At 45.1% G+C, this 208,544-nt stretch overlaps 8 protein-coding genes, 1 long non-coding RNA gene and 1 other non-coding gene across 15 annotated transcripts; 4 read left to right on the top strand and 6 right to left on the bottom strand.

The window, feature by feature from the left end:
- Positions 1-4,522: 4,522 nt before the first annotated feature.
- wtap (WT1 associated protein) lies at positions 4,523-11,066 on the bottom strand. 2 transcript variants are annotated; one of them, XM_076013439.1, is made up of 8 exons: positions 10,798-11,066; positions 10,138-10,174; positions 9,991-10,046; positions 9,845-9,903; positions 9,612-9,739; positions 8,415-8,593; positions 5,874-6,028; positions 4,523-5,775 (listed from the first exon to the last, which is right to left on the bottom strand). In XM_076013439.1, exons 2-8 carry the CDS (start codon positions 10,165-10,167, stop codon positions 5,108-5,110), a joined length of 1,275 nt encoding a protein of 424 aa, XP_075869554.1. In that variant the 5' UTR covers positions 10,168-10,174; positions 10,798-11,066; the 3' UTR covers positions 4,523-5,107. The 2 variants fall into 2 exon arrangements, with proteins under 2 accessions (XP_075869554.1, XP_075869555.1); XM_076013440.1 differs by lacking the exon at positions 10,798-11,066 and adding an exon at positions 10,593-10,711.
- A 916-nt stretch (positions 11,067-11,982) lies between these two features.
- Positions 11,983-13,919, top strand: sod2 (superoxide dismutase 2, mitochondrial). The gene is made up of 5 exons (XM_076013557.1): positions 11,983-12,134; positions 12,640-12,845; positions 13,009-13,125; positions 13,223-13,402; positions 13,496-13,919. The coding sequence occupies exons 1-5, from the start codon at positions 12,100-12,102 to the stop codon at positions 13,639-13,641; spliced, it is 684 nt and encodes a 227-aa protein (XP_075869672.1). The 5' UTR covers positions 11,983-12,099; the 3' UTR covers positions 13,642-13,919.
- An 18,195-nt stretch (positions 13,920-32,114) lies between these two features.
- fndc1 (fibronectin type III domain containing 1) lies at positions 32,115-62,484 on the bottom strand. Of its 2 annotated transcripts, XM_076013568.1 has the most exons (22): positions 62,375-62,484; positions 56,520-56,714; positions 55,073-55,141; positions 52,115-52,366; positions 51,879-51,977; positions 51,528-51,645; positions 51,260-51,447; positions 50,734-50,841; positions 50,346-50,534; positions 47,718-50,264; positions 47,515-47,630; positions 47,226-47,337; positions 46,694-47,026; positions 45,844-45,918; positions 44,441-44,596; positions 42,103-42,339; positions 38,388-38,496; positions 34,988-35,067; positions 34,824-34,853; positions 34,231-34,392; positions 34,017-34,139; positions 32,116-32,905 (listed from the first exon to the last, which is right to left on the bottom strand). In XM_076013568.1, exons 1-22 carry the CDS (start codon positions 62,445-62,447, stop codon positions 32,790-32,792), a joined length of 5,487 nt encoding a protein of 1,828 aa, XP_075869683.1. In that variant the 5' UTR covers positions 62,448-62,484; the 3' UTR covers positions 32,116-32,789. The 2 variants fall into 2 exon arrangements, with proteins under 2 accessions (XP_075869684.1, XP_075869683.1); XM_076013569.1 differs by lacking the exon at positions 45,844-45,918 and having other exon boundaries at positions 32,115-32,905.
- LOC142879979 (uncharacterized) lies at positions 36,916-47,858 on the top strand. Its single transcript, XR_012925365.1, has 4 exons — positions 36,916-37,108; positions 37,230-37,426; positions 47,532-47,579; positions 47,733-47,858. It is a non-coding gene; the product is annotated as an uncharacterized LOC142879979 (long non-coding RNA).
- Positions 62,485-66,057: 3,573 nt separating the features above from the next.
- On the top strand, positions 66,058-131,375 carry otofa (otoferlin a). Its single transcript, XM_076013500.1, has 45 exons — positions 66,058-66,500; positions 72,515-72,573; positions 86,857-86,945; positions 93,043-93,142; positions 95,379-95,578; positions 103,768-103,841; positions 104,101-104,227; positions 104,380-104,434; positions 105,223-105,354; positions 106,501-106,563; positions 106,663-106,747; positions 106,825-106,984; positions 107,195-107,381; positions 107,541-107,727; positions 107,955-108,178; positions 109,405-109,513; positions 109,585-109,771; positions 109,873-109,993; positions 110,369-110,469; positions 110,676-110,766; positions 111,935-112,051; positions 112,137-112,289; positions 112,459-112,651; positions 113,808-113,932; positions 114,015-114,149; positions 114,969-115,130; positions 115,699-115,818; positions 115,922-116,083; positions 116,180-116,342; positions 117,452-117,522; positions 117,686-117,715; positions 118,291-118,422; positions 118,517-118,592; positions 120,048-120,193; positions 120,274-120,546; positions 120,896-121,023; positions 121,134-121,304; positions 121,599-121,759; positions 122,293-122,435; positions 122,540-122,628; positions 122,902-123,000; positions 126,130-126,371; positions 126,455-126,633; positions 126,815-126,915; positions 128,881-131,375. Exons 1-45 carry the CDS (start codon positions 66,419-66,421, stop codon positions 129,059-129,061), a joined length of 5,985 nt encoding a protein of 1,994 aa, XP_075869615.1. The 5' UTR covers positions 66,058-66,418; the 3' UTR covers positions 129,062-131,375.
- Positions 131,376-131,747: 372 nt separating this feature from the next.
- drc1 (dynein regulatory complex subunit 1 homolog (Chlamydomonas)) lies at positions 131,748-136,798 on the bottom strand. Its single transcript, XM_076013499.1, has 15 exons — positions 136,685-136,798; positions 136,540-136,606; positions 135,911-136,222; positions 135,635-135,772; positions 134,981-135,067; positions 134,771-134,893; positions 134,552-134,679; positions 134,317-134,451; positions 133,389-133,767; positions 133,229-133,309; positions 133,050-133,133; positions 132,813-132,958; positions 132,289-132,441; positions 132,051-132,215; positions 131,748-131,911 (listed from the first exon to the last, which is right to left on the bottom strand). Exons 1-14 carry the CDS (start codon positions 136,693-136,695, stop codon positions 132,101-132,103), a joined length of 1,959 nt encoding a protein of 652 aa, XP_075869614.1. The 5' UTR covers positions 136,696-136,798; the 3' UTR covers positions 131,748-131,911; positions 132,051-132,100.
- A 154-nt stretch (positions 136,799-136,952) lies between these two features.
- Positions 136,953-142,161, top strand: acat2 (acetyl-CoA acetyltransferase 2). 2 transcript variants are annotated; one of them, XM_076013443.1, is made up of 9 exons: positions 136,953-137,129; positions 138,724-138,858; positions 139,281-139,462; positions 139,539-139,656; positions 139,753-139,896; positions 139,980-140,102; positions 140,229-140,383; positions 140,849-140,959; positions 141,053-142,161. In XM_076013443.1, exons 2-9 carry the CDS (start codon positions 138,837-138,839, stop codon positions 141,221-141,223), a joined length of 1,026 nt encoding a protein of 341 aa, XP_075869558.1. In that variant the 5' UTR covers positions 136,953-137,129; positions 138,724-138,836; the 3' UTR covers positions 141,224-142,161. The 2 variants fall into 2 exon arrangements, with proteins under 2 accessions (XP_075869558.1, XP_075869557.1); XM_076013442.1 differs by lacking the exon at positions 136,953-137,129 and adding an exon at positions 137,676-137,861.
- A 44-nt stretch (positions 142,162-142,205) lies between these two features.
- On the bottom strand, positions 142,206-146,966 carry tcp1 (t-complex 1). Its single transcript, XM_076013441.1, has 12 exons — positions 146,808-146,966; positions 146,216-146,301; positions 145,979-146,107; positions 145,617-145,714; positions 145,397-145,507; positions 145,114-145,295; positions 144,663-144,789; positions 143,877-144,052; positions 143,273-143,396; positions 142,995-143,187; positions 142,733-142,896; positions 142,206-142,621 (listed from the first exon to the last, which is right to left on the bottom strand). Exons 1-12 carry the CDS (start codon positions 146,878-146,880, stop codon positions 142,408-142,410), a joined length of 1,677 nt encoding a protein of 558 aa, XP_075869556.1. The 5' UTR covers positions 146,881-146,966; the 3' UTR covers positions 142,206-142,407.
- On the bottom strand, positions 146,411-146,548 carry LOC142880023 (small nucleolar RNA SNORA29). Its single transcript, XR_012925375.1, has one exon. It is a non-coding gene; the product is annotated as a small nucleolar RNA SNORA29 (small nucleolar RNA).
- A 1,384-nt stretch (positions 146,967-148,350) lies between the features above and the next one.
- On the bottom strand, positions 148,351-187,103 carry LOC142879994 (pleckstrin homology domain-containing family G member 1). 3 transcript variants are annotated; one of them, XM_076013596.1, is made up of 17 exons: positions 186,719-187,103; positions 170,629-171,200; positions 165,970-166,070; positions 165,210-165,279; positions 159,175-159,221; positions 156,698-156,848; positions 156,203-156,334; positions 155,671-155,853; positions 155,482-155,577; positions 155,020-155,106; positions 154,687-154,720; positions 154,499-154,582; positions 154,356-154,417; positions 154,020-154,205; positions 153,777-153,896; positions 151,855-153,685; positions 148,351-151,553 (listed from the first exon to the last, which is right to left on the bottom strand). In XM_076013596.1, exons 2-17 carry the CDS (start codon positions 171,049-171,051, stop codon positions 150,571-150,573), a joined length of 4,590 nt encoding a protein of 1,529 aa, XP_075869711.1. In that variant the 5' UTR covers positions 171,052-171,200; positions 186,719-187,103; the 3' UTR covers positions 148,351-150,570. The 3 variants fall into 3 exon arrangements, with proteins under 3 accessions (XP_075869711.1, XP_075869709.1, XP_075869710.1); XM_076013594.1 differs by lacking the exon at positions 186,719-187,103 and adding an exon at positions 179,167-179,684; XM_076013595.1 differs by lacking the exons at positions 155,482-155,577; positions 186,719-187,103 and adding an exon at positions 179,167-179,685.
- Positions 187,104-208,544: the final 21,441 nt, after the last annotated feature.

Here is a 208,544-nt window from a genome sequence, read left to right as displayed (position 1 = left end):
TGCTATGTATATATGGTGTTCTTTGTGACACCACAAAAGTAAAAGTTTCTCAATTGCGGAGAGTTTTCTTTATTTTTAAATGACATTACTTCATGAAGAATTTGCAACATGTAGACTCCAAATGAAACAGGTGTGTGTTAATAAAACAACAACAACAAAAAATTCTAAACAACAAACATGTTCGATAATATATTGATACAGGTAGAGTTTTTTTTTTCTTTAGTATTTCAGCTGCACTTGGATGAAACTGCTCTGACACTGAGAAGCTGAGCTGGAAAATGAAATGAGGGTAGAAACTGCACTGAGGTTTGCCATTGACTGGATGGGGATGCGAACCAAACCACTGACCTCTGGACAATGGAAAAACTGAAGGGGGGGCACAAGTGGCCTCCACTCTGCAAACCTTGAGAGTAATTTCTTTTTCCGCCAAAGTTAGACCCCAAACACGCCCCAACGCGTTTCATTTCTCTTGCCCCAGCATCCCTCGGCCCATCTGTCTTCACGCAACATCCTTCACTTCCTCTCAGTCTTAGATGTTTGAAGGCCACGGGGGCAACACTCGCGGGGGAAACCTCTGTACATCAGCGAAGAGAAGTGTTTCTTTTTCCTCAAGTTACCTTGACACAAGGCCAGTACATCTAATATTTAACAATAAAAAGAAAAGTGGAGGAAAAGCTCCTGATGGCCTGTGGCCACGCAAAAAACAAAACAAAAAAAACGATGGCCTTCCGTTTTTGTTGGGCAATCTAATTCTTGTTAGATCATCTGTTTTTGTCCCACTGACAAGGCCAAAGTCCTCTCTTTAAATACATGCCTTCCAATTTCCTGTCGTCCTCTGCATCACCATCATGATCACCTTCATCATCATCATCATCATCCTGCTCTTCTTTTGCAGTCAGCACGGTGCATCCCGTGCAACAACGCTGCGAGCTTCTCCTCCCGGCTGTACAAAGAAACTGCTCATCGGAACCTTTGTTACGCAACTCTCGCTTTTGCGCACACGCTCGCATATACACACACAGAAACACACGTCCAGCTAACACACTCTAAGTCGTCAGTTAGTTAACTGGCTGAAGGTCAGGCTTAGATTGTGCACCTCTCCACCCCTGAGCAATGAATATGATGCTTTGTTGCACAAGGAGTAAACATATGCCCCTGGGAGAGGGAATTAGCGCTCTCTCTCCCTCTCTCTCCCTCTCTCTCTCTCTCTCTCTTTCACACACACACACACACACACACACCTCAGAGTGCATATGCAGAGTGAAAGGGTTTTATTATACACCTGCGAGAGTGGGGGGTCAAAGTCTGTCAATCCCCTTGGCTTATGGTATTATGATAGATTATAGAATCACTCTCTAATGGCAGTCATTCAAGTTTATAGTCCCAGCAGCTTGATGCGAAAGCACTCAAGGTTCCAGTGAAGGGGGTTCGCAAAAAAAGAAAAGACCTTCTCCTATCCTTCATCCCTCCCTCACAAAGGTCTTATGACAGGTCAGCTGTTGGTGACATCACAGATGCTGGATCATATGTCGGAAACCTTTAGCGGCTGACCGGCTCAGCGGCAGCTAAGGCCACTTGAGGCCAAAAGAGCGGCGTGGATCCCCCTCCGGGGGGGTGGGGGGGGATCTGGGGGGCTGCCAATAGGCCGGGGCAGAGAGGGAGAGAGCAGGGGGCACCTCCTCAGGGCAGAAACATCTGACCCCAAGGGTGGGTTTGTTTATGCATGATAACTAGGCCTCGGCCATCAGCTTGAGGAGACATTTCTCATTTCAGGTGTGTGTGTGTGTGTGTGTGTGTGTGTGTGTGTGTGTGTGTGTGTGTGTCTAATGAGCTCTGTTTCTGATGGGGACACATTCAGGAGAGAGTATCCCCCTTTGCTTTTTTTTTTTTTTTTTTTTTTTAATACATTGTAAATGTTTTTGGATCGCCGCAGTGAATTAGCGACGTGGAACTTCTTAGTACAAGACGGTGGCGCCACCTAAAGTCAATCTCGTAACATAACACTGCAGCGAGAGCAACCTGTAGCTCAGTAACGATCTAAATTCATGCCGGAAACTTGTTTAATGATGTTATTTAATAGTAAAACTTCATGTAAATATCACTCAATACCTTTGAAAAAAAAGTAATAATCAAGAAAATACATTGTTTGATTAATCCATGACCACTCACAGGAGTTAAATTATTGTTCTCGTGGACTTCATTTGTATTATGGTGTTTGTTGTGAATAAAGTACTCGGTGAGTAATTCCTCTCTTTATCACAAACTGTATATAAATATCAACTAAATTAAATTTATCTCAGTCACAAAGACGTTGGCTACATTTGTGAGACTTCGTTCGTCGCATCTCGTGGGCAAAAAGCTGTTGATTCAACTCTCCTTCGACACGTTTTGAGATGTTTCATAAAATGTATCCTGTTTTGTTTTTTGTTTTTTTTATTTTATATTATATTTTATTTTTTATTATTAAGGTAAATTTTTTTAAGGTAAATGTACATCCCACACTAGGAGTTCATTGGTCTCTTGCTGATGACCGAAATTAAATTATTTCATCGGAGCACCATGAAATAATCAAATTAATTCTATATTATGAATGTTTTTATAATATTTAAATTGAATAAGTAAATAATCAATTGTGTGGCTGTGTCTTTAATAATGTATCGATACATTTCATTTCGCTTCGTAGCGGAAAGAGTCAAACCGTGACGTCACATCCTTTTGGAGAAAAAATAAAGATGGCGGAGCCAGTAACCTGTTTTCGAAGCACAAAGCACAATCAGTGAACGTTTTACGATTAATGTACGTGTTGTACAAGTCGTTGTGTTTAATTTAAACAATTTTCTCGATCATGTTTACATATTAGGCTAATTGGAACGGAGGACTTGAAATCACGACGCACGATAGCGAAAGTTTAGCCTAGATAAGCTAACGGAAGAAAGGAATTTTAGGATATAACGGTGTCTATTTTGAGCTTATTTTACTCAATGTTGACCTACAGCTCTTACCGACACGTTAACCGACTTGTATGTTTACCTCACAAATAATAATACGTTATTTGCTTACCTTTAAACGCTGAAATATTTTTAAATACCCCATTATCAATTTCTCTCAATATAAACTATGGATATGATTTATTCCCCCGAAATATTCCTTAGAAACTTAAATAAGTAATAAGTTTAGGATTAAAAACTTCACTTGATACAAGCTGTCAGAGTCTGAATGGAATTGACTTCAGTTTCACTTCCTCAAAAAACGTTTGTTATATTTGAACACATCTAATAATTAGACCAATATTTGCTTAATAAACCTTGTCACGCTTATTTTGTCATTTTCCTATAGTGCACAGTGACTGCAAGTGGTATTGTGGTTGGGTGACCAGTGCCCAGCACCACTGTGACTGCAGCTTCACACATCTTCACATCAAAAGCATTCCTGTCATATCGATAAATCTAAGTTTAGTAAGTTCAGGAGATGTTATAAGCAGGATCATATGATTGTCCTGTCTGTCCATTTCAACAGAATGACGCTGCCCTGAAGGAGTCGCTGATTGCTCCACTGTGGCCTCCATGATATTTCCTACTACTGTGTGTGAGTACACTATGCTGTCTGAAACACACACGCGCGCGCGCACACACACACACACACACACACACACCACACACACACACACACACACACACACACACACACACACACACACACACCACATTACATTTAACAGATATAAATAGTCAGCGATCACTTCTTTGTCACATTTGTTACATTTCAAAATGGCTTTTTGCTCTTTGTCAAAGTTCAGTGTGCAGCTGCAGGCCCGGAGCAGTGCCTGCGGTGCGACTGCTGCAGCTGGACAGCATTGGTGGATGCAGACGGGGCGTGGGGCGTGTGGGGGGGATGTGCTTGGGGGGGATCAATTGTTGCCTTGTAGAATATTTTATTTCATCTCGATAGGAAACTTTTTGGCCACATGATCAAAAACCAACAAATAACAAAGGGCCTTTTCAGTTGTTCAGTAGAGCATTGGGCATCACTGATCGACAACTGAAGGCGCTTCCAAGTTTTTTAAACATACTACCAAGTGGTGGATGGTCATCAAAAAACAATATTTATTGTACAAAATAAATTGTAAAATTATACATGCTTTTTGTTCAGCTTCATGAAATGGTAAAATTTGACATTCAGTGTATGAGTAAAATGATGTTGCAGTTCCTAGCTCTATGACTCTATGTGCAAATCTGTTTTGATTAGTTTATACCTCATCTGATTTAGTTTTTTTTTTTTTTTTGGATTGTAGTTTAATCTTCCATCACAAACAAGGCTGTGTTGTTAAACACTTGGATCATTCCTTGTAAAAAGCTGCCAACAAATCATTGACTTGTGTTTACTGCTGCTTCCAGTTGTTACTTACAAAATTCCTTTTATTTTAGTTACTTTACTTCTTAAATTGTCTTTTAAAATTTCACTGTTTAAGTGTAATGTTTTCATGTTCAGCTCCTAATGGGTTGTAATGATGGGGTTCACTAAGAACTATTAAAAATCTTTATTGGTATTTGGTCAGTACATGAAAAGGACTGATGTCAGAATATGAATGTCGCATATAAACTACTCACAATTGATCAGAATCTTCTAAACAATTTTGTTTAAAAATTAAAATTGCATTTAAAAAAAAAAAAAAAAAATACAGGCCCACATCTACTACCTTGAATATCGCCAAGCTACTGTGTGATTGAGTGACTTAGATTTCTGACGATGAGTCACAACACCAGATGCCGCATTTAAGTGTCACAATCTCAAAAAACAAGAACAGCGCAGACTTGCTCAAATCAACAGCTGAACGAAACACTAGTTTTTTTTTGTTTATTTTGAATCACACATCCACTGGATTCAAAGCTAACATTAACCCATACCTTTAGTATCCCTGTTTTAGCAACACAAACGCAACATATGCATTACAACAGGCAAAGGGGGAGGAAAGTGAAAAATAAAATGTCTCGGACAGAAGTCCTGTGTTACAGACAAAGCGTTTGTAGCTTGTACGTTGTATAAAAAAAAAAGAAAAGGGAAAAAAAAGAAAAGAAAAAAAAAAAAGACCGTACATGTCAAAAGTACATTACAAAACCACACTGTCGCTTGTGTTGGAGTCCAGGCCGTTCTGAGTGTGTCGTGACCCTGCAGTCCTGGCGCCCTTGGCCACGAGGGCCGCCTTGTCCTCGTGAGGGTCGGCGATGGAGTCCGTGTCATTTGAGTGCTGAGTCAATGACGTCTCGCTGCCCGTGGGAGAGTCCACGCTCTCGTACCCCGCGCTCAACTGGCTCCCGAAGCCCGCCGCCCCTCCCGCTCGGCCGGCGGCGACGGCGCTGCTCTGGCTCCCTGACGCCTCCTCCGAGTGGTTGGACAGTTTCGTCTCGGCTTCGCCCGGGCTCGAGACCATGGGGGACATGGGAAAGTCTTCCTCCGTGCTGCTGACCTCGCGGTACAGGCTGGGCGTCGTGGTCTCGCTCCTCTGGGACGAGTTGCCGTTGCTGGGACCGTTGGAGACGCGGCCGTAGTCTTTGCCCGACGCCTCGGCGGGCGCGCCGGCCTGATCGGGCTGAGCGGACGGCTCGGAGGAGGAGGAGGCGGCGGCGGGCGAAGTCCTGCTGGGCCCGGCTCCGGCCAGCGGGCCCGGAGTTTGAGACAGCTGCTGGCGCGACTCTTTGAGCTGCTGCTGCAGCGCCAGGATGGTGCTCTGCATGCCCTCCACCTCCTCGTCGAGCTGGATGATAAAGTCATTCAACTCTGGGGTTGGGGGAGCCGAGAACACAGGACGAGTGAAAAATCGAGTTTGAGCGACAAAGCGGAAAAAAAGGGGGCAAACTCACTGCTGGAACGCTCACCGTCTTGGCTGCTCTTGAGCTCCTCGCTGTACTTCTTCTGCAGGGCCAGCTCGGCTTCCAGTTGGGCGATGCGTCCCTGCGACAGCTGCCGGCCCAGCTCCTGGTTCTCCTGAATCAGCATTCGGCACTTGGCCATCAGTTTCTTCCCGGTTTGGCTGCAAGGGGAAACAGGTCTCACATCACACAGTGAACCAAGAGATGAACAGGACACCGTGCGATCGGAATAATGATCAAGGAGGAGCCAAAAACAAAAACCTAGGAAATCCGTGCCGTCTTCACATGGCTTGCTCAGTTGCAACATGTACAGCATGAACATCATTAAGTACACACTTTCACTTACACATGACAGACTTCAATTGTTTTCCTTTTTAAGATTGAACTTAAATAAGCAGCATCTTAAAATATAAAAAGTCCTCAAAGTGGCTGAACGACCACAAAATTCTACTAATCTAATGCACCAAAATCCGTTGCAGTCCATTGTTCGTATTGCAAGACAAGTAACCACAGGCATCAGCAGCAGGTGAAACGCTGTCCTGCGCGTACAGTCAAAAGCAGCCGCTACACGTTAGCAGGTTGAAAAATGGACTAAGAGTGACATCCAGACACCTGTGGAGTGAAAAATCAACCCTTCACCAGCAGCAGCAGCACTGGTGGAGTTGTGCACGGTACAACAGTGGTCCTGTGAGAGCACATTTTAAAAACATGGTACCAAAGGAGCCAGTTAAAAGTGTAAGAGTGCTCCACCTCTTGACTCAACATTTGCAGTGTAAACGCTTCACAAAAAAACACTATATTCGAAACGGGGCGACAACTGCGAAAAGATGCGTTGAATTATTGCATTCTTGTTCTTTTCAAAATCTGTAACGGCGACCTGATGAGTCTGTGAAATTCTGAACATGACCTGTTACTTAACGGAGCATTCAGTGTCACTTAGAAAGGCACTCATTCAGTTTAGGAGGTTAAAAACCATGCATCTTGTTCTTGCTATTCATTTAAATATGCAATACACACACAGAAATTGCATTACAGCAAAAAGCTTCTTCTTTTTTTTTTTTTAGAGTAATTATGACAAACCATGTTGTTAAGAGACACCGTTTCACCTGTCAGAATGCTGCGTACACACAGCCAGATCAGATCTGAATTACTTGCAGAAAGTATTAATTTCCTATTTGTGCATCACACATTGTGGAGTGTTGGTGAAACTTGGTGAGTAAGAAAAGGATCTAGTTACCTCGTGGCATTAGTGGCTGGGGGAGAGATTGTGTCAATCAACAGAAATAACACAAAAATACAAAATACACATTCTAATCAACTCATGACATGACTTCCATCAGACATTTGCATTCAAAAACTTCCAACAACAGGACTGTGGCCACCTACAGCAGTGTGTGTTCAGTGTCTGCGTTGTGAAAAGTCAAACTGCACCGAATGAGGATTTGTTTTTTTCTTCCTTTTTTTTTTCAAAAAGGGGAGCCAATCGTGCTTCTCCGGACACGCGCAGACACACACACACACACACACTGCAGTAAGCGTTACCGCCTTTCGAGAGGAGTGCTCAAACGGCAAGAAAAAGAAACAGGTTGCTTGCAAAAAGAAAACATGTAAACAGAAAAAATAAAAACAACACTCTACCATGACTTGGCCCCCCCGAGTTCGGAGACGCCATCGACTTTGCCCTCGTGTCTACAACCAGCGTCCTCGGCGCACCGAGGATCGGGCTCCGCTCAGTCTTATCATTCCTAGCAGCTCTTCTCCCAAAGTCTTACTTTTCTTTTTTAAAAGATCTTAGATCCTTCCTCGTGTCAGTGGAATGTATCTACACTGGGGCCCCCCACTCCCAGCCAAGAGTCTCTGTGGCTTTTTATGTGTGTGGTGCAAAATCCAAAGTTAAATGTCTTTGGCGGAGCGAGTAAAAGTGTTCAATTTCTGTCAGGGGACGACTCGCTGCCTGACTCGCTGTCCGCCGTTTAGCCCCTCCCCCGCCCCCGCCTTTACGTGATATAATCGACTGCCTGCTGTGGTGTGAGGGTGCAGGGAGACGGGGGGGAGGGAGCGTATATCCGTGTCGGGGAAAGTGAGTGACCACCTCTTCAGGAACAGTCCGGACTCCCTTCATTGCCCATGGACGCTGATGAGGGTGGGTGGTGGTAGTGGGGGGGCGGGGGCGGGTGGCGGCTACAAAGAGCTGAAAAACGAGTGACACCTGACCGAAAACTGTCTCTCTCTCTCTCTCTCTCTTTTTTTTTTTCTCTTCACTTTTTACGTTACTGCAATAAGTAGCTGGCACGGTGCGAGAGTACAACACACGCGGCAGTTTTGCGCGCCGGCTGGCGACTGGCTCTCTGTAAAGTCTGAGTCTGGTGGCGAGCGCGGCGCTTTGTCGCCAGCCGCCCCGCCCCCACCCCATCATAGTTCCTGCATGCCTGCAGTTAGAGTGAGAGTAGTGGGGGGGGGAGGGTAAGGGGGTGACACGAGGAAGTCTTGCCTTTTTTTTGGGTGGGTGGGGGGGGGGAGGAGTGGGTTATTTTTGATTGTCTTTACCTATCAGGTGTAAATTTCCAGGCACTCAGTTCATTTTGGGCCTGCTCCAGTTTGTCTTTAGTCTGTTCTAGTTCCGCCTTCATTTTGAGGAAAAACAAGTTGATGGCCGGGTCCACCATGGACGACCGCAGTTGGGCTGCGCTCGGCTGCTGGACTTGCTTCAGGTACTGGATCTGGGTCTGCGGGGTTAAAAACAAACAAACAGTGTTATCAACTGATAAATAACACGGAACACAAATCTTCTGTCATCAACAGCGTAAATGTTAAATAAACTGATAAATATTTAAGAGGAGATGGACTTCTGTCCCCAAATGTTATCAGGTTGCTATGAACGAATGAAAATGAAAAAAAAAAAAAAAAAAATTGCTATGAACGATATTAGAGTTGAAAATAAACAACAAAACAAATGAAATAATTATTCTCTTTCCCTAAGTTGGAAAAATTGCTGAAAACAACTTCTGTTTTCATTCACCAATAATGAGCATGTATATAAACATGGTCCAAATGTTAGGAGGCAGCCATAGTGTGTCACCATCAACGCAGAATGCCCAGCATGCGGATCTGTGGATGCGGGTCTAGATACTGTAACTGAAACACTGTACTTGAAGTGTTCTCCAACTTCAGATCCTTGCAAGACTCACCGTATGAAGTTCCTCAAACAGAACGGTTTATAACTTAGCGTAATGAAATCACATTGGAGACTTAAGACAGAGGGCAGCTGTCCTGCCACATGCTGTCCCTAAGCCAGATGAATGTAGGTGTGTTAACCTATTATATGCAAAGGATGTCTTACCCCTACATTATTATCTTTAGCCTACATAGCATATAGCCTGTAAATGCAAAGCAAAAATAAGCTAGCAACAAACTTTAGGCCAATTTCTATATTTTTTTTCCAGGGAGAGAGAGAAAAGAAAATGTTTGTTTGCAATGAAGTTGAAGACCATCTATTGATTTCAAAACAGTCGGGAATACACACACACACACACACACACACACACACACACACACACACACACACACACACACACACACACACACACACAAAGTTAATGCTGATTAGTATCTGGTTTTATCCTGTGCATTCAGACTGGGTTGGACAAACCCCTTAAAACCTGCTAGCCTAGAATATCACCTTTGATGCTGAAACACAACAACAAGCTCTTATGGCATGTACAAACAGTAGGATTAGATACATACTGTGCACTCTTGCATTTCCTGCTCCTTGGTGGCAAGTCTCATGACCAAGATGTTTTCTCTGCGGGCAGACTCCTGCTGCTGCTGCTTGAGCTTCTCGTCCGACTCCTTCAGCCCCGTCATGTCGGTGGCTGAGGCGGCGACAACGTGAAAAACACAAAGGCAGTGCATCAGAGAGGAGACATCCAACCGTACCGCATCTCTCCTTTGGTCTGAATTGCGGCAGGTGTACTTACAACATAGATCGGCATATTTTGTCTCCAGGACTTGGATGTAGGCCTCATGCTGTTTCCACCTGAAAGGAAGCAGGGTTAAGAGGGAGGATAAGAGATCAAATCTTTTCTCGCTGAACTTCATCTCGGGCTGCAGCGATGATACATACCTCGTGCATAACTCCTCTCTGGACAGGGTCTTCATGTCTGATTCGCTGAGGCGAACCTACAAGGAAAGAAAAACAGGTAGGGTCAAATTTAGACACGATGCTGTTGACAAACGTCAACATCAAGGCAAGGCCCGTTCACACGCTTACCTTTTTAGGAAGAGGCTCCTCGTTGGTCATTGTGAGTCTGAAAGTGAAAAGAAATAAGACGATGGCCAATCACTAACCACACCTTTGTGTCATGTGTCAAGAGAGACCGCACGATTTCTAAATGCCAGGGAAATGCGTTAGCTTCAAACGAATAGCGAAACGTCCCGCTACAACAGCCGCGCCGGTAGCAACGCGGTTATTAAAGTTCCAAACGGTCCGACGAGGTCGGCTATATTCGCAGAATAACTGGTCGGCCAACGAACTCCACGCCAACATTAACAAACATTACGACGAACACCGGGGCTCAGTGCGAGCTAGCGTGGAGTGCGGCGACGATGAGCAGCATTAGCCCAAGTAGAGAGAAGCGAGCCAAGGTTGTTTCCCCGTTGCACTATTAGCATTTAGCACTCGTACGCTTAATAGATAGTTGAGCTGTATGTATATCACGAGAGTACATTTTCTTTTCTGTTCTGTTCCTGTGGGCAGCATGCAATTCTTGGCTCTGTTTTCAGCTCCTTGTTATCACAAAATGGCGGTGAAGGAAACGACTCCCTCCCCTGTGCTTCTTTTCCTGAAACTAGCGGGCTCAAGGCAAAAAAAAAAAAAAAAAAAGGAAAAAGAAAACATCTTTAGGCCCCACTGCGAGACGCACATACCAACCTTCTGTCGACGATCCTAGATTCTGTGAACTCTGCCGGATCCAATACTGAGAAACGAATGGACCAAAAACCCCAAAGTTAAGCCGTGGATTTATTCGCAACTGGATCGCTTCGGCATAATCTCTACCATCTTCGTCACCAAAGGCAGAACAGAATGGTCCTGACCGAGCTGCTGCTGCACTCGCGGTACTGCGGAGTACTTGCCAAAGAGGGGAAAACTCAAAACGACGTCTCACTCCGCCACAGTTAATGGACTCTAAAAAGAATATGAGGCGCCGCGTGAGACGTGTCCAAGCAGTAGAGAGCATCTCGGTTATGACCGTGTTTGCACAATTTAGACTCGAAATGCGTTCCATCATTTAATCCCACTTTAATGTGTTGCATGTTGTTCTTGAAATGGAACACAGAGTACACAGCTGTGTACAAGGGTGTCTATCTCTTAAAAGAAAATAAATTCTACAAAAATGAATTACATGAATGTAAGGGCTTTTTTTTTTTTTTTTTTTTTTTTTTTTTTTTTTTTAAGCATGGGCTTTTGACTGCAACAACTAAAAAAAGAAATAGAAAACATAAACAATAAATCCTAAAAAGAGTTCAAATAGAAGACATCAAGCGAGGCTTTTTTTTTTTTTTTTTTATTAGAGGCAAGAGGGATTAATACAAAAATGTCTTGTTTGTTATTGATGTTCTTGGTATAGACGATCTTTGGCACTGCTGCCGATTAGCCTTCGATATGATACGTTCACGTGATTCATGACTTTGTTGTTAAGTGTCATTACACAGCAACTTCACACAAATCGATGGCAGTTTACGATATTATATTTATAAATACTCATTAAATTATTATTTGACAATGTATCTTCCTGATAACGATCACTTTGCTTGTTTGAGATTCCCCCTCGGTGACAAAATATAAAGTGAAACTCAATTTGTTGTTTAATTCGCAATTATTTCTCTGATTTTTTTTCTTCTTAAATATGGATTTTTCCAGAACAGCGTGGTTCAAAATAATATAAATACAATACTTCGGAAAAAAAGTAAAAAAAAAAAAAAAAAAAAGAATAATCCAACAAATACAGATGAAACTATTGATTTAATTTGAGACGAAATGATATAATCCGACATGCGGGGGAAATCGGGTGACATGCAACTGGTGCATTTAAGGTTCGTTTGAATCGAGCTCAGACAGACGGACACACCCCCTTGCAATGGTACAGTCCATGCACTGTCACGTTCAAGTTGCACATTTTCAAGGGCAGTTATCCTGTGTTTGTTGTGTCCCGCCTGCTCTGTGTGCACTGACATGAACATGCTGTGCAGAGTTGCTCAGATACGCAGGTAAACCCGAAGTCATCCAATTTATTTGCTTATTGTAACAGCGTTCTCGTCTTTAAGCGACCCTTGCTCGCAACGAATGTCCACGAACTTGGGGAGCAGCTGTCCTGAGCCTAATGGCAGCTAGCTGCGTTGCTAACGCTTACTCGAGTAGAGGAAGGGGGTAGTTTATGGCGCACTAGATAAATATCTAACGTCGTTGAAGTGCTGTAACCGCCTCGGGCTTCACGACCTTGCTTGTTCATTTCCAAATTAGTCGGTCACGGTTTAGGTAACACAGTGGCTCCGGGCTAATTCATTCATCCAAGTTCGTGTTAGCTAAACGCTGAACTTTCCAAATCATGTAACCGCTGTCACCAGTTGTGTCACGTCCAGTCTGTATTGCAAATGCATGTCAGTGACTGGGCTCCCATTGGCTCTCCGCTGTTTATTTTAACCTGGCAACCATTCAGAGGCTAAACGATAGCTGCTTGTGCTCAGACGTAGTTGACGTGTTTTGCGTTTACAGGTGCGCAGCCGGCCTGAGCCAAGCTGTCAATCAGGTAGCTGCATCGAGGCAGAAGCACTCGCTCCCTGACCTGACCTACGACTATGGAGCCCTGGAGCCACACATCTGTGCAGAGATCATGCAGCTGCACCACAGCAAGCACCACGCCACATACGTCAACAACCTGAACGTCACAGAGGAGAAATACCAAGAGGCACTCGCTAAGGGTAAAAACGACATAACACGACCAGTCAAAAGTTTGGACACAACTTTTCATGCATTTCTTATTTTATTTTATGATTATTTAAAAAAAAAATCTTTACAGCGTTCTACACTGCAGGTAAATGTTTCAATTTGTATCAACAGCATGCATCTGTTTTTGTATTGTAGGTGACGTGTCAACACAAGTTGCACTACAGCCGGCTCTCAAATTCAATGGCGGAGGCCACATCAACCACACTATTTTCTGGACAAACCTCTCTCCAAATGGTGGAGGTGAGCCTCAAGGTAAGTCAAAAGGGGATGAGAAAAATATGAAAAAACATGCTGCAAGGTTTTGATATCATCATCCGATCACAACGGTGTCTATGTCACCTCCCCGCAGGCGAGCTGATGGAGGCCATCAAGCGGGACTTTGGCTCTTTTGGGAAGATGAAAGAGAAGATGTCGGCCGCCACCGTGGCAGTGCAGGGCTCCGGCTGGGGCTGGCTGGGCTACAACAAGGACAATGGGAGACTGTCTGTTGCTGCTTGTGCGAACCAGGATCCTCTGCAGGGAACCACAGGTCGGTTACAAAACGGGCTCGGTTCACCTTTAGTAGTATTTTTAACCAGTGTGCCTTAGAGATCCGACGACGGTTTCTGTCTCTGGTCCTCAGGTCTCATCCCTCTTCTTGGTATCGACGTTTGGGAGCATGCCTACTACCTTCAGTACAAGAACGTGCGGCCGGACTACGTCAAGGCCATCTGGAACGTTATCAACTGGGAGAACGTCAGCGAGCGTCTCCAGGCTGCCAAAAAGTAGATCCCAGTCCACAAAAAAAAAAAAAATCCCCCCAAAAATCCAACATCTTGACCTGCACTTGATCAAACTGTAATTGCAAGTAATATCCCAGTGTTTTACTTTGTGCTTCAGAACTGTTCATCTTTACAGTGTTTTCAATAATTGAGCACAAATATTAACGCGTGTTCCAACGGTGTGTCTAACAATATTTTGAGTGAGCTTCAGAATATTTTTGGCTGGGATGTGCTGTTATCAGCTGTTTTTGATGTACAGAAATAATAAAATAGGTTGTGAATTGTCATTATTTTAATAAAAGAACTTATAGACTGGCATTACTGTCTGAATAGTTTATGAGGTTGTCAACTATTACAATGTATTCACATCAATTCAGGGTACGATACTTCCAACTGTTTAATCTTAAATTGCATTGTGACACATGTACACAATGCATTGATTGATATCCAGGCAACTCATAAGATATTTTAAGCGTATTTGCAGAGGCATATAAAATGCCTATAACGGCATATAAAATTGAAGGCACTGTTGCACTTCAAAGGGATCTGCTTTGCTGATTTCCATCTGCCTTCCATCTTATTAGATAGGTCTGCGCACAGGCTGTCAGGCTCTGTTTTTTTTCCAGCTTGATATAGCTTCTCTTAAACATCCAAGTTGGCTGTGGCTCCAACAAAAAAAACATTTAGCTGAATAAAACTGCGCTTTGAAGCAACAGCTGCTCTGAAATATGGTAAATATCACATCCTTTTTCGAGCAAATGTCTACTGCTGAAACCAGACAGGTATGACCTCAAATGGCTTAAATGTTGAGTCGCTTCAGATTCCCGCGGCTTGTTAGACCTTTCCGAAAGCTACCAAAAGAGGGCGGTGTTGCATAACGTTTGCTTTTAATGTCGCGGGGTCACTGAAAGCAGCGCTCATATTTTCCCCTACACTCTCGTTCACATATTTCAAAGTGTGTCTGAGATGAGATTTTATATTCAGAAAAAAAAACAGTTCTCATCAAAAGTTACACTGCTACCTGCTAAAAAAAAACAACCAAAAAAATAAAATAAAACGCAAAAAAAGAATTTCCTGGAAGACGCGGACGAGCTGAAGCAGCTTAATTGCTTCCAGCTGCGTAAGTGGTTCCACTCTTCCCTCAGTGATTAGAGCTGAACCTGTTTGCCAGTTGGAATATCACCTTGCACAGACTTCTCCCCTTTCTCTGGTCATTGGGTCTTAATGAAGAGATGAAGCGGCTTTGACCGAGCTGGGTCAGGTCAAGCACGCGGGTAAGCAGCTTCAGAGTGTGAAACTGAATCTCCTTGATTCAGGTCAAGATAGGCGATGTAGATTTTGGTTATTAAATAATTCTCGGTGCAAAGAGACAGCGAACACCTGCGCAACCGAACTGCTTCAGACCGTCTGAGCCGCCGCTACTAGAGATTCATTGTTTGACTTGGCGCTAGCAGCATTGAAACAACGGTTTGCCTTCACCTGGGCCTACCAGCGCCTCATAAGGAAGCCAAAAGTAATTTCCTTGCACTGCGCTCTCAGATAACAGTTCTTTAACTTCTGGAAGTGCACTGAGGAAAGTCTGGGGGAAACGTCTGAGTTGAACTGCCCTCAAATCTGTCTGCCGCTCTCTGATTTCCTTCTGCGTTTTCAGGGAGGAGTGAAAACGCTTCTGATCCAAGACGTTAAAAGAGAAACACACGCTGACATCTGCCGCTTCACCCTAAATGCCACCAGGAAGTTGGGGAATGTCGGCCGGCCTTAGGGTGTAGGCCAACACTGATAACTCAAGTCGCTACCTGAAGGAAATGCCAACAAGGTACCATCTTAAAAACATACGCAATGTAGTCAAAACTGCACTTTCTACTAAAGTTACTCGTGGCCAAAAAAGGGAAAACTGTCTGACTATATTATTTAGACTTATGTTCATTTTATTTGATTTATTTGAAATCCTTTTTTTGGTTTATTGCACCATCATAGTGCTAGTTGGGATATTTAAAAATTCATTTTATATTCCAACAACTGCCGTGCTCTCCAGAATATTGCGTGTGCTCAGTTATTAGGTCTTAATAAGCTTTTCCCATCGCGCTTTCTCTTCATCAGTCATGGCGAGAATTATAAACGAGCTCAATATGAGTTATGAGTCAATATTTCATATTTCATATTACACTTTGGACCCTTTCACTCCTAATGTCTGGCAGTGAAACCGCAAGGGCTTTTTTTAATTTTTTTATGCAACACGGCACATAAAACAAAAGAAAAAGAAATACAGAATGGGCTTTTGTTGGGAGTTCACGACTGTTAGCTGTAAGCGGACATATTTAGAGAAGGCCCGACACATATGGGGCTCTGAGCGACCGTAAATGGTTATAAAGCAGCAGTAAAAACAAACGGCAAAAAAAACCCAATAATCTCCTGGGTCTGTTTATGCCACATGTTGCTACTTTTTGAAAGCCCTGTTTATTGTTTTTGTGCGTTCCATCAGTGGTTTAACCACAAACATGACTCTGTGTCTGGTGGTGAGTCCAGTCCAGGGCCTGCGCGGTGGGAGTAAACCGCTGGAAAACGCTCTGAGGCCTTTACACCTGTGGGCCAACACATCTACAGTGGCCATTTAGCTCTTAGCAAATCCGATATCACTCCCACGCATACTTAACACATGACTCTCTGCCCGGCGGAGGTCGACAATCTTTAGCCTGCTTTCAGCGTTCTCAGGTGCGGAAGCGCTCCCCCCTTTTTTTTCTCTCGACCTTCGTTACCATTTCTATTTGTCCCATTTGGACTGGAACGCTGACATTTGAGTGATGACGGCGAAATGGCGGAAACTTTCCAGCGTTTGTTCCTGGCAGCGGACGGGTGACGGAGCTAAAACGCAGGGCACCCGCCCGCCGGAGAGCGAGCGGAGGGGAGCTCTCCGCCTGGTGCCGGGAGCCAGGAACCTTTCCAGCAGGTCTGTGGCGGCGGAGTTTTAGTGGGAGGCTTTAATGCATTAGCCTGGTAGAGGGCTGAGGGATTTGTCAGGGCTCCTGACAGGTCCAGATGGTCGAGTTCTGCACCAAAGTAAAGGTATATGGCGCATTTAATCCGGTTTTCGAGCCCAAGACTCCTCCGTCTCTGTTAGCCTTCCCTTTTTTATTCAAAGTGAATTTGAGGAGCTCGAAGCAAAGACAGGAGAGGATTGTTTTAGCTGCAGGGCGTGACTGTGTCTGCTGAAGTCCTCTTGGTTATGGTTATGTAACGGCCAATTGCACAAGTTAACTACAAAAAGGGAAGGTTAAAAGGCCTGTCAGCATCATGAGGCAACTCAGGGTGATAAATCACCGCCGATGAGGGGGTCACTTGAGTTTATGTGGTCCTAATCCAAGCTCGACAAAGACAAAATCTGTGAATTTACAATGGCCGAGTCCATAAAAGTTTTAAAACAACACGCCTCCGATTATTTTTCTTTCGCCGGCATTTTCTCTCACTCGCCTCGTGTTCATTTTGGCAGAGCGGCCTGGATTGCGATTCGATGATCCCACTGGATTCCATCCAAAGATGAGTTTGCCCGTCAAGAATTGGCCTGTCTTGGCGTTGAGCAGGGCCTGAATCAGTGATACGCAAACACTTCGGGATTAGCGGCGCCTCGGCGAACGGCTTTACATGAGAGGATGGCAGCCGAGTTCCATTAGCAGTTGAACACTTTGGCGGGCGGGGTGACACCTGGGCAGGATTTGGCATGAATCTTTCAAATAATACCCGCTACATCCAGCGAGCAGCTTTTCCTTAGAAGTGTTCCAACAAGTGCAACGCGACGAGTGGAAAGCTCTCCGTGGCACGCTAGAACACTAGCACGCCGTCAAAGCAGTGGATTTATTACATTTGCGAGAAAGCTGCCGACTGGATTTGGCTTTATTTTCCATACAAACCCCTCTTTTGGCTCCTTTTCAAGGGCATCTGCCGAACCGTGACTAGACATAAAGCCGCAACAATGTATATTTTTGTACCACAGATGCAACTTGCAGATGCCTTGTAATGTTTTTTTTTGTTTTTTTTGAAAAAATGCTTGATGCAGGCCCCAGGAATGTTCGGAGCGCGATGGAAAGAGAGCTGCAAAGACGCTTAAAAGAATATGTCATAACGCCGAGAACACTGTCTCTTAGGCAAAGGCAGCGTTGTGATGGATGTTTGGGCGGACAGGTTCCCGCGGCAAGGAGGCGTGACGCGAGCGAACAAAAGGCCCGTTGTTGCAGCACGATTGGAGAGAGGTGAGGCGGCGCGAGCGGAGATAGGCAAAGTTCGGACATTGAGGCGCGCGTGAAAGCTCGATAACAATAAAACTTTATTTATCGTGTTTCCGTCATCGCCATGATGCACACTGGAAAAGGATAGATGAGGACATATCATCATTCATATCATCTTGACGTGTGTTCTTGAGAAAATGGAGCATAAATAAGCCCATCATTCAAGTGATTCAGGCACACACATTTACTAGCGCCTAGTCATAAGAAAACAGACTGCTGCCACATGAAGAGCGACGTATTTATCATGTTTTCTCACCTGCGAGTTCCATTCAGGAAACTTCACGCTGATTAATCCTTGTTTTTGTATCGCATGTCCTGTTTTTGATCCACCTAATATCATAATTAGTTCACAAGCCCCAGCAGTAGCTTCATGTTCTGGTCCGGCTGCTGAAGTGTAATGTTATTAAAAACAGTAAGACAACCACTTTCTGCCAAGTCTTCCCTGGAAAGGAGACACATTTGACACCAAAGTTGATTTTTAAGAAAATGTGAGCAAAGTGGAATTACTGGAAAAAAAAGCGGCACCAGTAAGCACAATAAATCGGAATTATCTTTGGCCCTGTCCGCCTTCCCATTTCCTGACACGTATCATCTTATCAGCAGGACGAGGAGCCAGCGTCAACATGCAATGCCAGCCAGTGCACTGCCTCAGAAGATTCCACTTCAGTCGTGATAACAAGAGAAATATTCACAGAAAAGAAATCTCCACTGAAGATCCTCGGACAGGTCCAGTTCATCTCAAAAAATCTTAGGCTTTAAAACTGCCAGTGAAAAGCCTCGAGAATATAAAACACGTGCAGAAGTCCTGTTTTTCTTTTTGTTTTTTTTACCCGCCAACCGCTCTCGACTGGCTTCATGCTGCGTGACGTCCCTGCGCGCTCACGCAGGACAGGAGCGACGCTTGCACGCTGTGTTTCTGCGAGGCCCCCGTCAGAAACCGTTCATCGCTTCGCTATGGTTTATTTCATCGTAGCTCTGAACACATCTCCATATGGTCGGGCGGGAGCAGCGAGCTCCAGCTTGGAAAAAATGACTGGGTCACAACAGAAAGGCAGCTTGAAAAAGGAAAAGAATCTTAAACTTCTTTGAAGACCCAGTAATATGTCTATTTATATATAGATTTTTATTTGTCCTTCCAGATTGCAGTGCAGTGATGTGGTTAATTATTCTAAAACGGCCTATTTGCCCCCTGTTTACAGCCTTCTGCAGAAATACTCAGTTTTACTGTTGTTTCTGTGGACCCTTCCATCTGTCTGGAAGGGGACAACACAAGGAATTCCTTACTCTCGCTCAACTGGCTGAGAGTTTTGTCACTATGACTTGGTGAGGGATCCATCTGTGAGGTACAAGTTCCCACCGTGACATCACAGATTGCTGCTGTAGTGCATATTGTGTATAAAGGACATTAAAAACGTCGTTGAAATCAGAGGTTGGACCATAACAACAGTGAGTAAAGACAACTTAGTTCTCTTAAACAGTAAATAAGACTTCAAATGTGATTAACTTTTAGGTAATCAAGCATTTACAGGTTAGCACAGTGATGTCATGAACTAAAAAAAAAAAAAAATCATGGCATTGAAGTGTAATACATATTTTAGCTTGCACTCTCAACATTTGCGTGGCTGTGCCATTAAAAGGAGGAAAAAAAAAAAGTAAAGGAAATACTTTTCTCCAATCCAGCATTAATTGCTGAGGTGGGAATACGACTCTTGTGTAAAGAAACAGAAAGTGTTCAATAATCATTTTGAAACCCATTGAATAATCCTGAACTGTTTTTTCCAAGGGGAGAGAAAAAAAGGAAAAGCAATAAAAAAAAAACAAAAAAACAGACAGGAAGCGATGAGAGATGCAGTCTGGATGAAATTAAGACCGTCGGTGGAAAAAGTCAAATGAGACTGGACCGGTTGCAACCCGTTTGAGGACTAAAACTGGAGAAACGCTAAAGATAAAGCGCTCAACGTCTGTGTTTGTGCCCGTTGCGTTTTCTGTGTGTGTGTGTGTGTGTGTGCGCGTGCGTGCGTGTGTGTCAGGTCGTGTGTGGAAACGGGTCCCGCCGGGGGATTTTCCATGGTCGCCGCTGTGTCCAGAAACAGATGCAGAGCGGAGGGATAAACCCCCGTCCGTCGCAAACAGCCACTTTCTCTCAGCAGCTGCTTCCCTTTCGCACCCCCCCCACTTCCCCAGCCTCCCAGTCTGAGACTGTTCCCACTCTCACTTCTTCTCCTCCATTGTTATGAAATAAAGCGCCTCCCTGATTAATGTCAGCGTTAATGAAAACAAGCGGTGCATCATTTGCTTCTTTGCGAAAAAAAAAAAAAAAAAAAAAAAAAAATCCTGCACCCTGATGGTAATCTGTCATCGGGGTGGACGGATTAAACAAACAGGTCCGTTTCCCCCCTGCCAGAGAGTTTGTCTCACCTCCTCCCCGCGCTGCCTCTCGGCCCATGTGAGGCTTGACATCGGTGGAAGCCTTTGAGGACGCACGTGAGTGACCTCATCGGCGCACATCTGCAGCAGCGCTTCGACGCAGCGGGCCCACCGACGCAGCGCTCGGCAACCGAGCGAGCTCGCAATCAACACGTGCAAGAAGGCCGGCGACATCCTGCAGGAAACGCATCACCTCTCCAATGCAATCTCAGATTTATTCACTGGTGAATGCAGGCCTGTGCAGAGGTGCGACACAAAATGACTTGGCTCAACTTTACGTACGGCTAATCGGAGCCGGTGATATTCTTCAACACAGATTGATCATAGGCGGAGCTTAGCCGAGGAAGAACAAGCGTTGTGTATCGATTAAGTTTGGGACTGATACATAAAACACCTCGAAATTTAGACGAGTCGTTTTTCTTTTCAACAAGCGGTTTCACTGAAATCAGTACATATATCACAATCACAATCAATACTTTATTGATCTCCAGGGGGATATACAATTGTTGCTTCGTTTGGCAGCGCCCTCTAACGGCCGATGATCGTGCACAAGGCCTGTTTTTGGGATTCTGTCCAAGTCGATGACAGAATGTAAGAACGGTAATAACCCAAGAATGCAATTATTGCAGAAGAAAGTAAAGGAGAAGAAAAAGCAGCCGAGCGGAGTAGAAAATCTTCAACTTTTTAATAATAACACTAGACACACAAAAAAAGCCAAACGGGGTATGATGTTGGCGTGATGTTTCAAAAACGCAAACACGCTCGAAAAACGCAAACCAGCTTCGCCATGCGGCATCGATGCTTTATTCTTTTTTTTTCTTCTACCATCTGCGCCCGCTGTTAGCGTCAAGGGATTTTTGTCAAACATCATCAGGCTCGTGGTAGAAGGCAAGCTAACGGCTGTTGAGGGATCGCTCCAAGCTGCGCTCTCCTCACTTCGAACTGACCTTTCTCGATCGGCTATTGGCCGGGGTGTTTGGCAGGCAGCGCAGGTGTTCCAGATAACGCTAACGAAGCCGGAGGCAGTCGCGCGCTCGTTGGCTCGCTGGAGCTTCGTTCAATTCATCAACTGCACATGTGCTTTCGTTCTAATGTGTCTCTGGTGGAAAGAAAAGCCCTTCTTGTGTTTCGTACCCCATGGATGTATTGCTTCCTTTCTTGAACAGGATGACCATTTATTAACATTCTGACCTGGCGCTCCAGATGCGAACCTCTGTCCTCTGATCGAAATCCAGATCAGTAATCATTTACCAATCTGAGCTTTGTCAAAATGCCAGAAAAGCTGGGTAGCAACAGTTAAAAGCTCCCAAATGTCCCTCCAGAGTAAAGTTAAAACTCTCAACATGAAAATGCTTGTGCTGGCTTTGTTCATGGTTTTTTTAAATTAAAAAAAAAAAGAAAAAAAGAAAATGATCCAGTACTGCCAAAAATGTTACTGTGCAGTCATTATTGTATTTCACCCATGCCAAAACTGCAGTAGGAACAGTAATGCTTGCCTCTTAATGGCTTTTGAAGGGCTGCATGCAGCAGTTGGCGTTTGCCAAAAGGACACTGGTTGGTCGTGAAACGTCACGACCAACTGAAAACAATCAGAGCTCGAAGAGATGGACAAGATTTGAGATTCAAGCAAAGTTTGGTCGTCTCGCTGACTGACTTGGTTTTGGTTTTGTCTTTCTGCCATTCATGCCATTCTCCTACCAGTGACCCGCTCAGAGGGGCGGTGCCTCTTCTGTCTTCTGCTACTTCTGTCCGTCTTGTCTGTCCGGCATGCTAGTGTACCCTGAGATAATGTCAGGTGTGCCGTGAAAAATGATCCAATTTCACTTAATTGGACTGAAAAAATAACATCATATTTTCCTTTGTGTGCATTGAAACAGGCCCAGGTTTCACTGAGTGAGTATAAAAAAGTGAAGAGACCGGATTGTCATTATTAGGCTAGGAAGGGTCATTTTATATCTTCGGTTGGTTAGTGTGCAATGGGTGTTTTCCAATGTAAAAAAAATGTGCCGTGGCTCAAAAAGGTTGAAAAACATTAAGTCACAGTGCCAACTGGAGGACAACATGTTGGGAGTGCCTGCAAGAGCTTTGTCACACTAAGTGCTGCCACCAACTCATTTCAACCGTGCAGTCTCAGCTCGACGCGCCACCAAAGCGTTTCTGTCATCGCCGGGCCTCGTGTCCCTCCCGCCTGCTTCCGTTTTCGCTGGCTGACGTCCCGCCTTCCCGTCCAGCCGCCGGCTCCTGTTGTGATGGGACTTTTCCATTCGGCCTCCTCTCACCCCCCCCTCCCGCGGCCCGTCGTCCAATCAGCCGGGCTCCGCTCCTCTCACATCTCCTGGCTCCGCCGTCGAGCGTGTTTTTCGAGCGCAGCATGATGAATAATACATTTAGCAAAAAATATTGCCCTGGAAGCCTCCTTTGGAGATGACGTCCTGTGTTTTTCCACGTACGACTTCCCCCTCGCCCCCGTTTTGCGCGTGTAATCGCTTTTCAAGACGCAAGTCTTTAATTTTCTCGGGGGAATGGGGACGGGGTGGGATAAATCACGGCCCCCGCGATGCGTTTGCGATGCATTCGCAACGCGTTCGCTTTCGCCGCGCTGACCTCATGGAACCTCCTGGTCCGCCGGCGCACATGTAAGCCTCGTATGCACGCACATGAAAGCAGTTGTGTTTTCGTTTATTTTACATCTGCCACCCCATCCCCCACGACCCCTGTGTCTGCGGCTTTCCTAAGGCCGTAAAATTCCAAAGTGCCAGCCTGTCGGACATGAGCGCAGGAACCAGACTTGATTTGGTCTCACTCCCCCCCACTCCCCCCCCGCTTAATTTTTGCCTGTAAATCCAGATTGTTTTTATGTGTTGTTGTCAACGCTGTGCGTCTGTTTCCTTGGACACGACTTGAGAAAGCCAGACAGGGTGGTGGCGAGTAAAATAGAAAAAAAAAAAGAGACCCATTGATGCAGAGGAGAGTCAAAAAAAAAAGGGGGGGGGGGGGGGGGGTAAAGCGAGACAAGCGCCGCCCGAACTCCCACAGCGCGCGCTGAGGATTTCGGCTGAAGTCCAAAACGCTTTTAAGCACTTGACCTGCGTGACACGGAGCGAGCGGCCCTGATCTACCTGTGTGCCGCCAAAGTGGCTTCAAACCAACTCTGCTAATTACTCCCACTCGCGTGTGTTTTCCTCCTCCGGCGCTCGGGGGGCCCTGCGGCTCGACTGACGTTGATGGATTGCGGCTACGGCGAAGCTCTGCTTAGTAGCCGGGAGACGCGTGGAGGAAACATTCCAAAAGGGCCGAGCGCGATGTTCCACCTTGATCAAACTGCCGACGAGGAGAGAGAGCCCGTCAACCTGTCAGGCGTTTATTCGGGTCGGCGAAGGAGGGAAGCCGACAGGACGTAATGAAACAAGAGTTTTCCATACCGAGCTCGTATGCGAAGGCACGTCTGCCTTTTTTTTATTTTTTTTATTTTTTTTTAAATAACGTCAGCATGTGAGCCCTGCCTTACTTTACAGTGTGTGTTTACAATCTAGCCATACTGTTGACTTCACGCTCCCTCCCCATCTGAGCTGAGCTAACGTGACAGACGTTTAATGCTGACTTACAGCCTCGGGGGGCGCGACTCATTACTTCTGCACCAGAGAAAGGCCTCTTTATTTCGATCAATAGCTGACTTCCAGATCCCGCCCGTCCGAGCTGACCACCAGTGAATTCACACCGAGATGCAGTGTAGATGGTGGATACTTCCTTTCTCGGTAGCTTTTACTCTTAGTTTTACTGCTTGATTTTTGTTTTCATTTGGATAAAGGTGGAGGTGAAGTTAAGAGAGGCTGGCAGCGTTTCTCAACTGGTGGGTCACGACCCGAGAGTGGGTCGCGGAGCTGTTTTGATTGGGTCGCGGCTTTTTTTTTAACATCAACTTTATTCACAAAATTTTGTCTTTATTCACGAGACATCAACTTAAAACTCGAAATGAAAACTTAAATAAAAAATCTCCTTCCTGTAATATCTTGTCTTCTTGTGGCCCAATCCTCTTTCGTATAGACATCATAGGAAGTGGGCTAACGTTTTTATTTTTGTGGAATAAATTTGAGTGCCGTAGGTGTGCATGTGAGTGTGAATGGTTGTCTGTTTCTATGTGGCCCTGCGATGAACTGGCGACTTGTCCAGGGTGTCACCCTGCCTTCGCCCTAAGACAGCTGGGAGAGGCTCCAGCAGACCCCCATGACCCTGAATAGGAATAAGCGGGTATAGAAGATGAATGAATGAATGAATGAAATTTGAGTGCTGTGGAAGAAATTCCACAAAGAAAAACTCCACCAGTTGAGAACCACTGCTTTAGAGGGAGATAACTGCATGTCAAGTCAAGTCCTCACTGAAAGTCATCCCAGCGAAGAGCTTCAGCATTAGATCAGATTCGTAGGTGAATTTTCAGGGTTGTATTCTTTTCCTCCACGTCTGCACCTGCAACCCCGTCGAGCCTTCCAATTTTTTTTTTGTCCAAGTAATGGCAACAGCAGAGCAGTAAGAGCTCTCTGTCCAACAACATATTCATGGCATCTGCCCTGCCGCCTGTTGTGAATGTTTGAGCTGCTGTCAAGAAGTAGAAGAAACATTAAACGAGCACTGAAAAATTAACATCTGCTATAATCGTTCCAACATATTAGCGCCTGCCTCTTAAACACTTTGCACACAGTGACGGCATGCATTCTTTTTTTTCATTTTTACCCGGAAAGAATCAAGTCACATTGAGGCCATGAAAATATTACCCTCACTGATTATCATGATATCATGTCTTTGAATTCTACTGTAGAAGCCACCACGCAGGAGAAAAAAAAAACACTTTGAAAACAATAAACTTGTCAGTGGCAGGGACCCCTTCCAGTGTTGCGTTTTGATTGCAATTAAAAGCTGCTGCTGGCCTCGGGCCCCTGCTGGCAGCAGCTTTTCCAATGACGTCTTTATCTGTAGCAGAGGTTATATATAATAATGAGGTAATAGAAAATCTGAGCAACTTGGCGTCGGAGGTGCTTCAGTGGGGCTTAATTTTAGAAGTTTGTAAGCATTCCCGAGGCCTCACATAGTGTCAGATGTGCTCAGTGTCAGACTGATAGCTGCGTTGATGTGTGCAGAAATTAATATTGAAAACACATTTCACCCCCTATGAAAGGCGAAGCGTGCCCCGACTTAAATCAACGTCTTAACTGCGCCGGCACTCTGACAAATGTGCCTTTTCCAACAAACTTAAAAGATGGTTAGCGCGCCTTAAGCTAATATAGATGTCAGGTTTTGCTTCGCCGTTGCCTTTGTCTACGATCGGAGCCATTTATCAAGCACATATTTCTGAGAAGAAAATGTAACTTCCCTTAATCTGAATACAGAGGATTGCACAAGTCACATCATTCCATCCAAACACTTGAGTCCTGAAAAACATATGAGAAAAAGCTCTCAGAAATGTGTCCTGTTTAATATAGGCAGTGAAGTAACAGAGCAATAAAATATAAAGGCTTGCACTAAAAAACAGCTTAACTCTGGGCAGCTGTGGAAATGTCCTGTTCAAAGCAAAAAAAACAAACCAAAACGTGTCTCTTTATTCAACTCATGTCCATCATTTTTCCTGGTCATGATGACAATATAACGGCTAAGATGAGGACTTTTGGTGAACGACTCTCAAAGGAGGGGTCAAACAGTGTTGACTGGACTGTCAACAGCACTTCCTCTGAAGGTAAAATTTAAAAGAAATGTTTAAAAAAAAAAAAATGCTGTACGAGGACTGTCAAGAAAAAAATTAAACATCACGATCCATCAGTCTTGTCTGTTTAGAATTCTTCTTCTTCTTCTTCTTCTTCTTCTTCTTCTTCTTCTTCTTCTTCTTCTTCTTCTTCATTCTAGAAGCCAAACAATGATTTATTTGAAGTCAGGCTTCACATCTGTTCGCAGGAAAAATCGGATCCAGAGAATTAAATGCATCGCCGAACTGCGAGGTGAACAGTTCCGAACATCGACGTACTGCAACGGCATTGCACGGTGTGCAACAATTAGTTTCAATCGAGCATTGCGATTTAGCCAGAGTGACTTTCTGAGAACAAAGGGGTCACTCGCCGTTTGCAGGATTGACGTCTGTTTTTGGAATTTCTTGATTAGATTACACATACGAAAACTGTTCTCTGCATGTTCTCCTGATCTATGCAAGATATTAGTGCAAGCTATGAATCAGTAAAAGAGGTCATGATGTGAAAAGGAAGGAAAGAAAAGGTTTATTTATGCCAGTGCAGGCAGTGTTGCCATGTGTGCCGGTGCAAATAACGTCTGGTTTGAAGATCTAAACCACAACTCTGACCTTCAACTCACAAACAGGATTTAAGGATAGAAAAGAAAAATCCCCAGATACCCATACAGATTCTAAATTAGGATTTTCTCAGGTTTATTTCCATCGCAATGGAAAATGTGTTTGGTCAAAGTGAATTCAAGAGGGCAGTCTGAGCCCTTGGGACATGACCTGGCGATAAAAATTGGACTTGAACTCATTTGATTCTGTGTAACTTTGAGTTTCTGAGCAGAGATTTACGCCGACTACAGTTAATCTTTAAGATAATCGTTTCTGAGTCCGCCTGCGCTCACCTCCTCATCCCTTTCCCAGAGTTTCACTTCATGCGTGTCCTTCGCCGGGCCAGAAAAAATGATGTAACCGCAGGGCTCGGCAGACTGAGTTCACAGCTGACTTCTGAGATGAAAAAAAAAAAAAAGTGTTAAAAAGAACGGCGACACCGCAGCAAGACAACGAAAAGTCTGTCGCTGCCGCTTGCCTGGCTGTTATGTCATCGTGGAGTTGGGTAAATATTATGTCTCTGAGCAATTAAAAGGCAAATTCTCAAAGTCTGTTACTTTCATTTGATGCCGTGTTTGATGACAAGGTTGTTTATGGCGAAAGAAAAAAGTCTTGATTGTTCTCATCAAAGCGATCAGCATGGGTTGTTTAATCTGTTCACTCTCTTCAATCTCGTCACTTTCAGTGATCATTTAATTTTTTTAGGCCTTTTTTTTCCCATTCAGGCTTATGGAGACAAAAACTTGGACCTGACAGCTTTTGCAGCTCCACGCCTTAAACTAACAGAGGGAGTTTTATTAAAATGTGTTCAGTTTGATGATATCTAGCAATCTTTTTTAAAAATAGCATTAAATTATTACAAAAAACAGAATCTTAATCTTATCAGTAATGCTACCATTCCTAATACTAGTGTAGAGTAAATATGTACCATTGACAGCAGTCGGTTGAATGTATGTGTGAATTGTATTTCTCTTTAGAAGCAAAATCGCAACTTTTGTACTTATTTAGAATTGTTTGTCTTTTCCATTTCTGCAAAAAAGTGCAGTTGCGTGACTAAATTCTCCTGCATCTATCACTCAGCATAAAGTTGGATCTCTGACAGTAAAGAGGAAGATAAAAAAAAAAAAGAAAAGGCAACGCGAGGCAGAGTTCGAGCAGAGGACACAGTCGAGGACAGCGAGTGCGAGGAAAACGTTGCGTCGTGCCTCATTGTCGTGCTGTCCGGCCAAGACGTTCTCACTCCCTCAGCTACTCATATAAATGTACGCGTTCTTATGCCAAAGATGCTCTAGACTAGTGTATTGTTGCTGTGTTGTTGTTTTTTTTTTTTTTGGTAAATTTCGGGAAGAAAAATGTGACATCTGAGCATGAAGTGGAGTTTTGTGAGATGACTAGCGCTAATTGGCCCTGTGCTAATCTGGCTACTTGTCCAGGGCGTAACCCAGCCTTCACCTCATGCGCCTCTGGGTTAGGCCGGAGCACCCCTGTGACCCTGAGCGCAGGAGAAGTGGCCATAGAAAATGGATGGACATGGAACTAAAGTTTTTCAGTAAATAGAAACGTAAAATCACAGAAGCAGAAGCCCGGCGGGAAAACACGAATCTGTGGGAAAACAAATTCTTCTCTGCGGTGAAGCCTCTTTGTTTTGGTCGGCTGTGGTCCGTAGCATTGACAAAAACACCACTTATGACCACTTTTCGGGTTCCACATCAAGCAAATTTGACTTGTCTAAAATCACAACAATATGTGTCGCTACCTTCCAAGTGAACTCTCGGGAAATGAAAAGAATCTAGCGTTCCGCAAAAATGTTTTTAAAAAAGCAACGCTCTCAAAACACGAACCTCCGCGTTGCTTTTGTTCCCTCCCCAAACACGTGGAAAAAAACAATACAGGATCAGTTCGATCCAGAAGCAAAAATCAAAGTGTTTCAAGGCTAGGCTGCAAACAGAGGGCTAAATGACCTATTTTTTCATCTGTCCAGATTTTGTCTTTTAAACGAATCCTGTCGGGCTGCTCTTCCAGCACATAACTGGAAGGAACTAATAAACAGACAGTTAATAAGAGAAACACTAATTTAGCATTGGGCAAGACATGCATGTTCGGAAAGTGTCTTCCTGGAAGGATGATGTTCCATGCAACAAATAAAGGGTGTGCATATGGGCTCCTGTTGCCTGAGAGCATTCCTATATTAGATCATCTCCATCACCATAAACAATTGGAGCTCAAAGCACGACAATTGGGTGGTAAGACACTGGATCGTGTCTGTAAACGCAACATCCCTCTGTGCAAATCTGGCATTGTTTACTTCAATACTGCTGTCAACAAATGAGACAGTTCAACACGGAACAGCCCGTAAGTTCCCTGACGCTCGGTGTCTGTTGTCCATCTCCTTTGGTCCATTTGTTTTTGACTCGCCAGCCTCCAACTGATGCATGCGATGATTTCAGCCCCGCAGAATGAAGTCTAACATTTTCCAGCCCCGAGAAGCGTGACCCATTTCTCTCCAAGAGGAATTAAATAAAAAGAGGAAAATGGTCAGCAGACCCGCATTCTTCCTTGCTCCGGTTGTGACATTTTAATGTTCCTATAATTAAGCATTTCTGCGTGCGAATGGAGGAAAACAAGCCTTTTCTCACTTACTGACACTGGAGTTTGAAACGTCGGAAACCACATACGGCAAGCCATCGAGGCCTTTCCTCAATGAAAAAGAGCCTGACCTTTTATTCATGTTACACAAAGCATGTGTCGGTGGTTCATAGTTAGCTGGGCAGGGAATTAGCGCAGTCGACAACAGTGAATCATGAATCTTTCATGACAAATTCCTAAATCTGGTTTGAAGTTTTTTGAGGGCTGATCCAAGATCAGAATTCCTTAGTCGGCATTTTTTTTAAGGAAGCTGATTGAAATAAATCCCAAGATGGTAAAAAAAAAACTCAGTAGGGTTGTATGGTAATTTTTTTGTATCATGTCAGTATGTGTAGCTGTGATATCATTGTCTTCATGTTTTATCATCCCGTTTATTAGAGTCTCAGTAACTTTTTCTTTTTTTTTATATGACAGACCACAGTGTTTTTCCAAATACCTGAGTGTTTCGACAGGCTCTTACATCTTCCTCAGAAGCATCAACCAGATGTCATGTGTCCCCTATCAGCTGGTGTTACACATGACATCTGGAAGATGCTTCTGAGGAAGATGGAAGAGCCGGCTGGAAAGCACAAGTATTTGGAAAAACCCTCTTGTCTTTCATAAAAGTAAAAATAAGCTACTGCTTAACGTCTAAAGAGAACAGAACTTCAATGAATTATTTGTCTATTTTTTTTGTACTTGTATGTATTTATCGAATCACCTGTTGACCCCAAATCTGACTTTTTGAGTTTCCACTCACTCTTCCTTCTCCTTTGGCTTTTCAAGGTAAAAATATTGACAGCATCTCGCTCTCTGCGGCTGTATTATTATTATTATGTCCTTGCAGCACTCAAACAAAAGTAATCCAAGGATTTTCATTTGGATGTGTGTCCTCTGGCCTTGGTTCAGGGTACAGAGGTACAGAGGCATTGGGAAAGAACAGATTTTTGTTTATATGCGCGGGCAGGTGTAAGAATGTTGTTATTGACCCCTTCAAATGTCATCGCTAATGGGAAACATATGGGTAAAGGAAAAGATTGGTTCCTGCAAAAACAAGTTGTCTTTTTTTTTTTTTTTTTTTTTTTCGTACTTTGTGTTTCAGTTAGCATGCCAGTAATGCAAAATTATATGTTTTTTTATAATAAGACCCCTTCAAATGCAACCAATTCTGATCAAACTGCGACTATGGCAGCATCCACATCCATGCTAATGCTTTAGCCGAAGCTCGGCTCAAAGTTGCTTCCTGTGTTTCTTCTTTGCCTTAAGGGGCTCTTTCGGGCAACTACTCTCCTATTCTGCCACGATTCAAAGGACGCTGGTGGTTGACGGAATCACAAGAACAGCCGAAAACGCTTCAGACAGGAGACTGACAATGTGGATGTGCAAGATCTCCACAATCCAGCTGCCTTAAAAACGCCTCAATGCTTAAATCTCAATCTTGAAGCTTAGTCTGTTTGACTATCTAACGACTGTGTCAGGAGGATCCATATTTGTATCGGTATTTAGCAAGTTTCAACTTCTGGAAGCTTTAGCGCTGAAGATCCGTGTTGTTTCTTTTTGTACGAGCAGCCTCTGTGTCACATAATTAAAAAGTGGATGCCACTCGCGGTGAAGTTTTGCCATTGAAGTTTACATAACACTTTGATTAGACCTATTAAAGAATCAGCATAGAAAGATCCAGTTGTTTTGGGTCAGGACTTTCCAAGAAAGCAGCTCCAGGGAAGTGGTGGCTCCGATGTTGGAAGCCATCCCGTTTTTTTGGTGTTTTTTTTTTGTTTTTTTTACAATGACGCTCGATTGCATTGTTAATTGCTTGTCCATTTCCCCCCTCTGACAGCAGTCATGAGCGCTCACGGGACGCACGCACGTACAATTAGACAAGGGCCACCGACTCCACTGCCCCCCAAAACATCTGCATCCCATGATGCAATCTTCATGTTTGCATGTTTACCAAGCGTGTTTGTTCTGGTCTTCGGTCATGTTGCCGTTCCCGTGCCGTTCTGCTGGAAAGAGCCTTTGTATGTAATCCCTTTTAAAAAAAAAAAGCTGACAGCCATACTGCTCGCGAGCCAGCCCGACAGACCAACACATTTGCTCCACAGAAACACAGATTGCGGGTTATGATGCTGTTTGATCATTAACCCTAAATATTCTTGTTCTTACACAAACTAAAGGGTATTCCCTCCGCTGTGAGGCTGTGAGTTTCTTCAAGATGAGAATTATGTCTCGAGCTAACTTGGCACCAACCAGTGAAACATTTCCCACCTGTTTTTAAAAAGCAGGCCTGACCTACTTATGATCGTACTTACATTTATTATGAGCTGTTTTTCACAGCTGGAGTGGTCTAAGCTCCATCATGAGCCTCTGGCATGAAAATCAATGTCTGTTCTTGGCAAAAGATTTTTTTCTCCTCATTTGGCAACTTTCAAATTGTAGAATTGTAGCAAGCTAACCAAATAATTGGATTCATAATGAAATCCAAATGATCAAAAGTAATACTGGTTTTTCAAATCCTTCATATAGATAATTTTAGTATTGCGATTTTTATCTTTTGGACAGTTTTTTTTTTTTTTTTTTAGCAATTTACAACATACCGTGTGCCCTTGAGGGTTTAATTTGTTTTTTCCCCTGTTGTGAATATTTTCAACTGCACTGACTCATGAACATTTTAAAATGACTTTCCATCATACCTGCTTTCGTCTATTTGTAGCCTAATCTCATGAATTCCGAATGACGCGCCAAAAATTTTTCCGTTGCTCCAGTTTCGCTGCATTCAAAAGCTCTGGAAACATTTCTGAGAAAAGTGCACGGCAGCAAGCGGAATTTATTTTGATTCATGATTCTTTTGGACTCTTTGGGTCATTTTCTTCGCACCCTTGCTCTCTCCACTACATTTCCACAGCCAATGCCCACACCACATTTTGTCAACACAGACACAACACTGACACAGTAACTTTTAATAAATTCTGCAGAATACAGAAAATAGTTTGGCACAATGGTTTACAAATACAAACAAACAAACACAAAAAAAGTATTGAATATAAAATAGGAACAGACCTATACACAACTTGAGTGCCCATTCTTACAGTTTGCTTTGCAGCTTGTGCTTCGGTCCGATGTCGTGAGTGTGTGCATTATTGCAGGGTGGATGAGATAAATAACACTGGGTGAGAACTTAGCTGCTGAAATCACAAGGACACTTTCTTCCTTACTTTTTAGGTGAGAGTTAAACTAAGGCAGAGCACACATGCTTCTTTTTTCCCCCTCATATACAGACGGCTTTATATAAAAAAAAAAATGCATGGCAAAGATAAACAATGAGTCGTTTCGAAAGTATTATATTCTCTCTCCGTGTGAGGCTGAAGTGAAATCGTAGTGGTGTCTGTCTTTTTCACGGCGGCAGGCAAAAGTCTGTTTGTCAGAACGGAGCCCGCTGGCGGTGGAGGCCTGCAGCAGGACGGTGAAGGTTTCGTTCCGTGGTGACAAAGTGGAGTGTTACCACTTTCCCGGAATGGGGACGCCGCATTCATACCAGCCCACGAATGGATGAGCCGTGCGCCTGCCAATAACTCCGAACGTTACCGGCTCCTGCCTGTATGCGCGAAAGTATCCTGCAGAGAAAAACAAAACAAATGAAAACGTCATTCATCGCCATTTATGGAAATGCTTGATGCTTGAAAGTTATAAAAGAGTGCCGGGCCTGTTTATAATTACCGCGCAGCACCGTTTTGTTGATTCTCGGCCTGAGTTTACAACCACGCCTCAATCTTCAAAAAGCCAATTACATCGCCACCAGTGAAAGCTTGCTACGGTTTACTTATTCCTTCATCGATAAAGCACATAAAACTGAAAGTGACATCATCTTTCTTGGAAGTGTGCCTAATTTAGCCTATTGCTCTGTTCTAAAGACTGGCACAGCCCAAAAGGGGAATTAAAAGACAATAACAGACACAATTGTGGTGCAATAAATACCCAGTATAGCACATTGCGCACTTGTGTGGTTTAAAAGGGAGTAAAAAGATAACAAGAAACCATATTGTGGCAGTGGGTGTGATATTCCTGCTTTCAATCAGTCCCACATCATTACATTGTACTGGCACTTCAAGAACTTACTAAATAGCACCAAAGTTGCTCATGCTCAACACAGTCCTGAGACATGTACGTGATTGCTTCAGTTGTGCTGGTTTGAAAACAAGTTTCCGAATCAATGAGCATATGATGCTGGAATGGAAGAGGAAAATATCACAAAAAAACAAACCAGTTGATCTACAGCATTGCCAGACATTAAAAAAAAAACAAAAAACTAAACAATAACTATTCCCACATCACGTTGCCACCAAATCCACAAAAGGGACTGAGTGTCACTTCTGAGACTGGTGTGTTGCTGTCAGCTGTCACTTGAAAAATTTCACTCATGCAATGATCATAAATTGAAACCAGATCTTTAATATTCATTCCAAACTCCGGCATCATCCAATTAATCACTGGTGAGAAAACAGGACGAAAAAACAAATAAAAATTCTGCCGATCTCCAGAACAAGCACATTTAGCCCTCTGTTTACAACTTCCTGGAAAAAGGCCCAGTTTTAGCGTCATGCTAACATTGATCCTTTGTCGGACCTGCCATATGTTTGGAAAGGTTTCAAGGCAAGACGGCCACAAGATGGTCTCAGTGGGTGAAACAAACATATCAGATCCCTGGATGTCCATCAGTGCAGTTACCTTGTGCTGTGGGCAGATTATTTGAGAGGTAGGAGGGGCCTGTCCTGCCATCTCTGTGGGAGTCCACAAACTGGCAGTGGTCTTCTCCCTCACCAAACGTGTCTCCTATACTGTAAAAAGGCTCTGCAGACAGAAAATAGGAGACAGTCAGTGGGATCATTGGAAACCCAAATGGACCTCGTGAAACGCTCACAACTGATTCAGAACACGTCACCTCTCAGGCCGCTGCCCATGAAGATCTTGTATCGCAGAGAGTTACACAACACCACGCCGACAAACTTCTTGTACCACGTCCTCTTGACGTACTGGCTGCCTTTACAGCTGCTGTGGGCCGAGTTATACTTGAAGGAGAAGGGGACCCAGATTGGTTCTCCGCCTGAGGATCAATTGACAGTGCGTGTTATTGCTCCAATAAAATACCTACGGTCTTATAAATAAGGAATTTTATACTGCGAGTCACTGTATCAAGTGATCACTGTTGTTTTTCCGGGTAGGTCAAGGGGGAAAAAAAGGAGATCAGTAAAAGGGAAACAGGATTCATCTTCGTACAAGACAATGAGAATGAAAGCTGAACTGTGCAGTATAAATGTTGGGATTATTGCACTCGCATATTATTTCCTTAACACTAAAACATGGATATTGGAGTCTTTGCTGCCTTTAGAAGCTGCAGGAGCCACTGATGGGGAAAAAGAAGAACGGGCACAAAATATGACCCTGTTGAGTTCTTTTCATGGACGATCATTCTTTCTCTCATTAAAAGCCCACGTGTTGAAGCGACGTGAAGATGATGCCGCTCTATGGACTTACCAGGCGGTCGCTCGATGAGAAGAGGATCATCTGAAAGAGAGAATGCCGTCATCACTCAAGGGAGATGTGTCCACGTTAATTTACGAACCCATGAAGCGCATGACGCAGTGGCAGCCTGCAGATTAGCAGACAAGCTCGGACAGAAACTGAGCCGGCGTACGCACCTGACTCTGTGACATAGGTGAGCGTTTCGCTGATGGGTCCGTAACCAACCACGTTCTTGGCTTGCACTTTAAAATAGTACCTGAAATGGGGGGGGGGGGGGGGGGGGGGAGAGAAAAAAGAGGGCTCTTCAGTGCACTGTTTTGTTTTTTGTTTTTTTCTCAAGCGCCGCAATTAAATTGCGGTTCTGGCTGTGTTGTTGAGGAAGAATTAAAGTGAGGAAAATGTTAATGATTAAACCAGACGACTGGGCTCGCTGCAGCGCGGCTGATTTAGGGGACGTCTGCTTCCTGTCCTGATGAAACTGAAGAGCGTAATGCAACGGAGGGACTACGTTGCCCTGGTTGAAAAGAGCAGTGGATGGAAAATTTAGACATAGATGGCACTGATTACCCAACAGAAGGAGATGATGGAAGAGGACGGCATGCACGGGCTTTCTATACTATCCCACTGCATGACTTTGTGCAGTGGGATGATTAAATCCTGCAGCGTTCAAGATTTTCCACTGCAGACTGCGTCAGTGCAAGTGTTCATTTGTGCGACATCGCCTCGCGGAGAGTTCGTTTTCCGCCAGTCTACGAGGCCGCATGCACTAAGTTCACGGACTCTCAAGGAACCCGGCAACCAGTTTTTGCCGCCCCAAGAGCCTGGAACCAATCACCGCAGTCACGTGACCGCAGCAGTGATGAAAATGTATATCGTCTGAGAGGGAAAGATGGGGGCAGATGGAGTTCGGGAGCTGGTGAAAGATGATGCAATGAGAGTGGAAACTGGAGACGGTAGACAGAGAAAATGTGATCCAGAATATAGGAACAATGGATCTCACACGATGTCACAAGAAGCCAAGAAGTCCATGTGAAACGTGATGAGGAAAAAATGTTATTTTGTTCAGATGAAAATGTGTACGAAGCCGAAGCACAGGCTTCAAGCCAGCCTGGACATTTTGAGTGCTGCTTATTAAATGAATATAGATGGCCAGTATTGGAACTTATAGAGTACAAATGACTTTCTCTAAGTCCATTTTAAGATAAAGTATCCAAATGAACCACAAACGTTTCTAAAACTCCAACGGCATAATCCCGTCCACGTGCATAGACGCACATGCACATGTGTGTTTTGAACTGTATAGCACACCAGTTTCTCTGGTAACCACCAGGAGTGTGAAGCACAGGGAATGCCAACAGTGTCTCGTAATCTGTTCCAGGGACGACTGCACCCACAAGAGCTGCACCATCGTGGATACACAGTGGTTGCCACGGAGGGAAACCCTCTTTGCAGACTGGTGGAAAAAAAGTTTCCCCGTGCCTGGGTTCAGAAGCAGGTGTTTGGTTTCCTGTGACCCACAAAGCCAAGCACTGTGACTCCTAACATAACACCTCAAATAAAGTTCTACATCTGTTGGCCAGTGAAATCACATTGCTGAACCTCATAATTCTATTACTGCTATAAAGAAAAAAAAATGGAGAGAAAGAAAGTGTCATTGTTTTATACAGTGTACCCGAGTCAAATGTTACGAGAAAAAAAAATTGACATTTTATTAAATTAATTAATTATATTATTTCTTTTATTAAAATTAATTTGGTATTTGTTATTTATGTTACACTGCCATGTTTTTATTATTATTATTATTTAAAAAAAAAGAAGAAATAATACATAAGAAGTGTCATACAGAAGGGGCGCAAGCTGGTGGCAGGGCATCATCCATATCATCATTTCATCCATCCATCTATCACGGGTTCTTTTATGGGTTCTATTGTCCATTTAAAAAAGTTTTTATTTTATTTATTTATTTTTAACATTTATAATCTACAGTTCTGTCCAGAAAGTGCCAGCCGGAAGTTGCATGCCATCAGACAGTAAACTCACAAAGAAGAAGAAGACCGTCATATTCATCGTCGCTATCATTAGCCATAGCCATAGCTATCTGTCCTGCCCGTATAACAAAAAATATCCAACTGCTTTAAACTCTGGTTCACCAACTACACTTTTGCAAATTCAACAATACCCACGGAACTCCAGTTATGTTGACGTAACGGTCAACTGACGTCACCGAACCGCCCTTGGTTGCTGGGCAGATCGGCGACAGCTGTGTACGCTCAACCGCGGTGGCCGGAAAGTACATGGTGAGTCAAATACATTAAATCTTAAAATTCTTTGACCCTATCACTAGCCATGGCTACATGTGTCCTGCTCGTAACGGGACATATAACACTAAAACAAACGTATCCTTTATGCTCTTGACAGCCGAATCGTGGAGTCAACTTAAATTTTTGTCCACCCACATTCGTCAGGTCCACCAACTATCCTACTTTTTCCACATTCATCAATATCCACGAAACTTCGGCTATGTCAACTGACGTCACCGCACCGAAAACATCCCGCCCGTGGTTGCTGTGCTTGATTGGAGTCAGCTGTGAACACTCAAGCCAAGAAAATACGTGGTAAGCAAAAACACATTAAAGGTTATTGTTCATTACAAAGCTTGTTTATGAGGAGTATACATTGGCATCAAAACTTAAAACTTATTTTTTAACTTCATCCGCGAACGAGCAGGAGTCTTTTTTTTTTTTTTTTTTTTTTTGGCGAGAGCTAACATAACTAGCAATGCCACAGCCATTACCTGCATCTCTTACACAAATTTCCAAGCTATTTGTTCATTCTAAATAGTGCTAAATTGAATAAAGAAATCGGCCTTTGTTTTGAAAAACATGCAACACTCTCATGCTCTTGCTACGAGCTGTTATTTTTACTTCTTATGAGAATCACATCCTATAAACCACACTGACAATCATAAAAGGACACAGTGTTCGAGCATGAGGTAAGATGTACCATTTTAATTTTCTGCTGAGTGTTCCAAACTCCCACTAGTATTTTACAACATGCCCTATCCGCACCCAGGGAGTGTGTGTGTGTGTGTGTGTGTGTGTGTGTCTCATGTCATGCCTCCCTTAGTCCGACTGGTTCAATTCAGTGTAATGTTTTTTCTTTTCTTTTCAATGATGTATTGCCCCAGCTTTGCAAATTATTCTTTCAAAATCCAACTCTGACTCTATTTTGATCAAAGTCAGTGTGGTTGATCCTGCTGATGATGATCACTGCTGGAAACTCAATTGCAAATAAACACGAGATCATTTATGAATCAACACGCACACTCACCGACAAGCTCCATATTCTGCCTGTCATGTGATGATTACATAGTGATGTAAACACCTCCCGCATAACACATAAATAAACCCGCTTATGTTGAGCAAATTCGCCTGTGGCGGAGAGCAGATCAGAGATATCAGATGGAGCTCAGGGTTATTAATCTCTCAACATAACAAATCTTTGTTAGAAACACTAGGTGTCTCCAGATCACTGGCATTCATCCACACAAATAACAACCTGTCATGGCTCAGTTACCTTGAATTTGGTTTAAGATTCTCCACGGCCAGGTGTGTCCCACTGGAGGCACTCTTGGACCATTTATTGTTGAGGACATCATCATATGAAGCACTGTAGACCATGTAGCCTGAAATGACAGCAAAAAGCACACCAATACATCAAGTGCTCTTGAGCACGATTAATTCATCAGTTACAAAAAGCGAAAGAAAATCAAACCTACTCCAGTTGTCATGCACATTGCTGTACAAGTTTGAAAGTTTTCAAAGCAATACTTTACACTCCACTGCATTCCACGACACAACACTTTCTCCCTTGAAGTGATAGTTTCAGAATCAACCAATCATGCATTTCTATAAAGGCTTCAATGTGCATTTTGAAGAATATCACATGAGAAAATTCATTAAAATTCTACACAGCTTCTTCTAATTCACAACTTGTAAGCACATTTTTCCTTTTTTTTGTTGCATGAATTGTGCGTGGGCACTGACATGGGTGTCAATGTATTATTATTATTATTATTATTATTATTATTATTATTACACAGCTCCTTAGTTCACTTTTTCTAGTCTTTGGAAAATGTGAAGCTGTGTCCTATTTTAGAGAGCCTGAAATATGACTTGTAGTTATTTTCCAGACGATTAATATAATCCAGTCAGCAGGCTCGCGACATTCCAGTTGCAAAAAAAGTGAGCAGAAATTATGAATTTTCACGGCTTTGTGGAAATATGGTGACTTGTCCCTGAGACTGGACTCTCGGGTTTTAGCATGGGTTATTGTACACAACGGCAATGAAGATACTGCTGAAATAAAATACAAGTGCAGATTTGTTCTATCCTAACTGTGTTGAACAAATTAATTAGTTTGCCTCAGCCAACATTTGTTGTTGTTAATGCTGTTGTTTTTTTTTTTGTGTGTTTTTTTTTTTTTAATTGTTTTTATTTATTAAATTAAACTAGGTCTTGCCCATTTGGGGTATCAGAGACTTTTATGGCCACTGAGGGAAAAACTCGCAATCTTGTTTTTATTCTTTTAATCAGAAAACTCCACCAGGTTCTGATATCACTCTTGTAGCATTGACACCAATGTCTTTTGCAGCTCACAGAAGCCCCTTCTTTCTGGTCTTAATTTGTGTTTTTCGGAGCATTCACTTCTCATGTTTGTCGCACCTTCCCCTCTCTTTCCTCTCTATGCAAGGAAGCTGATTGATCAAAACCAATGAATTTTTAAGACCCACTGAAAAAGTTGTTTATTTGAAATTGGCAAGATGGATGAGCAAGATATTGGAGTAGAAATCCGTGCAATCCCGCTGCCGTGCAAGGTTACACCAAACTGCACCAAGATAGCTGGGCAGCATGATCGCTCACACATTCCACTGTCAATCTTCATCATTTGGCTATTTTTTTAAGCGTGGCCAATTGTTCTGAGAGGCTATTATCAGCTGGATCAATGTCTGACACAGTGGGCCTCAGTTAACTGTTATTTAAGAGATGAGTCAAACCATCTGTTCATTAATGGAGCCTGTAAATGGCAGTCATCAATAACAGAGTTGAGAGCAGCTGGAGGATATGAGGAGGAAAAATACAACACCTCTCCACCATAAAACATAATCCGGTTCCACCCAATTCATTTACAAAAAGAAAGGATTTGTACAATGATCAGTCAGGTCCTGCTCCTTAAACCTTGGATATAAAAATGTCACCGCAAGATTGAGTGAATGTCATAAAACCAGTTTAAAAAAGGGTTGATAATATCTGGTACATGAGACAAAAGGTTTACGAATTCAGCTCAATGTCACATAAGGCAACTATCCTTAGAAGCATTGTGCATCGTTGTGCATTGTGAAGCGTGTTAGCTCCTTCAGAAATGTGGCTGCCTGCTGACAGATTCCACCTACCCCCCAAGCCTGAAACCTTAATTGCTTTTTGGTTTATTATCATTGGACTTGCAGTGAGTGGTTTTTAAAAGTAGCAAGTGTACAATAAGAGGCCATCATCTGGCTGGCTCTGATTTTTCTGTAACACATTATGATTTTTCTCCAACTCCAACTCTGTCTGTTTTCTTCGTCTTCTTGGTCGGGCTCACTTATCCTTCATCCACTGAGAAGCCCTCGGTCATCCGACTCTTCATCGCTCATTTTGAAAAATTATGGAGGCTAGTGTTGCCTCGCATCTAACTACCAAATGTTTGTGTTGGACTTCTCAGTCTGGGTTTCTATTTTAACTGGACCCACATTGACAAAGCAGAGATGAAGGAAATACTTTGCTTTTCTTCCTCTGGTTTTTATTACTTGGCTCAGTTTTTACATGATTCAACAGACAGTTTGATGGGGAGGTTTTTTTTTTTTTTTTTAAAGACTCTTCTTTGGGCGATTTTCTTATTTTGCCTGAAGAATAGATGTAAGAAAAAAACTTCCAAGAATCTATAAAGGCTCAAAACCAGAAATGTCTCTGTGATGCTAAAGCATAAATGGAACCAGAACATGAGTCCAAGTAAAAATCCATGCATCTCCTGAGTCCATTTTCCTGCAGTTGTTTCCATTTGCTTGTTTTCAAATCCATGACCTTTAACCTTAAGGTCAAAGCTGTAAAAATGTGTCTTAATATCTAAAACAGCCTTGTCATACGTAAGTGAATTGTGGCTGTGTATGTAAAGTACGTGTGGGTCTGAATTTGCTTGCTTTTTTTTTTCTTAATCCAAAAGTTATAATAAATAATTAAACATAAATAAATATGAATTATTTTGGCAAATTTATCTCAAATACCATTCAAAACCACATGGACAAACTTGAGGAGACACCCTGCTAGCGTTGAGGATCAGAGACTGTTTTTGTCTGGTTCCACATGTTTGGAGAAAGATAATTACTGTGCAAGTGGAGAAAATTGTGATCATAATCTTGAATTTAAAACATTCTTAAGTATCCCTTCAAAGGAAAGCAAAAGAGAGAAAAAAAAAACAGTAGTTGTGACAGTGAAGGCCATCTATCTGTTTTATCCATCAGAGGAGGGACAATTCCACAGCATGAACAGGAGCTTGTGTTTCCCTGCCAAAGTCAACACATTGCCTCCCTCGCTGGCCATACTTCCACTTCTGATAATCCACTGTGTCTATTATGGTCGATTTTTCCTGAAAAAGGGAGTGTGGCAGCCATTCTCCATGTGCTGGAGCCAATTTTTTTTATATGATCTACTCAAAGTAATAAAAGGAGGCTCCAAACAAAGTGAGTCCGGTGAGGCGCTAGTAGCATGTGGCCTGAACAACAAGAAATGAAAGTTAAAATTATCCATCTCATAAGATACACTGACCAACGGCTCAACAAATGTGAATGTTCGGTTTCAATAATGTTTTTGCCTTCAGCAAAGCAAAGCAGAAAAACAGCCATATTTTTTTTTGTTGGTGACGCTGATACAATTTGTTTACCTTCTTATTTTTTGGGCCGTGAACCTTTCGCAAATTAACACATCTGTCCCTTGCCTCCTATTTGGGAAAATTATGCGGTGGTTCCAAGGAAACACTAAAATCTCTAAAGCTGGCTGAATAGACGAAAATGTGGTCTAATTTTCAATGTGTTTTGCAGACCTTGGAAATACAGCCAAAATCTGTGGTAGGGCTAAATTTGGATGGAAACCATTGACAGAATAAAGCTTAAACTCACAGCTACTGGAGAGCACTCATGGCAGAGGCACAGAGGAACAAAAACTTCAACTGGAAGACGCTTCTGGAGATGATTCCATACCTGATACCATATCGTCTTTCAGTGGTAGGCCCCAGTCCAGGATGATGAATGAGTGGCAACCCTCCATGGCGACCACCGTCAAGTTATGAGGCTTGTTCTTGGGAGGCTGGTTGGGACTTGCCTTTGCACTGTCCTTCTCCATTAGGTCTTCCAGGATATCCACTTGAACATACTCCAGAGCTTCTGTCAAAGAGCATGGAGAACCCGGGTCCTTTTGGATGTAGTTAACATAAGGAGCTGGTGGCAGGGAAAAAAAAGAAGGGAAAACTCAGTTAATACTTTGTATAATATGAGACAAAACTAACAAGATGAGTGTGTGGGGTGGTCAGGGATGCGTGTCCAGAATCTCTCAAAATGTCAATATTAAGATAGAGTCTAAAATTGTTTTTTTTTACAAAGTTTTCTTGTGCTTTTTTTTTTTTTTTTTTTCACTGCTTTAAAAATGCTAGCAGAATCTACAGCTGTGAATACTTCTGATATCCCACAATGTCTAGTCTGGCTTGGATGGAACCACTGAAGCCTGGAGGGGCTCCCAGCCATGCAGATGATGGTCCAAGAGTTTTAATACGTGTCAGTAACTCCTCATTTTTTGTAAGGTTCTTCAGGTTCAGACCTTCACAAGCTCGTGCAGTATGTATATATACAGTCATGTGGCCAACTATAATGTATTTGCATAGTAAAAACCAAGTAGCGTACACTTTTACGAGTCTGCCAAATGTTTAAAAGGCTGTGCACAATATTCCTGTACAGTGTCCAGAAATGAGACAGACTGACACATGCACAGCGCAGATGTTTCGCCTCACTCACGTGCTTGTTTTCAAATAATGAAAAGTTCCTGTCGACTGAGACAATATCGTCTGTTGGGAGGTAAACCCCCCCCCCCAAAAAAAAACAAAACCCAAACAACTGACAAGAAATTGGAATGCGTCACTCTGATATGGATTAAATAACAGTGGGAAACAGCATATGGACAGTTCATAGCATATCAGGTCTAATATCAAGGAGACAAACTGGCACTGTTAAGCTAATTCATTTTCGAGAGCAAGGCAACAAACCTTTTCCACCTGCAACCTAAAGTACCGTGGGTTTAATAGATTATTAGTTAATACTGCTAGACTTCTTTTTGGCAGAGAAATCCAAGCTTGCACGAACAGACCAGCAAAAGTGGGAATCTGAGTCGGACAGTCTATGGCAATCATGTCAGTAAACTGACAGTCGGCAGAAGGAGGCTGAGATATATTAAACTGTTAAACAGGAAGAAGGGAAGTCTACGTGTTGAGCCAGTGCAGCCTTTACCCTGTGCCAAGGTCAGCTCCCTTAAATTTCACCATTTGCATTGCTTTCCTGTGTTAACCTGTTCCCAGGGAGTGTGTAATCACTTTCAGATGACCAGAGTGTGATCACAAGATTGCCATTGTTTACCAAGGGAGATGGTGTCCAGGATTGTTCATGTTATTTTTTTTTTCCTGCTACTGCCACGGAAACACATGCTTCCTGCAGCACACTGACCGTAAAACGGGCCTTCTCAGACAAGTTTCCAGCAAAAAGTCACGACAAATTACAGGTACAGGTTCTCTGACAGGACATATAAAATTTACCATTAATCAGGCTTTTTAATACCCCAGAACCAGTCTGAATTAATGTGAACTGGAACAGCCTGACAGTGGCCGGAATATTTTACAAATTGAGTGCTGAAGAATTGCATTTTGCCTGAATGGAACTGGAGGGACTAGTAGGTATTTGGAGTGAACTGCAATTTCAATCGCAATGAAGAGTTGATTTTTTTTTTTGTTCCCCTCTAATTTAGTTGATGGTTGCAAGTGTGAACAAGGGAAAGAATACATCCCGTCAAGTAAAATATTTGCTGTGTGCTGCTACTTGCAGATATACTTACAATTATAAACAGCGATACATGCTGAGTAGATTATACCGCTTGGCACTCTTAGCAGAGGATGACTGGATTCTATTTATATAATGGCTTCATCAAACTCCACTCAAAAAACAATTTGTGCTTCACTAGTTTTTCAGTAGTTCTTTGGGTCCCGTGTGGTGATGTATAGCACCTCAGAGGTTCTACTGTGTTTGTTAAGTTGTTAGTGGTGGTGCAGTTGATGGCACCACAGGAAGGTTGCTGGTTTGACTCCCAGCAACATTGACCACCTTTCTGTGTGTGTGGAGTTTGCATGGTCCCCCTGTGGCTATGTAAGTCCTGAGTGTTGACATACAGGTTGATCTAATTCACAACTTTGAAGAAAACTATGATGTATAAATGGCATTGGTTTAGTAAAACAAAATAAATCCATGCACTTAGTGAAAGAACCAATCAAATTTTATCTACCTGTAAATCGTTTCTTGCCACTGAGGTCATATGCAGAAGAAGGGCCTTTGTTGGATGGTCTGGTGTCTGGCTCCGGAGTTGTGATTGCTACAGTGGTTGTAGTAGTTGTTGCTGCTGTAGTGGTGGTGGTCACTGGTGGTTGTGTTGTAGGTTCATCTGGTAAAAGTGCTTATTACTGTTAGTGTTTTACAAAAATAGATATAAATGCACAACTCAATGACAGTATACTGCATTTCATTGTCCCATTTTAAGGTTGCATATTATGTGAAGTTCACTTTGTTTTCTGAAAGTGCAACAAGACTTTCAATTTCAATTTCATTTCATTTTTTTTTCTTCATTTGGTTCCTCCCAGCTTAAGGACACTTTCTGTTCTGTTTTTGGCCCTTTGTGATGTCACAAAGTTAGCTGATTTCTCTCCCCTCTCTAACGCCACCTTGTTTTGTAGTTAAATGTGTTAAACAGGTTTTAAATAGAAGCTCAATGCAGTAAACAGAGTGTGTAAGTAAAGCTGTTTGCTGGGTATCTTTTTGGATTACTTTTTCAAGGATGAATTACGCGAGGCTGCTCAGCTGGAACCAGGGAAGAAATAAAATTGGTATTAAATGGAACCTTTAAAGGGAGTTCATATCCTCTCCTGCAAACACACAGTGCTGCAATTACATCTACATTACAAATGTTTTCCCTTTGTGGGAGACTGGAAAACAACTGTGATGTCATTACTCTGATAGGGGGAAAAATGTACAGGGTTAAACATTGGTTAGCTTTTATGTTTTGCTGTTCCATTTGTTGTCCTGACATTACATCACAGCCCACATACATGCAAACAGTCTTAAGCCATGACACTGCTAAGAAAATATTGAAGTCCACAATCTGTCTCTTGTTGAACAACCCAAAGAAGACAGAAGAGGAAAATGTCAACTGCTGCTCACATCCAACAGATTTCTCCAGGGATTCAAGTATCCTTAGTTTAATTGGAAGATTCTGGCTCACATCAAACAAATGCCGAACTTTCCACAGTGTTAGTGTAAAGCCATGGGTCATTCTTATGTGCAACAAAATACAGTGCAATAATTATCAGCCAGAGCATTCTCTTAAGCTTTGTAATGGAACTGACATGCGCCACAGGTCCCAGGGAATAAAAATAATTAAAAACAGACCACAAAGGAAAATATCCAAAAACCTAGCAATGAACCTAAACTGAGCCAAGCAAAATTACAAGAAGAGAGAGAGAGAGAAAAAAAAAGGATAACAGGCTGGGCAGAGCAGGAGCAGGCAGAAAGAGAGAGCAAAAATATAAGCTGAAAGATTGAGAAGCAAACATTGCCGTTACATATTCAACAGACAAAAGCGCAGTTCAGTTCGATCCAGTCCAACTGCTGGTGGAAGCCAGACTCAGCCAATACCTTTCTTAAGAGCTAAAGCATCAGGCAGCATGTTCACTGTAATCATGTGGTCCATTTCCATCCCTGACGATTCCTCTGTCAGAAAAGTAGAGCAAACTCATCACAATCACACCATTAGCCTAGCTACCCATCCATATATGGTAAATGTGTCGACACTAAGCACTTCTTGCATTGGTATGTGTATTGTACATAGTACATCATTTCTAAAAACTGTCTTACCACTTACTAGTAAAATAGTTACTCTCTAGCTCTACAGAAAGGTGACCGCATTGCAGCTCTGCAAACATTTATCTGTTTTTCTTGTCTAAATGGGATCCAAATCATCATCGGCCAAATATATCATTACTCCCATGCTGTAATGATAAAAAAAAAGGATATGTGCATATTTTATATTCACCACCCTTGTGCACTCATTCCAAAAGCATGTTGCAACAGACAACCACTCAATATTTCAATCAGTGGTATTTTCACAACAACCAGACCCAAGATGTAACTCACTTGTGGTTCTTGTGGACTCACACAGTCACACTACGCTGCAAACCCACAAGCATGCCAGTTGACATACTTAGCCAGTCAAGATATTGCACTAGTTTGGCACACGAGGAAAACCCTGGACTGTGTCTTAAGGGATATGACAAGAAGATACAACTGAAGAATTTCGTGAAGTCATATTTATTTGTGTTCTCTGTTTTGTTATAAAACACTTACTTTGCAAGTAAGGATACTGCCGCAGCACTGTATTTCATGGTTTTTTTTTAGAAGCAAATATCAAGCCTCTTTTTGAATAAAACTTATAAAACAAGTGCAATGATTTATTATCCGGCACCAATATTTTAAAAAGAAGACTCACCTTCTGGATAGCAGTCCAATATTCCCTCCTGGTCCAACATTGGGTACCCGTATTCATCTGTTTTGAAAAAGGTTCCAGGTGGACAGGATGGGTGTGGCGGTGGAGTGGTAGGCTCCTCAGTTGTCCATTCAGCTGTGGTAGGTTCAGGTGTTGTGGTAGTTGCTATGGTAGTGGTTGTTGTACTGGTCTTTAAGTGTGGAAGGTCCAAGCCAAGTACAGGCTTTCCACCAACCATGATGACTCTGTCTTTGGGGTTGACAACAGGGCTGCTATCTCGACCATGACCGAAGAGAGCCATGCCTTCCTGGTTCAACAAGGGACTTCCCATAAGGTCTGCAAATAGTAATGTTGTTAAAGAAGGACAATAAAACAGAATATTAATAATCATCTATTTCATTCTTCACGGCAATGTTACTTTTCTTACTGCTACTGTATTCATATAACTTTGGGATTAAAAGTATCTTTAAAATAAAAAGGGCTTTAAAACATTTTTGTATGTTTATATGTATATATACACAGTGAAATATTTTACCAAAAATTGTGCGTCCATCCTCTCCAAGTACTACTCTCTTGGGTTTTCCTTGAGAATCCTGAAGAACTCTTCCATCCTGATTCATTAGTACACCCTGCTCCAAGTCTACCACCTGAAATATCAAAATGTTTTTTTGATTCTGTTCAAATACATTGCTTATTACTAAGGATGCATCTGTTTCCATTTATATTTTCCATTTGGCTGAAGGATTTGAGATTTCCCTTTCAAAGAATTACAGTTCAACGGTTAAATATATCAATAAACAAAACAGCATGAGAAATACTTTTACCCATTTTGCTCCATCAGGCCCAGTGATAAACTTTTGTCCGGCTGCTTTGCTGATTCCCTGAGAGGGTGAGGATTCTTTCTCATTTGCCACTGCCAGGTTGGGTCCTACATTTTTACCTTTTTTGTAAGGAAAAAAAAAAAGAAAAAAAAAAAATCAAATTTACAGTAAAAAATACAGACATTTACCCATATTTTTAGAATTACCATTTCCATTGCCAGGCTTGAACTGTCCTCCATTGGTTGGCTTTCCCCTGAGACCTGGAAAGCGAGTCCTTCCCCTGAGGCTGTGTCTTGATGAGGATGAAGATGCTGAGGATGTAGGCTTAGAATCACTGCCAATATTTGTTATCTGACCTGGGGTCAAAACTGGCTGTGGCACACTGGAAGAAGAAGAACCGGTGGATGATGCTGAAGATTGAGATTCAGAAGAACCCATCCTTGAGTTCTCTCCGACTTGTGTCCTCATGGGAAGCCTTGAGCCACTGAACTGCCTGTTGGCCATCACAGAAGGGTATGCCCTCCCATTAAATCCAACACCACGACGAGGATAATTCTGGGATGTTTGAGTTGAGCCAGATCTTGGCCTAGAAGAGGTATCCCCATTTTTATTTAGATTTTCCTCATTGATTTTTTGAAGATTATCTGAGTTTACAGTGGGATTCTTTTGGGGAAATGATGGATCTGTACCTTTGCCATTTTTCTCACTCATATCTGTACTTTTTTCATTGATATAATCCTTGGTATGATCATTTTTATTGTCATTTGAAATTTCTCCATGTATAGGTTCAGAAGAGAATTCCTGTCTCTCTGAGGAATGATCAGTTTTAGAGTTTGAGGAAGTGGCTGCTGAAGAAGATGTTGAAATGGATGTTGAGAGACCTGGATTTATGGGGTTACCAGATACTGTATTTTGACTGGCCAAAGGCTTGTCTGCACCTAATCTTGCCCCATTTTTTAGTGTGTCATCAGAAAAAGTGTGCTTAACATCCTTGCTTGTTTCCTGTATCCTGGAAACTCCTGAAGCACCTGTAGCACCTGAAAACCGTGTGGGTGTTCCCCTCAAGATGGGTCTGTTTGCACCGATGGACGATGATGTCCTGGTTGTAGTGGCCCTTCCATTTGCCCTGGAAGAAGACAGTCTTGCGCTTGAACCAAACCTATCAGGGTAACGACTCGCTAACCAGGGAAACCTTTCTGCAAATGATGGGCTAATTCTGGTTCGGCTAGATACACCAGTGTTTTCTTTACTGATCTTGTCCCTTTCCTCTTTGTTGCTTCTCTCCTGTTGCACAGGTTTTGGATGAGAGCTTGAGGTCGGTTCCTCAACCTTGTGTTCTTCTTCATTTGTGTTTTTATGATCGTCAGTTGCTTCACCAATTTCTGTTTCCTGCTCAGTTGGTTTGTGTGAACTCTGTGTGTTATGCACTGGTGCAGAACTGTGAGATCCCCTACGTGACACTGATTGAGAGGATGAGGATGATGTATTTATGGTTGAGGGGGGGTTTGAGCTACCCTGTGAGGTTTGCAAAGTTGTTGAGCCATGAGTCTTGTGGTCTGATTTAGTCTGAGCTTTCTCGATATTGTATAAATCAGTTTTTCTCTGACTAGAAGTTTCACTTTGCAAAGTCATTTTTGGTGTTGTGGAGTCAAAAGTCGCTGATGTTCTTTGATCTCTTGTTCTGTCTGGTAAAGTTGACTGTGATGTTGCTGAACTGTGAGTTTTTGATGCTGCTTGGCTTGATGTTCTTGGTACATTAGCCTGGGAGGTAACTGAGGGTTTGTAACCATTTAATATTCTAGTGGAATTCCCTCTTAAAAAAGGATATCTTCGACTATAACCATATCTGGAACCAAAACCGGTCCCACTGGTGCGTCGAGTTGGTGCTGAACCTTTACCTTCAGGTGTAGCTGCCATTTGCTGTGAGTTAGACTGTTTTACTACTGGGGTGGCAGGCTTTGTATAAGTTACGCTTGGCTTATCATAAGTGTTCTTACTCTGCGGGTATTTAAAAGGTATACGATCATTCAGACGTTCTGCAGATTCTTCATTATGTGTGGAGGTGGATAGTGAAGTTTTTGAAGATGAGGAAGAAGATGTTAATGATGGTAAAGACTCAGAAGAGGAAGCAGGTGGGGTGGAGGGTGTGGCTGACTTTGAAGAAGTGGTTGAGGAGGAGCTCTTAGATCCTGGTTTTTGATGGACCCTGATCTTAATAGGCCTCCTTGGTGGACGAATAGACGCTTTGGTTGGAGAAGGTGTCAAAACTTTGAGGCTAGGGATCTCAGTAGTTGGCGACTCTTCATCATAGCCAACATTATCCTCAGCATCATAAGAAATATTATTTTCTGGTTCCTTGGTCTCCACTACTACCCCCATGGTTGTTGTCACTTCCGTTGCAGGTGTTGTTGCAGGTGTTGTTGCAGGTGTTGTTGCAGGTGTTTCCTCATCCTCCTCTTCATCTTCTCTGTCTTCCTCTTCACTATCTTTGCCTCTTCTTCGTGAAAACGCTCTGTTTCTGACTGTGCCCCTTAAGGAGTTCAAAATGCTGTGATAGGAGCGTGTCTGGGATACTGGATGGAGACGTCTGCTAGAAGGTATTGCAGGACGGTGCTTTGGAGGAGTGGTTGGTTCCTCTGGTTCTTCCGTCGACTGGGGATCAGATTCATCATCTTTAGTTTCCTGTTTGGGAACAGTTTTGCTGGATTTGCCGGTGTCCTCTGTCTTTTTGATAGAAGAGACTGGTCTGCTTGCTGTCAGTTGAAAAAAAGAGACAATTTATTAACAGATCACTCATGTTTCTTGCACATATGTGCATAGGTGGAGATACTCACATCCTGGCATGGCGACGCTGAAGGCCTTGCTCTGTGGTCCTTGCCCCCTCCTGTTGGTGGCCCTGATTTTAAAGATGTAGCGATCCCCTGGTGTGAGACCATCTATAGTGGCTGTGGTGGTGCTGCCTCTGTATGTAATGCTTTTCATTCCGAAAGGCTTCGTTGCAGGAGCGTAAGACAGGATGTACTCTAGGCAGAGGAAGATCATGCACAACTGTTATGAAAGATGGTCTGGTTATAGTTCAGGAGAATCTCTTTTTAATCCAACCATTTTTTCCTTATATTATATTTTGGGCACTGCCAACAAGTTTTCTGTTCAGGAGGTGTACACGTCAGTGCTTTCTCATGCATGTAATTAAATTGAAAACATTTCCGTACATATTTGTACCTCTTATTCTTCCGTTCGGTTCCTCAGGTTGATCCCATGTTGCTATTGCAGCAGTTCCTTTTCCTCGTAGTGGCTTGACTTCAAAGTTCTCTGGTGGCCCAGACGGTGCTAGTAAGTGAAAAGAACTAAAGTCATTGGAAAAGCAAATAATGATATAAAGAGCAGCACGACGGAAAACAGAAACGGCACACGGGGAGCAGGGTATAAAAAAAAAAAAAAACGAGAAACATTTGTCGAGAGCCTTGAACAGAGTAAAATAGTGTTGCCATACGTTGTTAGGAACCTCCCTTTGAGATTAAATCTGGAAAGGCAGATGGAAGACTGCATTCTTAGCCAGCTTGTAAATGTGAAAATGGGAGCTAGAAGGAAGTGAATGTGATGAAGTGTGGTACCAGCAAATGCCAGAAAAGATTTAAACGCTCTTTTCCTCAATAACATGGTCTGTACAATAATACTAAGCCTCTGGAAATTAAATCTCGATTACCTGTTTTGGAATTCTATTCACAATCACAATGTCATTCAATACCTGACTCAGGGGTCCTCTGAAATACAGAGATGCTCCACTTTCCATCGTCGACTCCTTCTGAAATTCTGACAGCAAACTCATACATGCTGTCAGCAGTCAGGGTGTCTATTAGGATTCTCCTCTGGGTGCTTTCCTTGTACTCCCAGCGGGCAGATTCACCTTTTTCTCTGAACCTAACTGTGTAAGATCTGGATTAAGACAAAATAACTGTTACACTCAGTTAGACTTTTTTAATCATATTCATCATGTTTAACAAATATCAACAAACCTTGTTTCACTAGCGGTGACCTTCCCCATTTCAACCAAAGGGTCAACCCAAGAGACGAGCACTGACTGAGGCGACATGACCCTGACACTGATGTCCCGGGCCACATATTCAGCTGGCTCTGAGACAATAAATGTACATTATACTTAGAGAAAACGTCTAACCCCAAACAAATGTTTATATTAATTACTATATTTAGCTACATGCAGTCATAGGTTGCCTTTTTGGGCAAACCTGTTTAAAAAACAAAACAAAAATCTTCCATTCTACAACTTAGTGAGGATTTTTTTGGTGGAAGAAAATATAGACAAATATATGAACAGATGTGGCTATTATTTATAGTCCAGCAGTTACCTGGTGTGGTTGTTTTGGTTGCTACTGCCATTTTTTCTGGCGTGCTCTGAGCTGGGCGTTTCTGTGCCTGCAGTGACACCACATGAACGGACTCAGATGCTATGAATAAAAAGGGATACCAGGCACGGCCAGTTTACACTATGGATACTAAAGATAGTTACAAACACAATTTATACATTTATCTCCCATTGAACAGAATTTCCCAATAAACTGCAAAAGGAGAGGTGTGCACTTACTTAGCTTCTGTGCATTTCGTTTCCTTTGGTCGGACTGAGGCTTTGCCTGCATTTGGCGTCTCCTTTCCAACAGAGCGGACAAAGCGGAAGCTCTTTCAGGCTGCCTCGGACCCGAAGATGACTGTGGTGCTCTACTGTGTGTCCTTGTATTCGATACGCCCATTGGGTGAGCTGTTCTGTCACCTCGGGTAGCCCGGACTAAAGAGGGCTGATTTCTGGATGCAGTGCGATGAGACCTGTACCTGGTTGGACCTGTTGGTAATCAACATGAGGGTGAGAATCAGTGGAGCTGCTTAATCCTTAAGGGCCTAATAAGTCACTTGTGGTCTTTGGTATTTTTTTAATGAAATAACTTTTGCGCCCAATGGATTCCATTGTCATACATTTCTAAAATGCATGTGAATTGACCACTTGAAGCCACAATAAAAAGTCTCTGCTTCTGCTTTATCCCACCTGACTTTGACACCATTGAACCTATAATAGCTGGTTCTGTACTAGGTAGATGCATGAATTTAAATTGATGAAGTTATCATTTAAATTAAATGTGGGTAATAAAGAAGTTGCCACAGACATACAATTCTCCTAAGAGATGCATACTTAAATTTATAATTCAAAGTTTTTTTCATCTCACAGTGACAGCAGCCATAGAGAAGGTACAATAACAGCATCATGTCTGTCGGCTGTATCAACTGCTTGTGTGTATTCTTCCTCTCTTAATCCTGCTAACTTAATATTGGACAGCTCAAATGCTGACTCAGCCAGCCTGACACTCATCTGGCAGCAGTATTTAAAAAACAACAATGACAGAATTGCCAAAACTTCCCACTGATTTTTTCCCCCCTCTGCCCTCCCTTTATCCCTTATCTCTCTTTCCGGTAATCATTTTTTAAACAGAGACAAAAGGGATCTGCCTATTTCGTTAAAGAATATTTTCACGCTGGCTGCCAGAGCACTGACATTAGACTGATGTAGCAAAATGAGTTTGCTGAAACAGATTAAAAACAGGAATACACATCACTTTGTCTGCCCCACTGAAGTAGCATTAGTTCATTTATAATAAACTGAAGCCATATACCATCTGAAAGTGCAAATCTGACTGTGCACAAGTTTATACTATAACACTGTAGTGGATAAAACACAGTTGAAGGAAGGAGGATCATTGGAAAAACTCCCAGAAGGCACAAGGAAGTTTTTATCAGCAAGACTCCATTGGTGCCTTTCAGTTTTTTCTCCCTTCATTTGTTCTGCCAACACAATTGGGCGGATTTCTTCCTGTCGGGGAGACAACCAAATGTTTGGAAATGCGACAACTGTTGTTTCCTCTCGGCACCTCTTGTGTCCAAATATTTCTCCCCAAGATACTTCTTGAATCCGTCCAAAGTTCCCCACATGATCTGTCCCGTCTCAACCCAGTATCTTCCCGCCAATGTGAAAGTCACATTAATTCCCAGTAGCGCCCTCCAATAAAAGCCAAGTTCCTCATCAGGGTGAAATGTTATTAATGAAATCTTTGTTTTGCTCCCACACATTTTCACACGACTTTCAGTATGGGTTGACAATCTGCCCTCCACCCGTGCCTCTTTGATCATCTGTCCACATACAAGCTGTCTTAAAAGAACATTTGGTTTGAGACAGCTGCCTTCTCCCTTTCATTATTTGCCTCTTCCTCTTTCTCTCCCCCTGGATATCTGTCAGAGAGCATATTTTGGCCAGGGCCACCACACCGCAGACCACAAAACCCCTGACTCCACAATGTTTTCAATGCCAGAGCCTTCTGTCTTTTCCTGGAAGCTCTGTGGTCTGAGGTGCTCTGAGTCTATCCTCCAGACAGACAAAAACACCACTCCTTCGACACAGACCTGACACATTGTGTGCCTGAAGAATTTCATTGCTATGCTTGCTTTTTCTTCAAATTCCCATTTTCAGAAGGTAGATTATAAAGCACATTTAATATTTTAATTATTTATATTCTGAAGTTCTCAGTTTTGTTCAATATAATTTATATAGTCAGATAACTGTGAAATAAGGCTGAAACAATGCACCATTCATGGCCCTGTGCAAAATATTTTAGCATTTTTTTCATTCACTTTATCCAAGTCCTCTCATAGATAGCTCTTGAGAGGTTTTTCTTGTTGCAGAATGTAAGCCTGCTATATTTGAGTCTTGGATGGAAAGATTGAGCGTGAAATGAGACTTTTAAATTCTCCAGTTTTGCAACTTGTGGTTGCTAATACCTTCATCCAGTTGTATATGGTTGCCTCTTCTGAAGTTTAACTTGACAAATTGGATTTGGCTTTGTCACCAGTCCAGCTCTGCCGCAAATAAATGCAAATGGAACTTCAGAGCAGCCTGGTGGGCTGCTGGTTAGTATTGTCATCTCACACCTCAGAAGTTCTGGAGCCAACTGCATGCCCCGTTCTCTTCTTTACTATATCTGAATGGCTTTTTCACAATGTTCCCTGCCACGGCCCAAAGACGTGCCAATTCAAGTGGTGCAAACATTTAACAGTCCTTCGGGTACAGTTTGAACACAAGTGTCCTCGTGTCTATTTTTTCTGGCCCCGTTGTGAACAAGTGAGCGTTTACGTGACATGTGCTTAAATATTCAGATGCCCCCATGGCAATGAGCATAAATAAGCACAAAATGAAATATATTGTACTTAAAGTCTGGCATGAACCTTTAGGGACTAAACCTTGTTCAAGAGAACAGAAGGAGAGTCGTAAATGTGCAAAAAAAAATTTTGATCTTTGCCAGAATTAGAATTCATTTGACCAAAGAGGAACAAAGGAGAACAAAAAAATGTCACCCCAGGGATTTCCTTTTACAGTAGATTCATGATGACAGCACCGGCTTTCTGCAAGCAGTGCTAAATGGTTTAAGTCCCATAAGTAAGGCTCTTAAATTACAAATACGATTTCAACTTGTTCTTGTGAGAAGTGTCATGAGATCAGGTTTACCTGCTGATGAGTTGCTGACGGGTGTACCGCCCAGCACGGCAAATCCGTCCAGGTTAACCCACTCAGGATCTAAAAGCATTGGAGAAATATATTACAACTAGTCCCAGACATTATGGATCATCCTCAGCACAAAGTAATCTTTCAACTGTTTATAGTTAGCTTCACTTTCACTGGAGCAGATCAACCTCCAAAAATAAATCCACCCCTCATTCCTTCATCACCGCGTCAAGCTCCCTGTTGCTCTTCACCAATGCCCCATCCGTCTCTGTGGCCGGCCAGACGCATCAGTAAAATGGAAACAAATAGTGCGGCCTTATTTATGAGGCCTTGTGTTCCTCTCCTGCTGCTGCGGGAACAACTCGAGGAAGCTGAGGAAGGACAACACAGAGAGTCGTCCCGGCTGCCAGGGATTTATGGCCTAGTGCAGCTGAGCTGTGGGGAGACCACAAGGCTGCCGCGTGCACACACACACATCCAGATGTAAAGCATCTTTCGAGGCATGTCTTATGTTGCTCGAGCACACTCACCCACAATCACCCACACGCTACATGAGACGACGGCTTTTATGCTTGGTACTGACCCACAATCCAACACAATCAGCGGCACGCGCTCTCACAAATGACCACAACAAAGTGTTGCAAGGCTGGACGTGGACGCGGAAGACGGAAAGTTCGGCTGAAGGCTGTGAGTCACTGCTTTTGTAGGACTCCAACAAAGCAAGCAGGGGCAAAAGACAAATGAGAAAAACAGCACCAATGACTGCATCTGTCAAAAAACCCAAAGGACTGCCTTGTGTTTTAGAATAAAGGGAGAAGCGTTAAAACTGATTTAATGCTTTGATTTGTCATAGTCGCCAAACCTTAAATGGTCATCGCGGTTCATGCACATCACCATTCTTTTTCTTAAGTGGCACGTTCCAAAATGACTGTTGCGTTTTTACTCTTCCTGGCACAAACTGATAAAAACAGTTGACTTTGTGGAAGCTGTTTAATTCATCTTCAGTGTTTTGTCTCTATAGCAACGTCAACAGGCAACGGACAGTCACCTTTAAGATCTTTACCAAATCTTCATCTTGGACCTCAGTGTACAAGCCTTGCATTATCTAAACATTACTATCCCCAGAAAGCATTTAGCCCTCTGTTTTTGGCCTTGTCCCTCCCAAATCTGATGCTTTGTTCGAACTTTCACATAATGAACGGAGACCAAAAGGTGATAGTGAGATGGTTCCACAGGGCGGGGATGGGGCCAGCAGCTCAATTTCATCACTTAGGGCCAGAATTACACAAGAGAGATGAACGATGGAAAAGAAGCAAAAGTGGTTCACTGACAAATTAGTGACTCGAGTAAAGAGAATTTGTCGTCACACACGCTCTTGTAAAACAAGAATTAATCATGCACAGACATGATTTTGAATCCGGAACAAGTGATCCTCAACTGTATGTCTTACCTACATCCTCCAGCGGATGGGAGCGGCTGCCCTTTCCCACTTTCGTGAAGTGGTGAGACCTAGTGGGTTTGATGGGGCTGACGTCAAAGCGGTCCACGGGTCTTCCGTCCAGGTGGATCGAGGACTCCCAGCTGTCCCTCACGCCTTCCTGGACTGCCGTCCCCTTCACAGCCCGTGACCTTGTGAGTCTCTCTGCTGGAAAGCCAGAGACACCGGAATGAAGCGTAACCTGCACAACGGCAGCCCCGTTTTTGTGATGGTTATGGTAATGGTCGGATGCACTTGTTTGTTTGTTAGTGTGTGGCCCAGGTTTGCGCATCTGGTGCACATTTGTTTTTGTTGTCATTATAATTTGCTTACATTTCAGTGATTCCAATGTTTCGTTTGTCAGCTGCAAATGGGAACAAGTGGAAGAGATTTATTTTTCTACAGAAATGAAACGCAAAGAAATGTTTCTTCTACCCCCCAGTTTCCACACGTTGTTTTTTTTGTTTAGTTTAATTTTGTTTTGTACGCTGTTGTATTTTCTGTCTGTTAAAGTGTAATATTGGCTTTCCTGTTTGCTCTGGGTTTGGCCCCCTAAGAACGAAAATTTCAGGCTCAAAGGCCGTGACTTTTTTTTTTCTGGTGGCTCACAAGTGTGGTTTGTGTGATTTACAGAGATGGTTAGTTATTTATGGCTTGTGGTTAAAAGCTGTGGCCTCCTGCATAAAAAAAAAAAAAGGTATGATGTGATAGAACTAAAACGTAAAAGTCTGGGCCGTAAAATCAACAGCTTAAAGGACAATAAAAAACAAAGGAGCTAAAAGCTTGACTTGATTTGACAGCGATCCTTAAAATGTCAATCACAGCAGCTTCTTCTTATTCGGGAAGCAGCCGGACGACGTCACAGGACGTTGGCGGCTGTCATATATACTCGTCAGGGGTTCGTGAACAGCTGGTGCTCACCACTCGAAGATCTCCCTAAAGTTTTAACGGCAGAAGTTTCGGTTTAGTGTCTTCACTGAAATCATGTGGTGACTTTGAATTCCTGCGTGCTGCAGGTGTGCGCCCAGCTGGATCGGCACTCTCATTTTTTTTTTAAAAAGCGCACCGGTAATCACCACCCTCGGCGTGCAGGCTGCAATATTTACAGATGGTCACGACTCCCCCCCCCCCCACTCTCTTTTTCTGAGCGCGTGGGTGTCGATTGTGTCACTGGCATCTCTCTGTGGATTCTTTAGCACTGTGTTGCTTCTAGCTCTTCCGCTCCTCATGCACAAAAGACTATTGCTTGTTTCCGTTCCTAACAAACAAACAGAAAAGGGGGTCATTCCCTCTCCCTCCCCCCATGAATGCAGGTCCGAGCGGAGTCACTTCTATCAGTTGGTGCGAGGCAGACTTAGCTCACAAAGGTCTGGACGCACTTCAATCGTTTCGCCTCTGTTTCCAATAGAGCCGCGTATTACATAGGAAGAGATCTGCTCCCACCGGTCCAGACATCATTCTGTGACTTGGCTTCTGTCGAGAGTTATGATCCACTGGCCAGAGCAGCTATTTCTGATTAAACCGAGGCTCCTTTGAGCGTACATACAGTATATGATTGACGCTTGCCATATATGCACATGTCTTACAAAGTTGCACTTAAATATGGGTCACAGTCTGGGGAAATGAATTTATTTTAACTCTTTCTTTGCTGTTTTGGGAGTCCTGGGATGTCCTGGTTGTGATTAGTTGGTTTTTTTCTAGTTGGTCATGCGAATGTTTGAATTTCAGCCCTGATTCCAGTTTTGATAAGCCAGAATTAACAACCTGGAGAAAATAATCAGGATACTGTGACATTGAGAGGGTTTACCCCTGAGACTGACCACATCCAGACTTGGCTAATTCACAGAAAAACAAGCGTGGCAACAATAACAATGTTTTACTTTTTGTCTGCCAGTGTTGAAAGAATTAGATATAACAAGTTTCGACAGGAGAAACAATCCAAATGTTGACCTTCTAAGTCTGTGGAAAAGAAGCTGATGATGCAGTTGCTGGCATTTAAGGTTGCTGGTCTTGTATTGTGTATTTACTTATATAAATAGTTATTTCACCGGATAACTGCACATAACCCAATAAAGTGGAGATCAGAGCATCACCAAAGCACGGCCACCCAGTAGCCAGTCATTTTGAGCCGCAGCTTCATTTTGGCGATAACCAATGAGAATGGGCCAAAACAGCTCTCGGACACTTAACATTTAACAACATTCAGTCAGTTATACAACAATACACTAGAAAATAGTCATCATATAAAATAAAACAGTGCAGTGACATAAAAAAAAAGTACAGTTCTGTTTTTTAGGCCTCAAGATAATAAATACACTCGCTGACTGAGGTATAAATATCCTGGGTTTTCTATGTGCATGTAAATGCCATGTGCTGAATGCATTCAAGACAAGGACAAGGTTCATAAAGTAATGAAAAGTAATCTCTGTCCAAGTGGAAAAAGTGAGATGACATGCAGATAGTTGAGCTTCACAGTGGAAAGTGTTGAAAAATCTAAAGAATGGGGTCACAGCCCGAGGGCTGATGTATAAATTGCATTTAATTGAAACGAAAAAAAGGAAAATGCGTCACAAACGGCACACATGTATGAGCATGTGGAGTCTGGTGTGAGACGCACATTGCAGGTAAGCCCCAAGGTCAGAGGACTCCTTTAAAACCGTTTGAGAAAATACTTGTGTTTATGCACCTGCAGTGTGCTCCTCTTTTACTGGAGCACCCCCTCACCTCCACACGAAAGCACAGACGTTGACCTGCTGTTCACCCCTAATGAGCTCGCCATTAAAACCCCGACAACCGTCCTCTTACACAAACTACCATCAATAACCTGGGGCACAAAGTGTCTGTTTGAGAGAGAGAGAGAGAGAGAGAGAGAGAGGGAGAGGGAGAGACCTCATGGTATGGCATGTAAGTCAACCCGATCACCTGGGCCAGAACACTGATGTTCTGTTTTGTTATCAACACGTTCCAGGCTTCCACTTGACGCTGAGACACCAAATAGAAGGGTTGAAAGGTGATGTCACAAAGTCTTGTGTTTATATGACTGATGAAGAGTAGAAGAACCTTTGGTTCTCTCGGGACCTTCTGCTTCTTATTGCCTCTCAAGTTCTTCCTTGTTGTGTTCGGCATTGAATTTATGATGAGAAAGCAAACAAATGGACGATGACGATCCCAGAATTTACAGCTTATCTGCCAAGTTCTCAAACTCCGCACTTGCTGCGAGCCCACTTCGGTTACATAACGAGGCACATTTGTGTGACGTTATGGATCAACAAGATCTTTCAGGCTGTGGCCGTTCGTTTACGCCTACGGCTCGAAAATTTTAACCCCTCCAGTCTGCCTTCGACTCCTCCGACCTCTGACCTTCAGTAAACTCCCACCAATAATCAGTTTTGCCATAAAGCCGACGGAGCATACTGAGACCAGACCAGAGGTGGTCGTTGCCCCTTCAGTCTGTCACTGCAGCACGTCAATCTCACGCTGTCGGACAACATCCAGTCATTCCACTAATGTTTCTTAATCCTCGTCTCTACTGACTCGCTGATTTATGACTTGTTTTCCTTCAAAGAAATTATTACCCGAGATGAGTTTTCCTGTAGATTGGGACCATTCCAGCCTTACATAACAAAGTCTGTCCGGCACAAAAAGAGCAGAGAGTACTTTATTTGTTTATTTTTGAAGTTGCTGGTTGCTCCTCCGGAGCCCACAGACCTCCCGAGAAGACTGACGCATCGCCTCGCTGATGATGTTTGACATCTTAAATTGCCATTGCGCCCGCCTTGGCATCCACCGCGGTGTGACACGCGTGCTGCCGCTCCAGGTGAAACCCGTTTGAACGACGGGAACATCGCACCCCAGATGACATCATGACACCAGACGCCGACATACCCCAGGTGGGCCTGGGTCCTTGCCCGCGCCGGGGTCAAGCAACGCCAGGCGAAGCCGCCTTTTACTGTGGAAAATATGATAAGTGCCGGCGCTGCCTGCGGCCGCCACATGCTCCTCTCTCGCCGTCTGTCATATTTCATGAAGTTCAACTTGTTGAAATTCCTGATTGTGAATGCGGCCTGGAATACGTGTCATGGGACTCTCTTGCAGGATTCCTACATGTTTAAGCACAGCGGGGGTTGATGAAAATTTTGCCTGCGAGGACACAACTCCCTTGTTCCCCCTCGACCCAGTGCACCAACTGCACCGAGGCCTCCGACTCATTTTTTTTTTTTTTTCAACAGGAGTCGACCGACTTGCATGGAATTACTTTATTATCCAAACACGCCTGCACGTCCAGTTGGCTCTTGTTTGCACTGCTCCCGCCGAGGCGCACAGCGCGTCCCGCCGGAGCAATTTTCAGAATCTTGGGGGCTGACAACTTGATGACATGTAGGTACGGAAAAGCTAATAAGTAACACTCTCCCCTCCCGCAGCAACTACTGTCAAAGTGACCACGAGGGAAGCGTATGACCCAGTGCGCTCCAGTAGAAAGTGTGAAGCGTTTGCTGCTGCGTGAAGTTGCCCTCGGGTGGGGAGTGAATGGGTGCGAAGCAGACAGCGACACAAATGCACAACAACTCTGCTTGAAGGAAAAGGCCACAATAAAAAGCTGCTCAGAGAAGACTGTGACCTCATGGACCAAGTCCTTAAACTGAGAAGGAGGCAATATGTTGAGACACCAATAAGTTATAAAAAACTAACCAGAAATGGTTAACTAGCTTCACTGCAACCCTCAGATTTGGCTCTCAATACAACATATGGCAAATTTTCACAGTCTTAAAAAAGTAAAAAAAAAAAAAAAGTATTTCCTCTCTTCTACTTCCTCTCTTTTTTTTTTTCCTTTTTAGCGTGCAGTGCTGCTCACCACATCTGCACCGTGCTCTCTGTGTGTCTGTCAGAAAAATCTGCAGCCATCTGATAAATATCTTGTGGTAGTGGCTGAAAGGAATAGTTGTGATTTGCATTTTTTTTTTCTTTGCCATCATGTGTCTGCTATTTAATCCACTGATTTAATGTGACTTACAGAGCTTGGAGCCAGGCGACAGGGCGTCCAGATGTGGCACGTGACGTGACATACTTTTCTGCTCTCATGGAAATCGGATTAGAAGCAGGTATAATCTTATTTATTTTTTATTTTTTTGCATCAGCCCAGTGACTCATCAATTTGGAATGATTACCCAGCCCACCTCTTCTCTCTCTCTCTCCCCCCACCCACCCACCCATGCTAATGACAGTTCCTGTCATTTGTCATCACCTTCCACTTATTGACTGCAGGCTCTTGACTACTGTATGAGGCAAGGACTTGATCCATGACAGCTGCACAGAGGCCACCATCACATTTTCCCTCAATAGCAGACTTGACTTTACGATTATTATTATTAGTAGTATTTTTTTTTTAATTATAACAAGACACGTAAAGTCACCCTTAACTAACTTTGCTCAGTTGGCTCTTTAGATACATTCTTTCGCAAAAGCAAACATCCATTAAAGCCACAATTCTTCGATTTAGGTTTTTGGTGTAACTTGATAGAGGTCAGACGCGCAGGAATTCGGAAATATCAGAGTCTGGCACACACACACACGCACGCGAGTACACGTACGCGCATGTGCGCCGTGCTTCCTTTCCCCGTGTTCATACTATTGAAATCGACGAGTCATATTTGTCGTAGAAAGTTTTTTTCCAGCCACTGTTGCGCACACAGAACAGTCAGCCACCCAACAGAGACAATATTACAACGACCCTAAACGCATCAGCACGAACTGTACACCTGCTCAGGATTTTGCCGTTTTGTTTTGTTTTTCCTTTTCACTCTATTGTTGACAAGAAAGGTAACTTTTACCTGTCAGTCCGCCTCCCGGTGCGCAAAATGTGAGAAATAGCGCCAAAAGCGTCCTGCTTGCAGATGAAGCCATCGTGAGTGTGGCGCACTGCTGCTGCGTCGCTCCGCAGCAGCTGGATGGATGGATGGATGGATAGAAAGGGCTGGGACACTGCCGCCTCCCTCCTCCTCCTCCTCCTCCTCCTCCTCCTTCTCCGCCACCACCACCCCTTCCACCTCCCTTTTCCCTTCTCCAGTGCTGCTTTGCGACGGTGCCTCTGGAGAACTTTGGCAAATAGCGAAAACTTGCAAGTGCTGGTTTGCTGCAACTGTGCGCCACACTGCACTTTAGGTCACCTCACGGTAGGGCAGGAGACGTGAGTGTGCTTACTGTTAACTGAACTGAGCCGGAAGGGTTCTGTATATTGTTATAATCGATGATATTAAAGTATGTCGCCCCCTTCAGGCAACAATAAAGGCAACAGGTGATGATTTGATATACAAATAAATAAAAATACGGGTTATTAGTAACGATGGAAATCGAATCTAAAGAATACAGTGCAAACAGCCCAGGGATTCCATTAGATATTATGTAACAGTAGCCTTTATTAAAGCTGAAAACCTGATCTGAAAATCAGTGCCATAGACAAACTATGGATCACTCAGAGGACTTGGTCTGAAGCTCTGGCAGCATCGTTTTTGGAGCAATAACAAACAGTTGAAGGGATGTTCCGCCAACTGGTGTGTGGAAGTGGAACTGAAATAATAGCATGCTGCCATTGTCAAAAACCCAAAAAACCAAAACCCAAAAAAAAAAAAAAAAAAAAAAAAAAAAACTCAGCACGATTTGTTCTTTGTACTGAATGGTCGAGAGAGCCGGAGAAACTCTTGTTTCCCTGTGTAAAAACCACAGAGCTCTTTATTCATCCCCAGACTCCAGCAACTTGGACTGGTCAGGTTCCATCCTGCTTTTGTTCCAGTTCTCCCCTTCTTGATCCACTTTGTATTGATTAAGTCTTTCCATGACACCATCCCTTCACCGGGTGTTAGAAAACAGGACTCCGGACCAGGGCTGCAGAAAAAAAAAAGATCTAATTTGGAGGAAATTGGGATTTACGCTTGTGTCCCCAAATCAGGCCTTCGCCCACAAGAGGGGGCAGCGATCTGCGTTTTCAATAAAACGTGTCCGTGTAATCTGTCCCATTTCAGGACAACATCTCCCTCTGTTGGCCAGAGTCTGTTCCTACACCAACACGATTTTACTCCGTCCTTGTTCATGAATGAACGCATGAATGATGGTTGGAGGAGGTCAGGTGGGGGAATTGTAGTCTTTCGCAATCCTATCTCGCAAACACACACAATCTCTGCGATTCAAATGGGGTTCGCCACCAAATTCCTGTGACTCCATCCTTCTCTTCCTCTCTATCACTTTTCTCAATGTACCCTATTATCTAAAAATGACTCATTCTGAAGCAGATGAGCAGATAATTGCGTCTTCCTGACAACCTAAGGAACGTCTCTCACATAAGCAGGCCCAGGAGACTAAATTTAAGTTCTTGTAGTGTCTGATCTTCCTATACATGTGCTTGGGGTTGCATGTGTCAGTGCTGACGTGATGTGATGAGATAGAGCTGAACTGCTGACATACTGTTTCCATCTGACGGCAGGTGTTTTGTTGGGCTCAAAGCACAACTGTTCCTCTCTCCTGGCTTTCTTCTTATCAAAGGCGTTAAGTTGACATCTAATTAAGATACCGATACTTGAGAGTAAGGGATTTGATGGAATCAGTCAGTCAAAGTGAAATTGGATTTTTCACTTTTCATTAGTTGGCAGCGTAGCATTGCAGGAAATAATCTCTTGACATTTACCTGCAGGATAATCATAATAAAGCCCGAAGGAATGATTTGCCTTCTTTCTACCTGTTGGGGACAACATGAAAATGTGTTTGGGGAATAAGGCAATATATTTTAATATAAATAAACAAATAAGGGAGTTTGTGCTGCAGGTATTAATGGTAGATTTTCCTCCGAGAGTTACGTTTGGTTTATATCAATAAAGGTTGATCAAATCAAGGCAAAAGAAGGTTCAGTGAGCCTTTATCCTGTGTCCTTTCAGTGGGCTACCCATCTCATAATTGGACCTCATTGGTACCGGCCTCCTCACACCTGCAGCTGATTGTTGCAGCTGGTCCCTTCCTCTTTTACCTCCCGCACTCATCACACAGAACGCAGACAAACAGAAGGCTGAGTGAACAACCTGTGGCTGGTTGGCAATCAGCATCAAAGCTGGTCAAACGTACTGCAGCTACATCTTGGTTGTAGTGTAACTGTAGACTTGTGTTATTTACTTGGATTTGAGCCTTTCATGATGTACACACTGGGTAGAGGTGCTTTCTGATGTGTTTTTTTTGTTTTTCAGCCTTGATAACAATACTTAGAGAGGCTTTCTTTTTTCCATTTTTGTATGATTTTGTTATTCAGCTTCCCTTCTGTTCTCTTGTTCATTATGTTTTGATGTTTTATTGATTTGGCAGCTCCCTTTGCTCCCTTTCTCATGTTGTAATTTATTCTCTATTCCTCTTGTGAAAACTAGACTAATTTAATATATAAATACTTATTTTAAAATCTAGACATGAGTCAGTTCTCTCGCACCCAAAGCGAGAATCACTTGTAGTCTATACACTCTAATAGTAACCTATTGTGGGCGATTTGTCAAAATGAAGAATAATGACACAGACAGAATTGTCCTCATAAAACTCTTCACCCGTTATTGCAGAGAAATCACATTTTCATTCGCATTTTCTCATTACGACTACTTGTCAGAATGATGGGAGGAGTGTTTTCTCATGGTTCAGAGTAGTGCCGAATCTGTGAATTGAGCTTTCTATTTCCCCCTTCGCAGAAAACACATTGAAGGTCCTGGGTACTTCCAGAGTCGACATGGGATCTTTCAGCAGAAACTCAGCATGAAGGTAAAACATGAACTAAGTTAGGTCAAATACAAAAAAAAAAAAAAGTGTGATTAAACAATGATTGATAGATTTCTTGTTTCAGAGAAAACAGGGAATACTTCAGTAAAAGGAAACAAAAGGTCCCATATTTTGCAAAAAACAAGGCTGACATAATTTTCCAGTGAAAAGCCCCCCTCCTTTTTTTCTCCCAAACTGTTTTGTGTACCGGGACATGATGCTGTTTTGTGGTTTTTGTTTTTGTGCAACACATTTAGCAGAAATATTACACACAGAAATTTTCTGCAGGTTTTTTTTTTTCTTTAGCACAGGGCTAAAGGCAGGGCTGTTTTAGCTTATTGCAAGGCTGCTTCACTGGAGTCTGGGATTTGAATAAAAAGAACAGGCACATCCTTTATGTGCCAATATAGGGAGTGGAAGAAGAGGGGAGGGGCAACTACAGATCAAACAAACAAATAGTCCACTAAACAGTGAAATACAATTACACAAAAAGAATATGCAATAATACATTAAAACAACTCATTAAATATGTACCGATATGTTAAATAAGTGCATGCTTTTCATCTGTCGTGGTGAAACTATAAAGAATGCAGGCTTGCTGTCAGGGCTTGCAGCCTCTGTATATGTGTGTGTGTGTGTGTGTGTGTGTGTGTGGAGGGGTTTACGCACCGGTGCAGAAACGCCTCCCACCCACCCCAACCCCAACAGGACTGAACCGATGCGATGTACAATTAGAGCATCCACCATCCCCTGGCTGAGGATGAAGCCCACCACCCCGCCCTTCCTGCTCGGTGGCCAGCGAGTGAAGCAACTCGGCAGCCCGGAGATGCGCGACGGAGCGAGCGCGGAGCGGAGCGGAGAGGAAGCGATGACTGGAGCCTCTAATTAACTGGCTCTTCTTCCAGAAGACATTCTCCCCCCGCAACTTGATGCCTGTATGGACAAACATTTTTCTATCTTGTCGCAAGGAGAGCCTCCCCCCCCACCCCATCAAGATTGCCGCAAATTTTTTTTTTTGCGCCAAAGCGGTTCAAGTCTTCCTTTTTTTTTTGTAATCTGAGTGGAGTAAATTTTGCTCCCCTGACCAGTGTGGACTGATGCTGGCGTTTATGGTCCACCTGAAGACGGTCTCTCACCTGCGGGGGAAAAGTGACAGGATCGCCAAAGTTACCTTCAGAGGTAGGGAAAATCACGTCGCGTCAGCCTGCGCTGGTTTTGATTTATTTTCGACGCCCTGATGGGAGGATAAGCGGCGGCGCTGACTGGCTGCGTAAAAAAAAAAAAAAAAAAAAAAAAAAAAAAAAAAGTTGTGGAGGGCGCGAGGAGGATGCGCTCCGGTGCTTTGCTCTGCACGACGGAAATGACAGAAAGAACAATTGTCGGACCTACCTGGATGCAAACAAAGAACGCAAAGCTTTTGTAGTTAAAAAAAAAAAAAAGAAAAAAAAAGAGCCAATAATAAGCCAGTAAAAGCCAGTGTTTACAGACTGTTAACCTTATTACCGCTAATGACTGCGTCACTTTATCGACTTCCCATTACCTCATTAGGTTTATTTTTCCTTTTAAACGTCCCTTTCTCAGCAAAAGTTGCTTTACCACTATACTAAAAAAAAAAAGAAGAAAAAAAGAGTCTCTCTATATGTCGGGGAACTTTTCGAAAATAAGAAATCCAATCATTTCCTTCTGTTACTCACTTTGCTGTTGAGAGACACGTTGGGGGGGGGGGGGGATCCCCTTGTGATGTCATAAAGGACACACATAGCTGCTCCCAGGTGTTCCTTCTGCCCTCTGAAATCACACTGCTTCCTGATGACATGCGGAAGGTCCAACAGAGCATCCGTCTTAGTGGGAGGCTAAAACGGGGTGCTTTTCTTTGGTATCTGTGCAGTTTTTTTTTTTTTTTAAATGTATAAACTATCCACGTGAGACTACACCAGTGACGTCCAGGATTAGAAATGAAGACCCGAAAATGGGACAACGTTATGGGCCCCTTTAAAACCTCTGCAAAGCGGCCTGTAAAAAGACTGCTTATCCCTGCCATTATGGCACAGCTGACGCCCCCCTCGGCCTGATGCTACCGCGGGGGCTTTCCTCTTACCTATAAAACTATAAAGCGGAGCGGCCCGGCAGGCTGTAATTGCCTCAGCGGAGGGCATTGATTGCTGGGCGAGGGGTGTCAAGCGGGTTTGTTCACCCGTACAGCAGCTCGGGAATATAATTGGCAATCCTCCAGAATCCTCCAGTACTCTGGCATTCTAACGCTCCATTGGGGTCGCTTTCTCAACACCTGACCCGCCCTTATAGTCCGCTCCACTCCGGCGGGGGGAACATTCCAGAGCCCAGCGGATTCATTCATCTGCATCTGGTTTTTCTGTGCCTGGGCGTGAATGAATGCGTAGGGTGTCAGCGGAGTGCGCGCTTAAGCACTTTGGACAGCGCCAGCTCCACCCTCCTGCAAGATGGCAGGTGTTCACTTCCTGGTGACATGTGATTGGATGCCCCCTGTCAGCATTAGCGCAGCAAGTCTAAATTGGATGATAGGTCCCCCCCTCCACCTTCATCTTGACTGTCATTATCTTTGTCATTCCACGCTGGAGTGCAGAGAGGATGCCGCAGTGAATCCACCAGTGTTGATATTACATGAAGTGTGTTATCCAATAACTCGGACAGACGCTGCTCTGCCTCCGCTGCGCCTCTGCCAGTCAGCGCAGGCAGGACCTGGGCTGCATACTTTTATATAACCGAAGCAAAAAGGTTGCAACTGTGTACCTATTATCTACATAATATTTATTTGAGTTATCAATATAGTAAAATATGCTAATTATATGTTTGCACATACTGTGGTTCTGCGCTATTATCATGTAAATTATTTTAACATATGCGGTTATAAAACAAACAAAATTCCATTGCTCAAAGATGAATTAATAACAGTCAATCTGAAATTATAAAAATTGATTTTGTTCAAAACTTTCATTCATTATTTAACTTTACTTTGCCTCAAACGCTCTCATCCTGGACACTTTGAGATGATCTGCTGGTGTGGAAACCGTTGTAATGTAATGTACACTTATATCCAGCATAGACTCTGATTTCTAGACGCTTACTTACGTAAAACAACATTGTGGGCCAAACCTGGCCTGCGCGTCTTGGGTTTGACACGCAGCCTTGGTCAACGCATTTATGTTACACGCAATAGATTTATATTTTCAGCATGACTTCTTCTCCATCTCTTGACAAAACATGGATTATGTAAACTTCGCATGTCGTAAAAAAGAGGAAAAAAACCCATCCGAGTGAATGTTCGTGACGTCAGCAGTCAGATACATTTTCTACTCCCCCTTTAAATTCAACTCTACCAACATCAGTAGCCTAAAGGTTATGTGTCTGCAGGCTAAGCTGAAAACCTGCGGTGCGTTTGGCAGTCCTAGCCAGCCAGTGCAGGGAGCCTCGGTCTGAGCTCAACAACTTTTGACAGATCATGCTTGACCAACCAAATCACACGGTCGTTACATTTACATCTGTTACGTAATCCTAAACTGCAGCGTGGAGCTGTATGTGAACCCGGTGAGGACTTGAACCTTGGACTCAAAATGCAAGCTGACACAGTACGACATGGAAGGAGCAATATTTAGCAGGAACAACAAATAAAAAAAACCCTGTAATTCCTGAGCTTTTTTCACCCTTTTATCTGTCCACTGGTGAAACAAATCAGCGAGGGATGTGTAATGGAGGCGTTAGGGTCAGGTGTTACTGGGAGATGATATTTAATGGTCCGCGTGGCTCAGCGGCCTGGCAGGTGAGACCCTGTGGCTGCAGAACTGGCACATGGCCCCCAGAGAAGTAAGGACTGGTGCCGTCAAACCCTTTGGAAGTGAATGTTCCAGTGCACCTCGCATATAATTCGCTGAAATCGAGGCAAAACGTGGGACTTTTAAATCACGATACTCACTCGTATTGCCAGAGATGAATAAAAATGTTATCGCGTAACTGCTTATTTTCCTGTTTAGCTTTAGTTGGGCTTTAATTCTCTTTAGCTCCTTGAAAGACTCTGTGTATTGACCTTAGCTACGTCTTTTAAAAGTCGGTATGGCCATTTTAATTGTGTGGCCATTGAACAATCCACTGGCAGCGATTGAGTACTCTCTCAAACTCTCAAACAGTTCTGAGTTATGTGTCCTCCTTTCAGACTGTCAGCGGCACTTCCTGCATACTTTCAAGCCAATTACCTTCCTGTCTAGAGAGGAAGGGGGTCTGCTGGGAAGCCCCTCCCACGCCTTCCCGACGAGCACTGCCTGGTGCTGCGATAACTGCACGCTTCACGTGTTGCTCCTGACGGGGAGTAACCAGCCGAGCGTTGAGAAATTAATGAAGTTCAGTGTATCGGGCGTCACCCAATCCGGTCCTCCTTTGCCTCGGCTGGTGCATCATTATCTGGTAAAATAGACAATAATTCAACTTTTTTTTTTTGCAGATATGGTGCACTGGAGCTGAATTGATTTCACAGCGAGTCTTTGATCAGTCGGCCGTTATCTTTGGCCCTCGGCTTCATCGCGGAGCAGCGCTGCAGCTCTCGTCCCTTCCTTGGCTGCGGCTCGGCTCGGGAGTCTCAAGGATCAAACACTCGAGCTGTGGAGTGAAATCAGAAATTAAATTGCTTTCAGACATTCGGTGACAGCTCGGCTCTCTGAGGCCGTTTCTGTCCTGCCACTGTACACCACCACCTCTTGATGTAAAAGGGACACTACTGTAACAGTGTTTGGTCCAAACCCTCCAATTATTTTCTCAAACTTTATCCTCCTGCTCCACAGTTCCTTTACATTCCTTCCATCCTTCCTGCTTCAGTTATTGTTGTCCCTGCCCTTTATGGTTTCACCTGTCTCATTTACATTTGCTTCTCAACTTTGGATTTTTGCATGATCCCTGCCTTTGATTGTGGTTTGACTTTTCACATCCTCCTACACCAATTCTTAGCTGGCTTATACCGATGGGGAGGTCAACCTTGATTTAATAAGAGAACGGAACAGCCTAATTCCGCATGGTTCTCATGCTAAATGTACACATCACTTTGCACTAGTGATGCCAATTGTTAATGAATTCATTAATCGTTGATCAGGTCAAAGTTGATTGACCTGATCGATTGATTAACGATTAATTGATCAAATTTCACAATAAAAAACGTGTAAGACGTGCAAAAGTTGTAGGTGTATTATGACCGTCACAATATCTACAGGTGAATTGCTCTTTCCTGCCTCTACACTGTTATAATGATATTAACTAGCCGTGTAAAAGTTCAATTAATTGCAACTAATTTAATTGGCCGATTAATTGTTACCATCCCTACTTTGCACAAAGTGTATCCCACTTTTTTTTAAATTTGTACCTGCGTGGATGCCTCAGCTCCTCAGGTCCCGGTCGGAATACTTTAGACGCGTCCCATCCATTTGTGTTAGCTAAGGTCTTCTTTTGTTTTAGCATCCATCCATTCACTCTATTCCCTTGCTCCATCACCCACACCTTCAAGTGCTCGATCACTGTTATTTTTGCACCCAAAGCGCATAAATGCAAGCTCAGTGTGGCTGACAAAACATATTGCCTGGTCAACCTGATCACCCGGAGAACCGGAATGACTTAGTTATCAATTTAAATGAAGCAAAAAAAAATTGTGTCTCGCACCTTATTAATTAAAATATTCAAAACTTTGCGGATGTGCAGTGATGAACAAATTCATTAGACCTCCACCGGACAGAAGGTTTGCACTGCAGCTGGAACAGAGAACAAGGCCTTGGCTAATGGAAAATTTAAACATGTCGTTTTCAGTTCACACTGGCTTCATGGACAATGGGGTGGAAGTGGAATCAAATCAATAGGAAAGAAAAGAACTCATTATGTCAGACAAACAAACAGAGTTTTTTTTTAATTAACTTTGAATGGTGTGCGTGTATGTGTGTGTGTGTGTGTGTGTGTGTGTGTGTGTGTGTGTGTGTGTCAACGCGCATCAGCTGTTCACATTTGCTCAAACAAACGGCGACGCCGCACACAATGCAAAGAGCAAACCGCGGTGCGACGCAGGGACACGCATCCGCACAACACATGCAGTCGGCCCCCCATTCATGAGCGTCACAAAGCAGCCAGGTGAACACAAATTGTCGCATGCATGAGCGGGTCAGTTCACTGACCATTGGACAACCTGCGTGCAACCCCGAGCACACACACAACACTCGGGAGATTACGTTTTTTTTCCATGCGGTTTTCGGTGCAACACCCTTTTATTTACCCTCACCTCTCGCGTAGTTTGTTTTTTCTCCCGTGTTTGCGTTCTTCCTTTGCCTCGTCACAGTACGACCCCGTCTTTATTGCCGTTTAATTGGCTGTTTGTCTTTTCAGCCTTTTCGCTCATTTGTTTGCTTTTTCTTTCCAGCTACCGTGTTTCTGCTACTGCGTCGGTTTGTGTTATCTGTAATTTAAAAATGTAAACATATCGGCCGGCGCAAGGCCATAATGGATTGTAAATGCGCTACTGAGGCCTACATAAAGTTGTCAGTGTGTGGAATCATAAAGTCTGTGGTTAAAGAAAGTCTTCACGGAGCAAATTACTGCATTAAGGGCTTTGTAGCCTCTATTTCTACCGTGAATACTCGCAATATTTTCAGCGTCTGTATTTACCATTCAAATCAAATTTCAGGCCTTTATATTTGCACAGTCAGTGGTCACCATAAAACAGCTTATTTAACCCTCTGTTTACATCTCCCTGCTAAAACCGATACTTTGTTATCACGTGTTTGGAAGGGGGACAAAACCAAGGCAATCATGGGACTCAACCTGGGGAGCTGTATCATGCTGCCTATAGTGACATCACAAAGGGCACTGTATGTTTCAGCACAAACTGTCTGAAAATTGGAGCAAACCAAAGAAGTGGCAGGTGGACTTTTGCCATTTGTTGAGTAGTTTGCTGACAGGCTGCAGACTCACCCTATTGGTTGCAAACACCGGAGAAGTTAATTTTGCATCATATGGGGACTTTGGTAATTCCTCATCAAATAACGCCTTGAATACGGTCAACAATGCAGTGCCACAAGTTGCACTTTAGAAGTTCAGATGCAAAGTCCAACAACAACAATAGTACGTTGTTATTAATAGGGTTATAACAAGCTTTGGTTCCACCATTTTTCATGTCTTTCCGCTCTGGTTTTCAGGTCTGTCCTTCTACAGCCGCGTGGCGGAGAACTGCGAGGATGTGGCCCACTTCAACGAGGTCAGTGTCTTCATTTCCTGCCACAGCCTCAATAAGGGAGGGACCAGCAATCATCTCTTCACCTTCATAAGAAGCCGCAACCCTCTGCCCGGCGCCGCGGCTTTCGGTCGGCGAACCGGCTGCTCGATCAATATTTACCGAGTCATTACGTGAATGACGGCCTTCATTTGTTTCCCCCAATCAGGATTAATTTGCGGCGAACTGCCACGAGCATGATTAGTTTGACATATGATTCTGTCAATATTGGCCAATGCTGTCACGTGAATGTGAGCTTCCACAGGGGAAGGGGAGGAAGCTTTAGAGCCACAGTCCAATGTTTACAACGGCAGCCAGAGATGTAATGGAGGTCATGAGGTGAAAGAAACCATTTCATATGGAATGAAAGCTGACAGAGGCGCAGACTAGAACTGATTTGATTTCTACCAGCGCGGGGGCGGCTTTTGGATTTAAAGCGTCTCCGAATCCCGGAGTGGTTGCGCTCACGCCAGGTTGGCTGCGGTGTCACCTGAGGCTCCCGTTCACGGTTGACAAGGAACGGGAAAGGAGCAGAGCGACGGGCTGTTTGGTGCAGCGTCGGCTGCGACGCCGGCTTCATCGATTAAGCTGAGCCAGTAGGGGCGAAGCGCTCGCTGCTCCGGTCACACTCCATTCACGAAGCCTCACCTGTGTCGACAAGCCTTCTGTAGTGACGGAATGACTTGGACGCAGTCAGTCAAGCAGCTGACGTGGAGAAGGCAAAGACAGGTGGAACAGGCTGTTCAGGTTCAGCTGTCTCGTGTTAAATGGAGCAGTTTGATGGTGATGTGGTTAGATCGTCTCCAGGATGCTCCTGTGTGGTAGTTTTTTCACCTTTATCTCAGTGTAATCAGCAGGATATGTAATTATCATAAGACCTTAAGATTGCTGACAAAGGTCCCAGCCTCAGCCGTCATCAAACATCAAAAGTCCTCATCATTGACGACTTGCAAACGTCATGAAAATAGATTTTTTTTGGGGGGGGGGGCACTTTTATGCACAAACCCACAGTAAATATACCATATCACAGTATAATAACGTGAAGCACTGAGTCGAATTAAATTGCCGTTTACATCAGGACATCACTTCCACCACAATTATAACTTCTGCAATTTACATATTCAAAAAGCATTGGGAAGAAGTGGAGACGTATTGAATTCCAACCCACAAAAATAAATCCCTTAGTTTTAGTAATTCAGCATCACGTTAAATATAAGGTAACGCAACTATAGGACTTATTATTCCAAATTATTCTAATTATTCATATAGTTTCACTTCCGAAACCGAATTACATCTGGGATTTTTAAAATTAAAAGTAAAACGTAAGTTTCCCTTTTTATTCTAAACTTTTCTTGAATGTTTGATGTTAATGTTTGATTTTGAACATTAAACATTATCTTCACCATGTGATATGAATTCACCAAGTCTTTAAATGTTCATATCTTTGACTGTAAAAAAATAATAGGTGAGTATGATCCAGATATCCGACTGACTATGGCCCTTACGTTATGCAATTTCAATGAAGCTTCTCATTAGGAAGTGCTTTGCTTTGAAGGAAAAAATCCGACTGAAATGACATGTGGTGGACATGAGCCCGACCCCCGACAGGGTCTCCAGGCTCTTCAGAGTTCTACTCAAGCACATCACCTCCCGGATGATCTCCATGTTTAAGTTATCGCCGCAGAGCGATGCTTGGAAATTTCCCCTATACCATCCCTGCAGGCTTCTGTCACAATGAGGAACCAATGTTGCAATGAATTCAAATGTAAAAAGCAAGAGGAAGACATAGGCGGCGGGGATTTGAAGAAGCTGTGGGTTGAGAGATGAAAAGCGAGAGAGAGACGTGCCGGAGAAAATCCACTCAGAGCTCAACGAGAGGAGACAGGACGGAGGTAGAGGGATAAAGACGACGGATGAAATAAGAAACATAAAGTATGGGGAGCCCGGAAGAGCCACGGTAACCTCCCGGGGGAGGCTTTAGCACGGTTTTATTTTCCTGAGCCGCGTGCTTTTACGGAGGAAAAACATGTTTCCCGTTTGATGGCTTCAGTCGCAAAGAGCCTTCCGCTGCTGATAAGGGATTTTTGTTTTGAGTCTAATCAGGAGACTGGCTAAGTGAGGGTGCGCATTTTAGCCTTTACTCAGAAGTCAAGCGCGCGCACGTCCCACGTGCACACACCCAAACACATGGGAGAGAGAGGAGAGACTACTTTAGTTGGAGATAAATTCAAATTTAACGTGGAAAGATGTTGAAATGGCTTTGGCTTGGCTTTGAAGGAGAAGTGTTTCTTCAGCTTTTGTAGCCATGTGGCCCTCGTCATCCTTTGCATTCTAGTGGCTGATACCAATCTAGTAGTCGAGTGAAATGGGCTGGAGATACTATTTGCAGTCTATGGGATTTTAATTGTGACATGTGGGACTATTTAATTGTGACTATGTCTTGGTCTCGGTTGGTGTGGTCTTGACTACAACACTCGGTCAACCGAAATATCAGATACAATCTTAACGTCTTACTCTCCGAAGCCTCAAGCCATGGACTTATTACCAAGCTACGCAGACAATTTGCGTAGGCCTCAGAACCTCTCCCTACCCAAGTGACCAGCGCCCGTGATTGAAACTGGGTGGGTGGACCCTGGGATGGACGGGACACGTCCCTCGAGTGCACCGTGAGACGGAAGGCGTCGGAAAACATTTCGGTCGACTGGCGGAGTGACGGCGAAATGGCCCGAGCGGCTCTGGCGTGGACGCGCGATCCCTTGTGACAGCTTCAGCCGATGCTCTTGTCTCGGCGGCGAGGTCGTTAGCATCGCTCAGCGTCAACGAGCAGCTTCCCCCGGGGATCGGGCCCCCCCTCATCCCTGCACCACCTCCCAACCCTAGTCGGTTTCTGCGTCTGCGTGTCTCTGCGGCTGGTGCTTCGCCATCCGTGGCCGTGTTTCCCTTATTCGTCTATTGTTTTTCCCACCGCCCGCAGCTGCCTGAACCCCTGCGATCCCTCCGCCGCACCTTCCTCACCGGCGGCCGTCCCACGGCGCGGCTCGTCTGGCTCGACATGCTCGGGCCCGGCACCCCCGCAACCCCCTGCCCGCCCCGCAGCTGAGGCCCTTTAGCGTAGCGCAGTGCAGCGCAGTGCATCCAGCTCCCTTTTAATGCACGCGCTGGTGAGACTCCTTTGAACTCGTACGCGGGTAGACAGGGACGGGGAGTTCTGTATTCATTATTCATTCCATGGTGGGGCTTGGGATCGCTCGCCGCGCTGCAGCATGGCTTCCCCCCCGCCACCCCCGCCCCTCCCCCACGGCCAGTTAGACATAACTGGAGCACAGCAAGCCCTGCAAAAGCGGCCCGCAGGGTTCACTTGAGTGGCGTCAGTTGTGTTCGCGCTTTTGTCGGAGGGCGAGCACCGCGAGTTGGATTTATGGGCTGCGGGATCGGTGGCCTCAAGGTGAGGACGGCCAGAGATTTCATTGGCGTGGCCGATTATTGCGCATCCGATCGCCTTCTCCTCCTCCGCCGCGCTAAACTCGCTATCTGTCTTTGTAATGAGAGGCTTGCCGGTTTGTTGCGCACAATCCAGAGTCCCTTTCCTTTTTATAGCCTCTTAATTGTACACTCACCGCGTTCCTCCGCCAGTGCAGTCAGGCACCAGCTTGAGCGAAATAATCGAACGGCTACTGGCGGCGCTCGTTTTTTTTTGTGTTTTTTTTAACGTCGCCTTTTGCTCCAACGGCCTCATCCTGCGCAACCGATTGTAAATCACAGCTGCAGACGCACAGATTAGGTCCTTTTCATAGCAGGATTTATTCTGGGGGGAGGAAGGGGTGGGAATCGGCCTGCCCACGGTGCAACTTGGCTGGAAGATCAATTCAAAGTGTAGCTATGCTATGGGAATCGTATGGAAATCGGTAATTGTAAGCGTAACCCCAGTAGCCTGAAGAGAGAGAGAGAGAGAGAGAGAGAGAGAGAGTTTTCAGAGGTAAAATAAGGTCAGGGTCCGACATACCTGGCCGATGTATCACTTTTCTATATGTGCTCTAAGTACTCTTTGTGACATCATCGGCTGATTTCCAGAGCTGCGTGTTTTAGTGCACACATTGTGGGATTGGTGGAATGTCAAGTATGGATTTTTCTCATTTCTGGACAACTCAACAACAGCAAAAACATGCATATTGTTGTTTGAAAACACAGATAAAGTGAGTTTTGAGTAACAATAACTCTACGCAGATCCAACAAGTCCACAAAGATCATCCTCTTTTCCAGAATTCCTTTTTATTTTCATTCAAAAACTCAACTTTTTCGTCAGGTTTCAGCACCTGGGGCATTTCATCAGTCTTGCACACAGACTCTCTGCGAGACGCAGCTTCTCTCAACTTCTCTCAACGTCTCACGCACCAAGGCATCAATACCGCCCAAAAGCAAAATGGGAATTGATCTGAATTCCTTTAATGAAATGAAATGTTGCTTCTGCATGCCTTATTACACATTCTGTCTTATTCTTATAAGCATATGAAGTTGTTTGTTTATATTGCCAAAACAGTAAAATCGATTCTGGAGACTTTCCAGAGCCAGTGATGTGTGAGGATAGTTAAACTATCCATGGTCAGTTTACAGTCTCTTTCAGTCTTTTTTTTTAAATGCTGTAAATCACCAGCAATTGCCTGCAAAACAATAACTTTATATAGTTCATAAATGTATCAAATATCTTCCTTACAAGCCTGTGCAGAAGATATTGCCAGCATTTTTTTCCAAAATACATAATCCTGTTGACAGGTGTTTGGAGGAGAACGTAGGTTTTCACATCATCATATTGTCATTGCCACCTTGGCTTGGCAGCTCCCATTTTTTTTAGTTGATATTCCTCCGTCCAGTCGGCGGTGACACATTGAGCAGCCGCTGCATCTTGACACCGGGGTGGAATTATGATGCTGCTAAAAATAATCCGAAACTTCCCCCTCTTGTTTAAGATGGAGGGCCTTCCCAGAGATGTGCTTCCCGTCTCCGAGTGCACTAAATAAATGATGACCCGTGCAGAATATTTCTTTTCTCCCCTCTTCGAGTTGGAGGGAAACCGATTCATCATTCATTCATCTATCTGCCTCTGCAGCGCAGTCGGATGTGGAGTGGCCAAACCAGCCTCATTGTTTTATTCATTTCATCATGATCCCAGATTGGCTTTGAGATGAGATGATGGGTTCAGAATATGAAAACAGATTAATTTCAGCAATGCGCTAATGCACACAAAGTAGGGCGTGACTCACCCAAAATACGATTTGTGTGGAGAACAGTGCAACTTCTTTACTCGGCCGCGTAAGCTCTTGGGCTGCTATACAAGCGCCCACTCCTCTTCGGATGCCTCTGTGTGAATTGGCGTGCGGTGGCGTGTGACTCCTCTGCTGCAAGGATTCCCTCTCGAGAGTGGGTCTGCGGCAAATACTGGAACAAAAGTCAGTCATGTAACGGCGTATAGAACAAAAAAGTTGCCGCTTTGTGCTGTAGCGCGTATACGCAAAACCAGGGCAGTGATTGCAAATGAGTTAATTAAATGCGGCGTTGTGCTGCTGAGGCTTCTCTTCAAGTAGGTGTAAAAATATCGTGAGTGAAGTCAAAATTTTGTGAAAAAGTCAACGTAAAAAAGACGAAATTTCGTGAATAAAGTCAACATGAAAAAAGACGAAACTTTGCCATTGTAGTAGAAATTTTTATGAATAAAATTGATGCAAATAAAGTGGAAATTTTGTGAATAGTGGAAATTTCGAGATTAATGATATGGATGGTGGATTAACTCAGTTACCCACAGTTAAAAGTAAACTGCCAAAAACAGGTGTATCCCACAAGGTTCACCCACAGTCATCAAGAAACTGGCAAAAACAGAAGTACTCCACTAGACTTTCGACTTTATTCTCGACATTTTGACTTACTTCACATTGACAGTAATTGCAAGATTCAATTTTATTCACGAAATGTTGTCTTTTTTTACGATAACTGTATTCTCAAAATTTTGACTTTAATCTCGAAATGTCAACTTTATTCTTGAATTGGAAACTTGGAAAAAAAAAATCTATATTAATTTTCTTTTCTTCTTGTGGCCCTAATCGTCTTATGTGAAATACAGCCTGCACATTGTTTAAAAGATTTTTTTTATTTTTTTTTTATTTCATATGTTCTTGGTAACTCGTGACAATTAAATTCAGGTTTCAAGGTGGATTAACTCCGTCAGTGATGTGCCTTTTAAGAAATGTTGTCGAATTTGTCACAGCCGTACCTGGCTGCCAAGGACGCCCTAGTTTTCTCCAAATGCTTTGCTGTAATTGCATAGGGACTGGCGGAAAAAAAACCTATCTGACAGGTGGAAGAAGGGAAGGAGAGCAACAAAGAAGCAAAATCTCAAGCCTGACAAAACTTCCGGCCTTGTTAAAACTTTGACTCGACCAAATGAAATGCGACGGGTTAAACAAGGCACTAGCATTCACTTGAGTGCACAGTCCATGTAATCATTATTGACACTGCGCGGCCTGGGCTCAGTAACAGATGGTCGACTCCAATCAGCATCTCATAAGAATGATCAGACTCCGAGACCGACTCGAAATCAAACGCTGAGGAGGTGATCAAAACTGTCTGGATTGATCAAGATTATGATTGTCTTGGTTGGAAAGAGGGCAGTGCCAGGAGGGATGTTCTAATTTACACAAACACAATATCTCCCAGCTTTTGTTGCGTTTCAAGACAGAAGCTCCAGATAAGAACACAGAACATTTACTGCGGAGAGGAGGATCGATAAAAAATAACAAAACAAAAGTTTTGCCAGTCTGACTATTTTCAAGGTTTTGTGCATCTTGCTTGCCTTTTTTTTTCTATCTTTGCACTTGTTTGGTTCTCCGCAGGAGAGAGAGGGGGGGGGGGGGGAGGGAGAGAGAGAGAGAGAGAGAAGAGAGAGACCAGCTTGAGGCTGAAAATGAGATCACGCTGAATTAACTGGGTGCCGCACCTGCACTCGCCGGCCAAAATAAGGGTGTTGAGGTAATTGTGTAGTAATTACAACATTTACTTGGTAATGCGCTCAGTTACCAGATATCTCATCTCATATTTTAAGAGAGTGTGAGATTAGGTGAAACCTGGGACTTGAACACACTAGGGACATTTCAATTGGAAAAGTGAATAGAGCTGGAGTGCAGGGCTGATGGGAAGGACGCGGTGGGCAGGCAGCGTGTCACGAAGGTAACAAGATTGAGTTTTGCGATCAAATCGGCTTAACCCGTGTGTTGCTGTTGCTGTTCTGTTAGCTGTCAGGCACACATGGCGGAAAACAACGAGGTAGGAAAGTGCTTCTGGAATGCATGTCATCCGACATAATGCAGTACTGGTACCACCAGAAGGATTTAGACGCGTGCAACTCAAACGTCGAATTTTCTGATTTCCCAATCTCATAGAAGCAGTCAGGCTATTATTCTGGTTCCACTTCTAGTTATATGGCTTTGTATGTGTGCCATTAAATTTGCACCACCAATAGTAACACCATTTTTCACCTTTCAAATGAAAGCTACCACACAGTGAGTTATTTTCTGCTGGGATTGGCCAGCGAGTGCTAAGTACGATAATAACAGTGGCACTATCCTGAAACCATGCCACCAAATGAAACCTTGAGAAGCCAGTGCGAGGCAACAAAGGCACCACCATAGGGAGCTATCGGAGTGAAAGAGAGCTCCCTCTCATTTACTACTCATATGGGTTAGGAGGAAGGTTGATAGTTATTCATGGGGGCTGCAGCTCAGTGAGTGCCGAAGAAGCTCCAGAGGACATTCAACAACACAGGAGGAATGCTCATGGGTCAGGGGTTGGGAAGAAAAGGGGACGCGTTACGTAATATGATGGGACGGTCAACAGTGGTAGAATATCTGACGCAATATGCATCTGACTCTTCTTTTAGTGTGTCGGAAACACACCTAACAAAGAGTTTAATCATCAATCTGTGTCCAAAAGTATGCGTTTGGATTCTTTCTTGTTGACTTCCGGACGCTGTTCCTCAACTTGCGTTTCTGCAACTCGGCAAGCTGCAAAGTTAAACGGCGAGTTCAGAGCGAAATCTGCCGGGTGTAGGCAGTTGAGGTGGGCGGGGAAAGTGCTGGCTGAATGCATGTGCTGCTGAAAGGACAGCAGGCAGAGAAGGAACATATTTTATCCTTGGCTTTAAATAGACTGGCTAAAGCGACGGGGGGGACTCGATAATGAGGTAAATAGAATATTTCTTCAAAGGAAGGAATAGCGGGAGGCAGTAGTAAAATTTTGGTTCGACGCAGGTCTTAACTTCACTCAGCGACATCCGTTTTATTGTCTGTGAGGGGTTGTTAAAAAGGGCCCATGGGCTGTGCCACGGGTCTTTATCGTCCAAAAATAAAAAAAACTCACAATATAATTGCGGGGGTGGGGGGGGACAGTGAGACAAACACCCGCGAGAAACTGAGTAGAGAAAAAAAAAAATCGACGGCGAAGGACATGAAATATGGAGAGTATAAGTGCAAGCACACAAAATATGGATGTGAATAATGCATCCGAAAAACAAACACTTCATAATGAATGAAATGGGCCGCATGAAGGTCCTGAAAAGGTATTGTAGCAAAAGGTTACCAGGTGTGCGATGCCATCCTTGCAAAACTTCAGTACTTCTTGCAAATCGTATTCAACTGTGTGAGTCCACATGTCAACCAGGGGGATGATTTCATAAAGCGTTTCTTGTTCTAATCAGTTATTTATTAAGCGACTGATAAATCATTAAATGCGGTGACATTAAATATGCTTACTTTTAACCAGAAAATTGTCACATCAAAAGAAGGAAAAGCGCAGATTGCAAAGAGACTGGTCACAATCATATAGGGTGAAAAAACAGGGGGAATGTACAAATGAGAGCTAGTGCATGTGTGTGCGAGCGTGCTTGAATTATTTACAGTAGCTAGAGTTGTGGTGCACATGGTGGCGAACCTTGAGTGCATACGAGCACAGAAACACTTTTTTCTCACTCCTCTTGCCACTGCACGGCTGGTAACAGCTGGTCCTTGATGAGAAGCTCACTTATACGACTCATCCCTTTCATCCTTCTGAGGAGCGCACATCTAAGCCGGCCGAATCCGACCTGCCGGGAACATCATCTTGCCCCTTAAAAAAAAAAAAAACAACTAAAAAAATAGACAACAAAGGAGCCCTCGCTCGCGGAATTCGGCGCCGGTCGCGAGAGTCAAAGAAAGTACGAATTCTTCATAATTAATCTGAGGAGCGTTTCCAGCTGCCGTGTCCATGGCAACAGCCATGGGCCAGGGGGGATAGGGACGGGCGAGCGAGGACGGGGGAGGGGTAAGCGAGGACGGGCCTGGCCTGAAGCCGCTGGTAAAAGATCGCACGGGGGGGGGGGGCAAAGTGTGCAGTGTATGCACTCGGTCATTCAGGCTAAATGAAACTAATGTTCGGTTGGTTAATATCTCCCCGTCTATAGCCCGCCAACACTGGGGAGTCGGCCTGAATGCAAGAGGAGGAGCGTTGCAGCAGTTTTACATCAGTCAGTGTTTGAGCCGCGGAGGGCATTTCAGGTCTGTGCAGTTTGCTCCGGGGCTTGTTGTTAATGTTAATGGCCTGCGGGATTTTAAGTGTGTTTGCTGTAATAATGCCACTGGAGAGGCAAGAAACTATGGTGGCAGACAAGGGCCAAAAACGGTACAGCTGCCGAATGCGCCTCAGTTGGCGTAAACAGCTGCAGGTGTGGAAACGATGCAAATTAACAAACACAAGTCGGAACACGGTGCAAAAAGAGGATCGTGGTATAAACGGAAAAAAAAACACGTACTTAATCATCCAATGCGCTGTAAACAGAGAAGCGGTGCAAAACACAATGGATGCAAACCAAGAAAACACATGCAAAAAAAGCACTGCATCAACTAGTAACTGCAACGGAAGTCCTCCAAACCTGCAGGGGGCGATCTTGATGGAGAGACACACAGGTAGGCCAAGGTACGGCTTAGCACACTAATAGTAACTCCAATTTTGTTTGAGTATATTTCACACAGGAGGCTGTGCACAGATAGAGATCCGAGTTTTGTTACAAACACATACGTATATATGCATGCTTACATACATACATATATGTACAGAGCATCTAAGCTTATTAGAAAACATGACATTCAGGAAGAGGGATCAATAAATAAGAATTAAATCCTCATGTTTTTTTATGTTCCACATACATATTTAAAAGAAGACGTCAGCCATGGCTAATAAATTCAAGGTGGGTGTATTAGAAATGCTATATGAGAAAACATGAGCCCCCTCTAGTCAAATAATGTAATAATAATTTGAATTTGGATAGTAAAACCTGTAAACCTTGCGTAGGAAGTACTGGTTTTGCGGTTTCGCTTGACGAATTCCGGAGCTCCGTGTGTCGCTAGCTGAAAATTGGGCGAGAAAAAAAATAAACAACTCTGCTTGAAATTGCATTTGTAAACATTTGTTGCCATGAGAGAAATCCTGCTTAAAAACTTGTGCAAAGCCGCCGCCGCCGCCGCCGCCACCCACTAATCCTCTCTGTGAATTCCTGCTCTACTCTATTTTGCATGCCCTCACTATCAAACCACAGAGGTTTTCATTTGTGTGCTACCTCGTACGGGGAGTATTCATTACAGCGTGGGGAAATGAAGACGGGCAGAGCGGCAAGGAAACACATCATGTGGTTGCCTCCCAGGGGTGGGCGTGAGCGTGTGCAAGGAGACAGATTTATAAAAATGCGTCCTAATCCCCTGCGGACGAGGTTTTTTTCTTTCCACCCTGCACCAGGTCCGCGTTATCGCCCGGAGCTGCAGCGCGGCCGACGTCGTGGAGTTTTATTTTTTTTTTTGCATATTAGCGGTAATTTCCCTCCATTACTCGCCTGCGCCATCACCAGCGCAACATTCACTCCACGCCAGGGCGTCTTTTGCTGCTTCTCCCTCCCGTCTTCTGTGGGCCTCCTCAGACGCGGCGGAGGAGATTTCTTTTTTTAAATGAGGTGCAGCGAGACTCCCGCTAGCTTTAATCTCAGCTCGTAGAGCGTCGTCCTGCTGGCCAATGACTTGGAGATGAGAAAAACAGAAACGACTCAGAAAAAGAAAATAGAATACAAACCAGTAATACTCATTATTTTACTGAGTCTAATTTAGTGGCTGAACCAAAACAGAAAATTGCTTTATATAGATAGATCGATACATAGATACAAAGATAGATAGATGATAGTGTTTAAAGCAATTCAAAAAGTGAATTCCATGGTATGTAGTATCCTATGTAGAGGAGGCATGGGCAAACTATGGTCCTGGGGCCATATGCGGCCCGTTAAGCTTTTTAATCCAGCCCACCAAACTTGAAGAAACTATATTAATAGTAAGTAAGTAATAATATAGCTGTATTTAATCAATTATTTCCATATCAATAAAGAGCTAAATACTGAAAGACTCAAAGACATTTTGTTGTAACGCTTTTGTTAATTTTCAATGGAACATGTTTTCTACAGATCCCGTGATATCTTTTTATTCTCCGATGAGGTGACTCACCAAAACACTCCATTCATCTGCTCCTACTCCAGCCCCCCTCTGTCAAATTTTAGAACCCATTGTGGCCCCACCAGTCATAAAGTTTGCCCGCCCCTGCTCTAGAGGGAGCTCTAATCACCAGGTGTGGGTTTCCTGACAGGAAGTACTGACAGGAAGTGTATATATGTGTGTGTGTGTCCTTGACTTACCTGGAGTCACAACATTATATGGTACTTGCGAAATAAATCAAACAAAATGTTTGGGGTGAGATTTTATTTTCCTAAACATTCCTCCGTAAAATCAATGAAAAGCACTTTTTCCACATTATTCATTTTCCTATTGATTCTTTTTTTTTATATGCGCCTTGGGGCCGCCGCGCACTGAAGGATTGTTTCTAAAGCGTGCACACCCGTTGAGAGGTGCGGCACGACCGCAGCTCCTGGAGGGCAGGTCTGGCAGGAGCAGGTGGTGACCCCAGGATCCGCTAAATGGGACGGCCCTGATGGATGACTTGTATCTCAGCGCACGCTCCTCCTCCTGAGCGAGGGAGGGGTCGTCATCAGCAGGGGGCAGATGGCTTTTGAATTACCCCCAGTCCTTTTCCAAGAAAGCCTCACTTCAGCGTCTCTCAATAGCTTTTGCCTTGGATGGCAAACGTGTCAAGATGTTGCCTAATCCAAAGTATTTTAATTTTACCGAATTGAATTGGGGTATGTATGTATGTATGTATGTATCTGCAAACCTAAAGGAGATTTCTCATTGCTTTTATTAACTTCAGTTTCAAGTTAACACAGCAGAAATAAGGATTGCCTCAGTGTTTTTAGAGATACTGGAAGGGGTTAAATCCATATATAGATTTGGATGGATTTGTGTACAAGGCAAATGGTTTACCAATTTTTTTTCTATCCTTCTAATGAACAGCATAAAGCACAGCACAGATATGACAACTTATTGCAGCAGATCCCATGAATGAAAGAAGGAGGCAGGGACCCTTGTGACGCCCTCACTCGGCACAGTTTATCTCTGTCTTCGGGCACCTTGCTTCACAGTGGCAGCACCACTCCAGTGTATGTATGTGTTTTATTTGCTTGTTGACCATTCTATGGTGAAAAGTCCTTTAGAATGAGTCGGGGGAATAGCCGACGCTGTCCGTTTTATTGTAAAAAAAATAATCACAGAGTTGCTGCGCAGCTGAACGAAGGCTTGCCATACTGTAATAACCCCATAAGTTAATGCCTCATCATGGGATGCCTTGAGACAGAAAACTCATTTGCTTGTTTTATGGGTTTAATATTGGCCGGTTAAAGCTCCCACATGATGCCGTTTTAACATATTTTTATTGTGAGTTCAGCGGAGGGGCCCTGCATAATTAGCAGTAAAAAAAAAAAAAATCTATAGACCTCTCTCTCCAAAACTGATGCTTTGGCAGACCTTCCATGTAATTGGAAGGGAACAAAAACCAGGCTGGGCTGGTTTACCAGTGGCCTTTATGGAGGGACATGTACAGGATAGGACTTTTCTCATTTCAAATTCGCTTTATTGTCAACAACTATTACTGTTAAAAAAAAGCACATTAGTAATGTGAATTTAGCATCATATGGGATCTTTAATAGTTAGTAATTCTCAAAGCCTTTGATAAGCACAATCATGGCCTTCGATGACGAATGATGACTTTCAATTTGAAAGGAACCCACCGCCAAAAATGCCGCGACACGTCACGGTCCAATCTGCCAAGTCCAGTCTGCCACAGCTCCATCACTCGCGTGTGCTTAGAATCCTGAGCAAAGCGTTAACAACTCACTCCCCAATTTGAATGAACAGCTGAAGACTCGACAGGGGTCGGACAGGCGTGCAAATAAAAGAGAGAGACGTACAGTCGGCTCGCGGAAGCGAGAGAAGCAGATAGGAGGGCGCCCGCCCAGCCTCACAAAGCCAATTAGTGAAGACATCAGTGGGAGAAAAGAGGTGATTTACAGCGAGGAATTGTGGTGTTTTCTGTGTCGAAGCCACATGAAAGTGAGTCGGGGAAAAAAAAAGGCTAGTTTCAGAGCTCGTTATAGCGGGAAAAAATGGAGGAAAATTGTCTCCCTTTATTTTCCTGGAGGAGGTTCAAGACATTTTCAAATTTTCATTACAGTGCGATTTTAATATATCTATTTATTTTAAGGCTGGATGTTTTCTGGTCTTCTCATGCAAAGTAAACCGAATGAATGTTTGTTGCAGGTGCTCTTGTAGAACCTCGGGCGGTTTGTGGCAGTGAATAAAATAGGTTTTATTCACTATTTCAGCTGGCGGTGGCACCTCGAAGTCAAGGTCGCCCCGGAGGAAACGACTCTGCTGACGCGACACTTTGCCACGTCTGCGCTGGACTTCAGGCGGGGCGGATTTATCGTTCTCACATCGGCCGTGTTGCTGTCACTTCATATTTACAGAACGGATCTGAGAGCGGTATTGATCAGTGCGCCTCGCTCCTAGAAACAACGCCAGCGGAGGCTTTCCGCTGAAATGTCACGCCGGTGAAAATCGGTCGGCCTCTCGTCATATCCCAGTTTCGACTGAATTACTGGCAAACGTGAGGGAATATCTCCTGTTAGATCTGAGGCGAAAGCTTTTCAAAATCAATTGAAATGTCAGAAGGAGTTGCATCTTAGTTGTGAACTGACACCGACTCTGATATTACGTCGCCTTCGAGCTCTTTCTCCCCTGATCACTCTCTCCTGCTTTCTTCCAGACTTTCCGGTGGCCCATTGCCAGCAGGCTGGACGAGAACGAGATGCTGGAGATCCAAGTCTACAACTACAGCAAGGTCTTTTCCAACAGGTACGGCGGGGGAAAATCGCTCTCGACCGATCTCGACATCACACGCATCGCCGGGCCTTGTAACTCCTTTCATCCCTTCGGGGTTTTTTTTTTTATTGGCTTCCCTGCTGTCCTCAGAGCAGACCACACCGCACATGATCAAGGATGCTCGTACTCCCCCAGAGCATGTTCGAGATTAGCCCACTTAGTGTGTGTGTGTGCGCGCATAGTGTGTGTACCTGATCACGGCTTCACTTCAAATGAATGTGCCATAAAAAACTCAATGATTGAATTGATTTATCACATTTATTTAAAGGAATTGTAATTGGTTAGGATTACAAGTTACCCTATAGAAAATGCAATAGTAGTGTAACTAATTCAATTACTTTATCAAAACAATGTAACTAATTTGATTTGGTTACATTTTGATTACTTTTCTAAATTTTGAATAAATATTCACTTCCAGCAGCACTCAAAACAATTCAACTGGCAGGTGAGTGGTAGGGGGCGCCGCAATTCCAAACTTGACAGGAGAACCAATCAGGAGCGTCAGAATAGTGTCAAACTTCTGTGGAGGGAAACAGAAAAGGACGGCGCTCGTGCCAACGACCCATTGCACTGGAAAATCATGCAAAGCAGCAAAAATGAAATTATTAAACATAAAGCCCAGCCTTTTTTTTGGGGGGGGGGGGGGGGGGAATGAAATTGGTTGGATGTTATTATATTGTAGTCATGAAAAAGTCCACAAGTAACTGTAATTTAATTGCACATTTTTCCAGTAATGTAACTGATTACAATTATCTTTTTTTTGTAATTAAATCAACATTACATGTAAGATACATCGTTTTTATCCATCTAAACAAAACACATTGATCTCAAGAAAATAAATATATTGAGCCCTCTGTTTACAGCCTTCAGCAGATACAAAAAAACATTTGGTTGGGACTTTCTGCTAAAGCATGCTTTGGTGGACCCAGTGCAGGAGGTTGTTTGTTTCCTCCGATCTCATTTGTGTAAAGATGGTTTTAAAAGGTTTGGTCTTGAAGCGATCTCGCTCAATGCCTCCGCGCGGTCGCCTTCCGCCTTCTGCTTTTGTCCAGCCTTGAAATGTTTTGGAGTGTTTGTCAAGACCTGGCAGAGTCTGCCGCTCTCTTTGCTGTGCTGACAAATCCAATCAGATCACCGCAGCTGTTGCACTCAGAATGACCACCCACCGCCGTGTCCAGACCGAGGACAAACGTTGTCGCCCACGCAGTCATTAAAACTTGCTAGCATCCTTGTGTGTAGGCTTTGTGTGTGTGTGTGTGTGTGTGTGCGAGTGTGTTTGTGTGTGTCACCTTCTCTATATTTCATCTGTGTGGCCTTATCACAGCTGCCGTGTGTCAGTGGTGTGTGAATGCGTGTGTTGCTGAGTACAAAGGCGGCCCTCTAGCTAGAAGCCGCCGACAGATGTTGCGCCAGTACTAAATCAAGGAGCGACGTCACCGGCGTCATGATTGTCTTGATGCCTGTTAATTTGACACCTGGAACAGACAGTTTCACGGGCAATTTGCCACAAGTGTGACGTTGGCACCTCTGGTCCATTTCATCGGTGACCACAGGGTCTTTTCCACCGCGAGAGTCTTTGTAGACATTACTGGTCTGACTTTGTGAATATGGCACTGCATGACTTGTTTGTTTTAATTTGACTCCATAAACCAGACCCGAAGAACGACCCTTTCTGCACTAGTAGTAACAAATCTAATTGGGCTGCTAAAATGTGATGAGCACAGTGTTTGTCCAGTCGCCTTCCAGGTTTTGCCTTTGTTACAAAAAACATTCTAGTCTAATACTGTGCTCTATTACTCCACTGCATTATTTGCTCCATTTCTGTTCCTTTACTGACTATGTTTCCATTTTTAAGCCATGTAGGCGTTGGAAAATAAACATTGCGCACACCCTTGTAATGAACCCTCGCGTACACAAACGCGCACATGTTAACACACGCAAAGACAAAACTGGCACATGCCCTCGTGGCTAAATAATTCACGCCGGGTCACGGCTCGCGTTGTTCCCATCACACCTGCTCCCACACGTCCGCGGGCGGCGTCCTCGCCGGTGTAAGCCAATCTGCCTCATAACCGCCGGGGCGGCGCCCGCACTGGTGCGATCGCACAGCCGCCGCGCAGAGAGAAGCCAGCGATGCGCGTCAAGTGCTCCACGTTTCCACTCCCCTGTGGCCTCGACTTTACGTGTTCATATTCTGCACACCGCGACGGGATGTGAGGCTGATGCGATTACGAGACTGAACCCGGGGTCATCGACTTCCCCCAGCAGGTCATGGGCAGAGCACCGGTGGGGGGGGGGGTAGTGGGGGGTTGGAGGATCTCAGGGAGATTGAATTATTACGGCCGTTGCTCCGACCGCTGACTGAGCGTGGGTGTTTTCCACGTGGAGCGCAAATGTCGTGACGCAGAAAGAGGAGGCTTTTATTTTTTCGACTGAGGTCGATCTTTCCAAACTGCATCTGTTGGTCACGAATGAACAACTTGGACACACGTCAGAATGCTGCTGCTGTGCACCCATAGATGAAGCACTAGCAGCTATTTAAGTATCTTGAAATTCAAAACCAACTTGATACAAAAATACATCAGAAACAGATACCGTCGCAACTTTTTATTGAAAGGCCATCATTACTTTTTTTTGGCAAACCAAAAGTTCACTTTTTGTTGTTTTGAGTCTCCCGTCAATTTCTTTTCAGCAGTAACAGCTAATCAGTCGGTTGCATGCCAAGAATCTTGCAGGTTTAGTGCTTTGCGTCTTCAGAAGACTTTAGGTTGTTTTGAGAAAAGACAGTTTAATCTTTGGTCTTTTTTGTGTTTTAGGTTTTCGTGGTGGTAACACGTCTCCTCCGTGGCGAGATAAAACTGTTTACAATGCAGTCCGAGGCTCCCATAGTCATCCTTTATGTTTATCTTTCCCTGACTTAGCAGATAATCCCTTTGTAATTTATTTTACTTCTGCTTATCTTCATGTTCCTCTCACCCTCTATATAGAACCAAGGCTCATCGGTACAAAACAAACATTTCACTGCAAAATTTGCACGTTTGCAGACCAAAATATTGAGTGATGGTTTAGACAGAAAGACAGAAAAGATAGATAGATAGATAGACTGATAACTATTCTGACACCAACAAAAACAATCTTTAACTTGTCTTTTATTCTCCTCTCAGTCTCTAACATCATTTAGATACAACAATATGCACATTGAAATGTTCTCTTTCAATGTCTGCAGCTGCGGGGCTCCTGAGAAATTGCAAAAGCTTCATGAAACAAGTGTCGATATTTACTGACGGATGCTGCAGAAACAAGTCCAGATCGTTTCTCTTGCCCCGTGTCCTTTCAGAGGACGGCCCCTGTAACGTAACGTTTCCCTTTCACAGCATCCTGCCGAGCGACCAACTGCCGGACTGCCGTATAGTGCAGCTGAACACCTTCCGCCACCAAGGCTAAGCCGTTATCCATCGAAAAGTCACCTGCGCGCCAGACTGAGCCTTCGATTTATCGCGGAAAAAATCAAGAAAGAAAAAAAAAAATCGAGCCTCGCTGCGGCGGGGGAGAGAAACGTGCAAATTGAAAGGGAAGGGAGCTTTGAATTATGGAGAAGCTGAAAGTAAATTGTTTGCCGGACTTCAATCAATAATGAATGGCGCCTTTTGAAGTGCTAAAAAGTGAGCCAGAACATGATAGGCCCTGCCCGGCTCAATTATTCAACGCGTTGCACGCGTACTAAAACGCCCGCAAGGACAATTATGAGCTGTTTTCTCTCACGGGGGTCGTCCAAGAATTATTGATTACCAATAGCTGCTGCTGCAGCAAAAGTGGGGGGGTTACAAATCTTTTTATTTTGCTGTATACAAAGTGAGAGGGGCCCAGCTGTAATACCGCAGTCTCCAGCGGAGTGCGTCGAGGTGAGCGCGGGGTAATTTCTGGGAGGAGCCTGTTGCACATGCACAAAAGTCGGAATCAGACGGAGTCCCGAGGGGGGAGAGAGTGGAATCAAAGAACGATTTCAGCGAAGTAGAAGGTTCTTGAAGTGCCGGTTTGGAAAGCAGCCCGGCTCTGCTGCAGCTGCAGCTGCAGCTTGCTGTTGTCGAGGGTCGAGAGGGAGACAAAGGAAGAAGGCTGGACGTGATTTGTCTTGCGCTTTGCTTTGTCTTGTGGTACTGCAAAGGCTTTTAGGCAGACAAGAGGAGACCAGAGAATCCTGAGAGTCCATGCTGACAAATCTGAGCTCCACTGCTTTACGTCCACTTCCTATGGGCTCTTTACCACATTTCATTAACTGAAGCCGTGAGGAAAACGTTCCATCCCAGCGGCCCGGTTAATCAAGACGCTTTATCAGATTCCACTGAGAAGATCAAATGAACATTTAAAACGAAATTGATTTTTTTTTCTTTCCTCCGCTAACTCCAAAGAAAACAAAGGAAGCGCTTCCGCCTAATAAGTTCAGCCACTTCATTGTCAACCAAGTCTCAGCTTCTGTTTTCCAATTTGGAAGATCATATTTCCACCGCCCCCATTCGTATTAGATCAGCGTGTGTCTGTTTGTGTGTGCGCCTTGTAAGCTATTGATTAAATGCCTTTACTTTATCTCATAATGTCTCCCTGTGGGCTCGTGCCCAGCTAAGTGATTGTGTGTGTTTTCCTAGGACTAATGATTGCGGCAACGCAACGCATTACCGACGGTGAAAACGCGGCAGCAAGTGGGCGCAGGAGGCATCCTTTGAAAAGTCACATGGCCACGGTCAAGTCTGGTGGGCATGGCCTTCTCCCTGCGCGCGCGTGACTGACGGCTCTGTGGACAGTGTGTCGTTTTTTTGGAGGGGGGCAACCTCGTAAATTATTCACCCGCTCTAATTGGCTGGCTGAATGGAGGCTGTACTGGGTTACTTCCTGCTGGCCGCGTCCACCGAGTAACATGGGAATTCATCCAGTGTTGAATAATTCCGAACATGTCTTGGCTAACAATAGTGGCGACCTGTTCAAATTTTTTCAAATGCAATGAGGGAATAAACATAAAAAAAAAAAAGTAGCACATACAGCAAGCTATATAATAGAATGCATAATAGCCTGTCCTTCTCAGCTTCACTCTTACAAAAAACAAAACAAAAACCCAGACCTTTATTCGCAGGCTTTAAGAAATCAAAGCTTCTTGCTGAGTGCACGAGTCCCTGGATCTTTTCATCCCTCTTTGTCCTTGTCCTTGCCTGTATAAAAAGCTTTAGAGAAGCAACACTGGCTTGCAAGAATGCTCGCACGCACTTTGTTAAGTCTTGACTGAGTTGCAAAAATCTCTTGGAATGAATAACCGAGCACTGGGCGTGCAGTAACTGTAACTTTTAATACATTGTCAATGTGCTATTCTGACATCTATTGCACAAGGTTTCGCTTCTTTTTGTAGCGGCAAACCAAAGTTCAACATTTTTTCTCCTCTATTGTTTTCCTTTTAAGTCGTTCTGACAACAACTGAACAACCCCTCAATGCCTCCAGATTTTTAGCCTCGTTCTTTATGCTAATTTATTTTATTTTCACATTTTTGCCTGAGCAGTAATCAACAAGTCAGACGTGGAAAAAAAAATAATTTTGAAATTAAAGACAAACGATATTCAGTTTGCTGTCTGACTTTTTGCTGACGTGCGTGTGGGTTTGCGTGTGTACGTGCGCGCGTGCGCGTGCGTTTACGTTGTTGAAAGCGACATCATTTACACACTTTTGTGGTGTGACTCACTGCAGTGAGCCGCTGACAGTCTGTCGCAGCTCATCTTCATCACCGTCTTCCACTTTACTGTAAATATCAATGTTGCATTATCCTGAATTGTTATTGTCACTGTGCACCAGCCTGACTTCAGAACTTTTCAAATCTTCTTTTATGGAAAAGCTAAATGAAACCTAGCATTTTTGTATTTAAACAGCGGGCTAAAATGCTGGAGAACAGGTTAAAATACAAACTTTAAGAGCTTCACAGACATCTGCAGTTCATGTCTATGTCACAGTTTATTTTAACCGACCTTACAGTTGGGGGAACTCCGGTACAAAGCACTATTTGACGAGTTGACGAGCTGCCCTGTATTGCAGGCTGGTTGGGACGTTCTGCATGGTGCTCCAGAAGGTGGCCGAGGAGGGACACGTCCAGCTGACCGACACGCTCATCGACGACAACAACGCGTCGATAAAGGTAACGCTGACTGTGGCCGTCACGCTGTCTTGAACACACGCCAGGGCTTGTGCTCCAATGGCAATGGCCACATTTCTTTATGATATTAAAGAATTAAATTGTTATATTTGTTTGCGCAATTTATTTTATTCGATAAAATAAAACCTGTCTGGGATACTTTGCTATATTAACGGCAAATACATTTCTTCAGATGCCAGTGAAATGCCCACGGCCACATGGTTGTAAAGTAATATCATTCAGTCGTTCAGAGGTTGGAAATCAGCACGGCAGTCTCTTAGCAACGTAAATACAAGACCATCGTCTCGTAATAATCACCCAGATGTGTTTTGATCTCGTGAAAATTCCTGTTTATGACAGTTAGATAGGGAGCAGAAGCCCCTTCGAAGGTTACGTTTAAAAGGAGAATTCTGGCGAATTCATAGTGGTGTGTGTGTGTGTGTGTGAGAGAGAGAGAGAGAGAGAGAGAGAGAGAGAGAGAGAGAGAGAGAGAGAGAGAGAAGAGAGAGAGAGGGACCTCGGGGGGTGCAGGACTGTGTTGGCAGAGCTGCTGATGTGATGTTTCTGGGATGGCGATACACAGCAGGGGAGTGCTTTGGGCATTTTACACACACACACACACACACACGTGTTCTCAAACACACAAAGTTTAAAGCTCCTTCTGGCACACACACACACACACACACACACATGCTTGCGTGCGATTAAGAAATTTTTAGTGCCGTTATCCCCCAGCGGTAAGATAGTGATGAAACAAAGTACAGCATCACCTGCTCCGTACAGCCGCACCGCCGCTGTTGCCATAGTGAGGGTGTAAAACGCACGGACAAAGGCGCGGAAAGGCGAACGAGAGCCCTCCCTCCCCCAATGTGTGTGTTTCCCTCCTCATTCGTCTTTGTCAGTGGAATAAATTGGCCGTTCTGTGATAAAGACGAGGTCACTGTCAGGAGAATAATTCCCTCTCTCCAAAAAAACACCCCCAGAAGACTGAAAAAGATAAAGTGCATTGTCATCACTGTTTCTCGCTGAGATTTAATTTATATTTACTGTCAGTCCCAGTTCCTCCAGCAAACGTTCCTCCACTGATTTATTGCCCCGTTCAGGTTTGTTTTCAATATGAAAAGTACTTTATCGGAGCCGCACGCGACAATGTTAATGCAATGCTATGCAATGCAATTCTACAGTGGACTTTTCCCCCCAAAAATAGTCCGAGAGCCACCAGTGGGTGCATTCACATGCGCTCACTGGCCAAAAGAGGCAGTCATGTAGTTTAGAATGCCTTGTTGATGAGGGGGTCAGCATGGGCAGACTTGTGGGAGAGCTTACTGGGAGCCACCAAGGTCTGCAGAGTAGCGTCTCTGAATGCACAGCACCGCCAACCTTAAAGCTGTGTGTGTGTGTGTGTGTGTGTGTGTGTGTGTTTTTGCTTGTGTCTGTATGAACTCAATGACCGCTTTCTAATACACCTGGTACCGCGCTAGATGAACCAAAAAAAAATTGGCCAATCCAATGGCGTCAAAAACCAACTGAGCTCCGAAAGCGAGCAAGGTGCGACACTTGGGGCGAAAAGGAAATACGAAAAAGTGTAAAGAGAGTCTGACAGAGAGCAACAGGAAAATGACATTCTTCAACTGCTTGCTTGTTTGTCTCCACAGAAGGTGCATTGTGTGCATGTAGGTGCTGCTGCTGCATAATCATTATGTTTCTTTGGGTTTTTCAAAATAGGACAAACAATCAGCCATACCTCTAACTTGTACCACTAATGAGTGTTGTGTTGTTTTACTTCTGCTTGTGCAAAGTCTCCCTCCTCGAATTGGGACGAGAGAAAATCTCCGGCCATTATCTGTGACGGAAGCTATTATTTTGCGTTTCGGCTTAGTGTCAGCGTGCAGCAATAACATGAGGCTAGTTAGCGGTGAACAAATCCGGTCATTCACAGCTCCAAGTGAACAAATACTGCAGTGCTTACCCAAAATACAGTCCTTAAAATCTTAATTTTTCAGCTACAGCAGAAAGTTACCAGCCGCTGTGACCAAAGCAAGAGCATGAAAAAAAGTGTAAAAAGCGTGAAATTCACCATTAATATTAGTATCTTGAAGTGTTTAATTAAAGCAGACAGGCGGCAGCATATGGAAGTGGTTGCAACGATTTTTATTGGTTTATAAAATGCCCTTTTTTGGTGCTAATATGATCATTTGACTGCTTATCAAATATCAAATGGAACCGACGGGTTTTCCAGACCAGCATCACCATCGAGATAAGATGCCAGTCAATCGACAGCCTCGGAGGAACGTGCAGCAACGGCGAGTACCTGGAGGTCCCCGATGACCCGGACGGGATGTTCGCCTTTGAGACGGACAGCCTGCTGTCAGGACAGAGCCACGGTTCCGGGACCTCGCCTGGACGCTCCCTACATGGATCCATACCCACGTTCAGGAAGTGAGTCACACAACACCGACGCACCTACGAATGTTCATTTCGTTCCCTTCAGGCATGGCCGCAGCCAATCATCTGCTTCCGTCCGACCCTGTCCGCGTCCTCACGCCAACTGACTTAATGTCCTCTTTGGCTGCATCCTCAAATCTCCTCTTCTTTCCAGAAGTGTGTTCTGCTCTAACCTTGTCAAAAAGGTTTTGAGAGACCGCTGACTGAGCACAGACTGCTTAGGCAGCATCATGACAGGTTGGGGGAATTTGGAATTCCCACTTTTAATGAGGCTTTAAAAGCTCCAGCTGATGGAACATCTGTCGGTGGAGGTGCCGCCTTGCTCAGGGATCCCGTGTCAACAATGCAGGCGCAGCTGTGGGTGGAGCTGGGAAATACCCATGCTGTTAAACTTTAAGATATGATGTGAGTCAATATCTGTGGGCACGTTCAGACTGCCAGCCCAAAATCCGTTTTTTAGCCCATCCAGCTTGAAACCGGACGGCTCTTTTGTAGTCTGGACAGCTACAGCGGATTGAAACCACCTTTGGGAGGTATGTAGTTTCAAATGGCATTTGGACAGATTGCGTCTTCAGTGTGAACGGCTCCAAACACACCAATCGCTTTTGCATTTGACAAGCGACCTGATAGCGGAATATTTAAGATTATTAATGTAAAAAAAAAACAAAAAACAGACTAATTTCATTAGACAAAAATTGCAATTTATAGTTTGTCCTCGCTGTTGCTGAATTGCCTCATGTCTCCTGCTGATTACAGATGCTTTGTCTTTATTTGCCATCTGGATCAGACCTTTAATTGGCTCACAAACCATGTGGATATCAACCCTTTTTTTGTCGCGCTTCAGTAAATGTTGAATTGATTGGAGAGAGGCCAGTACGGCATGCGTGCTGCCGCAAGGTTCGCTACAGACCAAGTGCAACGCCAACAATGCGGTGAACGGGCGAGGAGGCTCCAGCCCACACGCTTCACTGAAAGATTGATGCAGCATGCAAAAGTTATGTCTCCACTGGAGGTTGGAAATTTCGAGAGAGGCCGCCGCCGCCTCCCCGCCGAGTCTTGGCTGCGGACGTCCATCATCAACCATCCTTGTGAGAAGGCAGAGGTGAAGAGGTTGAATCTGGCAAACTAATATTTACATCGTAGCAACGAATCAAACTCTTCTCTGATCCAGTTCCTTCAGTAAGCGTGCTGAAGTCAGCTTTTTCCAGCAGCCGCTTGATTAAAGGGATGGAAACACAGCCGTTTTTCTCGAAATCGGGTCTTTTTTACGTTGAAATTTCAACTTAAAACTCAAAACGAAAACTCATTCAAAGAAAAATCTCCTTATATTATATTTCTTTCTCTTCTTATGGCCCTAATCCGCTTTCGTACACGCTAGACCGTCTTAACACCAGATTGCATTAAATGGCGTTGCGTTTCGCTCATGCGCGGGCAGAACTTGCTAACTCCACAGTGTTGGAACTACGGCAGAGATTCCCCGTTGTGTCTGCGAGATAACTGTTTGTTTTGCTTTGATTGCTTCTGCGATGTAACGGCCGCAGAATAATGAAATACATTGTGTGAGGGTATGGGGTACTTTTTTTCTAACTCTCGCCTCCTCCGCTGCTGCTCTGTATCTTTCACCGACAGGCATCAAATCTCACGGGAGAAGTGACGGCTCACTGTGAAATCAGCGCAGGGCCGGCGGGGGGACAGCGGAGAAAAAAAAAAGAACTGGGCTGTGCATATTCAGTGGATTGTATTGGTTGACAAAAAAGTGGTTGCTGTGGGGAATTCCTTAGTGGTGTGGCCAATGGTGTCGGCATGTAAAGGAGACAAAGCAGTGCAGCAACATTGTGATTCTATTCATGAAGGCTGCAGAAAGTTTTCTTTCTGGCGTTTTTTTTTTTTTATACGCTTAAAAATGTGTCACCAGACTGCTTGTCTGCAGCCTTTCTTGCTTGTTCTCATTCTCTGTGTACTGCTAGTCATGTGGAATAGTACAGTAGCACTGCCACATTCCTAAAGCCGCCGTCATACCGGCCGCGGAATAAGAGAATGAAAAAAAAGGTGCATGTGTGGGTCTGCACGCCCCCGTGTTCAGTCCATGTTTTTTTTTGTTTTTTTTTTGCAGACAATTGAAAGAGTAAAACAGCTTGCAGTCTGCTACTGCATTGTGATGATGGAAGAGAAAATCTATTTATTATTCAAAAAAAAGGGCAACTTATCTAAGTTTAAGGGCATCCCAGGGGCGTTATGTAACCCACACAGCGCACGCAAGCGGCTGGGTAAGAGAAGCCCAGCGCGTGGAAATCCTGCAAAAAAAAAAAAAACAGTCAATAACTCGGCTGCAAATAGTCTGCAAAGTTCTGACGCCAAAAACTTCCAATCAGCAGACACTTTGTTCAATATTTCTATAGGCGCCACACATTCCTCTTCACTTCCTCTCCTTTTGTCAGCTCAAGGAGAGAGAGCTGCATTCTGGTTGCGCCGGTTGCCAGGAGGTTTCAGTCCGACTCCATCAAGGCTGCCGCGGGGCTTTTGTTTTGAACAGAAAGAAGAAAGAAAAGAAAGGTGGAGGCGAACATTCAAATAAACTGCATTGCTCGCTGGCAAATCCACCTTTAATCTCACTCCTCGCAGGTGCTGAATAAACCTGTCCTGTTTACATTTCAATATTGGTGTTTCGAGGCGAGGAAGTTGTCGTCTTTTCTGACCCGATTTCAGCTTCCAAGAGTCACCTAATGATCTTTTGTTCTTTTTAGAATTTCCGTGCACCTGATGCAACCATTTCAGGGGGCACAGAAGAATTTGCGCAACACCTCCGAAGGTCAAAGACTGATCTCGGTTGAGTCAGGGTTGCAAGGAAGAAGAATGGAATGATTTTTAAAAAAAAAAAAGTATCTACATGCTCTCGTATCACATCCTGCTGTCAGTTATCCTCCTTTAGAAAGAAGTTACGCTTGCTCTCAAAAGTCCACCGAACTGCCACACAACATTCCGTGATGGATTGCACATGACTTGGAAACGTGTGTGGGTTTCTCCTTGTCTGTTCAACAGGATAAAGTTGCACCTGAAGCTGACCGTCTTCACTGCGAAGCCCTGTTTTGTGTTGTTGTTGTCGTCGTCTCTGGGCCTGCACAAGATGATTCATGGCGGGGCCCGCCGTGCATTTTTTGCGGGGGTTTTTATGTCATCACTTTATAAATAGCTCACCTTTGTGAGCACCCCCTGCCAGTGAAGCAGATCTGCTGGGACGGATGTAAGGCCCAAACTTGTTATATTCGATCTGCAGGCGTCTGATATTGGGAACGTGGTGCTGCGGGATTTATTTTCTTTTTTTTTTTTTTACTCTTTTTCTTGTTGCAAAAACTCCTTCTAAATGAATTGGCGCAGCCCCGGCGAAGCACGGGGGGCTCTGAGCGGACGCCGTGTTTATTCAAGGCGGTAAAATATGCATGATTCATTTGCATAACATCAAACGGGCGCCCGTGGAGGAGACGCATCTTCCTGAGCGGCGCTCGGCAGTGAAAGGAAAGGGCCTCGCTCACCTCGCAACACTTTCCCGCCGTGCGACAACGAAACGAAACACCCTCAACTCCGTTCTTTAAACGCGGCCCAACCAAAGCGTTTCGCCTCCTCGGCTGTGAAAGCGTCGCTTAACGTTGATGGATGGCTTAGTTTGATGGAGTTTCTGCAGGCAGTGAGAAAGTTTACACTGAAATCCACTGCTGATGTACCCCCCCTGCAAGGGATTATGGGAGAGGGGAAAAAAACGCTGAAGTCAGCGCATAATCAGCCTCTCAGATCGGCCAGTTAAGGCGCTGCTGACGGTGCAATTACAGATAAGACTCCAGACATTTGAGATTCAAGTGTTGGAGATGAGTTACAAAACAGCCACAATCAAAGTTTAGCAATTAATCTTTCAGTTTTGCTCTGATGCTTGTCTTTTTTTGAAGTGTTTGTTTTTGTTCTGTCTCTGCTCTTTCTCTCTCTCTCGCTCCATGTTGCTTCCCCTGGCAACACAGACGCCCGATTGAAGCTGCCGAATTTTACTGTCATTATTTTTTGACAATCCTAGTTCTCGCGCAGCTGCATTCTCTCAAGGTGCCCCGGCTCTGTCTGTACTCCTTGCTGTTGTGCTTTGCTTTGGTTTCGTGCTGGTATTTATTATTTATTTTTTTTTCATTTTCAGCATGCGCGATGTTTCGACGCTTTGCCCAGGAGGCTTTGCACTTCGCTCTGCTATTTTGATGTTTTTTAGCCACTGTAGCAGGAGACATGACAAAAAAAAAAGAAAGCGAGAGAGAACCTTCTGGGAATTTTATGTGCACCGGATCCACTAATGGAATGTGTGGCTTTTGTGGCCAGTAAATGGCAAGAAGCCAGAGATTGCGCGTCTGCAAATTCACACAATGTGACTTCAATACAACACATAGTAAAAATTACTGATGCAGCGTAAGAGTCCGTGTCTCCAGGTTTGAGTGGGATATTCAGTGTCTCCACGGACAGACTGGTGGATAATTGGTGCTCATGGCAGCAGTCATAACATATTTTCAAAAATAGCATCACAATAATAAACCAGTTCAGCGCACGATTAAATGACCTGGCCACATAATTTCTGTTTATAATGATGACAATAAGAATAAATTGTTGCTTCCTCTTCACACAAACACCGAAGCCGCGTTCAGACTGCCAGCCAAAATCAGATTTTTAGCCCATCCAGATTGAAACCTCGACACCAATAAACGTCGTTGCTACAGCAACCTGTCAGACGGGTCAATAATGTGGCCCTGTCTGAACAGAGCCAGATCCCAGTTGGACACTTGCTAAAAAAAACAAACAGTGTGGACAATCATTTGAGTCGGATTTGAGAAGGAATCTGATTTGAATCAGATTCGCCTGCAGTCTGAACGCAGCCCCACAGCACAGACCGACAGGGACGTGGCATCCGAGAAGCGACTACTGTCTGACATAGTGACACGTTGAAGCTTTGAGGAGCTTTTTTCTTTCCCATCACCATTTCTGCGTCTGCTCCGTTTGTGGCTATATTTAGCCAGGACAATTGCAATCTGATGCAACAACGGTGCAAATTGCTCACATCGCCTAAACTAGACGGGCGTGGTATTATTAGCACCGTGCGCTTTTTGGATCAAACTGGTAAATGGAGCGGGGGAACGTTGGCAATGAAGTGGTACTGAGAGTGGCATCACGTAGTTCAGTCGTAGCGAATTATGACCCGAGAATGTGTTTACAGCAGACGAGGCTTCGTTTATAGCACAGGTTATATACAGCTCGCTTTTACGAATTGGAGGAAATTGAAATCCAATAGGTTTAGTTGCTGAGGGAAAGTCTCTTGAATCCTTTTAAAAACCATGTTTTAAAAGTATGTTCTGAACCAGCTGAAGTCAGTATTTAAAAAGTGTCGGTGTTAAAAATGCAAGAGTGCTTTTTGTGACGCTATAAAAGATGTAAGAGGGATGGATATTTTGGGGAGAAAAGGCATGTTTTTCTCCTTTCAGTCAGTCTGTCTTTGGGAGGGAGTGCACCAGTCACATCCTGCAGTGCAGATTTATTTTAAAATAGCGTACATGCAGACACACACACGCACACGCAAATAAACACAACGAAATTCCCCAAAGATGATCTGAATGTTTTGTCAGCCCTATGTAGGTCAGGGAAGCTCAAAGCGCACTTTTATTTTTAGGTGTAAGTGCATTAAACTTGCATGAGTCCCGTCTTTTTTTCTCCGATGCTAATGAGGCTAAAGTTATGAGGCGGCGCCGCGCGCAGCCTCAACCCTGTTTGACGAGGCAGCTCACCGGAGGCCCGCGTGAGGAGACGTCACATGAACGAGGAGGCTCCTGTCTCACTGTACAGTCGAAGTGATCCTGGAGTTAAAAAAAACAAAAAAAAACACCCAGCACGCGCATCCAATCAGAATCCATTCTGCAGGTTCCCTGGAGCAGAACGTATCGTATATGTCAATAAATAATTAATCGCTGCCATGTTATTTCTTTAACCTTCTTTTATTCATTTATTTTTTATCAATAGCGTGGTTGAATATGTTACAATAGTTCACAGGAGGAACAGTCGATACAGTACATCTAAGAATGGCAAGAGAGTAATACGCGGCCATATGGAACATTTAAATGTGCAACAGCACATTTAAATAGCGTGCCAGTGGCAGGGAATCCAATTTCTGCACTTTTCTAAATGGAGCCTTCCACTGGCAATTTGTCTTTATTGGGAAAAGAGACTTTTACCTCCGTTCTGGTTTCTTTCAGCCGCGTTCGGCCATCGACAGGATAGTCAAAGCCAGATCTACACACTCATACGCAGCTCATTGTCTCTCCCACTTTGCATGCACGTTAAGTATGAATTAATGACTCTGAGGAAATTGTTTAATGTGCAGTTTGAAATACAAAAAATAAAAAATAAAAATAAAGTATTTTCATATATATATATATATATATGTATTTATATATATGTACATATATATATATATATATATATATATATATATATATATATATATATACATATATATTTCCTTTTTGTTCTACTTTGTTTTGCAGATGTGATGTGAACACCAATGATGTCACTGTTGTCACTGCGGTGGCAGTTTCACTACTTCTGGACAAATGTCTGCAAAGAAAATCCTTTTTTTTTTTCTTCCTCTTTTCTTTCCACAGAGGGCACAACATTTGCAGTCAACATTGTTTTTAAGGTTCAGTTTGGTTTTTTTTAAAGTTCAAATTTGAAATTTGTTGAGAATTGAAATTCTCTTGAATAACCTCTGGATAGTTATTCAAGAGGCAAGACCACATTTGCATCATAATTTTTTCTGAGTTTACTAATTCCATCGCCTACTTTCTCTCAGAACAATACGACGAGACAGTCATGAACAGTTGGGGGCGCTGTCCTAACTCCACCACCATCCTGTATGTCTGGTTGTGGACAGAGTCCCCACCCCTCTTCCTCTGTCTTCTGTCCTCCCCTCGCTCAGTCTTCACCTGTGCACCTCCCACCTCCTCCTTTCTTCCCTGCTGCTGGAACATCCACTCTTGTGTCCAACTTTCATCCACCTGCACCGGACGGGCAAAGAATTTGGCAATATAGTTTGAAATTAGCAGAAGCTTGAGAAAATCAAAGGGGGAAAAATTGCGTTATATGCGGATGCCTTTGTGAAGTTGAGTAGGATCAGAGGTCTTTCATGTGGTACGTATGGAAAACACTGTTGTTGTTTTGGTTTGGTGGTTTGGTTTCTTTTGCTAAATACACCAGACTGTGGATTGCGTCATTTGATTTATTGCTGGTGTCATGATGATTTACCAACTGTGTCATTTCCTAAATGTTTTGAGGAGTCTACTTTCATTTCCTGAAAGAGACATGCACTGACTGTACTCACTGTGTCCTGCCAGCTAAAAATGCACTAAAAGCCTTTCTGAGACTGGAAGCATGCCCTTCAGAATACGCATTAGAATACGTATGAGAACTGATTTGACTGATAGAACTTCTATTACTGTGCACTGATGAGGGAACTGTCTTTTTAAATTCCTAACTTAAGCAGTCCCTATACTTCATTTGGCTCTGCGCTTTTACTTTAAAATCCTTTGATTGGCTTGGTTGGTTGAGGCGTTCTACATACTTGGATGAGATTAATGGTCGCTTCTTTGACACCGCTGGACTCCGAACTCCATCTGAACGGCCCCGTTCATTATCTCCCTGGCGAGTATCCATATCCGCAGCACAAATTGGCCGGTCACACTCATTTTTAATTATTAAGCCCCCTTATTTGTCCGGCCGCTGACGACATCGCGGGTTCCTTGTTATTGCGCTGATATGTGATCCAGTCAATGCCAATGTCGGGACACTGGATACTCTCTGCTTTGTGATTGAGGGTCCAGACAGTGGATGGCAATGGCGGTGATAGTGTGTGTGGGTGGGGTGTTGATATGGTGGGTGATTCCAGTGGAGTTAAATGTCTCATCGGCTTCCAATGATGAAGATGATCACCAGGATTGCCCTGCATGGGTTAAGGTTGCACAAGCTGGCTCGGCATTGGCCGCACAGGAGCCCTGAAGAGAAGGGCATGCAAATACTGAACATGCACGTGGACACAAAGTGAAGTTCACAGTCATATTATAGCATAATCACCCTCCTGTCACCTTCTGCCTGTGTCTTCTTCTGTCCTTCTCCAGAGCAGGAAAAGGAGTTTTCTCAGCCATGAAGCTCGGCAAGATCAAAATGTCCAAAGATGATCACAAGAATAGAGGTAAAGCCCCAAAAAAATGCCCCAAAAAGGTTGTTTTGCCACTTATGCTTCTCAAAATCAGCCCTTTGTGATGTCACCAAGGAGCATTCTGGACTAAATATCTTGTCCTCTGGAGGTTTTTTGTTTTAACATCATTAATGTGGTTGTGCTCCACTGGACTTGAGTCACAATATGGAAACTTAAAATGCAAGACAATCGCCTTTGGACTAAGTCCAGAAACAGTCTGTAATTGTAGGTTTACTTGATGTTACTGCTCCAGATGAGCCAGCCATCCTGGACATGGAGGACCTGGACAGGAGGGCCATGCGCCTGGCCGGGTCCCTGGAACCCGACACCATCTCTCTGGCCTCCGTCACGGCCGTCACCACCAACGTCTCCAACAAAAGGTGCAATATTTTGATGCCACAGATATGCGAGCATCTGAAAAAAACAAAAGGAAAGAAAGACAAGGCCATGCAGATCAGGCCTAACATGAACCAGTCTGGGAATATATTGTGTGTGATGCAGGATAAACACTGGTCTGGTTCATATTTTCTAGGTCAAAGCCGGATATAAAGATGGAGCCAAGCTCTGGAAGACCGGTGGATTATCAGGTGTGTGTGTGTGTGTGTGTGTGTGTGTGTGTGTGTGTGTGCACACTTGTCTCCATTTACCTTGAAGACTGTGTGATGAATAATCATTTGCTCAGATAGATTGAGCTCATTTTCAACAAGCAAGAATATCCTTGTTTTAAACAAACAAAAAGTACTTGGCAGCAATTCAAAACTATGAGATAATTGGGTTTTACTGACCTAACAAATGTTCTTGAGTGGGAGAATACTCAAACAGAGCAGACAGACTCCCTCCAAATTGCCTCCAAAATACCAAATTGACAGCTTAAATCGTGTGTATATCCATAGTTACACATCTCAGTTGTCTTTGAAATCCTGCAGCTCCCCCACTGTAACCACCTCCAGAATGATCCGAGCCCACGGCCTGTTTCCATGACCTATTTCATTTGAAATCATGAATTTACACAACTCCAATCTCTGGCTAATGAAAAGGCCGGGAACTTTTTTTTCCTTCTTCTTTTTATTTCTCCTCTCCCTTCATTATGCAGCAGCTAATTAAACCAGAGGGACTTCCAGGGACTGTTGAAACCTGTGGCTCGCTTCTAGTTTATCGATCAAATGCAGCTTTATTTTAGCCGGGGGAACTTTTTTTCAAGCGCGATCCCACACCGAAAATATCCGGCATTTCGTTATTTAAAGTTTTGGTTTTGCATTTTTAAGTGAGTCGCGCGGGTAATTACAGCATTGTTTTTGAGGTTTCGGAACTCTTTCATTTCTGGTGAAAGACCCCGACAGCCTTTCATCTCTGAAGGACAAACATCTCCCCTCAGATAAGCATAACCGTGATCGAGGCCCGACAACTGATTGGCCTCAACATGGACCCAGTGGTGTGTGTGGAGATCGGGGATGAGAAGAAGTACACGTCCATGAAAGAGTCGACCAACTGTCCGTACTTTAATGAGGTGAGACTTCCGAAACGTTGTAAAGTCGTCCTGAAAGTTGATGTTTTAATGTAAAATCTATAACAATTTGTTAAAGGAAATCAGGATAGCTTTCTTTGTTTTGTTCCTCATATGTTGTTCACACCTAATTGTCTGTATTACGCCTTTAAATTAGTCATAATTTAAATTTGAATTTAAATAAATCTTGATTCCAACTTTAAGTCTAGATTGTTTTTAGAATTTGATATGGTTTCATGAGATTAAATCTGGAAGTCTTGCAACCAAATTGAACGCCAGTGAAACCAATGAAACCTGCAATGTTTTTTTTTGGGTTGACAGAAAATTAGAAACAGGTATTTTATTGACGCTCACACTCCCTGTACAGCAAACATTTGCCTTTCTGCCCCAATCCTGCAGTCCTGTCTTCCATGTTGTATTGTATTTGTGTCATATATGTTTGGACGGGGATTGTACAATTTTGCGTGTATTTAGGGTTCATGGGACAAATAAAGGGCTCATTCCTTCTGCTACCGTTTCAATACAAGTCTGTTGTGTTCCATCTGCACTCCTGCAACCTAAAGGGCATCAGAGAGAACCCGAGATGTTGAATCCGCTGCTGTACTTTCGGTTCATTGAGGTCAAGAGATATTGACTTTACCGGCCAGCATTCACCACAGAGATCCCAGCGATTCTCGTGCACCCGCAGCAGGAGGAAGTGGTGGTTAGAGCGTCGCTCAAAGCTCGGCGGCTGAAATGTGTCCTGTTGGGAGCCGGAGCGGCAGTTTGTCTACTATCGATCCGTCCGCTTTTGTCTCAGGGGCCTCTGTGGAGTAGCGCGGAGTGACGATAACAGCCCTCCAAGCTTCCTCTCCTCCTGCCGCGACCCTCCGCCTTGATCAGACTCTCTGTGTTACACGAGGCTTAACAGCCATTGACAATCATCATCCGTGTCATCGCCACAGCCAAGGCCCGGCATCCTTGTCGATTTTCTTGTGTTTTTTTTTTTTAACTTCCTTCCACGTTGCGTACAATTTGCCCGTCGGCTGTGGCGGGTCACGTTGAACCGTGGCTGCAATATTTGCCGCAATATTTTCTCTCTACCTCTGAGGTAGATAGAAAAAAGATCAAAAAAGACTGCTGCATAATGTTTTCCCCTCCCCTCCGCAGTATTTCGTCTTTGACTTCCACGTCCCTCCAGATGTCATGTTTGACAAGATCATCAAGATTTCAGTGAGTGCAGCCCAGAGCTTCCGCCCCAGTAGCATTAAAGCTACAAGTTCTCCTTGTGTTCTGCTGAAATAGGATTTTACACCATCATTTTTTTTGTAGGTTATCCACTCGAAAAACCTCCTTCGGAGCGGGACCTTGGTGGGAACTTTCAAGATGGACGTTGGAACCGTTTACTCCCAACCAGGTGAGCTGTAGAGCAAATGCCACAACTGAAATACACACGAGTCCTGATTCACTAAGATGATTTTTTATGCCTTCCAGAGCATCAGTTCTACCACAAGTGGGCCATGTTGTCTGATCCTGCTGACATAACAGCGGGATGCAAAGGTTACGTGAAGTGCGACATCGCCGTGGTGGGTAAGGGCGACAACATCAAGACCCCTCACAAGGCCAACGAGACCGATGAGGACGACATAGAGGGGTGATAACCTGTTTTTTTTTTATATCTAGACTTTAAATGTATATTTTCCACCCATGTGACCTACATTAACTCATTGATTGACTAATTGATTGATTAATTATTGAGTACTTTTTCCAATGCAACCTGTGAGAACACCTACGAACAAGTACTGAAAAGTCGCGGCTAGAGGAGAGCGTCAACGTACGTCAACCTTCTATCGTGTTGATGTAGGAACCTTCTGCTGCCGGAGGGCATCCCGGCAGAGCGGCAGTGGGCCAAGTTCTATGTGAAGATCCACCGCGCCGAGGGCCTCCCGAAGATGAACACCAGCATCATGGCGAACGTGAAGAAGGCCTTCATTGGGGAGAACAGAGACCTGGTGGACCCCTATGTCCAAGTGCACTTTTCTGGCCAGAAGGTAAGCCCCTTCACATGTCACAATCTGTCTCTCCTGGCCATGTTATAGAGCATTAATAACCAACTTCTCTACAGGAAACAAAAAAAGAAGAACTCTGATCTCCAGCGTTTTGATCTGATTTGGATTGTTTATCGGGTAAAATGCATCGTGTGTCTTCAGGGGAAGACGACGGTCCAGAAGAGCAGCTACGAACCCATTTGGAACGAGCAGGTCATCTTCACGGAGCTCTTCCCGCCGCTCTGCAAGCGCATCAAGGTCCAGATCCGAGACTCGGACAAAGTCAACGACGTGGCCATCGGAACCCACTTCATTGACCTGCGCAAAATATCGAACGATGGCGACAAAGGTTGGTTGAAAGACAACGGTGGGAGCACTGGTGAATGGGAAGCTGTGAGCTCCACTGATCACCTTGACTTTACTAATCTTTGACAGTAAAACAATCTTACGACCCTGATTGGCTCATTTACACAGATACAAGGACGATTTGTGCTTTGATTCCCAAAAATAAAAACCTTGTGGAAGAAGCCCATCTCAGACTTTTACCGAACCCTCTCTTGAAATGACCTCCTCCAGGCTTTCTCCCCACTCTGGGCCCGGCCTGGGTCAACATGTACGGCTCCACCCGCCATTACACTCTGATGGACGAGCACCAGGACCTGAACGACGGGCTGGGGGAGGGCGTGTCCTTCAGAGCCCGCCTCCTGCTCTCCGTGGCCGTGGAGATCCTGGACACCACCTCGCCAGAGATCATCAGCTCCACCGACGTGCAGCTGGAGCCCGTCTCCAACATCTCAGAGGTGGGATCCGGTAGCCGAGCAGCATCATACGGAGCCGCTAACGCGGAGGTGTGGAAGGTCGGCGCGTTGTGACAGCACTGCCGGGCGCTCGTGAACCTCCTGGCCTTTCCATAAATAGCGGGAGGCAACATTTCGGTGTTGTATCGGCAACATGTGTAGTCAACTGCTCATCAGGGAAATTAGAGATATCACAGCCCTCACAGTATTCCCATCAGCTATTGAGCCTCCTGGCGGCTGCGGAGAAACGACCCCCGTGGGAAGCTCCGCGGCTGCCAGCTGTGCTCCGTGCCAGCTGTCAGAGTGCCGAGGAGAAGAAGCTAAATTCGCCATTGTTTCCCGAATGATGAAGCTCTTTTAAATTGTTAATCGAGTGGGGAAATATTTATAAAGGAATAATTGTTTACAGGTAAAATAATATTAAAAGCCTTGATAATAATAATAAAAGCACTGAGCTCAATATGAGCATTTTAAAATCCCAATCGTTTGCAACGGTTTCTATCAGGCTTATAAATAGATAACTAGTAATGACTAAATCTATTAAAAAAAACTATTTTGCAAAGAGTTTTTTTTTTTTTTTACTGATTTTAGATTTATGTTGACAGACAGAATGCATTTTTTTTCTTTTTTCTTTTTAATTTTTTTAAAATTGTATTTAATTTTTAATTTTTAATTTATTTTTTTTTTATAAAAAAAATAAAAGAAAAAAGAATGTATTTTCTTTTATTTTTTGTTTTACTGCCCATAACGGGGGTCAGGACCTTTCAGCCCACACCCGCGGTGAGGCCGGCCAGACTGGTGCTCGTCATATAGATTATTCCATTAACGGCAGCCACGGTCAAGCATCCATGACAAGACATGCTCAAGTGTGGCAGCCATTAGCTCTGGTTTTTAAGCCTCCAAAGGGAAGGCATTGAGTTTTTCTGCTGCCGGTAAACACGCCCTCCACCTATCCCCAAAGAAAAGACGCGAAGGATTTGCTTATGCATTTGCGCTAAAACAAACCCCGCCGTTGTGTGTCGGTGCAGCGGAGCAGCAAATGCGGCGAAATTGTCTCGCAAATGAAATATGGAGCGAAACATCTGACTCATTAACCCAGGGGAGGGAAGTGTGATGCAATGTTATTCCACCAGGGACTCCCTAATAAAAATGAATCCCCCCCCAGCCCGAGAACACAACACGGTTTTGTTTATCCGCTCCTCCCTCTCTCTCCTCTTCATCCCCGACAGAGCGCCACGGGGAAAATGGAAGAGTTCTTCCTCTTTGGTTCCTTCCTGGAGGCCACCATGATTGACAGGAAGATCGGCGACAAGACGATAAGTTTCGAGATCACAATAGGTGCGCGACTCTCTCGCCGCTGTACCGCGAGGAAAAACGGAAAATCAATATCGCGACGTGTCCGCCGACAGGTAACTATGGCAACCAGATAGACGGCGTGAGCAGGCCTTCGTCGTCCAAGAGGAAGAAGAAGGACGGGGACAACGAGGAAGAGGAGAGCGAGCTCATCCAGAACTCCAGCGACGAGGAGGCGGACGAGGACGCCGAGCTGGCGTCTGTCTCCTGCACCCCTCTGATGAAGCCCGTCATCACCGACAGGTCGAGGGTGCACACACTCACCCAGACGGTGTCAAATACAAAAGAGTCCCAGAAAAGTCTTTTTCTACACAAACACAGAATTTTGTGTTTTTTCTGCACAGGAATTATTTTCACCTGCCCTACTTTGAAAAGAAACCATGTGTGTACATCAAGAGCTGGTGGCAGGACCAGAGGAGGCGGCTCTACAACTCCAACATGATGGACAAGATCGCTGACAAGCTGGTCAGTCAAACACTCTCTCAGGCATCCTGTCAAAGTCCTCCACTACCAGTCGACTTCCTTTAAGATGTGATTAAAAAAAGAAGAAAAACTTTGCCAGCTGCCCCTGAAAAGTCGGGAGTGATGGATTTTTTTTTAAAGTGACTAACTGCTGAGTTGCTGTTAAAAAAAAAGGATTCATTTGCATGCTGCAGTAGTGGCAGTTTTATCAGGTGGTGTTTTACCGACGCCTTCGTCATGTTGCCCAAAAGGAAGCCGCAAGCTGTTTCCAACTCTTCAGTTCGAAAAGTAGCTCCTGATCTGACCTACAAAGACATTTTATCAGGTTATTTGCGATAGTAAGCAATTCAAAAGAAAATTGTGTTTTTGTCCCAACAGGAAGAGGGTCTGAATGACGTGCAGGAGATCTTTAAAACAGAGAAGGCCTTCCCAGAGCGCAGAGTCAGGGGAGTGCTGGAGGAGCTCAGCATCGGCTGCAGGCAAGCTGCACAAATAATGATCATTTGTCAAAATCGTGTGTGTGTGGGTGTCAGGAAGACGTGCACGGGCAGCGATGCCAAGGCTGAAGTTTGCAGCGTGCAGAGGACATCCAATGGCCATCTGCAGTAAAAATTAGCAACGTGTCGCGGTCTTTGTCTCTCTGTCTTTCTGACGTTTCTGCTTCATCCCCCTGTTCTCCGTCCAGCCGGTTTGTGACGCTGGCCAACAAGGACGTGAACCAGGCGGGCCGCACCAAGCTGGATCGAGAGCGGCTCAGGTCGTGCATGAGGGAGATGGTACGAGGACGCGTTTGTCCCGGGAGCCGGTTTGGGTTTTTTGAGAGCGAGCCGTCGACGCGGCGCTCGCCTGATGAAATGAAATTGGTTTTTAAAGCACTTCAACCCCTCCGAGCCGCCACTTGTAGCGCTTTTGCGTTTGTCGGCGAGAGCTCATTACCTCGTCTGTTTTCATATTCCCTGCGAGTCATGGTTGTTTTTGATTGCACGTCGCTCGGATTCCTGGAGGGGAGCAAAGAGAATATAACCTGATCCATGGATAACTTGGATGTCTGTATTCAGTGCAGTCACAGTGATGAGTGATGGATGCATTACAGCTTTTTAAACAAGATAGATAGATAGATAGATAGATAGATAGATAGATAGATAGATAGATAGATAGATAGATAGATAGACAGAGTTGTTGGGATTACGCCATAAAAGTAGTCCAACTACTGATTACTGATTACTCAAAAAAAAGTAATCTAATTACTTCTTTAACTACTTTGTTTCATATGTAATCAATTACTAAATACTACTTACTTTAGTTGAAAAAAGATAAAGTAACAGTTGAGAACGTCTTGTTTCTTTCCTTTGGTTGTTTTTCTAAATTTCAGCAATTTTTTGGACAATAAGATATTTTTAGCTTGCAAAATATTTCAGAAAAGTAATGGAATCGTTACTTGATAAAGTAATAATGATATAATTACCAGTTTTGCCACAGGAATCACATTACATGACGTTACTGAAAAAGTAGTTCAATTACAGCCGTGGATTACTTAGTAATAGATTACTCGCCAACACTGTAGATAGATAGATAGATAGATAGATAGATAGATAGATAGATACTTTATTTAACTGTTTCACAATATACATTGAAATAGCAGATATCTTACGTGATACCAGCAGACAAACATGTAAAATGTTAAGGAAGTCATGTAAACAGGCCTGTGGATTCCCATTTCTGCACCAACTCTGACAACAAGACTGCAAAACTGTCTTGCATGACCAACGTTTTTTTCTGCATGTAAGACTGTCAAACTGTTGCAAACAGCGAGAAGGTCAATAGAACAATATTAGAAATGTGCATTTAGTGTATGACTGAATACATGCACGCGAATGCATGCACACGCCACGTCCCCCACTGTTGGCATGCATCACCAATCGGTTGACATCTCCCTCCCTGCAGGAGAGCATGGGCCAGCAGGCCAGGCAGATCCGAACTCAGGTGAAGAAGAACACCGTCAGGGACAAATTCAAGCTGGTGCAGAACTTCCTGCAGAGGCTGCGTTTCCTCGCCGATGAGGTAGAACGTGCCGCACCGGGGTACTTCACAAACATGTCGGAGAACCGCGCCTCTAATGAACCCCCGCGGGGCCTTTTCCTTCCAGCCGCAACACAGCATCCCAGATGTGTTCATCTGGATGATGAGTAATAACAAGCGCATCGCCTACGCCCGGATCCCCTCCAAAGACATCCTCTACTCCATGGTGGATGAAGAAATGGGGAAAGACTGCAGCAAAGTCAAGGCTGTCTTCCTCAAGGTATGATTCCCCCACCGCTCCACTCCACTCTGCTCTAAAAGACCTTTGGCTTTGTGCTGTCAAAGGCTGATTATCAGTAAACCGCCTGCTGTGAATGAAGGCGATCCATAATAATTCCGCCTCTTAGTACCTGCTGTTATGTAAAAATCTTTATAACGATTTCCTCCAGCTTCCGGGGAAGAAGGGCTTCGGCCCCGCAGGCTGGACGGTCCAGGCCAAGCTGGAGCTCTACCTGTGGCTCGGCCTCAGCAAGCAAAGGAAGGACTTCCTCAACGGGCTCCCCAACGGCTTCGAGGAAGTCACAGCGGCTAAGGCGGCGCCCGGTCTTCACTCGGCGCCGCCTGTCAGCCTCGTCTACAACAGTAGGTTTATTATGTGTCGTGGAAATTGTTTTGCTTTCGTCCGTTCCCTGCAGGGTCCACTGCATCTTCTTCTCTCACACCTACTCACTTCATGTCCTTTTTCACGACATCTGTAAATCTCCTCACTGCTCTCCCCCCAGGCTTCCTGCCGACACGTTAGCCGTCTCTCCTCTGTGCACGTCCAAACCATCTCAGTTTGTCCTCCTTCAATTCGAGATTCAAGATCTTTATCGTCCCCATGCGAGCACAGCCGAGTCTCTGCTGAAGCACTTCAAGAAAAAATAGAAATGTACAGAGTCTACGCATAGTTTATATGTTTTGTATAGAAATATACCACACATAAATAAGTTAACAAATTGAAACACACAGAATGAAATGAAATAATTCATACTCTCTGGCTTTATCTCCAAAACGTCAAACATGCTCCCTCTCACCCTCAGGTGAGATGGAGCACACGGTGACCAACAAAGGTCACCATGTGAAATGAACCTCAAATGACCTTTACTTTTGTCTTTCTTTCGAAGGGTATTGAACTACGAAAGCACATTGCTACCACCCTAGAAAAAAACAGGGCTCATTATCACATTATAACGTGCAACGAACCCATTTTTATGTGATCATTTTCACGTTAGAACGCAAAGCTATCCAGTTATTTCGTGATAATTTTCACGTAAAAACGTAAAACTATCCCATTTTTTCCGAGATAATTTTCACGCTATAACGTGAAACTATCGCGTTATTTTGTAAGAATTTTCGCGTTATAACATGAAACATCACGTTATTTTGTGATAGTTTCATGTTGAACGTGATACTGAGCTTGCACCTCCATGCCCACTTCCACCACTCCAAAAACCAAAACGATAACTCCCCTTTTATGGCGTTATTGACGTGAAATTTATCACGAAATAACATCATAGTTTCACGTTAAAAAGTGAAAGTGATCACGTAAAAACGTCATAATTTCACATTAAAACGTGATACTGAGCCATGTTTTTTTTTTTCTACAGTGGCAGCAATGCAGTTCCGTATCGAAGACTGTACTTCTGTTGTATTTTTTTGTATTTTTTCACCATCATACTTAAATGCTAAATAAAATATACAAGGGCTTTATACAAACTGTACAACTTTTGCCATTTCAATCGCGTGTGTCCCGCAGTGAAGCAGGTGTTCCAGCTGAGAGCGCACATGTACCAGGCCCGCAGCCTGTTCGCCGCTGACAGCAGTGGCCTTTCGGACCCCTTCGCCCGGGTCTTCTTCTCCTCGCACAGCCAAGTCACCGAGGTGGGTGTTCTGTTTACTTGCCTGACCTCGCGTTCACTCGCGTCAGTCAGGCGGTTAACTCAACCGAGGCGCACGTTCGCAGATCCTGAGCGAGACGCTGTGCCCCACGTGGGACCAGCTGCTGGTGTTTGACGACGTGGAGCTGTTCGGGGAGGCCAGCGAGCTGAGAGACGACCCGCCCATCATTGTGGTGGAGATCTACGACCAGGACACTGTGGTAGGGGCTCGGTCCTTGACTGAATCAGCTGTTCATAGTAGATTTCTGGTTGCCTCTTTGTACCAAATGCCCCGCTAATACATTTCTTTGCTTCTTCTTTCCTCATCTTTGCGTCCATGTACCCACTGTGTTCTGCCACCGTGTCCCTCACATACTCGTTTCGTGCTGCACTGACTAAACAGAGTGACACAAACCTCATATTGCATGAATAAACTTGCATGTGCCATTTGAACATTTCCATCGAGGTCGGTAAACCATGAAACAGAGTTTTTTTTTTTTGAAGATGTTCTGTCTGAATTGTAAATACATCTTCATCAATCGCATGGTAATCTTCAATGATACATATATTTATAAGCAAAGAATTGTTTTTGTTGTTGTTTTCCATTTTAAAGGCCCATTGTGTAGGATTGAATAGTATCTAATGCTTAAAAGGCATGTTTTTCTTTTAAATGTTAATATGAATTCCTGTTTTATAATGTCTTGTTACTCTTATACCAGCTGTGGATAAGGGATAAAATCATAAAACCCCGAGTAGATCCGTTTCATTAGTGATTCCATTGAGAGATTTTTGGCTCTCAAATCAAAACATAGAGACTTTCTGAGGCCAAAAACATGCCTATGTATTTTCTTTATCCCAAATCATGCCAATAGATACATTTAAATTACACACATTGGGCCTTTAAACAAATAACCCTACCCTGCTCAACCAAGACTGACATCAAGTGGCCGCCTTGCAAACTGCACCTCCCACACCTGCGTCTAACTCCCCCATCCCTTGTTCCGTCCACCTCCACCGCCGCGTCGCCTCGCCTCGCTCAGGGCAAGGCCGAGTTCATAGGCCGGACGTTCGCCAAGCCCACCGTCAAGATGTGCGACGAGCACTACGGCCCGCCGAGGTTCCCCCCGCAGCTGGAGTACTACCAGGTGTACAGAGGGAACTGCAGCGCCGGGGAGCTGCTGGCCGCCTTCGAACTGCTGCAGGTAACATCCAGGGACGTGTGACATTCAGGTGACGTTAGGTGTCAGCTGACGGTGGACACGATGTTCGGACTCATTTTACAGACAGGGAAAAAGAAAAAAAAAAGTCGCCGGGGTGCTTTAAATGTAGATTTTTTTCAATCACTTCTCCCTCACCGCCTCACCCGTCTACTTCCATGCTGTAAATCCATCTTTTCTGCTGCCTCCCTCTGTCTCTGTCTCTTCCTTCTCCTTCTCCTGCTGCCAACAGATTCCTTTCAATTCAGAGGAGATCAGACGAGCTCTGATCGCTGTCCATAACTTTGCCGTTCCTCAAATTAAGGTGCTCCTTTCTTTTTTTCCATTCTTCATCGCGCATTGTCTTGCTCTTTGGTTTTTTGCTCTTCGGCCAGATGACTTTCAGATCTCTGGCCCCTATTTTGCTCCTTCTTCTTTGCGCTTATGGATGGATGGAGGACGCATTATAAAGGAGATTTGAGTCTAGAATTAAACTTTTTCATGATTGTGAAATAAAATGAAGCGTTGTAATATTTTTAGATTGGTTTTTGATGGGTTTTGTCCTTTTGTTTAGATCGGCCCGGGGGGTCGGGCTGATCTTCCTCCTCTAGAGGGACCAACAGACTCAGAGCATGGACCCATTCTCCCCGTGCCACTGGGAATCCGGCCTGTTCTGAGCCGCTACCGCATTGAGGTAGGATTTAATCTGCTGTCTTTTCTCATCCCTGTTTTTTTGTTTGCTTGTTATTTGGAAATCCATTTGCCCTTGGCTTTTATTTTGTTCGTCCTTCACGCAGGTTTTGTTCTGGGGCTTAAGAGACCTGAAAAGAATAAATCTGGCTCAAGTGGATCGGCCGCGTGTGGACATCGAGTGCGCAGGGAAAGGCGTGCAGTCGGTTCTCATCCAGAACTACAAGAAGAACCCCAACTTCAGCACCCTGGTCAAGTGGTTCGAAGTGGTAAGTGCAGCAGGATGTCGGATACTCAGGCTTTTAAAACCTTGTTTAATCCCAGACTTGCTTTGCGATCAACGCGACAACATCTTCATCCCAAAGGACCTTCCAGAAAACGAGCTGCTCCACCCGCCACTGAACATCCGAGTGGTGGATTGCCGGGCTTTCGGCCGATACATCCTGGTGGGCTCCCACGCCGTCACCAGCCTGAGGCGCTTCATCTACACCACCCCAGACAAGAACTCAAACAACTGGGCCACGGCAGGTGAGGCGGCAGGGCGGTTTTTAGAAAGGTGATGGATTGAGTGGCGTGGTCTGTTCTTTACATAGAGTAAAGCAGAACCAGCAGCCTGTCGCAGAGGCTGTTCTGTCTATTGAAGACGTGGTTAGTACACTTTAGTAGAGTAATCGTGGGATAGTGATATTCCAGCTCTTTCCCACAATGCCTTTGTTCACCCTTTTTCACCTTGATTTGGGGAAAACAAGCAATATTTAAAAAGACCTGATTCTATGTCTGACAAAACAAGGAAAACCCAAAGGTAGGATGATACGTGCACTAATTTTCAGATCAGTCTTTTCATCCCTGGACTCCAGCCGAGTAGCCTTGCAAGATTAATTGGCCTTGTTTACAGCCCCCCCAAACAAAATTTGCATGTTTTGGCCTCCAGCTAGAAGTGACTGGAGGCTATTTATTGTCAAGTTGTTGACACATATTCTTGTGAGAAAATATTGCTAATGTGAATTTTCTATTGGAATAAATATCACTTTCAAAAACATTTTACTTAAAAAGAAATTGTCTTCACCTACTGAAATTTATTTTTGCCGATCTACTGAGATTTTATAATACTAAGGGCATCAATTCTATAATGATATAATAATAAATAAATTGTGTTGTATTTTTGGATTGGATTGGTTTTGTGCTGTGTTCTTCTGTATTTTACTTTTGTAATGCTCTAAACTTAAACAAAATTGTGCCTCTAAAAGTTTTTCTGTGCCACTCTTAAAGTTGCCAATTAAAAAAAAAAAACCCTCACAGATTGAAACAAGGACTCTTTTTAATCTTCTCTATAATTTCTTCTAAGTGACGACGACAAAGACAAAGTTCTGTTTTTCATTAACTTTGCTGGTTTCTCTGCTCTCTTCCTCTCCCTGACCTCCCTCTCCATCTCTTCCATCTCTTCCATCTTTTCCTGCTGCCTCGCACGTCTTCCTCCTAATCCGCGGCCCCCCGGCTGCCTTCGGCTCCTCCCTCCCTCGCGCCACGGGCCTCTTTAATAGCTAAGCTAATGAACGGCTACATGGTCCTTTCCAACGGCGGCACGCAGCCTCGCTCCTCACCCAGCATTTCCTCCCGCACCTTCTCTCGCCCCGCAGGTGACATCATCGTCAACATGGACTCGGACAGCGCCGTCAGGAAGATGGACACCGTCGTCAAATTGGACGCCGTAAGCTTGCGTTGGGCCTCGTGCACTTTCCGCGCCGTCTTTTCTAAACTGCTGTAATGCTTAGAGTCTCACCTCTCTGTGCTTGTGCCTCCTCTCCCGCCTGCCTCACCCATCCCGCGTATTAATTACTGTGCCGTTTCGTGTGGCGCCCCCCCTGTGGTAGATGTCTGACGCTGTTGTGAAAGTTGACATGGTGAGTAGTTGTTTTCTACCCATATTTGGCAAATATGTCTTATGTACGGAAGATGATCAGGGCCACGAGAAGAGGAAAATAATTAAGATAGAATTTGTTTTTCAAGTTTCCAACTCAAGAATAAAGTTGGAATTTCGAGATATAGTTTACAAAAAAAAAGCTGAAATTTCGTGAATAAAATGGAATTTTTTCAATTTATGTCAACGTCAAGTAAGTCAAAATGTTGAGAAGAAACTCAAAAGGTTCTGCGCGCAAGTCTAGTGGGGTACTTTTAACTGTAGTCGTTTACTTTCAACTGTGGGTAGCTGGGTTAATCCACCTTCCACTATATTCACAAAATTTTGTCCGTTTTACGTCGACTTTTTCCACGAAATTCTGACCTTTATTCACGAAATTTCAACTTAAAACTCGAAATGAAAACGCAAATAAAAGTCTCCTTCCTTTAATATTTTTATCTCTTCTTGTGGCCCTAACCCTCTTTCATACTTATGACCAGCTGGTGCCTCTGTAGTGATCGAACAAAAAGATTTCTCAACGCAAATTGTTGAGCCGTTCGGATTTGCTCTCTTTGGCAGACGGAGGACGAGGGCGACAAAAAGAAGAAGAAGAAGAAAAAGAAGGGGGGCGTGGAGGAGGACGACGAGACGGACGAGCGGGTGCTGGACTGGTGGTCCAAATATTTTGCATCGATAGAGACGCTGAAGGAGGTTAATTGCTTCTCTTCTATTGTCTTCCATGCATGTTTTTGCGCCATTGTTGGGTTTTTCCAATCACGCTGACAACTTTTTTGGGCTTTTCCAGAACCTCCGGGCTCAGGAGGCGGCGCAGGCCGAGGCCGAGGACAAGGAAGACCTGGAGATAGCAGTCGAGACTGGAGGTAGAAACACTCCGGCAGCCAGCACGATTAATGTCTGCTGCTCTGAACTCATTTGTGCAGCACTTTTACAATAATTTAGGCTTTAAAAGTTTTGCTGAACTTTAACATGAGTGCCAAAGCATGAACGTTTGAGTGTTTTATCGCAGAACTGAGCAGTAGAGGGTTTCCTGAAAGCTTTTATTTCCTTACTCTACCTCATTTTTTCCGACAAGGAAGGAGATTGCTCTCACTAAGTGTTCAGTGCGTTGAGAGAGTATAGTGTTGCCAGTGTCTGGGAAATGCAACTCAAACACAGCACGCATGATATTTATCCTTAAATCTCAACTGGAAGCCCACTTTAGATTAAATTGAGTGTATGCTATTGCAATGCTGTGTGTGTGTGTGTGTGTGTGTGTGTGTGTGTGTATTAGAAAAAAAGCCATCTCCATCTCCCTGCTATCATGGATCCACCCCTCATCCACGTTCCACTTCAGTTATTGTCACATTGACCGTTATCGCTCCACGGTGAACATGAAAGCTGGCTGCTGCAGACTTTCATCAGGAATAAAAGGACACTTTTTTTTATTAGAAGTACTCATATTAACACATACGATGCTGAAGGAAGGAAGGTGATGTGGCTTTCATTGACTTTGCTCCTTTTACGTGCAAGGCAGACCAGAGTGCTGTGCAGGAATGAAGACATAAAATACCATCATATTGAATCGTTAATTCAGAAAAATGCGATGATAGTAAAAATTGCATAAAACTAAATGTGTGGAATAGCTGCAGATAATATCCTTTGCAATAAAAAAAAAAATGAATCCCTTGCAACTAAAAGTGATGAAGAGCTCCAAAATGCCCCAGCAAACAAAATGAGTTTTTAAAAGCTTATTATAAAACCTGCAGGTTTTCAGACAGCTTGTTCCAGTTCCTGTTGTTCAAGGCAGCTGCCTTGCCGCGCAGTTATGATCCAGGCACAAAAGATTCAGACAAAAGATCAAACTCTTGGAGCACTGGAGCGGTGTGATATCTCCTCTTTGTCGTGTTTGGAGCTCTGCACTGACACCAAAATCCAACTTCCTCTAAACAAAAGCACAAAGTAATTTCTCAAGGTCCAGCTTTGAACATGAAGCGATTGATTGTTGGAGTTTTGGAGGTAGAAACTATTTTCCTATAATCCTTCACTGCTCACAAGGCTATGAATCAAGTGTATCATCAAATGTTTGATGCAAACACCAGAGAGATTGCAAACATTGTGTTCGAGCAACTAAAAACAAAGCCCCTCCAGCGCTGCTTACTCTCAAAGCGTCTTTTATATCGTGAAAACAAAACAAGAGGCGCCTGAAAGCTTATTTGCACACACGCCGGTCAGCTTTCATGTATGAAATCGCTCCAGCCGTTTTCATGACCCTCACCCCTTCCCATCCCATTGTCCACGTCTTCGAACCCCACGCCCCCGCTCACCTCCGCCATCAGACATCAAACCCGATGACCTTCTTCTGAAAGGCTCCAGGACTAAAGAGAAGAGCCGAGACAAGAAGGCCTCCAAGGATAAGAGGAAGGGTCAGGCTGCGGACGGCCTGGAGAAAAAGCCCAGCAAAGCGAGGGTGGACGAGCTGTTGGTACGTCAGCTGCACGCCCGCGAAACCTACCGCGACCCTGACACCCGTGACACATCGCTTCGTTCTGGCCGACGATGCAGGTCTACAACAAGGAGCTGGAGTGCGAGTACGGCGACTTCGAAGACTGGCTGCACACTTTCAACCTGTTCCGAGGGAAGGCGGGCGACGACGACGAGCACGCGCAGGACGACGACAGGATCGTCGGGAGGTTTAAGGGGTCCTTGTGCATGTATAAGCTGCCCCTGTCCGAGGAGATCACCAGAGAGGCTGGCTTCGATCCCACCATGGGCATGTTCCAGAACATTCCACACAACGACCCAATCAACGTCCTCGTTCGGGTCTTTGTTGTGCGAGTAAGTGGAAGGGTCTTTGAATGGTCCCAGAATATGCAGCCTTCATGTTCCTCATTTTTGGAAAGATAATGTGTCTCTAGTCTGACCCAATGAAAAGGCCTATTATTTACTTCTTTTGCTGGCTCTGCTTTTCACAAAATGTATGCTGATGTTCTGCATCAGCCCTTAATGATGTCACGATGGGCTTCGCTTCATAAAATCCCTTTTTGGACCATTCCAAACATGTTGGAAACCCCTATCAGTATCAACCTTAGGAACTAAAATTAGCAGTGGTGTTTTGAGGATAAGTCCACAGTCAACAAAACCAGCTGTTGCGTCTTTGGATTTAACTCTGTTCCGTCTCGCTCAGGCGACAGATCTTCATCCCGCCGACATCAACGGGAAGGCAGATCCGTACGTTGTCATCAAGCTGGGAAAGTCGGAGATCAGGGACAAAGAGAATTACATCTCAAAACAGCTCAACCCTGTATTTGGCAAGTATGTTTAAAAAAAAACCCAACAACAACAACAATATGTTGATGGTGTTTCAGGGTGACTCTGATTCACAATAGCACCGTCATTCAACACTCCCCACGTGTGCCCTTCAGATCGTTCGACATCGAGGCCACGTTCCCCATGGAGTCCATGTTGACCGTGTCCGTGTACGACTGGGACCTTGTCGGGACTGACGACCTGATCGGAGAGACCAAGATCGACCTGGAGAATCGCTTCTACAGCAAATACCGAGCCACCTGCGGCATTTCCACCACTTACTCTGTGTGAGCTTTCATCCCAGCGTGTCTCGTTGGGAGCACGGCATTGGTCCGACCTCCCATTAGTCCGACAAATTGCGCATTGGTCCGACCCCCTGTAACCGTAACCCTAACCGTAATGGTAAGCCTAATGGGAGGGCGGACCGATGTGCAATTTGTCAGACTAATGGGAGGTCGGACTAATGGAAAGTTCCCATTTAGTTATCGTACTTACACTGTCAATCCTACGTGATATTGCATTGAACGCAAACACAAATGTCCTCCATTTGTCTGACATTTCCGTTCACCCTTTACTGTCAGCCATGGATACAACATCTGGCGAGACCCCATGAAGCCCACTCAGATCCTGGCGAAGCTCTGCAAAGACGGGAAGATCGACGGACCTCACTACGGGCCGGGCGGCAAGGTTAAGGTGGCAAATCGGATTTTCCTGGGAACAACGGAGATCGAGGATGAAAATGGTACAAGTCTAATCTTACAGGTTGAGTGTGTAATATTTGGAGACTTTGAGATAAAATAGTGACATCAAGTGGTTAGACTTTAGATTGCAGTGCTCTTTCACTCAGCCTCCCTCTCCCAAGTTTGCCAGTGAACTACAATGACCTGCGCACACAAATCTAACCTACCTTGTCCTCGTTCTTCTTCGCTGGTTTAAATGAGGACGCGATCATTCACCCTTACCCTTACAATTACACAGTACACACTTTTATTAATGCATTTATGGGAAGTATGGGAAGTTTTTATCAAGATGAAAATTTTAAATCAGGTCAAATTCTACACACTGAATGAAAAGTCAACTAAGGTAATTATTTCCCCCAAAAGAGCTTTTTGCCGCAGTCACCACTGATGATTTCCTTCGGGATTAAACTTGACTCTTTGTTGTAATGGAAATGCAATTAATTGAAGACAGGCAGTCACTGAAGATACCAGAAGCTCATTGACTTCTATGAGAGCACTCCCTGCTTTTTTTGTGTGTTTTTCACGCATACCTCAGGCCTGAAGAAGCAGACTGAGGAGCACCTGGCTCTGACCGTGCTCAACCACTGGGAGGAGATCCCGCGGGTGGGCTGCAAGCTCGTGCCCGAACACGTGGAGACCAGACCCTTGCTGAATCCCGACAAACCTGGAATTGAACAGGCAGGGGCGGAGGGGAACTCACCTTGAGTTGAATTATTTTTTTAAAATCACATTACGATTAAATATTTTTTTTTTTTAAATCTATTTTTTGTTTGCACTAAAAGGGTCGTATCGAGATGTGGGTGGACATGTTCCCCATGGACATGCCTGCACCGGGACCTGCGATTGACATATCGCCACGTAAACCAAAGAGGTACGTTGGTGGTCGTAGGATACCAGAAGAACCTTTTTACATTTTTCTGATTCAAAATAAATTAAACTCATTACATTTCCAAATGACACTGCAGCCGCTTTGAAAGGATCTAAATTGCCTCAGTCTTCTTTCAACAGACTGTGTAGTTTTATCTCCAGGGTGTGCGGCGGTGAGTCAGCTTGTCTAGTCAGCTCTCCATTCACTGTGCAGATAAGTCCAACTGTATATGTGTGTGTTTGTGTCGTGTTCCTTCCTCCCTCCCTCCTCTGCCAGATATGAGCTCAGGGTGATTATTTGGAATACAGACGAAGTTATACTGGAGGACGATGATTACTTCACTGGGGAAAAGTCCAGTGACATATTTGTGAGGGGGTAGGTACAGCGGGACGCGGCCTCCGAAGCCTCGTCCCGTGGGTGTGCGCTGTGCGTGAAATCTTTTATTTTCTTAACCATTACTTTTTTTTTCCTTTTGCTTTCTTTTTGTTTCCATTGTGTGTGTGTGTGTGTGTGTGTGTGTGTGTGTGTCTGTTTTTTTTGTGTGTGTGCGTGTCACGTCTGTTTTTGTGTCTGTGGCGTGTCTCCTGTCTCTGTGTGTCTGTCGTCCTCTCTCTTCTCCTCTGGCTCGATGCTCTGCTGTTGTCTAGCTTTGAGCTTCGCGTTATTATTTGGAACACTGATGACGTAATTCTAGAGGACGATGCTTTCATGACAGGAGAGAAGATGTCTGACATCTATGTCAGGGGGTAAAAACACACAAATCCATCGCATGGCTCGTACAAGTGCCTCCCTGCCTCCCCCCACCTCCCCCACCCCCCTTTTTACCCGAGGCCTGTGATGTCACTTCCTCCTCTTTCCCGTCTGAACGCTCCATCCAGCACGCAACCTCAGTTTCTCCGATATGCTCTCCAAGTAGCACGCTGACTTTCCTCCCTCAGGATCAAACCACTTTAACAGCTTGTTTGGCATCAATTACCAAAAAATATAGAATACATTATTTAGACTGACAATAAAAACCTTAAAGATCCCATTTGATGGCTTTTTCAGTACTTTATTTTTTAACTTCATAATCAATCTTCCGATCTTCAGACAATAGCATATTTAGCCCTCTGTTTACAGCTTCCTGCTAACACCCTTGGTTTTATTTTCCCACTAACACTGATGCTTTTGTGTACGTTCCTCGTGTTCGGAAGGGGACAAAACCAAAACGGCAATGACAGCTTCATATATCATTGTTTGAAAAAGTATTGGTCAAATGAACTCCACAACGGCATGATATTGGTCCTTTAAACTTGACAGAAAGTCACTTTGGCACCTGGTGGTTTGGTCCTGGATTGCAGATTTTGCGTGAAACTTGTTTTTTTTTTAAAGAAAACAAAAACTAAAAAAAAAAACTTTTCCTGTAAACTTTTGTCACGATATGGGGCCCCTTGCATGTATTGAAGGAGGGAATCTGCATGGCGCTACAACTGAGCTCCAATGTTTGCCTTTTTTGACCAAAAAAAAAAGAACAAAACATTGTCCCAATACTGGCCATTCCACTGCTCTTCACAGACATTATGACTTGCTACAAGGTGCATTGAAATGTTAAGCCTGTCCAATTAAATCCCATCGCACTCTCCCCCACCGACCAATTTAAAAGGGTGTTCTTGTAGACAGGAGGGCTTGCGGAAGACAGAGAGGAGTCCACCAAAACGTGCTCGATTAAGTCTGACCATTTTCTGCTATTGCTGCCCAACCGGCAAATCCCTGGTTTACTGCCACCAGCAAGATTGTATGAGCACCGGAGCGCTCACACACTCAGATTGCTGTTGTCATAGTCATGATATTGCTCAGTGTTCTTTGATCTACAGCCAAACAGTAGCAAAAAAAATCATCCTCTGCCAACAGCAACTATCCATCTAAAGACAGTGCTTTACATCTCCAGTGTAGTATCATGGTGCCACACAATTATTGTACTGCAGATTTTTATGCAGTGATTGAGGACGATGATGTGGGTTTGTGGTAAGATAATGAACGGAACTCACACTTTAACTGAAGCGGTTACGACAGGCATGGGCAAACTATGGCCTGTGGGCCGTATGCGGCCCGCCAAGCTTGAAAAAATTATATTAATTAAAACTAAGTCATAAAATAGCTATATTTCATTTTTCCTCTGATGAGTTGGGTCACCAAAACACTCCATCCCTCTGCTGCTGCTCCGTCACCTCCGCATCGCTTCACCAGAGACGCTTTTCGAATCTGGAGAGTGTCACAAATCCGCGGACGTGTGACCCTAGGACGGTGCGGCAGCTATCACAGTTGATTGTTAGGCAATGGGGCAAATTGTTTTACACCTCAAAGGTCACGTGCCCCTCGACAGATCTCAATTTTTCAGCCCAGTGGAGCAGCTTAATGCGATTGTTATTATCAATGAGGAAACTTCGATGCGTTAAGGTCAAGCCCTTTGTATGCAGCCGCCCACAAAATTCTGCAATCAATCTTTTACTTAAAATAAACTAATGCAACAAAAAGAAAACTTGCTGTGTCTTATTCGGGACAAAAACAAGGCGGCCACAAGGTGATAGGTAGGTAGGAGGGTAGTGATGATGAGCCCTTTGTGACATCACAAGGGGGTCATTTTATCAGTGCGGCACAAACCTTTAAAGGATGGATAATGCGAATAAGTAAAATAGAGACTTTCTCTGACTGGGCAAGAGACATTGTTAGAAAAAGAAAAGGGGTAAATAGAATATGGGATATTTTAAAGTATTGTCGAAGTGCTGGCCCTGAACCAGAAGAACTCACAGGGCATGTTTAGGTGGCATTACCCTGATGCTCTCCTCCCTCCTCCACCCGAGCCTGACTGACCCCCAGCCAGCGACGCACCACTCACTCCCCTTCATTTAGCCTGACACAGTCTGCCGTCGTCAGGATGCGTTTCCCCAATTTCCCTGCTCTTAACGTTGCACTGTGAGCATTGAGTGTGCAGCCCACCTCCCTCCCACCCCCAAACCCCCCCACTCCCTCCTGCGGAAGCCAGACTCGGTCAGCTGTTAGGGACAGAGCTCCAGGCAGCACAGCATGGCTTCGAAGGCTTTGATCCTCTCTTGTAAACATCCAGAAAAATCGAGATCGGAAATCAAAAATTCTTCTTCTTCTACTAACAGTAGTGTGGTTTTGTGATTGCATGAGCACTGAAGACAGTGTGAAGCTCCAACACCAAATCCTATTTTGTCATTATAATCTTAGATATAACGTACGATTTGGTTTTGGAGAGACACATTCTGTTTTGTTTTGTTTTATTTTGGATTTTATTTTATTTTTTTGTCCTCATCTCTCTTGTTAGCCTGGTACGTTTAACACGTGTGCCTGCTTAAACCAGCCAAATCACTTTGTTACAATTGACGGACAAGTTTTTAAAAAAAATATGCATGAACGGAAAATCTAAATCTTCTGAACTGAACCTCACTGATCATTGTTTGGATGTCGCCCTAAGCCTGTCCTGCACTGCCCGTCCCGCAGGTGGTTGAAAGGGCAGCAGGAGGACAAGCAGGACACAGACGTGCACTACCACTCCCTGACTGGAGAGGGCAACTTCAACTGGCGCTTCGTCTATCCCTTCGACTATCTCATGGCCGAGGAGAAGATCGTCATCTCCAAGAAGGAGTCCATGTTCTCCTGGGACGAGACGGAGTATAAGATTCCCCCTCGCCTCACGCTGCAGGTGTGGGATGCCGACCACTTCTCCGCCGATGACTTCCTGGGTGAGGACTGAGACGCACGCGGCTGGTCGTGTTTAGAACCTGTTTCGTTCGATGGAAACACCAAAGGATGAACTTTTCTGCAGGTGCGATCGAGTTGGACCTCAATCGGTTCCCTCGCGGCGCCAAGACGGCCAAGCAGTGTTCCCTCAACATGATCAAAAACGAGCACGAGCTTCCGACCATTTCCATCTTCAAGCAGAAGAGGGTCAAGGGCTGGTGGCCGTTTGTGGCCCGGGATGAGAACGATGAGATTGAGCTCACGGTAAGAAACTCAATGGGACACCCGGAGGGCCATTCTGAAAGTACAACACACGGGTGCTCCACAGATCTTTAAATGTCCATCTGTCTATTTGCATAAATACACGTTTGTGTATGTATATAGCCATATGAAATAATACAGGCAACAGGCTTTCTGACTGTCGGCTTGTGATGTGACGCCGCAGGGTAAAGTGGAGGCCGAGCTCCACCTGGTGACGCTGGAGGAGGCGGAGAAAAGTCCGGTGGGCCTCGGGCGGAACGAGCCGGACCCCCTGGAGAAACCGAAGTAAGGCATCGCTGCGGCGACCGCACTGTCACTCACACTGTCACTCACACTGTCACTCACACAGAAGTGAAAATTCACGTTGAAGACTTGACCCTCTTTCCTTTCGCTGGTTTTGAGAGACCAAGAGAACCAGGCGGTGACTCCTGTTACTCCTCAGCTTAGGCTCCCTCTCTGAGAGACAGACGTCTCACTTTGTCTGACCGCTCCGGTCTCTTCCACAGTTTTAAGGCGACTGCCCTTTTTTTTTTTTTTTTGGCACTTGTTTCCCTCCTGCCATCTCTTCAACTGTCTCCCTCTGTCTCTGCCCTCCCCTGGCCCCGCCCCCTCCTCTGTTGTACATGTAACCCCCTCCCACCCCCCTTCTCTGTGTACTTTACCTCCATCTGCATCCCCCCCCTGCTCTCCCCTCTTTTTTCCCCACGCACAAGTCGCCCGGACACCAGTCTAATGTGGTTTCTCAGCCCCCTGAAGTCCATTCGTTACTTCATCTGGCACAACTACCGCTGGCTGATCCTCAAGCTCCTGGGCCTGGTGCTGCTGCTGCTCATGCTGGGCCTCTTCCTCTACTCCATTCCCGGCTACCTGGTCAAGAAGATACTGGGGGCGTGACGTGCCGGTAGCCTCCGCACCCCCCTCCCCCTCCCCTCCTCGCCTCCTCCGCCTCTCTATCTAGACCCTTTTTGCTTCCTGGAGTCACCTGTCCTTTCCTTAACAAACTTAATTTCTTTTTACTCCCCCCTTCTTCTTCTGCTTTCTGTTTCCTCTCTGTTGCCGTAGCTGTTAGATGAGTGTCGGTGCCTTTTTTTCACATCACTCATCCAATGAATGACCAGATGTTTGTTTGTTTGTTTGTTTGTTTTTTGAAAAAGGAGGGCTGTTATTGGTTGCAGCCAGACATACGGCAAATGAATTATTCATTTAGCATTGTGGAAACATTCCACCTTCCAACACCCAATCACCCACAACTGCAGTACTGCAGTGCCAACTGTATTGTAACTGTGTTGCGTTTTGCATAACTTGTCAGTCGTATGTATTTACGTTAGGGCTGTCAGCATTAACGCATTAATCGCGATTAATTAATCAATCGATCAAAGAAACACAAGAAAATCCGGTAAGTCTTCAAAATAAAAGCAATTTTCAAAATAAAATACCGCGATTGACAAATGTGATCATATTTGTGTATGTTATAACACGTAGTCAGCCCATCTGGACAATTTCTGGTAAGAAATACGTTACATCATGGGGTTAAAACTGCCTTGAAATGCTAAATAACAGAATTTTACACATGCAATTCAAACGCCGATTAATCGCAGTTAACTATGAAGATTCTGCAATTAATCACAATTAAAAAAATGAATCGTTTGACAGCCCTAATTTATATATAAGCGTTACGAAATGTAAAGAGTGGACAGGACCCTTAAATCACCTAAATAACAACACCTCCACTCCCACATTCTGACCTGGCGGGGAAGAAAATTCAGGAGGCAACAACGAAAAAACTAAACTTGCTGTCACTCAAAAATTCAGCATTAATGTTGTAGCTGTTTTTTTGTGCCTTTTTTTTTTTCTGGACGAGTAGCAAAACATGACTCCTTGGCCCAATAGTGGCACCTTAAGTTGTCGCTACCTGTCTGTCAAATTGGACTCTGTCCTCAGTGGTGCAGGAGTCAAACAAGTGTGTCCGCAGCCACTGGTCAGTCATCCATCCATGATCATCATCCTTTAGTTCATCGTCATCACGTCCATCGTGCAGATGCTTTTGGTGTCCGGCTTGTGGCGTGACCTTTTAGCCTCCCTGGCGTCGTTCAGCATGCCTTAGCAAAAACAGCGGTGCCCTGCCACGCCTCCTCCAAACCACTAATGGCCACTTCCTCTTTCCATGTCTGTGCCCTCCCACCCCGTCCCATCCCATTTCTTCCCCACTCTGTGCATTTACTGCCAAATCCCCCCTCCCCCACCCTGCAGTCGCCCGGACACCACCTTCCTGTGGTTCCTGAGCCCGCTGAAAGCCATCCGCTACCTGGTGTGCAACCGCTACAAGTGGCTGATCATCAAGATTGTGCTGGCCCTGCTGCTGCTCATCATGCTGGGCCTCTTCCTCTACAGCATGCCTGGCTACCTCGTCAAGAAGCTGCTCGGAGCCTGAGAGGGCTGCCGGCCGGGGTCTGCGGGGAGGCGGGGTGGCGGGGGTGGCCGGCTGGTTGCATATTTGGATGGATGGATGGATGCGTGTTTGAATGGATGGATGGATGCATAATGGATGGGTGATCCCAAAACAGTCGGCCACTTCCGACCTCGGCTCAAATGAGGAAGGCAGAACCACCCAACCAAACTCTCTACTGCTCGACCTGATGTGCAGCACCCCCAATCTGTAAACCCGCACAGCAGGAACTTTTCCCAGTCCATCCCAGTGATCACCGACTAAAAGCATTTTTGGACAACTCCAAAAAATTCAGCGAGTTTCCAAAACTAATCAATCGTTGCAATGAAGGTTTTTGAAGACAATTGTGAGAAAAAAAAAAACACAGACGAAGAATCTTCTTCGGGTAACGAACAGCTACAGAGGTTAGCGTTACTGCAGGGGCCACGGTTTCATCAGAGCTGGTTGTTTTTTCACATTATAAGAAGGACCAAAAGAAGCACCAATAACGTGATTGCTGTTTATTTTTATTTATTTATTTCTTATTGCAGTAATGTGTGACTCTAAAAACCTCCGTGAAACCAGCGATAACAAATCAGATCAGTTTGCCCCAATCACGTTCAAACTAGTCCTTCACCCTTTCCAAACACTCTCTGACGGCCTTTTTCCAGACGGATGCATGAGATACATCTGCAAAGGGTTCAGGGAAAATGTCCACCTGACGAGCAGGATTTACATTTCAAACCCATCCTTGAACTGACTAAAAAGCAATCATTTGCCACAATATACCCCCCCCCCCCCGCCTCCCCCCCCTTCTATAAATATGGATATCCGTCAAAAAAAACAAACAAACATGTATTTTGTACAGCTCATCCACAAGCAAAAAAAAATTAAATTAAATATATTAAGTGGCCAGAAGATTGCATGGACATTCATTTCAAGTGATGCTATCAAGTCTAATGTTCATTTTGTTAAATAGGGAACAAATGTGTCGACACTTTGCAAAGGCCCTCGTCTCAGCACTATATAGAGAAAATAATGCAGTGTTTTCAACAACTCCTCTAAGTATAGCTCTTTTTTTTCCCCAAAAAAAATCTAACCTCTCCTGTCGGAAGATGCAATATCACATGAGGCGCTCACCAGTAACTTGTATCGTCATTAACCCGCGAAGACACCAACCGGCTTCTAGACACGTTTGCACTACCTGGGGAGTTTTGGTTGTTGACGAGCACATTCTGAAACACTGCAATCAACTCCTTGTGATGTTTCCAGTGAGCAAAGTGTTCATATGCTGCTTGTTGATGCTGTTTTGGAGGCGTTTAGAGCAAAGTCTTACCTTTTTTTATAATGAAAACCCATTTGAGATCTTGCGGTCTTTGCACACTTGAAGAATAATACTGCAGAAATACAAAGAAAGATGTCTATTTTTCCTAATAAAAGCTCAGAGACTGAAAACAAGGTGGCTGGGAAATCGAAATTTGGAAATAAAAATAGAATAACGATAAATCCAAACTTCTTCTGCAGGGTTCAGTTGAAACGGCAGCGCAACGTATTTAATCTCACGGAACAAAGCAAATAAAATCGACTTTTGTCATCAAATATTTGCTGCGGTGGATAGTTGTAGAATTCTTTTCGTCTCTTAAGCACATTCTGAGTGGACCTGTGAGTTATTCTTTGGAAACGATGATTTGTGTCTTCTTCTTTCTGTTGTTACTGTTGATCGAAGGAAGGAAAAATTCCACTCAGCTGCGTCTGACTCCGAAAAGCAACAAGTACTCCGAGTTTAATGCTGTTTTTTTTTTCTACCAAAATGTCCTCTTAATGTCAATATGCATGCGTTGCTGTGATAAAACGACCGCGCGTTGGTCGTGTGTGTTGGCATGTCTTTTACTGTTTGACACAAAAGAAAACAAACAAACAAACCACCGACCCTCTTATTGTCCGACTTTACAGGACGGCCTCATGTGGGAATTCAGATTAAAGTGCACTTGAGCGGGAGTAGTGACAAGGGTTCCGTCCCTTGAAGACTTGACTGTGGAACAACGTCAGATGGCATCGTTTGCAGTGTCCATTTACTCCCGGTGACAGTTTTACCCAGTGCTTGACCTCATTTTGTCGTTGCCGTCTTTTGTGATGACGCGTTTTAGCCGCAGTCCGTCGGAGTCGTTCGCACTTACCTTGCTTGTTTTTATCCCCGGTGTTTTTTTGTGTTTATATATCTGTTGAACAGTGTGCAGTATTTATTTTCTGTCTGACTTTTTTTTTTTTTTTTGGTGGGGGGGGGGGGGGCAGTTTGAAATAAACTGAAATTCCACAGAAACACGTTCGTGGTTGTCCGAGTGGCTTCTGTTGCAGTGAGAATGCAGTGGAACAGTGAAGGATGAAGAACAAGGCACTGATAGGTTTGATTTGATTTGAGGACTGATTCCTGAAAATATATAAAAATATAATATAACTCGACTTTGCAATAAAGGGAGTTGAATCAGTTCTTTTTTTATTATTATTATTATTTTTACGATTCTCATCTTTTTAAGGTTAAAAATCAATGTTTATTGTTCAATAGATGTTAAAATTTGCCTCCAGCTTCACATTTCATAAAAATAACAATTTAAACAGTCATCAACCGAACGAGAATAAAAACATTATTGAACAATCACCCTGGAATTGGGTAGCACTGCAATTCACACTGGAATTGATGGATTAGTTACAGTGGTTGCATTTGGATAATAGCCTTTACTATGTCAAGGCATTTTTGATCACACGTGTCAGCTCTCATTGATATAACTACTGCTTATATCTGTACATTCAATACCTTTGACATAACTGAAGGACAAATGAACAGACATCCCAGAGAAGCTCCACCGTTTGAGTGAGAATTTTAATTATACGTCAGGTGACAGTCAATATTCTGTTCCTTGCATCACAAATGCTTGTGTTTCTCTGCTTGTTAGTAGCTAAATCCTCCCTCAAGCTGTATCTCTCCATTATTACAAACAAGTTCCTGAAAGAAAAATCCTGCAGCCGTCCTCCCAGTCTTACATAGACTTATTTGTCTGACATGCTTTGGAGGGCAACCTGCAGCAGCATCCTCAGCTCCACGTTCTGCTCCTCCAGGCCTCGGGTCTCATCCACGAGCTCTGAGATGTCTTTCAGGATGCCGCTGAGGACACGCAATATTGACTCAGCACAGAGAAAAAAGTTGGTTTATGCCGTTTGCACAGTTATTTACTTACTGGTACTGCGTCAGCGCCTTCTCCGCCGCGTCCCACAGTTTTAATTTGTCCTCGGATATCACGCCGCTCAAACTCTCCCAGTAGGCTTCGTCTTCCGAGGAATCGCGGACCTTCACTTGCTGTAAACATGGATGGATCTGCGCCGAGGTGCTTCTGTGGAGTCGTCCAGACGCAAAGAGTTGCATTTCTCAGGGTACGTAACAAACGTGATACCAATAAACTAATAGTGTGTTTGGTATTACTCCATAAAAGTAGTCCAACCACCTGAATACTCCTTAAAAAGTAATCTAATTACTTCTTTAACTACTTTGTTTCATAAGTAATCCATTACTAATTACTAATTACTTTAGTTAAAAGTAAGTAATGGAATTGTTACTTGATAAAGTTTTGCCACAGTAATCCCGTTACATTACTCCGTTACTAAAAAAAAAAAAGTATTTTACTATTACAGTAGTAGATTACTTAGTAATAGATTACTTGCCAACACTGCTAATAAATGTTTTTTTTTCCACAAAGTGACTCACCTGGACTTGGAAACCTGCTCGAGGAAACTTTTCAACGCAGGGAGGAGAACATTTGGGTCGATGACTTCAGGGATCCCCTCAGTAATGGAGCCGTTTTTCCCCTCTGGGGCTTGATTGCCGGGTTCATCCGTCTCGACATCCTCCGGCTGTGGACACACGGAGAGGACGCTGCAGCTGATATCCAAACAGAAACGTGTCTTGACTTTGCATTTCTTTTTATTTAAAATCCATCCTCACCTGAGTTTTCTTCCTGTACTCAATATTGTACTGATATATAAAGTGAGCCAGTTTCTGCAAATCTTGCTTTTCGAGGCCCAGTGACTGCGAGGGGTAAAATACCAGAAGTTAGTTTCACCAAGTTGGGCACCAGACAATCTGAAGACGATGCCAACAAATTTGGATTTTTGATAACTTACTTTGAGGAGAGGTTTCAGCTTCTTGGCCTTGTCTTCATTTTCTACCGCAAGTTTTAAGAACTTATCGTCCAACAGGAAGCCCTGCGTTTGGAGGGAAACTTTGTTCAGGGCATAACTTCCTGACGGTGCGTGCGTATGAACCCTTGAACTTGCTCCTCACCGCCTCGTCAAACAGCAGCTCCGTCAGCGACTCCACCAACATGCGGTCCCACTCCTCCGTACTGCACACGCTCCCATCCGGGTCCATTTCCGCGGGCGCTTCCGCGACCGCCAACTCTCTCTCGTGCGCCCCGTCGGCCGCGGCCGCGCCGCCGTCCGACTCCTCCTTGTTCTTCTGTAAGCTCCGTTTCTTCTTCTTCTTGGGCTGGATGGGCCCGCTCACCTCCATCAGGGGCATGTGCGGCTGCTCCCACGCCAAGCCGAGCTCCTTGCAGATGAGCGAGTCGATGACCAGGGCGCGCTCCACGAGCTGCTTCACCTCGGCCTCCACCATCAGCCACATGTCGTTGAACTTTCGGACGTCGGCGACCGCAAAGTGCCTGCGTGAAGCAAGAGGGGTGGAGGCGGTGGTGACGGGAGAAGAAGGTTGGAATACGGATGGACCTTTTGATTTCAATCGGAAAAGGAGTCAATGGAAAGTGGCTGTAAAGGGGAAGAACCAATTCACAATGACCAATCAGATTGTTTACAGCCATTTTAACCTGGTAGCTGCAACTCAAGGCTTTTCTATCAGGGTGTCCACATTGAATTGCATCAACTCTAAACACTTGGGAGTTAGAAGAAAAGCATCCACTGCTGTTTACTGTTATTCTTTCAAGGTGAAAATGCCGTTACATAACATGTCAGTCATCTGGGCAGCAGCTTCCAGGTTCAGAGACTCTACTTCTCCTTCATCTCCATCTGAATGATGGATAGTTGCCCCTTTGTTTCATCACAGCACAATGAAAAGACGTTCTTTTGAAAGGTTGGCAAGATGAACGAGAGATGAGAGACTTCAGACTTCAAACCCTGAGCGATCGAGCTAAAGCGCAAGTTTAAGGGATTTGGGGGAGCGTCTGCAGGGTTCATCGTAACACCAGTGGACTCACTTGATTTGGTCTTGGATGCGTTCGTATTGCAGGATGTTGCGCTTGTAGTCGTCGCACAGAAACTGGCTCCTGTCCTTGAACTGTCTCTCCTGACCGGAATACTGTCCCAGGAGGTTCCTCAGCTCCGACTCCATGCTGGAAGAAGTTCAAGGTGATTGCAAGTTTTGGCAGTGAGATCTGTGATGGTGTGTGTGTGTGTGTGTGTGTGTGTGTGTATTGTGAGTGAGAGCGCCACCTCCTGGTCCTTCTCATCATGTTGGCCAGGTTAAAGGTGTTCACCATGATCTGATCCTCCTGCTTTATTTGTTTGAGCGACGCGATCATTCTGGTGGCCTTGATCTTCTGATGTTCCCTCTCCACAACCTGCAGGTGTGTAGGAGTTGGACTAAATAAATAAAACATTTGCACATTTATTCACATGGAACGACCGCTGTGGATGTGCGCCCGCGCCCACCTGAGCCTGGTCGCTCCGCTCTATCTGGATGAGGCTGTACTTGCAGGTGTTGTCCAACATGAGGCTGTGGATTTTCAGCTCATAGCTCTCCACTTTCTTCCTTCTCAGCGGCATCTCCTTCAGCTGCAAACACACAGAGAGTTAAGTAAGCATATGGACCCGCGTTTTTTAGTTTTACTTAATTATTTATGTATTTATATTTAATGTGACCTCTTTCTCCAGAAGCTCCTTCATGTATTGCTCCCAGTCTGCCTTGTCTCTTGTGAGTAGAACTTCCATTTCCTGTTGGTAGATTCTCTAAAGGACAGACATGTTGCCGGCGGTTGTTAAATTAACAGCAATTAAATTCTGTGCACTTCCAAGATCCCATTTCGCAAGAAGATGTATTGTGTGTATCCACCAGGGAATAAAGCCAACAGGAATTGTTTGAAGAGGGAAACACCATAATTGAATGACTTCTATGTTTATAGCAGCCAGTGTGGACCAATCACATTTATTTTTACTGTCAGTCTTGTCCGCAAAAGCCTTTGGTGCTGTGTAATTTCTCCACTTTATTGTTAAATTGCCCTCTGTTCCTGATCCAATTACGAAAACAGCACTTGTGATTCAGTACCAAGAGTGACTCAAGTTTGCAACACAAAAGCTTGAGATTTCAGCCTCCGCAATCCTTGAAAGCCAGTGTGCGGTATTTTATTGTTCCGCACCAAAACAGTTGACTGAAGCTGTCATTTCTGACCAGGAGAGACTTGGGACGGTTGCATAAATTGAAATATTTAAACAATTCCCAACTTCTAATCTAGTCTGATTTGCTTTGCTGTTTTGCTGTCATGTCGCCACCACTCGCCGCTACAGACCCAGTCGCACCTCCAGCTGGGCCAGTTCTTCCCTGTAGGCCCTCGTCATGGTTTTGATCTGGTCCTCCATCCTCTCGATGAGCAAGGTCAGCTCCTCCTCCTGCCCCTTTAATTCCTTCACGTAGCTGTCATCTCTAATCCTGAGCTCCTGGTCGCATGGGATACAACATGTGAATCAGTGGACGTGACAGATCTTCAGAAAGTAGCAGCCAGCAGCTTAGAAATAATATTGGTTACAAACGGCACAAAGATTTGCTTGTTTTCAATGAAAGGACGGCAGGTTTACATTTTGCAGGTCAGCAACAAGCCTCTCCTTGTCCTCTACGATGACTCTGCACAGGCCCTTCTGACTGTTGATGGCCTCCTGGAGATCCTGGGGGATGACTATCTCCAACGCTTTGGACCATCCTCGAGCCACCTCCTCAAATTTCTCCTGAGTGATCTCGTTTTCCCTCTCCAGCGTCTCCAACCTCTGCGTGCGCGCTTCATCCTGCTCCTTCCTGCGAAACAAGTTGTTGGCATCTGCTGCAGCTCCGATGTTGGTCACTAATGTCCCCGACTCTCTCAGGAGGTTGTGGATCTTCTGAGTGTCAATCAACTAACATAAATAGAAAGGTGGCGCAAATAGGTTACAAACAAAAGGCATTATCTATTTGCTCTGGGTAATTCGATAAAGATTGATCTGTGTGTACATCACAATATGTTGTGTTATATTCGTGAGTCACTGTTACAAGTGAAAATAACACACTTGCAGAAAATTCTTAAGGACAACAATGACTGTCATATTTCGGTGAATGGTTACAGAATCCAAATTAAAGGCAAAAAAACAAGCAAGCAAGTAAATTGGTAAATTGTGGTGAATAATAAAATGGAATACAGAATGGCAAAAGTTAGAGTTTGGAGTATGGAACAAACCTTTAACTCTGTCTTCTCATCATGTATCCTCATTCTTAGGCTTTTCTTAAAATCTGATGTGGAGTCGCTGAAGAAAAAAATACACATGCGGATGGAATGCATTGTTTTAGAAGCACAGATTATTGTACTCTGACACAACACTTACCGCTTCTCCATGGTTAATAAATTCAAAAAAGGCTATTAAAGTAGAATTAAAACCACACTTGATATTATTGTAATGATTTGTTCTTTAGTTGTTGTTTTTTTTGCACATTTGTTTTAAGTCTGTCAGAATACTAAAGACATACATCATTTCCCCCATTACTTTAAAGTCACAATTCTGACGTTTGCGTCCGTTCTTCTTAGATAAAAGTATAACTTGCCTGTGAGGCTCTGGATTTTTAGAGCCCTCGTCGGCATCGGGAGTCTTTTCTGACGTTTTACAACCTTCTTCCATTTTAAAGTCGCATTGTCCAGCAGTCAGACGAGTGAAATCGAGAAATATTATTGCGGAGGATGGAACCGGGTCTGTTTGCTAATCGTTGCCATGCCAGCGGGTTCAGGGACTGGCCTATACATATGACTCACTGGCACTATCTAGCGGTTACCCTGTAGGTATTACTTTTTGTATTCGCTCTACAGTCTCTCCGTGAAAAACAAACAAATGCTCATATTTAGGTACTTGGCTGGAGTGAGTTTAGTTTAATTCGTTACACATGTGTCGTTGGTCTTCTCGTTAAAAAAAAAAAAAAAAAAAGATGTTTGTTTATGCCGTCAGACATGACAGTGTTTTCCGGTGTCGTGTCAAAATATGCGTCGCTACAGAGACGAGTCAATGAATCTATCCTAATACATTTGAACATATAATTGAGAATTCAGTTCAATTCAACTGGGTGCTCTAATGTGTGGAAGGGTTTTTGCCTGTTTTTAATGTTTTAATTTTGTAATGTTCAACAAAATAACGTGGTTATAAGATTCAAGTTTTTTCACAGGACCGTCAGCAATAACACAAAGCACAAAAGTGCAGGTTAAATAGTAACATGTAAATAAAATAAAATAAAATAAAATAAAATAAAATAAATACTGCAAAAGAAAACACGCTCTTATCTTCCAATGCACAGGGTGGCACTGTGGTGCAGGTCTTTCCTGTACCGAGTCGACATTTCCTACCGACGAGTGACGCACTGTCACCGTGTCTCTATAAAACCATAGTACACAACATCTCGGTGTAGTGCGGACAAACAGTTACGACTCCCAGACGCAACACCACTGAACAAACAGCCACTCTTACAAAATGAATTCCGAGCCCGTTGTTATCGCGTCTGCTGCACGGACGCCAATCGGTAAGAGTTTTAAAATCCTAAGGGGGGAAAAATGAAATGCATGACAGTTCGAATGGGACTTAACCATTGCTGCCTTGTTTACGTTCATACAACAGGAATTGTGTCGGTATGCCAATAGCGGGTTAAACATCTTTGTTACTGTCGTCGCGGCCTTGATTCTACCGGTGCGTTATTTGTTGCATGATTTTAATTGAAGTCGCTTGTTGAATTTGGCAAGGGGATTCATTTTCATTCATCAGAAGACGCAAAGTCGTACAGAGCTCTGATTGGTCCACTGATTGGCCAGGGAGCCCCTTCAAAGCGTTGATTGGCTGCTTGCTCATAGCCCCACAGGGCACGCGCTGCTCACCATTGGTTACCTGCGATAGCTCGTTGGGCGTGTTCATGTTTTCCAGGATATGATGTGATTAAGTGTGTTGTGAGTTTGTATGCATTTATTTAATCAAGTCCCCACCCCAAAATACGTACCAGCTCGGTAACAAGGGAACATCAACAAGACAGTTCTTTATTGACAGTTTCCTTTCAAACAACCTTTAGGGAATAAAATCCAAAATTTAAGGGAATAGGTATAAAAGGAAAATACAACTGAATGAAATACGTTCATATCTTTCTTGCAAAAATAATTTCCGTTAAGTTAAAAAGCCAAAAAGCAAACACAATTCACAGAATATCTTAAGAAAAAAGACAAACACCCTGCAAAGGAGGACTTGAAGGAGCACTGTAAAACTTTACATTGTCATGTTTGTAATCTGACATTATGTTATTATTTACTGCATAATTAATGGTTGCTAAGATAGTCTGATAGTCTTATGTTTTGTATCTATCTCACAGTAATGCAATTATTGTCCTTTTTTTGATGCAGGTTGTTTGAATGGGGCCCTGTCCACGGTGCCTCTGAAGGACTTGTGCTCGGTGGTGATCAAGGACGTCCTGAAGCGAGCCTCAGTCAAGCCAGAGGAGGTCTCCGAGGTTATCATGGGACATGTCCTCACGGCAGGTGAAAGTTCGGCAAGATAAACAGTTGTGGCGCCAGATCCCGCATGACTGTGTCAGTTTCAGCCTGCAGTTGTACTCTCTCTGAAAGGCTTTTACACTCATATTAAGTGTAATTACAATGTTTATTTTGGAACTCTGTAACCACGCACTGTTCTCTCCAGTTCAGTGCAAATAAGGGCTGCTGCTTATTAGATTGTTACATTAAAAATCATACAGTTCACTATAAACTTCTTATTTTATTGATGTAACCATTATTTGACCAAAAATAAATTTCAGTTAAAAAAAAAATGACTGGATGAAAATAATTCATATATTTGAACAGTGGTTTTTACGCAACTTTATATTCACTTTCTTTATCCATTTTCAGTGCTACTGACCGATCCATAATGAGATTTTTCTCTTCTCTCTCTGTTGCTCTCTAAGGTCATGGTCAGAACCCGACTCGCCAGGCCAGCGTTGCGGCAGGCATCCCCTACCCAGTGCCGGCGTGGAGCTGCCAGATGGTGTGTGGCTCTGGGCTGAAGGCCGTTTGTCTGGGAGCTCAGTCCATCATGTCTGGAGAGTCCACGGTGGTCGTGGCAGGGGGCATGGAGAACATGAGCAAGGTAGTCACATAGGCACTTTATTATTTATTTTTCCTAATGAAAGTGCAGACAGATAGGATGGTTGTTCTGCACACAGGCTCCTCACACCCTGCACATGAGAGCAGGTGTGAAGATGGGCGACGCCTCCCTGCAGGACTCCATGGTGTCCGATGGCCTGACGGACGCCTTTCATAACTACCACATGGGCATCACGGGTAGGCACGAAGTAAAAAAAAAACATGCTTGGAAAAAGAGCCTTATTTGCACCACCTGGTTTTATTATTTAACGTTCTATGAATGTGGCCCATCAGCGGAGAATGTGGCGAAGCAGTGGAAGGTCAGCAGAGAGGAGCAGGACCAGTTTGCCGTCCGGTCGCAGAACAAAGCCGAGGCGGCGCAGAAAGCGGGTCACTTCACCAACGAGATCGTGGCCGTCACAGTGGCCAGCAGACAAGGCGAGCTGTCGCACGACACCGCAACCCCTCTGATTTCAGCTTCAGAGATTGAACGTTGACCTTTTTTTTTTTTCACCCCACAGGTCCGGTGGAGGTGAAAGTAGACGAGTTTCCGCGGCACGGCAGCAACCTGGGCAGCATGTCCAAGCTCAGACCCTGCTTCGTCAAGGACGGCAGCGGGACCGTCACTGCGGGAAACGCCTCAGGTCAGTGGCTAAATATCGCAATAATCGCAATTTTCATTTGGAATTAGTTTGTCTGTACCTAGCTTAAGTTACGGTTATGGTCGCGACTTCGTTATAAATGTATGAACAACTCATTGCTGTTTTTAGGTATCAATGATGGGGCAGCAGCGACCGTCCTCATGAGTCAGTCAGAGGCCGAGAGGCGCGGCGTCAAGCCCATGGCAAAGATCGTGTCCTTCGCTCAAGTCGGCCTCGACCCATCCGTCATGGGCACGGGGCCAATACCAGCCATCAGGAAAGCGGTGAGAAATTCCGACAGAGCACACCCGAACGCAACACTCGCTGAGGGAATTGGCTCGTCAGTAGCTGTGTTTCCATTACCCTTTGAATTTCGCAAAACCTAAATATCGCAATAAAGAAATTGGTAATGGAAACACCTAAACTTCGAAAAACCTCTCAAATGGATGGAATATTTCTTACAAGTAATCAAACGGAAAAATAGAGCAACCATTCTTGACAGCAAACCAACAAAGCAAATGTAATTCTCGTAAACGTAGATTTTACGTTAAGATTTTCTGAGAATTATGGCTAATGCGCTTCGCACCATTCAATGGAAACGCCGGCAAAAATCGCAATTGTACTTTGAAATTTTAGAAACATCGCTTTTATGTTGCGAAATACTGTCATGGAAACGCAGCGACTGTGACCTCGACCTGCCAGACGTGTACCTACTTGACCTTTCTGTGATATGGTGTTGCCATTTTCAGGTTGAGAAAGCAGGTTGGCAGCTGGACCAGGTCGACTTATTTGAGATCAACGAAGCGTTCGCCGCCCAGTCTATCGCTGTTGTTAAGGAGCTTGGTCTGAATGCTGACAAGGTATAGGTTTTTTTGTTGTTGTTCTTTTTACCCATGGTTGATATGCAACTTTTGTCAGAACATGCAATGCCGACACACGTTTTTCCTCCATAGGTAAACGTCAGCGGCGGCGCCATCTCTCTCGGGCATCCCATCGGCATGTCCGGCTGCAGGGTGCTGGTGACCCTGTTGCACGCTCTCCAGAGGGAAGGGGGCAAAAGGGGCGTGGCTTCTCTGTGCATCGGAGGGGGGATGGGCATCGCCATGTGCGTGGAGAGGGTGTGAGATGAACTTCTGGTCTGGTGGTTGCACTCGACTTCACGGGAATAAGGGAACTCTGTTTACGCGAATGAAGACATTAGAATTATCCTGGTTCTTAGCGATAGATATATATATATATATATATATATATATATATATATATATATATATATATCTATATATATATATATATATCTATATATATATATATATATATATATATATATATCGTAGATATTAATTGTTGGACCTTAAGCAATGATAGCTACACGTCACTGTGAACTTAAATGATCTCCTCAGGTCTGCAAAAGCATGTGGGTGTGTCCGTCAACTACTTTCCTTTAGTTGAATGTTTGATCTTCCCCACTCTGGGAGAATGAAGCTCCACGGTGGCAGAATTTATCCTCGGGTTACATTAAACTCTGCATCGTGTAGTTGACATTTACCGTCTTATGGGCCAATAATAGCAAGCATCATTTAGAAGCAGGCCCAGTCTTCTAGTGCGAAATAAGGTGAAATTTTACCGTTGTTGGGAATCGTGTCAACTATTTATTATGAATCATCTGAAACTCCTAAGAATGTGTGTACAGTAGACTTGATGTTTGGGCATGGTACGAAAAGTTCTAACATGCACTAAACAGCAACAATGTTTGAAATATAATTAGTTTGCCTTAACCAGTTTTTAATGTACCTCAGTGTGTAATTATGAAACTTGAAAGGCTTTTAGGATGAACTGCATTGTTCATTTTTCTGATCATGTGTAGGTGTCGCTTTTCAATGCAGATCAGAATCAACATTCCACTGTCCTGCAGCCTTCGAACGAGGTGCCAAGTGCCATAGCTTCAAGTGTGCTCGCCTTTGCTGCATTGTGCTTGTAAATAAATGTTTCTTGTGCTCCTGCATTCTAACCCCACCAACCCTCCCGCCCCCCCCGCAGTCAATAAAGAATCATAAGCCACAAACCAGCGTCTGCAGCCTGCAATGAAAACACCCAGTCGATTCTGAATTGACTAATCAACGGTGATTTACAACCATTGGACCTTTATTGGGTTTCCAGAAAACAAATACTCAGAGTTCCTCTGAGAGCCAAAGAGAGAAGCAGTGGGTGAACAGTAAACAGGCAAAGTGCGCGGCCTCAACACTAGACAGCGACAGCCATGAAGAGCTCCTACTGGATAAATACAGACAGGTGAAAGTTTGGACCCTCTTTAACCCTCCAGAGATCCCGACTGGACCGCGTCCCGGTAGGACGGCCCGCCTTCCTGCTGCTCCGGGAAGGACTTGACGAGGTCGTCAATGCGGAGGATGGTGATGGCGGCCTCTGTGGCCATCTTCAGGCTCTTTGTTTTGACCATGGTGGGCTCGTACACGCCAGCCTGGCGGTTGTCTCGGGGCTTGCCGTTGATGAGGTCCAGACCGATCCTGTGTCGCACACAAAACCGGGTTTCACTCGGGCGAAAGCAATGTCTCAAAACCGTTCGTCATTTCCCCTCACGTATTGGAATTGGCAAGGGGCTTTCAGTCAGGACTCACCACTTGAGGTTCTTGCGCTCTGGGTTCACCTGAGCCTCGTTGTGGAAGGCGCGCAGCTTGGCCACCAGATCGGTGGAGTCCTGCGCCGCGTTCACCGCCAGCGTCTTTGGGATGACGAGGAGGGAGCGGGCGAACTCGGCGATGGCCAGCTGCTCCCGGGAGCCCTGGGTGGGGGTGGGGGGGCGGTACCGACATTTGAGCACAAGGAGGACAAGAGGCACGACCGCGACGCTGCGTTCAGAACCAGGCATGCTCTGCTCACCATGCTGGTGGCGTAGTTCTCCAGGTAGATGGACAGCGCCGCCTCCACGGCGCCGCCGCCGGTGACCACGGACTTGGACTCCAGCACCCGCTTGACCACGCAGAGGGCGTCGTGCAGCGAGCGCTCCATCTCGTCGCACATGAAGTCGTTGGCGCCGCGCAGGACGATGGACGCCGATGTGCGCGCTTTGGTGCTGAGAGGAGAAAAAGTCGTGTCAACGCCCGTCGGGCAACAGCAGGTTTTCAGACAAAGGCTCAAGCGCGTCTTCCTCGTCTTACTTCTTGACGAGGATGAGCTCGTCGTCGCAGACGCGCTCCTGCACGACCTCCTCGGCCTGACCGAGCATTGTGGCTTCGAACGTCTCCTCTCCCTCCAGGTTGGTCAGGGAGGGGCAGATGGTGGCTGGGAATTGAACATTTTATTTTATTAGTTATTAGTTTTGGCCTTAACTCCCACGTTCGCATGTATACGATCAAGAGCACAAAGACCAACCAAGGCTGCGTTCAGACTGCAGGCGAATCCGATTCAAATCCGATTCCTTCTCAAATCTGATTTTTCGGGCTGACCGTCCACACTGTTTTTTAGCAAGTGTCCAAATGGGATCTGGCTCTGTTCAGACTGGGCCACATTACTGACCCATCTGACAGGTTGCTGAAGCAACTGAGGCGTTGTCCAGCGCGTGTAGACAGTCAAAACCGATCGGTAAGTTTGGAGCTGTTCAGACAGATACGCATCTGTCCAAATGCCATCTGAAACTACCTCCCCAAGGTGGCTTCAATCCGTTTTGCAAAAATCGGATTTCATGTGAATTGTGACTGTTCACACTACAAAAGAGCCATCTGGTTTCAATCTGGCCAAAGTGTCGTTGCAACTGCGCCCTACCTCCCGTCGACTTGGCGATGCGTTTGAGGTCCCTCTTCAGAACCCGTCGCACTGCCATAGCACCGACGTCCACAAAGTACTTGAGGCACATGTCGTCGATGCCGCCGGTGGTCAGGACCACGTTGGCGCCCGCCGCCAGGATCTTCTGGATTCTCTCCTTTGTGATGTCCGATTCCCTGCAGACGCAATTCAATTTGTTCTTTATCGTTTCGTTTTTGGACGGCCGGTGCTGGGAGAGTGAAATAAAAATGCGACAAAGCAATGTCCAGCCCAACGTCGTGACGAAACAGCCAGACAGAAGCTGATTCGACGACTTGGTACCGTTGATGTTTTCTCCCACGCGTATCACTGTGTAAACTACTTGTTCAGTTTCACAGCAAATTTAAATGGGATGATGCTCGAAGCAGGGATGCAAATTATCGATTAATTCAATCGTTAGTTGATTGACCGTATTGAACGATTAACGATTAATTGATAAGCGGCAATTTTTCCTGAGAACCTAAATTTCACAATGAAAAATGTGTAACAAACACATTATTTAACCCTTAAAGAATGTTGGTACAGGTATACACCACGCCATTTAACAAAAAAACCACTGTAAAAAAAAAATTCAATGAATTGCAACTAATTTAATTGAATTGATTAAATTCTTAATCGACAATTAACCGATAACCAATTAGTTGTCGATTAAATTCTGAATCCACAATTAATCGATAATCAATTAGTTGTTAACATCCCTAGCTCGAAGTGTAAAGAAGGATAATGAGAAAGGTGTATATACTCCACCTCTGTCTGATCTGGTCGAGTTTTTCAGGGTCGTTGATGATGACCTGGACGCCCATCTTCATCTTGGTCTTCTGCAGGCTGAAGTCCAGGCAGGCAATCTTGGCGTTTGCAACACGCTTGACCATTCCTTTGAATGAGCAAAATAACAGGTTGAATACAGGAAATGTTGTGCTTTTTGATAACCCAGACTGGGTTGTGTATTTACACTGACAGTTCTTATTGCATTGTCTGGCAACAAAAGAAGCGACACAGTCCAGGGAGGACGTGTCTGGAATCTTTCAAAGCCATTCTGCTCTCTCCCACGCGTATCACTGCCAACGCCATCAGGTGAGGCATTGCAGCAAATTTAAATGGGAATTCAATCAACAGCAAATCAAATGGATGAGTGCGGTAAATCGTTTCTTTTTGTTTTAAAATGGGCATTAAGAAAAATAAATAAATCCAAACTCACCTTGTGAGCCAACAGTGCAGTTCAGTGCATATCCATTGACCAAGAAGCTCTCCTTCTGACTGCGGCCATGGGCTTTCAGCACGTTGACAGAGTTGATGGGGTACCTGGCGACACCCCTGGTGTCCACAAACTTCACAGCCATGGCGGCATCCACCACCATGTTTGCAAAGAAGTCTGCATCACTGACGGCCAACGGTTAAGGTCAATGAAGGCTTTGTCTTGCATATTTTCAGTGTAAAATGGGCCTACGTCATATGCGCACAACTAAAAGAAAAAAGGATACACTCCAATAATCTTTGAGGACATGGAGGTCTTGGCTGCGCTGATTAAACATTCTCTGCCCAGGTCATCTGTCCCAATAGTGAGGTTCTCATTGATGTAACGGACGGCCTCCCTGCAAAATGGAAACCAAGTTTGTATGTTAACAAAGCATTGACGGTTTAAAAGTGCGTCCGCTCCAGTCTCTTTGTGGAAACGGAGGAAGAAAGCGCTCAAGATCATACTTGCAAGCGAGACGATATCCACTGATGACTGATGTGGGGTGAATCTTCTGCTTCACCAACTCATCTGCACTCTTGAGCAACTCAGCGGCAAGAATGACCTGAGAGGACAACCCGAGACACATTTAAAAACAGAGACAGACATTAACAATAGCAGCCAAACAGACCGTAACTGTGATGGGACTGTGCCGTCGTTTCATTAGGAGTGGCAGATATTGGGCTGCTCAACCCCTTCAGACACTGACGGACTGTTTCTCTCTCCTGTTAGCATAGCCACACATCTGTGAGGAAGTGCAGACGCATGGTACTAAAACAGGACACCAAATATGGCATCATGGAGAAGCCACTGCTGAAACCCTGCTTACCACGGAAGTGGTCCCATCTCCGACCTCCTTGTCCTGGAGATCGGCCAGCTCGCAGAGGACCTTGGCAGCCGGGTGCTCCACCTCCAGCAGCTTCAGGATGGTGGCTCCATCGTTGGTGATGGTCACGTCCTGTCATTGCACCGAGGCAAGCGGAAAAAGTCGGAGAATAGTTAATTTGATTGCAAAATAATTAATTATCACAGATCTCTTTGATTTAGATTGGGGTGCAAGACATACGCCAATGTCGTCGACCAACATCTTGTCAAGGCCGACAGGTCCCAGGGAGCTCTTGACGATGTTAGCGATGGATGCTGCGGCCATGACTGCAAAATCAAAAAAGGAAGTTGCACCTTGCTAATATCAAGTGGTCGTGAATTCATTGGCAGGCAGTAACGTTGCGTCTAGAAAAATGCACGCATTAAGATAAATGACTTTAAAGTGTTTTGTCATCTTATTTGGAGCGGTACACAGCAAGTTAACCACACCCTCAGACCGTGACAGTGTCATTCTATCCCATTAGCATAGCCGTCCATTCATGGGAGTGCGAGTGGAAGGTACTGAAATGGGAAAATAGCTTGATAATTATCGCTTGCGTGAAGCGCAATTAGTTCGAGAGTGACAGATGCTGATGTGACCTGGACAATTTAATCAGCCACAACGCGGTGGTTTCGCGGAGGACAGAGAAGCTCAAGCCAGAGCTAGTTAGCATTAGCACTATCCACACGTGTTAGAGGCAAGAAAAGGAAATCATGCTACGCGTCTAATAATGAACACAACTTCATTTTGCCAGGGACATATAAAATACAAGGCCCGTCGGCATATAACTCACCATTTTGAGTGCGAACAGTTTCGCCTGTTGCCCTCTGGGCAAAGATGTTTAGCGGACCGTCTAATAGCGACATTTTTGATGCACCACAAGCAACCGAGAAGAAAGACGGCGCCGCAGTGCACTATGGGTAAGCCGGTGTTGACCAGAAGGTTCGAGAAAATATATATTTGATAAACATTTGCTACTATATAAGAGAGAACGTGTGGGCGTATCCCTCATTATTATTATTTTTAAATTAATGCTTTCGTCACGACGACTTCTCAAACATGTAATTTAACTTAGTTTTTTTGTTGCGCTATATTTACATGTAAACTACATTTCCCAGCAGGCTGTGCTATTTCCTCCTGGAACTGGAAATGCGACACGCGCCTGTAGTTGATTAACATTAATACAATTATTGAAAGAACCGTGTCCTGTCGTGTCCGAAGCCACATTAAATCACAACATTAAACGATTCAAAGTCAGTTCAACCCAAAAGGTCGACTTGCTTCAATTTCTTATCCTTTTGGTGGAGACCACTTTCTATTAAACTAAGTTTACAATTTGGTGACATCTAGTGGTGAGACCTTCTTCCCCCTAACTTACAAATGGCTCTTCCGACATATTATTGCTGGACGTGTGAATCCGTTAATTAATTGCAATCCGAAAAAAATGATTGGAGTCAAACTGGTAGGCTGGATGAATTACTTCTGCATTGACATTTCCCCCCCTTATCGGCAGATTCCCTTTTTTTTTTTTCTTGTGACCCACTTGATCTCCCATCCTCTGATGTAAGTAACTCACAAATTAGAAGCTAATGTCAGTCAATTGCAAATATATGTATTGAAGGTAATTTTACATTTAATTTTGATGCTTGTGCCTAATTATATACTCACTGATATAATATGCATAATTATATAACCATTTGATATGAATATGTTTAAATAAGTCAATGTATTCTTAAGGATGGGTAATCTCTGTTTAACATTCTCCATAAGATTCTGTGCAGAATAACATGATACGTAAGAGAAGAGACAGGAATGCGCCCATCGTAAAACAGTCACCTTAGGTAACCCGCAGTACCAGGCCGAGAGAAGATCCAGGATCTCTCTACCAAGCATCTATACCTTGGACCTCAGCCTACATCTGGGAACAAAGGCAGCGGCAACATCCAATGAGACTGGGGTGCGTAGACCAGACAGCCAATCAGAGGAGGACGTAATCTGAGCGCGCCAGCAAGAACAACTGGATGTTCTCTATCTAATAGACTGACCAAGGGACAAGGAGTCAGTCAGACTTCAGGACCTGATAGCACTTGTTGATGTTAGGCTTGAACTCGACCCAGAGCTCTGTACACTTGTATTCCGAATTTGCATACTAAAGACAAAATCAGCATTCTTCTGCTAAAACTCTTCATTAAACGAACATGCGGATCCAGCAGTTACTTTGTTTCTTTATAGTCTGTGTACGTAAACGCATGCGGCTACAAATGGCCTGTTTATGCTTGCTTATAGTTTTTGTTTCATGTTTCATGACATTCCCGAAGAACACAAACACGCTGCAATGAGTTTAATTGGAATTTATTACATCCAATACATTGTTCTCTTGACAACTAGGCAGTAACAAAAAAATACAGTACACTTAACTTAATCATTAAAGCATTATTTAAGCATTCCTCCTATGGCATACAAGAGTAACCTTCCTAAAATGTACATCTTTACAAAGAGTTTACAAATAAAACTTAAAAAAAAGAAAGAAAAGTGCAAAACAGAGTCAATGAGGACTGACAGTCCACACCAGTGAAATCAAAATGTACAGTAAGAAATAAAAACATACTTCATAATCCTTACTTGCTCTTGAGGCACATTTTCCTGACACAAACTGTCGGCCAAGTTATTGTGCTTTTAAATTTTCTACGCATTGGTGCTGGCTGTAACTTTTATCAGGCAGTGCCTAAATAGTAAACCCACCTTCACAGTTTGACTTTTTTTTTTCTTTGTCCTTAGACATGAATAAATCTATTTTAAATAAATATATTTAACCTTTTTTTTCTCTTGAAGTAATAGCAATAAGGGCCCAAGTATCTGGTAAACAAATAAATAAAACGTCTTTTCCGATTCTTTTTAAAATATATATTTATAGACTGTTGAGAGTGTGTGATAAGCACTTGGAAACCCTTCATGGGGAGAGAAACCACCTGTTGTATGATCCCTATTGTGACTGACAATCGTTTTATGTTGACTGTAAATGCAAATCAGTAGTGTGACAGCGTTTCATAGCACAAAGTAAACAATCAAGAATCCATTTGAGAAAATATACTAAATACAGTACTATTTTGAGCGGTTTCTCCTTTTTGTGGCCCCATTCTAAAAGCAAATGATGACAAATCAAAAGGGAGAAAAAACATCAACCACTTGTTTAGATGCACATTTCATTCTCTGTGATGGCAATCTCCCTCTATCTTGACGTTCACCTCTGAGTTACACGCACAGATTCAAAGTAAATCCAAACGTGTGTTGTTGCCGGTAGATAATTCAATATGCCAAAAAAACTCTTGGTTTTAAAGCATGAAACCTAATGCTGTAGGAAAATGAAATAAAATATGCTCATTGGACCATATCTAGCTATACTTAACTTAATGGCTCTTGTTGTAGCCACGTTTGCTTTGCTTTGTACTGCCCAAAAAAAAAAAAAAACTCAAATCAACAAGCCTGAGAAGCAAACACGAGGATTGCAAAATTGAACAGCTGCTGTTTAACGGACAATTTAAAAACTCCAGGTTTAGATGAGCTAGTGCTTAAAATGTACCTCTTACAGTGATTTTAAACACTAAAAATGTATCTGATGTTGGTTTGTACTTCCACGTATGGCGTTGGGCAGAATGAAAAGATAGGACGGTCTTTAAGGTCTTTAATGCAGTTTGTATGGGATTGCCCACACTCTTTTGATATCTGTACAGCACTTTTTGGTACATGTGCTCAAGCAGAATCTGTTAAAGCAGTAGAAGAGTTTGAGTCAGATCAGCTAAACTTAAAGCTTTTAGAAATGGCAGAACTTTTTTTTTTCTTTTTTAAAGGTCCAGTATGTAAGATTTAGTAGAATCAATTGGTAAGAAAGCATATTGCATGCAAAATGAATGTTAATCCCCATTTCCTGATGTTCCGCTTGATTTTACATCTTTGTTATTCCAGCCGGGACGTCAGGGTGAAGTCATAGAACCCGAGCAGATCCATATTCTCTGTACTGAATAAATGTGGTGGCACAACACACAGGAATTTAATCATTTTTGTTTTTTAGATGCTTCTGATTGTTGTTATTATTGTTGGCGAATACATATTGTTGTGACGCCATTCAACCAAAACATGTGTTGTGTTTTTTTTTTTTTTTAATTATTATTAAATTCAACTACATGCCAGTAGCTCTGCTAAATGTTACACATTGGACCTTTGGCTGTGTCAACTTTTTGAAAACCTCTCACTGCCACTATCTCTATTTTAAACATAAAGTAGGAGGCGGTTTGAACCTGGAAGTGCTAAGGCAGCTCACGTGCACTTTTACAAGTCTGACTAAACTACTGTGCATTGTACACTGAAGCCTTGTAACAGAGTTTAAGGTGTTTACATGAGTTTGTGCGTGCAAACAGGCACATTGCTTCTAATGTATGTTGAGAGATTGATCACGCTTGTTTGATAGTTTTCTGTATTGTTTGTGGAAATGGCGTTGAAGCGTTCCAGGCGAAGCAGCAGTGTCTGTGTTGTCGTTCCGTGTGTGTTTTTGGCGAAGTTCAGGCGAAGCTGCTTGAACTCAGACACTGCAGCTTCTCCCTCAGCGACTGGACTATTTTGGGCTGGCTGTGCTGCGGCTCGCTCCACAGGTACTTTTCCAACTCTTTGCGGTCCAGAGACCTCAGCGGGTTGCAGGAGCGCACCGGCGTGCACGGCAGACTCTGGGAGTGAAGGGGATTCTGATTGGAGAGGGCGGCCGAGCCGCCGCGTCGTTGCGCCGGCCTGTCCTGCTCCCTTTCGCTCTCGTCCTCCGAGCGAATCTCCACATAGTCGTCATCGTCTTCCCCGTTGTCCTTGAAGTTAGTCAAGTAGTTCTCAGTGGCACTGAGGAAGCTCAGCGCGGACGCTCGGTTCAGGACCACCACCTGCTGACCGTCATGTAAGGTAAGGTCTGAATGTCCCTGGGTAGAGCGCTCTGGGAGGCTCCTATGCCGACCTACACTTCCCAGACTTGGATTATGACACCTATCCGTGGATCGATTCATAGCAGGTCCGTTCATTCTGAGACCAGACTGATCACTTTCCTGCTGCTGGCTGGACACAGAGCCGACCGACTGACAGTGGCTGACGGGGGAACACATTGACGCAGAGGACGGCGGAGAATTAAAGGAGGGATTTCGATTTATGGAACTGTACACATGCTCCTCTTTCTCGCTCGGCGCAGCCATGGTCCACCTCTGGGATGGTGGGCTAGATGGAGAGAGAGGGAGGCTCTGGAGGGATGTGATGGAGCAGGAGGAGGTAAGCCTCCGATGCGGGGTGGAAGACGCACAGGCGTCCCCCAGCTCGCCGGGTGAGGAAACAAAGCTCGCCAGCTCTCCGTTGCTGTATGTGGTGTGGAGCCAGTCGTCCTCCAGGCAGGTCTCTGGCATGGACGGAGAGGATGGCAGCCCTGGGTGGGACTGGTGTCGACCAGTATGACCCGAAGGATCCTTGAACATTACCTGGTCATATAGTTGGGAGTATTCTGCTATCCTTGCCCCTGAAAGCACAGAATTAAAACAATGTGTGAGTTAGCTGTGTTTTCCCTCGTTAACCTACAAAATCCAAAGTTTAGCGGAGGTGTTAGCTTTGCTTAGTCTGCAAAGCTGTATGCAAGCTGAATATGTTCCCAGATTGTCTACATTCATCCTACATATGCAGCAGGTAGAGAGACGATAAAAAAGGGAGCAGGAATGTCATGCAATTGTATGACCATTTGGAAATGCCAATGAGTAAAATGAGTAAGTGAGCCATCCAGCTTGCTGGTAAAGCCTGATATTTGCCTGAATTAGATGACTTACCTATAGCGGCACCTCCTTGCTTCTTCTCCTCCAAGATTGCTGCAAGGTCTCTCTGCTTCTTCTCAGCTCTGGCCCGACCGCCGCAATCCCCTGGGTCCATGCTCCTCATGCGCAGCAGCTGGTTGGCCTTCTTGATCTTCTGGCTGTACTGTCGCGCCATGAGGAACACCCGGCTCTTCGACTTGTCCAAAAGATCCAGGGAGAAGTCTACAGACTCACCCAGGAAGAGAGAGGGGGCAGAAGCCAAGGGTGAGTCCAGACTCGTGAACTCCCCTGGAAACAAGCTGTTGAATTCCTTGAGGGCACTGTCCCTCTGAAGTGCACTTCGTGGGGGAACCTCCACTAGGTCGTCGTCCTCCAAGCGGAAGCTGCCGCTGCTGAGGCGGGCCAGCCTCTTGCGAATGTTCCTCACTGTGCCTGGTAAGGGCTCTGGTGCGACAGGCAGGGGCCGTGATGCAGGGGCAGCACTATGGTTTTCCTCAGTGCTGGTCTCTTCACATTGAGACTCAGGAAGGTTTATGACGGGGATCGTATAAGACGGTATGGAGGTAACAGGTGGTGGTATTGGCCGATGTTCTGGCAGACCTTTGGTTACTGAGGAGCTTTTTGTAGGGCTTCTTTTCCTTGAGGACTTCTTTTCAGGCGACTCATTCACACTGACTGGGAAGGCAGCGGGAAGTCTGTCAGCTTTCTTCTCGTTGGTCTTGATGTAGTTTTCCAGGTCGTTCCAGATCTCGTCGACCTGCTCGGACATCTTGTCCCCCTTTTGGGAGCGGTGGGAGAAGGTCTCGGAGGCTGACGAGGAGGAGTAATCCGGCTCGGGGGTACACAGTGCCGGGTGGGACGAGTCCAGCCCGTCGTCCTCTGCAAAGTGCAGGCTCTCCTCGGACAGAAAGCCTTTCAGACTCTCTGCCAGGTCCTGTTCAGACGTCAGCAAACTGTCCCTTTCCTGTTTGAGTCTGTCGCCTTCGCTCACCCCCTTCACTTCCGTTGACGGAGGGTCTCTGAAACAGATGGTGTCATAGATGTTTTCCTCCACAATCTTTAGATCACACGTTTCAGTCTGCCTGCCCTCCTGCGTGGATGACCTATTGCTCTCAGATGAGCTATCTGGCTCTATTAGCGGCTCAATGATGGCTGGAACCTCTGAGGCACTTTGAACCTTTGCTGCGTGGTCCAAGGACGCCCCTGAACTTGTTTCTTTGAAGGACTGGCTTTCCTCGGGGTCCCGTCTGATGAGGCCCATGCTTTTCAGGTCCTCGTAGCTGATGTTATCATACACATTCTCAATGTCATCGAGCGTCAGCTGCTCAGCCGAAGACGATCCGCTAATGTCATTGCTGGATGATTCCGTGTGGATGACCTCCAGGTTTCTGTCAACCGGTTGGTTGCTGTCGGGACACTGTCGGGCCTCTGTCGCCTTTTCGCCCGCGCTGCTCGCCCTCCGCAGGACCCTGCTCCCATTGGCTGGTGGGTCGACCTGCACGGTGGGCACCTGTTCAACGTGCCAGCTGCACGGCCGGACTGTCTTGGGCGACGAGGTGGCCTCCGACCTCTCAGAGGGGACCTCAGGCTCCGGCCCACTCTGCTCAGTGGGAACAAACATCTGGTAGATGTCTTCGTCCTCGTCATCGGGCTGCATGGTTCTCTGGCGGGTGGGGAACATGGCCCTGCGAACACGGTGGTCTGCCCAGATGTTGTTCACAGAGTGGTCACTCTGAGTGACTATCACAGCGGGGACGGGCGTCTCCGGAGGTTCCTCCACCACACGGGAGGTCCTGCGAAGTGGGGGGTGGCGACTCCCGTCCCTCACCAATGACTCTCTCGCTTTCTGTGGAGGCAAAGTGGAGGTTTTACATGTGAATGTAAAACTTGGGCAGAAATCACATGTAGCATTGCTAATGTCAATGATAACACAATACCTGTAAGTCTGAAGAGCTCATGTTGAATGCTTTCCACTGTTCAATACTATCTACCGACGCCTGAGGGTTCAGCCTCTTTCTGCTGCCTTTACCGGGCACTTGGAGCCTCTTTCCTCCTCTCTAAACAAAGCATGATGTTTTTTTATTAACATTAAGTCTGAAAGATGAGACGTCAATAATGCAAATGCGTAAAGACTATATGCAGCGAAGCGAGAATTAGTCCTCGGGGAGAGTCCCACTCACCAGGCCACTCTCATCTTCATCGTCGGCGTCTCGCTGATGCAGCTCCTCCTCCCTGTCACTGTGGTCATAGTGGTCGCCGGGGTCGAGCGACTCCTGCGATTGGTTGATGAGACTGCGGCTGCGGCCGATAGTGCCCAAAGCCAGCTGGGACACTGGTGAGAGCAGGGTTGCGCCGAAACTTGTCCTCTGGAAGGAAGTATGTTTTCAATAAAAGTTAGGTCTTTTTTGTGTGTGTGTGTGTTTGTGTGTGTGTGTGTGTGTGTGTGTGTGAGAGAGAGAGAGAATGAGAGAGAGAGACACAGGTGCGTGTACTAATCATTGTTAGTTGCTATTTACCTTTTCACCTTCTGCATTGGCAGCATTTTGCTTGGCATTCTTTAACAATTTGGATAGAGGCTCTGTGGGGAGAAAAATTAAATAATCACGTCTTTGAGCCTCATTTTGTGACGCTTTCCTTCCAAATCTTCACGTTTTCGTACCTTTTCTGCGTCCTCTACGAGGTGTCGGACCATCTTTTGACTCCTTCTTGTCCCCATCAGGACTGTAATGAAACCCAGGATGATCTGCGAAAAAGAAAATTGAAAAAAAAAGATGTCAGACCTCAACTGTATGTATGATTGGTATAGTGTGTATAATTCGGTTTGAAACTTGAAACATGAAAACTTACGCATGGCATCCATCTCCAGAATTGCTTGCTTTGCCTTAAAAAAAAAAAAAAAAAAATTGTTTGACATATTTTATATTGCCGCTAGGTGGCGCCACATTACAGGTCTGGTTTTAAATTTGAGATAAGGTATTGAAAGATGCATCTCAGACTGTGCACACATATGTATATATACCTTAATTAAAGACGTGAAGGTGTATCAGAGAACATACAACAAAGTGAGGCAGTTAAAACGGAAGAAGAAGAAGTAACTAAGGTCTTTATCTATTTGAAAAAAAAAATGGTTTGTGCTAGATATGTGTATCAGCAGTGCGTGAGTTGTCTGGTGGCCTCTACCTTGGCGGGGATTTTGGCGGGATGGTTTTCAAGTATGAGCCTTTTGAGGTGCAGGATCCACATGCGCTTGTCTTGCTGTGATTTGGCCTGAGGGGAGAGCATGAAACGGCACAAAAGAGAACATTTCAGAAGCACATTTAAAAAGGAGTCTTAGATGGTGAGGGTACACCTCCTCCACTATTTTTGTTCATATAGCTCCCACAGATTACCCCATGCTTTGACCAGAGCAGCGGTTGGATAACAACAAAGGCCGCACTAGCCCCTAAGCACCCGACATGTCTGAGCAACTGACTTGGGTGAGCCTGGATGCCCCGCAAAACAACCAGACACCTGCACACACTTTCTGACTGCACTCTTGCTCAATGTGGAAGTGTAGTTCAACCAAAACATGTTATTATATTCACAAAAGACCCGGACTTTGGGAGGAAAATGGCTTTGCTCTTTTATGCAATGTGTCTCTACCTGGACTGTGTGCTGAAGTTTGGGATTCTTGTAGTGGAACACGCTGAAACTTAAAGGCTCCTTTGGAATCACTTCCACCAGCATCAGGTTGCAACACTGGAAGAGGGGGAAGCATTGCGTTGTGGAGATTAAAGAATGTTTCGCTGAGCAAAAAAAAGTTTTGATTTTTCTAATCTTCGCGGAACTAACCAGAATGTGAGCCTTGTATGTGTAGGTTTCTTCCCGTTTCTTGGTGATGAGCAGCAGCTTGTCGAAGAGGAAGAGCGTCCTCTCGTTCTTGGCTCGCTGCAGGCGGAACGTTCCTTCGAGAACCAGCTCTCCGTAGCCAATGAGATCAGGGCCCTTCCAGTTGGTCAGAAGGCTCTGGATTTCCTGCAGGAAGCATCAAATCGTAGAGATTGGTAGTTAGACTTGTAGTTGTTTTAAACATTCTGCACAATTTAACAGCAAAGAAGGTAAACTGGAATGTCTTGGCAAAAACAAAATGCAAATAAATAAAATATCCATTCTTTCCAGTAATAAACACATTATAATTTAAATCTAATTGGAAACAGTGGTCTTAATAGATGCTAGCTGGCCACTTTATTGGGTGTTATAGCCAATTGGCCAATCACACGGCAGCAACTCGGTGCATGCTGGCATGTAGCAGTGGTGCAAAGTCGAAAAGGCAACAGGAAGTCAGACAGCCACTGGTGATTCTGTCGCTCCAGTGCGGCCGCACCTGCAGCCTGACGGCGTGCTCGTGCTTCCTCTTCATGTCGTTGATGTGCCGCGCCACTCTCTGCATGGTGTCGATGGCTTCCTGCACCACCTCGTAAGTCTCTGTGTCCTTCTCCATGTGGTTGGCTATCTCCTGCATGGGGCGAGCCACACAGACGCACAGACACACACAGAGTTGGGCGTTAGCCACTTTGCGCGGGCTCCATGCACGCACGCAGCAGTGCAGGTCCCCGTGCACGTTTCTGCAAATACATTTTTGCACCTACATACAGGGGATCACACACACTGTGCGCCATATGGGTAAGCATTTGGCCTCTCTGGTGGACGCTGGTGCTGATTCAGACAGTGTTTATATAATAATCATGGACATCTACAGTATTTGTGCATTGGTATGCAAAAAAAATAAAATAAACATCAGCAAGCATATGTGCCTGCACTTGCTTTTCTGTGTGTATTGCTTGAGTGTGTGTGTATAGTCGGAGGCAGACTGACGCACGTGCAGCAGTAGGTGATACTTGAGGATCCTCTGCACTGGCTTGAGCAGGTAGGAGCCCAGGGGCAAAGAGTGCCTGAGTGATTCCTGGCGCTCGCGAAAGAACTTGGCCAACGCCTTGTTCCTCATGCACTCTGTTAGCACAGCCACCGACCTGTGGAGGCAGAAACCAGTGAGAGTGAGCGATCAGGGCTGTGCTGGGAAACGGTACGTTCACAGTGATGACAAGCAAGAATTTGGCCGCTCCTGCTGACGGATGGAACTTTAGAAGAAAAAAAACAACTTTCGGGGTTTTTTTCCCCCTCCAGAATACTATCTGCAGCTGCATTCGATGCTTTCATGTTTTCTGACGAAGTCTAATGTTAGACCATATACTCTTGCAATATCTAAATGAGAAGGTCAGTGGTGATGTTTTTTTTTTTTGTAATTTAAAGCGAAAAATAAACTGAAAACTGCTCTGAAATCAATGTCCATGCAGACTTGCACTCCAAAACTAGGACTGCTACTTAGACCTCAGTTTAAGTGAAAACAATGAGCCTGTTGTGGACTTTCACCCTCAAATACATATGCAGCACAGATCTCTGCAGCCTTATCGATGGAAAAATGTTGCGTTGCCACGGCGAAGTCGCATTCATGTGCGCCCAAAAAAACGTGCACGTTTCGCACGTGCGTGTGCGTGTGCGTGTGCGTGGGCGCCCTTTGCGTGCTTGCCCACATTTCAGCCTACGACGCGCGCACAGGCCTGGCATTGTTCTGCTGGAAACCCGAGCTCAGGGCTCAGAGCGCGGCCGGGGTACCGCATCCGCAGCGTGCGACCGTCTCTCGTGTGCATGCGCGCTTGTCGTGCGTGACCTCGGCCCGGGGTCACCAGCTGCGCTGTGGGATGCAGGAGAAGGCCCCATTTCCAACGTCCGACAATAGGCGTCCTTCACGCGCACGCGCGGCTGGCACTTCAATTTGTCATCGTTAGCCCAGAAACGGGTTCCTCCCCGACTCGTCTCTCGCGCCGCGAGCCGCGAAGGAAAGTTGTGTTTGGTCGGAGACTGTTTGTCTTGGCAGGGAAGCAAGTCTTACGTTTTGGCCCATTTAATCGCCCAGAGTATACAGTATACTGCCATTCTTTAGTTTGTGTTAAGCACTGAACTCCATTCTAACCGGTTTTATGAAATAATGATCTTAAATGCCGTGCACGACAAATCAGTCGCATGTGCCTAACAAGTTTGGGAACATTTTAGTGTTTAATGAAAACCATTTCCAATGGGATTCAAAGAATTCCGAGTCTGCAAAATTCTGTGTGAGCCCACTGTTTTATAGAGCCTAAAATAAAAACCATGGTGCTTTGTTTACTCTGTTATGGTTTAGCACAGTGGTTCTTAACTGGTGGACTCTCAGAACCCTCAATTTCTTTTCCTCATCATGAAGTCGCAACCTTAATTAATTCCACAAAATAAAAACGCTAGCCCACTTTCTATCATGTTTAGTAAATAAATTATGGAGAGTATTGATTTGAATCGGTGCCCTGCAAAATAAATGTCCAACATTTTCTCTCTCCATGTATATTTTAAACCCCCCCCCTTCCTTTTTTTTATTATTATTTATTTATTTTTTTTTAGAAAAACGGGAAACTGGCTGCGACCTCAGCCACCCAAAAGTTTGACCTATTAGTTGAGAAACATTTAGCAAGTTTAGCAATTACAATAAGTGCAATTATAATACAATGCTTTGTAGCAACGTTCCCCTTTTTTCAATTTCAAAGCATTCAACTTCTGTAATGACGGCTGCATGATGGTGCAGGATATTCATTCTTTTGAATCACACTCAATGAGGCACTCACAGGCAACAACTCTCAGATTCATCCCACGTGTTCCCAGGTGTTCAGCACATCCTCCTTTTTGTGCACTCTTGGAGCATTCCAGTAGATCACTTCATGAAGCCGATTATTATGAAGTGAAACGAGCCAGTGACCCCCCCCCCAAACTTTTGAACGCATGTGTATATATTAACACACGGCGGTGCGGGAAACGCCCGGCGCATTGTCTCTTGCCGGGCGGCCGCGGAGGCGTCCCGCGGGACCACACTCGCACGGTAAAACATTACCGACGCTCGGCGCAATGAGGTGACAGCCGTAATACCCCCGTCTGTCAGCGGGCGAGCCGTAACTCTGTCAATAGGCGGCGGGTGAAAGAATGGAAGAGGTGGAGGGTGTGTGTGTGTGTCTGTGTGTGTGTGTGTGTGTGTGTGCGGGTGGAGGGGGAGACGGAGCCCGAGGCAGAACAGAACCCAGACACTTTGACTCCTGCCGAGGTGGCGTCTATGGAGCGTGTCAGGTTGTCGAGGGAGGGGAAAGAAAGGTAACGCATTCACCGGGGCGGCACAATGGAGCCATGTGAGAGGCTGGGAAGGCAGCATGCGAAGGCGAGAGCCAGATAGGGTGACAGCAGACGGTAAACACCCGCCGCAGCGCAGGCAGACACACTCACCGTGGGTAGTTGGTGCAGTACTGGGTGTAGATGTGGAATTCTTCACTCTGCAAAACACGACAGGGTGCAAATTAGCGCGTTAATCGTTTGGGCTGGCTGTAAACACGGCAGGCCGAGGAGAGGGAGGAATGTTGGCGCGTTCTGTTGTTTGTAGTTGTTTTTTTTTTTCCCCTTTGTGGTCACCGAGTCGTGTTTGCAACCCACGACATGTCGAGATGAAAGAGCTGCTTGGAAGATTTTCTCCCCTTCCACACTCATGGAAGTTACCAAAAAAAAGGAATTCACCTTCCTGCTAAAACTGTCCGCTGAAAGGAAAGGCAGCTGTAAACACATGGCTAACTATGCTATTTTTGGGTCAACTGTTCACACATGGTTGCTTCACTGCAGTCTGGAAACTGCAACGTGAGACCGTCAAATGAAAAGGAGTTCCTTTCTTTCTTTCTTTCTTTCTTTCTTTCTTTTTTTTTTTTTAATCGAATCGGTGTTTACTTGGAAACGACATCAACAGGCAACTCTGATTTTATTTTCATATTTTTCCAAAACAGTCTGTGGTTTGTCTCAGATCACTATCGCATTAAAAACAATCATTATAGCAAACAATTTGACTATATCGTGTAGCTTTCTGTATTACATTACAAGCAGACAGCCATTGGTTGTGAAATCCTCTGCGTGATGAGAAAATCACCTCGGCTCCTCGCCCTTCTGATAATTTATTGCAACGTGCTACGTGACATTGATATAACCCAAGCAAGGCCGCGATATAAAATTTCTGGCTGATATGAATCGAAATAACGGCTGTTCCAGGGCCATGAGCGAGTTTTCACCAAACCACTGGGAAAATTGATTTATTGCTTCGGGTAAGTGTGGTCGGTTGCTAAATTAAAAATATTCATAGTATCAAATGCTAGTGTATTTATTTATTATTACTTTTCAAAATCAATTTGTAATTTCTTCTTTTTTTAGACCGCCGTTAGTCGCCGTTATTTTCTGTGTGATGGGAAACTACCCAATGTTCCAAGCATTTCCAGATTCTTGTGAAGCACTGTTACATGATTGATTTCCGGAACACGGCATATTTAGCCGAAAAGTCACTATTTTAGCCACCTGCTCCAACTTCCGTCAACTTAAATCTTAAGTGCTGTCCTTCAGCAGCCGGACTAAGCTGCTTTTCATCAGCTCACCACTGCACTGTGTCAGCTCGGCTTGATGCCGGATCTCTGTACATGTATCTGTGTCAGACAGAGTCTTATCTTTTAACTTTCAGTCATTCCTCCGGCCGACTTATCAAAAGCCCTGCACTTTTGAACCCCAGGCCTAGTCCAGTCCTGCACGCTCCCTCGATTGATTCCACCTTTACCATCTCAACCTTCTCCTGCTAATAAAACACATTCTAACTAACCCTGCTCCTTGGTTTCTCCCTCTCAACGTGACAGAGGGATCTTTAAATATTTCCACGTAGGAAGCCGGATGACTAAGCTTCTGTATTTCGACCTGTCACCAGTAAAAGGGGGAACAATGGAGCCGTAAAACGTAAAACTCAGGTGAGCAGGACGCGGTGGAAAAAACCTGAAAAGGCTGGCTGGCTGGCTGGCTGGGGAGGGCGGGGCTTGTGAGGCTGATGGGGAACAGGTGTGCTAAAGGGAAGGGTCGAGGATAAAGGGCTGCAGGAGAGACATGGGAAGTCGAAGCGCTGCAGCGGCTGCCACCTCCAAGCCCTGTTATTATTCAGCCCTAAAACGGTCAAGATTTATAGCTCCTGTTTGACCTCCTCATCCCTGGTTGCACTGTATCTGCCGAGATTCAGCGGCTGGGCTGTTATTACACGTTTACAGCTGCGCGTGCACGCACACAGACGCACAGACGCACACACACACACACACACACACACACATCCTCTCTCCCCCGCTCGCCGCTTCTAATTGAAAGTCAGCCCTGTAGCTTATGATTAGCCCTCAGCCTTGAAGTCTGTTGATCCCAACAGCCAGGAGGAATCGGATTAAATATCCCTTCATGCTTTATTCCCGCCCCTTTAATTGAGACTTTTTCCACTCTGCATGCTTTTCTCGACATCAAAAGTCCTCAGCCAGGGCATGACTTGTTCCGGCTCGAATCGAGCTGCCGTGTCTTCTTCTTCTTCTTCTATTACTGTGGCGCTTTCCCTTTCTCGCCTTTCACAAAATGGCATTTAATGACTGTTTACCTGGTGTACAGATGGATCCCTTAGATTTCACCTCTAAATTCTTGCTAATCCATTCGAAAGCACTTGCAGTCTGAACTTTCCATTGATTCCGAAACGAATCGGCCTCTTTTTAGCTATTGCCAACACCTGGAAGCAGCTGCTAAAAGCTAAATATATAGCCTTTCTGCTGCTCAAGACTTTGCATTGCTGAAGATGCATGTCTTACAAAACTCAGGGATATAAAGCTTGTGGATTAAATACCAGAATGTAGCTAAAATGCACTGTAACCTCGAGAGGTGAATTTAATTCGACCTCAAAACTCTTCAATGCACAAATCCGTCCAACTGTTCATCGTTTTGCTAGCCTGACTTTAGTCAGAGTATGAACGCCATACTAGACGGATACATGTGACAAACCCATAGGGTTTAGGAAGCTGTTATGTAAGTGCATCTGCTGAACTCTGTTTGTGTCCACAAACACAGGATGTGAACAGCTATCAGCGAGCGATCGCAAACACACGAGGCAGATGACAGAGGTTTTGTCCCCTCGCGCAGTGTAAACACCGGGAGCAATGGGGATGTACATATGCCAAACTGTTATTGAAGGCCAACTTACGGCATCTGCCCAATTCATGGGTTTCGTCTCAGGCCCCAGGGATAAATATACATTGAAGCTTAAAGCCGCAGCAATCGTTTTGACCAGCCTACAAGAACACAAACGACACGCACCACCAAAATATACAGAACACACACACACACACACACACACACACACGGTCGCAGACCTTCCATGATTCATTGGCCTGAGGTGCTCCATGGGAACTTTGCTAAATTGAAGAGCAGAGCTCTCCTCCTCGTCTCCAGTAGTCTGCCACCGCAGACCAGACCTAAGCGCAACCAGATGTTGCCAGCGTAAATTTCTGACATCACACAGACCAAACAGGCGCTGCTAATACACACTCCTAATATCCCTCCGGGCCGAGTGCGGACCGCTGAAAAAATAACCACTTTCTATAAAATACAAATTTGTGCTCAGCGGGAATTTTCTCTCTTGCGCTCTCTTCTTTTTTGACCCAACCGTGGAACCAAGCGGAGCCTGAAATAGGTCACATCTATAATATACTTTGCTTTGAGGAATATGCATACAGAGTATTTCCAAATCATATAATCAGCGTGTCCGGAAGCCTGCAAGAGAGCAAATTTAACTTTGTTGCCTCTTATTCATTATCGAAAATCGAAAATATCCTTTTCTGAATTCAAAAGTATGTGCTGATTATATACAGCCATTTTTTTTTGGCAGTGAAACAACACCCCTAATAGCAAACTGGCAAAATCCTGGGTTTTTCTAATGCCCTGCCAAGGCTGGGCGCGTCGTGGTGAGTCACCAGGTAAAATAAAAATACTAAACATGACAGATTGCCTGGAGGTTTGAAAAAAAAAAAAAAAAAAAAAAGGATTAAGATGCTGTTGTAATTGTGCCCATGCTTCAGTCAGCATGTGGCAACTCATCGAGACAGCCGAAACGCTGACACAGCGCAAAGCCTAGCCGGGGTTCAGTGGTGCACAGCACAGAGCAGAGTGAAGACAGAGGTGAGGCTGCTGAGGTGTTAGTGTGTGTGGGGTTGTGACACTCCAAGGTGACACGTCTGAGCTCAGGACGCACGAGGCTGTGTGTGTGTGTGTGTGTGTGTGTGTGTGTGTCTTGGGATTTGACTTCACAATTCAAATGAACTCCCTTTCGCCAGACGCGGCCACACAAACACAAATCCAAAACACTAACACTAACACACGCACACACCCAAAAGTGTGGCCCTCAGTATTAAAGAGGCCCTGATGGTGAGCGGTGACTAAACATTTCCCACACTTATCACATTAACTTAACTTAGTAATGCTTTCCTGTGCAGTTACTGGACACTAGCCGCTAATAATCTCCACATAAGTCTGGCGTTGATAACCAGATGATAAGGATTGGCAGGTTGTTCCAAGTTTGGAAGTCAGGGCTTGTAACTCTTACAAGTTCTTATAAGTGTGATGTGTCAATCTCCCAGTCATCAAAAGGAAGTCTGAAAGATTTTGCAAAGCATGTTAAATATTGTCTATGTGTATATTGTCGATTGTGTAGTGTAAATATTGTCTACACTACGAAGAGAAAGGATATAATTACGTCTAACTGCCATAAAGACATAGACTGAAGGAATTTAGTTTGATGGACAAATCTTTCTTACAATTTAAAGGATGTTGTTGTTGTTTCAACATCTTCTTCCAGGAATGTCGGAAGAGTCGATGTGATTGTTTATGTGGCCGTGTGTTTGTGTGAATTGGGATTCTTTCATAAGTGGATCCTTTGACCCGGTTTGGCCTCTTGAGCGACTGCACAGCAACGCAAGTACAGCGAGGATATCGCACTGCTTGTTGTTCATTTCGCTGCCGATTTTTTTTTTTTATGTTGCGTAATTGTTACATAAACAATGTTGGCCGCTCTCTGCCCACACCACTGGTTGGTTTATGGCTCTCACTTGATTGAGCTAATGGTGCTGCGGGCTCCAGCAAAACCAGTTTGTCCCCACAACAGCTGCTGTGCTTAGGGACTCTGCGGCTTGACCAGTCAGGCAGTTGCTCCGTGGCGTCGGAGTGTAATTGAGTCGCTTGGAGTCGGGGGTGAGGTTTTTTGTCTTTTTTTTTTTTTTAAATGAGGAACTGCTTGAACGCAGCGCACAATCACTGAACGCTATTGTGCAATGATTTTTAAAGAGGTGAAAGACGCCATGTAGACAACAGGACCAGCTCGGCTGACTGTCAGTTTTCTCTTGATAAAGCCCTGCAATTATCCCACTGCAGTAAAAAGAAGAAGAAGAAGAAAAAAAAAGGTGATTATATATTTGGATGGTCTTTAAAATTCCTCTGGAGGTGTCCTTCCTCCCGCTGCCCTCCTGCTGCACTAAAACTGACATTCCGACTGCTGAAACAATGCAATTAACCTCAATAAACCGCAGTGGGCTTGTGCGGCATCTGTCACTAGTTTCTGTGAACTCATCCTTGCTACTGAAGCGTTGCGTGTTGATCATGTTCCATGTTTGTGTGTGTGTGTGTGTGTGCGTGCGTGTTTGCCTGAACCAGCTGTTTGTGCAAGACTCAACAAGAACAGGAGGTGTGTGGGAAGAGAGACAGACACACGTAGGCAAAGTCTTTACATCTCAAAGGGAAATATTGCACAACCAAATGCGCAGCTAGCCAAATGTGCGGCTAACATTTGACAGTTTTACGTTTAGTTTGAAAACACCTCACAAATTAATTAGATGTTTTTCAGTGTTTTCACTGACATGACAAGATTGTAACACAGGTGGTTGCTCAGAAAGATAATTGTGCTTTTCTCCCGTTTGGGCCAGAGACCTTTCTGTTTAAGCTAACTCATCAGGCATAAGTTTGTCGGCACAAAACCCCTTGATCCTTACCATGTTCACAGTCAGTCGCGTATCTTAACGCTTCTCTTAAAGTCTTTATTAACATTCTCGAAGTGCGATACATATCTGTGGCCTGTCAGTGAACACCCAAGAAAAATGAAACGCCCACAGTACTGGCAATCGTCTCTTTGTGACGTCACAGGAGATCTGTAGAGGTTGTGTGTGATAGCAAACCTGAGGTGAAAACCTCAGAGCTTGAAATATTACAATCAGTGAACTTTAAAATCAAACTTAGATGTTGTGGGGCACTGGAAGCATAAAGTAATTAATTCATGATGGGTGCTAACATGCTAACATATGCCGCTCAATGAGGTGACCTTAGCTAACTTCCTGTCTTGGACACAAAGATGATGAGACAATGGACGGGAGACCGCAGTATTATTGGACCAACTTTACCTTGGACACAAAGCACTCCGCGATGGCTACAGGGTCAGCGTTGCACTTCTCGAGATCATGAAGAAGGTCCCTGAAACAAAGCACACGGCACTCTGATTAGCGACCACACGCCGCACTCCCACGATCGGTCGTCCAGGAGTCGCCCCGGCCGGACAAACGAGAAACTTCCATGAATTCAAACAGGCCGCATCAACTCGCGGCAGCTTAAGGGCGCACAGTGGAAGCCCGAAGGGGATAAAGGAATGCCTGCCGCTGTAGGAGTTATTGTTTCATGACTGGAGCGTGAGGTCACCGCGACCGCTCCAGACTGCTTTTATGCTTCCTTTTTTTACTGACCGGCTCAGTGGGAGAGGAGGGCGTGTCCTCCAGACCACTGTGGCTGACGCTCGGCCAGCCACCTTGTCTGGTGCGGCGCAAAACACAAATTAAGAGCGCTGCCGCAGCGGAGAAGTATGCAGACGAGGCGTGGGCCTGCACCTGACAATGCCTTTCCCAGAATCCAGCATGTGGCTCCACCTCGTTTTACTGTTGACACTGCACAGTTTGCGGGTTTTACCCTGATTCTGTAAGATTCGGTTTGTATTGTTTCAATGTCTGAACTGTGTACAGATTTTTTTTCCAGTGTTGTTCGTTGTCAGATGTGAGGTGTAAGAATCACCTCATCATCAAAAAAACATTGTCACTAAACTATTGTTTTGTCCTTCAATGCAATTGTCCCCCTTCCACCCTGTTGCTGTTGATGTGTGTATGTGCGTTGCACCTGTTAAAGTGATAGATATCGCGGATGTTGCCAAACAGGGACTCTTTATCCTCAGAGCTCAACGCCGCGCAGGTTTGGTTGCTGATGCACTCCAAGTAGTCCTGAAAGAAATGAGAAAAAAAAAGTGGTTTCAACTGTAAATCCACATTTAAAATGTATTTGCGTACCTCGTCAAGGTTAGTAACAATATTCTAAGCCTTAAGTTTGTTACTCCCTCTCAGGCCACAGAGGCACAAGCCTCCATTTTAATTGTAAAGCATAAAACTTAATCCTGCAGGGACGCTGCTTTGGGATCTGCCGTGGAAAAGAAAAGAAAAATTGAAAATGGGTGATATATGGGTCCTTAAAGGAGAGAAGGGGTGGGGTGGTTAATAAAATCTGCCTGTAACTCAAGAACACTGCCTGCTGTTGTTTTTATCTAAACAGCATGATAAGGAAATAGCGCAGGTCATCAGGATTACAGTCGATGAATGGTGGGAACTGAAGTCGAAAAACAGGTTTAGGTCTATGGGGGAGGGGGGGGGGGGGATTTCAGTGTCTTGGCGCTTATCACTGATACTGCAGACAAGTAGGCAGGGCGACTTCAGGGGACTGATAGCAGCCTCAGCTCCCTGTCTCGCCCTGCAGGTGGAAAGCAAAATGTGGCAAGTGGACAAAACTTGGACTGATTACTGAAGCTGCCCCCCCATGCCCCATCCCCCACCACCACCCCACCGCCTTATCTGCGTGTAGATTGCACTCGTCAGTGCTCTACTCCGCGGAACCGCTCATCATCATCATTATGGCCTCGGCAGGCTAAGACCTCTATTACACAGTGGCGGTCGCTTGTAATTTCTCCAGGAACATCTCTCGCCTGTCCCTTCTCCTTCCTTGCTCTGATCACCGTTACTCCCACGGCTGCGCAGGAAGAGCGTTTGAAAAAAAAAACAAAAACCCACACACCTGCTGGCTAACACACACACGTACACACTCATGTGAAGTCAAACATCAGCACAGCTGTATTTAAGTTCAAAACCAGGAGCGTCTCTTGATAGGGGTCGTGGAGGCGGAAACATCCTGGTGGCAGCTCTTAAAGCCCACCGAAACCTGCAAGCAGGGTAGGCCAGACATCACAACGCTGAGGAAAGTACCAGGCTGCCCTGAACAGGCATAAACACGCACCCACCGATTTTTTTTAGCTTAAAACGCCGAAAGAGACTAAAGTGGCGATAGACTGACGGACGCGGAGCAACGGTTTTGCCGACTTTTGTTTTCACAAGGCTACAAAGTTCTTTGCCAGTACACGAAGAGCGCCAGAAACACGAGCAACGCGAATTGAATGCCCAAATTCACAGACATTAAAATGCATCGGTTGAAGGATTCCCATGGAATTAGAATTCCTTGAAAGGAGATAAATGGCTCGAATAACATTCTCAGGTTAGGAATTGTAGATCTCAGGGCCTCAACTGTCAAACGCCTGACAGCCTGTTGCTCTTGATTTGGGGTAACAACATAATCCATTAGGAATACATAGCTAGCTGTAGTATGAGAACGCAACCATGTAAAGCCATAAAAGATATTATTATAATTCTATCACCAGTCTCCAGGTTTATTGGCTGTCAATAAAAAAAACTCTGATGGGGACAGAAGATTTTCACTTCAACTGCGATACTGTGAACTACTATGATTATACTTGCTTTGACAGTGACTTCAAGTAAAAACCTCAAGTGTCATTGTTTGTTCTGTTGTATTTAAAGATGCCTTAAACCACGGATACATTCTCCACGGACCATTGCCAGCTTTCCATAATCAGACCACTACACGGGTACAAACTTCATCACACCGCAGTGGTTTACACCCTTGACGTCATCTGCAGATGAGAGTGCTTTTGTTCAGAGTATCAAGGGGAGGGCTAAGGTCGAGCAGCACTAAAATAAAACTGTGCCCAGTATCAGTGCTTGACAATGCATCGTTTGTTTCCCTAAGTGGTCGAGGACTTCCTGAAACAATTTTGATGACAATAGCAGAGCCTGAGAAAAGCCTGTTCTTTTAGCAGAAAAAAGGAAACAAATGTAAACGAGAGCCCTAACAATGTTTATATAATTTTTTTGGAATTTGTTTTTTTGTAAATTCAAGGCAACATGAAATGTGATGCTTTTTTAGCCACAGGGTCGTGGCTCTGACCCAACCTGACCCGTTCACTCATCACCTTAAGCCTGAGCCTGTGTGTGCTGAACAATGTGTACACACACACATTATGGAGCGCTGCCCGTTGAGCACAAGACATAACATGTACAAAACTTGATATTTTCTCGAGTTAACCATTAACCTCCTAATGTGCGCGCTCTTAAAACTAAACACAAAACTAAACACATCCCACATTTACAGGGCAGTAGGAAGTCTTCCGTCCAGATAAAAGCCGTGCGCAAACATCCGAATGTCATCTCTCTCAAATGCTTGCGTGGATCAGGCTGTGTTTTTTTGGTTTCAGTTTTAAATGGCCGGATGATCCTGCTTGTAAGAAAACTGAAACACGAGAAGGAGAGGATGGAGCGGGGCGTTTAAGGCCATTTGTTGCTAATAGTTTGGCCTCATTACACACAGCGATCGGGTCAACAAGGGCTAATCACACAGGAATAACAAACAGCAAACTGTGTTCTCACAGAGGAAGAACAACTGCATTTCTGGGGAGCTTCAGCTTCTACTTGAAAAGTACTGCACTGCGCAAGCCGACCTTTCTTGTAAATCAAACCAGAACAAGTGTGTTGCATCTTGTGCCGAAATGCCAAACAGCGGTTATGAAACAACTCTTTCCAGTGAGGCTAAAAGTGGAAGATGGGTTTATCAAGTCCAGCATTCCCCAGGAAAACCATGTTGTTTTGCAACAACCTTCCATTGTCTTCTGCGCGATTTGCCTACATACTCTATATTTGGTCCTTGACTCTGTTGCCACCATGTTTCTGCACTGGAATGTTATATTGTTTTGCTCTTGTTGTGCACGCGTGGTGAAACTAATGTTTTGCTGTTTTTTCCTCATACCTTCACATACACTTTTCATTTGTTTGGACTAGGGTTTCCTTCAATACCCAACACTGAAATCAGCTACACATGAGAGACACTTGTGTGTCACAAGTGACCTAACTTCACTGTACAGCTCACACTCAGACATGCGGCGCATTAGCGTATGTGTGCATTACAACTCTGGCTGCTGACAGATGAAGTACAGGTGAGCTCAGGAGAGTCTGGGTAAATATTTGTGCCGTCTAAAGAGGAAGCAGAATAGGCAGAGGGATAATTGACGCAGGGCTTTGCAGCGTCAGCTCACACAGTACGCCAATGATAATAGATGGCTCTGTGCTTGTGCCGTCCGGCAGATGTCCACGGTGTGGCTAAGCTGTCACGTTAAAAGCTCTGCTCACACAAACGAAATCGGCACTGTCCATCCACCGTGCACTCACTGGAACAGTTGGCTTATGGACCAAAGAAAGACTACATGCACATGCCCCCCTCGCCCCACCCACATCCCCCAAAGCGTGGCGGAGAACTAGCTGTCCCTCCACTTAAACGTGGCCTTCAAGGACTGGGTGGTCCACATCTCTAATGGCTGTAGTTGGTCTGCGGAGTTAAAGGAAGAGGGGCTTTTACAAGAACAGCTCATAAGCCCTGTTTCGTGTTTCCAATCTTATCAGCTGCATTCTTTTCCCCTATCTCCCCCTCTTCTCCCCCATCCCCTTTCCTCACTTTTGCACTCTAAAGAGGGAGGGAAAGGAAGGAGAGGGTGGAACATCGATCAGGGGTGGCAGGCTAAAACCACAAAGCCTAGCTCTCACTACCCCTGCTTGCTCCTTTTCCTGGGAATAGGAGTTCCCTGCTCCTTTTGGTGATGGCTATTACCCAAATTACATTATTTATCCCCAGATAACGTACAGAGCTACCCACGAGCGCAGAGCCTAGACTTGGTGGTGAAAGCTCCAAACCCTTTGTCCTCCCACACACAAGCAAAGTGCAACATTTTCATACATAGCTCGGATACAAACACTGCACACAGGCCTTGCCAAAGACTGTCTGACTAGTGGCTAAATGTGACCTTACAGTTCAAAGCTAACCACATAAAAAGCGCATTTTCTATAATGTGTGTGTCTTTGACTGAGTGTCTGTGCCTGCAGCACAAAGGAACCGGAGTCATGTAACGGCGCTTAAAAGCGCAGGTGACCTTTTTGTGTGGCAGGATCAGGCGCAGGCTGCGAGCTGCGTCTGTTGCATGCATTAAGAGAAGCACAAAGACGTGAAGGATAAGTGTCATCTGATTTAGAGGCCCGGGTTTTCCCTGAAAAGAGTGAGGTCAGAGATGTGCTGACTGTAACACAGCTGTAACCTCGAGCCGCTGCCCGGACTTTGGCTGAGTCAGCCGAGAGAAATGGTAGTTCAAGCTATTCTGCCAGAGAGACAAAGTGGAAGGTGTGCTTAAGGCCCACAAGCCAAAGAGTTTGAAGTCTTTAGATTGACTTTCAGGACCATACGAGTCAGCAAGATCCAACAAGACCTTATTTTATTTACAAGCGATTAAACCTCTTCAAGGCAACGTTGAATAACTTATCGGTTGTGTTTTGACCTTTTATTGACTTAGAATCCTTATCGATCGATCTTGTAAATTGATGAAAAGAGCTGAGTGATCCTTACCGCCACGATGCTCTGCAGGTCCTGGACATAGGTTCTCTCTGTGTCTAGTATCTCCTGCACTACCCGGTCCACATATGTCTTGGGTCCTTGCACCTGTCCCGTTTGCTCCCCAGCGTCTGGAACCAGCTTGGTCCCCGAATGTTCCATCGCATTCTGTCCACTGCCCTGATTCCCTTGCCCCCTACCATTGTCCGTCCCTCCATCAGTTTTGTCATCTTCCTCCTGACACTCCAGCTGCCGGGCTGGCACCAGTTCCAACCGAATGGCCCCAGAGTCATGGTCAGAGGTCCCGGGGTTACAGTGGGGGCCAGCGACAAGGGTCGAGCGACTACCCAGTGAGCAATGGCTGTCTCTGGAGGACGCAGAGGAAGAGGTAGAGCTGTAGCTGATGGGCCTTTCGGCGCTGTCGGGCGAGGAGTCCATGCTGAGGGCCGAGCAGTAGCGTAAGGAGGCTTGGTGGAAGGCCGAGTTGCGTAGGCAGCGGGCCGGTATGTCAACGGAGCTCAGGGCTGGGCCGGAGTCCGGGACTTCAGGCAGAGTAGGCAAGGCATCAGGCAGGTAGTTAAAATCGTCTGTGAAGAGAAAGAAATCAGAGTTGGGTTGAGATGATGGGATGATGCTCATAGATGCACTGTAGGAATCACATATGCATATTCCAGAGTACTGTACAGTTTACCTCAGAGCAAGGAATATGCACTCAAATGCAACTCAGTTTGCCTTATCATGTTGTACAAATATCGCTGGTCTAAATGTGGCCTAAACAACTTTTCTGCCTGCTGCTTTTTAAGTATATGGTTGTCATATCAATCACGATGCCTGGGTGTAATTACTGCCAAACAAATAAGACCATGGTCTAGACAAATGATCTACTATGCCATCACTGAGGTGCTCTTCTGCTGATGGCAAATTATGTTGCCTTGGTCTTGAGCCTGAATATCTTCTCTTAACAGGAACCCATGATAGATTTTGTTTTCTCGTAACTATTTTAATTTTCTATTTTCTATTATCTGCACCCTCAGATCCTTGCCAAAGCATTTTATCTTAATTTTCTTTATATTAATGAATGTGTCACTGTTTAAAAGAAATAAGGCTCACACACTGAGCCAAATGAAATACACAAACTTGGACAGGAAGTGATCCAGTGAAACCGTCTTTTAAACCCAGCACTAGAAAGAGTCACTGTATGCGACTCACGATGCTTACAACGGCGCTTTCAGTTTCGTACAGTGTCCATCTGTTCGCCGTGCCAATTCCTGCCGTTCGGGCCGACCGCAGTCTGGTTGACCACCCGCCGTAAGAGGGCCACGGTCGCCCTCCCAGTTCTACCCATGGCAGTAGCTCGATTGCAAAGAGCCGCGACACTGACAGTAAATGCAAAAAAGGAAGATGCAGCTGTGGGGTGTGATTTAGTCCTGCGAGTGGTAAAAGTGCAGGGAAAGACATTAGCTTAATTGGGAGATTAGTCCTGTAATTCTGAGATCACTCAGCGCCGGGGCAATGAATGAAAGCCCTTTTTTCAAGGGGCCGGTTTGTGTACATGTTCGTGCACGACTACAGGAGGCTATTTAGCCTTAAGCAGCTGCCAAACTGGCTCCCAGCCTCGTGTCAGTGGACAGAGAGTGAGAGAGAGACGTTAAGATATGATTACCATCTCCCAAAGCCCTGCAGTCCAGGCCAGCTTAAGCGAAACCACACACATGGCGCATTGAGCGGAGGCCGTCCAAGTTTCCCTCAACAGCTTCCAAGGTCTTGCTTCGAAGGAAGTCCGAGAACAGGGAGCAGATAAACACAGGCGGCGGAGCCTCATTCCATCTCAGTGGTCGTTTGACATCAGTACCCCATCATCAAAGCCCTGTACGCCGGTGACCCGGTGGCACTGCTGTTGTGGCAACACTGGGATCCAGCGCCCTCCCGGACGGTGTCATTCGCTCGTCGGCAGCAGCAGCAGCGGTTTTCGGACCAAAACCGTCTCACTTCAAAGCGCCGCAGATCACTGGGCCTCTGACGAAAACACGAAACGCGAAACCGGGAACACGCACAAAGAATCCCGGCACGCACTCGCGCCCTCGCTCAACTTTCATACAGGTACCTCGGAGGTCTCATTTGCCACGGTGACACCTCCTGCGAGAGCACTTTGCCCACTGGCGTGTTCGTTAGATTGGGACGGAGGTCAGATTCCACTGACAGCAACTTGATCAAAAGAACTGACCATGTGTTTAACCAAAAGAGAGCTCTGGCGTTGCGGGAGTCTGTGACAAAAGGGGGGCAGGTTTTGAATTAAGCATATGCCACGTCAATTATCTCTCTGGCAACTTGATGCATGTGTTAAAACAATGTTTGCTCACCCAAAAAAAAAAACAGTTCCCTGTGAATCTTAGGTCGGCTTTAAAGTCAGTGCAGGGAGGAAGAGATAACTGGAAAATTCATTTGTGGTGCCTGAGTGACATACTCTGCACACTGGGGGAATATCTGGACTACTTCATGTGCTGAAGCTTGGTGCATTGACCCCTTAGGTCACTGCCAAGCTAAGTTTAGCTTCTCATCTTACCACCTCAGCGATCACAGATGTTTTCATGCTTTCATTTTTTATTTTTTAACAAGTTTTGAACCTGCCACTCTGCCTTTAAAATTGCAATCTTTCAGTTTCACCGTGGTTTTGTTCTACGGAGCAGCACAGTCCTTTACAGCTGTTAAACAGGAGAGTCGTATGTCCGTTTTTGATACGACTTTAAATTTGAACTTTCGACTCTAACCCGCATCACTTGACAAACATTTACTACTTGCTCTGCTGTAAAACAGACATCTTGACTTGACCGTAAGTCGTAGACGTTTTTATATTACTTTATATGGACCAGCCACGGAGAAAGTCACATGGGCTCGATCACCCCGTTGTACCACTTTCACCTTCACTTTATTCGCATGCCAAGAAATGAAGGAAGGAATTGGAGCAAAGAAAAAGGAAACCGTCCATCCAAATTGCTGTCCTCATACTGACCCACTTTCCAGCAATTACAGACACTGACGGAGAACCAGCGGACACAAAGCACGTGCTCACACACACAAACTCGCACACTGGGCTTTTAGGCGAGCAATGCGCCGCTTTCAAGTTGCCCCACACAATGGCTTGTATTATATTACACGCCATGACATCAATGGGGAACTGGCCCTTTGACTGATCTGCGATACATACTTCCTTATCACAGTCGGTGATTTATGAAAACCCGTTCGTTCGTGTGTGTGTGTGTGTGTGTGTGTGTGTGTGTTTCATGCTTTATGTTTATCTCCCTACAGATAACAATAAGTGAGCTAATAACTTACTGGTTCTCACACTCGCAACCAAAGCTTGACGTGTGGGCAAACGTGCAACCCGCGCACAGACGGACACTCGTGCGCGCGCACACACACTCACACAAAAGCAAATACAGGGAAGCCATGTGTTTCCACTGGCAGCGAAACCCAATCCTCTTTGGAGAGAGATTGCCTCTTCTTGTGTTTGCCCAGCCCCTCCTTCACACCTTCCAGCTTCATGTTTGGGGCACACCCTGGCTGTTTCCTGGGTGAACCCGCTCTTGTTCACAGACACACACAGAGCAAAGATGACCAATCTTTAGTCACCTCCTGTCCAGTTTTAACTGGAGTCTTAATCCTGCACATGACCTCTCATCATGACTACTAGCTTAGGAGTGTTTCAGCTTTGTGTGGCCATACATTCATGTGTGTTTACACATATATGTGTCAGTGTGAGACAGGAGTAAGGTTTTGTGTGTCTGTGTGAAGGCTGCGTTTGTTGCCAGATCCCAGTGGGGGTGAAACAGCAAGTGCCGAAGCAACCTGGCTTCAATCTCTTGGCTTTCATTGAACTTGGAAAAGGCTCAGAAAGCCGGTGCACCAGTGTCCACCCCAGTTTAATATGTTGAACATTAGGCCTTGACTGGGAGACACACAATGAGAAGCAGGAGGGACCTGGAGCAGCCAGTGTACACAGACGAGACAAAACCACCGCAAGACAAAAGAATCTTGGCAGAAAAACACAGCTGAAGAGCGTTTGTGCAAAAAAGGATGCGCTGATGGTTGGAGAAGGGAGGAAAAAACACTTTTAGGATGTTGCAATGCAGGACACACACACTCTTTGAAAGGTCAGCCGCCGCTTGTGTTTCTTAAGCCAACGTTGTTAGTTTCTCATATACTTTTTATGTGCCAAATGAAGAAATTCCTCTGCATGGCAGAAAGTGGAAGCAATTGACAAAAACAGTCATAATTCACAAAAAAAAAACGTTTTCCACTCTATTTACAGGCGAATGTGGACGCCTTTGCTGAATGCGTTCGACCATGTGATCACGCTGACCGCGCCTTTCCACTTAACGCCACCTCATGACACATGCTTGTCAACCAGTGAGAGACTAAATATTCCTTGGGCTCATCCATTGAAAAAAGATCACCAACCTGAACCCTCCTGTCAACTTTCCAAGCTGCAACATTGTGTGCGAGACCACTTCTTTCGCTTGCTGTTTATAACCATGACACATCACTTGTGCCGGCCTACTTTATCTTATCAATATACTGATTAGACCGGCATTCCAAACTCTTGATGTAATTGCATTATTGCACCCTCCGAATTGAAAAAATGCTAATGCTAAAAAGAAATCTGCATTAGCATTTTGCAGCAAGAAAATCATCAAAACTGCAAACGCTGCAGCTGAAATGTTGTGTTGGTTTTGCCAAATGGCCCAAAAAATCACTTCGACCAGTACAAGTTGAACTCCTGGACGACGTCTTTGGGTCAGTGCCTTCTCTACCTGTCTGGCCAGGTTTAACAGCAGACGTTCCACTCAACCCCCTCCGCTGCAGCTGCTGCAGCCTTTACGGCCACCTGAGGTGCTCTCCGCTCAAACAGCTGCGAGTGCCGTCGTCTCTTTACGACCCCGACGATTCCCACCAGTGTCTCAGATAGAGTGGAGCGCCCTGCGAGCGTCGGCTATAATGATTTGAACTCAAATGTTTTGAGCGTTACGTCACACGCAAGCATATGGAGGAAACGGCCTCCTGTTTATTCCAGGCCGTGTGACATCTATAATCTCCAGGGTTTTTTTTAACAAGTATCATAAACTGATAATTTGCAGTGTGGTCGCTCCAGGGACGAGGCCGGCACGTAAATGCCAGGGAGTATCCTTTAGCTATGAAGCAGCCCCATGAAAACCACACACACACACACACACACGCTTGGACTTTTTAGGCTGGTGTTGGGTTTTAAGTGGAGCTTTGACAGGCACTCTTGCACTCTTGCACAGCATAAGGACTGGAAGCGCTTTGGGGGAGGAAAACAAAATCCAAAACCATGGCAAGAAGAAGGTGTGCACGACGCTGACTTCACAATAATGGACTTTTGGGAGGACCTGCGTAACTTTAACAAATCTTCAGGAATTCAAATTCGAAGGAAGTTTGATTGATAACTGAAAGCTTGTGGTCCAAGAACCCTCATCCTGGCGTAACAACAGGCTCCGAAATTAAAATCTGCCAGCTTGGCTATTTTTTCTCTGTCTCGCCTCAGACCCAAACAAACCACGAGCAAGAAGGAGTCGTCACGGTCCTCAGACACTCATTACATCACCAGCCACCCAAAGTGCTTATTTTGTTCGGATGCGTCGGTGAAATTCACGTCACCATCATTATGCTATATCCAGGCTGACGTCAGCGCGGGAGAGACGGGACAACAAATTGGGACAGTCAGCGGACACGTGACGCCAACTCCGCCGATCTTCCGCTTTATCAATTCTTTCTTGTTACTGAAGCAACTTAGTTCCACTTTTCTGATTCTTGTCGTCTCTACAGATTCTGCTGTTCTTTAACTCACCACCTTCCTGAAGAGCGTTCTACGATTCGCGTTCACCGCTTACGCAGGACATTCCATCCATCTGCAAGCGTATACTTTACCATGTAAAAATACACACTGGCCGGCCCGTGCACGACTACAGACCACCAGGGCTTGCCTCGGCATTTGGAGAGCATGTGTTCACAAACACTCCCTGTTCACACTCGGACTCACCAGAAGAAACCAGAGGAAGAAGTGACCAGAAGAATTTGTCTCCCCCTGTTTAATGTTGTGTGTGTGTTTGTGTGTTGTAAATCTCTCAATAGGAGGCAGCTACCAAGGAGCTCCAAGAGTTTGGGCTAATCAAAAGTTAGTGTCAAAAAAGTGAGAAATTAGTCGGCAGAAACCTTGAGCAAAAAGACCCTTTTGCCACTGAGGCGAGGGAGTAAACCAGGCAGAACTTGACCACACACACACACACACACACACACACACAAACACACAAGACCCTTTAATCAACCTTGTTTGTCCATGTGGGTCCTTGTTTATGCTGCGACGAGCCAGCTGGAAATTGAGTCTAGCCCCAAGGAGCCAAGGTCCTTTTGATGATAAGAGCAATAATTAAAATGGATGTTATTTGATTGTTGTTGTTTTCTTCCTGGCAATGGAAGTGAGGCCATTTTAGCTTTCAGAGACGGCACATTGTGAAGGTCCCGAGCAGCGAATAGCCGTGGCGGAAAACAAAGCAAAAGGGAGGACATATGTCACTGTGTGAGAGTGAGAAATGTGGAGGAGAAGACCCCGAGGAATTGAAGTAGGAAGGAGAGATGAGAGGAGAGGCCGAGGGTCAGACACCTCCCACTCGTCTTGATTTCCCTTCTTTTTGACTTTTCCCACTCGCGCTGCCTCATTTCGAATTCTGCCTTTTCATGAGACTTTAACCCCGAGAGGTTGTCTCCGCTGCCAGGAAATCTACCGGGGAAGAAAAAGGCTGCACATTTGCATCCAAAATTAATACTTTAGGGGAGAAAGTCACAATGGGGATGCCCGCCTCGCATCGTCCCGTTTCTGATAGAGACACGGCGCTTGATGTGGACTGACGCTAAGGACCTTAAAGTGTCACTCAGGATTTCACACTGCATTTGAGCAGAACGACTTCGGGGGGAAAGCGTAGGAGGACAGAGCCGGGAGAGTCTAGAGGTGGAGCGGAGGTGGGGATTTTGGGACAGGATGCTGTGTTTTCCGCCGAGCAACTTCTCACAAGACAATGAGCATGAGGTTAGGGAATATACAGACGTAAGATACGCATCATGATGTTTAAAAAAAAAACAAAAACAAACAATGGAAAAAAAACACGACACTTGACTTAATAGAGTCTTTCCCCCGCAAAACGCTGGAAGAGTCAACGCGGGAACAGCTGTGAGGCTAATTGACAGCAAATGGCTTTCTTCCCCTCCCCCGCCTTCAATTGAGCCCAGTCAAAACAGTCCAACGTCAACGTTTTGAACGCGCCGATTAACAACAACAGGCTTCGCGAGCCGCCCGTCCTTTTGCCACCGGCGGCGCTGTGGACATCAGCGGGGAATGCACGGCACGCTAACCCTCCCTCGCCGACGTCCGCCGGCGTTCGGCCTCCCTCCGCGGGAAAGAAATGCGCGCCTGCAAAACTTACACCTTCCTATTTTGAGACACGCAACACACGCACCCCGCCCCGCCCTGCCCTGCGTGACACGCTAGCCTCGTTCTCGGCCTCTCCGACCCCGCGTCGGCCCTCTGGTCGGCCACTGCAGTGTCCGACAAAACACAAACTCGGGTGGAGATCGGAAAGTTGCGGGTGACTTTTCCATATCCCGACGCCTGCCTGTCCACCCCCCCAAAATCCCCCAGCCCCGCCACCCCGTGCTCTCTTTTAGCCTTGGCAGGCCTGCAGTTACTCACACGTGAGCGCTCGGTATGGGGGGCAGATGTCTCCCCAGAGGACTGTGCTGAGAGAGGAGGAGGAGGAGGTGGTGGGCACGGAGAGGTCCATTGTCTCCGCCACCTCCAAACTCAAAGAGTTTTGCCCTAAACAGTAATTATTCCACCCCCTCCTTTTGCTCCGTCCCGCTCCCCTCTGTCCCACTCCGTCACTAACCCCCCCCCCTCCCCAAACTCCCCAAGCTGCTTCCCTTAAGGCTCTAATTTGGGTCACAGGCCGCAGAATGGCATCCCAACACACGGTCGGACCCGCAACCGGCAAGAGGATGCTGACATGGGACCGAATCGCTGCGTCCAATCAATGGGAGAGTGGAAAAGGAAATTAGTCTTCAACCGGACATCACTGCCAATTCAACCCTGGACTCGAGAAAGCAAACACTCCTCTTTCAGCACGAGGAGCAATAAAACAGCCGGGGGACGCTTGTTCATACAACTGTAGCACTGAGCGACGCAAACACTTCACACGCCTCTGTCAGTCTTGGGGATAAAAAATATTGCGCACGCCAACAAAAAAGGTGCACACAAGACAACAACATCAAAAAACAACATCAGCGACCGGGAAACACGCCACAGAGTTTCAGTTGGGACTTTGCTCTTTATTTTGCCTCATTAAAACATGTCATGGTGGAAGATTGGCTTTTTAGACTGTCTGGGAGAATCTAGCTTCACTTTGATCACTTATTTCCCTTTGGGAACATGGATAGACAGATCATTTTACAAGTTATGTTATGACAAAAAAATCTTCTCCTTACCGGTGGGCATCGTTGCTCACTTCTTCTTTAAATGCAAATCAAGCAGGTACTTTGGCAGGTTTGGCTGAAAAGCAGGATTCCCCCAAACATGGCATGTATATAGATATAGATATAGATACAAATCCAGAGTATTCCCGACTGTATTCCCAGCAGATGCTGGCCAATGAAAAAAAAGGAAGAGAAAAACAATCCCTTAGAAAGTCCCCTAGATTCTAGAAAGGCTTGCAGTCATGGTGGATCCCCTCTCCTGCCAGCCTGCTCCCCCCAAAACACACGGCCGAGCGTCGGACGCGCTCAGCTGAGGTCCTGCACGCTGACACACTCCTCTGGCTTCTCCTCTCTCTCTCTCTCTCTCTCTCTCTCTCTCTCTCTCTCTCTCTCTCTCTCACTCCCTCTCTCACTCCAGTCGCGACGACGCATCCACTGCCTGCATGCCTCCGTCTAAAAAAAAAAGAAAAGAAAAAAAAAAGTGCTCGTGCGTGTGTTTTGCATGCGAGTGTGTGCGTGTGTGTGTGTGCGTCTGCCTGTGTGTGTTTGTGTGCCACGGTGAATGGCCTCTGCTCCCCTCCCCGCTGGGCACTCCCCTCCCCCTGACTCCTCCTCCTCTCTCCCCACAGCAAATTACAAGGAGCCGGGAATCCAACGCTCAGGAGCCTCCTCTTCTTTCGCTACTTTTCGTTTCCTTTTATCTTTGTCTCCACCTCTCTGCGTACACGCAAGGCAAACTTTTTTTTTCTCTTTTCCTTTAGCAGAGTTAAGGTCCCGGCTGCACCTTTCCCATCAGAGTTTGTCTGCCGCTGTGCCGCCCCAGCAGGCGGTCAAACTTCTGCGCGCGGCTCCAGCATGCACGCACACTTCACAAGAGGAGAAAAAGAAAAGGAAGGGGGGGTTACGGGCGATCAATAGGACAGGGCAGTCTGCCGCAAACAAAAAGCTCCTCATGCAGCGCGAGACACCTCCGAGCTTATTGTTTCCCCGATCAGAGGAAGGCTGGGGGGGAAAAAAAAAAAGAAAGAAATGAAGAGGATTGGGGGAACAGCAGTGGAAAGTTGGCAAATGAACTATACAGCGGTTTGCACGTTAGGAAAATATCCCTCCCCGCCAAAAACAGGCCTGTCATCTTTCACATCTGAACTTCTGCGAAAGCATACTCACTGCGGTGTCTTATATACGTGTTTTTCAGATCTTCATTGTTTGTTCTGGATGCAGTGGAGCGAGACAACAGCGCATATAGCCCCGTGTTTACCGTCTCTGACCAAGAAAACGCTCAGTTTCGGCTCCCCGAAGGGCAACTAACAAGGCGGCCACAGCGGAGGCGTGCAGTCACCGAGCCGCTGTGGCCAAAGGCTGGTTTCCAGTGCACACTTTCCGAAACATGGAGCGGGCGAAATAAATAAAGGGTGGACTTTTCTCCAGAGTTCACAGACAATCCTGATCTACATGTTATTGTTTAAGGAAACCCTGTTCAAGTTAAAACTGTGTCCTACGCCATAAAATAGGATTTAATTACGCCCCAACAAATTATATTTTGTAAGACATATATTGTAATCACCGCACCTGCGATTGACCGTCAAGATTGTTCCAACTTTAAGGTCAAAAGTGAAGTTGGAACTAGTAAAGTCGATACTGACGTGAAACAGGATCAGTGTCATTGCACTTTCGTTTCGTTTCGTTCCATGTCGGGTAATCCAGACGATCAAACGCGCTTTAGCTTGCGCTAGCAGTAGCAGTAGGATTGCATGTCAGCTATGACACACAATCACATTGAGTAGTTTGAAATCTGCGTGCGGGTGCGGTAAGCTCGGTCTTCAAGCCTTAACGTAGCTATTAGCACGGCTCTAGCATTTGCTTATCTTTCTGTCTGCATTTGTGAGGAAGCTGCTGAGTTCCAGCTCTGTCTCTGCCTGAAACGCACAATCGTTTTGTTATGTTGTGAGATGTTCAGATGGCCACTACTGACAGAACAGCAAACTGGCTCCATTCTCCGGTTCAAATAATCCTCCTTTTACAGTTCACTGCAGCACAAACAGGGTGGAAAACTGAAATTCTGATGGCAATCTAACACCATTATATTAATTCCCCCCTCTGCAATGGAAAATAGGTCGTGTTTTGTTGCTACCTTCCTTCTCACAAAGAAGTCAAAACACCCTTTGGCACACTCCAGAAACCCCCAGCGCTATAAATGAATTGCCACCTCGTCCTCCACCCTTCCTTTGTCGGACTCCAGTGCTCTGTGCCGGTCTGCTACAGTAAACCCCTGACATGTTGAAGAACGTGTTGGCCGGTGGCTTTTCTGGTGGTCCTCCCTTTTATTGACTATGTCCAATTTATTGACTGTCATCTTATGTTCGCTGCCGCCGCTCTCCAGGGCATTGTGTCGGGCCAGCGCTGACGGTCCGGGACCGGCCGCCATGTGCTGCAGAGGGCAGACACATGTGAGACAATAGACCCTCAGTTTCACGCACTAAAGACTATTAGTCACCCTTCTTTGAGGACAGGGACTGGTCCCAGCAGCATGGGGTCTTGTTCAGACCGCCCTCTTTCTCCCCTTCGTCACAATAATAGGGACCCCCCAAACCCCCACTCACCCTTTCCTCCCCTCCAGGACCACAATCACACATGTACGCACACATACAGTAGAGTCCGAGAGGCCCGGGACGCTTTGCCGTCGACAGCCTGAGCGTCCGCTGACCCACGAAGTACCCGAGACCCCCGTATCTGGCTACCCGTTCTCCTACTCGGAGTCAATAATGAGCGTCTCCAGCTCGGTAAACAGATAGAGGGACTATTTAACTCCTCCGTTCAGCCAAGCGCAGCCTGTTGATGACAGAAACCCGCCGTGGAAGCCCGGCTTATCTGATGCCCCCCGCCTGCCCCCTACGGCCTCGGTGACACTCTCCGCGGGACACCCACCTTTAAAGCCGCTCTTGTTTCTGTTTTTTTTTTCCACTGGTAAGATAATCACCGCCTCGTTGTTGGTGTAGCAGCCGCGTGAATGGCTCGGATGGTCACGGATCAGAAAGCTGGTTTTCAAATTGAATGTCCTGAAAACCAGCTAGATTTTAATCTGTGTTTGAATGGCATCTTTCTTAGTGAATAAATGCCGCTCGGAGAGGTTAATCTAACGCAGTACAAAAGAAATAGATGCCCCCATATCTGAGGAGTTCAATTTCAAGCAACCCAAACTTGCGCATTATCCAAAGATGGAAAATGAGCCACTACCACCAGTTGCAACCAGGTCAACAACATGTTTTCCCAAATTCTCAGAAGGCATCACACCTTTCCACTATTCAGTACTGGTAAAAAAAAAAAAAATCCCCTGCTGAGCCCTTTGCACCCCACATGTTGGTCGTCGCCACTCACAGAGCAATTTCCCAACATTCCCCCTTCTTCTTCATCTTTTCAGCTGCCGGGGTGAAACAACAACCTTCGCAGGGGCAGGAAGACCTTAGGCCGTTCTTTGCTCTCCAACCCCCCCCCCATATAACCCCCGCATCTAACCTCCCCCCATCCCACCATGGAACGGCTGGATGGTTGGGAGGGCTTGCGCGGTTGCCCAGATGATCGGGCCCACGGCGCCATTCATCTTCGCGACTTCGCGGCGGAATGCGGATGGAGATTCAGAAAAAAAGGGAGAGGGGAGAGGCAGGCATTGTCAATAAGCCACTCCAGTCCCCATAATGCTCGGGAAGTGCAAACAGCGAAGAGGAGCAGGGAGTTCATACTCCATACGCACTCCATTCAGCTTTTTGTTTTTTTGTGTGTAACCGGTGAGGGCTCACACGCACGCTCGCACATAACACCGGACTGCACGCGCGCACTTGTTGTTTGTCGACGGCGTTGGGAACTTGAAAGACGGCGGCCACTTTGAGAAGTTTTACTGCGGGCGTAGAATCGCCCATAAAAAACTGTCGCAAACCACTCAAGCGTTTCCTTGAATGGGGAAGGTGGAAGGAGGTGGGCGGTGACATGCTCGTCAGTGTGTATGTGTATGTGTGTGTGTGTGTGTGTGTGTGTGTGTAGAACTGTTGCTCAGGCAGCTCTCCGTTTCGAGGGAGCCGCATTTCTGTTGTAACACGAGGAGAAAAGTGAGCGGAGATGGAGGGAAATCGGTTCGGAGCGAGAGGGAGAGACTGTGACTAATGACAAGAGTTTGTGGGTTGGAGGGAGGGGATCGTTCATATCCTCTGGGAGCCTGTCGGCATTTTTCATCGGCGAGAAGGATCGTCCTGAGATGGCAGCACCGTCTCTGTCTCTCGCTCTCTCTCTCTCTCTGCCACTTGCGCTGATTAATCAGATGCCGCAGCTCTCAAAGCACTTTTTTTTTTTGTTGCAGTCTGAGCTCTTCATCAAACTCTTTGCACACCTTTTCCTTGAAGCGAACTTCATGATTGAAACAACAACAAAAAAAAAACACTCACACCAAATGTGTGGGGGTCTCAACGGTTTTCTGTTATACCCATCGTCAGATTTTCATTGTTAAGCTGTGACTCAAGTGGATCCGTCGTGCACAATGAGTGATCAAAAACCCTTTAGAGATGACTGGAAAACAGCATGTTAACCAGCTGTTTACAGCCTCCTCCAAAAAACAAACAAACAAAAAAAAAACACCTCTTTGTAGCTTCCTGCCAGAACTGATGTTTTGTGTTGGACCTTCCTCATATTTAGAACTGGAGATGAAGAGACATGTTGTTACTAACTAGGCGGAGGTGTCGGTGCACTTTATGACCTCACAGAGGGCTGATTAACGCTAACCTAACCCTATCTGAAAACGGGAACCAACAAAAGAAGTTTCTCCATTTCGAGGGAGTTTACAGAGTTTTGCCTGTGACAATTAAGGACCTTTCAATGCTGTCAAAAGTAACACCGAAGGAAATATGGAGCTTTGCATAATCTGAAACAGTCTCAAGTTTATGGAAACCTAAAGGGGAAAAAAACAATTCATACATAACAAGATTGACACTACTGAAACTATTCCAGTGGGCATCACTTTTTTCAGCCTGGCAGTGGGGATAAATTAGTGTCCTAAGCTATGAGTTATAATTGGACACAGGGGTGGTGGGAGCCGGTGTTGGCAGCAGGTAATATTGCGTCTCTCAAATATGAAACGACAGCCGGCAGCTGATTAGCATAATATTAGCCTCGTTCTGTCTTCTGGAGTGTTTAAGCTGCGTTTTATGCGCACAGCTCGCACAAATCAGACCAGAAATGAGTTGTTGACTGTTCCTGAATAAAACTAGGTGCCTCGATATGTATTAAGACAATGCTTCAATTGTAATCCTGGTCATAGTTTTGTTCCTGTAACTTGAGTAACAACGTCTTTCCTTTTCGTGGGAAAAGCAATGTCACTGTGCTTTAACTGATACAATTTGCTTAATATTCTGAATATCTTTCCGTGGCGAGTTCAATAGTTCACCTTAAATAGTTGTAAAACTTTGCTGCCTTTAATCTGCTTCTTTGTAGCTAAAATCATCAGTATGTTACGGCGTAAACCCTTCTACTAGTCTTTCCCCCATTCATGCTAATAACCACAATTATAATAATAATAATTACTATTGGTTTTATCGCACAGATTTATAAAATTTCCAGAATAACGGACAGTGACAGGCTGCAGAAGCAGCCCGTCCGCAGTGCCAAGTCCGGAACATTTCTTGCGCCAGAAGTGACCGGATAACAGGTTCCAGCTTATGTAAGAAGAGGGATCCCTCAGTGTTTGGCTGGAGAAGCGGCCAGGGAAACCAGGCGCGTTTTGCTGCTTCCAACAGACTAAACAACAGCGACACAGAAATAACTGCAGCTGCTACGTCAACAACAACAACAGCAAGGCGGGCAAGGGCTAATGATAGAGCAAAAGGGTGGCCACCCCAGGCAGAGAGGAACCCGGGAAAAGTGTTTAATGATAGGAAATAATGTCATTGCCCAAATATGTGTGTCGGTATCACATTAACAGATGCAGCTTAATGATATACTGTGGAGCCAGTGGTCAGGCCGGGGATCGGGTGGGTGGGCGGCACGGAAAAACAGGTGGTCTGCAGGGATTGCAACAAATGCTAACTGCATTCTTTTCTTTCAGACATTACACAAGCAAATCCATTAGGATGACTTATTCTTACTTACTTTTGGAAACTATTTCAGTTTCCAAACTGGCAGCTTGAGCCGAGATTTCAGGCTTCCTTTCATTATTGTGCGAGCGGCGTAATTGTGATGCAGACTGAATATGTGTGTATGTGAACGTCCGCGGCGGATGCGTGGAGGAAGCGGTGTTTGGCCCCAGATTAAAATGCAGGACAAGGGTCCCAGCTCCAGGAAAGGAGACCAGCAGAGCGGAGACGCGGGGAACTTGCCTCCCATCAGGGAAACATGTGACACGGCTAAAATAACACTCGCTCTGAGAGAACAGTGCAAGGTTTCGACAGTAACCAGAATGTACGTCAACCGACGAGATAAGAAGGCGAAGTGGTAGAATATCATTTTGAAAGGTAGTTAAAATAATGATCCACTGACCCTTACAGAGCTCCTGAAAACAACATGTTTAGCCCACTGTTTACGGCCATCCACAAAAATAGGTTTGGGTTTAGCCTCCTGCTGAAACAGTTTGCAAGGGGACCACAGTGCTGTGTGGTCACCTGCCCGTGGGTGATGTCACTAGCCTAGGGAGGTGTGTGACATCACAAAGGGACAATTTCCAGACTTTACATTTTAGCATGCAGTTTCTAAAAAGTGAAGCCAGGAAAAGAAGTAAAGGATTTATTCTCCAGCCGACTGTCAGAGTGTCAGTAAGTAACCACTGGCAACTGGTGTAATTGTAAAGTGATAGGGACCTTTAAGTGCTTTTGTAATCTGCCTGTCTTTTGGGAACTGCTACTAACTACAGCTACTGTATTTGTTTAAAAGGACAACCAAATTCAATAATGGGAGCGTAAAAAGAATTTCGGCATATAAATCTGAAGTTAGACATGACAACAAATGAGTCCATCATCCCATTTGTATGAGGTCCCCAGACTCTTGCTGCTCCACTTAAAGCTCACAGAACGAGGGCAACCCACTAAGGCAAACAGCACCCGCCTCCCCCTGCCCCCCCGACACACACACACACACACACACACACACACGCGCACACACAGGTACAGGAGTACGAAATCAGGTTATCAGATTTATCGAAGGCACAATAAACGCCCCCTGAAGCTCATCGCCCCTTCACAGATGCAAAAGTCAAAGCACAGCGTCCACCACCCACTCCCAGTGTTCAAACACAAACATGTATTTGTGGCTCCCAAACAGACATGTGCCCTCTTTTAGAGTTGATTAAAACTTTTGGCCAAAGTAATTGGAGCTCTGGCCGGGCTTCTGCTCGAATCGGCCTCTGCAATTAAGAGTCAATAAAGGGCTCTTTAAGGAGGGAATTAAGTCTCTGACGTCCGAGCTTTTTAATGAGAGCGGAAACCCGTTTACACTCAATTAAACCCGTTTGAGCATCAAAAGCTTGGACCGCGGCCTCTCTGCCCCGGTCCAGCACCGAGCGCGTAGGAGACACACCGGTTCCGTCACTCACCTCAGGGAGGCCATGTCCCAGCGATTAGCCCGGGTCTTCGGGTGCCGGCGTCTCGGTATCCTGTCACAGGTTAGTTCCATGTCCGGGACATTCGAACGCTCTTTCACACTGAATGAGAAATGCTGAGTGAGGGAGGCGGCATCGGCGCTAAATCGGTCCAACCCCCTCGGATGAGGTCAGTCCGGACGGGACGAGAGGGACACTGAGACGACGCAGGGGGAAGAGAGAGATTGGGAGAGAGGGACAGAGGGAAGGAGCAGATGGAAGGAAAGCAAAAGTGTACTGGCTGCCCACAGGGGGAGCAGGACGAGGAGGAGGAGGAGGTGGGAGAGAAAGGAGCTCGCACATCCCAAGCAGCCCACTTCCTGACCAATTACCGCTGCAAGACTGGCCGCTCTTTCTGGCCCTGGCTCCCTCTCCTCTCCTCTCCTCCCTCTCTCTCTCCCTCCCTCCCTCCCTCCCTCGGCAGTGTGGGGCCGCTGCGGGAGCTGGAGAGCGGCCAGCGCTGCAGGCGACAAGAGTGACTGGAATTACACTGGTGCAAAGCGCGTGGAGCCGTCGCCCCGAGACGACGACAAAAGGAGACGCTCACGCCGCAAAGCCGGGGTCAGGTTCCCCCGTCTGAAAACAAAGCAGAGCGGCGCAGGTCAAACGGGATCCATGTTTTTTTGTTCCCGTTCCCCCGTTCAGATCCGTAACGCTTTTGAGTTTGCCAAGATATCTGACGAGCGGATGATGAGAGTGTGAGAGTTGCAGAATAGGAGTGAAAGGGATCATCGTCGTACAAGAGGAAGGAAGCAAAGTCTTCTTTTTGTCTTGCTCGATCCATTCAGTCTAGCATAATTAGCCCTCTGTTTACGGTCTCCCAGCCCCCCTTGCCCCCCAACAGACTGCTGAGTTTTAGCATCCTGCTTCTGGAACCGGTACATTGTTGGACCGTCCCCATGTGTTTTTGGAAGGACAGGACAAAGTAGGGCCAACGGCTTTCAACAACCACAAACTGGATCAGGCTGTTACTTTTGTTATTTCTATAGTTAAAAGGTTAAAGTCCCACGGATTGTCACATCCCTAAGGATGTGAAATTTGTCCTCCACATTTAACCCATCCCCTGAGGGAGCGGTGAGCAGCAGCGGTGCCGCACTCAGGAATCATTGGATGATCTAACCAAATACTCCAAATACTGAGTGCCAAGCCCACAACCTCCCAGTCCCAGTTCAGGACACTCTACCACTGGACCACTGAGCTGCCTGTTCACAGACAGGCCAGAAACACATATTACTGTTGGATAAAACATTGGGGGAAAAAAAAGTTTTTTGCATAATTAATGGCCACAGGCATTTCTTCTTGTCGTGGTTGAAAAGAAAAAAGAAAAATACTACAACCCCTACGACGATAAATGCGCTTTAGACATTGGTGAGTTCACGGACAGGAGACCAAGACAAAGACACATTTTGTTGTTGGATGTCATCACTCGCATTATGTTTTGGTTTATATTGGTTCCTTTTAATCAAAAGTATTCGAAAAGTCACAACGTCATGGTTGGCATGAAGTGCTGAAAGGTAGATCTGAGGAGGACCAGCCGGTGCTGCTGTGCGGTTGAGGAAAAGAGGGCAGCGCGAGGACGAGGGGCCTCCGCCAAACCTAAGAAACAATTTTTTTTTTTTTTTTTTTTTTTAAGTGGGTCGTGTTGCATTCAGCCATGGTCCACAAGCGCCATCTTTGCCACTGTCTTGATTCCCAGCTGTCTCCAGTGTCGCTTTCACATTCTGGGCCTTTTTGGTTGAAGTCAGGTGCAAACGGTTGAATTACCCGAAAAAATATTGGGGAAGAGGAAGAAAAGATCACAAAGCTCAAACTGGCGGTGAGCGCACACAGAAAATATCTAAGCCAGCGGATTTGTGTGTGTGTGTGTGTGTGTGTGCGCGCGTGCGTGTGCGTGTGTGTGTGCCTCAGTCATTGTTCCTGCATCCTAAACAGGGCAGGATGAAGGAAAGTCCCCTTGCTCAGAGCCAGTAGCTACTAAGTCCTGCTTCCTGGTTGCAAGGCTTCCTGGGATTGATGAAGTAGCTCTCGGCCCTGGCAGCAAACACTCTCTTTTACTTCCATGTTTTCACGGCTCTCAGGCTTTTTCCATGGAAGGGGGGGGAACACACGCAGCTGTTGCAGTTGCAGAAGACGGCGGGCGACAAGCCCCCAGTTAGGAAAACAAACTGAGACGTAACTTTTCTTCAAGTTCAAAATGACCTAAATACTCTTAAAAAACACCCAAAGACAGAAAAATAAAACAGAAACACACACACTGGGAGTGAGATGCCAAGCAGGTCTGCTAGTCGATGACCTACTGTTGCATTGGCCAGTGACCATAAACAGTGCTGATGTGGGTCAGTGATTAATTGCTGTTATTCTAACCCGTGTGCAAGTTCAAGTTCGTGCCTTTGTAACCAAACACCGCTTTTCTTTAGGCGTAAAACCTGGTGAAGCATAGACGTAAATATTGTGACTGAGTAAAAACAGGACAATCCAACTATTGGAGGATATGGCGGGTGGACTGAAGTGTAAACACGCGCGCCGCCGCGGCCTGTCAAATGCCAAACGTGGACAAAATGACTTTTCTGCGGCTTCCCGAAAAGATCATAACATTGCCCAAAAAATACAGCCAATTACAGAAGGAATTTGCAGCGATAAATAATGACATGCGATGACGCGATAACAGGCAGGAAGTAGTTTTTTTTTTTTAGCCACTTGTGTTTGTTTGTGTAGATCTGCATGTTTGAACTGACAAGCAGTGCACGCTATTAAAGATATATGCTAATAAAAGTAAAAATTGTTTAAATCCTTTGTTTTAATTATAATCCTTTGCATTCTTAAACTAAGCTAGTTTTACGGAAATGACAACGCCAGGAAACTGAAATTCAAAAAAATAAAATGCCGCAAAGGAAGATGAGGTCAAGATAATTTCGAAGCGGTGCCACGACCGGATCATTACCCTGTTGACAGACGCCGATGTCTCTGCGACAGGAAAACGGCAAAGGCCGAGTAAAAGTGGAACTCTGATTACGGGCCAAGCACCGCTCCGCGACAAGCAAAAACAGGAAGCGCCTCCCCAAACACCATTTCCTGCCTGTCTCCTCTCTTGTTTACTAATGAGTTTGTCGACGGGTCGTGACGCCACCGGCCAGGTGAATCGGGCTCATGTGACGGCCGCGTCAGCCCAGCGTCACCGAGTATTTCATCGATACGCCCTTCGCCCCCGGGGCTTCCTGCGGGAATTGAACGTATCTTAGCAGGATGTGTTAAACGTGACTACGTCTTTATCCTCAGAGAGGATCTTTGTTTATTTTCCTGTTGGTCATCGGAGGGCAAGTGGCTGAGTCACCGTGCACTTACGGTGCAATAAAGAGCCTGTTTCTTTGGCGTGAGGGGGGAATACACTTGTGCCCGAGAATCATTGCCCGGCATACTGTTGCAATCCAAGGTCTTAGTCGATAGCTACCGTACAAATAATTCTATTAGCATTTCTGTCAGTGGACCCAGAGGTGTGATTAGCTCTGAATAACAGATCTGAATAACAGCCCTTTGCGGTGTCACGGGGGGCACTATTACCTCTCGACCACCTTCAGTGCGAGTCCGTCACCAACAGCCTTGTATTTCCATTCCAATCCACTTCCAACAAAGCATTAGCGTTAGCAGGGAGCTAAAACTAAAAAAGCAAGACGAGGTACCAATAAGACCATTGTTTTCTGGCAAACAATGGTCCTGCCGTTGGAATTAACACCTGGATTGATGAGGTATCGGCGCCCTCTGTGAGATCACATGGGCACGAATTCCCACCACTGTGTGCATTAGCAAACATTTGAAAAGCGAAGCAGGCGAAAGGGGTGAAATGGCGGACTGTTCTCATTTCTGGGAAGTTCACCGACAGGCCAGAAACACATATTACTGTTGGATAAAACATTGGAAAAAAAGATTTTTGCATAATTAATGGCCACAGGCATTTCTTCTTGTCGTGGTTGAAAAGAAAAAAAGAAAAACACTACAACCCCTACAACGATAAATGCGCTTTGGACAACTTGATGGGCTGCGGAGTTTGGCACCGAAAAACTCCAGAGTTTCATGTTGCAGTTCAAAAAACAGGAGGGAGGAAGCCGCAGCTCCGGCGCTCGCAACGGGCCGCTCTCGGCGAGAGCAGAAGCCAAAACACACATTATTGCTCAGATTAGGATAAAGCCAGAGCGGGGCTGCTGCTGGTGTGTGTGTGTGCGCGCCGGCGCCACGCTCAGACCGAGCATGTCTGCTTATGCGGGATCTGGAGTGGGATAAAGAGCCAGGAGTGCATGTTGGCAGGTTCCCTTTGACCTGCCGAGGCTTTATTTCCCTCCGCCTCATATTCATATTGGCCTAATGCTCTGCCTTTCCCATGCCAGTGAAAACCCTGGAAGCCGAGCCCTCTCGGGCCCTCTCCTCTCTTTGGGGAACCTAAGATGTCACTGCGGACAAAAGGAGCCGTGAAAGCCGTCCAACTCAAGCAGGGGCTATTATTTACAGTACCAAAAGAAAATCGCTCCTCTCCCGAACAGTAACCCTCCCTCCGAGCGTCAGCTGTCTGTCTCCTCCAAATGCCTCCAGTAATTCCCCCCCCACCCCCCCTCACTTTCAGTCCCCCCTTTTTCCTTTCAGCTCCTCCAAGACTTTTCTCAAGCCTCGGCTCTGCCCTCCACATTACAGAAGTAAATAGAGGGGGTTTTGTAACCAGAAAGCCCAAAATTAGCAGTAAGCCCCCGCCGACTTTGGTTTCATTCAGCCATTCAACACGGGACAAAATATGACGCGCTGATCAAACAAGAGGCTTCGTTTAAACGGAAAGATTTGCATCAAGGTTTGATTTTGATGGAAGTGATATCACGCACATGCAGTCCTGAGCGACTGAGCTACACTCACGCCGTTTGTCCCAATACGGACCACAAGCCATCCAATTTGTAACTGAATACAAGCATCAGATCCGCTCAGATGCAAAACTCCCCTTTTTCTGTTTTAATGCAGCTACAATTCAGGTCAGCATGTGTGAGACTGTTAAAACTTGTGAAAAGTAAACTCGAGTATAAAAGTGTCAAAGTTAAACTGTCGATCCCCGACTCTGGCTTGCATTTTGAATAGTTGAGGCGGCGGCGGCGGCGGCGGTGCGACTTTCATTTCGCAAAATTAGCATAACAGGTTTTTAATAGTTGCCTGGCAACATGAGCACGTTGCCAGTGGCTTTTTTTCTTCCTCGTTTGATGTCGACTGGGGCCCGGCCGCAGCCTCTTTCTTTGCATGCGACCGGCGAATCGTGTTAAATGTCACCGTGGTACCAGCCAGACGAGGTGAGAAGTATACACGTCTCCGGTAGGCGCATCGGAATAACGTTGATGGAGGGCTTTGGGAACGGGAGAAATTTCCTTTTCCCTGGTGTTTACAGTCAACACAGACGTTAGTGGCAGGTCTTAACTTGAGCCAGATGTGGCCGGGGGAAGAAGTTGGGCCCCGTAAACACCGTGGCGTCCACAGTTGCCCTGACAGAGCATTTTCCACAGCTGAGGAAAAAAAAGATACATAAATAGCAGCACGTAGTTAAGGTTAACAACGGTGTTGTGGTTGTTATTGGAGCAATATTACAAAAAAAAGAAAAAAAGTAAAGAGAGAATTTTTAATTGTAGTATAGTTTAATATTCACCTGGCACGCCAGAGGCAAAGTTTCCAAGTATTAGCTTAGTTAATCTCATATGAACGTCTTATTCAATTTAGTTTGTCCCATACCACTTTATTCACCACTGAGGGGCCTGCCAGCAAGTGAAGAGATTGGTAAACGTCTGAAAGGTTTATTTCATGGATGAATTAACGCAAGGCCACTGAACACTGAACGTTTAGGCAACAACTCAAGCTTTTCCATCGGTGCAATGCCTAACGTTAAACATTTTGCAGGTGCCAACCTCAGTACACTGCATTTCGTCACTAAACTCTTATTTGAGCTAGTCACGAATCAAGTTATATACCTTTTTCCCCACCAGAATAACCTTCAGCGTTGTTATTTTCTATCCAATTCTTGTCCAGTGCTGCTTCTGATTTCTTAAGGTGCAGCTGTTCTGCTGTTGCGCATCATTTGTCTTCTTCTTTGGTTTTCAAGGGCGGCTTGCAGCAGCTGCCTTCTGCTTTAGTCACAATTCCGAGGGAGAGGTGCGAGTCAGGATCTTGGCCAGATGGATGTGCGAGACAGTGATCGATTGTGTTGCCAAGTTGGTTTCATTACAGTTAGGTTGCTATGCTAAGCTATGCTTTCCCAGAGTGACTGTCTCTACTTTAAGTTTGTGTTACCTCTGCGTTCAGGTCGTTTGATCTCGTCTTGCACTTGTGTGAAAGCCAATGGTCTAAATTCCCTCCGATGTGACTCGTGACCTGCTTCAGCCTTCAGCTAACGGCTCCAGTGGTCTTGTCCCATTTGCTTTTTTCTCTCACCGCAACATCTGAACTTCCCTAAACGTGACCGGCACATGTGGGATTTACTTAAACTTCTGACTGCAACTCAATCCCGCTTTATCTCCCTCTGGCTCCATTGTCTCGTCCTTTCTGGTTCACTGCAGTGTTCGCCACCTGTATTAGGTTTCGGCTAAAGTGTGCTGCTGCTAATTCAGGCCGGCGTTGAACCACCTTAGCCCAGCCCCACAGTAACACAGACACACACACACACACACACACAGTCTTCGCTTTGTTAGCGCATTATAATGCTTCTATTCACGAAGCGTATTTTAAACCGCAGCCAACATATCCTCCCTTTTATTCCAACGCCAACAGTTAGCTTAGAAAGTAACAGCAGTGGCAGAAAGAATAGGCAGAAACAGCTCTTAGAAGAACACTCTAGTAGTATATCACATGCGACATTGAATTCATTTTGAGTCTGCAAGTACTGGAGAAACATGTTGACGATGCTTCCGTCGCATAAGTGACTCTTCACGAAGCTCCTTCTTTAAACATTAGCAACAGTAATTATGTAGGTGAGGTCGTTGCGTCGACCCTAACCCTAACCCTAACCCCGTCGGTTAGCTTAGCTGGTGGACCGATAGAAAAAATAGCCAATCCAAAGTCTTGCTGACCCACCTAAAATATATTTTCAGCCTCGGCCACTCATCTAAACCATATTATATTTTTTCAATCAACTGTATGAGCAGTTATGAACACGCACACAGCATATTGGACCCATTGTGTGCAAACGAGGTATAAAATGCATGTATAGTTTCACAATTGCACAGTAGAAGCTGTGCCCTGGTTACACAGGAGCCAGAGGACAGACAGACAGACAGACAGACAGACAGACAGAGGGCTGGATGGGGGACGGAGGCTCCTTTATTTTTAGCGCCTCTCCCCTGCGCACTTATCACCAGGATGCGATGTAGAGGCCAGATCCTACCAGAGCGTCACCGGTCCTAAAGATCTGCTGACGAGAGGCCTTAGAAATTTGGACCGCCGCCTCGACCAAAAGCGCCAGAGGACGTCGAGGATTGTTTGCAATGAAAATAAGAAAACAAACCTGTGTTATTGTTCGCGCGCTGGGAGTTTTTGCCGGTTTGGAAGTTTTGTTGTGTTTCTTTTTTTGCACCTGTGGATTTGCTCCACACAGCGCAACTTCCTAAGGGGCAATTCCTTCGCATCAAGCACAATTACGTATATGCGCACGCACGCACGCACGCACGCACACACACACATATATCACAAGCGACCCCGTTCATGCTGATGTAAGAGGCTATTTATACACCACTTCCTTTTATTTACCCAGCTCATTGTTCAGGCCACATCTGCTGAGGGCCACGGCCACAATGGTCAGTCCATAAAGCTGACCACACACACTCTTTCACACACACACACACACACACACACACACACACTGAATGGCCTTGCCCTAGCAGAAGCTGCACTCTGCTGAAACATCCACGGCTTTTGTCACTGGTCCAAGTGGCAAACTCTCAAAAGCCCGTGCCACCTGTTACACCGGACCGCATTCTTGCGCCCGCCCGCACGAGCGAGGGTCCAAACTTTGGACGCGCGCCAACCTACAGAGGGTCCTGGGGCTCTCTGGCGACGCGCTCGGACATTTGCCGCGAGTGTCAGCTGGAGATGTCAGCTCTTTACTGCCCGTCTGTTTCATGTCAGCTTTATAATGCAACAGGAAGCGGCTTGGAGGCCCTTTTAAAGCGCCAGCGGACGGCTCGTAACCTCCTCCGGCCCCCCCGAGGCTGCCGGCTGGTTGCGAGCGGACGCCACACAAGTAGTCAAAAAAAAAAAAATAGTCGTCAACTGATTGGCCTCGCATTTGAACGTGCCGCTCAAATTGTCCTCGCGTTCGTTTTTCTCCGAGTTGTTTCCCACGCAAACAGCTGCGATAATTATCTCCTCGGCTCCCGGGGAGGGAAACCACAAGGGTGACATGTTGGTTCAGAGCAGGGGCGGTTTAATTTTTCATAAACCGCAGAGCGAATCTTCCCTCACAAAGATGCCTGTTTGTCGGAATCAGATCGGATACGTTACAGGCTTCACGAGTAGAATTACAAGCAAAAGACTCTGCGGAAATTATTTAGAATCAACTTGTTTTGAGTGCTGGAATAAAGCAAGAAAGAAAAATACAGGGGCATCTGATTGAAACCACCGATTGAAAAGGCAAATTACGTCCGGACAAAAAAAAAAAAACGTGCGTCGCAATCGAATCATCAACAACGTTTTGGAGATCGTAATCTGGTGCTTCGGGGGCTCTGTGACATTTCCTCAATAAACACTGCACACGAACACAACCCGGGGGCTCTTCTCATCGCCACCGGGGCGATGTCAGTGCCGAGTGGTAGTTAGAGGGTAAACAAGCATCCTGCCTGCACGGGACTTTTTGCTCCTGGACATTTTTGAGCTGCGCATATAAAAGCTGTTTTTTCCTGTCCTTGGCAACAGCGAGAGGGGGGTCAGCGGGGGGAGGGCGGAGGGGGTCAGCTGGGGTGGGGGGTGGGGGGGACTTCGGGGAATGACATGCAAGCGGTGTTTTTAGCAAATTTCACAAAGTTTAAAATCCAGAGATTGATTGATTGTTTTAATTGCCTCTCGTCCTACCTCTTGTTTTGAATGGTGTCTTCTGTCAATTGTCGAGATGCACCGATACCACTTGGATTTCAGTATTCACTGATACCGATACTGAGTACCTAATAAGGCCATTACACATTATGGAATTGCTTTGATTTTTTTAGATTTTTCCAAAGATGTTATTTGGGCAATATTCCTCAGCATGTTTTTTCTTACATACACAACTGGTATTTGTGTCATGGTATCGGCTTGTATTTTACAAGTACTAGTAGAGTACTCAACCCCGGTATTGGTACTGATACCCCAGAACAGGTATTGGTATCGGTGCATCCCGATTCATTGGTACAAGTGTCACTATTATAGCGATGTAGCCCTGACATACCTTGACATGTGTTGCTTTGTTTGGTCAACTATTTTTCCAGGTCACTAAGTTCGCTGCTCTTGTACGTCCCTCCATTGACGTTTTTTAATTTTGTTCCGTCTCTGCTCGTCTCACTTTCACCACGACGGTGCAATTTGACAGGGAAGTGCAACAGATGAGAGTCCCTGGAACTCATCCAGTCAGTCAGGGCTACTCGTTATGTGTGCACGTGAATTTTCAGCTATTGTGGCACTTTTGTGAGGGACAGATTTCAATTAAAGCAAATTAAAGCCTCCGAAAAGCCATTTGCACGAGAACAAAGGGGGCCATTCTAAAAAGACGCTCTCTCTCTCTCTCTCTCTCTCTCTCTTTCTCTCTCTCTGCGTCGGTGGAGTCGCTATTTAGATCGTCGGCCAATCCGGCCGGAGGAATTCCGCCGCCGCCGGGTGAACTTCCACATGCGAGACACATGCTCAGAATGGGTCAAGAAACGCGCGGCTTAAAAGGTCATAAAGCTCATTTAGAAAGCAAATGTCCGAGCGTCCCTTCCTAATCCCCCCCTCCCCCGTTCCCCCATCCACTCCACTACGCAGCGGCATTCAGGGGAAGCCGGACCCCCCGCCGCAGGCCCAGACGGGGGGTTTCCCCCGCTGGACGGCGCGCAACAATAAAAACAAAGCCGTCGAGCGAGCGTGTGGGGGGGTAGGAGGGTGGAAAAGTGAGAGGAACAGCTGCTGAGTGGGAGAGCTGGATGCTGGGAGGGGGGGGGGGGTGCAGCGGCACGAGAGAAAAAAAGAGAGAGAAAAGCGGTGGCAGTGAGAAGGGGAGGGAAGGGGGGGGGGTTCCTCTCTTTTCTCTGTCACTAAAATAAATTACTTTTATGTTTGCGGCCTGTTAAGTCTCTATCGTTGAGCTGAGTGCGACCACCCCTCTCCTCCTCCTTCTCCTCCTCCTCGGCCTCTTTAGGCATACAAATTGACAAGCGCACAATTACACAGCTTATAGCCACGCTGATCTCTCCACGGAATTAGTGCGGTGTGAAAGCTTTGGCCAAAATCTTTTACAGTGTCTCATTTCACCCCCCTACCCCCCAAGAAAAAAAAGAAAAAAAACACATCAGTCACAGTTTCCAATTTCCACCATTTCCTTGGCTTGAGAAGAACTTTCTTTCTTTCTGTCTGTCTGTCTGTCTGTCTGTCTCTTTTGCAAATCACTCACTGGCCAAAACTTTCAGCTTCAACAGTGCTGACAGACCCGTTGAACACCGGAATGAAGATGACAACTGGGAGCTGCATAAGTCAGGAGCCAGCCAGGTGTGTGCGTGTGTGTGTGTGTGTGAGAGTGTGTGTGTGTGTCTGTGTGTGAGTGAGAGGTCAGGTTTTAACCCCTGTTTCATATCCTGGTCATATATCCAGAGCTGCTAACCTCCCCTAGAGGTTAAGGTTAGGGTTATGTTTCCCTCACTGCTGGTTTTGGTTGGTCTGTCGGTTTGTGTGTTGACTTGTTCCTCGACTGTGATGAAAGCAGGATAGTTGGCAACGGAAAAAATACAATTATTTTCTCTTTCAATTTCGCAACTGCTCCACGGATCCACGACGCGGTAACAGAGTGTCGGCGTGTTCAAGGCACCGCTGAGAAGTGCGCAACTATGCAGATGACGTTAATTAAGTTTAAGCGCTTTTTGGTGTCAAAACCTGTTGGACTGGAAGCAGCAAGAACCCTCAAAACCCCAAAAAAGGAAAGGCTGCCAAACCGTTTCTGTCTGGATATCTATAAAACGGTGACAAGCAATGAAAATATTTGGGGAGGAGGTCATGCTTTAATCATTTCCAAATGTCAAAAAATGAAATTTGATGAAGCACTTTGCATTCTCTTGCACAATCGACGTCCTGAAGCCCCAAAAAAAAAAACCCTTACTTTTCTCTAAATCATTTTAATTGTTCACTGGCGGCCTGCTCTAATTTCTGTACAGTGTTTTTCTCCAGGTCTGCATCCAGCAGTATTCTCTCCAGAGGTTATCTTTGCTCTTGTCTGTCCCAGGAAGGATTATCTTTCTCATGTTTATTTTATTCACTTCAGCTAAAATGCACTGTGATCCACAGTGCGTTCTTTTCCCCAAACCCTTCGCTCCGACTTGCACACTGTGTGAGTTTTGAGGAAGCAGCCTGTCTATTTTAAATGTTACCTAAACTGTTTCTAAGAGACCCGGGACTGTGCAAACTGCTGCATTTCACATCGCCCCTTGCATGGACAGCTGGTCTGACCCGCAGGTCACACTCCTGATGTTTGGCTTGGGACGGACACTTGGCGACTTGACACTTGGCTGCTATAAAACACCAGTCAGCAAATAAAAAAAAACAGAATAGCAGTTGAAAACAAATTTTATTTGGGGGTATTTTTGTTTATACAAGGCCTAACCCCTGAGCCAGTTGGTCTCGGCAGGCAGAAAATAAAACGCTCTAATTGCGCCTCACCAGCTTTCTGTACCGCAGGGTTTTTTTTCTTCTGTTTTCTGTCACAATTTAACAGGTTGCCCAACTCCCGTCCGCTTCGCCCTTGTAAATGCGCGCTAAAACGAACACGAGCCAGGAATAGAGCGGCGTGTTTGAGGGGGGAAACCGTAGACATAACAAAATCAGGCAGGAAAAGAAGCCGGCCGTGGATGCAGGGGCCGTAGGGAACAGACGGAGGGGAGGGGAGGAGGTCCCGTGGCCAACAATGGCACACATTCACGTTCCGCCTCAAACCTGCAAGTTTCTGCCGGCCTCATTGTTCGGCGTCGACTTAAGTGGAACGCGGCTAAGTGTCACAATTCAATTCTGCCGTTTGAAAAGGTGATTGGAACACGATGCCGCAGTTCAACCGGAGCCGATGTGTGTTTATCGTGGCGACTCGTGACCCTTGTGAGGCGATACTTGATGTCTGAGGTCTTTTCTCTCCATCGAGATTTGATCGCCCGATGAAATATTATTCGGAAATGTTTCCTCAATCAGATGGATCAATGTCACGTTTCTATCTGGCAACCTGCAACATTGCAGGGTACAGGATCTACTGGCCAATCTGTGAAATGTCTGGTGATCCCGTTCGAGCAGGCCAATCCGTGATCCAACTTTTGTCAGAACTGTTCTTTGGTTTTCTTTTCATGTTAAAATTTCATCTAACTCTAATTAAACCTATAGCAACCGTCAAACTTTTGTAGAAGTTACTGTTTGCAACTCATTGAAGCTTCCCCCTCCTATGCCCAAGCTTCCTTGCATGGCTTTTCTAACCATCTTGTACCTCCAGCCTAAACTTAGACCTAAGCCTAATACATATTGATGAGTGCACCAATATTTTAAAAGCAACTCGAAATGCTTTCTGTTGGAGGCTGGCAGGACGGATGACCAAAATTTCAGTTGGAAACCAAACATTTAATAATTTGGGACATCTGCAACCAGTCAATTCTAAAAGCAGTAGTTTTCTTCTTTTTTTTTTTCTTCTTTTTTTTTTTTGAAATCGACTCAAAGATTCAGATCAAAAAATGCACCCTGAGTGTTGAGGACTTGCTGCTGGTAGTTATGAGGCAATGAAACAGAAAGTATAATCTCCCCCACAAACCCTCCCTTGTAGCTGCGCCGCTTTCATCCTCAGTCATCAGACTTCAATCTGCATTATTTATACCTGATGACATCTTGGGCTTGATGTGAGGCAGCCACTGACTCAGCCCGGAAGACACAAAAACAGGAGGCCTTGACGAGTAATTGTGTCCTGACATCATACGATGATAGCGAGAGGATTTAATACTGAGAATAGCAGAAAAAAAATGACTTGTTGTGAAATGCATTAAACCCCAAAACAACAAATCGCTGGATTCCAAACCAGAAATAGTATTTATTGCGCACAAGATTCGCCGCAGCCAGCCGACCCTCCCTTTTTTGCCATGCAGCTCTGAAATTTAAATGACAGCCTGGAAGGAATTCCTATTTTACAACCCAGCACTCAACAACACATACTTTCCCACATCGGAGTTCAACCAACCTGATAAACTTAGCAAGGCATCTGACTGGCTGGCGTACAAATGTCGACCGGCCGCCACGGGACTGTGTCTTGCCGTGGCGAGCTGGTGACCCCCCCGACCCCGTCATCCTCCACTCTCCCTACCCCCTCCCCCTGCACCATGCGGGACACATCCGATGCGTGGATGGACGTGATGAATTGGGTGACAGTAAGAAATGCCCCCATGCGGGCTGGTCAGCGGCGAGCATGGGAACTGGGCTCACAGGCCAGTTATTGTGCGGGCGGAGGAATCGCTAACGCGCAACAATGACCTCACACAGAAGGCGGCTGAGATCAGAGCGGACGTCTGAGTTTCTGCCGCTTCTTCAAAGCGAATTGCAATTTTATTCGCTGTTTCACGCCGGACGCATTTGTACAAGATCTTTATTTTTACTCTTGGACCGCAGTACATTAAGAATGGGCCCTTTATGAGATCGCAATAGGACACATTTTTCCGTAATGCAGTGCAAGTAACAGAAGTGACAGGCGGGTTCTTTGGCGGACTGGAGACGCAACAATATCCCCGGAAAACACTGGCGGGGTGATTTTATTTTTTTTGCAAAACTTGGCAGCTGCTGAGCTGCCGACTTGTTATCCCGCAGCGCTGCATTTTTTTGATTTTTTTTTTTTTAAGTCCGTCCAACGGTTACTGTACTAAAAAAAAAAAAGAAGAGCGGGCCACATAATGACAGAGCGACGTCGACGCTGATTGACCGCATTGCGTCAAACCCCGAGTGTCAACAAGCGGCCGTTGCAAAACTCTTCGGTCTTGAGGGCCGCTGAAGTCGTCCCACCGCAAGAATCCGAAACTTCCCTCAAGCGCATTTGTGTCGGCAATAGTAAATACTTTATATTGCCACCGCAGGGCTGACAAATGGCAAACACGCACCGTGTGCACCATGCACGCACAATCTAATTGGACTAATTGGTACATTAAGCCACTTGCTCAGCACTTTTGTATTCTGAATGTATATCGCTGTATGTGTAATTATATATAACTGCCTTTATTGCACACAGCAGCAGCGCTCCAGAGTCACTGCAGCTAATAATTAAAAAAAAACAAACAACACAAACGTGCACATTTTGCACATTGTAATGTGTATTTATCAGTACTGGTGGAGGCGCGGCGCTCCTTTCAGCGTCCCGCCCTCCCCGTGTAGCACCTACTGTTGCGACCCCCGTGATCTGGAAATAGAGCGTGTAGTATTTCAGTCTCACCCTGGCCCCGACCCCCTGACCTCACGGCTCGCAGTTTACTCGGGCCACAGCCTGCGTTGAAGGACAAGTGTAACGACCGCATAGTTGCTTCGTCAGTGCGCCGGGCAGCAGCAGGGCCGCGCGGCAGTGTCGCAAGTCCAGTCGGAGCGCAGCTTGCGAAACGCCAACACTGCGTCTCGCACCCTCGAGCTGTTTACCCGACCCAGCGGCACTTCAAGAAATGTAATTACAACTCCCGCTCTCGAGGCCGCTCCGCGCTCCACCAGGTGGACGCAACCGAAAACGCGCATTAAAACGTTTCTGGTGTGCAGCGCCAGCGTTTTAAGAGAAAAAACAAAACAAAAACAAAAGCAAGCAGTGGGCGAAACTTTCCCTCCACTGCTGCTGCTCGGACCGTGTAATTAAGCGGAACATGTTTTTACTGATGCGTCTTTACAGAGCTTTAACTAGCGGTTAGCCGTATAGCAAAAGCTCCGGAACACGCGTAAAAGTCAAGTCGCGCGCCGGAATGCTTTGGCCTGCTGAGCAAACACAGACAGCATGTTATCAGATGTTGTGAGATACATCCACGCACACACGCGCATGCACGCAATAAACCCACGCATGTAATTACACCGGCAAAGTATATGCATTAAGCCTGTGTGTGCGTGTTAAGAACAGAGTAGTGCGGGTAGGCGGCTAATCCAGGGCTGATTTAAATGATTAGGATTGTAAGCAGCGTCTCTCAAACACACACACACACACACACACACACACACACACACACACACACACACACACACACACGCTGAGTCTGCTGGCTTGCATATTTTCGGCCTTGTGCGTTTTTTCAATCCTTCACACACACATGCATCAGAATTTAAATGGTTTCAAGTTTACACCTCATCACCTGCAAAAGGCACCGGGTGCTTGTTTTCTTTAGGACTTTTCTTTGTTTTTTCGACTAATTAGCGACCCCAAATTGGCCGTAGGTGTGAGTGAGGGTTCAAATGGTTGTTTGTCTCTTGGGTGTAACCCTGCCTTCACTCCATGACAGCTGGGATATAGAATCCAGCCTGAGTGTGGCCTAGGTGGTGACAGAAAACGTATGTGTGGATGACAAAGAGGTGCTTCCATTTGCACTCATTGGGGTTGCCCATTGTGTGTTACCTGTATGCACTGATTGCAGAGGAAGAAGAGGTTCCGGTGAGTTGACACCGAGATCAAATCAGAACAGAGGTCAATAAGCCATTAGCTCGCTGTTAGAAAAGACAATCATCCCTCCACTGTTGAGAAAAGAAGGATTTGGTTTTGGACAGGAAGTTTTTTCCACGGGCGTCCAAAAATATCGCGCGGCAGGTCCGTGCACGTCCGTCGGCAGATCCGACCTGGCCTTCGGAGGTACGCGACCGACCCGAGTGCACCCGTGAGCCTGTTTGCATGCTCTAACACCTGAGAAGCACAGGAAACATGCGGCGATATCCATCAGCCCTTTGGTTCCCTGTCGTGAGCTTGTGTTCACAACAAGCACACACACGCACAGGCGCTTAGCCATGATGTCTCACTGCACTGTATTAGGAAGCAGATCCCAAAATTGTGGACCTGGTCGTCGGAACCAGCGGGTCAGATTGAACTGAAATAAATATCTTCTAACTTTCTTTGGGTCTGGATTGGATTTGTCCAGCCTTCACTTAAAAGGTTTGTGTAAACATTAAATCAGATCCTATTCTGGAACAGGCTGTATCCATATTGACAACAGCTGGGTGACAACAGCTTGAAACTGAGTCAGCCTCAGATTTGGTTAGAGATTTGGACAAACCAAACAAACTCCTCTCTTGGATTTGGGCAGCAATGTGTTATCTGCATATATCGCTCTCCATCTGCACTCCACACCTTGTTCCGCTGCAGCGCAGTGTTTTTGTGTGGGAGAGGCCGCCCGCGCTTTGCATGTCCGCAGCGACGTTTGCATGTCGGATCACGACACTTAGCAGGCGAGCGCCGGTCGCTTTGCTCTTCGATGGACAATTAGGGAGTCACGCGCGGCTCGGTTCTGCAGGGCAGAGCCTCACACGAAGGACGACTGTTGTGCCACGTCTGCTTCCCCCGAAGAGGCTAAATTTAAAACCTGCTTGTCCTGCTCCTTTCGCGCAACTCATTTCCCCTTCCTGTACGGCAAGACAGGAAGGTCACCCGGCTGCGCAGCTGTTAGCAGGAATAAAACAAATCACCCAGGTTATGTGACAACTTCTGTGGACGGCGAAACAATGATTTTGGTCCATCTGACAACACTTATGAGGGAGTCACAGCAATTGCTGGAGTTTTATGTGTATCTTTAGGGGGAAAAAAAACCTTTGTCGGAACTCTGCACCTGGTTCCAAAGTCGTTTGACTTGGAAAAAACATTCTTATGTCCTTCATTATCCATCTTCCCCTTGCTCCCCCACTTGTCTAGTCCCTCTCTGCCCGCACCCTCGCTTGTCAACTCCTTCACGCCTCAGCTCCTACATGTGACCTCTCCAGCGGGGAGGGCCGCGAGCGGCAGGTGAGAGGTCGCGACCCCTCCCCACAAAGGCCCACTGCACATCTCCTGCAGGCGGCGAAAGCTTCAGCTCCGGCCTCGGGCGGAGATTAGCGGGGGAGGGGATCCCAACTCGGATTTTTTGAAAACATGAGCACGAGGTAGCCCTCTTTGTAAAAAAAAAAAAAAAAAAGGGCCGTTTGGAGGAAATGTAGCTATCAAAACGTTGCTCCGGGGTGAAAGTGTGGTCATCAAAAACACTACAGAGGTCCTAGACTGAGCGAGCTACAATTCATCTTCTTCTGTGCCTAGTCGGCATTGTGCCATCATCGACTAGCATTAGCCAGCTATGCCAAAGGCTAAGGACAGTCGACGAACCCGCCATGCTCTTTCGACTGGAACGTTCTCAACTCAAATACAATTAAATAATAATTACTGCTAGATTTGAATTTTAGCTGCGGCGCACTTACAGTGACCCAAGTGGATTTGTTCCTTCACAGAAAACCTCTGTACTGAAAATCTGAAGGACATATAGAGCGGTCAAATAAAAAGTAGCTTAGGTGATACATCAAGTCCTCCTTATACGCTTGTGTACTAGGACAAGGACATTACTCCAGTTAAATGGCCTAGTCAGGCTTATGGCTGTAGCTCCATTTTCCTCTGTTCCTAGATTTACTGATATAATCAGACAGAGACAATTTGTCTAGAATTAAAGATGAATAAATGAATAAAGGCAGTCATTATTTTTACTTCACGCGAAGCATCTGTTGTTTTCTTAGCAATGAGCCCACCGAAGAGAAGCGTTAGCGCTGTCGTCATCAACTACGGGTTAGATATGCATGATGGCTTCTATGAAAACACGCTCTGCTCTCTTCCGCCTGCAGCGCGTTTGAACTCCGCATGCCATCTGGATCTGCTTTAGGCAGGCCGGAGATAAAAGTGTCGGATCGCACCGGACACCAGGAAGGCAAGTATACATTCATTACAAGACAGGCACTCGCACGCACGGTCGGCGCTCTCCGGTAATCCGCCGCCGTCTGGGCCGAGCAGCGCCGTGACGCCCGCACACCTGGACCTTCGGCAGAAAATAGTGCAGGTTGCGGAGTGATTTAAGTTTATCTCTGAGTTGGGGAGAAACGTGATACAGGACGGGACGAAAGACGCCCCGTGGAGCCACCCGTGTGAAAGATCTCCTGTAAAACACTTCAGTCAGCCGGCCCTAGGAGCAGAGAATGCCGCCTGACAGCTGCGGCTCATAGTAAACTTGACCAGACGTCACTGTGATGGGATCACTTTCCACGTGACAAATGGAGACAGACAATGGCCGTTTCAGGCGATAACAGCAGGCCTGTCTGGTTTTCCGCTGACCGGGTATCCCAAATAGAGAGAGCAATGCTACATTTTCACATCATCTTGCTAACATATCAGCGTTTTTTTCTGAAAATCCTCCAAAAGGATGTTTTCATACCATTAATCAACTTTTGGACAGTTGTATCACTGAGACTTTGGTCACTTCAAGTGTTGCAATAGCAAAGCATCAGTTTTTGTTGGAGGCTAAAACCTAGAATTTCTACAGGAGGCTGTAAACAGAGGGATAAACATCCTTTTTTGGAGCTCTGTAAAGTTTTTTTGGGGGATACCAGACGGTGTAAAGCTGCTCTATCACAGCCCAGGATGGAAAACTGGGTATCAAGCAGGACCTCAACTAGGTTACAGGGCCAAGCAGCGTGGCTGAAAAAGCACCAGGCGGTGATACGCAGTGCACACCAAGGCCACGGCTTCTCTAAAAGGCAAGTGGGAGACGGTTAATCACCGCTGACAGGACATGAGAGGAGAGGGCCGAGTCCTGAAGGTCCTCCAATCTCACATTACGTTCTCACGAGATAGATGAAAGAGGAACACCTGCCGTCTTCCTCTAACTACCGGGGTGGGAGCTGACATCCAAGCAGGAGTCTTGCCGGAAAAAGTTTGGGGGGAAGGGAGCGGGGGGGGGTTGAAGTGAACGCACACGGCGCGTTTTGTTTCTTCAAGTTCATGGCCGAAGATGGAACTGAAAAGATGCTGAAGGAACTGCAACTGTGTCTTAAACATCTTCAGGGCTTTGAGTGAGAGATGAGTTAGTTTCAGTCTCGACGAGCCAGGACAACTCCAGCAACTTCCTGTCCTCTCCGTGAACTCTCAAAATCTAACAAACGATCTTTACGATGTGATGAAACGACAATCTGTAAACTCTTAAATTCTTTCAGTTTACCAGCCGGAGAGCCAATAAAAAGGTTCCTGTCAATCACGACTGGGGGAACTTGAGGATCTTTCTGTCGCTATGATGTGCAACGTTAGTCATCGCTTTGAAGCAATCCGATGTGATTCAGCGTGAAAGTCGCCTCTGAATGCCAAGAGACTCCGCCCCTCCCCGACTTTGACTATCTGTGCTGCTGCTACATAACAGCATGAAGTCTGTCAAAGTCAAAGGAAAAGGAAAAAAAAAAACATTCTCTCCGGGCGATCGAGGGTGTCACTTTTTCACACGCCGCGCTCAGAGAACGGCATCAATCTTCGGCTGGACAGTTCTTTTGTAAGATGATGTTCCCGGTTATGTAATTTCTTCAAGTGGGTCACTGTCGGAGTTCTTCATGTCTAATCACAGAGTCCTAACTGTGCTGGGCGGATGGACTCGGTGTTCTCGGCATCCGTCACTCGCGTCACCTCATAATCCATCTCAATCCCACTGTCCCGGGCTCCTCAGTTTCCCTCCGTTTTAGCCAGACGCTCTTTTGTCAGCGGCCTTTCAGCCTTTCAGCATTTATCTCGCTTGCAAGACAGCAGTTTGCCCCGCAGGCTGCTGGTATTAGCGTTGCCTAACACCTGTTCTTCAAAGATCCGTATCACACTGAAGACACGCTCGGGGTGTGAAGAGCTTTCTGTTTTCCACTTTGAAGGCTTTGATCATTTTAAAATAAAAGCTGTAATGATAACATTTCAATACAAACGCTGTTAATTTGATACAAATAACTTTATTTAAACATTTTCAAATTGGACAATTCTATTTTGCATTATCCATCAAGTCCATTGTTGACTTCATGAAACCTGAAGGTTTTCTGTTCAACCACCCATCTCTTCCATCTGCAGCTACTGGAGAAACAGTACAGTTCTAAGGAAGTTTAGCTCTGTCTCGGGAAAAGCTACAATTTGAAAGTGGCTCAGTTTTAAAGAGGCCATCCGCGCAAAGGCTAGTTAAAGAGTATTCGCCTTTAAGAGCTTTATTTTTTGGAAGTATTTTAAGTTTTCAAGTTAAATCACAACATGCACAACCTCCCTTTAAAACAATGTATATTTCAGTACATAATATTTGTACTGTTTTGTTTAAATACGGAAAAGATCAGACAGGCTTTTTATCTATATTTTGCATTATTCTATTTCATTAGTGTGAGATTTGGAAAAGAGATATAGATGGTACCCAACTTTCCGTGCCAATTTGTCTCTCCTGCCTTCTGTGCATCACTGATATATCCATCTATATACATCATATATACATCTTATATTGTATTTTATTTTTATTTATCTTTAGGTCTTATATTTTTAATATTGTTTTGCACAAAGGGAGTTGCCACGCAATTTCATCGTATCTCATGCTACAGTGACAATAAAGGCTATTCTGATTCTGATTCTGATTCTGCCTTCTGTGCATCACTGATCCAGTGTCCCGATCGAAACGTGCTCGCTCGAAATGAAGCAGGACGTCACAAAGCTCTCAGAGCCCACTAACAACAACAGCAAATGTTCCCTGTTTTCTCCGAGCGGAGCCACCAAACACGTGAGTCAATAAGAAAAAAAAAAAAAACTAAATCAGGCCGCTATTTTTACTCCACGGTGTGCGCACTGCTCCTTTTATTTTTTTTCCAGCCTCTCACTTTGCTGAGCTCTCCAGCTGTTGACTCACGGCGATCTCAGTGCAAAAAGGCTGTCGCGGAGTTGACAGACAGCAGTAAAGGTCACATTCAAGTATGTTAACTATGGTGTTTGACCTCCTGAACATTTTGTCCAAGACAGGTTATTTGTCCTGTTATGTAACCTAAATTGTCAAAATTACTCGCGGCTCATCACGGTATGAGGCAGCGGATCAATTTAGCATAATTTGTGCGGGTATAATAGATAGAAGATAGAAGTCTCGGCCCGCGAGATTTACGAGAATTCTTGCGGGACATAATTTTCGTAAAATTACATTTGCGTTTGTTTTTTTTGTTTGTTTTTTAATGTTTTTTTAGCTGTCAAGAATGGTTATATTTTTCTCTTTGATTACTTGTAAAAAATATTCAGTCTCCTCCTCCACCCAAACATAAACGCGCCATTTTCACTTGAAGTGAACTGGTCACGTGACCACATAGGTCACATCCGGTGGCGCGTAAATTCGAAAAAGTGTTTCCATGAGACTTTTGCGATATACCTCTGTATCGATACGTCTGAAAAACCACCTCATGAGAGCGTCAAAACCTCGGAGCGATATTGGAGAGGTTTTTCGAAGTTTAGGTGTTTCCATTGCCAGTTTTTTTATTGGGATATTTAGGTTTTTGGGCAATTCTAGGGGTAATGGAAACATAGCTTATCAGAACTCACCTCTGAGTTAAAAGC

The sequence above is a fragment of the Nelusetta ayraudi genome, unplaced genomic scaffold (genome assembly GCF_046127955.1).
Source record: "Nelusetta ayraudi isolate G7.1 ecotype Tasmania unplaced genomic scaffold, CSIRO-AGI_Nayr_v1 ptg000151l, whole genome shotgun sequence".
In the NCBI taxonomy this organism is placed as follows: domain Eukaryota; kingdom Metazoa; phylum Chordata; class Actinopteri; order Tetraodontiformes; family Monacanthidae; genus Nelusetta; species Nelusetta ayraudi.
This window is presented reverse-complemented; position numbering and strand designations above follow the sequence as displayed.

Excerpts from the sequence above, each read along its gene's own strand:
- tcp1 (XM_076013441.1), bottom strand. The coding sequence starts at position 146,880 with ATGTCGCTATTAGACGGTCCGCTAAACATCTTTGCCCAGAGGGCAACA. Across the intron at positions 145,508-145,616 it reads GGATATCGTCTCGCTTGCAA|GGAGGCCGTCCGTTACATCA; the intron begins GTATGATCTTGA and ends TCCATTTTGCAG. Across the intron at positions 143,188-143,272 it reads GAGCTCATCCTCGTCAAGAA|CACCAAAGCGCGCACATCGG; the intron begins GTAAGACGAGGA and ends TTCTCCTCTCAG.
- fndc1 (XM_076013568.1), bottom strand. The coding sequence starts at position 62,447 with ATGGCTTCATCTGCAAGCAGGACGCTTTTGGCGCTATTTCTCACATTT. Across the intron at positions 50,535-50,733 it reads ACCGAACGGAAGAATAAGAG|AGTACATCCTGTCTTACGCT; the intron begins GTACAAATATGT and ends TCCTCTGCCTAG. Across the intron at positions 45,919-46,693 it reads ATTGGACTGCTATCCAGAAG|AGGAATCGTCAGGGATGGAA; the intron begins GTGAGTCTTCTT and ends CTTTTCTGACAG.
- drc1 (XM_076013499.1), bottom strand. Across the intron at positions 134,894-134,980 it reads AGGAGCTTCTGGAGAAAGAG|CTGAAGGAGATGCCGCTGAG; the intron begins GTCACATTAAAT and ends GTGTGTTTGCAG. Across the intron at positions 133,768-134,316 it reads CGCATCCAAGACCAAATCAA|GCACTTTGCGGTCGCCGACG; the intron begins GTGAGTCCACTG and ends TGCTTCACGCAG.
- sod2 (XM_076013557.1), top strand. The coding sequence starts at position 12,100 with ATGAACATGCTGTGCAGAGTTGCTCAGATACGCAG. Across the intron at positions 12,135-12,639 it reads AGAGTTGCTCAGATACGCAG|GTGCGCAGCCGGCCTGAGCC; the intron begins GTAAACCCGAAG and ends TTGCGTTTACAG. Across the intron at positions 12,846-13,008 it reads CCAAGAGGCACTCGCTAAGG|GTGACGTGTCAACACAAGTT; the intron begins GTAAAAACGACA and ends TTTGTATTGTAG.
- otofa (XM_076013500.1), top strand. The coding sequence starts at position 66,419 with ATGCTGGCGTTTATGGTCCACCTGAAGACGGTCTCTCACCTGCGGGGG. Across the intron at positions 106,748-106,824 it reads AACCGTTTACTCCCAACCAG|AGCATCAGTTCTACCACAAG; the intron begins GTGAGCTGTAGA and ends TATGCCTTCCAG. Across the intron at positions 109,772-109,872 it reads AAGCCCGTCATCACCGACAG|GAATTATTTTCACCTGCCCT; the intron begins GTCGAGGGTGCA and ends TTTTCTGCACAG.
- acat2 (XM_076013442.1), top strand. The coding sequence starts at position 137,813 with ATGAATTCCGAGCCCGTTGTTATCGCGTCTGCTGCACGGACGCCAATC. Across the intron at positions 138,859-139,280 it reads GGGACATGTCCTCACGGCAG|GTCATGGTCAGAACCCGACT; the intron begins GTGAAAGTTCGG and ends TTGCTCTCTAAG. Across the intron at positions 140,103-140,228 it reads CACTGCGGGAAACGCCTCAG|GTATCAATGATGGGGCAGCA; the intron begins GTCAGTGGCTAA and ends TGCTGTTTTTAG.
- wtap (XM_076013439.1), bottom strand. The coding sequence starts at position 10,167 with ATGACCAACGAGGAGCCTCTTCCTAAAAAG. Across the intron at positions 9,740-9,844 it reads AAAATATGCCGATCTATGTT|CCACCGACATGACGGGGCTG; the intron begins GTAAGTACACCT and ends TCGCCGCCTCAG. Across the intron at positions 8,594-9,611 it reads AGGAAATGCAAGAGTGCACA|ACCCAGATCCAGTACCTGAA; the intron begins GTATGTATCTAA and ends TTAACCCCGCAG.
- LOC142879994 (XM_076013594.1), bottom strand. Across the intron at positions 166,071-170,628 it reads ACCTGCAGAGCATCGTGGCG|GACTACTTGGAGTGCATCAG; the intron begins GTAAGGATCACT and ends CATTTCTTTCAG. Across the intron at positions 154,206-154,355 it reads CCAATGCAGAAGGTGAAAAG|AGGACAAGTTTCGGCGCAAC; the intron begins GTAAATAGCAAC and ends ACTTCCTTCCAG.